This window comes from Cervus canadensis, chromosome 8 (assembly GCF_019320065.1).
Source record: "Cervus canadensis isolate Bull #8, Minnesota chromosome 8, ASM1932006v1, whole genome shotgun sequence".
In the NCBI taxonomy this organism is placed as follows: Eukaryota; Metazoa; Chordata; class Mammalia; order Artiodactyla; family Cervidae; genus Cervus; species Cervus canadensis.
In genome coordinates this window covers 1933150-2221507 of record NC_057393.1, presented here as the reverse complement: position 1 = coordinate 2221507, position 288358 = coordinate 1933150, and the positions used below count along the sequence as shown (strand labels likewise).

Genomic DNA, 288358 nt, shown 5'->3' with positions numbered 1-288358 from the left:
ATGGACACGGAGTGTGGATACGTGCACTGTATGTACACACACGTCTATGCAGGCATGCCTTGCTTTATTGCACTTAAGATAACTGTGTTTTGTGTTTTTTTTTAAGAAAAGGAAAGATTGAGACAGCCCCGTGTTCAGAGAGAGTGTCAACACTATTTTCCCAACTGTTGCTCACTTCCTGTCTGTGTCACATCTTGGTCATTCTCGTGTTACTTCCAGCTTTTCGTTATTATCACACATGTTATGGAGATCTGTGGTCAGTGATCTTTGAGGTACTACTGCCACTCAGATGTGGAAAGCTTGGATGATGGTTAGCGTTTTTTAGCAATAAAGTAGATTTAACTAAGGTATGAACATTTTAGACATAATGCTATTGCACACTTAATAGGCTGCAGTATGGGACAAAAACCACTTTTATACACACTGGGAAATGTCTGTGTATGATTTGATTTATTGTGACATTAACTTTACCGGAAGCAAACCCACAATACCTCTGAGGCTTGCCAAGGCAGCATGTATAGTTCTCAGGTTGGCCAAAAAGTTCATTTGGGTTTTTCCATAATATTAATGGAAAAACTTGAACAAACTTTGCAACCCAGTACATATACATTGCTGTGCACGTAATAAGCACTGGCTTTTGCTGATGCTTGGAGAGACCAACAATATGGGAAATCTCTCTCACACACACACACACACACGGACACACACACACACACACACACACACACACGCGCGCGCGCGCGCGTCTGCCAGCAGGGGCGCTGGAGAGAGTCCAGCTCACAGGGGCCCATCTGCACGTCTTGGTTGATGAGTTAACCAGGCCGTGTGTCCATGTGTGACCGTGAGACCCACAGGAGGGTCGGGGGAGGTAACCCGAGGAGCCACCTTCACAGATTCCCCCTCAGCCGTCAGCAGACCCGTGGAGGTGGCCACAGGCGGTGCATGTAACCCCTTCCTTTGGTCCCACATTATCTTTCCTTTTTAGATGATGACTATGTTCATTTTATTTGTTTAGTTATGGCTGTGCTGGGTCCTCGCTGTGCACACAGGATCTTCATTGCTGCCTGTGAGCTCAGCAGTTGTGTGCAGACTTAGTTACCCCACTGCACGTGGGATCAGGGGTCGAACCTGCGTCCCCTGCAATGGCAGGAGGATTCTTAACCACTGCACCACCAGAGACGTCCCTGTATTATCTTTCTTTTTAACGAAATTGATGGCTCTTGGGGAGGAGGGCACTTTGTGCTTAAACAGTAAGCCTGAGCTGTCCTGAATTTAGTATTTTCATTGGTCAAAAAAAAAGAAGCAAAAAACAAACAAATAAAAGCATCTTCCCAGACCCCACCCTGGATCTGCCCATCTCTGTGACGTGATCCTGCAATGGTCCAGCTGAGGGTTTCAAAGACTGATGTTTGTTCAAATGATCCAAGTCAACAGCTTTGTAATTGTGTCCACTCTATTCCTGGATTTAATGGCTTTGTAAATCGGGGGCATTCACCAAATTATTCTCCAGGGTCAGGGAGGGTCTTTCCTATTAAGCACAACTGAGTTAGAAACTCATTTGCAGAAGTTGGACAGGGAGCTGTGTGTGCGTCACAAAATTCCAGAAGGTGTTTCTTGTTCCAATTTGTTAGTACTAGAAAATACATTTTATTCCTTCTAAATGCGAATTAATCAAGGCTGTCACTTAGATTTAAAGACTGTGCCAGCTCATCAGAAATTAATCTGATGCTCTGCACCAGCTTGGCCAGCCTGGGCAGCAGGTCCTGTCCATGCCACTCTGCAGGCAGCAACTCCAGGACCAACATCACCTGCTGCCCCTGCCACCGCCAGCCCCCGGGAGACCCCACCGGCAGGAGAGGGCCCCTGCGTTCCCACTCCGCATGTGTCCGTGATGACCAGACGAGGCTTCTGCCCGGCCGTCTTTCTTAGAGACTCAGCCTTCGAGAGGTGAAAGCTCGTTTCCAGGTCACTCAGGGGGAACAGGGGACAGGACGCCTTGGCCCTGGACTCTGGACCTTTCCACCCAGGGTGACAGGGCTCACTGTCCTCCCACCACCGTGGTCAAAGCGAGCTCAAGGGCACGCTTCATGTCCTCAAGGGCAGAGGCTTTGAGTCTTCCTCGGGCATGGAAGGAACCACGTTGGACGTAACTGTAGGTAACTGCCGAACCCATTCAAAGCACCTCCAGAAAGCTGGTGATGCTGGAGGTTAAAATAGACAGTCGTGGGTGCATCAGGGTCACTCACTCTGCTTCATCAAAGTGGACGCCTCACCCAGATGGAAACTAAAATGGGTCCAACTTTATTCTAGAAACATGACTCCCACCCCCAACATTCCCGTCACTGCTGGAGATGGAATCAGGCACAGCAGGTCACAGCCCACAACACAGACATTCTCTCTTCTTGGGACCCACTGAAATGCCTGCAGTCAACTGACCACTCCCCCCAAACCACCACCCGGCACACCCTACCAGCCATGAACCCCTTCGTTAGGCCCCACGGGGCCAGTGTCACCTCCCCTGCAGGAGGGGGGCCTGGGGTGGGCTTTGTCTCTGGTCTTGGCGCCCCTCAGGGCTGGGCCTGGTCTTAGGAATGATGCTTCTGTCAGTGCAATGCCAGGGGGCACCCACAGAGTGGTACTTGCCTCCCCAGTGGACTCTTCCAGGTCGCAGGGTCACGCAGCACCCGTGTCACCCCACTCCCGGCTCCTCTCTGCCCCCGACCCGGAGGCACAGCCCTGTACGTGGGAGCACAGGGCTGGAAGACAGCTCGGGCTGTGTCAACTCTTTCTGGTCATTTGAGTGACTGTGGAAGGGCTTCACACAGCCCTGAACCCCAGGGCGCCCTGGGGTGTGGAGGAAGGGCCGGGACACTCAGTTCAGAGCTGGGGGAGCCCCACGCCTTCCCCCGAGCCCAGCGAGACCAAGGTCCTGCACCTTCTCAGCAGCGGGGCTAGAACCCGGGGCCCGGACGCCCAGGCCACCGTCACCAGATGCGGCCCACACCGCCCTCCTCCTGACTCTGCGCCGGGCGGTCTCCCGTCAAGCTGTCTGCAGAAGCCCCGGGAAGAGGCCGCGGGTCTCGGCCACACCAGGCCCTGCGTCCTGCTCCCCAGCAGGGTGGCCAGGCTGAGCGGCAGCCCCTGGGCAGGACGGAGGACCCAGGGGACCACCTGGACCTTTGTTCCCTGTTGCCTTGAGGCCCTGAGAGTTCATTTGACAGAGAACTAAGCAGGGGATTAGGAGTGGAGAGGGGGCAGGGGGGAGGGTGGGCCCGTGGGGGGCCCCCTGGTGGAGGGTGGGTGCTGACCAGAGATCGGAGCCCCGGTCCGCAGGACAGGGGTGGCCCCCGTGTCCGTCTCCCGGAATCCACGACAAAGCACAACACACTGGGGCTGAAAACATCCAAACCCTCCTCTCAGCGTCCTGGAGACCAGAAGTCTGAAAGCAAGGCTCCAGCAGGCCGGCTCTTCTGGAGGTTCCGAGGGGACTCGTCACGCCACCCTCCTATCTACCACCTTGGTGCCCCCCGGGGCTGCAGACATGCCCCCCGATCTGCGCCTCCATCCCCCCACCTTAGCACACCACTCCCGTCCACACCGCCCCATCCCAGAAGCCAGCTTGGATTTGGGGTCCACTCTGAATCCAGGGCCTTAATTGAATTACACCTGCAAAAACCCCAGTTCCAAATAAAGCCATGTTCACAAGTGGGGTTGGATGAAGATACGTCCTTGGGGGGACACTGTTCAGTCTGCTCCGGTACCCATAGGCTCTGGTTTCCAGAGAAGGCTGGGGGCGGGCAGGGCACAGGGGGAGGGCGGCTGGGGGTCTGAGCCCAAAGGGAACAGAGCCAGAGGGTGAGACTAGAGAGAGACTGTGGGCCACTTAGAGACGGGAACTTCAATCTTGCCGAGGCTACGGTGAGCCCATCGGCCAGCAGAGTAAAGTGTGGGTGTGGTGGGGCGGTGGGAAGTAGGGGGCTCCTCTGAGGGCCCCAGAGACCTGGTCTGCGAGAAGGTGCCTCTAGTGGACCTTGCATGTGAGGAATCCACTCCCCAAAGCTAAATTTTCAGCATTCTGCCCAACATAGCAAGGCCAGTGACATCATCCGAAGGAATGAATGAATAAATAAATGAGTCAAGTCAATAATTTATACTCCGAGGGTTTCAGTATTAACAAAATCACTGCTCCGTTTGTTAAATTTTAAAAATGAGAACAAAACACTAGAAATTAGACGATTTTCCCATTCTAATCAGAAATTCCCATTCTTCTGTATCACCTCATATCACAATGTAGAACATGTTATTATACTGAATAATCAGATAATGCCATTCAGGTTATAAGGCTCAGAACTAAGCTGCAAGGAAAGACAATAAGCCTGGAATATTAAACGTGGAGTGTAGAGACCTAGGCGTTGGGAGGATGCACGGTTTGCAGGTGGGAATCTTCCACGGCCCGGGGAGTGACTGTGGGAGCCTGGACCATCCTGGCCCAGTTCCCTGTGGACAAACTCTACCGGAACCACGTCCGGACCCAGGCCCAGGGGGCCAGGGGGCCTCAGAGGCAGCACATTTAGAAGCTCACGATAGATTCCGCATCCAGTTGAAAATACGTGCTGTAAGAAGCCTGTCACACGAGTCAGGTTCTTAGATGCACAAAGACAGGCTCTGGTAGCGAAACTGGAGACGCCTGTATTCAGTCAGCACGGCTGCCACTGAGCGCGTTTTCTTTTCAGGAAAGAAGGAAAATTCTCCCCTGTTCAGCCATCCTTTCATTTCAGTTCTACAAAAGTGCATGCAACTTTTATAAATATTTTTTAAAGATACAGTTTTGTAAATAATATTCTGCTAATTTGATTTTGACTATAAATGTCAGGTATTCTGTTTGGGGGTTTTAAGCTTTGTTGAATTTTATTAAAAAGGAGAAGTCATACATTTCTAAAATGTTTTTATGAGTAAATGTAATGTACTGAAAAAAAATTAACTGTGTGTTTCTGGTGAGCACTATCAGAAGAACTAGGCGGATCTCGATGGGGCACCTGCGTCGGTCACTGTGGTAAATGGTGTGCTCTGTACTTTAGCCCCTGAAGCTGCTCTCACATTGGTTTTCAGCTGATGACATGTTACCTTGTGCCTGTTTCTCTCTTTAGCTCTCTCACTTTTTGCTTCATATGTTCTGAAGCTCTAAAATTAGGCACAAACATTTATAATTGTGAGGTCTTAGCAAATATATTGTTCTTTTCATCATGAAAAGTTATTTGACCTTTAGGTGCATTTTTTGTTCTATTTTGCATGATAGTAACAGTATGTGTTAATGTGCTTGATATTTCTATGCACGACTTTCCTTCATATTATTCTTCAGATTGGTCCTTTCTGTTGGACCAATTAATTGGTCTTTCTATCTTCAAGATAGAGGAAAGGCTCTATCTGCTTTTTTTCTTTTTCTCAAATCTTGTGTTATCATTTCCTAGTGAGTTTTTCACTTAATATTTGTACTTCTTGAGCTGTCAATTTTCCACTTAGTTCTTTTTTTAACTGTCTCTGTATAGCTGAGAATCTCTGTTCTGACAGTGTGTGTTGATTTTTTTTCAACACATTAAGAAGAGCTCCTCAGAGTCATTGCCAATTGCAACACTGGGGACGTCTCCATGTCAATTACTATTGAACTTCTTTTCACTCTTAGTTCAGGTTACATTTCACTCTTTATATTTATTATTATTATTGGACAGTGGGCATTATGAGTGATACGTCCTGGAGACCCTGGCTATTCCTATGTTACTCTAAAGACTGACTTCTTTCTTAGAAGGCCATTAACTACTTGGAATCATCTGTTTCCTCTGTAGGAAGAAACAGCTAAAATCTCAACTCAGTTATTTCAATTTTCAATCCTTCATCTCTACCTGCCCTTCCACGGACCCTGCCCCTCCACGTGGAAGACGACTTCAGCCATGAAATTAAAAGGCGCTTGCTCCTTGGAAGGAAAGCTATGACAAACCTAGACAACATATTAAAAAGCAGAGACATCACTTTGCCAACAAAGGTCCATCTAGTCAAAGCTATGGTTTTTCCAGTAGTCATGTATGGATGTGAGAGTTGGACTATAAAGAAAGCTGAGCACCGAAAAATTGATGCTTTTGAACTGTGGTGTTGGAGAAGACTCTTGAGAGTCCCTTGAACTGCAAGGAGATCCAACCAGTCCATCCTAAATGAAATCAACCCTGAATATTCATTGGAAGGATTGATGCTGAAGCTGAAGTTGTAACACTTTGGCCACCTAATGTGAAGAGCTGACTCATTGGAAAAGACCCTGATGCTGGGAAAGACTGAGGGCAGGAGGAGAAGGGGACGACAGAGGATGAGATGGTTGGATGGCATCACTGACTCGATGGACATGAGTTTGAGCAAACTCCAGGAGATGGTGAAGGACAGGGGAGCCTGGCATCCTACAGTCCACGGAGTTGCAAAGAGTCGGACACGACTGAGCAACTGAACAGCAACAACAAGCCAGGGAGCTGCCCGATCTCGTGCCCAGTCTGCAAGGACCCTCTCTGCCCGGTGTCCTCACTAATTTGATGACTGTCCTGTGCATTCCGTTTGTGGTCAGGTATCACTGGCACAAACGGTCGTTGCCCTCCCCAGTCAAAAACCTATAAATTGGGGTCTACTAAAAAAACGCAGAACGTGAAAGCTGTGATTTAAGTTTCACTTGGGGCAAAATGAAGGCTGCAGCCCAGGAGACTGCAGCTCAGATAGCTGAGAAACCCCTCTAAAGATGCAGTGGGGGAAGGTCCGTATATAAGGTTCTGGTGAAGGGGGAGTTCGATGCAATGAAGCACCTATCTTACAAGAGGTTTTCTGCTAGTCAGGAGGAGTTGATGTCAGCATGAAGGGATTTAGCACTTTTCTAGATAGGAGGCGATACAAGGATTAGAATTGTGAGATCAGTTCCTGAAAATGTCTATCAAAAGGCCTATTCCGTTGGTTTTCCTGGAGCACAAAGCGCCTCGTTCTCCCCTGAGCTCCCTCCAGGACGTGCGGAAGGTCAACAGCCACGGCAGCACAGGGTTCAGTCCCCACAGAGGCGGATGGCAAACGCCCTCGGCAAGCGCCAATTTGCAGCTGACACGGGCAAAACTCACCCACTGCGGTTCAACGTTCAGCAGAGCTTCCCTCCAGGTTCCTTTGCTTTGGGTCTCCCTCAGTGCCTGCCCAAAGCTACATTCTTTAAAAATAGTTTTTGTCCAAAATTTACTATTATTATCTGTGAGCAGGTTAGTTTGCTAAGCTACTGTCATTAACCTCTAATGGAATCTTGCTAATGATCTGGTTAAGTAACACTGATTCTGGATTCTTGAGGAAGAATGTTTAAAAGGCTGTATTTCAGGTCTAGGCAAAAGCCAGAAACTCAGCATGATGGTGACAATGGCCTTAATCATTTACCTCCCCTTGTCAGCTTACCAAAAAAATCATTCTGTGATTAAATTATGAAGTGCTAAAATCAGAGTATGATTATTGAGCTTGAAAAGACTGCTGCTCAGATTTCTGTACAGTTCCCTGGGGTTTCCAATCAAGCAGCGTCAGGGACCATTTGATCAATTATTTTGGTACTGGTGTCCTTGATGTATGGTACCTGACAAGCTAGCCGATTGCCCACTGTGTTTCGGGTTCTTCTTTCTGAATCACGGGGTGACCCCATGATGTGAATGACTGCATGGTTGTCCCCCTGAGAGCAGAGAGCTCTGAACACAGGTGACTTCCCTTCATGGACAGCAGGGGCCAGAGGGGCAGCTCTCTGGCATTAGAGCTGGGTAAGATGCCCATCTGGACAGGTCCACATCTGGCTGCGGAGGCAGGATTTCACCCTGATGGCCATGAGAAAACCCCTCAGGCAGCATCAAGAAGTGGATGGTGGAGAGAGACTTTTTCCCTAGCTTGTTTATTTACTTAATGTGTTTGTCATTTCAAAGTTATGAAAAATATTCATTTATAAACTGAGGCTGATGTAGTCAAAGCTATGGTGTTTCCAGTAGTCATGTACAAATGTGAGAGTTGGACCATAAAGACTAAGCAACAAAGAATTGATGCTTTTGAACTATGCTGTTGGAAAAGACTCTTGAGAGTCTGTTGGACTGCAAGGAGATCCAACCAGTTCATCTTAAAGGAAATCAACCCTCAGTATTCATTGGAAGGACTGATGCTAAAGCTCCAATACTTCGGCCACTTGATGCGAAGAGCCAACTCATTGCAAAAGACCCTGATGCCAGGAAAGATTGAAGGCAGGAGGAGAAGGGGGCAGCAGAGGATGAGACAGTACCCAACTATCACCGTCTTAATGGGCATGAGTTTGCGCAAGCCCCAGGAGATGGTGAAGGACAGAGGAGCCTGGAGTGCTGCAGTCTACGGGGTCACAGGGAGTTGGACATGACTTAGCGACCCAACAGCAAGGAGGAGATGAAAAGAGAAGGCCCAGTGACACAGGAGGAGAAGGTGTAAGTGTTGGGGCCGGCTCTGCAGGGGGTCTTGGGGATGGGATTCAGACTTGGATGGAGGGAAGAGCTTGAGTGGAACGAGGGGCTTTCTTCCATTTCAACAGATGGAGAGAGGGGGGCAGACAGAGATGTTAGCAGGTGAGAGTTAACCCCGCCTCGTGTGTGAGAAGCAGCAGCAGCTCTTGGTACTGGGCCCTCCGTGGGTGAGGACACCTTCCTGCTTGTTACTCGGACAACACAGACAGGTGGACCCCTGCCGTTCTCACCTTCTCATCGCAGAGCAGGGCGCAGAGATCACCCTGCCAGCTTATGAGAAAAGGAGAGGCTTCTCTGCAGAATTAAAGACCTACAAGCCATCACTGTATTCTGGGGATGAGGAGCAGAGGTTGAGACCAGACCCAGACCTGGGAAATGTCCTGGGTGAGCCCCCAGCCTCCCCGCCCCGACCTGCTCCGGGCACACAGAGCCATCAGCAGAATCAGGCTCGCTGCAGAGCCCCTGCGAGGAACAACCTGGCATTTCCTGTTTAAAGAATCGAAGGCAAGCCAGCGCTGGCCATCTTCTCCTGGCAGAGGCACAGGTCCGTGTGGGCAGCGAGGGCCCTGGAAGGGTGTCCACTGAGGCCTCTCTGCCCTGCCCCCGCTGTCCGGGCCTGGGAGGGGAGGTGCCCTTCGGGGAGCCAAGGTGCAAGGCGTACAGACCCAGAGTCTCCCCCACTAGGCTTGTCTCACCTTCCGTGAGCGTGTCATGTCCAGATGGGGGTGTCCAAGGCGGACTCTGACAGCCGGCTCCTGTCTGGACCGCTGGGCAGAGTGCAGACTCCTGGGGGACTCAGGTCCCGCTCCATCCGGCCGAAGCAGCTCACCAGTCCCTGGACCTCCGGCTCCAGGCTCAGGGACACCAGACACCGAGGCTCTGCTTGCTCTGCCCATCTTGGCTCACCACCTCACCCTGACAGGAAGTCACCCGCCCTCCAAGGACCACCAGGAGGCTGAGCTGAGGGCTGCCCAGGCTCTGGGGCTCATCATCAAAGGAACTTGTTGTCTCGACTCCCTCGCAGGCTGAGACAGGTCTGGCTTCGCTTCCGCCTCCCTCAGTCCCAGGACACCTGCTGGTTTTGTATCCCTCCCCCGCCCCCACTTCAGGTGACCACCCTTCTTTTCTGCTTGCATGAGGTCAACTTATTTTTTGGACTCTGCGTGGATCAGACCGTGTTCGTCTCTTCCTGTCTGGCCGATGTCACCTAGCGTAGCATCCCCTAGGTCCATGGTGCTGCTGAGATGGCAGACGTCCTGCTTTCCCGGGGCCGAGGACTGTTCCATGAGTGTGAGTACCACGGTGTCCTTGTCCGTCACCCGCTGGCGGGCACTCAGGCTGCCCCTGACCTGGCCTGTGAGCGGGGCTGCGGGGACCCTGGGCAGGCGGGCGTCTCTTCCAGACGCTGATTATGCTTCTTCTGGACGCATAACCCACAAGTGGGATTACTGGAGGATGTGGTAGCTCTATTTTTAATTTTCTGAGGAACCTCCATTCTGATTTCCTTACAGCCTTTACAGAATATCTGCTTCTTGAGGCCCCTTCTTCTTGCCATGACTCGGGTGGCCTGTCCTCCTTGCTGGCTGACCGCTGAACACGTGGACTCAGCTCCTGACCTATGTTTCTCATCACCTGGGGATTTTATGAAACAGCGACACCTGGGACCCAACCCAGAGTCTCCGACATAAATGGTTTGGGGTGCAGCGTCTGTGGTTTGGCATTATTAAGGTTTCCCCGGTGATCAGAAGTTCGGGCAGAGATGGACCCTGTTTCCCCGCCTCCAGCACAGGGCATCCGGATGGACACCTTGACCCCTGGTCCTCGGAGGTGCCGGGCCCATCAGTGGGAGCCGTGAGCTGCTGTTCCTTTCTCTTCAGGGGAGACACCACCTCCTGGATTCCACATACGGTCAAGGGTTTCTCTTTTCAGACACTCACCTCCCCTAAAGAACCATCGCACGGGGAGCCTCCCTGCAGAGGACCGGCTTCCCGACCCTGAAATGCTGAACTGAAGGAGCCTTTGAAGCTGCTGATTCCCTGCGGTCTGTTGCGGCCCCTCTGCTTGACTCCTCGCCATCACGCCCAGGCTTTTGCCCTGGGACTCAGACCTGCCTGCAGCCACTGTGGGGGCTGGGAGTGGGGCCCTGGGACTCAGGCCTGCCTGCCGACGCTGTGGGGGCTGGGAGTGGGGCTGGCTCTTCCTTCCTCTGCTGCACGCTCTGAGCACAGAGTGGCCAGAAGCCTCCAGCTCACAGCACGTCCTGGTGGGATCTGGGGGCCCCCCGCTGTGGGGAGAGGGCCTGTGATCCTGGGAGGGCTCTGGTCCATGTGGTCCTGGGGGCTCCCATGCCCGCAGAGGCCGCTGCTCAGGATTCAGGATGCGAGCTCCTCCTGCGCTGGCTCAGCCAGAAGAAACGAAGACCAGCATTCTTGCTTTCACTGATGACAAAGCAGACACAGGCGGGGACTGGATTCTGGTGCAGCATCTGGCGGAAATACGATTCTACCTGATGAGCTATCTGAGGAGGAGAGATCTATGTTGATGGCTCCTCTTATGCCTCACGACAGCCTCCGACAGCCCTGGGGCTGGCCTGGCCACGCCAGAGTCGTTTGCATCCTGGCTTTGCCCAGAAGTGTAATCTGGTCTCACAGTCAGGGTAGATGGCAGCATAGGGGACTGCAGATCTTCTCGAGAGTCCAGCCTGCACCTTCTCAAATTCGCCCTGGCTGAGCGGTGCTGTGGCACAGTGACAGGGAGGGCACAGACTCTCCTCCTTGAGCGGCTGGTCTGTCCTGGCCCGGAGTGCTGCTGGGGATGGGGAGAGGTCCCCGTGGGGATGGGGGGAGGTCCCCGTGGGGATGGGGGGAGGTCCCCGTGGGGATGGGGGGAGGTCCCCGTGGGGATGGGGAGAGGTCCACGTGGGGATGGGGGGAGGTCCACGTGGGGAGGGGGGAGGTCCCCGTGGGGATGGGGGGAGGTCACGTGGGGATGGGGAGAGGTCCACGTGGGGATGGGGGGAGGTCCCCGTGGGGATGGGGGGAGGTCCGTGGGAGAGGTCCCTGTGGGAATGGGGGGAGTCCAGTGGGGAAATGGGGAGAGGTCCCCGGGGGATCCGCCGGGGGGGTCCCGTGGGGAGGGGGGAGGTCCCCGTGGGGAATGGGGGGGGGTCGTGGGCGATGGGGGGAGGTCCACGTGGGATCGGGGGGAGGTCCGCTGGGGATCGGGGCGGCCAGGTCCACGTGGGGATGGGGGGAGGTCCGTGTGGGATGGGGGGAGGTTCCGCCGTGGGATCGGGGGAGGTCCAACTGGGGATGGGGGAGTCACGTGGGGATGGCGAGAGGTCCCACGTGGGGATGGGAGGTCCACGTGGGGTATGGGACGAGGTCCCCTGTGGCGAAGGGGAGGTCCCCGTGGGGATGGGGAGGTCCCCGTGGTGGATTGGGGAGATCCCCGTGGGAAGGGCGGGAGGTCCGTGGGATGGGGGGAGTGGTGACGTGGGGATGGGGTAGGTGCGCACGTGGGGATGGGGGGAGGTCCCCGTGGGGATGGGGAGAGGTCCACGTGGGGATGGGGGGAGGTCCCCGTGGGGATGGGGGGAGGTCCCCGTGGGGATGGGGGGAGATCCCTGTGGGGAAGGGGGGAGGTCCCCGTGGGGATGGGGGGATGGGGAGAGGTCCCCATGGGAACAGGGAGAAGCCACATGTCAACATGAAAATCACCATCCCTGGCTCTCCTCTGCTTGTCTGGCCGCAGAAACGATGAGGGAGTGAGTTTCAGTTGATGTCATCCACAAGTCACTTAAGAGAGTTTTCTCAGAGCCAGCACCTCATTTCTTAGAATAGTCTTCTGTCTTGTGTGACAACGGGGCTCTGGTTTTATGACAAGAAGACCCCAGCCCTCCAGTCCGAGAAAGCCCCTGGGTGCAGCCGGAGTCTCCAAGGCTTGCTGATGGGATTCTGTGGGCCCTTCCCTCCTCTGGAGGCTCAGTGGTGAAAGACCCGCTTGTTAATATTCTTCCCCCCACTCCTCCTGCCAGCCCCATTCTCTGCCAGTCTAAGGGGATGGGTCATCCATACCGATGAAATAAGAACCTGTTCAGAGAAAGATTGTTTCCTTTGCATTAATCGATATGTTATTTAGTTAGGAAGTTAAATTACCTGCACATTGACCTTGAGGTGCTAAAATATGGATGGTTTTTATAAGCTGGGAATGAAACCCGGGAACACGTCTAAATCAAAAGTTTTGTGATAAATGAAGAGAGCAGAATTAATCCGATATTTATGGCCGTTTGAGTCTGTTTTGTGCTGCCAGCCGTGTGGAAAGAAATCAGATTTCTGCTCCAGAGCAGAAGAGCCGAGCCCCCCTGGAGGGCTTGGAGCCGCTGAGGTCCGCGCTCATGGAATCCGGAGCTGCATGCGTGCTTGAAGCAAAGCACCTTTCCTGGGAGCCCTGCCTCCCCGGAGCTTCCCTCCCCACCCCCATGCCCGGGGCGGGGCTGAGGACCAGGGGCAGCAGCAGCATCACCTGGCCTGGTCCCCCGTCTGTTGAGCCAAACCCGAGTTTACAAGGTGCTCTGTAAATCTTGCCAATTAACCTCACCCTGCAAGCCATTCTGTTCCAGTGAAGAAGTGCTGTGTGTGGCGGTGGGGGGGAGGCGTTATGGCCTGGAAAGCGCCTTGTTCTCCCCGTCCGGTTCTCTCAGTGGACGGAGCATGTTCACTGGGGTCAGGGTGCTGGGACACTCACAAGGGGCCACTGAGGCTGGGATGCCCTCAGAGCGATGGCGCCAGAACCTGCACCTCGGCCACACCAGCTCCGGGTCATGCAGATCATTCCCATGGGCTCTTATTAGGTCCTGGAAACAACTTTAGTGCTTAAGAATCAGAACTGGACCAGGATGCTCCACGGGTGTTCTGTTTCTGTTTGAAGGCTAGACCCTGACCCAGGGATTAGCACAAAATTCCGTGCAAATATCCATTTTGTGCATCATTCAGACCAGTTGAAAGTCTTTTGTTTGCATCGTGTGTGGTATCTTTTGGTGCATGAGATGTCATCAAGCTGTGTTGCCTCCAGAGAGAGGGAGAGAGAGTCCGGTCCCTTTGGGAAAGGAACCCTGCCTGCCTTCTCTATGAGAAGGGCTCCCTGGCTGATGAGCACTTGAGATGGTGCTCATCACCAGGAAACCAGTGCAGATGTGGAGAGCAGGGGCCACAGGACTTCCTGTCCATTGCCGGGGGGTGGGGGGGGGGTGTTAATTAGTGTAATGACTTTGGGACACAGTTTGACATTCTCTCCTCAAGTCCTCCTCCACAGACGCTTCATTCCTAGATGAATACCCAAGGGGGGACTTCTGGCCTGTGGACACCTGGAGACACACATTAGTATGTTCTCAGCAGCACCGCTGACAACAGCAAAGCCCTGGAAATAAGCCAACTGCCAATCAGTGTAAATGGATGAGCAAAAACTGGTGCAGGCACTCAGCAAAGTATTTTCTAGCATTGAAGTGAATAAGCACAATAATGCAACCCAATATGGCTTAATCTTAGCAATGTAACATTAAGTGAACAATTAAACCCCGAAGGTTACAGGCAAAAAAATGCATCTCTATAAAGTTAAGAATAATGAAAACAAAGCATGCAATTTAAAAAAATATATAGAAATTGGAAAACAAAGGAATGATGGGTTTGGCATTGAGGAAATTTACTTTGGGTGGAAGGAGGAGAGGGAGGGGGTGATCCACCCCAGGTTAGACATGTTTTCCTTTTCTTTTTTTGATCCTAACTTTTGTTTTCGACCATGGATTTGCAGACACTTGTAATATCATAAAAATAACTAAATAAAAGTATAACTAAAGGGAAGAGTTATATATTCTGAATAAAGTTTATAGTCAGAGAACCCTACTATGCAAGGCAGTATTTTAAGAAATAATATGTTTACTATCATAACTTTCTTCTAAGGTAAATGTAGTTTAAAAGATACTAAATTTCAAGCCAGGAAACAAAGGAATTTCTAAACCCAGGGTGCCTAGAATACAGTCTAAGGCACATTTAAAAATTGTAGGCACAGCTCATGCAAGGTTCTGAAGAACCACATTGAAATAAAAAGTGTTTTCAGGAAAATGTGACTGCGTGCACGCTAAGTTGCTTCAGTCTTGTCCAACTGTGCAGCTCTATAGACTGTAGCCCACCAGGCTCCTCTGTCCACGGGATTCTCCAGGCAAGAATACTGGAGTGGGCTGTCATGCCCTCCTCCAGGGGATCTTCCCAACCAGGGATCGAACCCACGGGTCCTACGTCTCCTGCTTTGGAGGCGGGTTCTTTACCACTCATGCCGTAAAACCAGGCAAATTGACTGCCTTCAGACCCTGCTCGAGGGAACTCTAAGAGAGACACTGCTGGGGAACGACAGGGCTCTCAGGAGGAAGATCTGAGGGGCAGCGGGACAGCTGAATGGGGTGAAGACTAAATAAAAGCAGACTGTGTAAAAATAACAGAGACTGGCTTTCCGGTGGTGAAGCAGCATGGATGGTAAGGAGCCCAGCAGTGAACCGGGAGCTGGGGTCACTCCAAGCGCTTGGGAGACTTCGCTGTTCGGGAAGAAGAAGAAACTATTGATTATTCAGTCTGTGTCCAGCCTGCCGTGGAAATTTCCAGCATAACCATGAAAGGACAGTACTCAGGCACTGGGGGAGCTGTGGGCTGAGTGCTTGGGGGAGTGGGATGCAGGGGGTGAGCTTCAGAAAGGATGGCTGGGCAGACGGAGAGACCCCAGACAAGACGGGCCCCTCTGTCTTTAAGCTGCAGGTGGAGAGTCTCGGCGGAGACCTGGTGGGGAGTCTGCCTGTCGGGTCTCTGGTGGGACCGGGGCTGCCCACGTTCCTGGGGAAGCCTGGGTTCTGCACACGGCAGGCTCTTGCACAGGGGGCTCACACCAGTCCAAGCACACTCTCAGCGCCTCTAAGGGCCTGGGCCTTAAACATACAGTTGGGTTTCCTTTTCTAATAAACACTAAGGGTTGCAAGATATTTTGAGCACACACCCCAGTCCCTAAGCTGTTTGACAAAGCCGGTATGAAGAGCTGCTTTCCCATCGACATATGTCCAAACCAAACCCTGCTTTCACTTGTCATAGCTTACTATTGTAACAGAGAACGGGGTCAGCTTCAGTAGGTTTCTCTGGTGGCTCGGTGGTAAAAAATCTGTCCGCCAATCTAGGGGACGTTAGCTCGGTTCCTGGTCTGGAAAGATCCTACATGCCATGGAGCAATTAAGCCCAAAGTAGAAGCGTCAGTCGCTCAATTGTGTCTAACTCTTTGTGACCCCATGGACTGCAGCCCACCAGGCCCCTCTGTCCATGGGATTCTCCAGACAAGAATACTGGAGTGGGTTGCCATTTCCTTCTCCAACAGACCTTCCTGACCCAGAGTTAGAATCCAGGTCTCCTACATTATGGGCAGATTCTTTACCGTTTGAGCCACCAGTGAAAGTAAAGGGGAAAGCCTCTCAGTCGTGTCCAACTCTTTGCAACCCCATGGCTATACAACCCATGGAATTCTCCAGGCCAGAATAGTGGAGTGGGTAGCCTTTTCCCTTCTCCAGGGGATCTCCCCAACCCAGGGATCAAACCCAGGTCTCCCACGTTGCAGGCAGATTCTTTACCAGCTGAGCCACAAGGGAAGCCCCAGAATACTGGAGTGGGCAGCCTAACCCTTCTCCAGGGGATCTTCCTCACCCAGGAATCAAACTGGCCTCTCTTGCATTGCAGGCAGATTCTTTACCAACTGAGCCACGGGGGAAGACCCTAATTAAACCCAAAGACCACAACTACCGAGCCTGTGCTCTAGAGCCCAGGAGCCTCTGCTGCTGAGCCCACGTGTCGCAGTTATGAAGGCCACGTGCTCTAGAGCCAGTGCTCCGCAACAAGAGAAGCCGCTGCAAGGAGAAGCCTGCTCGCCACAACTAGAGAAAGCCCGTGTGCAGCAGCAAAGGCCCAGCACAGCCGAAAATGAAAAAATAAGTAACAGTTAAAAATGGAGCAGGTTTCATATTCTGAGAGTTTGCAAACTTCAAAGGCAAAGGCTTTGTTTTCTTAGAATGTTTGGCAGTAAATAAAGAAAGAGAAAGATTTGACAGCATAGTCATCTCTCGAGGACTGTTACTAGCGCCTCTGTAAAGGACTTTGTTTTCTTATTCCTATAATGAGAGTTACTCTTCTCTGGCTTCTTGGGTCCTGAAGTATGTCAAACCCTCAGTTGACATCGTTCTAGGGCAAGTAAACCTCTTTGGTACTCAACCAAGGGTTAATCATCTTTTCTTGTTTTCAAAATTAGTTTTCCCCTTGAAATAGTATTTCTGTCTTCATATATCAAGCTGTCAGTACAAGTGGTTTGGAAATGGGAACAGTCAAGGAGTCTTGACTTGGGAGAAAGAGAGATGGAGTCATGTGAAAATAGAGTGGATGTCGCGTCTGAGTCAGTAAGACATGTTGAGAGTGGACGGGTTTCTAGGAAGTGTTTCCTTTGGTCAGAAGAGGTGCTTTGATCTCTGACCAGGATGATACTGTTAATATCTACAGCAATTCTGTATAGTTGAGAATGAACTCTTTTTGATAAAATGAGGATAACACTGGTAATATATTAGAAGCTTGTTACTGAGATCAAACAAGCTCATGTGAAGGGAAAAGTGGATAAATTTTAATTCTAAGTGTCTGCTTTAATCTGTTGTAAAAATTCTGACAGGGTCTGCACCTGCAACACCCAGAGGGGGCCTGAGAAAGGGGACAGAGCTGAGCCAGGCTTGGGAGGGGTGAGGGCCCCGGGCGCGCTCAGGGTCAGAGGCAGAGATCTGCGTTTCCCAGGCCCTGGGGACCTGCAGGATGAAGGCCGCCTCCCCACACCCCGCAGAGGTCAGCATCCGAGGACTCCGCAGGCCCCGCAGTGACTGAACCGCCTCCCAGGCTCACCCTTGTTTAGCGTGGATCAGAACCAGGAGTCGGTGAACCCCTGTGTGCTGGTTTTCGTTGATGAATTTCATCCATCGCGTTCCAGGGCAGCACTTAGGGCCGGGCCCCGCCTCATCATGGCAGGAGGCTCACCAGGAGCCCGGTGAGGTGGGGGAGGCCAGCAGAGGAGTCAGGGGGAAATGAAGAGCCCTGAGGTGATGAAACACTTGTAGAAGCCCCCAGACCTCCTGCAGGGCCTGGAGGAGCCTGCCCCCCGTCTAGAGACCCCAGCCTCCTGCCCAGCCTCCCACCCTGCTGCGCTGCGTCCATAGCCTCTGAGGACAAGCCCTGTCCCGTTCTCCTCCACGCCCTGCTTTTCTCCAGACCGCACCCCAGTCCCCCTATGATTTCCACCCACCACATGCCCTGGTTTCTGGATCCTTCTCAGCTGTTGCTCGGTAAGCATGGCACCAGGAGCCTGAGGAGGCGCCTATGTGTGGTCTCCCCTGCAGGGAGGAAAGCCCCTGTCTACACCGGCCTGAATCCGGGTCTGCTCTCCTCGCGGGGTCCCGGGTCTGTGCCGGGGGCGGGGGGCAGGGCTGAGCAATCAGTGTGGGGAGTCCTGTGGGGTGCAGCATCCCGAGCCCCCCTCTTCTGGGGCGGGGGTGGGGTTCAGGAGCCCACCCTTCTCCTGGGACGAGTAGGACCGGAGAAGTGGGGGGCCCGTCCTTCCTTGGGCCTGGTCCTCTGTCTGGATAAGCTAGCCCACAGCTGCAGCACTTACCACTCGGGTTCCCCCGATGCCTTAACCGCTGAACCCCGACCTGAGCCTGAGCCAGCCCCGCTGAGCCCAGACCTGCCCCCGGCTGCCACTGGCTGGCTGGCTGTCTGTCTGGGTGATGCCTGCCTGCTCCTGGAGTCACAGTTGTCAAGCCCCCGGGCTGTGGTGTGAAGGCTCATGTCCCTCCCAAAATCACATTGGGATCCTAACTCTCAGAAGTGATGGTGAGTAGGTGGGCCTTGGGGAGGTGCTGCGATCCTGAGCATGGCGCTACCATCCCCGGGATCAGGGTCCTTCTAAACGAGGCTCCGGAGAGCTCCCTCACCCCATCCACCCCCCAGGACCCAGTGAGAAGGCGCCAGCCTCGAGCCAGGCAGAGGGCCCTCGGCTGACCACGCTGAGGCCTTCGATCTTGGACTCTCCTGCTCCCGGGTCTGCGAGAAGTAAATCCACGGAATGTTTAATCTGCCTAGCCCGCGGCGTTTTGTCACAGCAGCCCAACTGGGCTGAGACCCTCCACCACACCCCGCCCAAGTCAGAGCTCCCTCAGACTCTTCACTGCCCCCCACGGGCTCTGACTGGCCGGCCGTCTGCCGCCCCAGCCCCGGAATCCCTGCCTCCTGCACCAGATCACCTCCTCTGTGTTGGCGACGCTGCCCACTTCCGAGCCTGGAACCGTGCAGTGGGCTCGCTCCAGTCACCAGGGCTTGTGCTGCCCGCTGGCCCCCGGCCTCCCCTCCTGCGTCTCGCGCCCCCTGTGATTCAGGACAAGATGGTCCCAGAGCCTCGGAGCCACAGCGGCTCTCAGAGTCCCCGTGGGCGGAGTGGCCGTTGCTAAGTGACCATGTGGGGCCAGTGGCTGCCCTCGGCTAGTCAGAGAGTCAGTATTCCAATCCATTTTATTCCAAAAGCAAATGTTACAATTCAGTTTTATTTTCATATGCAAAAATAATTTTATATCTTTAAATCATATAATCACTGTTAATTGATTCTATTTTATAAATGGAGCAATTACTTTGTACAAAAAAAGTCAGGAAATATTCTAAAATGATATCAATTTGAATATTACTCATAAATGGTACAGATTAAACCTTTCAAGTTCATATTTTACAAATGTTAAGTGACATGGCCTGTGAACAGTTTTTTTTTTTTTTAATTCTTAGGGTTTCTACTGTCTAAAATTTTTTTTAAAAATGACTATGTAAAAAGGGACTTGTTTGGCCTTGGTTCAAAATAACACAGATGGTGAAGAAAGCCTGATGGTGGGTGCGGTTCTTTTGATTGAAAGCAATGAAAACTTCCTATGATCTCTGAAGAACAAAGGACAGGTAGGGAATGATTCTGTGGCTCACCGCCCTGGGGATGGCTGGACCCTTGGGCCCCAAAGGAAGGAGAGCAGGGCTGACACCTCCTGCTGCCCTCTCCGGGGTGGTGACTCCTGGCTCTAAGGGGTCACGGTCTCCTGTCAGCAGACTCAGCAAGATCTCAGAGCATGTGCAGCTCAGCTCCCGAGAGGAAAAGGAGAAGTTATACCCAGAAGGCGAAGGACAGGCATCCTGGGTGGCAAAGCCGATGTGTGACTACAGCAGATATTTCAGTGATGGGGCAAAAGTGGCCCAATTTCAGGCATGCAGAATCAGACACATCATCAATTTCAGATAAGCGATCAATAACAGGTTAGGATTTAGTGGATGAAGCATTCTTTTGCAGATTTATGACATAATGATATTATGTTTGAAATATTTGTATTATAAAACTCAGCTTAAGCATAACTATAAAAACCATTTGAGATGGTGCATTTTTCCTAGTTGTTTGATAATTTTCGAGATTGGAGTCACATATTCATCCTTAAATGATTACCAAGATAGTCTAGCATTTCTTTAAAAGTAGAGGAAAAATTACCAAAAATAAAATTCACGTTTTGTGAGAGTAAAAGAAAAATTACCAAAAAAAAAAAAAATTCATCACAATGTTTACAAGCTGGGAGATAAATTTTGTGGAAATGGACCTAAAAAGATTCTCTGAGTACATTTTTCTTACATTTGGATATTCATTGTGTTCAATCAATGGGAACTTGACTCCCACATGGATTTGACTAAGGGGAATTTTTTATGTATTCACATCTGTTTCTATGTCTCTCTATTGATCTACCTATCCATCTACCCACCATCTACCTACCAGCCTCTCTGACTTCTAAGCTGGCTACCTTTCGGACCTGAGACATCTACAGACCCCCGACACTTATATTCCCACTATGGAGTCAGTTCCGATCCAGGTGTGTATGAGGAGGTCCTTAGTGCAGGGGAGCACGGGGACACGGGGGTCGCTGGCAGGAAGCCTGTGGCCGGAGCCCAGGTAGGGGGCCCCCGGGCCATGACGGCTGAGGAGGACTTGGTCGCACAGAGCAGAGAAGGGCACGTGTGATGCGGGCACAGCACCAGCTGAGCTCCAGGGTGCGCAGAGGCTACAAGGAGTGGGTCTGGCTGAAGTCCGGGCTGTATTTGGGGGTCCACGGGCATAAGATGGTCTTCAAAGACAGGACTCAGTCATTTCTCTCAAAAGCTCTGATGGGCAGGTCCCAACAAGCACGGAAACTTGCCAAGCAGAAGAATCTCCAGAAACCTTTGCTTTTAAAGAGTCAGAGGTTGGAATCCAGAGGAAGGAGGGGATGAAGGGAAGATGAAGGCAGGGCTGTCATCCCCTGTCTCCGCAGGTCCAAAGTCCCAGCGTCCCCACACCTGGTGGACAGTGAGGGCCTCACTGCAAGAAGGAGGGACGCCCAGCCTGTCCTGGCCCCCTGCCCTGCGCCTCCCCGGAAGAGTCTAACGCGGTGACTTGGTCAAGCAAGGTGCTAGAACAAGCCAGTGTGCGTGAGCAGCAGCCTTCAGACCGTACCTCTTCGTCCCTTGCCGGGGATGCAGCCTGAACCGGTGCCTTTATAACTCACTCCAGTTCTTTGCATGTGTGGGATTGTATATAGATCTGCTTTCTTCAGTCAAAAACCAATTTTACATGATACTTTTATTCTCAAAAGTCTTCTTTTTTCTAAGTGGAGAACTGTTCATCCTAACAAAAAATGAGGAGCATCTTGGCTTTTCATTTGTGGTTTTAATCAGAAAAAATGGTGTCGAGATTCCCATTACTGGTCCAGCCCACTGTTCTCATGAACGGCAAAAACACCGTGGCCGTTTCACCCCAGACTCCATACACGCAGGTCCTTTTGTTATGAGGATTTTTCTGCAGTGGTCTGATTTTAGTGAAAGTCGCTCAGTTGTGTCCAACTCTTTGTGACCCCATGCACTATACATTCCATGGAATTCTCCAGGCCAGAATACTGGAGTGGGTAGCCTTTCCCTTCTCCAGAGGATCTTCCCAACCCGGGGACTGAACCCAGGTGTCCTGCATTGCAGGAGGATTCTTTACCAACTGGGCTATCAGGGAAGCCCATTTTAAACAAGCTCTGATTTTAAACAAGGAGCAAAGTGAAGTTTTTGTTAGCCGCACTGCTGATGGCCATTGCTGTTGAGTTAGGGTGGCCAAGGAGAGAAACAGCAAAGATAGAAAAGACCGACTAAAACACATCACAAAAAAAGTGCAGCTTAGGGAAGTCCAAAAGGAAGAAGAGCAAGGCACCAAAAACTGGAATGAATTTACCTTAGTAAAGTCAGCTATAGACATTAAAAATGCTTTACCCTCTGCCTTAATATAAAATGGTGCCCAGGAATTGCTAACTCAGTAATAACTCACGTGGATGCCGCATCGCAATAGATATGCACACAAGGTATCTTCAACAAAGAGGAAGAAATTGAACAAACAGGAAGTGATAGGCACTCTGAAAATTCAGCCTGGAGTGAGGACTTGAAGCTGTGGATATTCACGGAAGGAATTCCTCCAGTAAGAGTCCCAGCTCAGACTGACAGTAAGCATGGCTTCCATTGCTAATAAATAGGTAAAGAGGCTCTTCTTTCATTTTAATTCTGCTATTTCCAACCACAGAACAATACTGTTGTTTCATTCGATGCTGAATCTCTAACCCTGTGAGGCTCAGGCTGGCCTCAGCCCAGGGGTCAGCAGTGTCCACAACACCACACCTGGGGAAGCTCAGCAAGGAGTCTTACTTCCAGCGCAGAGCTGACCTCTGACTCCGTGGAGCAAAGGGAAATTTCCAGCAGGAAGTAAGGGAGCCACACAGCACCTGCCCTGGACTGGGGAGCCGGGCCCGGGAGCCCAGGGGGCTGGGAAGGCGTCTGCGGGCCAGGCAAGGCACGCAGCCGCGCTCTGCCCCTGCTGATGACCGTCCACCATCCTGATGTCCTGGAACGCTCCTCTTACCCCTGCGCACGCAGGGGCCAATTGCATCCAGGGCGTCAGCTCCCTGGGCAGGGAGACGCCCCCTGTCTGTGCCCCTGCCGTGAGTTGGGAGCTGGGGGCTCACCAAACGGAGGCTTCCTGCAGGCTGGGCTTCGTGGTGGGGGCCCGGGCTGTGTCCCCTCACAGGGCTGGTGTGGAGCTGCCTCTCCAGGCAAGGGGGGCTCTGTCCTGAGTTGTGAGTGGCCAGTCCACCCAGAGCACAGGAGGTCTGACCGTGCTTCCCTCCGGCGCAGGGAGCCCAGGCTGGGAGAGCTGCTGGTCGGCCCACTGCGCGCCCAGCATCCTGCGTGCCCGTCACCTCCGCCTGAGGGCTGGGGGCGGACAATGGGTGTTGTCTGCACAGTGAGCTGGCAGTGAGGCTGGGTGTCATCTACACCCAGGTGTAGAATCCCGAGGTGCCCCATCCCAGGCTCTCCTCAGGGCCCTGGCAGATTCCACAGCGTGAGCCTGTGATGGGCCCTCATACCTGCCTTGGTTGGCTGGACAGGTAAACCCATCACAAGTGGAATGTTTTCCCCAAAGAGACATCCTAGAAGCTTATCTGAGAGTCAAGGGCACCACGTTGGAGAGCTGGTCGGGTAAGGAGGGCAGATTGGAGCCATCAGTGGGCTTCTGCTTTCACATTTTAAGGGTAATAAACTGTAAAATGGTGATTTCCGTGTGAGTGTTTCAGAGAAGCATCCTGGCAGGGCTCGCAGAATGCATGCCCTGTCCGCACCCGTGCCCTGCAGGACGCGGGTTTCTGTGCTGGCCGGGCAAAGGCGCAGCCCTGGGCCATCCTTGGGGCCAGCCTGGCGCCAATAGTCCTGTGGGGTTTCTGCACAGGCCTGTTTGTGGGGAGCGGGGGCTGGAGGCAGCCGGGACGCCAACTCCAGCATCTCCTCTGCTCACCTCCTGCCTGCCCCCTGCCTGGTTCCAGGAGCCGTTCAAGGTCCTGGGCGGCAGGAAGCACACGTCTGGGACTGCCCCTCTCCAGCCCCCGAGCTCAGGGGTCAGGAGCGTGGCCTAGGGCTTTATAACAGGGGCCCCATGTGTCTTGCTTCCAGGACACTACCCCCTACATCCACGGCCTCTATGCAATGACCCCGAGCCCTTGTTCTCACTCTGAAGTGTCCTGGTCTGAACGTCAAGGCATAGACCACCCCTCAAATGACAAACAATTCTGCAGGTGAGTCTGTACTGGTCAGAGATCAGCATTTGGAGACTCGAGGGGAGACCCTACTGGTTTGCCTCCCTTTGGGGTCCTGCTCCCTGAAGACCCAGGATTTCAGAGACCACACGTGCTCCTCAACCATGGCCCTGAGTTTGTGTTTTCAGCCCCTGCATGCTTTTAGATGGGCATCATATCAGGTTTGTGGGAGGGTGCCCGCCAGGACCAAGTGGGGCAGCAGGGCGCCCATGCCCGAGCCCCGCCCCGTGGGTCCCTCGGGGACCAGCCCCCCACACTGCCCTGGGAGGAGCGGCTCCTTCTGGGCTTCCCCAGAAGAGGTGCACCGACGTGTGGCCCGTGTCGGGTGCCCTGTGATTTCCATGTAAATCCACGAACAGTTTGCACGTCCTGCAATTTTATGTAAACATTATGCTGTCCTCTCTGCAACTGGCTTTGTTTTGGAGATTCAGACGTCTCGACATCTGTGGCTTCGGGTTGCTTATTTAAACGCCATGTTGTCGTGCATTATGTAAGTCTGGGTGGATTTATCCGCATATTTTCTTATTCATGGAGATCCAGCGACTCTCAGTATTTCACATCACAGCACGCATTCCGGCGCTTGTCCCCGTGTGTGTATGTGGGAGAGTTTCTTTCTCGAGGATCTGTTTAGAAATGCAGCTCGCGGGGTGGGGTGGGGGAGGCGGGCCTCGGTTTTGTGCAGATTCTCTCCAACGTGGCTGCACTGAGCTCTCCCCTGGCGGCTGCTCCCTCAGCTGTCTCACCTGGCGGCCGAGTCTGATGGCTTCTCATTTCAGCGCAGGTTTCCCCAGTCACCTGGGGCTCAGAAACGCTCGGGATGTTTCTGGCTATTCGTGATTCCTCCTCTGTAAGTTACCTGTTTGTCTGTTGGGTTCTGCTTTTCATCTTATTGATTTGTTGACCTTTCACTTATTTATCTCGGACATTGATCATCTGATCACAGACGCCTTCTCTGTCTGCTTCTTGGGTTTCCGTGTTTACAACATCCTCTTTTGTTGGAAATATAAAACTTTAATGTTACAGTATTTATCCGTTTTTTCTTCCAGGTTTTTTGTTTTGTGCATCTCATTTAAGAATTTTTTGCCTACCCCAGAGTCAAAGAGGTGCTCCTAAAAGTTCTTCTAAAGCCTTAAAAAAAAAAAAAGTGTTTTTACATCTCTGTTTCTATTCTATTTCTGATACTTAGAAGTGTATTAGAATTGTTTTTGAGCCTTGCTGCCTGTTTTCCTGAGAGGGGTCTGAGATGGTGTATGGTCCAGGTCTGGTAAATGAGAAGCAGAAAGCTACTGATCAGTACCCTTTAACATACAGACTTAAACTTTGAAATCCCTTAACGCTGACAAGGAGCAGCTGCCCCATAGTGAGTCGCCAAACCCCTTTCCCAGCCTCCCCCGGTGGTGGCGTCTTGCATAATCAAGGCGCCTTTTCAGAAGAGGGGAATCAGCATCATCACCATTCAGGTGACTCTGATATAGTCCTTGTTTGGGCTCATCAGTTTTTTGTGGACTGTCTCTTGCTTGGTGTATGCTGCTGCTGCTGCTGCTAAGTCGCTTCAGTCGTGTCCGACTCTGTGCGGCCCCATAGACCGCAGCCCAGGCTCCCCCGTCCCTGGGATTCTCCAGGCAAGAACACTGGAGTGGGTTGCCATTTCCTTCTCCAATGCACGAAAGTGAAAAGTGAAAGTGAAGTCGCTCAGTCGTGTCTGACTCTTAGCGACCCCATGGACCGCAGCCCAGGCTCCTCCGTCCATGGGATTTCCCAGGCAAGAGCAAAGGAGTGGGTTGCCATTTCCTTCTCCAATGCACGAAAGTGAAAAGTGAAAGTGAAGTCGCTCAGTCGTGTCTGACTCTTAGCGACCCCATGGACCGCAGCCCAGGCTCCTCCGTCCATGGGATCTCCCAGGCAAGAGCACTGGAGTGGGTGCCATTGCTTCTCCGCGCTTTGTGTATAGTCCTGTGGAAACTTACCAGAGACACGGATTCAAGTTGCCGTCAGCACCACGAGGGTGCCGGGCTGACCCAGCACGCTGCAGGGCTCCCTCCCCCCACCCCCGCCCCCGCAGTCAGGGGTCACGACTTTCTTCATGCTAACCCCTGGCCACCGTGTTCTGTGCCCATCACTGTAACTTTGCCACATCTAGAATTTCGTAAAAATGGAGTCGAACAGCGTGGAACATTTGAGCCTGGATCCTGGTGGCTCAGCTGGTAAAGAATCTACCTGCAGTGCGGGAGACCTGGGTTCGATCCCTGGGTTGGGAAGATCCCCTGGAGAAGGGAAGGGCTACCCACTCTAGCATGCTGGCCTGGAGAATTCCGTGGTCTGTATGGTCCATGGGGTCCCAAAGACTCGGACACGATGGAGCCACTTTCACTTTCACTTTGTTGCTCTGCAAGACGCCCTTGAGCTCCATCCAGTCCCTGTCTGCCTTTCACTGGGGAGCAGTATTTCACCCTGTGAACCTACCACAGCTGACTCATTCACTCACTGCTTGGAGAACATGGGCTGTTTCCAATTTAGGGAAATGACAAGATAATTAACTACTAGTGAACGTTTGTAAATAGGTGTTTGTAGGAACATAAATTTTCATTTCTCCATAAACACCCAAGAGTGTGATTGCTGGGTCATAAAGTAATATCTGTTTAGCGTCATAGGTACATTCTGCCAGCTTTCAGAAGGGATGTGCCATTTTGTGTTCCTGCCAGCAATGTGCAAGGATTCTTGCTGTTCTGTATCCTTGTCTGCACTTGCTATTGTCAGTAGTTTTACTTTATCCATCTTAAGAAGTGTGCATGATTTTTCAGCCCAGAGCTAATTTGCATACTATTCATGATTAATGATAGTAAATATATTTTTGTGTGCTTATTTGTGATCCAGTTCTCTAAAGAAAGGACAGCCATGAATCTTTGCTCAAGTGTTTGTTCAAATATTTTGCCAACTTTCTGACTAGATGGTTTGATTTCTTATCACTCAGTATAGAGAATTCTTAATATATTCCAGACACAAGTCTTTTTAGATATGCAGCTTGAAAATATTTTCTCTCAGTCTGTGACTTATTTTTTCATTCTTTTAACATGATTTTCATGGAGCAAACACTTTTAATTTTGATGAAGATCAGTTTATCATGCTTTTTTAGTGGGTTATGCCTTTGGTGTCAAACCTAGTAAGTCCTTGCCTCAGAACCAGTCAAGAAGACAGTCTCTTATACTTTCTTCTAAGGTTTTTGGAATTTTCTATTTTTCTATTCAGATCTATCATCCATTTTGAGTTTATATTTGTAAAAGGGATGAGGTATTGACTGCTTGTCAGGAAGATTTAGCTCACTGAGATGTTATGGAAATACCACTGGACGGCCCTTTCCCACCTCTGGTTCTTTGCTAGCTCTGGATATTGTTATGAAGACATGATGGCAGGAGCTGAGGCAGCTATTTGGTGTCACGAAGTTAAACGATTTAAGGTGAGAAATAAACGTGACAAGACTGGTAGAGTGTTACAGCAGAAAAAGTCACCAAACCAAACGTGGGGCCTGATGCCTTCAGACTGCTTTGCAATAAATGTCTTTGTGACTTGAGACACAGTTTGGGCTTTCTTTAATTAGTTTAGTTTGTCCTAACAGATGCTCCATCCTGGTCAGTGAGGTGCTTGGTGTAGATGGACTATTCGTCCCCTTTTTGTCAGAAATCCATATCCACAAGCCCAACTGAGGATGGAGGAAGCTTCTCTTAAAGCCGTCCCCACAAGGCCCGGCTGAGAAGGCAACCGGCCCGGCCTGGGCTGCAGAAGCACTGGGTGGTCGTGCTCTGCCTGGTCGAGGGTGAACGCGTGAAGGATGGGGTTTCCACCCAACGTAGATGGAGGCCTGATGCAGAGGGCGCTGTGCTGACCCAGAGGGGACAGTGTCCCCGCCGGATGACAGGGACCAGCCAGACGGTCAGGGCCATCACGGGGCACTCCTTCTAAACAAAGGACGGCGATGGATCTTTGCTCAAGTGTCTGTTCAAATATTTTGCTGACTTTCTCATGAGATGGTTTGATTTCTTACCACATAGTTTAGAGAATTCTTAATATATTCCAGACACAAGACTTTTTAGATAGGTAGTTTGAACCCATGGCTGATTCATGTCAATGTTTGGCAAAAAACACTACAATATTATAAAGTACTTAGCCTCCAATTAAAATAAATAAATTAATTTACCAAAAAAAAAGTATTTTCTCTAGGCACAGCTGAATTGCACTGTGTCCAGCTGGGCTCTGTACTCGGCTTCCAGCTTTGATTTCCTCACCCACCCTTCTGGGAACCAGGACTGCAGCCAACCCTAGGTCACTTTTGTGGCCCACCAGCTACTGAACCCATCCAACAATGGAGGCTTCCCGGAGATGCTCCTACAGGAATCCCCACCTGCATCTTTTATGAGCACATTTATCATGGCTTTTGAAAGCATCCAATGTGAGTGCTGTCTGGGAACCAGGCTGCAGCTCCAGAGTTCACAGCGTGGTTAATTGTGGCTAACAGGAAAATGGGGGACATATGCCAATATTTATGCAAATAGCAAGGCAGCCCAGGGCGTGTGCCCTGGGGACATCCGCTCAGCATGGCCGTCTTCCAGAGACTCGGGCCCTGCTCTCACAGGGCAATTTAGATTACTTTGCAGATTGGACGGAAATAAATTTTGAATATTAATGCTAATGGTGTCAAAGGTTCATAATCAGACTCCACAGGCCTAATTTTAGACCCAGCAGTGTGTCTGTGGGAGAGCAGGCTGAGAGTCTCCACGGCCATTGCAATGGTGGGAGAGGGGCTAAAACCCAGTGGCTCGCCGTTCCGGCATCAGGAGAACTTAGTATGAGCACTGAGATGTGAGTATCTCAGAAGCGTAAGTGCAGGCTAAAGAATCCCCCAAACAAACCCGCACAGCTGCTGGCCCAGGTCTGGTCCCCTAGAAGCAGCACTGGAGGTGAGGATGTGTGTTCCGCTGATGTGTTACGGTTGTGGCCCTGGGATGGGGTGTGGGAAGAGGGTGGGGCCGGGGAAGCCCAGCAAGGGCGGGTCTTGGCTGCAGACTGGCTTCATCCTGAACCACGGACTCCCTCAGAAGAGCTCGGAAACTCCTCGCCAGCTTCCCATTCAGGGCCCCGGCAGCCTCTCTCAAATCAGGAAAGAGATGGAGAGAAACTGTCTTGCTACTCCCGCCATCGTCCAGCTCTTCACCGCCCGATGGTGTATTCATGCAGACGTACCGGGTGTCATACAGCCCTGTGAAGCTGCCTCCGCCTCTGCCCTTGAGGAAGCTTGGGGATCACACGGGCTCCGGACAGACAGCAGCGGAGCGGGGAGCAGGGGACGTGGGGGCAACTTAGAGTCTAAGCCCCAGTAGCGGCACTGCATGTGCCCTGAGCGGGGCCCGGGCACCGGGTTTAGACCAGAGTCTGGAGACCACCGAGGCTCCTGCCTGGTGGCCCTGCTGCTCCCGTTCCCAGAAAGCCTCCCTCGTGGACCAGGCTGCATTTCCAGACCCCGGGAGCCCTGGTGGGTCTCTCAAACCTCCCCAGAGTGGCACTCCAGGAAGCCATCACGGGTCAGCCTGGCGGGCGGGTGACTTGGGCTGGATTAGTCAGGCTGGCGGGCGGGTGACTTGGGCTCCCCAGCCCATGGGGAGCTACTGAGGAGTTCTGATTAGGGGAGTAATCTGAGCGCTGTTTTAGTGAGCCCAACCAAGAAGGAGAGATGGAGGTGTCTAGAGGCCGGACCGTAGTCCAGGCTGTCGGCTTTGACAGTCGTCCTGGTAACGGTGAGGACCGCTCGGCAGTGGGTGGGTGGGGTGCAGAGCAGTGCCTGGGTGGGTGGAGGGCAGGGATGGGGCTGAGTCTTGCTTTGATGGGGCAGGAGGCATCCGCGGGGTCCTGGACCCACAGCCCGCCCGGGAGCGCTGGATCGGAGGTTCAGAAGCAAAGACATGGGGTGGGGGCAGGCAGGCACACAAGTCCAGGCTCCCACAACACCGCCTCTTGCCCTTTGTGATGGATTTGGGTGGGAGGGAAGGTGAGCTGGGTCCCACTGCGACGGACTTGGCCCTGGGGACTCCCAGGAGGGTCCAGGCTCCCTGCCCAGCCCCTGTGCCTGCTCTGCTGTGAGTCTCAGAGCTGATTGAGGGGAGGAACGGCCTCTCCTCCCCGAGAAAGGGCACCTGGTGTTTAGAAGGACCGTCACTCAGCGTTTCTCGTTTCTGGGAGCCGGGGCGGCAGCACTCACTGCACGCTTCCTGTCCCCAGGCCTCTGTGCCGCCCCAGGAACCGCGGGGAGCAAGGCCAGGCAGCCGGGGGCCCAGGTTCTGCAGGGGGACTGTCGTAGGCTGGCCTCTGTGTCCAAGGTCATCTGTCGGGCAGGCTTGCCTTAGTCCCGGCAGGTGGTCAGGAGCCCTGCCGGACACCCGCTTGCCTTCCCCAGGACCTGGGCCCCCGGGGTCACACTCCAGAAGGAAGATGCTGATGCTCCAGGCACTCGGGGGTCCTCCTGTTATTGGACGGCCAGGCAGCTGCTCCCAGGGGGAGGTACTCATCCTGCATGTCCCCGGGGGGTTGTGAGTGCGGGTGAGGGACAGGCCAGGGTGCCTGCCCGTGTGCCTGCCTGGTCATCCCCAGGGAGCTGCCCCAGGCTCCCAGGGCAGTGGGGCACAGCAGGGGGCTCAGGCCTCCCCGTCTCTATCTCCCCACACCCCCCGCCTCTCCCCCCGCCCCCTCCCTCTCTCTGCTCCTCTCTTGCCATCACCATGGCAACACAAGCAGCTGTGTTCATCTCTCCCCATAGCTCTGCCAGAGCACTTGGGTGGGTGCAGCTGAACTTCTGATCACTGATCTCGAATACTGCACTAATTACAGCCACAGGAAAAGAGGCCGCAGGTCAGGAGAACTGAAACCAACGTGTGCGCCCACCGTGAGCCAGGCCCACTGCTGGCACCCTGACCCACGACGTCCTTGGATCCACACCAGTAACCAGGTTCCAGAAAAGCTTCTTGTGCAGACCCCCAACCCCCTGGTTGCTGCGTCTGCCCCTCTGCCAGGTGAGTGAGGGCCCCCACGGAGCCAAGGGGGAGCCGGTCTGAGTCCAGATCAGGCCGGGGCACCGGAGTGCGGGAGGCAGGTGGATTCTCCTGTGGCCTGCTGGGGCTGAGGCTCCTCCCAGCCCAGGGCATGCTCTTGGCCTGTGAGGACCTCCATGCCAGGGGAGGCACCCCCTCATCGTTCTTTTGACTTCTGCTTAGAGGGATGGTGGAGGAGGAGGGGGAGGACAGGAAGGAGGGGGAGGAGGGGGAGGAGGGGGACTGGAGAAGGGGACAGGGGAGGAGAAGAGAGCAAGGGGAAGTTCTTGTTTGATTTTTCCACCTTTAAGCATCTTGGTCTTGTGCCGTGGGGGTACAGCTTGTAAGTGAGGACTTTCTCCATGAGAAAAATACTACAAAACAACTACTAAATTAAGGAGCAGGTACCATTCAGCCCTTAATGTGTGACTAGAAAAATAAAGCAAGCTTTCTATGTTTTGAAACAAGCACATCTTTGGAGCCTACTCTGGGCTCTGAGTATGCAGGTTCACTCTGGAGGGAAACAGTGATGGAAAAGGTGGAGTTGCCGGCGCCTCCCCCACCTTCATGGCATCTAAATCCTGGCACCGGGATGGTATTTATTCATGAAATACACATTAAACAAAACAGTAATCTGAGAACACCATGCAGAGAAACACGGATTTGCTATGGCATTTTTTGCCTATTCACTTTTTTCATACAAAGCACCCCATCAGTCACAGATTAGTTCCACGGTGACTAGAACCCAGATAAATCTGTGGTTGTTTTTCCTCCTTGCTTTAGGGCCCATCTCAGCCTGGTTACACATATGGAAGAAATACGTTTGAGTCTAGAAGCCTCAAAGCGTACATCAATATTCGGGGAAGCCTTTTTCCAGGGGGCTGAGCAGAGAAACTACACCCTGTAACACAGCACAGTCTCTGCCCGATTCCCCCATCACTCTCCCCGTGGTGCCCCCAAAGCCCCTTCCAAGGGAAACTTGCCTCCAGACCGCCCCCCGCCCCGTCTCACCCTGCTACCCCCCTTTCCGGCCTCCCTCATGGATGCTTAAGACAAGAGTTTGGCCCCTGTCACAGCCGAGTGGATCTTCCTTCTGGGTCTGAGAATTTCACTGGGGGACAGACAGAGTCTAGGAGCTCAGAGACCGCTCCGCCGGCCGTCGTACCTGGAGAGAGAGCGGCATTGGCAAGGTGGGCTTCCAGGGTGGCCCCGAGGATGGACGGTGTGTCTGGTCCCCTGAAGCTCCATCACCCCAGTCAGGGGCAGAGGGCCACACCAAGGGTGCCGTCCATGAGTCCTGGACACTAGGACTAAGTGTCCCGACGTCCGCCTGCCTTTCCACATGGAGCGCCCACGTTTTTGGATGAGCTGGGGGCCGAGGGCAGCCCTGGGGAGTGGTACCCGGGGAGACTGGTGGCTGGCCAGACGTGCGGCAGTTGGGGCGTGGGGGAAGGGGAGGACATGGGATTGTGGAGGGAAGCAGGTGTGGGAACAGGGGTGAGCGGTAAGTGGCCGTGTGGGCGGGGGGTCACCGTGGTCAGGGAGGGGCAGCGATGCTGGGGAGCCGTCTGAAAGGGGCAGGGCAGGTCCCGCTGCGGGCGACCAGCCCCACGTCCTCGGCATGCGGCCTGTGGATGGTGTGTTGGCCTTGCCCTTGAGAGGAGCAGAGAGAGAAGGGGCGTCTATATCAGTTCATCAGCGAGGATGTTTCATCAATGCCCCCCAGCAGACGGGCGCGAGGTCTACACCTTCCCGTGTATCCAGCACCTCACCCGGAGGCTTCGCCCCGTGTACGCCCAAGGGAAAGCCCCGCTGGGCTTGGGGCCGTGAGGGCTTGGGGAGGACGGGGCTGGCTGAGTGCCTGTCCCGAGGCAGGGGTCTGCTCACAGATGCATCTTTGTCTCAGCAGAGTCTCCTTCATCCCACAGTCGTTCCTGAGATCCCGCTACAGGAAGAATCCTCCCGTAGGTGCTGGGACGAGGTCGTGGAGAAAGCCGATCACATCCTTGACACAGCTCCATGGTTCCACTTAAGAGGCAGGAAAAGACCATTGGGAGGGCTCCCCAATAACACTGCTACGGGCTCCACAGACCTGGAACCACCCATCTGATGGGTAATAAATAGCTCAGTGTAGGGGCGGGGTGGGCGCGGGCACAGGATGGAGCTCCTGACAGTGAGGCCAGTGAGGACAGGCGACTTGCCCAGACTGCACGGCCACGTGGTGAGGAAGCCGGCGAGCGCTGGGAAGGGCCTGCCTCCTGCCCTCTGCATCTGTCTTCCTCTCTGCGGGGTTCCATCCCGGGAAGGTGCCCCCACGGCATCTGATACCCAGAGGAGACCCAAGGGCAGTCCGTTCCTAAAAGGAGCTTGGCGGCGAGGGGACAGATGGGAGAGCGTCTGCCCTGAACGGCAGGATGTAGGCGCCCAGTGAAGGGTCACCCGCTCACCAGGAACGGAGCCCACAGCTCGTCCGGTGCAGCAAACACCGCGCCGACGAGCGACGTGAGGAAGGGTGGGCGTGGGCCGCAGGGGCTCCTTAAACATGCGTGCTCGGTCTCCTCATTCATGTCCAACTCTTTGCAGCCTCGTAGACTGTAGCCCGCTGGGCTCCTCTGCCCATGGGGTTTCCCAGGCAAGAATGCTGGCGTGGGGTGCCACTTCCTTCTCCGGGGGATCTTCCCAACCCAGGGATTGAACCTGCAACTCTTCTGTCTTTTACATTGGCAGATGGGTTCTTTATCACTAGTGCGACCTTAAAAATAAAGTCTATTAATTTAAAAAACCTTGAACAAATGAAAAACTGACCGAATGAATGTATTTAAGAACATTTAGAGTCTGTTTCTGATCCAAGAAGGAAGGAAGGAAAGAAAGAAAGTTCATACTCAGTGAGAGTGCAGGAAGGGACTTGTATTCTAGAGGGAGGGTACCGTCGCAGGTAAATAATACAGATGAAAATATAATATATAGATACACACATATATTATATACATCCAAAAATTATTTTGAAGTGGGTTATAAAAGGGGCCATAAGTAGAGAAAGGCTATGAATTTCAAAGAACAAACCAAACAGGAAATAAATGGAGTAAGGACAAATGTATTATAAAACCTAAGTTAATATGATTTTGGTAAATAAACAATATTTTGTCCTGGGTGCTAAAGTAGTTTATAGGCTTTGACCGAGTAATCTCACTTCTAGGACAATATTTAATCCAGATTATTTAAAGGTGAAAATGAAAGTTTTCCCAAATGTCCAGCCAAAAAGAAAACAGTTAAGTAAATTATTCTACATTGTTGGAAAGGAAAATTATACTCATTGAAATTATGCTTTACAGGTTTTGATAACAAGTTTATTATTATAGTAAGTGAAAAAAATATTTTAAAGCAAGGTATTCAGTGTGACCTCAAATCTATGGAAAACTAAACAGAGGGAGGCCCGGGGACAGGGGAGGACAGAAACGGGCTCTTGGAGCCCCACGGAATCTCCCGGGCTCCTTCTCAGCTTGCTCCTCTTGCCCTGAAGCCCGGGGAGGGACCCTGGCCAAGTGCTCACATGTTCATGCATTTTTAATAAAGTGTGTAGATCCCTGCCACTCTTCCCCTCATGTGCGGTGGTGTTGGGTCAGGTGTCTGTATTCCTAGGATCCAGCTACGGAAGAGCTGAGTTTAATGAGACGTACTTGCTGGGTCACAGTCAGCTCCTGTCCGGGCATGGGGCTGGCTTCAAGGCAGCCCGTCCTGCTCACCATGCTGACTTCTCAGGTGTGGGGACGTCAGACACAGGGTCAGTCTTCTAGGCCATGTGAACATGTGTGTGGGCCCCACACTGGGAGGATGCGGTGAGCGAAGGAGGCAAAAGGTTGGAAATCTGTGGAGCCAGAAGCTGGTCTGGGGGATGTTTCCCCAACCATCACATGGGTAAACTCTAAGAGGAGAATCAGGTCCTCTTTAAAGGGAAGTTTGCCTCCTCAGGTTAAACTCAGTGGCTGAGCACATACAGTTAAAAACATGCCATAGGAACTTGCTTGCACTGGTGCAGTGGTTAAGAATCTGCTTTGCAATACAGGGGACTTGGGTTCAATTCCTGGTCCAGGAAGATTCCACATGCTACTGGACAACTAAGCCGGTGCCCTGAAATGGTGAGCCCAAGCTCTCCAGAGCCTGCACACAGCCACTGACAGTCTGCCCAGTGCCCCCAAAATCCCAAGCACTGCAGCTAAGAGAAAACACGGCCAAATAAACAAATAATGCAATTAAGTTTTAAAACTGCCATATACAAACGTGTCATAGATATATATTCTCTCTGGATGGATAGATAGATGGGTAGACTGTATTCTCTCAGGATATATATCCTGTGTCAAATAGTTTCAATATAAACAATTACGTATATAGTGGATATATGTGTGTGTGTGTGTGTGTGTGTATTGGAGGAGGAAACGGCAACCCACTCCAGTATTCTTGCCTGGAAAATTCCATGGACAGAGGAGCCTGGTGGGCTACAGTCCATGGGTGGCAAAGAGTCAGACACACCTGAGGGACTGAGCACATATGTAGGAAAGTGTATACAAATACTTCTGACTGAAACTCCATGGAATATAGTTTATCCAGATTCCTACCCTATATGGCATACGATTAGCAGGCCTGCCTAAATCCCCATCACCATCCCCGTTTACTGCTCTCACAGGCTCACATAAACCCCCCGGGGAAATACTTACATTCTCTGCTCAAGTGACATGATACGTTTACATCAAAGAAGACAGCGTGAAACTCAACTCGCGTGAATCAATCAGCGACAAACTCGTGAACAAGTATTGACAACTCAGTGACTGCGTGAGATTAGTGGCTGCCCAGGACACTCAAATGCCCCGAATCATTATGGTTTATACATGAGGAAATCTAACGAGATTTTCCCAAATCTGACCACAGTCTTAAATGTACATGGCATTTGCAGGAAGTTGGAAAGCTGAAAGAAATTGTCTAAACTATCAATTGAAAAGAAAAGAGAAAAAAAAAAGTTTGATCTACCATGCTAAAGGAAAGTGACTCATTTGTCTATTCTATGTAGAAAATAGTTTGCAAAATCATGTTAAATGAAGAATCATTGAAGAGTTCACAGACAAAAATGTAGCAAAAATCAAAAGGATTATGTGAATGTCAGGCAGCTAATACATGATTTGGGTGGGAGAAGATTTGTGAGGCTTCTGGCCTTGATCATTATTTACAGATTTTGTAATTTGTGATTTATCTTGTCATTATACATATGCATTTTGTATCTAACTTACATTTGTCATTTCTCTGTCTTCCTCAAAGATTTTTCTCTTCCCTCCCATCAGCAGTGCCTAGCGGGTGATGGAACAGTCAGGAAAAGACACCTCTCTTCTTAGGGAGTTAAATGAGAGGACATGTGACTTGGATTAAGTGAGCTGTTGTTGGTCCAGACCAGGTGGACAGACATGAAGATTAGAAGGAAATGTTGGAAGAGAAAGCAGAAGGACCTGGAACTACTCGCCCGGATGAAGTGCAAGAGGGGACCTGGGAGCCGGGACATGTGATCAGAATAATGTGAACCAGGGCACAGGTGAGTTCCGGGTCTCAGTGATGCCAAGCTCCCTGGTGAATCTGGGTGTCGGGGTCTCATGTGTAGAGGTGATGGTATTGGAGATGAGGACAAGGGGTTTGGATGGCTTGTTCACAGGGACCTAGGTTGCCTTGGATGCAGGTCCGAATTATGGCCAAGAAGGACATCATTGTCCAAAAGGCAAGGTCTTCTGGGAGACCAGGGGGAAGTCAGATGACAGATAAGGAAGAGGGAAGCTTTTCTCAAGAGAATAGAGACTTGGAAGAAAAACAGCATTCTGATGCTCTTGTTTTATGAAGAAAGATGGCGTGTTACCTGGAGGGGAAATGAACACTCTCTCCTCCTCTGAACCTGAAGCAGCAGTCAGGATCCCAGGAGAAGCTTGGTGTTCACGTCCCATCCCCCCTACCCTGTGCCAATCTCAGCCGTAGCAGCAGTGGCCAGTGTGGGCACTGTGTGAAGGCTGGCTGCTCAGACCACCGCCCCCTGAACTCCGCAAGCGCTGGGGGGCCTAGGGTCAGAGCTGCCGAGGACGGAGGTCTCCTCGGAACAGCTCATCCTGAAAGTGAAAGCCCAGCAGACTGGCTGTTTCCACACACACACAGGGACCCGCTCTTCTAGATCTGACCCTTTCTTGAGGAGAGATCAAAATCCAAATATCCTCCCCGTACTGTGGCCATGGCAATGGTGCTGGAGATACTGCCCTTCAACATATAACAAAGCCTGCAGAGCCGTCCTCATGGCCCCCTGCCTTCATCTGCTCAAAAGAAAAGACACATCACCTCTTCACAGGAAGGTAGGAAGCCTCCACACTAAAGGGTAAACCCCCTTCTCTGAGATTTCACTTTGTTTCTGCTCTACTGGAAAGAACTGCCTCTTTGCTCAGTGAACGGATGAAGGGTTTCCGCCCGCCCACCCCCACGGTGCAGGGGATGTGAAACCCCTGTAGCGTCACAAATGGGCTAATGAGCCCGCTCCGCCCCCAGGCTGCACCCCACAGAGTTAATCTGCGGTGCTGTCAGAGGCAGGGTGCGCTGCAGCGGGCCCGCGGGTGCAGGGGGACAATGACTGGGGACGAGGACAGTATTTTTCAGTTACTCATCCCCTGTGTGGGGATGACTCAGTTTGAAGCCCCTGTGTGTGCTTCCCTGCGCTGTCCGGGTACCTGGTCCCCATCTCCACACCCTTCCACTCTTTCTTCCTCTAAAGCCTCTCTTGGTCTGATTCTCCAAAGAAACACAGAAACACTACAGTACAATACAGTACAGTTCTATGCAATGAGGCAAGCTACAAATACGCTTTTTAATATTTTTCTGACTGCCACATTAAAAAAAAATGAAACAGGCAAAGTGAATTTCAATAGTATTTTATTTAACCCAGTGTATCAAAAATACTACTGTTAAAACATGTTGTTGTTCAGTTGCTAACTCGTGTCCAGCTCTTTGTGACCCCATGGACTGCAGCACGCCAGGCTTCCCTGTCCTCCACTATTACCCGGAGCTTGCTCAAACTCATGTCCATTGAGTCAGTGATGCCATCCAACCATCTCATCCTCTGTCATCCCCTTCTCCTCCCACCTTCAATCTTTCCCAGCATCAGGATCTTTTCCAATGAGTCAGTTCTTCACATCATGTGACCCAAGTATTGGAGCTTCAGCTTCAGCATCCATCCTTCCAATGAATATTCAGGATTGATTTCCTTTAGGATGGACTAGTTTGGTCTCTTTACAGTCCAAGAGATTCTCAAAAGTCTTCTCCAGCCCCGCAGTTCAAAAGCATCAATTCTTTGGTGCTCAGCTTTCTTTATGGTCCAACTTTCACATCTGTGCATGACTTCTGGAGAAATCATAGCTTTGACTATGGACCTTTGTTGGCAAAGTGATGTCTCTGCTTTTTAATATGCTGCTTTTAATTTCCTGCCTGCTGTTACACTCCACAGTGATTTTGGTGCCCAAGAAAATAAAATCTGTCACTGCTTCCACTTTTTCCCCTTCTATTTGCCATGAAGTGATGGGACCAGATGCCATGATCAAAGAATATGTAATCAATATAATAATTATTTATGAAACACTTCTCATTTTTTTTTTATATGAAGTCTTTGAACTCCAGCATGTGTTTCAAACCTGCAGCACATCTTAGTCTTGCTCAGCCCCAGCTCAAGGGCTTGGCAGCCTCACAAGCCTCAGGCATACTCATCACAGCCCTCTGCTCAAGAGCTTCCCTGACTTGTCCTCTGTGGCTTGTAGAGTCAACCACCCGGGTTAAATCCTGCTACAGCTTCTCTTGGCGACCTTGGGAAAGCTGCTTTGCATCTCTGAGGACGGGCTTCCTTATCTGTAAAAATACCATGACACCAAAATACCAATACATGCTGCACCAGTATGCAGTCCGTAGGCCTGGAGTGTCATGGCCCTCATCTCGTAGGAAGCGCTGAGTCTGGGCTCCCCGTGCCCCTTTTGCAGGACTGCAGGGCTGCTCCAACCACAGCTGTTCTGCACTTTTCTTGTTTGCTCATTCCTGTTCCCAGCTAACCTTAAAAGAATCTAATTACAGGAATGAGATCACTAGGCCATTTAACCTAACTCTTGACTGATGAGCCACTGAACACATACCATGCCTTGTTTAACCTGTTGAATCTTTTCCTAGATTAAAAGAAGAATGAAGGATTAATAAAGCTTTTGGCAGCAATGATCTTTAAGTGCTTATTAAAAAATAGTAAGTACTAATTTTCTATTTTTCAAGAATGAGTTGCCATCCTCCATGGGGCCATAGTGATATCACTAACCACAAAAAAAGCTGAAGACAGGAATCTCTGAAAAGCATCAGCAGCTACCTCAAAATTTATTTTCAGAAGACTGTCCCAAATAAAGATTTAATACTTTCAGCTGCATAGGATATATTTTTATATGACCCTGTGTGGTATGACTTCTGATCTAGATCAAATGATTGTTCTTCTAAGTTCATTTCACTTATTTTATATTACACAAGGACTTCCTTTGTGGCTCAATTGGTAAAGAATCTGCCTGCAATGCAAGAGGCCTGGGTTTGATTCCTGGGTAGGGAAGATCCCCTGGAGAAGGAAATGGCAACCCACTCCAGTGTTCTTGCCTGGAGAGCCCCTTGGACAGAGGAGCCTGGAGGGCTACAGTCCATGAGGTGGCAAAGAGTCGGACACGACTGAGTGACTAACACACAGACGTTATACACGATTCTGGGCAAATGCCAAAAATAAAGAGAAGCATATACCAAAAATAAAGAGAAGGCTCTATGGATTGACTCTGTAAACAAACAAAAAATGACTAAAGAATTAAGTAGTTAAAGAAAGACTAGCTGTCCACCCAGCAGTCCCCTCAGCAATCCTGTAGGCAGACCATGTGGGCAAGACAACCTCTGAAGACAGACCGTGAGAGGTCAGCAAGTCTGTACAGAAATGATGCAGAATCCACCTTCCTGATGATTTGCTGAGGTTCTTTCTCCTCCTTTCCTTTAAAAGCTGTCCTCATGGCTGAGCGGAATCTTGGGAGCTGGTTTGGGACACAAGTCTGCCTTCTCCCCAGGCTTGCTGACACCCTGAACGAAGCTGCCTTTCCCTTCCATCAACACTTGCCTCTCGAGTATTGGCTTTCTGAGCAGGGTCAACAAAAAATAGTCACAACCTAAAAGCTGAAAGTTGTTTTATTCAGTGGGGATTTTTAGGGCTTTTGAGCTTGGGAAACTGCATCTCAAATAACCCTGAAAGAACTATCCTGAGGAAGTGAGGGGAGGAGCCAGGTAGTGTAGAAGTTTTCAACAAAGGGCAGGTAATCTGAACATCAAAAGATTACTGTGAATTAAAGAAAAACTGATACCTCAAATTAAGGAACTTAGTGCTTTTCTATGCCTGGGAACACTCGAGAATCTGGGTTCACTGATATCATTCCTTTCATAGGCATCTCCACTCTCTGGGGCCAGCATCCTGTGTTTTTCACATCCTGAATTCCTCAGTGCTCACAGTGGGGAGTGGCTGCAGCCTAAAGTTGCCTGATCGCAGGTGCAGGTATTCCTCTCCTTTCTCAGTTCCTTTAGGGCTCACAGGTTCGTGTGGAGAGCCAGAACCGCTGATGACTATGCCACACTTGTTCACTGATGTGGCAGGAATCATCCTATATCTAAGCAACTAGCAGCCGAACCTGAACCTGAGTTCGGCAGCAGTTCGTGGGTGTGTCTGGGGGTTGGGACTCCAGGACAGACCTCATCTGTCCCCCACCCCCGGCCCCTAAACACCATCACACTCCCCATGACTGACCCTCGACACCCCTCCCCGACCTGCTCTCACGCCCCATCAAACTGGTCCTCTCCCCTCCTGCCGCACCCCTCTCTCCTGACCTTCTTCTCAAGCTAGTGAATTCCTGCAATTTCTCTTCTCATTGAGGAATTCACTGAACCCTCCTAAAACCGAGTTCCCTTGCTGAGCGTCTGACTAACCTCTCTATCTAAAACTACCCCCTTTCTTGTCCTGCTCCTGCTCCCCTAAGGATTGAGGAGAACAAAGAAAAGAGGGGTTGAAACCACGCAGATTCCTGTGGGCTTCCCAGGTACAAAGCCCTTCCTTGTGCCTGCTTCCTGTTTGCAGAAAGGGCTCTAGTCTCCCAGGCCTTCCCTGGGCAGCAAAGAGCAGACTAGGGCACTTACTAAAGTAGAGAGGCGTGAGAGGGCGGGCACAAAGGAAAAGCAATTAAGCCAGAACAGTAAGGCCAGTATCTCAGCAATAAAACAGACCCCAGTGCTTCCTGAAGGGGTTCACGTGACACGCTAACACGTGTCTTTTGAGCAGTAGCTGCCCACCCTCCTTGCTTGACACCTGCCGTAAACGCTGAACTTCCCGTCCTACAACCTCATGTCAGGTTTGGGAAGGATTGCCATGTTCCATGAATATATGTTTCAAAGAGTCTGGCGGATTCCATGGTACAAACTAAGAATCACTGAATGAATGACGTGCATAGGACTTGGAAAAACGGTGCTTATGTTTATCACATAGGAAGAATGTTCTCGACTCAGCCTCTCAGTCGTCACGAAGCACAGGAATCAAGCAGCTGCGATGCTGGGGACGGACCAGTAGCTGGTGCAAAACAGCTGAGCAGCTCTGGTGTGGGGTCAGCGCAGACCCCTCGGGGCACAGACCCCAGCAAGACCGCCTCCACCGCAGACGCCAGCTGCTGGCCCGCCAGGTCTCCTGCGCTGCCAGCCAACCGGCTACACACGTGAGGTTTCACGATCCTCTCGGTTTCAATAATTCACTAGCATGACTCAGAAAACTCCAGAAAGCCTTACACTTTTATTCAGTTTTATTATAGAGGAAACAAATCAGAACCAGCCACTGCTGGAGAGGGACACAGTTTTCCTCTACCCTTCCAGGTTCTGGCTGGTCTAGTGATTAAACTGGCATGAGACATGTTAACAGGAGAAAAATCAAGCAAAAGTTTAATAGCATTTAAACACGAGAGAGACCCAGGAAGACCAGGTAAGGCCTCAAAATGGACAAAGCCCTCACATTAAATACCATCTTCAGACAAAACAAAAGGGGACTTTGAGGGCAGCAATTGGGACTTCAAAGAGGGGATGAAGGCAATTGATGTGGAGACAAAAAAAAAAAAAAAGTTTCTGTGTCCTGTTGTCTCTCCAAGGCCCAGTAAACATTTGTTTATCAGACTTTTGCTTTTCCAGGAGTTCTCTAGTTAGCATAAGCTCAGATGTGGTCTCTGTACCCACCATGAATAACAAAGACATCTACTCCTATCACTCAGGAAACCCAAAGGGTTTAGAAGCTCCCTCCCAGCACCTGAGGATAAAGGCTAGATGCATTATTTATTATGCATGTCAGTTATTCAAAATGCATTGGAAATGGAGTTCTTGTTCACTGCCATTTCTAGTAAATCAAGAATTATTACGATCTCAGTTCTCTCTAAAATTATGAAATAAACGTTTTACAAGGGCACACACATTTCGCATGCATTCAGAGAACGTTCCCAAAGTATCTGGGAGGACCGAGCTCACATAAGGTAATAGAGGGAGAGAATGTTGCACCACTTTATTAGATGGAAATAAGGAGGGTTGGGATTCACATATGCAGTTGTTTAAAACACAAAGCACAATCATTAGGATATAAAAATTCTGGCAATGGAAAGATAATTTTGGGCCTAAGGATAATATTTTCAAGTTGTCTAAACTGATATCCAGTGACTAAGCATTGCATCACAGGTAAACAAAGTTGTTGTTTTACCATAAATTCATAAGATAAGATGATGAGCCCTGTGGTCCCTGTTACTATTTTTATTTCACTGTGACTGTATTACAAGAAAGGCAAAGCAAAAAGACTGTACCAGACAGTTTTTCCCACCAGAATTACTACAGTTTAGAATCTTGATTTTCTGTTAAAGTGGAAAGTTGCATTAAAAAAAAAAAACAAAACCTTCCATTACTTAGAGGCTTCCTGGCAAGGGAGGAAATTTCAGACTGGCGACCTTGATGATTTAATTAACCTGTGAAATGTCTAAGTGCCTCCAGAACCTCCTTTATTTTTATCCTAAGGCCTCCATCAAACCACTTTCAGCATGAAACTCTAGTTTCTGTGACACAACCCTTCACGATTTATAACTTTTGCTTTTGAGAGAAAATAAGTAAATCACTTTCCTGAAATTCTTCTGGACTTGAGTTCCATTTTAAAGGAATCTTTCTTGCTGTATGAGTATCCTTCAAAAGGAGAAACCAGGAGTTTTGCACCGAAGGTGTACTGGGGTGCGTATACCTTACTTGAAATTTTTATAAACTGCAATGTCAAATAATCTCACTAATGGGTGGCTTCATTTCTAAGCATGGGGTGTGTCTGGGCAGAATGGTTGCAGGAAGGGGAACCCCTTGCAGGGCCCGAGCGTGTGCACCTGTCCAATTCAGAAAGGAATTGTCCAAGGAGACACACAAGCTGACAAAGCATGAGACTTTATAGGGAAGGGGTGCCCGGGCAGAGAGTAGGAGGCTAAGGGGGTCCAGGAGGTTTGCTCTCCACATGGCTTGCTGTCCTGAGTTTTAGGTGATGGGGTTAGTTTTTGGGTTGTCTCTGGTTAGTCCTATTGCTCGGCCCATAGTTGGTCTGGATTCCAGAGTGAAGGACTCTGGGAGGCTGGCCAGACATACGATGGGCTGGTGTCTCCTCCCCTCCTCGGCCCCTCCCGGATTCTCCCAGTTAGTTTTTTGGAGGCAGCACCTTGTTCCTTATCTGGCCCTCCTGTCGTGTGACAGCCTGGCACGTGGTCATCACTGGGCGTGGCCCAGGCAGGTAGTTTTCGGTCAACGGTTCCCTAACAGAATCAGCTAAAATACCAGTGATCACCACCGTGTTACAGCCTCTCTTGATCTTTACCTCCAGCCATGAGAATTCAAACAAAACAAAACTGCTTTGCTATTATTGATGGTTTTCTTCAACATTTCTTTTAAAATAATTGAGATAAGGAAAGAAAGAAAGGTATAGCAAAGAGGACTTGAATGTGGGATTTACTTTTGTCTCTGAGTGGAGCAGAGATCGTAGGGCACAGAGCTTCTCACCTGCGTCGAGTGGAGGTCAAAGGGCACAGAGCTTCCCACCTGCGTCGAGTGGAGTTCCGAGGGCACAGAGCTGCTCGCTGTGTGTGTCAGTAGCCCGGTCGAGTCTGACTGTCTGCTCCTTCATGGACTGTAGTCCACCAGCCTCCATGGAATTCTCCAGGCAAGAATCCAGGAGTGGGTTGCCGTTCCCTCCTCCAGGGGGTCTTCCTGACCCAGGGGTTGAGCCTGGGTCTCCTGCACTGCAGGCGGATTCTTCACTGTCTGAGCCACCGGGGAAACCAGCTGACGCTCTAAGCGGGTTTATTTCTGCGCATCTGCAGGAACACGTCCAAGAATGTGGGTCGTTTCAGAGGGGAACTGCTCTTTCTTGAAAATCTTGTAATTTAAGCAAAGCTCAACTTGGGCCCAAAGCAAAAAAGCTTGCCTTGAAACTTGCCTTGAAACACCCTGCAAGGCTGCTCATCTCCCGCCAGGTGGAGGAAGCCGCAGCAAAGTGGGGAGCCGTGGGAAACCTGGTCCTGAAAGAAGCCAGGTTTGCGGCTTCGAGGGGAGGAGGGGAAGAGAAGCAGCCTCTCTGGAACGGCGCCGCCCTTTCCACCTCTGCTGGGGCTTCACGTGACGCCCCAGGCAGGGGTGCCCGCCTCACACGCCCCGGTGACTCCACGGGCACCTGCTGTCCACTGTGCCCATGTGTTCCCAAACCCAAGTCCACGTGCCAAGAGACTTGGGAGGCCAAACTGAAACGGCAGAGTCTGCAGCAGAGAAAGCTTTATTGCAGGGCCAGGCAAGGACAGTGGGCAGCTCATGCTTCAAAAACCCTCATTCCCGGATGGCGTGGGGGGAAAGTGTTTACAGGCAAAATTTGGGGTGAGGGCTGCAGGGCTGTGTGACTTTCCTGATCCTTCAGCAGTAAAGCAACAGGGCCATTGTCCGGGGATCTTGTCCTCAGCCTGGACTTATCTTCCAGGTGAGGGGGGGCTCAGTTTCCGCAGAAAAACTCAAAGATACATTCCGTACATCCCTTGAGGAGGAACCAGGACCCTGCTTTAATCACTGCACGACTGTTTCCTGACTATTCCTCCTTGTCTCTGTACCCCCTCCCCTCCCTGATTAAGAACTGTTTGAAACTGCCCTTTGGAACTCAGGGAAGGCCTTGGAGGCTGCATGAAGCCTGTTCCCTACAAATAAGAAACAAGGGACACGGAAAGAATTCGTACCCAGAGGGTCCTGCCCGGCTTCACTCTCTGCCGTCACAGGATCTGTGTGCTGCCTGTCCTTGCCTTCCAGCCCCTGATTCCTTTTAAAACTTCAAAGGACGTACCACATCTTTGAAATTGTGGTAAGTTTTCATTCCTAGAGTAAGTCTGACTGTAATAAAAGTCTTAGTATTCAATACACAGAGGGGATGCCTCCCGTGTCTGGCAACCCATCTGGCTGGGCTGCGTTTGGTGTTGGAAGAAGCTCCACACGCCCTCCTGCCTCCTCGCCTTCCCAATCAGGCTGCACTCAAACACCATCAATAATCTGCAAAGCGTCTCGTCTACGACCACGGGATTTATCAAATTCATAAGAGACAGGCTTGAATTACTGCCTTTCAAGAGATTTTTGTCAAGAAGTGGAAGTAGGATGTAAGATTCTTCTGCACAGAATCCTTGTGCGTTCAGAGAGTCTGCTCCTAAGTGCTCACTTGAACTTCGCACACACGCTTGGCCCTGCAGGAGACCGAGAAGGGCTGGTCTGGGCACAGTTTGCAGGGGAGGTGTAATTCACAGCTCGGCTCGCTCAGCGGGTTCTGCTGACAAACGGGCAGGTAAGCAACGTGATTAAAAGCTGTCAGCACGTTGAGTGTGCCTATGAAGATTTCTGAGGAAGAGAGGCTTATCCTGCTTCAGGAACGTCAGGGCTGCCTCTCCCAGATCTCTGCAGACAAAAGTCCGGAAGAAAAGAGTGAAAGCGTCTTCCTATTTCTCTTTGAAAAGGAATCTGGGGCTTCTCCTAGCAAGATGGAGCCGGTGCGCGCGTCTGTGTGCATCTCGCTGGGTCTACTGCCCCCGATGTGTGCATGCTATTGACGCAGGCAGACTGAGCCCAGGCAGGGAGCATGGATGCCTCGTGAGCCTGCACCTCGGGGCCCGAGAACAGCCGGCGCTGCAGGCATCCAGGTTGCCTTTGCCTAGTGCACCCAGACTTGGGGCCAAAGAAGCTGGTGGGGGAGCCTATATGTGCCCCCCCAATGTGGCTGCAATGAGCTCCCTGGCGCCCCACCAGGGTGGTGTCAGAGCCAAGCAGGAAGGCAGCCCTTCCTCTCACGGGGCTGTACCAGGAACGGCCCCCTCCTCTCCCGGGCATATTGTCTGTGGAGACGCGGTGCTTTGAGTTTAGAGCAAGTTCACGCCCCAAGGCCCAGGAGTCTTGATTAAAAGTGTCACTCAGCCCCGCTGCCCTGCACCCCCATCGCCTTGCCTAGTGAGGTTGCTCGGGTCCCCAAGACATTGATTGACATCAGTCCTGTTTTGAAAATGACCAGCTATGAAATATCAAAGCTGGAGAGTTTCCCTCTGGGTGACGATGTTACAACAGGGCCTTTCCTGGGAGGGAGGCGTCTCTCCAAGTTTTGCACAGGGGCCTCCTTACCCAAAGACCAGCCCCTGCCCCACCCCACTGCCCTCCGAAGGCAGACCTCTGTGGGACAAATCTCCAGGAGGCCTCGTTTGTTCCTGGGCTCCCAAAACCAGTGTCGGCTGTCCCAGCAGCAGCGTTTGAGGTTACAAAACACTCTCCCAGGTGTCCATCCACTCTGCACTGGCAGAGACCCGTGTTCTTGCCTCTGGCCCCACGGCGGGCCACCCCTGCCCTGATCCGTCCTATCCTTCAGTGTGGCCACAGGCAGCCTCCCTCTGCCCAGGGGCTGGGGTGGGTGTCCTTGGGGAAGCAGGGGCTCTCTTCCTCCTCCAAAGGCACCCTACCCCTGGGGAGAGCCCAGGGCAAACCCAGCAGAGGGCCAGGGTGTGGGTACCCGGTGAGGGGGGGCCCGCAGATGGGGGGCCCCCTTCCCTCCTGACCTGTCCTCGGAAGATTCCAGGAGCCGCTCTGCCCCCAGCAGACAATGCTTCATTCCTAAGGAGAAGTATAAAGAAACCAAAATTGTGTTTCGATCATAAACATAAAATAAAATGAACAACAATAAACCAAGAAAGGGAAAAAAGCAGACTGGAAAATTAAGATCTATAAATGCGCGATGATGTACGATGAAAAGCCTCTTCAGTCAATAGAGAGCAGAACAGAGTGCTGGGACGTTGCAGGAGGCTGAGGAGTCTGAACCCAGAGGAGAGGGTTTCTGTGGTAACTCCGTGGTTTGGAGACTCAAGCGGCCTAGCTCAGCTGCTACTGGCGGATTCAGCTCTTCATGGAAAGGACTCTGCTTCTGTCATTACTACCATTTTTAGAAAGTAATGCACACATGTAAGAAAGTGTAAAGAAAAGGCATATTTTAAAGAAATATATTTTAAAGACCTGTAATGCCGTAACCCAAGGGTAAGCACTGTTAAGTTCATCTGCATTTTCTGCTGGGCTTATGCACATAGATTTACATAATTGAAATTATACTGCATGTGCAATTTTATATCCTGATTTTTTTCCACTTCATATTGTGCAGTAAAATTTTTTACATGTCGTTGACAATTTTCAAGAAGCATTTTCATGATGGTATAATTATCTGTTGTGTGATCTCACTTCAATTCAGTTGCTCAGTCTTGTACGACTCTTTGTGACCCCATGGACTGCAGCACGCCAGGCTTCCCTGTCCATCACTAACTCCTGAAGCTTACTCAGACTCATGTCTATTGAGTTGGTGATGCCATCCAACCATCTCATTCTCTGTCATCCCCTTCTCCTCCCACCTTCAATCTTTCCCAGCATCAGGGTCTTTTCAAATGAGTCAGTTCTTTACATCAGGTGGCCAAAGTATTGGAGTTACCGCTTCAGCATCAGTCCTTCCAATGAACACCCAGGACTGGTTGGATCTCCTTGCAGTCCAAGGGACTCTCAAGAGTCTTCTCCAACACCACATTTCAAAAGCATCAATTCTTCGGTGATCAGCTTTCTTTATAGTCCAACTCTCACATCCATACATGACTACTGGAAAACCATAGCTTTGATTAGATGGACCTTTGTTGGGAAAGTAATGTCTCTGCTTTTGAATATATTGTCTAGGTTGGTCATAGCTTTTCTTCCAAGGAGTAAGCGTCTTTTAATTTCATGACTACAGTCACTATCTGCAGTGATTTTGAAGTCCCCCAAAATAAAGTCTCTCACTGTTTACACTGGTTCCCCATCTATTTGCCATGAATTGATGGGACCAGATGCCATGATCTTAGTTTTCTGAATGTTGAGCTTTAAGCCAGCTTTTTCACTCTCCTGTTTCACTTTCATCAAGAAGCTCTTTAGTTCTTCTTCACTTTCTGCCATAAGGGTGGTGTCATCTGCATATAAGGTTATTGATATTTCTCCAAGCAATCTTGATTCCAGCTTGTGCTTCCTCCATCTCAGCATTTCTCATGATGTACTCTGCATATAAGTTAAATAAGCAGGGTGACATTATACAGCCTTGACTTACTCCTTTCCCAATTTGGAACCAGTTTGTTGTTCCATGTCCAGTCCTAACTGTTGCTTCCTGACCTGCATACAGATTTCTCAGGAGGCAGGTCTGGTGGTCTGATATTCCCATCCCTAGTGCAATATAATTATTCCCTATGGCTGGACATAAGATTTGTGCATTTTTTCACTATTATAGATAATTTTAAGTTGAGTACCTTTATGAAGAAGCCTTTGGTAGTCAATTTGGTGATTATTTCTTGGAAACAAATGCTAAGGAAAGGAATCACCAAGTCAAATTATGACATGAATCAGCCATGGAGTTACATGTATTCCCCATCCCGATCCCCCCTCCCACCTCCCTCCCCATCCCATCCCTCTGGGTCTTCCCAGTGCACCAGGCCCGAGCACTTGTCTCATGCATCCAACCTGGGCTGGTGATCTGTTTCACCCTAGATAACATACATGTTTCGATGCTGTTCTCTCAAAACATTATACAGAGTGAAGTAAGCCAGAAAGATAAAGACCAATACAGTATACTAACACATATATATGGAATTTAGAAAGATGGTAACTATAACCCTATATGCAAGACAGAAAAAGAGACACCGATGTACAGAACAGACTTTTGGATACTGTCGCTATTTTTAAACCTTTCTAATTTAGTGAGTGACAAATATCTCACCACTGTGATAAGTTGTCTCTCCCTAATCACCAGCGAATCTGAATAATTTTTAAGTCGCCTTATCAATAATCTCCTTGTAAATAATCTGCTCATTTCCTTCAACCACTTTTCAATTAAGGAAAACAAAAGAAAGACTATTAATTTCTCTGGAGTTTTTGTCACTTAGGAAATTAACTCTTTGTTTGGCTTATTTGTAGACATCCTCTTCCCTAACTCCTGCCCGTCCGTTATAAATCCACTCTTCTGTTTTTCAAATAATGTTTTGAATATCTATTTAGTCATATCCAGAAGAAAATCATCTTGTGATTTCTCTTAATGTTTACATGCTTCAAAGAAAAAAAGAAACATCAAACAAGAAATTTCCACTCTTTCAGATAATCAGGTAATAATTTCCTCCTTTTGCCCCCTCCTCCACACTGCGTTCCTGCATTTATTTTTAGTGAGATCCTGTACAGTAAGCACCCAGAGCCCCCCTCCCCCACCCTTTATTTTTCAAAATAAGAACTGCCTTGGTAGATCACAGGGACCTGCCGTCTCTCCCTGACTGATCAGCAGTAGTTCCCTGATTAAATAGGAAGTCCTCAAAGCCAGTCAGGTCCATCTGTGGAGAGTCCTTCCTGTTTCTCTAATCTCTGCCTTCTTCCAAACGCATCGTGCTTTTCCACTTTCTACAGGATTACAGCATCTGAATGCTCCAAAATGGCCCCAGCTGTTCTCACCTGCTCATTATTCAAAGGCATTTCTCTGAATAACAGAGTGAAAGCCACTATGAGGTGGGCGGGCAGCTAAGAAACCAACATGCTGCCCCTCCCCTTCACAGGATTTGCATTTTTACAGTCCACCTGCAATCCCATGGGGTGGAATACTGGAGCAAAGAGGCCTGGGGGCCACCTAGTCCAGTTCCTAAAGTATTCCCCACTCCAGTGAGGACTCTGGCGTTGCTGCCTGCCCCCTGCCCCGGCCCCGGAGACTCGCAGGGACTTATCCCCACAAAGACCTGAGCCCTTCAGGGCCACAGGGAGCAAGTCACCACCGCCTGCGTGAGGACAGTCCAGAGTCTCTGGGACCAAGTGTGAAAACACAGTTTCCAGGGCAGGGCCTCTTGGGATGCAGACACTCTCAGACCACTTTCACTCCTTGGATCGATCTGCTAAGGATGATGTGTCCCGAAGTGATGCCTTCTAAGGACCAGACCATAGTTTTAGCATCTTTCTTTATTCAGACAGTGCATTGCGTAAGTCCAGATAAGGAAGCTGGGCTGGGGAAATGTCATTTCTGATACAGAAGGTAACAGGAATGACCATAAGCAGGTGAAGACATTTGAGGAAATAGTAACCTCTAAGGATCCTGGAAGTACGCGTTTTCATCAGGGAACCCTGAGGGCACTCTTAAAAAGCCAGAGTGAAAAGCACACTTCATCTGTGTGCGTCTCCCAGCAATAATGTGAAAAGGCTGTGACTACTGAAAAGAGAACAAAGCTGCTTGTTAAAAAAAAAAAATAGGAAAAGAGACTATATCCTGCATACATTTTAAAATCAGTTCACAAAATGAAGATTCAGGGTTGACCAGTGATTATTCCACGAACAATTTTTCTTGAAAGCTTTACAAGCCGACATTCCGAGAGGAACACAGAAATAAGAGGGCTTCTTTGCTATTGTGTGTCAACAACTGAAAATAACACAGGATTCGACTTTCAACTCCACGGGACAAGGGCTGTGGCTTCCCTTCAGCCTCCTGTCACCAGTTCCAGACACCGACTTTGCTGTTGTTGTTCAATTGCTAAGTCATGTCTGACTCTCTGTGACCCCAGGGACTGCAGGACTCCAGGCTTCCCTGCCCTCCACTGTCTCCTGAAGTTTGCTCACACTCATGTCCGTCGAGTCGGCAATGCCATCCAACCATCTCATCCTCTGTCGTCCCCTTCTCCTCCTGCCTTCAATCTTTCCCAGCATCAGGGTCTTTTCCAGTGAGTTGCCTCAGCATCAGGCAGCCAAAGTATTGGAGTTTCAGCTTCAGCTAGTCAGGTGCAGATGATGTGCTGGATAAACGTCGCTGAATGGGTAAGAAGCCACTGTCCTGGCAGCATTCAGCTTGCTGTTGACAGGACTCTCCCATCTGCTGACTTGGCGTCTCCAGTGGGGAGTAGGGGGCTGTTTCACTCTTATGAGGCAGGAGCCCGTCCCAGCTCCGTGACGACCTCTAGCCCCAGGAACACTTAGGGTGGCAGGCCTGGCTTTCCAGCATCCTCTCCACAGACAAGGCACAGGGGATTGTGGGAAGATCTCTTTGCTGGGACATGCGGTCAGTGGGAGACTGGGCTGACAGGTGGCTCTGTGGAGTGGTGGCCCCTTACAGGGTCTGGAATTCTAGCTTGGAATCTGTGGCGCCTCAGAGCCACCCTTGTCAAAGCGAGCCCCTGACAGGTGGCCGCTGTGGGTCCTGCCCCTTCCCCAGTCAGACCCCAAGTGCCGGGGGCTCTGCTACAACTGCAGGGCCAAGGTCTGCTCTGAGGAGGAGCTTCCCCCAGGTTTTGGGTGGATAGAAACAGTGGCCAGACATAGGCTGGTGCTTCCTGAAGGTTCTCCTAGAAGCTCGGGTCCCAGATCAGCAGCACGGGCTGAGTGCCCTGGGGGTCAGCTCTCAGGCACCTCCCACTCACACACCAGCACTGCTTCCAGAACACTGGCTGCCAAAGGAGCTGCCAGCCGTGAGATAAAAACCAGCATATTCACCAAACCAAGAAATTAGTACAGCTTTTGTTCCATTGGACTTATATATATATGCACATTCTTTAAGTTAAGGTATACGTGGTGTACGATACTATAGAAGTTTCAGGTGTGCAATGGAATTTTTAAAGGTTATATCCCATTTACAGGTATTATAAAATGTTAACTCTATTACCTGGGAGGTATAATTCATCCTCGTTGCTTATTCATTTCTTCTGTATTTTTTTATTGAAGTAGAGTTGATGTACAATGTTATGCTAGTCTTAGAGCAAAATGAATTAGCCGCATATGTGTGTGTGTATGTCCTTTTTCAGACTCCTTCCCCACACAGGTTGTCACAAAGTACTGAGTGTAGTTTCTCGTGCCTTTCAGCAGGTCCCTGTGGTCGGCCTGGTTTTTCGCAGCTTTTAAAGGAGCGTAACCCTGGGCCATCGGCGCCACCAGTTGGCGCCCAGGCTCGCCGGGCACGCAGGGGCTGGGCTCGGGCCTGGCTCGCTCAGCGCTGAGGGCTCAACACACACGGCTCCCTCCTCTCGCGAGAAGTTCCCGCAGCAGCTGGGCCTCTCCCAGGAGTGAGTCTGGCTGCCTCGGACAGGGCCCGCTCTGCACGCGCGGTCTCCGCTCCTGCAACCTCTTCTTCCCTTCTGCCAGTCAGCCCGAGTCCCGAACGCTCAGCCCCTGATCCACTAGAGGCCCACGTCTCAGGGGCTGCAGAGCAGGTGAAGCAGATACGAGGATTCTCCCTGGATTTCACCCTGTGTTTCCAAGGGCACCCCGTTTGGAGACAGCCGTGCATGAACCTTCATGCTTGATGTGTGACTTCTGCAAATCCCAAGGCCAGTTCCTGGTTAAAGCAGCAACAGCAAAGATGCTCAGGTAGGTGGGAATCAGTGCTAACAGGCTTGATGTGATAAAATGTCCCTTAGTCTCAAGGCCAAGCTGGTTCCTGAAAAGAAACACCATGAGACACCAGGCCCACCCTCTCTGTGTCTCCCGGCAGCAGGAGCCAAAGCGATCAGGCAGGAGAAAACAGTGCAGGGACAGGAGCCTTCCTGTTTGTGGCTAAGTGCATCCACAGCGCATCCAGGAGAACCAAGGACAAAGCTAAAGTTACTAAAGCAAACCTGCATGTACAAAAGCAAGGCTAATTCATTGACTATCAGGGTACAAAATTAACATAATAACAAGCAGCTTTTGTGTGTGCAAACAATGACCACTTAGAAGGGATGGTGGATTAGAGAACACCATTTAAACAGAATAAAAAGACGAGATTACAAAGAATAAACTTAACAAAACTGTGAACTCATATGAAGAAATCTTTCAAATACCCTACAGAAATAAAACTAGACTTGCCTGAATAGAAAGTCATGCTCTCTTTTCAATTCAGTTCATTCATTCGCTCAAGTCGTGTCCAACTCTTTGTGACCCCGTGAACTGCAGCATGCCAGGCCTCCCTGTCCATCACCAACTCCCAGAGTTTACTCAAACTCATGTCCATTTAGTAGGTGATGCCATCCAACTATCTCATCCTCTGTCATCCCCTTCTCTTCCCACCCTCCATCCTTCCCAGCATCAGGGTCTTTTCCAATGATCCAGTTCTTGGCATCAGGTAGCCAAAGTATTGGAGTTTCAGCTTCAGCATCGGTCCTTCCAGTGAATATTCAGGACTGATTTCCTTTAGGATGGACTGGTTGGATCTCCTTGCAGTCCAAGGGACTCTCAAGAGTCTTCTCCAACACCACAGTTCAAAAGCATCAATTCTTCCCCACACAACTTTCTTTATAGTCCAACTCTCACTTCCGTACATGACTACTGGAAAAACCATAGCTTTGATTAGATGGACATTTGTTGGCAAAGTAATGTCTCTGCTTTTTAATATGCTGTCTAGGTTGATCATAGCTTTTCTTCCAAGGAGCAAGTGTCTTTTAATTTCATGGCTGCAGTCACCATCTGCTGTGATTTTGGAGCCTCCAAAAATAGTCTCTCACTGTTTCCATTGTTTCCCCATCTATTTGCCATGAAGTATGGGATCTTAGTTTTCTGAATGCTGAATTTCATGCCAGCTTTTTCACTCTTCTCTTTTATCAAGAGGCTCTTTAGTTCTCCTTCGTTTTCTGCTATAAGGGTGGTGTCATCTACATATCTGAGGTTATTGATATTTCTCCCGACAATCTTAATTCCAGTTTGTGCTTCATCCAGTCCCACATTTCACATGATGTACTTTGCATATAAGTTAAATAAGCAGGGTGACAATATACAGTTTTGACGTACTCTTTTCCCGATTTGGAACCATCTATTGTTCCATTAGAACTGTTCTGGTTCTAACTATTGCTTCTAGACCTGCATGCAGATTTCTCAGGAGGCAGGTCAGGTGGTCTGGTATTCCCCTTTCTTGAAGAACTTTCCACAATTTTTTGTGATACACGTAATCAAAGGCTTTGATATAGTCAATAAAGCAGAAGTAGATGTTTTTCTGGAACTCTAATGTTTTTCCGATGAGCCAGTGGATGTTGGCAATTTGACCTCTGACTCCTCTACCTTTTCTAAATCCAGCTTGACCATCTGGAAGTTCACAGTTCACCCACTGTTGACACCTGGCTTGGAGAATTCTGAGCATTACTTTGCTAGTGTGTGAGTTGAGTACAATTGTGTGGTAGTTTGAACATTCATTGACATTGCCTGTCTTTGGGATTGGAATGGAAATTGACCTTTTCCAGTCCTGCGACCACTGCTGATCTTTCCAAATTTGCTGGCATATTGAGTACAGCACTTTGACAGCATCATCTTTTAGGATTTGAAATAGCTCAGCTGAAATTCCATCACCTCAAGTAGCTTTGTTCATAGTGATGTTTCCTAAGGTCCACTTGACTTCATTCCAGGATGTCTGGCTCTAGGTGAGTGATCATGATTATCTGGATCATTAAGATCTTTTCTGTATAGTTCTTCTGTGTATTCTTGCCACCTCTTCTTAATATCTTCTGCTTCTGTTAGGTCCATACCGTTTCTGTCCTTTATTGTGTCCATCTTTGCATGAAATGTTCCCTTGGTATCTCTAATTTTCCTGACAAGATCTCTAGTCTTTCCCATTCTATTGTTTTCCTCTATTTCTTTGCATTCATTTCTGAGGAAGGCTTTCTTATCTCTCCTTGCTATTCTTTGGAACTCTGCGTTCAAATGGGTATATCTTTCATTTTCTCCTTTGCCTTTAGCTTCTCTTCTTTTCTTAGATATTTGTAAGGCCTCCTCAGACAATCATTTTGCCTTTTTGCATTTCTTTTTCTTGGGGATGGTCTTAATCACTGCCTCCTGTACAATGTCACAAACCTCCGTCCATAGTTTTTCAAGCACTCTGTCTATCAGATCTAATCCCTTGAATCTCTTTGTCACTTCCATTGTATAATTGTAAGGGATTTGATTTAGGTCATACCTGAATGGTCTGTTGGTTTTCCCTACTTTCTTCAATTTAAGTCTGAATTTGGCAATAAGGAGTTCATGATCTGAGTCATGGTCAGCTCCCGGTCTTGTTTTTGCTGACTGTATAGAACTTCTCCATCTTTGGCTGCAAAGGATATAATCAATCTGATTTCAATATTGACCATCTAGTGATGTCCATCGGAGAAGGCAATGGCACCCCACTCCAGTACTCTTGCCTGGAAAATCCCATGGACAGAGGAGCCTGGTAGGCTGCAGTCCTTGGGGTCGCGAAGAGTCAGACATGACTGAGCGACTTAACTTTCACTTTTCATTTTTATGCATTGGAGAAGGAAATGGCAACCCACTCTAGTGTTCTTGCCTGGAGAATCCCAGGGATGGGGTCGCACAGATTTGGACACTACTGAAGTGACTTAACAGTAGCATCAGCAGTGATGTCCATGTGTAGAGTTGTATCTTGTGTTGTTGGAAGAGGGTGTTTGCTATGACCAGTTTGTTCTCTTGGCAAAACTCTGTTAACCTTGTCCCTGCTTCATTCTGTACCCCAAGACCAAATTTGCCTGTTCCTCCAGGTATTTCTTGACTTCCTACTTTTTCATCTAGTCCCTTATAATGAAAAAGACATCTTTTTGGGGTGTTAGTTCTAGAAGGTCTTGTAGGTAGGTCTTCATAGAACCATGAGCTTCAGCTTCTTTAGCATTACTGGTCGGGGCATAGACTTGGAATGGTTTCCCTTGGAAATGAACAGATCATTCTGTCTTTTGTGAGATTGCATCCAAGTACTGCATTTTAAACTCTTTTGTTGACTATGATGGCTTCTCCTTTTCTTCTAAGGGATTCTTGCCCACAGCAGTAGATATAATGGTCATCTGAGTTAAATTCACCCATTCTAATCAATTTTAGTTTGCTGATTCCTAAAATGTTGATGTTAACTCTTGCCATCTCCTGTTTGACCACTTCCAATCTGCCTCGATTCTTGGACCTAGCATTCCAGATTCCTATAATATTGCTCTTTACAGCATCTGACTTTATTTCCATCACCTGTCACATCTACACCTGGGTGTTGTTTTTGCTTTGGCTCCATCTCTTCATTCATTTTGGAGTTAGTTCTCCACTGATCTCCAGTAGCATATCGGGCATCTACCGACCTGGGGAGTTCATCTTTCAATGTCATATCTTTTTGCCTTTCATACTGTTCATGGGATTCTCAAGGCAAGAATACTGAAGTGGTTGCCATTCCCTTCTCCAGTGGATCACATTTTGTCAGAACTCTCCGCCATGACTGATTGGTCTTGGATGACCCTACATGGCATGGCTCATAGTTTCATTGAGTCAGACAAGGCTGTGGTCCATGTGATCAGATTGGTTAGTTTTCTGTGATTATGGCTTTCAGTCTGTCTGCCCTCTGATGGAGAAGGATAAGAGGCTTATGGAAGCTTCCTGATGGAAAAGAATGACTGAGGGGGAAACTGGGTCTTGTTCTGATGGGTGGGGCCATGCTCAGTAAATCTTTAACCCAATTTTCTGTTGATGGGCGGGGCTGTGTTCCCTCCCTGTATTTGACCTGAGGCCAAACTATGGTGGAGGTGACGGAGATATTGGCGACCTCCTTCAAAAGGCTCTATGCAGTCACTGCTACACTCAGTGTCCCCAACACTGCAGCAGGCCACCGTCAACCCACGCCTCTGCCAGAGACTCCTGGACGCGCACGGGCAAGTCTGGGTCAGTCTCTTGTGGGATCGCTGCTCCTTTCTCCTGGGTTCTGGTGTGCACAAGGTTCTGTTTGCGCCCTCCCAGAGTCTGTTTCCCCAGTCCTCTGGAAGTTCTGGCAGTTCTGGAGAGGCCAGGCCTCTTGGGTTAACGCATACATTTCCTGAGATGCCAGTAAAAATGATAGCAAGTTTATTTTGCTGAAATCAAACACATAGATTCCAAATTTCATATGGAAGCTAATGCAAAAGACCTTACAAAAAAATTAAAAGAAAAACAATGAAGGGAAACTTATTAGATATTAAAAATATGATGTCTCTGACTAAAATAGAATAATATTGGGAAATGAATCAACATACAACAGAAGAAAGTAGAAACCCATAAATAAACCCAATTATATGTGGAAACTGAGCATGTTTTAAAGAAACTATCTCTCAGATCTTTAGGAAGAAGATAAATGTTGGTTAGTGGTATTATGGACTTGACTGTCACTGGGAGAATTAGGCAAATCCTGCGCAGTGTTCGTCATAACACAGCTCAGATAGATCCGAAGATAAAAACAGATATATGCAAATATTAGGACGGAGCAGGGCTGAACTCCTTTTTAACCCAGAGGTGAGAAAAAGGTTTTCAATTTGGAACTCAAAATTTAGAAGCAACACAATGAAAGACTGATAAACATGAAGGCATGCTTTTTAAATTGTACGGTACAAATCCTCCCAAGTGAATTCAAGATGAGTAGAAAACTGTGAGAATGTATTTACAGTTTCACTCATGAAGAATAATATGTTAAAGCAATGTGTTGACGCCCTTCCTCACCTCTCCAGTTAGCACAAATACATGAACTTGGAAAGACTCCCGTTGGCGGGTAGGGAGAGGAAGACCCCTTCCCCCGTGCTAGTCCAAGTACCAAAAGCTACTTCCCTGTGGAGGAGAGCTAAACTACATGTCTAAGAAAATGTGTAACCACATGCTCTGGCCTCAAGGTGCCCTTCAAGGAGTGCCCTCAAAGATGAACCCCACCTTTGCCCACATTTACTGGGCAGCGTCGGTCCCTCTGTGGACCACAGTGCTCCTGCTGGTGGGCAGTCAGGAAGCAGGAGAAATGACCGGGGGCCCCTCTGTCATAGAGGACAGGACCTGTTTTACTTACACCTCCTTCAAATTGAAGTAGAGATGATTAGGTGTTGCTAGTGGTAAAGAACCTGCCTGATAATGCAGACGTAAGAGTCTTGGGTTCAATCCCTGGGTCAGGAAGATCCCCTGGAGGAGGAAACGGCAACCCACTCTGGTATCCTTGCCTCGGAAATCCCATGGATAGAGACTTGTGGGCTACAGTCCATGGGGTCATAAAGAGTTGGACACGACTGAGCACGCACACACAGCCTATAGCTGATTTACACTGTTGTGTCAGTTCTAGGTGTATAGAACAGTGATTCAGATATATATGCATACACAGACACACACACATATATTCTGTCCCAGATTCTTTTCTTTTATAGGTTATTACAAAAAACTAAATACTGAGTACATTTCCCTGTGTCTATGGTAGGTCCTCGTTGGTTATTTTATATATTGCTGTTGTTGTTTAGTTGCTAATTCGTGACTGACTCTTTGAAACCCCATGGACTGTAGCCCACCAGACTTCTTTGTCCATGGGATTTTCCAGGCAAGAATATTGGAATGGGTTGCCATTTCCTTCTCCAGGGGATCTTCCCAACCCAGGGATCAAACCTGCATCTCCTGCATTGGTAGGCGGATTCTTGACACTGAGGCACCAGGGATCTATTATATATGGTAGTATGTATATGTTAATCCCAAGCTCCTACTTTACTCCTCCCCACCACCATCCCTTTCCTCTCTGGTAACCATGTTTGTTTTCTGGGACTGTAAGTAAAAAAGAAGTGCAAAAAAGAGTATACAATCACTTATTTTGTTACAAAAAAAAGCCCAGGAAGATGAACTGTATGATGTGAATGGAAATATGGTGAAGGGGCAGGACTGAGCCTGAGGTTCCTCTAATTAATCTGTTTTGCAATTTTAATTTTGAACCATGTAAATATTTTCTATATTAAAAAATGAAATTAATTAAGAAAGAGGAAGTAATAATGAATTCAAACAGAGCTATACAGTCTCAAGCACACATCAAATTTATAACAAATAGCTCCCAGAAAAATAATTCAAAGATCTTTTAGATAGTGCACCCTGTCTATCCTTTGTGGGATATATTTTGAGAACAATAAAAAATGTTTTGAATTTTAGTTAGGCTTATTGTTGACAGTGGCAATGAGGTAGTAATCATTAAATGACATGTGTGTTGGAGGAGAAAGTGGATGAATAAGTATTTGGTTAAGGATGCTGGGAAGGAGGGTTCTCACCATTGGAGAAGGGAAAGTAAAATGCAAAACAGCAGAGAGTGTAGGAGAAAACTGTGATGCTGGTTTTGAAAGAGTCATGTCAGCATAAACCCTTGATCTTAAAGTTACACATTCTTTAATTTAAAATGTAAAAATAAAATTCCATGCACCTATAATGTAATTGTGTGCATATATGTGTGATGTATGTGCAGATATGTGCATGTATATGTAATTTTCTGTATCCACTCAGTAAAAGGAATCAGCGTCTTTGGAGTCTGGTGGAAGCAGAGTGGTTCATGAACCCAGGACATCTCAGTGTCATAGAAATAAGGCAGAACACAAAGGCAAATACTCCACAGCAGAAGGACTCAGACGCCCACCTCCAGGAATGGCCACAGGAGAGGACATGTGAGCATCCCACACTGGAGACAGTGGGGACAAGTCTTTGAAAAACCTGTCTGTACAGATGAGTGGGAGAGAGGAAGGAGCAGAAAGGAACATTTTTCTTTACCGGTGGAGCACACACGTCCTGTTATTTCGCCACTGGTGGTGTGATGGTCCCTAAGGGAAGGGTCGTGACCATGGAGGGTGGAGCCAGGTGCCCACACAGACTCAGCAGCACCGAGCACGCTTTCACAGACACCGCACACCCGGGGGCCAGTGAGGGAGCGAGGGCCATCGTGGGCCTGCTGCCGGGAAGCAGTGGGAAGACACCTCCGCAGAGTCCTGGGCGGAAACGCCATCCCACAGTGAGCCGTACGGAGCAGCCCTGTGACCCCAAGTGTGGCGCTGGGCTCCCAGTGAACCACGGCCCTGGAAAACAAAGACAACGTGCGGAAGTGGACGGAGGGCAGCCCTGGATTTCTAAATGCCCAGAGGGACCCGACCGAACTAGTGAGTGAAACAGATTGTATCCTGGGGGAGAAAACATGTAACACATTTTTATAAATAGAGGAAACTCAAATATGGACGTGAGCTGACAACTGTGAGCTATTGTTGAGTTAATGTCAAAGAGCTTTAGGTGTGACAGTGGTGTTTTGGTTAGGTGGGCAAGAGTTTTTACTCTTTGGAGACTAGTGCTGAAGAACTTACGGGTAAAATGTTAGGATGTCTCAGACTCACTTTTACATAATTTATTAATAGAAAAAAAGTGTGTGTATAGATGTGTACGTGAATGTATGTGCATACACATATAGAGAGAGCACAGATATGACAAGCTGCTAAAACGTATGAATTTGAAAAATGTTGGAGTGTTTATGTTACAGTTTTTTAACTTTTTTTGAAGGTTTCAAAATTTTAAAATAGAAGTTGGGTAACAGAATAATTCTACGTGCACGAAGCTAGATGATTTCTTTAGTGACCAATATGAAAGGTGAGTCAGAACTGATTCTGGTTGGAAAAGAAGGAATCTCTCAGAAAAGCAAGTGTCTCAGCCCATGACCAGACAGGGACTGGAACTGCTCCCGGGCCCTCGGGGAGCTGAAGTCAGAGGGGCTCTGGGCATGAGGTGGCTGGCTGGCCATGTCCTCCTCCAGTCCTGGGCAGAGCTTCCTGTTCCCTGCCCACCCCATCCTGCCTGTGTGATTTGTCTTCAATGTCCAGCGATTCCTCAAAAGCAACGCCCTTCCCTAAGCTGTATGCTCTAAAATCAGGCTTGTAAAATTGTTCAGCTCGAAATCTGCAAGCCCACGATTGCATTTATACAACAGCTACACGAAGTCCCATGTTTATGTGCTCATTACAAAATGTTTTTATAGCAAAATAAAACTCATATATCAAAAGGAAGCAATGCCTTTAATAATGTCTGTGCCCAAATTGCCTCACACTTGGGTTTCCCAGCATGTGTGGGTGTGTGGACACAGGTGCACTGGGACTCGTGTCGTGTGAACCCACGTCTGGGGCTCTGTCCTCCCCCACCCCCGTTGTCCGGAGAACACAGACATTGCCGTGGTGCCGACGGCAGTCCTATCCCGCAGTCCAGGGGTGCAAGGAAGGCCCAGCGCATGGCACGCCTCTCCTCCCCTTTCCACGCACACACGTGTGCACACACGTGAGTCCTTGCCCAGAGTGCTCTTCCCCTTATGTTGCATGTTTAGCCCACGTAGTTCAGACCATGCATCATCCTTGCACCATCCATGCTTCCAGGGCGTGTGACCTCAGCGCACCCCAGCCCAGCCCCACAGTCCTGGGGGCAGTGGTCTCCATGGCCGGCGGGGGCCCACACAGCTCTCGCTGCCCCTTCTCCGAGCACCCCTCCGCCCACCCTGGTCTGGTCTCCATGGCTGCCCTCCTCTTGAGGCCGCACCTGGGAAACTGTGGTCCAGGTAACTGAGAGAAGCGGAGTAAAATCAGTGAGGTGGGGTTCATGGCCAGAGGCACGAGTCCCTGAGAGTGACAAGCCAGCCAGGCCAGGAGTGGCCCTGGCCCGCAGGAGAGACCCTGGGCATGACATTCCAGGGGAGGGCCCGCCTTAGGCCCTGCTGGACGTGCACTTGGCTATGGTCTCAGCCCCCAGGGACCCTGGGGGCGGGCAGGGCATGGAGGTGTCCCTATCAAAGGGGCTGCTGTCCCTCCCCAGGGCCAGCTCCAGGTCATCAACACAGGCGGGAAGAGCCCAGAAATACAGACCCAGGCGGCTCTGCAGCGTTGGGGGCCCGGGCTCACTCCTGCACGGGAACCCCACCTTCAGGTCACTCCCCTGCCCACCTGGGCGTCACGGCCTGCTCGAGCTGACCCCAGTGCCCCTCCTCAGGTTTCCGCAACCGACGTCGGTCCCACTGACCCTGGGGTACCCCAGCACTTCCTCACCATGTCCCTCGTCACAGAGAGGGCGCCCTCGAGTCACCTCCATGAAGGCCCCTGGAGCCAGAGCCGCGCACCCCCGGCAGCCGTCCCTCCAGCCCCGGCTGGACCCGGGCACCGAGCGCCGGCCGTCGGCCTGTCCCCGAGCAGGGCCGGGTCACCCTGGGGAAGCTGGCAGGCGCCGGCTGCAGAGGGCCTGCCCCCCACCCTCAGAGCACAGGATCTTAGGCCCTGGTTTGGGGCCACATGCTTGTCCTGCGTTTCTGTCTTGAGTCTGAACAAGGAAGTTCTCAGTGCTTCTCATAAAAAAAAAAAAAATCTTCCAGCTAATCAATGTTTTGTCCCACAGCTCTGCTGAGACTATCAATAAACTTCTGAAGATGTAAATTGTGTCCTGATCTCATTATTGGGCCTTCATCACAAATGTATACGGTGAGCAACTGATTCTGAGCTCAAGAAACAGCAGGACGGTTGGCTGACCTTGAGTGGTAGTGGGGGGCTAGGCCCTTGATGACCGAGGGGACCCGGCTGGACCCAGGAGGCGGGACGCACGTGGATACAAGCAGTTTCTGTCCCTTCTGAAGCGTGTTGTCCCAGAGACAAGAACTAGGGTGAACCAGGTTTGGGCCATAGCCAGCTGTCGCCACCACGCTGACACAGCGCCACGCAGCCCAAGCAGAGAGGCACAGCAAGATGAAGAGTAACATGGAGCCCGCCAGAGGGCCCAGCGGGCGGAGCTGCTGGCTTCCCGCTGGCCTGCAGAGGAGATGAGCGTGGACGGGGGGCGGACTCTGGCTGGCCATCGTCCAGCTGCAGGAAGCCAGGGAGGGGGCTTGGTGGGCATCCCTTCCTTTATGTCACAATCACAGGGCAGGGTGTCCCTGCTCTGGGCCAGGCTGAGTGGGAGCCGGGGCCCGGCTTGTGCCCGGGAGCCTCCCGGGTCACCTTCTGACCCTTAGTGCTAACTCATGGGCGGCCTGAAGTCTGGTCTGGAGAGGGAGGGGGCACCCAATGGACCCACTGTAGTGTCTAGGGCTCCTGGCACGAGGCTTGGGTGCTTGGGGGTTGTTCTTTTGAGTCCAGTCTTCTACATGTTTGAAAATGTCCATCTTCACATATTTTAAAGACCTAATTCATTCCAGGGCACCATCTCACTGAAGCTCATTTAGGCTTTGTTGCTCAGCAACAAGGAAGGAATAAAACAACAAGGAAGGATAAAAGTGAGGACGAGTTGCTTCTTCTGTTGGGGAGTCATTCCCCGCCCCCTCCCGGGACCTGAGGCTCCCTATCTGGGTCCCCAGCCATCCCTCCAGGGTCCATCATCCCATCCCTGCTGCCAGGGGGCTGCATGCTGCTCACCGTGTGGCCACCGCCTGGCTCCTTCCCTGGCTCCATCAGCTCCTAGGCTGGACAACACCGATGTGGCCAGATCTGGGCCAGAGCCCATGGTAAATGCAGTTCAGTCCAGGTCCAAGCCCCATGGTCACCAGCATGACCCGATCTGGTCAAGACCCCTGTCCTGCCACCTTTGCTCCCAAACAGCGGCTCTCTGTTCAGCATCAGGACTGCTGAGAAGGTGATTGATCCTTGAAATATGCGTCAAGGTGCCAAGAGGTTACGCCAGGCTCAGAGCATTAAACAAGGCCTCTGCAGCCACTGTGTTCACACCCTGGGGGTTCTGCCAGAGGCTGGGAGCAGCATGGCCTCCGGAGAAGGAGGCGAGAAAATGACAGAATCCGAACCCTCACCCGCGGGTGGAGAATCAGAGACCCACAGAGGAGGTAAGACTGACCGGCTGGTGCTGCCCGCCGCTGCCCACCAGGCCGAGCTGGCCGGAGAAGGCAGTGCTGCAGGGCGTACAGGGCGGAGGACCAGCAGGGACACCCACCTCCCTGCTGCCACCGACCCCACACCATCAGAGAGACCCTTTAAAAAGCCCGCCTGCACCTGGCTGGTTTTCTCAGCCTGTGACTGAAAGGAACATTTAAATCCCAAATATTTTCATGTGAATTTGTCTCTAGACTTAATACTAAAAACTCAAATGATCATGGAAGTGAACACATAGCTGAGAGGCTGTTTTTTTCTTTTTTTCTGGAGATATTTTCATTATTTGATAAGGATTTAAATGGATCTTAACTACCTCCCCAGACAGTTCTTTTTAAATGTTTTAATTTTAAGACCTTCCTGGCTTCATACATTATATGGTGCATAATCAGGTTATATATTCTCTAGCCTAACTTTGCCTGAATAATAAGAAAATGGGATTATAATAATACCTCTGCAGGGGCGATTAAACGCAGCGAGCGTGATGCATCGCTCTTGTCCTCCACCTGCAGAGGCCCTGGGTCCCGGCCAGGCCCAGCACAGCCCAGATTGCAGAGTCCATGCCCCATGAGAAGGACTTCTTGGGGGCACAAGACCTCATGTGTGTGGCATTGGCCTGCTATCTGCACACGTGACCCCCTCACCCGGCAGCCCCCCGGGAGATGGGAACTGAGATGAGGTAGCAGAAGAATTGAATCGGGCCTCCCAAGAGTTTAGGGGCCAGCCCCAGCTTGCCGGCTGCCCACCAGCCATCTCTGGCCTGCAGCTCTGTTTCAAACAAGTCCGAGCATCAGCGAAGTCTGGGGGGCCCGTGAGGTTGGGGGCGGCCTGGGTCTGCGGCCCTGGGCAAGTGCCTTCTCTCTGAGCCTCAGAAGGTGTAAGAGGGGATTCTGAGAGCCTTGTGGGCTGCCCAGTGGGGGAGGGGGAAGGAGGAGGGGGCATAGAGAGGGAGGTTCAGGGGAAGGGACTGGGACACATGAGCACTGGGCTCCGGGCCCAGTGTGGTCACAGGAAGCTCTCTCCCCCCGGCAGTCACTCCCGTCCTGACGATGGGGGCCGTGTGGAAACGTGGCTGAATGCCCAGGTCCTCAAGGCAGAGGCGGTGCTCCAGTCCCCGCCCCAGTGCCCTCTCTCTGACTCAGTCTGTCTATAAAAGGGGGTGATAACCTTGATGGCTCCTGGTGCATGTGAGGCTCACACGAGTCCCCCATGTGAAGCAGAGAGACGCCTGGAGCGGGGGTCCTGGCTGAGGACACCCATGGTCATTGCCGCATTCATCACTTGACTCCCTGAACCCTGACGTGCTCTGTCAGCCCGGCCCCTGTCTCACTCCTGCCTTGCGTCCACTGTGAGTCCTGGACGCGGGGCCAGCCCTTCCCCGTCATCCCCAGAACGTAACAGGCCCTGGCACTTGGCAGGGATGCAGCGTCTTCTTTGCCAAATTACGCGTGGGACCCAGTTTTCCACCGTCCACAGCTAGAGACGAGGGAGGTGGCAGATCTGGGCAGCCAGAGGCCCCTGGGCAAGGCTCTCCCAAGCCGGTGACCCTGGGGTCGCTGTCCTGACCTCTCAAGGACTGCCTCGGCCCCCAGGGTTCAAGGTCTCAGGAATCAGCCCCAGGAACACTTCACGGTGAGCAGCGCAGGTCCCTCTGCCTCCTGGACCCCGGGCGATGCGTATGCAATCACAGAGGCCTCACAGGCCTCTTTATGGGCCATTCCCATTTCTAAAGTAGGGTGTAAGTTGCCAAGTGATGATGCATGTGGCAAGAAATATTTATTATGTGCAGAACTGTCATAAATATTCCTTTTATATCCTAAATAAAACCTAAATATCCTGAGTGTTTTGTGGGCCTCTTTTATGTCTTTTCATTATGGCCCTGGCCCTGTGATTTAGCCAAAATTTAGTGGCCGTGAACATGAGCTACTGTGGGGCTGACTCTGACCAGGGCAGCTGTCAGCAGTCAATACCCAGAGCCATTCCACCACCTTTGTCCCGCCGGGGCCGGCGTCTGCCTGGCCCCCAACAGGTGCGCAGGGGTCTCTGACCTGAGCATCCAGAACTCCCAGAGGACTGACCGTGCCCCCACGAGGAGTTCCCCAAGGGCTGCCCAGGGGCGGGCGGGGCGGGCCGAGGGCCGGCCTGCAAGGTGGACGCACACCTGCTGGCGACCTCAGTGCGGGCAGCACCGCCGGCGTGAGGCCTTCCCTGCCATGGGTAGCGTTCCTGAGCACTCGGGGAGGGAGTGCGGAACAAGGCGACGGCAGCCCCCACGAAAATTCTTTACAAGCAGCAACTCGGCCAGAAGGCCGCTGGGGTGGCCAGGAGAGTGGTACCTACCAGAGCTAACCTGCGTATGAGGCCCTCTGACCTTCTTGGGGCAACAAGGATTTCCCAGATCACACCACCCTGGAGTAAAACCAGGATCCTAAGGACAGGGGCAAAATGGGAAAATAAGGCCCCTCTGGGTTAGACTCATCTGTTAACGCAGGTGTCCCTGCGTCACCCCCTCATCCCCACTCTCTCCGGTGATTTGGGCCATTTCTAAAAGCATGGCTCTGCTTTGAGAGCGGCTCCTGGGAGGGTCACTCACCCCTGGTGTTCAGGTTGTGTCCTGAAGTCCTGGGCGTGATGGTGAAGGAGCCGTCATTCCCAGAGAGCTCCGTTTATGCACGCGCCCAGGTTTTGGGCTATCCTCTCTGTGCCCAGAGCAAAATGCCTGTGTTGGGCGTTGACGAGCAGGAGTCGTCTGATTGTGAACTTGTCTGTGTTGCAGAAGGTGTCTTGGAGCAGGGGAGTGGCTTCATCTGTGATTTGCAGGCTGAGGTCTCCAGGTTGAGAGCATCTGGGCAAGGTGCCTGGGCTGGAAGGAATCGATCATCTCTGGACAATCCGGCTAGCACGCAAATTCACACCTAGCAGACACAAACCACATCGGAAAACCCGGAGCCTGTGTGCTGAGTGAACAGGGAAAGATGCACAGCTAATTGGCTTCAAGTTTCCCGAATGACACATGGGGAGGCAGAAGGGGCTGAGTAGCTGCCAGCTGGAGTCTCCCAGGCCAGGAACTCAGTCCATTTCAAGTTGCCCCTTCCCTGTCCTGGGCTAAGAAGTCATTGACGTCCCAGCCGTCTGGGCCTGAGCCTGCAGGATGGGAGGCAGGTCCAGACCTGATGAGAATGTTCCCCGTGGCTGGACCTGCATCAGACGTGAGCTGGACTCGGTAACAGCTCAGAGATGAGACAGGAGCCTGGCCAGTGACCAATGAGATCTGACTCCAACTGGATGGAGAGCTTCATGCTCCTAAACAAGGGGGTGTGAGGATGGGAGGACCTGGGAGAAAATGGGGGGAATGCTGACGATGCCGATTCAGCTGCTGTCCAGGGTGGAGGCTGGGCTGGATGACCTCAAGGACCATGCACCTGGAGGAGGCTACCCCCTCTCAGGGTGAACATGTGGCTCTGCCCCCACGGCTGCCCCCAGTCCTGCCTTGTCATCCCCTCAGGAACCTCGGCCCTGCGGGTCCCCCACCACCAGGTACTCTGGGGTGCTGGCTCCACCGAGCCCTTGCTCCCGGATCTGCCCGCCCCGTGCCTGCCCGCCCCCACTGCCCCCTGTTCTCATGGGCGCACCCTCCTGGACCTCCGTCCCAGCCCTGCCCGCTCTGTGACCCCACACACTGACCAGGTCATTCCTTGTCCCTTTCGGGGCCTCTGCCTTCTCTGCTCCAGGGTCAGGTTCCCAGAGGGCGGGGCCATGTCCCTCTGTTTCCTGCCTGGAACCTCTGAGACGTGCACAGAGATCTGTGGTCAAATGAATGAATGAGACCATCTGACCACGCGGCCTGACTCTTCAGGGACTCACACGAAACAGACTTTGGAGGAGCCTCCTGGGTCCACTCAATGATTCAGGCGTTCAGTTTGTTTGTGCCCCATGTGTCTGAGGTGAGGCCCAGTCCTGATGTATCAGACATACCCTCGAGGACCACTGATGCTGGGGTGGGATGCTGCGGGCAGTTACCCAGGCCAACCTCGCTCCCCATCCCTGCCCTCTGAGCCTCTGCTAAGCTGTTCCCTCCTCCCCGCCCCTCCCCTTCCCTCCTCCCACTCCTCCCCCAACCCTCTCCCTCCTCCCCACCCCTCCCCCTCCCCCACTCCCCCTCCCCCCACTCCCCCTCCCCCTCGCCTGCAGCTCCTAGCTCTGCATTAACTGCTCCATCCTGGGATGACCCTCCTACTGACCCAAGAGCTGCTGCTGGAGTTTTCTTCCCACAGGGCCCAGTCTGAAGACACAAAAAAGATGGCAAAAGTCCATGAGTGAAGCAAGGCATGACTGCTTTCGGCCATGGTAGCCAGATTCTACATGCCCTGGGGGCTGGGGGCCAGGGAGGGGTTGGTTTGGAGCACAGGTTCCAGAGTCAGATGGACATCTGGGCAAGTCCCGCCTGCATCAGTCTGGGCACCTTTGGGCAGTTTGCTCACCCCTCCAGAGCCAAGGTTCGCCAGGGAACGGAGGATGGTAGCAGAACCCAGCCCAGCGGGTGCTGAGAGGTCCCGTGAGGCCCCCGCTGGCCCCCGGTAGGCAGCGGCATTCGTGGCATCAGCCACCAGGATCGGCGTGTCCACTATCTGCCCATCAAGTGCCCTGGTCACTTGGACTGAGGACCCTGTCCCGGGTACCGAGTCACTCTGAACCGCGGCAGCTCGGAACAAGCGCATGTCCCATTCTGCTCATAGACTGCGATGTGGGCTGGCTGGGGTCTGCTCTCCTTGGGGGTTGGCTGCTGCCTCCACAAGACTGGTGGGGCCCAGGACTGGGACGCCTGCACCCGGCTTTTCCACAAGGCCAGGGCTTCCAAACAGCCCAGTGGCTCCCAGTTCCAAGCCTGAAGGAGCCATGAGAGGCCCCACCCCCTGGCCAGTCACAGCACGGAGTCCGTCACACTCTGCTGCTGGAGGTGGGCGCAGACCCCTGCCCAAACCCCCCTCCCGGTGCAGAGTGTCAGGTAAGGTGAGCATGGGGGTGTGAGTGTGGGGGGTCATTTTTAGGAAACATGATTTGCCACAAAAGCACACCAGAGTAAAGAGAGGGGACTAAACCTGCCTTACCACACCAGTGAGCAAAGGGCGCTGGTAGCCACTGCAGCACCGCCGCCCGGACGGGGAGCCCGGCGGGAACTCAGGACAGAGCAGGATGCCCGCCGCCAAACCATCAGCCCCTGCAGCCACCCACCCGCCTCCACCCCCGGGCACCCTGAGGACACTCAGGGCAGGAAACACAGGGTGCCGGCCCCAGAGAGCCCAGGCAGGGTCAGAGGAACGGTTTCAGTGAGCTCAGACTCTCCCATCTTCCCATACATAGAAAACTTTACATCTCTTGAATTAGTGTCAGTCTTTCGAAGCTCCAAATACCCAGTCATTTGTTATAAAAACTCCTATGTGCCTGCGTGCTAAGTCACTTTAGTGGTGTCCGACTCTTTGTGACCCCATGGACTGTAGCCCGCCAGGCTCCTCTGTCCATGGGATTCTCTAGGCAAATATACTGGAGTGGGTTGCCATGCTCTCTTCCAGGGAGTCTTCCTGACCCAGGGATCGAACCTGCGTCTCCTGCACTGCAGGCGGATTCTTTACCATTTGAACCACCCGGGAAGCCCTTCACAGCAATGACCCCCTTCGAAATCGTTACTTCATTGTCTTGGCAGACATTTCATGAATCATCAGGGGACTTTAACCTGGTTGATACTTCAAAAACTTTATCAGGAAAATATAAACAAAGTTTACATATTTGGCAAAGAAAAGACACATGAACGATTTTCTCTCACTATTGTTGATGAACTGTTTGAAGCAGATCATCCAAATGAAGCATCAGTTAAGACAAAACATTTAGTAAGAAACTGAAGACTCAGCAGATCCGGGACAAGAAGTCTGTCGTCACTGTTGATTCAAGAGCAACCGGGAGCGAAGCCCCTCGGGTCTGTCATCCTGGCTCATGTCAGCAGGCGGTCCAAAGCTCTTCTCCGTCTCACTGCTCCGGGGTCCAGGTCCCCGCCTGTCTTCCGAGGACCCTCCTGCAGAGCCGGGGGGCCCAAGGAGGGAGATCAAAGGGGCAGAGTTCTCCCGGGGACGTCTGCCCTGGGCGAGAGGCTCCAAGAGGCTGAGGAAACAGGGGCCATGGCATCACCAAGAAGGACCTGAAGACCCAGGTGGAGAAGAAGAAGAGTCCCTGATGGCCCAGGGGTCATGGGCAGCACCCACTTGCAGGTGCCGTGCAGCAGGGTCGTGGGGGAGCAGGGTCCGGAGGACGGGTTCTCGTCTGGGCGACACATGGAGGGAAAAGAAAGGAGGGGTGTGGGGTGATGGGGACCAGGACCAGAGCCCTGAAGCTCAGGGACACGAGAAGGGGTTTAATCGAAGGACCAGGGACAGAAAGAGTCCCCCCTTTCTCCACTCCTCTATGTCCTTTGACTGAGGGACATGCTCGCAGTTCCCAGGTGAATTTTTCTAAGAGAAGATGCAGGTGAGGTTTACTGTTTTTCCTCTACTCTTCACCCATTTCTCCCACCTCCACCGCCTGCCTCTGGCAACCGCCATTTGGTGGTCAGTTTCCTGCTAATGTTTCGCAGCTTAGAAGTCACACTGAGTTAACCTCAGCTATGCTAGTGGCATTTAAAACGAAAGTGAAATGCGCAAAAATTAAAGGAAGCTATCGTTTAAAAGAAATCTTAGTCTATTATATTTTTACAGCATCCATATATGCAGACATCTAAAAATTATTGATTGTTTCGGCAGCTGGGAAAAGGGGAAAGCATTTGAAATGCAGTCCATGCACAAAGATAAACCAGCTTTTCTCAAACTTGTCTTTCTCCTGAGGCCTTGTCCGATTAGACCCTGGGTGCCTTGCCCCTCCTATGACAAACTGATTGATAAGTGACAGATGTGAATCTAGATGTAGATATAATCAGAGATTATCTATCCATCTTCAACTATAAATCATTTAATTTTCTTAGATTCAAAATCACGATTACGTGAACTACAAGGTAAGTTCCCAAATTCTTGTGTGAAAAGCAAAAATGTCTAGAGATTTTTCTGCAGGGTGTTGGGGAATGTGTGTCTTTCTAAGCACTAAGTTATGTATAATTTAAGCTTTTAGTCAATATCCCTTTAGTGATTAACTTGTAACAAAGTCAATAGAATATGCAAAAAAGCAGAACCAAGATGCTGGATCCTGTTCTTGGGGACCAGGCTGTCCAGACTCAGAAGCTGGGGGGGATGGGAGTAAGGATTCCCTGGGTGGGTCACTGAGGGTAGTAACGAGGGGCCCCCTCACATCCCCTTCATGGTGATGGGGAGAGTCAGCCTAAGAAGCCCAGCCTCTCAGGACTCTGTGCCTCTGGTGGCACCACGTCAGAGCCGTGCAGCGCTTCATCAAGCCAGCTGCTCCCGGGGTATAAGGCTCCGGGATCCTCCAGGGAATCTGGTGGGTATGATCCCATTGCTACAACTACTTTCCCGGTAAAAGCGTTCCTTGGTCAAGAGGAGGTTCTATGGGAAGCCAGGACGACAAGTCCTTCTGTGAGCACATGGACTATGATGATGGTGGAGGTGCTTTGGATAGGCAGGGGGATTGATATCTGAGGGACTCATTTATTCAAGAGGAGAAAGTGCAGCCCCAGTAACGGAGGGGATCATGATCAGCCTGGAAAGGCGCTGCAGTGGGGACAGAGCCACCTCTCAGGGCAGCAGCTACACCACAGTGACCCGCATGTTGCTAAATGCACACGAGTCCCACCCCGGCATCACGGGCTCTCTGCAGGCGGGACCACTGAGCGAGGATCCGGGGAAGGACAGGGCTGACGGCCACAGGCCCGCCTGGGGTTGGAAGCTCTTTGTGAGGCTCACGGGGCATCAGTGCCCGCAGGCTCTTTGGTGAACTATCACCCGTCACGCCCGCTGCTGACACTGTGTCAACCCCAGCCCGCAGAGTGGCCTGTTTCCTGCCTTGGGCTGGAATGACAGGTTCTAGAACTGTCGTCTGAGCAGCCTCAAGCTCCCCCACAGAGAGACCCTCCCTCCTCTGGGGTTTTCGGGGGTCTCTCTCTGGGCTGTGATGGGCCAAGGGCTGCTCATGTCTGGAGCCAGTAGCTGCACCTCCTAGGTGGTGAGCAGGGCAGTGAGAGGCAGACTGTAGGCAGAGAGGATCAAGGCGTGGGTTCCCTCCCACCTCCAGACCGGCTCAGGCCCCGGCTAGGCTGCAGTCGTCCATTTTACATCAAACATTGCCAGGCACATCCAGTGTCGTACTGGGGGATCAGACGGCAGTTTACAGAGCGTAATCAGCTGCAGATATTTGTGTGAGGAACATGGAAACAGCAGGGGTAGGGAGCAGCCATCCCCAACACCCCACACCCCAGGCTCAGAGAAGCATCTTTGGAATGTGCCTCTCATGAGTGCAGAGATCCAGACCCAACTGGCTGAGCAAACGCCAGAGAAGCCAACGGGAGCGGCTGGACAGCCACCCTCTAGGGTGCCGGGTGGTCCCTGTGGCCATGTCTCCTGAGATGCACTCTGCTCAAACCCACCCAGAGATGTCGTATTGGGGACGCTCCGGCTGCCCAGCTCTCAGGGGCTGGTGCTCAGGTGGTTGCCCCCAGCCCCTCCCCAGAGCCAGAAGCAAGCAGCTGGTTTGGCCGATGGATCCTTGCTGCTGATGGCAGGAGAGGGCTCTGGCTTCCTGGAAATCCCAGGGGTTCCCCAGGAGCTCCTACGGCCCACCTTTCCCAGTTCCCTCCTAACACATTTGGCAAAGTATTCTTTCTCAGGAATTGTCTGATGAGAAAGAAGTTACGTGGGAGACATTGCCAGGGTTGTGCTGGGGACAAAGACGGGATATCTGAATAGACACTTCATAAACCTGGGATCAATAAACAGATGTTCAATAATTCACAGAATGTGATTAATTAGCAGGTTTTATCAAATATGATTCCACCCGGGACTGGTAGCTTGAAAAGCAAGACTTCCTTTTGAGTAGTACTTTCATAGCCCTTACAGGCAATCACAGATGCTTTTATGAATCTTTTGAAATAGAGTATCTTTAAGTAAAAGTGTTAGTTGCTCAGTCGTGTATGATTCTTTGTGACCCCATGGACTGTAGCCCACCAGGCTCCTCTGTCCATGGGATTCTCCAGGCAAGAATACTGGAGTGGGTTGCTATTTCCTTCTCCAGATCTTCCTGACCCAGGGATCGAACCTGGGTATCCTGCATTGTAGGTGGGTTTTCTACCATCTGAGCTACCAGGGAAAGCCACAATTTTTGTTGCCTAAGATTGGAAGTCTAAGCCACAAAAATACACTGGTTTAAAATATTTATTAATTCAAAAAAATTTAAAATTTTTTTATACAAAGATGGTGAGAAAAATCTCATGCAAACTCTGGGCATACAAGAAAAATAACTCAAATATCCATAAGATGATTTTGTACAAAATAATTCTTTTTTAAGGAGGACCTCCCACAGACAGCGTAGCCCCCTTCTCCAGGCCCAGCACTCCCCGGGGGAGAGGGTGGGTGGTCATCCTTCGACCTGTAGGTGGTCCGTGGTCCATGTGTCTGATGGTCACAGGTGTCACTGCGATGATGAACAACCTATGCTACTACTCAGGAAACTAGACTGATACCCGGGACCCGAGTTGGGACACCCCAACACCGTGGAACTCCTGAGGGATGGAAGGAACTCACAAAGGTTTCCAGAAAAGTTTCGGATAATTGGCTCGAATGATGAAAACGCCTTGAGGGGGTCAGAGTCGGTGCCTCTTTCCGCTGAGGTGCAAACCTGCGGCAGACTTAGAATTTGTCTATATTACAAGGAATCTGCGTAAGTAAAACAATTAAGGGAGCGACATATGGCAATAAGAAATGCATCAAACTTGGAAGGCTGTACCAAAGGGAGCTTCAATATGAAACAGTAATCCTGGGAGACCTAAGCCCATGGCCCGTGGGCTCCCAACCCAGCTGGGCGGGGCCACCCCCAAGCCGCCTCCACCTCCGCCCCGGATGCTCGGACGCTCAGCCTGATCACGTCCTCACACTCTCATCTCATCTTCCGGAGCCTGAGTCTGTTTTCCTTGTCCCGCTTCTTGAGAATAAGGATGAACTGGTTGAAAAAATGTTCCTGGTCCTTCCGCTTTTGGACGAGTCGAAACCTCTGATCCCGGCCGTACTTCTCAGCAAACTCCTTAAATGTGGTCCTGGAAGACAAAAGGCATCCTGGGGCCTTCCTGGAGGAGAGCAGCTCCTGGGGCTCTGAGCACCTCCTCCCTGAGCCCAGGGTCTCAGGAGCAGGACCCTCGGTGGTGGATGGGCAGAGGGAATGGCTACTGGGCCTCCAACGCCAGCTGCCTGCTCCCTGTACTGGGCGTCACTTCCCATGGGCCCAGACGATGCCTGAGCCACCTTAACTTGCGCAGCTGCCTGTCTCTGCATCCAGCCGCCCTCTGGGCACTAGCCTGGCCTCACCTGCCTCCTGGGCCTCGTCTCACTCCCAGCCCCCAGCGCCCACCATCACTGCTCCGGCCACACAGGTCTTCTTGCTCCCCGTGCTCTCACTGAGCTGCTTCTTGCCTTGGGCTTCGCATATGCTGTTCCCTCTGCCTGACACACCCTTCCCTCCTTTCCCCACTCATCCTTTAGAGCTCCCTCCCCACTAGAAGTGAGAAGCAGAACATTTCCTGCCATCCCAGTAAACCAAGGATGTGACAGTCGCCAGCGGCTGCAGCCACCCCGGACAGTGAGCTCAGGAGGGAACAAGCCCCCGCCAGCTGGCAGCCATCAGGCTGCAGCCACTCCCCACGGCGAGCCCTGGAAGCTCAGGATGTGGAAACACAGGACCCTGGCCCCAGACAGCCGAGGGGCAGATCAAAGGAATGGCTTCCGGGAGCCCAGACTCTCGCGTCTTCCCTTTCACCGCACCCTCTCACGGCCCTCACCACGGATGTCATCTCGAAGAGCCTCAGTCATGCACCACAACTCGCCTCTCCCTGCTCCCGTGGAAGCACGTTACCTGCCTTGTTCCTACGGAACCTCTTGACAGTCTAAGCCCAGCGGCATGTGCTTACTACCCAAGTACTGACTCACTGAACCCGTGATCACCAGGCCAGGGAGGCACCGTAAGGAGCTCAGAGATGCCAGCCAGGCCAGGCCTGAGGGGGCAGGGCAGCTCGCAGGGCAGGGGTGGATGCAGCCTTGCAGGGACAAGTGGAACCTCGGCCAGGACCTGCTCCCCAGAGCCGCCTCTCCTCCCAGCTGCGAGATGGAAGCGAAGGGCTGTGACAGCTCCAGGGGGCAGGGGTCCTGGGGAGCCGGGTGCCTGGACATTTCCCATCTGCCTCCTGCCTGGGGCTCCTGCAAGACCTGTAGCCGGAGCTGCAGGAGGGGCCCAGAGTGTGTGAGAAACCCACGCACCCTGTGCCCGGGGAGACCTCTTCCTCTAGTTTCTCTTTGCGGACAATTTTATTTTTTGTTGCAGACATTTCATTTTTGCATTGAATTATTGGAGAAGGAAATGGCAACCCACTCCAGTATTCTTGCCTGGAAAGTCCCATAGATGGAGGAGCCTGGTGGGCTACAGTCCATGGGATCGCAAAGAGTCGGACACGACTGAGCGACTTCACTCACTCACTCATTATAACTTAATGTGCTGTGCTTAGTCTATCAGTCATGTCCAGCGTTTTGTGACCCCTTGGACTGTGTAGCCCACCAGTCTCCTCTGTTCATGGGGATTCTCCAGGCAAGAATACTGGAATGGGTTACCACACCCTCCTCCAGGGGATCTTCTCAACCCAGGAATCGAACCCAGGTCTTCCACATTGCAGGCAGATTTTTTACCTTTAATACATGAATAACAAGATTTTATTGACATGGCTGTTAGGAGGCAAGACCAATAATTAGTAGACCCTTGTTGGCTTCCCCGATGGCTCAGGGGCTAAAAATTCTGCCTGCAATGTAGGAGACACAGGAGGCGCGGGTCAGGAAAATGCCCTAGAGAAGGAAATGGCAACCCACTCCAGTGTTCTTGCCTGGGAAATCCCTTGGACAGAGATGGGCTACATCCCATGGGGAGGCAAAGGGTCAGACACGACTAAGCGGCAACAACTATAACTGTGCTATCATTAAACAAGGTGTCTCACACCTTCCTCAAGCACTACTCTTGTCCAGGCGTGCTCCGGAACCCCGCTTGCTCCCAGGCTTCGTAGAGAGAAAGCACCTCTCTCTGGTTGCCAACATTCTCCCCTCTTTCTTTCCCTCCCTCCCTCTCTCCCTCCATCCCTTCCATGATTTCACAACCGCCTTGTGCGGGACTAACACGCACTTATTTGCACTTCCTTCACCCGTCTGCATGAGAAAAGTGAGGTGCTGAGTCATGGGGTGCTCGTCATCTTGGGGGTGTTAGAGGGAGTCTGAGCATTTTCAATAGGGGGCTGGGCAGAGACCCTTCTAGAGAGATCCTATTCTGGGCACCTCTGAAAAGAAGCATCCCCGAAAAGAGAAAAGAATCAAAACTCTGTGACCTGTTAGCCGTCTCGAGGGGGCAGCCTGCCTTACTGCCGACCCTGGCGGACCGTCCAGAGAGCCTGGGGAAGGTCTCTGAGTAACTGGCACTGCGGCCTCCTTTCCCCAGGGATGTGGCTGCCCACAGTTGAAGGAGGTGGCTGATCCGGCCAGAGTGCTGGTCCCACAGCCCACGGGGAGGTTCCCCCAAGGCTCCTCTCCCTGCCCCCAGGCCCTGAGAGCTCGGCAGGGCTGGGAGTGGGCCCTGGACTGTCCCTGTGGTCAGGATGGAGCCAGGATGATGTGAGGTGTTGCTGAGGGTCCTCAGGACACCTGCGCTGGGCCAGGGGGCAGCAGTGAGAACTGCCCGCTCTCCCTAGGAAACCTGCGAACGGCAGGAAGAGAACGTGAAGAGGATCTGGAAAGGATTTGAAACATCCCGGAATTGGCTTTGAAACACAAGCCAGCTTTGTAATTACAAAAGTATTATATGCCCAGAGTACACTTCTAAAAAGTGGCAGGCAATTAGATCTAATTTCAATGAAGAGTATATTCATTTATACCACTGATTTTCCTTCTGTCTGTGTGTAAACTTCTTCCTAATTGTCGAATACAGTCTGAATGTTTCTCTTTTGCATTCATGATATGTTCACGGGAGTGGGGGATACGCTGGCATACGGTTAACATTTTAGCAGTGGATGGACTGAGATCATGAGCTAACTGTCCTTGAGGCCAGCGCAGTGGTAAGGATGAGACTCTTCAGGACCGGCTGGACACCGCACGTCTTGTCTTGTCTCCCCACACGCCGTCCTGCTAGAGGCTGGTGAAGCAGGGCAACTACAGCCCTCAGATGGAGACAGCCGAGCTGAGAAGGTCCAGGGCCTGACCCCAGCGCCAGGGCCAAGGATGGGCAAGGCTGCTCTGCACTGATGCAGGGGCTCCAGAACCAGCCCCCCACCCAGGGTCACTGACTGGGGTGATGGAGCAAATCCATGGCCGGAACCCAGCATTCCCATAGGAAACCACAATTTACAAATCGTTAGACCCACATTTACTTTTCGAGGTTAGCATTGGCAGTGGGGCTAATTCAGGCAAATTTTCTTCCCGTTCAGGAAGTACCTATCCTCTAAATAGTTGGAGAAGTTTTCTGAGGACACATAGTGAAGTGAAAATGTTAGTCACTCGGTTGTGTCTGACTCTTTGTGACCCCATGGACTGAAGCCCACAAGGTTCCTCTGTCCATGGGATTCTTCAGGCAAGAATACTAGAGTGGGTAGCCTGTTCCTCCTCCAGGGGATCTTCCCGACCCAGGGATCGAACCTGGGTCTCCTGCATTGCAGGCAGATTCTTTACCATCTGAGGTACCAGGGAAGGACTACATAACCAATACAAAATTACATTATCCAATTATTGACCAAGTGAGTTAACCAATTTCTGATCAAAATGTAGATGCCTACATCTGCACAGAAAGCAAACGTCAATTAAATATGATCTACTTAAGCACTATTATTAAAAAGGCACTCTGTCAGCATTATTATTAAAAATAAAAATGCACAAATGTCCATTTAAAACTAGCATCCTAATTGAAAACAAAAATATATCAAAATTATCATTTTCACTCATAAAATTTATAGTTTTATAATTAAAAGTAGTACATGCACATTAATTTTTAAATGTCAGTCAATTAAATTTAATTTTGAGAAGAGTTAAGCTTATGCATTCTTTTATTTCTAGCATCATTTTCATATCAGCTTGTATTTCTCGGGCATAATGCCTGATTATCTTAGGTGAATTTGATGGCCAGGTTCACTCTTCCCTTTCGCCGTGTGGGAGCACGTTTGTATTACACTCTGGACGGCTGCCCAGGCGTGCGAAACCCAGGCTGCTGGTGGCGTTTATTTTGCTGTTGCGTGTTGTTTTGGATTTTCACTCTCATATCGTTTGATCAGGACTTAGACCAATCTAATGAGGGCTGACCTATTGATGAGTTATTTTGGCCTTGGAGTCAGGGCTGCTGACAGGTTGAAAACCATCATGTAGGGTGGACACAACGGCCAGGGTGCCCTTGGTCGGCAGAGAACACCCCCTTTGCCGGGGGGATGGGGAAGAGGGCTGGGAGGTGCATTAGTGGACAGCACAGGGAGAAGGCCTTCCTTCTCCAAAATCACGTGCTCGACACAACATAGGCCACCTGGTGTAACCCACACTGATTTTAAAAAATCCTCTTACAAAACGTGGCAAATTTCCAGCCCCAGAAACTGCCTGATGTTTACTCTCTCTCCATACCTGGGTGACAGTTTAGATTCCTCTAGAAGCTTTTTGAATTCTTCTTTGGCTAGCAGCAATTTGCTTTTCTTCTCCTTGTATTCTTCTTTTATTCTTGTCTTGACAAACTGTTCAAATATCTTAAGACACACACAAAAGAGAACTATTACAAGAGTGCAATATCAGAAATGAAATCTCATGCTTCGCACACAACAGGAAAACAGCGAGAATCTGAGATAAGCCTGTCTTTTCCACAGCTGCTGCAGCTACAAGCCAGAGCCTTCCATCATGGTTTCTCCATGACACCGAGTGTCTACACAGTTACACTTGCTCTCCCAAGACACCAGTGCGCACCAGCTGCAGGTGTGATCTGGGGTCAAACACTGAATCAGCTTGCTGAGAAATCCCTGGAATGAATGAGGGGTGCTCTCTAGAGGCAGTGGGGGCAGAGGACAGTTTGGAAACCCAACCTCAGGGCCTCGGTATTTCTCTTTGGAATGCCTGGAGCTTCCCTTACCATGTGAAGTTTCTCACTGACTCTCGCATCCTGGCCAGCAGTACCATGACACACGAGAGTATGCAATTTGTTCTAGCAATCCCCACGGCAACGTAACTGGCATTTGAGTCTTCAAAATGACTTTAAACTTGTGAAAAGAAGGTCAACCCAGCATCTCTCCCTTCCCCAACTCAAGGCTCCCAGAAGCCCCTTATGAACGAGGGTCTGGTTCCCCAGGACTCCTGCAGATGAGGTGAGCCTCTCCTGGGTGTCATGGAAATGCCCAGTGAGGAGACCTGACCCTCAGGCACTGCACTCCCACCCCCAGCTTGATGAGAAGTGGGCCTGAAGGCTCCCTCGACAAGGAAACCTGCCCCTTCACCTAAAGGCCATGGACATTATCTGGTAGGCAAATCCATCCACAACCTGGGGGAGGTTTCCCTCAAGAACCAGCAGCGGACATAACACAACACCACCAGGGAATCCCTCTTTGCAGCAGTGCCTAGCGTGAACCTCACTTGCTTGGATTAAGACTGTTCCCTGTTGGAATATCAGAAAATTGTCAGTTGCAGATGAGGGCCAAAGGAGGTGGAGACAGCTGTGCCATTCCCGGTGGTCTCCAAGCTTCAAGATCATTAAAAGGAGACTACATTAGAGGTCATTTAGATGAGTTGTTCAGTTCAGTTCAGTTGCTCAGTTGTGTCCAACTCTTTGCGAACCCATGGACTGCAGCACGCCAGACCTCCCTGTCTATCACCAACTCCCGGGGTTTACTCAAACTCATGTCCATTGAGTCAGTGATGCCATCCAACCATCTCATCCTCTGTCATCCCCTTCTCCTCCTGCCTTCAATCTTTCCCAGCATCAGGGTCTTTTCCAATGACTCAGCTCTTCGTATCAGGTGGCCAAAGTATTGGAGTTTCAGCTTTAGCATCAGTCCTTCCAGTGAATATTCAGGACTCATCTCTTTTAGGATGGACTGGTTGGATCTCCTTGCAGTCCAAGGGACTCTCAAGAGTCTTCTCCAACACCACAGTTCAAAAGCACCAATTCTTCAGTGCTCTGCTGTCTTATTAGTCCAACTCTCACGTCCATACATGACTACTGGAAAAGCCATAGCTTTGACTAGATGGACTTTATTGGCAAAGTAAGGTCTCTGCTTTTGCATATGCTATCTAGGTTGGTCATAGCTTTTCTTCCAAGGAGCAAGCATCTTTTAATTTCATGGCTGAAGTCACCATCTGCAGTGATTTTGGAGCCCCCCAAAATAAAGTCTCTCACTCTTTCCATTGTTTCCCCATCTATTTGCCATGAACTTGAGATGTTCAAATTGGATTTAGAAAAGGCAGAGGAACCAGAGATCAAATTGCCAATATCCTTTGGATCATCAAAAAAGCAAAGAGTTCCAGAAAAAAACATCTACTTTTGTTTTATTGACCACGTGAAAGTGTTTGACTGTGTGGATCACAACAAACTATGGAAAATTCTTAAAGAGTACCAGACCACCTGACCTGTCTCCTGAGAAATCTGTATGCAGGTCAAGAAGCAACAGTTAGAACTGGACATGGAACAACAGACTGGTTCCAAATAGGGAAAGGAGTATGTCAGGGTTGCATATTGTTACCCTGCTTATTTAACTTATATGCAGAGTACATCATGCGAAATATCAGGCTGGATGAAGCACAAGCTAGAATCAAGATTGCCAGGAGAAATACCAATAACCTCAGATATGCAGATGACACCACCCTTATGGCAGAAAGTGAAGAAGGACCAAAGAGCCTCTTGTTGAAAGTGAAAGAGGAGAGTGAAAAAGCTGGCTTAAAGCTCAACATTCAGAAAACTAAGATATGGCACCAGGTCCCATCACTTCATGGCAAATTTAGATGTGTATGTGGAGATCAATAAAAAAGGTCAGTGAAAGCCCACATTGGGTCCTATTAGGCCAATAAAGAGCAATTCTGTGCCAGCCCAATCAGTGGCCTTTCAGACCCTGGAATTTGAACCAAAAGTTCAGGGAGTCTCCTGTGCTCCTCCCAAGGATCCTCCTGAGGACACAGAGCTGGAAGCGGCCACGCGGTGGGTCACAGCCCCCTTCGCTCCCGATGGAGTGGGTCTCCTTGGCACTGTCTGATGGTTTCAGATTCCATTTCAGTCCTGGTAGCCTCTGTGGGACTATAAATCCAAAATGCTTCTCACCTCCAGAAGAATCGTCAGCGAAATCAAATATTCACGAACAGGACTTAGACGGAGAGCGAGCATATATATATTTAACTAAGAATACGATTGGCTTATTTCACCTTCAAGGCAAATGGTAACGTAAGCTCTCCAGTTCTCTGATAATTTCAGCCAATAAAAAAGGTGAATGCAGGGTTATTATCCAAATAAAAGCATGGGGCTCCATCATTAGTCAGAGTTTTGCTCTATTAATTTTGAATCTGGATAGAAACCCTGGCTGGCAGTGGGGTCAGAGCTGTGAGAAAGACCTGCTTCTCTGCCTGCCTGGAACCATTTATCCCTCTAATCAGATTCTGCTCTCTCCACTGCCTTTGCTCTGGCGCTTTATTTATGCCGCTATAATTTAATGTAACAGGTTTTTTTCCCTCCTGTTTAACAAATTACACCAGTCTTATTCAAAACGGGGCATGACTTTTTAAAAGACAGACCACTGGCCATTATCTTGTCATGGCGTGTTTCAGTGAAATAAGATGGATTGCCATTTGTTGCCATAGAAACAGTTCTGATGCACGCTCCCCAGAGCCCTGCGCTCGGTTCAGACCCATTCACCACTCCCCTGCAGCCCCCCGCAGAGGGATGGACGCAGTGAACACACCGCGAGCCTTGGCTTTTCCCACCAAACACTAAGTGATCGTGGGTCCCCCCCAGAGTCCATGATGGCTGCGTGCCAGCCAGACCCATTCATAAATAGGACCATGCTTTCTGAATGGGGCCCAGACACTGTTTCCTTCATCAGCTCAGCTTCAGCTCTGCGCCTCTGAGAAATGACAACCTTGCCGCTTTGCCGGGAGGCGGGGTTTCTCTGGCGATGCCGGGTTCCCTCTGAGGCTCTCTGGTGCTGAAGGACTTCCTCCTCCTCCTCGTGGGGCTCGGGGACCACACTGCGGGGTGAGCACCGCCTGTGTGCAGTGTGAACGTCGGAGGGCCTGACGTGTCCCCTGGTGATTTCACAAAGATGCCTGCTAGTTCCCCACAAAGGGTGGACTCGGCGTGAGCTGACCGTCCATCTGGTCTGATCCGTCTGCCCCGGGTGCATCCTGGCACCCCAGCCCCTCCCGTCAGAGCCTGCCTCTCTGACAGCGGCTGCAGAGGTCAGCCGCCCCGCTGATCCTGAGGGTGCTTCTCGGATCGTGACCACCCTCCAGACTCAAGACAGCAGGCAAGAGTCCCCACTCGGCCCAGGAGCCCAGTCTGTCCAGCAAGCAAACGGGCCCTGAGCGCCTTGCCTTCTGAGAGACGGGGCCTAAACATCACACCGTCAGCGGAGGAGAGGCTTACTTCTTCAGCTTCCTTTAAGGGGCTGACGGCCTCTGAAAACATCCATGGACTAAAGGCAACAGCACTGACCTCAACAGTCAGTGAGACACCATTGGCAGCTGCCCTGAGTGTTATCCCTTATGGTTTAAGGTGATCCTGCCACCAGAATAAACAAGCTTCTCACCGTGTGTGGTCATGGTTAGAGAGTGAACTTTCTGATTTCTAATATTGCAACAAAAGGGTGCGATGTTGCCAATGATTAAAGCCACCCGGTTTCCTCAGCTTGAGGGGAAAATAGACACAAAACGTCCAGACTCCAAGTAAGGCCCTGCCCGAGTGCCTTGTCTTGAGCCCCTGGTCTGCACCCTAAGGGAACTTCATGGGCTGACGACAGAATTGAAAATAAAGCCGCACTTTCTGTCCTTAAGGCTCCGGCTTTCCAGGATCCCACCGTCTGAAATCAGACGGACGCTTCCAGGCCCATGACGCCAGGGCCCTCCCCTGAGATGACCTTCGAGGGGCTTCTGCTCCCAGGGGTGGCTCCCGGTCACCCACGCTCCACACGCATCCCCTCTGCTCTCGGAAGGTGGGGGGAGAAGCCCGGTTGGATGGAATCAGAGAAGCAGAAGCAGAACTGGAATCCTTCTGGAACTTCTCTCAGGGCCCTTCTTGGGAGTGCTCCAGGAGCCACAGACATCAGCGGGGCTGTGAGAACCCAGGCCTCCCTACCTGTCCACACAGCTGTCCGTCTGTCTGTCTAATCCTGGAAGTGGTTCTGGCTCACTGATGGGACTGGTCAACACGCCAGGGTAGACTTCTACCAGGTATCCATTTAAAATGACCTGCAGGCCTGCAACCCATTCTTGCCTTTCTGGGGATCTGATTTCTAGAAACGTCCATCCTTTACTTCTGCTCCTACGTTCCCTGGACCTCTCCTATGTCACTGTTCTTATACTGGACCTTAAGTCTTTTTAATAGTCATTGAGGACATGGTTCATGCTCCCCCAGATTGAGTTTTCACCTTCGAATATGAGTATTGTCTTTGGGGGTCGTGACCAGACAGTTCACCAAGAGCAGGAACCAGGGTAACCCCCTCTGCCTTCAGGGCACTTTCCCCTCACAGCCCACAACCTCACGGCTTCTCCACAGACACGGCGAAGACACCAGGCACCTGTGTGTCCTCATAAACCTCTGGATGGAGCATCACTTTAACACCACGTCTCTTGAGTCTGTCAGCGTGCCTCCCACCTCCTTACCTGTTTCCGCTCCTCCGAGTTCAGCAGGAGATAGCGTGGATCAAACACGATTTTATGTAATTCTTTCTCCCAGGTAGAAAACGCTGACACCTGAAGAAAGATATTCAGTAGAGTTGCTTTTAACATCTAATGCTGAGCCCGAGTCAGGCTGAACTGGTCGATGGTGAGAAACAGCCCTAAGGAACCACGGGTTTGGGGATGCAGTGGCATTTAAAAGTGTTTGACTTGTCAAAGTTTTAAGAAAATCAATTTTTCAAGCATAAGAAAATTTAATTTCTAGACTCATGACACTATGTCTACCCTGGATATCTTCCAGGGCCAAGTGCCCTGATCTAAAGCCCTGATTGTATCTGTGAGGCTGAGACATTCTCAAATGCCCTATCTTGAGAGGAGAAATTTTACTTGTAAGAATTTTCAGGATGGCACAGGCCTTAACAGAGGGCACCGTCTTGCAATTAGTCAGAATTTGGCACAATTTTAATTGATTTTTAATCAACACTTAAACCTTTTTCAGGTAGGTAACTTTTTAACCAAACTACCTTATTTTATAATAGTTTAGATTTACACAAAACTTGCAAGAATACTGTGAAGTTACTGTCTAGCCCACACGCAGTCTCCTATATTGCTAACATCTTAACGCTGGTGTGCTAGATGGATCCGCACTACTATTAACAAGAGTCTACACCTTACTCAGTTACTTTAGTCTTTGCCTAATTTTTTTTTCTGTCCTGGGATTCCACCCAGGACAAACACCACGTGTAATCTCACATCTCCTCCGGCTCTCAGGGCTGATACAGCTCCTCACTCTCCTTGGCCTGGATGACCTTGACAGCTCTGAGGAGAGCTGGTCAGGTGTTCCATGAGATGTCCCTGTGCTGGGTTTTGTCCCTGTTTTTCTCCAGTTCTACTGGGGCTGTGGGTTTGGGGAGGAAGACCCCAGAGTAACATGTCTTTCCCATCAAGGTCCGTACTGTCAATGTGACGTATCACAGCTGATGCTGACCTTGATCACCTGGCCGAGGTCTGTCTTCTCTGCATTTATGCTTTTTCCCTACATTGTGCTGTCCTCTGTGGAGAGAAGTCTCTATGTGCTTGTTCTGTTTTCCTTTAGTTGCTCAGTCGTGTCTGACTCTTTGTGACCCCGTGGACTGCAGCACTCCAGGCGTCCCTGTCCTTCCCTATTTCCCAGAGTTTGCTTAAACTCGTGTCCATTGAGTTGATGATGCCACTCGAGGGGTCTGCTCCACCTCCTGATATGGAAGAATCTGTGTAAGTTCCTTGGAATTCTTCTGGATGGGGTATTTGCCTGTTCTCCCACATTTACTTATTAGTTCAATCAACTGTTTATGTCAGTATAAACTCATAGATATTTATGTCATACTTTGGGTTGTAATCTAACATGACTGCTGATTTGTGCTCTAATTGCTCCAGGTTTGGCTGTTGTGGTTGCCTCCTTTGTCCCGGGGATGTATCCCCATTCTTCTGTTTCCTGGGCTCTTGAAGATGCTCCAGGATCATCTCCTATCTCTCCTGTGGTGGCCCGAGAATCAGCATTCTCTGAGAAGCCCTGGTCCCTCCTATCGGAGAAGATGTTGGGACCTGAGATCCAGATGAGCTCCTTGCTGCTGGGAGGTTGCCACTTCCAGACTCTCAGCTGATGGGGCAGTGAAACCTTTAAGTCATCCAAAAATAATTTTTTCACTTAAAAACACTGGCTAAATATTGGCTATGTCTTAGGCCCCTTGCTGGGTGCTGTGGGTTCAGAGAAGATAAATCAAGGCCACTGACCTTGAGAGCTTGGTGGGAGGTGAGACAGAAAGTGAATTCAGGATCTTCCAGGGGCATGAGTGTCCTTCCAGAGATGTGCCCAGGTGCAAAGGGCACAGAGAACGGCCCCCATCTGCCTGGGGGGAAACTGTCTCCAGGGCGGATGGTCCCATGTCTCTAGGGCGGGACCTGTCCCATGGAGGGGCCTGAGAGGGTGTTCAGTGGGGACTGTCCGTGGCGTGGAGGCCAGGCTCCGGGAACTGGGGGAACGTGGGGGCCACAGGGGGCCGTAGGACTGTGCAGAGCTGGGAAGAAGCAGGAGAGACAGCCTGAGTGGATGTGGGGCCACTCGGCGGCCTCAGGAACCAGAGGCTTGTCCTGAGAGCAACAGGAAGAGCCAGATGCGATGTGTGCCCAGGGGCCCAGGCGGGGGACGGACTCGGCGCAGTGGGGAGGAGAAGCTGATGGGCAGGTTCCATCAACAAGGCCCACCCGCTCCTAGTTCTGAACAGGTTACAGAATGGCTGGTAGAGATACTACTACCATAGACATGGGCTTTGCTTGGAACGGGCTTCCTTTGCGGCTCAGCTGGTACAGAATCTGCCTGCAGTGTGGGAGACTCCAGTTTGATTCCTGGGTTGGGAAGATCTCCTGGAGAATGGATAGGCTACCCACTCCAGTATTCTTGGGCTTCCTTGTGCCCCAGCTACTAAAGAATCTGCCTGCAATGCGGGAGACATGGGTTTGATCCTTGGGTTGGGAAGGTCCCCTGGAGAAGGGAAAGGCTACCCACTTCAGTATTCTGGCCTGGAGAAGTCCATGGACTGTATACCCATGGGGTCGCAGAGTCGGACACGGCTGAGCAACTTTCACTTGCTTGGAACATTATAAGGGTTTTCTACATTGACCGTTTCTGTATTCAGTAATAAAAATCAAAATTCTTTTTAAAACTCATGAGCTCTTTTATGGGGCAGGGTGAGCCAAGCTCCACCCGGGGATCTTTCTCAATTGATTAAGAACATGGTGAGGTGTTGACACATCATGGAGGGGTGGCGGTGGGGAGGATTCCGGAAGAACATCAGGGCAGAATGGTCCCTCTGTTCATCCAGAGCTGATGCCTAACCACCTGAGCTTTGGGGTGGACCTGGAGAGAAGGGATGGTCAGCTTCAGCTCAGCCCAATCAGATGGGCATCGGTCCATCACGTAGAGCCCTGAAAAGCCCTGCAAGTTCCCAGCTCTGTATGAAAGGCAGGCGATTAGTAAGAACCGGGGTCACATATCTGATTCCACCAGTGTGATGAGAATTTTAGGAGTTCTAGATGTATAACAAACTAAATTAGAAAAAAAAAATAGCATATCATCCTTGGCTCCAAAGGAAATTACAATCTGTATACGAGGCAAGGAGATCCAACCAGTCCATCCTAAAGGAGATCAGTCCTGGGTGTTCATTGGAAGGACTGATGCTGAAGCTGAAGCTCCCAATACTTTGGCCACCTGATGCGAAGAACCAACTCCTTGGAAAAGACCCTGATGCTGGGAAAGATTGAGGGCAGAAGGAGAAGGGGGCAACAGTGGATGAGATGCTTGGATGGCATCACCGACTCAAAGGACACAAACTTGGGCAAACCCTGGGAGAGAGTGAGGGACAGGGAGGCCTGGTGTGCTGCAGTCCATGGGGTCACAGAGTCAGATATGAGTGAGCAACTGAACAACGTACGAGGCAGGAAGAGTCATCTCCACAGTGACTGTAACTTGTGATGGTCAGACAGACGTCATCACATAACCTAACAGCCAGGCCAACACATGCTCTCGACGTGTGGAGGAGGGTGCAGTGCTGGGCGGAGGGGCAGCCCGGCCATGGGGCCCGTGACCGAGGCTGGAGCCAATGGGAGGGCTGGAGTCAAGTGTGAAACAGGGTCTGACAGTGCCTGCAGGGGGACACGGCCTTGTCCACCGGACCGACTCTTCCCAAAGGACCCTGAGGACTGTTGCTGCCTCAACCTTGAGACTCGCTCCTGATGGAAGACCAGTCTCCCCAGGCCTGCGTCCCTGCAGTCACGTCCTGGTAGGCTTATTCTGTGGGGCAGGGCCAAGGCCTCCCCTTTCTTGCTAGAGGCCAGTGGGGAGCTGTTCTCCACTCCCAGGGGTCCCCGAATTCCCTGTTGTGGCCCCCTCTGCAGTAGGATGGCTTCTTCAAAACCGGTGGGAGAACCTCTACATATGAGGCCCCATCTTACATACTATCACACCATCACAGGGGAACGCCTCCATCCTATCCACAGGCCAGCCCCCCTTCAAGCGAGGGGGTCATTCAGGATGGGCGTCCCGGGGTCGGAGTCCTGGGACCACTGTTGGGATGTGCCCCTGCAGCAGGTCTCTGCGACAAATGCACCCTCTCGCCTCCAACATGGCCTTCATTCTCAACCTTGATCTTCATCCGTCATCTGCATAACAGACCTTCCTTTGATACTCTGGCATTTTACATGTGCTTTGGTCCTGGGTAGTGGGATTCATCAGCCCATTTTAGACCCTTTCCTGTAGAAATCCAGTCCTTCCCTGCAGCCTGGCTGGGTCTGAGGTGTTTCCGTCTCCCATCCTGGGCTATGTTCTGTGATCTTCATGTCATCTCCTGAGAGTTGGCAACATATTCCCAGAAGCATCTGAACCGAGTGGGTACTGACACAGGGTGGCACCCTGCCACGGGCGAAGGTCGGTGCTCCATCGTGATGCGAGCGCATGTGGACACAGCCCACGCCGGCAGGTTAGGGCTCTGGTGAGCGCTCACACACATCTTTATTTGACCTCCCCCTGGAGCCCCATCCTGGAGTATCGCCATCATTTGGGAACCAGGAGAGCTCAGGCAGTGGGTCCCCTGGGCTGTGCTGGGGGCCAGGCCCTTCCTTCCTCCCAGCCTCCTGCGGCAGACACCGCCCCCCCCCCCACCGGCCTGACTCATCCCTGGGGTCTGAACTGCGCTCCCTGCCATTTCGACAAGGGCCGACAGCAGAGCTTGCCATTCAAACAGGCACAAGGAAGGAGCAGCCGCGTGGACCCTGGCTGGGGCGCAGTCCCCAAGCTAAGACTGTTGCTGCCACATCATGGAACAGGGTCCACCCCATCGGGGTCGGGGCCACCGCCTGCCTGGCCAGCAGGGGTGCCCTCCTGGCTCTGCACCTCCAGCCCCCAGCCTGGTCCCAACACCACCCCCTCCGTCAGCGGCACCCTCCACGCCTCCCGTCCCTGCAGGGCTGCCCCCCTCTCCCCCACACAGCCTCCAGCCCTGACTCTGAAGGTCGGGTGTGAACACGCGCCCCGCCCGCCCCCCTTCCTCCCTCTGGGCCTCCGCTCCGTCCTCCTCGCCGCCTGCGGCTCTGCGGATGACAGATGGCATGTTCCTTGCAATTAGCTCTCACGCCATTACCCTCTTTATCCACTTTCCTGGAACGCACAGCTGTGTCTTCTATTTCTGGCTCTGGAGTTCCTGACTGTTCAAGGGGCTGGAGACGGGCGCAGCACAGGATGCAGCGAGCAGGCCGCTCCTGGGCTCAGCCTGCCTGGGACGCAGGGTCATCTTGAAGTTTGGGAGGGAATTCCAGGCATACCGGCCACCGACGCGGGGAAGAAGAAGGGCTCAGGGTGAGGCAGGAGAGAGCAGGTGCCCCCCAGGGTGCCACCCCTCAGGGGGACTGTGGAGGACACAGGTAGAACCTGCTGGAACCCGTCTGCGATTCATCCAATCACGGGGCAGGAAGTGGAGGGTTTCCTCCTGGCCCCACCCCTTCCTGGTGCAGTGTTGCCCCTGGCGATGCTCCAACCTTAAATTTAGAGGGACTGGTCAGCATGTGAAGAGGTCCCCTGAGCCCAGGTGACCCCCAGGTGACCCCGAAATGGCAGAGGGGTTGGGTGCCCCCCGCCAGGACTCTGGGACTTGCTGACTTCTGCCCCATCTCCCAGTGCTCAGAGTGTGTTACTACTTTTTGTCCTTTTTATTTTTTTTGTATTTTGATCAGTAAATAAATTCTTGCACTGTTATTCCACAATATCTCACCTAACTTAGCTTTCACACTAGGGTTAGTTATACTCCCGTCTTAAGCTTACAGTGGGTGGTCCATGTGCCCCGCCCCCCAGGTCATCTTCTTGTTAGACCGCGGTCTACTCACTAAAAGAGGTGACCACAGTCATATCTGCAGAGTGGAATCACCAAAAGCTGTGGCCGTTAATTCAGTAAGGAAGAACCACAGCACAGAAGCCGAGGGAAAACACAAATCAAAGGGAAGGAACCATGAGATTCAAAAAATAATAAATAGTAAATATCTATACTTCTTACTATTCAGTGGTGGTGGAGCGCGCTGAGAGAACAAATTTTCAGGAACTTTCAAATACTGCTGGGAGAATACATTGTGTGAAAACAACTTTTTCCAAAACAATTTGATAATACAGGTCAGATGTTGACGGCATGCAGGAAGCAATCCCACACACACAGAAACTAACATTCATGCATCAGTACAGTCATCAGAGTATTATTTAAACTAGCAAAATTGAGCAGTAGACTAAATGAATGAAAATGAGGGCACTTTGAATGGACAATGAACAGTTATACCCTCATCAAAAATGTTTCCAAAGGTTTATAATAATATTTTAAAACTGCTTCAAAGGAGAAAATAGTATACAAATGTATAAATTACCTTATCAAATTACCTATATATATATATTTTTTAAATGAGACTTCCCAGGTGGTCCAGTGGTTAAGAATCTGCCTGCCAATGCAGGGGACACGGGTTTGATCCCTGGTCCAGGACGATGCAACATGCCAAGGATCAGCGAAGCTCCACGTTGCCACAACTACTCAGCCTGAGCTCTAGAGCCCTCAAACCACAACCACGGAGGCCCACGGCCCTCGAGAGCCTGTGCTCTGCAACGAGAGGAGCCACCACGATAAGGAGCCTCGCACCGCAACTGGAGAGGAGCCCCCGCTCCCCACAACTTGAGAGAGCCTGCAGGCAGCGGTGATCACCCAGCACAGCCCAAGTTAACGGACAAATAAAATAAAAAATTGGTTCAGCCACGTTTAACTACGGTTCAATCCTGGTGATACTATATAACTATACTGTATAATATGTATTATACTACATAATACGAGTGTTTAATTTTGCTAGTGCTTTAACATCTGTTTTTAGGATAAAAAGACTAGAAGGAAAGGTATCCATTGATGGCAACAATTGCGTCTTAGGACTTCGGGTGATTTTTATTCCTGTTCTTTGAATTTTGCATCTTTCTTATAAAGAGCATGCACTCCTTCGATGGCTCGATCTTGTTTTATTAGTGGCTTGTGCCTGGTGAGACTTTGAAGAGTTGCCATAGAAACACGAAGCAGATAAGCTTCCTAAGGAGCAAGGATATGTCTCATGGAGAAGTTCCTGCTAGTCTCCAGGATTCCAGAGCCACGACTTAGGCACTTCGCCTCCAGGGCCATCTCAACCCCAATGCATACCCGCACGTGACTGAGCCCTTCCCAAATGCGTCTGGCCCAGCGGCCACTACAGCTGCAGGCAACGACACCTACGCATCTGGGCAAAGGGGCACTAGGCACCAGCCACGGGGGGCGGTGCTCCTGCCCCCACCCGGGAGAAGGGAGAAGGCACGCACCGTGAAGGCAGGAGGGCACCAGGGGAAGAGTCTCTCCTTCATCTGGACGGCCTTTGCACCAACAACTCCTTAGCGCAGAGAGAGAGCCCTGTGGCCCGCTGGGGCGGGTGTGTGGATTGTGAATTCCTCTTTCCTACACAGGCTCAGATCCTAAGTCCAGGGGTCTCAGCAGCAGAGCTGGCCACTGTGCCAGTCTCCCCAAGGCTGCCTGCAGCTGCGAAGCTGGCCGGGGGTTCCCCTGCAGAGGGACCCGGGAGTGTCTGAATCAAGATTCAAGGTTATGGAACAGTCTTTCTTTCCTGGCCTCTGGGAAAGCCACTTCCCAAGGGCTATTTTGCAGAAGGAAGAGACCCTCGATAAATTGTCTCTAATGCATTTATCTAAATAGACAGCGTTAAATTAATCAGCTGCTGCTCAATTAATCCTGCCCTTTATAGACTGAAGTTTAAAGAGAGCTCTATTGTGGTTTATACTAGTGAAAGACTATAAAAACAAAGCCTTCCATTTACATATTACAAAACCACAAAAATGAAAGCCTTTCCCCAAGCCAAAATCCCCATGGCATTCCCCAAGCCAAAATCCCCATGGCATACCCCAAACCATGCCCTTTTTAAACTACTAGAAATCATACACCTAGCTCCCTCTTTCTATAAGCACATGAATCTCTGAGCTGAAGCATTGAACAAATGCAATAAAAAATCTTATTAATCACTCAGTCTATGAAAAAGGTGACCTTTTTGAGCCTCATTTTTAAGCAACTAGAAATCTGATGGGCTTAGCCATGAAAGCCTCTTGAGCATGAGTAACTCATAAAATCTGCCGACATACTTTATAAAATCAAGAGTCATAAACGTGGGCATTGCTTTATGACATCAGCAGTACATTCAGGTTGGTCTTCTCTATTCATGAGGGGTACGTGGGCTTCTTCTGAAATCCTTGTAAGATGAGGGTCTCAGCTCACCCCCATCTCTGTCTCCTGGGAATACCCAGAATACTGGAGCTGGTGCCTCCCGTTTCCACGTTGTTTTCACGCCGATTCTCCTATGTGAGTATATCTAAGAAGCAAGGCTGGGTGGACTCACCTCAATGAGGCAAGCATGCACTGAATATCCGCTTAGTAAAACCGCTCAGCTGAGGGCTCTGGGTTGCACCGGAGACCACGCAGACTCCGTGTCCTCGAGAGGGCCGGGTGGGGTCTCCAGCAGCCCTCACCCCCCAAGTGGCTTAATATCATGCTGTGTGGGTAAGTTGGACTTGGTTGGTTTCCAAAACAAAGAGGTGGGAACCTAGACGTGGATGAGATGAATGTTTCTCAAACGCTCACGGTGGCATCGCTTCTCAGGGAATTCTCTGTTAACTCCACCGGGACAGACTGGCTGGGTCCACTCAGACCTCAGAACTGTGACTACTCCTGCACTATCCTTGCCATCAGAAGAGGCCTGGGGGCAAGACTCAGGTGCTTCCACCGCTGTGGTCTGTAAAGAAGAATCCTCCTCTTGGCAACTTTGTGGGGAGAGGAGCCCGCTTTATCATGAGTGATGTCTTATCCTGTAAATGCCACACGAGCAGAGGAGCAGGAAACGGGAAGAACAACTGCTCCAGGAGATAAACCCCCTCATCCAGGCGCCACAGGCCCCCTCCCTGGTCAGCGCTGGGCCGGCCCAGGGCACATGCAGAAGACCGGGGCCTAGAGGTGAAGGGAATCCCGGGAGGTCGCTGAGCGCCCCTGGGAGCCAGTGCCTGGAGCCAGGCTCGAGGAGCCCAGTGGGGCCGCAGAGGCCCCTGCCTCCGGGACCCAGCACAACGACTCGGCCACAAGGAAGGCACGCAGGGCGGCCGTGGGGCACCACGTGTCTGCCAGGGAGCCAGCAGGCAGGGCTTGGAGGGCCTCCCGGGAAAGGGGCCTCGTGCCAAGAGTGCGAGGAGGGCGGGGCGAGGGAGACCGCTCAGGGCCCAGCCCGGCGGGGACGCGGGGCACCAGCCCTCAGGACCCCGAGGCGGGCCCGATGGCCACGGAGCAGGCAGCCCCTTCGGGTGGCAGTGGCGGCGTCTCAACCCAGCCAGCTCCATCCTCCCAGGGCACCTGGGGCTCGACGGCCGACCCACTTCTCCAGCGTGGGAGCAGCGGGCCGGGGCAGCCAGAGCCTGGCACTCTGGCCCGTGCTCCTGACCTCCTCTCCTAGGCCAGGGGGAGAGGTCACGTCTTGACTGTTGACATGGGGAGTCTGAGAACGGGGCAGTGAGGGCCGAGCCGGGAGTGAGGGGAAGGCGCAGGGGAGCCCTGCCCATCGGCCACGTGAGGTCTGTGGTGGGCCTGGTAGGGAGCACACACCACACACAGACACACACGCGTGTACACTCACAGCACGCACACAGACAGACACACATATACACACTCACAGAACACAGAGGGAGACACACACGTGTATACACTCCCAGAACACACAGAGAGATGCACATATACACTCATGGCACACACACACATATACACTCAAGGCACACAGACATACACGTGTAGACACAGCACACACACAGAGACACACATGCATATACACTCACAGAACACGAAGAGAGACACACATATACACACTCACAGAACACACACAGACACACACGTGTACACACAGCACACACACAGACACACAAACTCACAGCACACACACAGACACACACGTGTACACACAGTGCACACACAGAGACACACACACATATATACTCACAGAACACAAACAGAGACACACATATACACACTCACAGAACACACAGAGAGACGCACATATACACTCACAGTGCACACACACACACACACACATATAAACTCACAGCACACACACAGACAGACACATATACACACTCACAGAACACAAAGAGAGACACACATACACACACTCACAGAACACACAGAGAGATGCACATATACACTCACAGTGCACACACACACATGCACACACATATAAACTCACAGCACACACACAGACAGACACACATATACACACTCACAGAACACAGAGGGAGACACACACGTGTATACACTCACAGAACACACAGAGAGGCGCACATATACACTCACGGCACACAGACACACACGTGTACACACAGCATACACACAGACACACACGTGTACACACAGCACACACACAGAGACACACACACATACACACTCACAGAACACAAAGAGACACACATATACACTCACAGCACACAGACACACATACATATAAACTCACGACACACACACACACACTCATGGCACACAGATGCACACATGTACACACTCACAGCACACAGACACATATGTGTACACACTCACAGCACACACACATGTATACATTCATAGCACACAGATATACACTCAGAGAACACACAAGAGAGACATACACATACACTCATGGCACACAGACACACACGTGTATACACTCATGGTACACAGACACACACATGTATACACTCATGGTACACAGACACACGTGTAAACACTCACAGCACACACAAAGAGACACACAGACACACCTGTGTACACTCACAGCACACACACACACATACACCTCTACACACAGCGCACACACACACACACAGACACACTCCTCAGAAGAGCATCAGCTGCTCCCAAGGCCATCCCATCCTACAGGATTTTCTGATGAAATCACCTCTACATCTTGAAAGAAAGAAGAAAGTTGCATGGGGAGGGATTCTTTTTTGAAACAGCATTTTAGCCTAGTAAATACAACTCTTAAAATCATGTTTTTTAAAACAACCTGCCCTCTGTCCACACTGGGGACGAGTCCTGTGTGCGTGTGAGTTCACATGTCCCGAGGCGTCCTCGTGAATTCACACTGAACATATAGCATCGCCACTCTGAGCTCACAAGCCTACTTCTCCAGGTCCTCGCGACGAGGGCTGTATTTTACTTTTGAGTGTTTCCAGACAGATAAAGCGACGCGTGCATTAAAATTCATGGTGCGGAGGAGATGAGGGGCCCCTCGGAGGGTGGCTGAGATAATCTCCTTCTCACTCCTAATTCTTCAAGAGCTCACACCGGCTCAGCTCCGGGAGCCTCGGCCCCGCCCGCCCAGGCGCCAGCCCTGCTCAGGCTCCCCCGGGGGGAGTCGGGGTCTCCGCAGACTGCCCTCCCCTTGGTTCGTGGCTGCACCTGCTCTGGGAGGGGCCTCTCAGGAGGCAGCCTGTCCCGGGTGCTGACTGCAGAGGGAATTTGCTTTTGCATTCCCAAGGCCACTTACAGTGTTCACTGTAATTATCATTACACACCAGCTCCTAGCACTGCCTTCTGCGTTCAGGCTCATCTTACGAAGAAATCCAACTGGGCTGAACTACTGTATCAGGCTCATTTTATACCCAAAAGCCAAAACAGGAAATAAAGTCATTGGACTGGGATTCAATTATTAAAATGCTTGTCCCCCTTCAAGTTAAATGAGATTCAGAAGTCAACAACCGTTAAGACATCCCAGCTGTTCAAAACCCATTGGGCTGACCCAGAGGGGTGCGAGCCTCTCCCCGAGTGAGATCACCGCAGGGCGCGTCTCGTTGAGGCTTGGATGTCAGAAGCCGGCCGGGTGCCTGCAGGAGGGCCATGGACACAAACCAGCGCTGCGTCCTGGGGACTGTCCCTTCTGGGAGACCTGTACCTGCTCACCGCACAGCCGCATCTGCGGACAGGGGGCAAGAACCGCCCGCGACGCATCACACCCTCCAAAGCCTTGCTCCCTCCTAGGGCTGGTCCCTTTGCGTGTCTCTTGGCCCCTGAAAGTCCTGCATGTAGCCTGCATGCAGCTCGGTGAGGAAAGGGAAGTGGCCCTGGGGGGGTGGTGGCCGGCTCGCCCCCACCCCACTGAGGCGGACACCGTGGGCCCCTTACCCCTCTCTCCAGAAGCATGTCTCGGAAGTGGGTCGCTCGCTCCTCCAGCGGCAGAAGGATCTGGGGTGGGGGTGTCTTGGCGCCCGCGTCCTGTCTCTCCGCCTCCTGGGGCCTGGGACTCACATGGCCTTCCGTCCTTCAGGGAACAAGATACAGAGAGTCAACCAGGGCCTTGGAGACCCACCTGATTCTCACTGCAACCTTTCAAAGCCCTTCTGGCCCCTGGAAGGAGCAGAGTCTTTGAACACTTTGCAAAGCCCAGCTCAGATGAGACTCGGATCCTGGGATGCAAACAGCTTTGCTGCGTTTGGGGCAGAAAGTGGAACAGAAGCCCTAACGGGGTAGCACAGCTGGAGGGAGACCTCAGTGGGGCCTGAGGGTTGAGAGCACTCAGAACAGCCTGGGAAGGAGGCCGAGTGGCCCTGAAGCTTCCCTGCCAGAGGCTGCTGTCACCCGAGCGAACAGAGCGAATCTGTCTGTCTGCAGTGACTTGAATGAGTCACTGCATCTTGAACCTGGTTCCACTTTGGCTTTTAGACTTGACTTTGGACAAAGGCATGGAAGACAGTTATGGGGAAGTTATTCTGTCTACAGCCAGAGGGCAGAAAGCGTTGTCTGAGGGTTTAGCCCAAAAGGGAGGATTTAGTGACGGCAGTGAGACCCTGGGGGGTCTGCAAAGGACAGGGAGAGCTAGGTGACCGTGAGCCCAGGGGTGGCCGCAGCCCAGGCCCGGACACAAGGGCAGGGAGGAAGCCAGGCCCAGCGTGGGCACGGGGAGGGGCCAGGCGGGGTGGCCGAGAGGAAGGAGAGAGCCCCCTCACGAATCAGCGACCCGGCCACTCGCATCATTTGTTCAACTGCCCATCTGATGGAGGTCCTCGTGGTTCTACTCCTCGCGCTGGAAGCACCTGGAAACCTCCCTCTACCGCACCTTGCCGCTCGCTGCTGGAAGAAAGCATCTGGCCAAACAGACACTGCTACTCCCACCTTCACCCTTCCTGCTCCCTGACGTGGCCCTGCGGGGAGTGGTCTGCCCAGCACCTTGCCCCCAACCTCTCCCCATCTCCTCCCTCTCTGCCTCTTCTCACCCGTGAGGTGCCTACTGGACCCCTGCTGCCCAGAAGGCATCCTAGCTCTGACACCCAGATCCCTCTGTGGGTGCACCCACAAAATTAAAAGACGCTCCTTGCAAGATAATCTATGACAAACCTAGACAGCATATTAAAGAGCAGAGTCATCACTTTGCTGACAAAGTCAACAAAGTCAAAGCCATAGTCTGCATATTCAAAGATATGGTTTTTCTAGTAGTCATGAATGAATGTGAGAGGTGGACCATAGAAAATGCTGAATGCTGAAGAATTGATGCTTTCGAATTGTGGTGTTGGAGAAGACTCTTGAGAATCCCTTGGGCTGCAAGGAGATCCAACCAGTCCATACTAAAGGAGATCAGTCCTGAATATTCATTGGAAGGACTGATGCTGAAGCTGAAGCTCCAACACTTTGGCCACCTGATGCAAAGAGCTGACTCATTAGAAAAGACTCAGATGCTGGCAAAGATTGAAGGCAGGAGGAGAAGGGGATGACAGAGGATGAGATGGTTGGATGGCATCACCGACTCAATGGACATGGGTTTGAGCAAGCTCTGGGAGATGGTGATGGACAGGGAGGCCTGGTGTGCTGCAGTCCAGAGTTGGACGGCTTAGTGACTGAACAATGCCACCAACACTCCCCCACCCTCCAGGCCCAGGACTGCAGGCAGTGACCTCAACAGGCCGGTGCAAGCCTGGTCGGAGGCCACCTTTCCTGGCAGTCCTTAGGAGGAGTCTGCTGACTTCCCACCTCCCACATACAGGACAGCATCCTGGGCGCTCACAGGTCCGGAACAGCAGGGCACGTGCATTTCAAAGCCCGCTGCTCCCCAGGAATTGCAGGGTTAAAGGCAGTCACACCACGCATGTCTGGGTTTCCTGATGTAGGTCACGATCAGGGCTCCCCAGGCGATCTGTTACCGGGGGACCTGTGGCAGGGTCTGCAGACATTTGTGGTTGTCACCGCTCGGAAGGTGCTCCCAGCATGTAGGAACAGAGGCCAGGGCAATGCGCAGGATGTTCTGGGCATATCTCTATCCCCGCATGTGGGGAGGAGGAGACAACCATCCAGGTCATGGGTGCTGCTTGCTAAGTCGCTTCAGTTGTGCCCAACTCTCTGTGGACACCGTGGACCATAGCCCAGCAGGCTCCTCTGTCTGTGGGACTCTCCAGGCAAGAATACTGGAATGGGTGGCCATGCCCTCCGTCAGGGGATCTTCCCGACCCAGGAATCGAACTCGAGTCTCTTACATATCCTGCATTGGCAGGTGGCTTCCTTCCCACTGGTGTCACCGGGGAAGTGTCAGCTCCTGAAGCCCACCAAGCCGGCAGCTTCTCCAGCTCTGACCAGGGTGCCGTGAAGACACGCAGGTTAACAGCTTGGGACATGCCAGGGACGTGGGATATATATACCATGTGCTACATCTAACAGGGGTTGCCACGCATCAGGGTTATAATATGGATTAATCCAACCTCACACAGAATGTGCAAAGAAAAACAACTTGCTTGCTCAGCCCATTAGGGAATCTTATTTATAGACCAACGATTTCAAGAGAACTTACATTCTTTGCTTCTTATGCCATTATGTGGAATTTTGAAAAAAGAAAATTGCCAGTGGATTTGCCATTGTATCACACTCCAAAGGGTATAATTAGGATTTCTTTGTAATAAATTTTCATTAGTTAAAAATAGAAGTGTGGAAACAAGTCTTGCATTGTTGTAACTCGAAACAAGATTAATAGGAACATGTGATGATCACGGATTACAGCTTTTTCCACAAAATATTTTGTTCAGAACCACTGGACGCCTTCCAGACTGCAAAGCAATCGGTTCAATTAGAGTCAATCAAAAGCAAAGGCAAACTTGCTAAAAATATTTTTTACATCCTAAGTCTGAAAAACTTGGTACTAAAAGTAAATCCTAATACTGAAAAATAGAGTAAAGTCAACATCATACGGAGGGTGAGAGGCGTTGTCCCCAGGGGCCCCGCTGGGTACCTGAGCCCTGGAGTGGCTGTGGGGGTGGGGACCACTGCAGGGCTGGGGTCTCCTCACTGCAAGGGGAGGGGCGTGTCCCCTGCCTCCTGCACCCCCCTGGGAGACATCAGGGGAGCCAAGCCTCGCCCTGAGCTCTGCCCCCTCCCGCTCCCCTCCCTCCCCTCCCCCAGAACCGCCACGGAGCCGGAGCAGCTGAACCGCTCATGAGACGTGTGCCAGGGCTTCCTGACCCTGCCCGTGAGCCCAGGGCAGCGTGTTATTCCAGCAAATGCTCGAGAGCAGACGCAGTACAGCTAGATGCTACAGGTAGCAGATTCTTTTGCAGACGACGGACTTTCCTGTGTTTATCTGGGGCTGAGGGACTCAGGCCACTGGCCTTGGCACTTCTGTCCCTGCCTGGAGGCCAGTTCTTGGACCCACAGGCTTGCCTCTTCCGCCTCCCGAATGGTTCAGCGCTGCCATCCTGGAGTCAGCATGGTCACCTTGGCCAAGAAATTATGGCCATGGACCAGCTGCCTGTTACAGTTCAAAGGAAAGTGTTGTGTTTTTTTCCTTACTGTCTAGTCTACAAGGGGAGGTGAGGAGAGAGAGGAGAGAGAAAAGGAAGGAAAGAAAGAGGGAGGGAAGGAAGGAGGGGAGGAGAGAGGGTGGGAGAGGCTGACTCAGAATGCGGCATGGTCTTGGCAGCAGGCATGCAGTGGAGGGGTGCCTTTCTCCAGGCCTAAGGCCCCGTCCACTAACTCAAGCATAGGCACTTGCTGCTACACCAGGGCAGATGATGGGAGCACGCTGGACTGCATCTCTGGAAAAACAGTTTGAACAGGAAGATCCTGACACGCCTCCATCTGTGATGCTGATGTGAGCCTGTTTTTCAGTCCTGTTGAAATATTTAAACATCTCCATTCTGCCATCAGTTTATTAGCTCTTTCTCCCAATCTTGCAGTCCCCATAGATGTGATAAGCCGGCCTCCTGCATCTCTGTCCAATTTGTTCATAAAAATGTGCAGCAGGAAATGCCAAAATCTGATAACTCTGGCGGGTCCCACCAGCACCAGCCTCTCCCTACAGGGACAACCTCGCTTTCCTGCTGCTGATGAGCGGGGGCAGGATGGCCACCGCGCCCACCAAGAGGTCTGGAAAGCCCTGGCCGGCAGAATCTGTGTCTACTCCTTCCACAGCCGTCATCTGGGGTTTGTTGCTCCAGGACCCAAAGAGTTAAGGGTGGTGTGTCCTATGGATCCTGCTGCCCAAATCCCTGACTCGCTCCTCTGCCCCTACCCCTGCCTGGCCAGCAGGTCCGCCAGGGTGGGGTCCAGGTCCCTGGCAGCTGACATGAGTTCCCTGCCAGGGCACAGAAGTGGGACATGTGGTTATTTATCCTCAAGATCCCGAGGAACTGAGACCCACAGGCTCATGACTTCCTAAATGATTCCTGGACATAAAACAACTCCTGAATGCTTATTTCCTTGGCATACTTTTTATGATTATTCATTATTCCAGGTGGGGCGCCAGATGCCAGATGCCGCCTGAAGCAAAGGTCGGAGATAAGGAGCACAGCGTGGCACAGAGACCCTGAGGCCCCATCAGAGGATGCCTGATATTTGCTGAAAACACAGTCTGACCCTCTCCTCCCACTTTACTTGCATCACCTCATTTAATCCTTCTCACAACCCTAGGAGGCTCATTTTACAGCTGGGAGAACTCAGATGAGGCATGTGAATTCCTCAGCACGTGACAGGTCTGAAAATAGTGATGGTGACGCTGATGATGGTGATGGTGACGATGGTGACGATGGTGATGGTAAGGAGATTGATGGTAATGTGATGACGATGTGATGATGATGGTGATGATGGTGACGATGGTGATGGTGTTGATTGTGGTGATGGTGGTGATGGCGTTGATGATGATGTTGATGGTAATGTGATGATGACGTGAGGATGATGGTAGTGATGGTGATGATGGTGATGTGTCACTGGTGGTGATGATGGTGATGGTCTTGATCATGATGGTGATGGTGGTGGTGATGGTGGTGATGATGGTGATGGTGGTGATGATGGTGATGATGCTGGTGGTGGCAGTGATGGTGGTGGTGGTGGTGATGGTGGTGATGGTGGTGATGGTGGTGATGGAGTTGATGATGTTGATGGTAATGTGATGATGATGTGAGGATGATGGTGGTGATGGTGGTGATGGTGATGGTTATGATGGTCATGATGGTGATGGTGATGATGATGGTGATGGTGGTGATGATGGTGATGATGCTGGTGGTGGCAGTGATGGTGGTGATGGTGGTGATGGAGTTGATGATGTTGATGGTAATGTGATGATGACGTGAGGATGATGGTGGTGATGGTGGTGATGGTGATGGTTATGATGGTCATGATGGTGATGGTGATGATGATGGTGATGGTGGTGATGATGGTGATGATGCTGGTGGTGGCAGTGATGGTGGTGATGGTGGTGATGGTGGTGATGGAGTTGATGATGTTGATGGTGTTGCTATTTTGGGTTTTTTTTTTTTGGGTTTTTTTTGTTGGGTTTTTTTTTTTTTTTTCTTTTTTTTTATGTGATGATGACGTGAGGAATGATGGTGGTGATGGTTGGTGAATGGTGATGGGTTATGATGGTCATGATGGTGATGAGATCGGTGTATGGTGGTGATGCATGGTGATGAATGCTGGTGGTGGCAGTGATGGTGGTGATGGTGGTGATGGTGGTGATGGAGTTGATGATGTTGATGGTAATGTGATGATGACGTGAGGATGATGGTGGTGATGGTGGTGATGGTGATGGTTATGATGGTCATGATGGTGATGGTGATGATGATGGTGGTGGTGGTGATGATGGTGATGATGCTGGTGGTGGCAGTGATGGTGGTGATGGTGGTGATGGTGGTGATGGAGTTGATGATGTTGATGGTAATGTGATGATGACGTGAGGATGATGGTGGTGATGGTGATGGTTATGATGGTCATGATGGTGATGGTGATGATGATGGTGATGGTGGTGATGATGGTGATGATGCTGGTGGTGGCGGTGATGATGGTGGTGATGGTGGCAGTGATGGTGAGGATGGTGGTGACACAGTGGTGATCATGGTGATGATGCTGACACAACAGTGACTCGACAGTGACAATAATGGCGATGACAATAGTGGTGATACTTCACCTTCATTGTCTTTGGCGCTTCTGACGATCCACACCAACCCTTCCCCAGGCTGGGTTCCAGCCTTCTGTTCAGCCGGATGACATTTCATCTTTTATTTAATTTAATCGATGGGGAGAATCTGTTCTTTCCTCTGGCAAAGAGGGCTAGGAATTTATCATCAAAATGCTGCCAGGCTGTAACTCCGGTGTGAGACATGATATAAAATTCTGCAGGAATCAAAGTTTCTGTGAATCTCTGCCTTGTGGGGCCTCAGACACTCTGTCATGTGGCTTGTAACAAATGGTCTTCGGATGAGGCCAGCTTGGAAAGATCTGTGTTCTCTCATTTTTAGCCTTGCCGTTGTAGCGTGGGAGGGTGTCTTTGATGCTGTCAGAAGACCGGGCCATCAGTCAGGTGGTCTCCAGGCCCTCAGCTGGGCTGGGGCGCAGGGCACCAGCTTAGCTGGTACTGCTCATCTACGTGGAGGTCCAGACTTAAAGCCAACAGTGGCATCGAGGAGGACGCCTCCCCAGGATGGAGTCTTGGCCAAGGGCTCACCCAGGCTCTCGCCCCAGTCAGAGAGCCATGGGAGCTGGGCAGGAACTGCTGTCCCTGGCCTGATGGAGCAGCCCTGGCACCCAGTGTGCAGAGACGGGGCCCTGATGTGGGCAGAGATGGCACTCTAAGGTGGGCAAGAACGGGGCTCTAAGATGGACAGGGACAGGGCTCTAAGGTGGGCAGGGATGGGGCTCTAAGATGGGCAGGGATGAGGCTCCAAGATGGGCAGAGACGGGGCTCTAAGATGGGCAGGGATGGGGCGCTGACATGGGCAGAGATGGGGCTCTAAGATGAGCAGGGATGAGGCTCTAAGATGGGCAGGGATGGGGCGCTGACATGGGCAGAGATGGGGCTCTAAGATGAGCAGGGATGAGGCTCTAAGATGGGCAGAGACGGCGCTCTAAGACGATCAGGGACGAGGCTCTAAGACGGGCAGAGACAGCGCTCTAAGGTGGGCAGGGATAGGGCCCTGATGTGGGCAGAGATGGTGCTCTAAGATGGGCAGGGACAGGGCTCTAAGACAGGCAGGGACGGGGCTCTAAGATGGGCAGAGATGAGGCCCTGACATGGGCAGAGATGGGGCTCTAAGATGGGCAGGGACGGGGCCCTGATGTGGGTAGGGACACAGACCCCCTGGAGGAGCAGGCTGAGGCTTCCCGGCTGCAGCCTGGGCTGTTTCAGAACTCAGTACTCCTTCTCCAGCCGGGGCTCACTGCCCCCAGCTCTGTCTGACTGCTGACCGCTGACCACCTGGCCAACCCCCTTCTGCCCGGCCCTGCCCTGCTCCCCTCAGCCCTGCTCGTCCGGCCCTCGCCCCACCCCCTGACCCCCGAGGTGGTGACTCCTGCCCGGGAGAGGCTCTGGGGGTCACAGAGCTGCTGTCCACTCTCCTGAGGCCAAGCAGCCCTTCCACAGGGGTGACCACACTCACCCAGCCTTCTGTCCACGTGCTCAGAGCCCTGGGAACCAGGAGTCACGCGGGTGGGGGGGAGGGGATGAGGGAATGAGCAGACCACCCCCGGCCCCCACCTCACCGAAGCCCAGTCAGCGCAGGCCTTTGGAAGGATGGGGGGGCGGGTGCCAGCTGCAGGCGCGCTTGGTCTCGGAGCCCAGGGTTCCTTCCTGGGGAGGCCGCCTGGAAAGCGTGTCTCTGTGCGGGCAGGCGGCCCCTCTGGGGTGGGGAGGAGACCCTGTGAGCACCATGGGCAGGCGCCCCAGGGTCCAGAGACAGGTGATGGGGCTGCTGGAGAAGGCCCTGCCCCCACGTCTGCCCCCAGCCCAACTGCAGATGCTACATGGCCGTCTTCAGGGTTTGTCGGCTAAAGCTGAGAGGACCCCCTGGCGATTACAGGTCCTCAGGCAGGTCCTGGACCCTGTGTGGCATCCCGCCTCGTCTGGGGACTCACACTGGCAGCCTCAGAGCACCAGCAATGTCACCCAACAGGTGACAAGAGACAATGCCAGGCCCCACCAGCAGGCAAGTCCCACCGTGCCTTTCGCTGCATCCGTGAGGTCACCACACTCTCAGCCCTGAGAACCAGCCAGGGTGCCCTCCGGCTGAGGGTTTGCCGTGCATCTCACAGACGCAGCTTCATCACTTCTGTCACAACAACAGCGAAACCCAGACCACCCTCCTGCCCCCACTGGCTGCAGCCAGAGTCACCTTTGGGGGCCCTGGAGGACATGTGATGGCCCGATCGAATCCGTCATAAGACACAGGATGCTAAGGGGTTCCTGTCCTGAGGCTTAAGACCAAACAGACCTCATGATGTGAAATACAGCAAAGGATGCTTTTTAATCTATCCGAGTCCTCACACAAAAGTAGGCAGAGCTGTCAAAACAAGAAGCTTGCAGACTGTGTCCTCGCAAATTACGGGGTGAGGGGTCCCCAAAACTTACACTGTGAGCAGGTGATGCCAGACCATGGTGCCAAGGACCCTCAGGGCATCCACAGCTGCATAGGGAAGCGGGGAGGAGCCCGAGGCCCGTCCCAGGGCCCAGAGCCAGCAAGGCCGTCCCGGGTCACCATCCTGCTGCAACCATCCCAGCTCACTTGGAGCTACAGCACCGGTCACCGTCTTGCCCCACATCAGGTCAGTGAGAGAACCATGAGCGAAACACATCCTAGACGTGCATAGGCAGAAGGAGCCGGAAGACAGCCCCACACTCCAATGAAATGTTTACTGATTCTTTGAACAGGCGCTAAAGTTTTCAAAGAAGATGATGGATGCTATGAAATAGCAGCACATATCAGAACAGACAAATTCAGTGGGAAAAGGGATACTGGACCAAAGAAAGATAGGAAAGACATCCCAGAGACCCAAGAAATTGGAAATAAAAGGGGAAAAAACACTTTGAGAGCCAAGCAGTGTACTTGGCGTCACCAATATGGAAACTCAAAACAATGAAATAGAACGAACGTTAAAAAATAATTCAAGAAAAATACCTTTATGTAGAAAAGATGCACACCTACATTTTGAAAAGGTATACATCCTACCTGGGATAATTACCTAAGAATCACCAAGAGAGAGACATACTCTGTCTCTTAAAGGCTAAAATTAAAAACAAAAATGGATTGAAACATACCAGCTATGTGTAGATCTAGGAATTGATAATAAATCTGTCATCATTGGAGGATGGTGCTAGAGAAACAACACAGTATTTTGAAAATCAGTATTAAAGGGAGTGAGTGATGAGTGAAAGCGGCTCAGTCGTGCCTGACTCTGCAATCCCACGGACTGTAGCCCGTCAGGCTCCTCTGTCCACGGGATTCTCCAGGCAAGAATGCTGGAGCGGCTTGCCATTTTGTTCTCCAAAAATTAAAGGGAAGGAATCAAGAATTTACTTTGGGTTTTCTATTTGAAGTACACCTCAAGGGAACCAAATGGTTTATGAAGTTATGTTTTTCTTTATAAAAGTAGGCAAGGTGCTAAATGAAAATGAGATAATATAATTGAGACATTAGCATGAAAAAGTCCTTTTAGAAAGAAAGGATGAGGGCAAGTCACCTGCTCACATCACAGAAGACAGAGGATCAGACATCAGATGCCTCTTGACAGAAGGAACTCAATACTACCATGAAGGATTCTTGCCCAAATACTAATCCAAACTCGAACTGATACAGCCTCCAGATCTGCTATAGAGTCACGGAACCTACCAGGTCAGAAGAACCAGTTAAAGCTCATCTTGGAGATCTAGTGATATCCGTGAGCCAAGGTCCAGACTATGGGAGATTCCACAGTTAAGAAGAAATTCTGATGTCTTTAAAAACAAATGGGGGGAAAAAAAAAAGCTGGAGCCAAAGGGAACAAACCTACAGACAAAAATAAACTTAGGAGACAGTCATGGAGGGCTGGGTACAAACAACTTTGCCTTGACTTGAAAACTAAAGTTTTAAAATAAAAAGTAAAACAGTGAAGGAAATCTGAACAATATCTGAGAAGCTATTTGACAACAGTAAGTTGTTTGGTAATATTTGTCGTTTATTTTTTAGGTGTGAGTGACTATGATTTCCTCTAAAAAGTCCTTATAGTTTAGTCACGTGTCCTGATATATTTGCAAATAAAATTTATACGATAGCTGGGGTTTGCTTCAAAATATTCCGAGTTGAGGGGTAAGGAGAACTAAAGATGAACAACACTGACCTTGATATAGTTGTTGAAACTGGGAAGTGTGTATATGGGAGAGTTAAATATCCTGTTCCATTTGTTATGAAGAACTTTTCCATAGTAAAAAGTTAAAAAAGGGCAAATAAACTGTCTTCTTCATTGGGTGTTTGGGGCCACTTGCTCTGTGTTGGGCCTTTCCCAGCACGTGTCTGACAGCTGGATGGACTCAGGGCCGAGGACCGGCCCCTCCCATGATCTCAGGATGTTTGCTTTAGTAGGAATCGTGGCAGCCGGGCCTCTTGACTGCGCAGGTTGCCTTTCCCCTCCTCTCCCGTGTCTCTCCAGCCCCTCCCGGCACTGACAGCACGTCTCCCGTGTGCCCCAGCCTCTTCAGGTCCAGACACCGTGCCTCCTTCCCATCACTGCAGCAGCAAAGGCCATCCCCACCTCTCCCTTGCCTTGTGAGGCTGAGCACATGTTCCAGCAGGAGGCATCACAAGCTTGGACAGAACTAAACGATGAATTTATAATTTAAGGGACTTCCTTGGTGGCTCAGATGGTAAAGTGTCTGCCTACAGTGAGGGAGAACTGGGTTCGATCCCTGGGTCAGGACGATCTCATGGAGAAGGAAATGGCAATCCACTCTAGTACTCTTGCCTGGAGAATCCCATGGACAGAGGAGCCTGGTAGGCTACAGAACATGGGGTCGCAAAGAGTTGGACACGACTGTGCGACTTCACTTTCTTTTCTTTCAAACTATGAATTGCCATAAAGAGGGGAAATACATTCTTCCTCGTGGGAGACAAGAAGGAAGACTCTCCTAGATGGCTGTACAGTTTCTCCTCCAGGACCATGTGGGCATGCTCTCGACTGCTGAATGGAACCCCCGAAGAAGAAGATTCTACAACAGCCAACCCCCCTTCTCCCCCACCCACACAAGCGAAGACAGACCCTGACTTCATCTCAGAGCCACGCGTCTGCTGCCAGCAAGCAAGGGCCCTGGGAACATCCTGCCGCTCTTGTCGTGTCTGCTACAGGGGAATTCATGACAAGCGCTGAAGGCCAAGTGCTTACTGAACACCAGGGTCAAAGGGAGTGAGAGGCAGGCTGAGAGATCTGATAAAGGACCAGTGAAGAAGCCCCAAGGTCAAGGGCTCCATTAGAACTGATTCCAGAGTGGTCTCCTGGTGGTCAGATTTCAGTTTTACCCCCATGTGGGTGAAAAGCTTTATAGAGACTGGGAGGAGAACTCAACCCATTCACTCAAACTCCAAGAAACGACACCTGCTGTAGTAAGCGAGAGGGTGATGGATGGGTCTCAGGATTTATGCTGGCGTCTGGTCTCCCTCTCAGAAATCCACAAGTTTCATAATCCTTTTTGGGGAGAAAATAAATGCCAGGGAATATTGATGCTTCAATCTGAAAGGACAAACTAAAATCTCGTGACAGATGACCTATGTGCACACAATCTTCTCATAGCCAGGCATCAGTGGAATGTCCTCGGCCCAGGTAGGAGGCCCTAAAGACACAGGGCACAGACTAGTCACAAAACTGCAGGGGTCCATTGAGAAGCAGCTGGTCGGCTAAACTCATGAACTGTGTACAAAGTAGGAGCTTGAGACGAGCGTGTGCTCAGTCGTGTCTGACTCTGGACTGCAGCCCTCCAGGCTCCTCTGCCATTAGGATTCTTCAGGCAAGAATACTGGAGTGGGTATCCATGCCCTTCTCCAGGGGATCTTCCAGACCCACGGGTCAAGCCTGGGTCTCCTGCATTACAGGTAGGTCAGGGTAGGTAAGTGGATATTAATTCGTTTCCTGTGCATGTCTGAGGCCACAAAGAGATGCACAGTATCCCATCTTCTGAAGAAAACCAGACTCCACACTCGCATTGGAGTGTAGCTCATTCTCTTATTTTCTTGGATTCTTTAAAGATATAATTTTATAGCAATCTTAATTTGGAGTTACGTATTTTCTAGCACTACCTTATAGCACTGCAGAGAAGCCAAGGTTGCACGTTCTCAGTAGCTAATTTTTCTGGGATTCTGGAAACCCATGTATATGGAAGTGAAAGGGCTCAACTCATGGTTCGTACAAAGACACGGTTCAGCACGCTGGCTCCTCCTCCCTGCCCACACTCGCTGACCGTCACCCTTGCACTGGGGCGGAGAAGGGGCAGCTGTGGGGTGTAAAAAGAGTATTTCCTTTTCTCTCGTGCAGTTGACTCTCTCTAGGTGTGGACTTGATTTGGGGACAGACTCAGTGGTAGTGGCTGTGAACCCTCCAGACACTAAATCATTTTGTCTTGTCCTGTCTTTTGGGTGATGGTCTTGCTTCTTTCATCCTAGACGGAGGCTCTCTGACCCAGGATAGGATGCAGAATCACAGCTCGGTCCAGGGGACATGCTTTGGATGTGCCTTGACCATCTTGGTTTGTGAAGAGGAGCATAATGGAGGGTATATTTGGGGAAAACAGAAAAATGACCCCAAGAGCACTTCTTGCTAATTTCTCACTCCTCAGTCTCCAGGTACGGCTGTAGATGACCCCACGGGAGCGCCTGTTTGATGTTAAGGTTTTACTCTACAAGGTCAACTTTGCTTCTTACCTCCATGGCCATCAACTCTGTGTCCTCAAAGTTTACAAACTACTGTAATAAACAATGTTCTGGGATTCCCAGGTGGTCCAGAGGTTAAGAATTTGTCTGACAGTGCAGAAGGCTCGGGTTCAATCCCTGGTCCGGGAAGATCTTTCATGCAGGGGAACAGCTAAGCCTGCGCACCAGTTCCAGAACCTTGCTCTAGAGTCTGGGAGCTGCAACTTCTGAAGCCCGTGTGCCTAGAGCCTGCGCTCCACAAGACGAGCAGCCCTGCAATGAAAAGCCCGCATCGCAGCTGGAGAGGAGCCCTACTAGCTGCAAGCAGAAAAAGCCGTGTGCAGCCGTGAAGACCCAGCACAGCCAACGACACATAAATAGATAAATATTTTTTAAAAAGAAAAAAAAAAAAACAACAACAAATGTTTCAAGCCAAGAGATTTCTTTTGGTCACTTATAATAAAAGACTTCTATACCAAATGGCATAAAAACATAAATAAATTTCCAAAGCTGTGGGGCCAACGATATTTGAAAACTCAGAAGAGCAATTTCACCCTGTCCTGCTATGGAAAGCCATTAATTTAGCAGGAGTCCCTTGGCTCAGCAACTGGCAAAACCCGGCACATGGAGAAGGGGCTGGAAGACCTGCATACCACTGGCAATTTCTTTTCTAACATGTTTTGTGGATAATCTCACTCTAGTTTTTAAAACCAAACGACATACTTTTGCTGAATCCTTCAAATAATTCAACTCAATTATTCGAAATAAATTCTAAGTTCTTTAACTAGTGCATTTGAAAAGCAGGTCTGAACGATAAAAAAAACTTTCACGTGGGAAACCAGCAGAACCCCTGGGCACTGCACACAAAGGGGAGATGCAAGCAATCAATTTTCCGGTCCCAGGGAAGGCGCACAATTGTGCATCACAAACACATCCCATTAAACAGTAAATAACAAGCCGTCTGAAACAGCACTCACCGGTAGCTGAAAATATTGGGGTAATTTGAAAGCTTGTCACTGTGACATATTTCCCTTCCCAGGGAATGTTAGGAAAAGTATCATTTGGATCTGAATTACAGACACAGCTGATTTAATCCCATTTGCATAAGAATGTCCAAAATGTATATGAATGGGGCCAGGATGCATGGAGCAGGGAGCAGCCTTCAAACCCTGCCTCCTCCTTTAGAGGCCAGGATATGGCAGCTGGAGTCACACTTGGCAGGAGCATTTTGATGAGAGAAATTACGTCACATGTACAACAGGGAAGGGCAAATGGGCTGATTCCGGCAGGTTCTCTGGAGCCTGGCCTCTTACTAGTTAGGCCAGCATCTACTAAATAAAAATGCACAAAAGCAGACAGATGCTTGAGGAGTCCTTGGGCGTACTGGCAATGACCTTCCCCAGAGACAAAGAGGCCAAGATGATGCTGGTGTCAGCCCCCACGGGTGACGAGCTCTGAGCCACGGAGCAGGCCCGGTGGGGAGGGAGCTTCAGAAAAAGCCCCACAAGGGCAAAACTTCCCCCAGAGTGAGCACAGTTTGTGTAAAGCGGCCCAAAGGTGAAGGATCGGGACTCCCAGAACATTTCAGATCCTGAGTCCAACCCAGCACATCCACTGAAGGCTTTCCCTTCCGAATCTCAGAGGCAGAACAGAGCAGAGTGACCCGGGAGTGAGCCCTGAACTGCGGCGGGAGCAGGTGTCTGGGCTCTGCCCTCACACATGGAACCTGTGGGCCAAGAGGGCCTGAAGACCCACGGTGGCCAAAACTCCATGAAAACCCCTGTGATGGCTTCAGAGTCAGTGCTCACTCATGGAAGAAGTCTGATGAAAACTGAGATGAACGCTTTGACGTTACTTAAAAGCCAAGTGTGCAGAATTTGGGGGCAGTCCCATAGACAAATGAAGTGAACTGGACAATGTAGGAGGACTGCCCAGTTCTCTGGAGCTCAGTGAGTCCTCCCTCCTGCAAAAGTTTAAAAACATCCCATAATGGCTAGATTGCTATTTCTCTTGTGCCTCAGTAAGCTTGTCTTGTTTTTAAAATTATACACATTTATTCAAGATCGCAGAGATGGACGCAGCTGCCGCAGGGTCTGAGCACAACAATAAAGTGATCACAGCTTGCTTCCTGTCCCTGGAGCCCTTGACGCCAGAGAAGGTGCTTGGCGTCCATCCTCTGTGGCCTCTGTCACCCCAAAAGTGACTGTGTAAGGACAGGATTTGGGGGCCCAAGAACATAGAGGCCTGTGGGGTGAGTGGGGTCAGCCTTGCCCCAGCGCCGCAGAGAGACCGGCCAAGCTGCAGCCCCTGATCTCTGTCAGCTGGAGAAGGAGGCCCTGCCTCCCACCCAGACTGCCCCCAGGACTGGGGGAGGACACTGCTTACCCTGCCCTGGACTGTTCTCAGAAACTGCTGTGGCGTCTGCTTGGCATCGGTTAAAGTGACCATAAGCCTGCACCTGGTCAGCAAAATCATTTGTGAGGGGTGCTAGTGGGGAAGGCCAAAGACAGTGCAACAAAAGGGACAGGGGCCCTTTGTTATTTAGCCACCCAGTCGTGTCCAACTCTGCGACCCCATGGACTGTAGCCCACAAGGCTCCTCTGTCCAGGGGGATTCTCCAGGCAAGAATACTGGGGCGGGTTGCCACTTCCTTCTCCAGGGGATCTTCCCAATCCAGGGACTGAACCCATGTCTGTCTCTGCTTGACAGGCAGTTTCTCTCCACTGAGTCGCCAGGGAAGCCCCGGTTGCATAGGTTTGTGGCAGCCATCAGAGAGTCCAGCCCTGACCCCTGACCCCTGACCCCTGAACCCTGCTGCCAGCCCTCCTCCCCGACAGGGGCGTCCTCTCTGCCTCCCTCTCCCACTGTCCTTCCCCAGGAAACCACAGGGCAAGGACAGAAGAGGAGAGAAAGGGCACCGCTTCCAGGTCGAGACTGCGTTTCCCTTCACTGCTGTACACGTATGTTGTTGCAAAAGCCTAACCTCACCCAGGGCACGTTTTAAAAGAGAAGATACACAGTCAAACTCCCTGACAGCTGCTCTGGGACTCCTGCCGCTGGCCTGGGGTGTCCCCTGACGGGAGCAGGTGCCTGGACCCCTGGAACAGGACTGGGTGTGCCACTGGGCGGGACGCAGACCATTCTGCGGTCATCGGCACCACATCTGCTCAGGAAGTGGTCTTGTGGGTCCCTTTCAACCTCCCTCATCCTCCCTGCCCCGTGCCTTTCATCCACCTGCCTTTCCAGGAACTCAGACTCATAGACCTCGAATTTTACTCCTTTGCCTGGAAGTGAGTAGGGAAGGGCCACAGACTGGTCTTCCAGGATGGCCAAAGCAGGAACAGCTGCCCCTGGCTTGAAGGGAGGCTGACTTCCTCCCTTCTGTGCTGTGCCTGCAACAGGTCATAACAGGAAAACTTGGGTGGAGAACATGTTCTCCGGGAGCCACTGCAAGCCATCCGTCCTCACCCAGGCGTCAGCTGCCTCACTGATGACACGTCTGATTTGAGTTGAGAATCAACCTGAATGGCGTTACTGAATGGAGACCTGGTGGAGTTACTTTGCCCAAAGTCACGATGCCAGCCAGCCACAGAGCCGGACCTCTGACCCAGAGCTGCAGGACCCCCAGCCCACCCCTCACCCAGCCCCACGCAGGACCTTGATGGCTCCGTCCACTCCTCAGGGCCCTGGGAGCAAGGCCAGGGCTGAGCATGGCCCCAGGGAGGGTGGGGAAGGAGGCACCATCCACTGCAGATGTGGGGCCCCCAGAGTGGCTGGGACCCCCACCCTCTTGTTTGGGGTTGGACCCATTCCTGGCTCAGTCAACAGAGTCAAAATGATCCTTTCCTTTCTCAAGGAAAGACGCACAGGGAAGGATGTGGCCACCTACCGATTCCTCTTGGTTTTCACATCCGGGTCTTCCCTGCCATCTTCAGAACTCGATCCATCGCTGGGCTCGGCTGAAAGAAAGTCAGGTTCGCACGGTCAATACGGAGCTCATGGCTTTGGCAAGCCACTGGGAGGCACCACTTCCAGCAGACTCAGCTTGAAATTAGGAAAACAGATTTCCCTTAATGATGGACCTCAGTCTTTTAACTATACTAGTGGGTTTCTCTTAAAGCTGGACCTCAATCCTGTAACTATACTAGCAGGTTTCCCTTAAAGAGGGACCTCCGTCCTATAACTATAATGACTATACTAGCGGGTTTCTCTTAAAAATGGACCTCCGTCCTATAACTATATAACTATACTAGCGGGTTTCCCTTAAAGATGGACCTCCGTCCTGTAACTATATAACTATACTAGCGGGTTTCCCTTAAAGATGGACCTCCGTCCTATAACTATAATAACTATACTAGCGGGTTTCCCTTAAAGAGGGACCTCTGTCCTATAACTATACTAGCGGGTGTACTCCTTCTATATTTCAGCAGGAGAGAAATCTGTGCTGCTTTTGTGCACAGAAAAGTCATCTCTAGCTGATGGCCATGGAGAGACTGCCAGACCCTCCAGAAGGGTGGGTGAGGGGGTGTGTCCAGTTGACCCCACCCCTTGCAGGACGCGGGCCTGGACCGGCCCTTCTGTCCAAGCTGCCTCCGCGCCCCTGTGCTTGAACCACAGACCCAGGCTCCCCCTTTGACTCCTGCAGTGAAGGACCCAGGTTCTCTGCACACGGCTGCAGACCGCTGCTGCCTACTTGTCTCCTTTCTAAGAGCCAGATTGATTTTGAAGTCAGGTCCCTTCCTTACACCCTGAAGAGGCTGGCCCTGTAAATGTTTGATGAGCTTTCGGAATGAAAAAGTAAAAAGGTGCTTGGGTGTTTCATATTTGTCTCCAAAAGGAAAGAGGAAAAATTAGTATAAAGATGGTTCCAGAGCGTTATTATTTCGGTCCTGACAGGCTGAACGATGCCCAGACGCTCCTGGCATCACAACTGTCTGCTCGCCTGCTTTTCATTCTGTGTCTGTCGTCCCTGGAAGCCACTTTCTCGGAAGCACGTCCCCAGCGGGCCCAGGGGCAGGGCTGGGCCACCGCCGCCCGCACCGTGAGGCTCGAACCCACATCCTTCCTGGGGAGGCTCTGTAACGAGCTCATAATGAACGTGACGTTTATGGGGAAAGTATGAATATCCTTGGCGGAGAAGCCCTCCACTGCTTTTCTTTTCATAAAACCCGACAGGTGTCCATGCGCACTGTCTGCAACCCCAACAATGCCTCCAGCTCCGGCCCCGTCCATTCTCCGGCTGGCTCTCAGGGCATGGTGCAGGGCTGAGGCAAGATGAGAAGAGATGTGAGTCACGCCCTAGAGGTGCCCAGCGAGCCCGGTCCACCCAGCCTCTGGGTTCTGGCGGCCTCTTCCCACCAACAGCCTGTCCATGCCAGACCCTGCGCTGCCCAGCGCAGCACAGTCAGGGGACCCAGGAGACTCCCTCGGCGGGATCCCGAGCCCAGAGCAGGGCCCCCCAGGCCCTGGCACCAGGGACACGTGGGCTGGAGGACAGGGCGTCCTGCGCACCTTAGGGGCTGAGTGGCATCCCTGGTCTCTATCCCCGGATGCCTGGTACCCCTGCCAGTACTGACAACCACAAGTCTCCAGAAATCACCCAAAGTCCTCCAGGGGACAGAGCGCCCCATTCCCCAGCCCTGTTGAGAACCAGCAGTCTAGAGAAAGACCCTCGTGAGAGCAAAGCTAACAGGAGGGGAGGGGCTCGCTCCGTCTCACCCACACTCTCTCCCCACACACACCTCTGTGTCCCCCCCCATCACATAATTCAATGAGAGAGACAACACACTCTTCATAAGAATACACAACAAAACAAATGGCCAATCAACCAGTCGAAATGTTCAATTTCTCTCATAATTACAGAAATGCCAATGGACACAATGAATGGTTTTAAAAGCTTAAGGTTGGATGATCCACAGTGCTCATGAGAGTAGCAGAATCTATTAGCGGGCGTGTGAACTGGTCCATCTTTTTGGAGGAAGATTTAGCAATATCTGTCACAATGTAAAATGCATGTACCTTTCGATCTGGTAATTCCAATAATATGAATTTATGCAATGAAAGTACTCATAAATGCTCCTGAGATAAATATATGTGAACGAAGGTATTCTTATCAGTATCCTGTGTGGGCATGAAAAACCAATGACCTGGAAGTCCACCAGCTGGAAAGACCTGGTGGAGATGTCAGAGTCTAGTCAAGGTGGGGAGGGATGCGAAGGGAGGGGCTCAGAACACGTGTGTGCACACGTGCTAAGTGGCTTCACTTGTGTCTGACTCTGCAACCCCAGGGGCTGCAGCCCACCAGGCTCCTCTGTCCGTTGGATTCTCCAGGCAAGGGTACTGGAGTGGGTTGCCATGCCCTCCTCCAGGGATCTTCTCAACCCAGGGAGTGAACGTGGCTCTCTTCCATTGCAGGAGGATTCTTCACCACTGGTGCCACCTGGGAAGCCCTCAGAATATGAGGGGTTGCCGAAAAGATACCCATAGTGATGAGAAGTGGAAGTGCAGCAGGTCAACTCCTCAGCCGTTCTATTAAAAATATGCATACCCACAAAGATCTACCTGCCTTCACAATACATTGCCTTGTGCATTTAACAGACAAGGAAGGGCACGTCCATTTTTTAAAAGGTGCTGAGTGTACAGGGAAGTTGAGGCAGGTAGTCAGAGGTCTTCTCAGCCTGCGAGAAGCATGTCTTCCATCCCCTTACAACGGCTGCCCTCACGCAGGCCCAGGTGGGCAGGGAAGTGGGAAGCACTAGTTTCTGAGGGAAACTGCTTTGAAAAGTGCTATTCTGGTCTCTCCTATGTCCTGGGCCTCGAAGACAGAGACAGGACATAACCCCTTTATCGGTACTGATTCAGGGGCATCTAGAAACCTGAACAAGCCTTGGCCCTGCTCACCCAGCAAACTGAAGGTGAGAGCTTACACAGCATCATCACAGATGTGGCTGCACACGGGCTCCGGAACCTTCCTTCCCATCACAGTTCAGTTCAGTTCAGTTGCTCAGTCGTGTCCGACTCTTTGAAACCTCATGGACTGCAGCACCCCAGGCCTCCCTGTCCATCACCAATTCCCGGAGTTTACTCAAACTCATGTCCATCGAGTTGGTGATGCCATCCAACCATCTCATCCTCTGTCCTCCCCTTCTCCTCCCACCTTCAATTCTTCCCAGCATCAGGGTCTTTTCCAAGGAGTCAGTTCTTCGCATCAGGTGGCCAAAGTATTAGAGTTTCAGCTTCAGCATCAGTCCTTCCAGTGAATATTCAGGACTGATTTCCTTTAGGGTGAACTGGTTGGATCTCCTTTCAGTCCAAGGGATTCTCAAGAGTCTTCTCCAACACCACAGTTCAAAAGCACCAGTGCTTCAACACTCAGCTTTCTTTACAGTCCAACGCTCACAACCATACATGCTGTTGCTGCTGCTGCTAAGTCGCTTCAGTCATGTCTGACTTTGTGCGACCCAATAGACAGTAGCCCACCAGGCTCCCCCATCCTTGGGGTTCTCCAGGCAAGAACACTGGAGTGGGTTGCCATTTCCTTCTCCAGTGCATGAAAGTGAAAAATGAAAGTGAAGTTGCTCAGTCGTGTCTGACTCTTAATGAGCCCATGGACTGCAGGTTCCTCCGTCCATGGGAGTTTCCAGGCAAGAGTACTGGAGTGGGTTGCCATTGCCTTCTCTCCATCCATACATGACTACTAGAAAAACCATAGCTTTGAGTAGATGGACCTTTGTTGGCAAAGTAATGTTTCTGCTGCCTACATTGGTCACAACTTTTCTGCCAAGGAACAAGCGTCTTTTAATTTCATGGCTGCAATCACCATCTGTAGTGATTTTGGAGCCTAAGAAAATAAAGTCTGTCACTGTTTCCATTGTTTCCCCATCTATTTGCCGTGAAGTAATGGGATCAGATGCCATGATCTTAGTTTTCTGAATGTTGAGTTTTAAGCCAACTTTTTCACTTTTCTCGTTAGCTTTCATCAAGAGGCTCTTTAGTTCTTCTTCATTCCTGCCATAAGGATGGTGTCATCTGCATATCTGAGGTTATTGATATTTCTCCCAGCAATCTTGATTCCAGCTTGTGCTTCATCCAGTCCAGCATTTCTCATGATGTACTCTGCATATGAGTTAAATAAGCAGGCTGACAATATACAGTCTTGACGTACTCCTTTCCTGATTTGGAACCAGTCTGTTGTTCCATGTCCAGTTCTAACTGAGAAATACAGATTTCTCAGGAGGCAGGTCAGGTGGTCTGGTATTTCCATCTCTTTCAGAACTTTCCACAGTTTGTTGTGATCCATACAGTCAAAAGCTTTGGCATAGTCAATAAAGCAGAAGTAGATGCTTTTCTGAAACTCTTTTGCTTTTTCAATGACCCAACCGATGTTGGCAATTTGGTCTCTGGTTCCTCTACCTTTTCTAGATCCAGCTTGAACAACTGGAAGTTCATGGTTCACGTACTATTGAAGGCTGGCTTGGAGAATTTTGAGCATTACTTTGCTAGCGTGTGAGATGAGTACAATTGTGTGGTAGTTTGAGCATTCTTTGGCATTGCCTTTCTTTGGCATTGGAATGAAAACAGACCTTTTCCAGTCCTGTGGCCACTGCTGAGTTTTCCAAATTTACTGGTGTATTGAGTGCAGTACTTCCACAGCATCATCTTTTAGGATTTGAAATAGCTCAGCTGGAATTCCATCACCTCCACTAGCTTTGTTCATAGTGTTGCTTCCTAAGGCCCACTTGACTTCATACTCCAGGATGTCTGGCTCTAGGTGAGTGATCTCACCATCGTTATTATCTGAGTCGTGAGGATCATTTTTGTATAGTTCTTCTGTGTATTCTTGCCACCTCTTCTTAACATCTTCTGCTTCTGTCAGGTCCACACCATTTCTGTCCTTTATTGTGCGCATCTTTGCATCACAGGGTACCTGGTAAATTCTGTCAGTGAGGGATTCTCTGCAGGGATGACCTGTCTACACTTACCTGCTTTACGCCAGGTCCTGCTACAAGGACTGATCAGAGCGGGTGCCAATCTGACAATCCTGTTTGGTGTTAACCAAACAAGAAGTCTGGCTCATTCTTTGCACAGAGAAGGCACAGGCGGGGCCACCAGTTTGTGCCAGGGTGTGGATGGAGCATGGGGCAGGTGATGGCCGGGGTTCCTCCCAAAGAGGGGCCAGGTGACCTGCGTGGGACGAGCCCTTCTCACCCACCAGAGTCCTTATGGATGAGCGGTGATGCTCTTCCTTGACTCTGGGGAACACCCAGCATCTGCATTGTCAGCGGTCCCAGGTCTTGCCGAGCATCAGCCACCTGGCCCCCTGTGACGTGAGAGCGATGCATTGTTGCTGAGCAAACAGCGCTCAGGAAAGCGACCCTTTCACAGGTCACAGCTGTGTTTACTCACAGGCATGGTTTCATGCCCTTCTTTGTGAAATGAAAGTCATCATCAGTGTACATCTGCCTTGAATATAAACGGCTGAAATGTTTACAGAGCAATTGAAGCCAAGTGACATCCTGCCAGGTCTATCACAGGTCGGGACAAAGCAGGGTGGAAGTGCCTGGTTCCCTGCACGCAACTTTTCTGTGTCAAGCAGGAAGCAAAATGCTTTCCAGAAGCCCCTTTTTATCTAAGGCGCATTAGACATCTGGCCGTGTTGGCCCTCCTTGGATCTGGAGTCAGAGCCTCCAGGGTGCAAATCCCTGGTCCCCCACTCAATAGAAATGTGACCTTGAGCAGGCCAATTGATCTGCTTTCTTTAATTCCCTCTACTGTCAAAATAGGTATAAAGACAGAGGATTGCAAACCAATGGCCTCCAAAGATGTCCACACCCAAACCCTGGAAAAGAAAGTGAAAGTGAAAGTCGCTCAGTCGTGTACAACTCTTTGTGACCATACATTCCACAGGATTCTGCAGGCCACAGTACTGGAGTGGGTAGCCTTTCCCTTCTCCAGGGGATCTTCCCACACCAGGGATCAAACCCAGGTCTCTCACATAGCAGGTGGATTCTTTACCAGCTGAGTCACAAGGGAAGCCCAAGAATACTGCAGTGGGTAGCCTATCCCTTCTCCAGCAGATCTTCACAACTCAGGGATCAAACCCAGGTCTCCCACATTGCAGATGGGTTCTTCACCAGCTGAGCCACTGTGAATGTCTTAGGTTGCATGGCAGGGGTGAAGGCTCCTAACCAGCCCCGGGGCCGCAGAAACCAGATGATTCTTGGAGTTGGAAGACACAGGAAGTGAGTTCTGCCCTAGATCCCCCAGAAAGAAACAGCTCAGACCCACCAGTGAGACTTCAGTTGGGCTTCTGACCTCCAGGACTGGAAAGCAGCAAGTTCGTGTTGGTTTATCTACCAAACTTGTGATCGTCTGTTACAGCAGCAAGAGGGGGCCGATAGGGATGATGCCCAGCTCCTGGGGCGGTGGCAGGCTTGGAGGAACAAAGAAGTCCCGTCCCCCCAGGGCGCTCTTCCCCTTCGGCCTAGGCAGGCCCCCCGCCCCACCCCACACCAGCATCCTGTCCTACTTAGCCACTGGGAGGTGCCCACAGTAGATAGAAGGGGAGAGAGGCTGAGAGGTCGTCCTCCGCCCTGTCTGCCTCCCCACCCTAGAGGACAGACTCACAGAAATCTTATCTGACCACCCTCTGGTACACCCTCCCAGCCTGCACCAAGCCCCCGGCAGAAGGGACAGGATCCCATCCTGAATGGAGTCGGTGATGAGGCAGCAGGGGCCAGAAGGCCGGAACATTTCTACTGTGAACCTAAAGAGGTCACCTGCCATTTCAGGGAACAAAGAACGCTGCCTGCTAAGAGGCCATCAGTCACAGCCCTGACGCTGAGCCTTGAGGGGACTTCAGGAAGGAGAAAAGCAGGACACCGGCCCTAGACCATGAACGTGCACGTCTCAGGAGTGATGTCAGTGGGCCCGACCCCAGCACCTTCCCGCACACAGAAAAGCACTAACACCGTTTACTTGAGATGTCTGTTTTTTTGAGATTAGCTGTAATCTTTTGGATTCAATTAAAATTTTTTTCTCAGCAAGAACCCCCGTATACCCGGGCTCCTCCCTTACCTCGGCCACCCACAGACTGGCACCTGCCGTCCGCCTCTCCAAGGGTTAAATCAGGAGCTCAGCGTGAAGAGCAGGAGCAAGGCCCTCATGCTTCGGAGAAACTGGCAGGACAGGTTTTCAGGTGGTTAGATATTTTCAGGGGCTGATTTTATGAGCCCGGGTCTTGTATCTCCTCATACCTATAAAAGCACTAAATCCTTCATGGTGATGACTGCTCCTTGGGACTAGCAGTAACCCTCATGAGGCTAGTAGAAATCTCTGCAAAAATATGTGCTTGATTTGCATGCACTCCCCCTTCACCAAAACCTTGTTTACACTGACCTGCCCCCTGACTCTTCGGAGCTGTCTCTCAGAGCTGTCCAAGATGCTGTCTCCCAGGCTGCAGTCTTCATTTCACTTCAAATAACACTTGACTCACAACTCTCACATTGCACTTTTTTTTTTTTTAAGTCAACACCTTTCGGAGCAGCTCCTCAGAGTGATCTGAGAGGCTCTCTCCCTGGCTGCAGTCCTCAGTGAGGTCCCCAAATAAAACGTAACTCACGACTTTTCATTTCACTTCAGTCTGCACTCCCCATTGCCCTGAAGAGAGGTCTTTGGTGCTGCACGTAAACACAGTTGGCAGAACTGAGCCTCTAAGAGATTTGAGAAATGCTGAAGCTGGTGGGGAAACAAACGTGAGTGGGGCCTCCTCACCCAGGAAGAGCCTGTAGCAGCCCCGAATGTCAGGACATGGAGTGGACGTGGGGTGAAGGCTTCTACTTCTCACTTCACAGTTCAACAGACATTATTCCCAACTAACAGCCTGTCTGCTAGAGCCGTAAAAGTCTGGATGATTAGGAAATAATTCAGGCCTTCAGCTAAACCTCTCAGCAAGGAAAACAGAATGGAGAAAAGGGGACCCTTTGTTTATCTGTTGAAGGGCTTAGCCCTTCTGGCAGTTCTGCACACTTTTCCCATAGTTGCCTGACAATATTGACTCCTCCTTCCATGCTGATATTCCTAGTACACACACAAAATACACACACACACACACACACACACACACACACACACACACACACACATCCCTCCAAACCCACTGCAGTTAAATGTGGCAGAAAGTGAAGGTGTGAAAGTGAAAGTCACTCAGTCATGTCTGACTCTTTGTGATCCCGTGGACTATGCAGTCCATGGAATTCTCCAGGCCAGAATGCTGGAGTGGGTAGCCGTTCCCTTCTCCAGGGGATCTTCCCAACCCAGGGATCGAACCCAGGTCTCCCGCATTGCAGGTGGATTCTTCACCAGTTGAACCACCAGGGACACCCTAAATGTGGCAGATATTTTGTCAAATTCTATTTGCCTCTTGAAAAATAATGAATATCAATCAGAATGCTTAATGGTTCCATTTCAGACAAGAAACAGGTTTTACATATTCATTTCTATAATGACTCATACTCCAACACAATGTGAAAAACAAAATTCTATACCAAGAACAATCTTCCCGAGAGCTGATTCTTAAAATAATTAGGGTCAGAACGTTAGATGAGTCATGACAAGTGACCAGCCAGGGAAAAATTCACCTTGCTCGTGGCCTGAGGTCATCAACTCTGTCTGCTCATTACTAATTAGTCTTCCAGAAATACTCCCTGTCCTGTTTTGCTGCAAACAGAATAATTTCAGTGAGTGGATCTTAGGAAATTAGAAGCTATCCATTTAAATGTCAATTCTTGCTCTGCAACCGGAAGTTGAGAACTGAGGTTATTTGCATGTCTTTAAGATTCAGGTTAAAGACTTTAAGACTGCTTAAGGCAGCTCTTCCTCTTTTAATAAGAGTAAGTAAGGTTAAAGCTCATTTTGTAGCTGCTTGTAAGTTTATAATCACACACCTATCTGGATAGAGTGGTTCAGGGGCCACCATTACAATGGTGGCAGACAAAATGCCTTGATGTGTTAAGTCTACAAGGATCGGGTATTCCCGTTGTGTTTGTTAGATTTAAGGCTCCATTCTCCACCTTTTTAAGTGCAAAATGAGATTCAGTCCAGCAGAGTGAAATGGAGCCCTGATCTATGACCCAGATAATTCAGGTCCTTGTTGTAATTAATTATACAAGGAGGCCATTGGACAGACGTCTGAGCCAGTAAAAGCCTCAGGGTTACTGGTCAGTGGGGACGCTGAGCTGGACCAGCTGGGGAGGAGGTGGGCCTCCCTGGAGCCTGGTAGCTGATTGCCCTCCTCTGCCTCTGCGCCTGCACCAGGCCAGCCTTCCCAGGCTCCAGACTCTTCCGGTTTGGGGCTTCGGGATCAGAATCGATTTTTGCTCAAGTAAACTCTTCACTTTTCTAACATGCTTGTTAATCTTCTAACACTGTCCTCCACCTCAGAAGCCTGCAAAGGGCAGAGGGCTCGGGGTGGGGGAGGACCCTGCTCACCCTTCTCTGCTCTCGTAGCCCTGGCTCGACTTGGTCCAGAGCAGAAAAACAGGTGAACAACTGTGTCCTGACTGCTAATGAGCTCCATCCTTTCTCATCCCTGCCAGACCTTGGGAGAAAAAAAAAGAAATAGCACCCAATTATCTCTGAGAATGCAAGCAGCAGAAAGGAGCGAGGGGACTGCCTATATTGTTTGCTTCTACATGTTTGCAAATAAGTATCATTGTGACAAACTGCACCTGAATGTCCTCCAGGGGTTGGCAGTTCTCGGGACACCACCCCACAGGAGGTGATGGTCTCTCCTGTTCCAGAGTGAGGATGTTGGAAGCCGGGTGTCTGTGTGTGAGGGGTTTTGGTTCAAGCCTTCATTCAGCATGCAAAGCATCTTTTTAGATAATGGATGCCTCAGTCAAAGGAGGAAGCAAAATCACGCGCCCAGTTCTCACTGTCCCTGAGAACAGTGTTAAAAACTGAGGTGTGCACCTAGAACATTCCTTTCTCAGAATCAGCTGACTCGAGCTGATGCTCTGGAGGGAGGAGAATGTAGTGAGAACACTCCCTGCCACACCAGTAAACACGGATGCCACAGTCACCAGTGACGGCAGCCCTCCAGTGTGAGCCGGGGAGCCCGAGGGCACTCGGGAAGGAGAGTACCCACGAGAACACCCAGGACGTAGCAGCCGTCAGCCTACAGCCGCTCCCCACAGTAAGCCCCAGGGGGACTCAGGGTGTGAAAACCCAGACAAGCTGAGGAGCAGTTAACAACACTCTTTCGGTGTTCAGACTACCTGACCTTCACTGTAAAACATCTATGTAACCTGGCTCCTCCCTGGCCTGCTCAGAACACGCCTCTCAAGGTCACTTGAGATGCTGTCTCCTCGGCTTGAAGTCCTAAAAATTTCTGCTGAATAAGACTTAACTCTCAACTTTTAGGTGGGGGGTACTTTTTCAGTTGCCAGTGTTATCGGCATCAATCACTCCATCTTAGCAGACTGCTACCAGCTTTGCAAGAGCAATCTGTCCATGTCCCTTAGCACTGATCAAAATGTTGAGGAAGCTTTTAAGACTCTTTCTCCTAAAGTTCCATTCAAATGCTTCTGGATCCAGCTAAAAGTATAGGCTGATCTCTGTTATCTGTGTTAGCATCACTTGAGATGGACTCAAAAATACTGCAAGCCTAGTAAACCACTCCAAAGCTAAAGCAAACACTCATTCCAAGGGTCAAGATTCCATTTCCTGGCCTTTCAACCAAGCTCTGTGGGTCAGTCAGGGAAAACCCTGATCTCAAGATCTCAGTGAAGCCAAGACTATTTCAACCCACGTGCTCAGGGCCTGCACCTTTCCCAACACAGCTGATAAAAAATGTGTAAGACCTAATTGGAGGGATCCTTTCTGAACGCATGAAAGTGTTCTGCTCTGACTCGGGAAAACGAGATTTGCTGGGGCAACTTGTGAACAGCTATCTCTCTGTCACGCATTGGATTCCTCTGCAGCTGGGAAGGATCTTTTCCCTTCTCCACATGCACTTCAGGTGAATTCAAGCACCCTTCAAACAGAGTGAATGGACTTCCTACAAAGATCTGGAATGGGTGCATGATGGAGAAGGTTCCGTGTTACCAATTATGACATGTAGTCTCAAGGGGCATTCATACAACATCTGGAGCAAAAATGAAATGATGGGGGAAAAAAGCAAAGAAACTGTTGCAGTAAAAAGTTAAAAAAAAAAGGAATGAGTTTTTTTTTTTTCTTTAACTTCCCTTGTGACTCAGACTAAAGAATCCAGCTGCAATGTGGGAGACCTGGGCTCGACCTTGGGTCGGGAAGGTCCCCTGGAGAAGAGAATGGCTACCTATTCCAGAATTCTGGCCTGGAGAATTTCATGGATAGAGGAGCCTGACAGGCCACAGTTCATGGGGTTTCAAAGAGTTGGGACAGGACTTAAAGACTTTGACTTTTCCTGAGAATAAAGAAGATAAAGAGAAAAGTGAGTAGGCCAGAACATTCTAGTTTTTTTTTTTTTTTTTTTACTTTAACTGCGTTTAACTCTGCAAGTCTATAACTAAGTTTGCTTTTCTGCCCCTTAACCCTGCAGGAGCTATACTTCACACCTATTTCCTTTGACTCTAGGCTAAATACATCCTGTATCTGGGGTTTGCCTTCACAACACCCTTCCCCTTGTAGTTACATATCAGAAAGCAGGCTGCAGAGCCAGGGAACTGACAGACTCAATTGCTGGGTTGCTGACACCAGCCTGTGACTCTCTTTGAAACAATGCAAGAGGAAGAAATCAAGATCCTAACAGCTTTGTTCCTCATCACTGACTCCTGACTGTGAGCCCTCATCTTATATAAGGCCCTAGACTCCTCATGATGCAAAGGGCTGACTCATTGGAAAAGACTGATGCTGGGAAAGATTGAGAGCAGAAGGAGAAGGGGACGACAGAGGATGAGATGGGTGATGGCATCATCAACTCAGTGGACATGAGTTTGAGCAAACTTCAGGAGATATTGAAAGACAGGGAAGCCTGGAATGCTACAGTCCATGGGGTCACAAAGAATTGGACACGACTGAGAGACTGAACAACAAGATTCCCCCTGGAGCGGGAAACAGTTCTGGAGGCGTGAGCGTGCTGTTTTCCCCTCTCAGCCAGTTGAGAATTAAAGCCACCTTTGTATTTCCTCCAAACTCTCTCTCTCTCTGTATTTTTCACTTGGCTTCGGTGGGCAGAGAAGGCCAAGATTTTGGCCAGCAACAAAACTAGTACATCAAAGTGATCACCACGGATGAGTTTACATGGTGAGACTGCTTTGCATTTTCTAAAATGCTTAACCAATACCCATTAATTTGATAATAGAAAACAACTTTTTAAAAATAAGAGAAAAGGTTAAATGTAGGCTAATATCTGAACTGGAAAGGAAGCTCCCAGTGGCTGAAGGATAACCTTCTCTGGGTTTGTAACTTTATGTGATGCAAAGAAAAAGCCAGAGCCGATCCCGTGGAAGGATCAATGTTTCTGCAGAAAGTGCCATAAAAACTTAATGACTAAATTCTGAAACAGGGAACACAGGTCCTTCGAAATCAACTGCCAGCATAACCAGGAGAATTGTGCTTTCCTCTCACGCTCAGGGAATGTATAGCCTAGACTCCCCTAAAAGTGGGTGCCCAGGGCCCCCCGTCTCTTAGTTACTTGCTGCTGCCTCCAGCTTGCGCTTGTGGGGAGGGTCTTCGATGATCCTGTTGAGGTCCCCGCGGTTCCTCAAGTCCATCGGCTTCTCCCAGACGGACAACTGCATCGTCGGGTTGAAGAAGAAAACTCGGTCATCTCCTGTCCAGACCACACACCTGTGCAAATCAAGAAACCTCTCTTAGTCTCCCTCAAAGGCAAGCATCAAAAGACCATAGTGTGTGTCCTAAGTCGATCAGTCATGTCTGATTCTCTGCGATCCCATGGCCTGTAGCCCGCCAGGCTCCTCTGTCCATGGAATTCTCCAGGCAAGAAGAGGAGTGGGTCGCCATGCCCTCCTCCAGGGGAATTTCCTGACCCAAGGATCAAACCCGAGACTCGTGCTTCCTGCATTTGCAGACAGGTTAGTGTAGGCGTGCACACAAACCCAAAAAGCCCTTTGGGGCTGAAATCCACACATTCACAAAAGTAATATTTTCACAAAGTATGAATAATAATAGCAATGTCTGGCTTTTCAGGGTAATTCTCAGATGTTTCTCATACATTCTCTCATTTGATTCACAGGCAGACAGCAGCCTGACCTTCCTTTCACTGGTAAGGACAGCAAAGTTCAGAGAAGTGAGCGGCTTAACTGGGTCCCAGGAGGTCTGAGCTCTTCCCGAAGGCCAGCTCTCCTTTCAGTTGGATTCCCACTCTGGCTCTGGGTCCAAGGACCAGGTAACACAGACCTTGGTTCCCGGTAAACTTCCCCGATTGGACACTGACTGAGCAGCTGGGTCCATGGAGCCACACGGAGGCCACAGCCCATCCCTGCCCAGCTGAGAGCCAGCAAACCGGCTGCTGGAATTAGCAACCTCAGCCCTGGCGTCCTGCTTTGTTCTCAGAAGAGCAAAGAATTAGCTTTTCATTTTCACATGTAGGAAACTAAAGTCTCCAAAAGGAATAATACGCAATTTTAAGACCTCATCTCTGTGAAAGGTTATCAGAGAGAAGGAAAGATTGCAAAGGAAAAATAGTGAAGAAAAGAAAAACAAAGGAAAAGAAGAGCTCCCTTCCCACGGAGTGAGTCTGCAACGTGGGAACGCACACAGGAATTCAGACCTGGCCTCAGTGCGTCCCAACAACACGGCCGGTCAAGGTCACCGGAGTGGCCTCAGGCTGTGTCCTGTGACCAGTCTCGTGATAGTGCAGAGAAATGAGCTCGGTCCTGCCTCTGGTCTGGGCCTTCCAGAAGGTTCCTCTTCGGCTAGGCCTCTCCCCTCCCGGGATCTCAGCTTCCTACAGTGACTTCTGAGGGCCCTGGAAGCACCAGGACTCTCCCCAGGCCCCTCAGAAGCTTCAGGAATGAGCAGGACTAATTCTCGTGGACTGAAACCCTCTGGTCATTGATTTCTTGAGGGATTGGGGACACTCCTGGGCACTGCCTGGCCTCCCAAACACCAGCTCCTACCTTACCATCAGACACACCTGGTCATCTGCCCTTTCTCTGGATCCAGGCAGCACATACCAATCTGCTTCCCACAGAGAAAATCACTCCCACCCTTGAGCCTCTGTGCTCAGACCAGCCGGCCACTTCCCATGGGCCAGACAGAAGGCTCGGCTCAGGGGTTGAGCCTCCTGTTCTGAAATTCTGCAGACCAGGTCCTTTCATAGAAATGACCTTTAGATGGTCTGTCTGATTTACTCCACAGCCAGGCCAGGTTCATGGGAGTGGTGAGCCAAATAACGACCCCAAAGAGGTCTACATCCCACTCCCAAGAACCTATGAATATTACCTTACAGGGCAAAAGAGACCTTTCAGGTGTGATTAAGTTCCTGTCTTGAGATGGAGGGAGGAGGCTGGACTGTCCAGGCAGATCAGTGTCATCAGAAGAGTCCTCATAAGAGGAAGAGGGAGGCTGGGGAGTCAGAGTCACAGAAGGGGATGGGAGGATGGAAGCAGAAGACAGACAGACAGACACACACGGGGGGCGGTGGGTGGAGACAGACCAGAGGATGCTCCACTCTGGCCTTGATGTTGGAGGAAGGGGCTGTGGATGCCGATGACTCTAGAAGCTAGAGAGTCTCGAGCAGAGTCTCCCCTGAGCCTCGGGAGGGAACCAGTCGCCTCCTCCGCACCTGGATTCAGCCCCGTGGGACATGGGTTGGATTCTGACCTCCAGAGCTGTGATATGTGAGTTTCCACAGGTTGATGACCAATAGACCTCACCCTTGACCCCTCCTCATCCTGGGTGCCAGCATCAGGGTCTGCATCTGGCCAGCAGTGACCTAGACCCCCACACTGTATTGGCCCCTACTGGCCTGGTCATCCAGGTAGAAGGCCATGACCTGCCTTCTCAGTGGATGCACCCTCCAGCTCTAGGCACGCCCTTGACCTTCAGGTGACCTTGAGAGCTGCCCTCACCCTCAGTGATTTCCATTCCGTCATCTGTGAGGTGGGGCCTGCAATGGACAGTTGTGTTATTCTAACATGTCCATCACTGTGGGAAAATTGAGGCAAACCTGAGGATCAGCCTTTACTAGAGACTAGATGACGGGATAGACCGTCATCCGACCTGAGGGGCAGGACCGGCAAGCTGGACAAGGTCCCTGCCCGATGGACGAGTCTGCCCGCTGCCCCCAAGCGGGCCTGGACAGGGGACAAGCGACCTCTCGCAGCCTGGAGGAAGTTGCCTGGCTTAAGAAGCTTTTAACTGTGTACAAAGCTGCAGGTAATTATGCTATTCTGTACATTATGTACAATTCTGCCACTGCGTGAGTTCTTGCACAGAATTCTGGGCCAGCAGGGACCATAAACCCTGCAGGGAGCACAGCCCCTTCCCTCTCAGACACTCCGGAGGGTGACGAAGTCCCTCCTGCTGGGTCTGGGGGCTGTGCTTCCGGCAACACTCGGCACATGTTCTTAGCACCACAAGTAGCCCACCTGGGTTATCTGGGGACCACGGGGTGGGGTGGGGGGAGGTTTGCCTGGTGTGAATGTAGGCTGTTTGCAGCTTCAGCTACATCAGAATGCAGGCGATGTCAAGTAAGAAGCCAGCAGACCCACAACAGTGTAGAGGGTGAAGACCAGTCCTGGGCACCCTCCCACATGGAGGAAATCCATCAGGCTTGTCTGGAGCATGCAGATGGCTGGTCACCTGCCCACACACAAGCTTCCAAAGCCTTCTTTGACCAAGCTGCAGCTGGAAAAATAGCTCCAAGACCAAAGCTCCTGGCAGCAAGTAGCTTAGTTTGTGACAGTTGGGATGATATCTTTTCCCTATGTTTTACTGCACTTGGCCTGAGTGGGAAAGTCTAGATGTATCTTTGATTCCTTGCATCCCTATCTACTTAAAAATTTAAGAGCTGCTGTGTGACCCCTGGGACTCCTGACGACACCTGTGGGACAATGAACCTCTACAGCGGACACACCTGACAGGTATGGCTCTTCTGGCAGAAAGTCATCCTGTGCCCAGCACCCCTCCACCCACACACGCACACACACACACTCGCACATGTGTGCATGCACACACATGCATTCACACACACATGCATACTCACTTGTGCATAAATGCACATGCACACACTCATATGTGTACATCCACACACATGCATTGACACACATGCATATACACTTGTGTGTGCACACATGTATACACATGCATTCACACATGCGTACATACTTGTGTGTGCACACACATTCACACACACATACATACACACTTGTGCATAAATGCACGTGCACACCCTCACATGTGTGCACACACACATGCATTTACACACCTGAATACACTCTTGTGTGCACACACATGCATTCACACACAAGCATATACAGTTGTGCATTCACACACACATGCACACACACGTGTGCACACACACACATGCACACCAGTGATCTGGGCATCGCCGCCCCACCCCCAGTGGTCTCAGCCCCATGGCTGACTGGTCTGTTCCCTCCTCTAGAGTGACCGGGGGCACTTAGGAGACCAGGGCCGTGGAGCCCTGCCTTTCAGGATGGCTCTGCCTCTGTGCATCTCAGCACCTCAAGCAGTGGACTCACTGCTGTGGACTCAGCATCCTCATTTATAAAAGCAGATTGGTGAATGTAGGTCTAGTCCCAGATGATTTCTTAAGTCCCTTCTAACGTTTATTCTATCTTCTGTTCTTTTCTGTTAATTTTCCAGTTTGGTCCAGAACCCCAGGCATGGTCACGTCAACGTCCTTCCGTATGGATCACCTTACGGGCAGGCACACCGTCCCCGGCCCCTGAGCTAGTCCGTCCTGGGCTCTGGGTAGCTGTGCTCAGCAGGTCACTACTGCACCTGGAGATCACGCCGCCCTGGGATCACCTCCCCTAGCAGCCCGCTGGGGTCAGGGCATGGGGCAAATCCACGGTGAGGTGACTGGCCTCCTGCTGAGACCACAACCTCTTAGCACAGCGCTACTCCCCCTTCCCCTCCCCACCCCACCTTCCTCTGCCTTGAAACCACTCCTCAGTAACTCTAGGCACTGGGAGCGCTGTCCAAAGTGCGCTTCTGGGGACCCTGACTCAGGACAGACCCTAAAGGGGAGGAAAGACGGAGTAGAGTCTAAACTTCCAAGAGTTTCTAACAGCAAGTGATGAGTTCCCTGAGAAAGTGGGTCAACAAGAATCTGCCCACATGGGAAAGTCTGGGGCGTGTGCATCCACACCCAGGGGACGGGACACTTCAGCCAGAATTACCGAGGACCCAGCAGCCTTGGTTACAGAGGCAGGGAGGGGGCCATGCACCCTTTGGCGCAGAAGGGGTGCAGAGGTAGCCCCCAGCCAGCACCTCAAATGCTATGTGAGGCTAGCCTCAGCCAACCCCAGCCTTCCCACTGGCTCTGGGAGGTGTCCTGGGGTCCCAGAGCTGGGGGTCTGCAGGGCCTGAGAAGGTTCTGGTTGACATGTGAGCGGGGGCACCTGGGGAATAAGAAGCAGCTGGAAGCAGGTGAGTGAAGCTGTTGCAGCCCCTGGTGGGGTGGGGGGGCCCTGAGCCGTGCTCCTGGTGGGCAAAGAGTGGAGGGGTTTCAGCCTCAAGCCCTGGTAGCTGCTGACAGCCGTCACCTCCCTGGACGCTGGCTGAGGGCAGGCCGCACACCTGCGCGGCTATCCTTCCCGAGAAGGGGATACACTCAGACGCAAAGATACGTGGACTCCAAATGGTCCCCCTGATGGGAGGCCCCAGTCAGATTCAGGTCATCATCCCACTGAGCACCTGGGCTCCTTCCACTCTGGCTCCAAGCCCGGCTGTTAAGAAAGAAGCTTCACATCGACCGGAATTGACTTGCTTCTCCCCAGATGCGGGACGGGTCCATGCTGTAGGTGGGCTGCCCGCAGGACGCGCTGATTCCGTCAGCACCGGGAGCTGCGTAGACGGATCATCATGCCACACCCTCCTCTCGGAGAGACCCAGCGCCTGGACCGCCGTGCGGGGAGCAGCCCCAACCCCCACAGCCACCACCAGGCAGCCTCTCCAGTGACGGGCGAGCGGAGCCAATTAGAGACTTAATGGGGGATTATTACCCCGGAGACGGGAGTGACAAGTAGTCACACGCACGCCCACATCCAGAATGCAAAGAGCCCCCTTCCCGTGCCGCAGGGACGCCCGTGGGACTGAAGGGACGAGCTGGCAGCAGGTAAACAAACGTGACTCCCTGGGAGAAATCTGTCCACTGGTCACGCTTGGTCTCCACCGGACCGAGCCAGCTGCACGATGCAGAATTAATTTCATGTGTCGTTTATGCACACTTTAAGCAATACATATACATTCCTCTGGCTTAATCACAATGTATAATTTCTGGATGGCTGCCATGTTCCCTCTCCTCTTTAACTGTCCCCAAATCCCAGAGGGTACAATTAGCATGCCAGAGTTAGTTAAGTCTGGTACAAAACATCCACATTTAGCAGCCCGAGTGCACGAAGACCCGTTTTAGCAAGTGGAAATGGGGACTGCTGGCTTACTGTACAAAATAATCCCCCCATCGCCTTCATATAGCACACTCCAGCGTTCACGGCTCTGCAAGAGGGAAGATATTTCCACTTCTCTCTCCAAGCGTCCAGCTCAGCCCAGCAAGGGAGGGCTCCGTGCCTCTGGCCCCTCCCGCACACAGGAAGACACACCCGGGTCCCTTGTCCCCGAGGGCGCTGTCCCAGGAGCAGAGTCCCGCCTGCAGGGTGGACCCCGTGTGCCCTGGGTCACAGCGGCAGGGCTGAGGCCTCTGAACCCAGAAGGCAGCACCTCTGTGTCCTCTGTTCTCTGCCCCCTTCCCCCTCCTGCCCACCTTTGTCCCCGGGAAGGGGCTGACCTGGGAGGTCTGAACAGCTCCAGCTCCACGGGGCAGGTCGGGTGAGGCAATGGGGCCCACAGACACGAAGATTCAGGGGAAAGAGGGTGGAAACAGCTGTCCCCTCCTCCTCCTGGGAAATGGTGGTTTATGCTCAGAAATGCGTATCTGGTTGTGGCCTCATTCTGCACGGAGCTTCTGGGGTTCTCAGCGAGCTCTGATGTGAGATTAAGCCTCCCGTGGGCAGGAAGTGAAGCAAACACCTTCGGGGCAACTCCATCTGGACCACGGGCCGGGCTGTCCAGGGGCACTTGCCTTCTCAGACAGTCACGGTGCCACCTACTCCGCGGTCACATCCGTCAGAGTCCAGCTTCCACACAGCAGGGGCTTCTCACCGCAGGGACCCCCGAGCACCGGCTCCCCTGCCCGGCCTAATGAGGGCCAGGGCGGAGGGCCCTGCAGGAGCAGGCCTGGGGCTGGGCCAGCGGGGGCCTCCGCGGAGAGGCCGCCCGTCCAGGGGAGAACAGGCAGATCTGAGACGTGAGAGGTGCTCAGCACGCGGCCGTGGCAAGCGGACACTGACGTGGCGCACGCGTCACGGCTCCTGGGCAGCCCTGCCCACGCCTTGGGTCACCCCAGCTTCCGACAGCACCCGGGGGCCTGCGGGGTCCTTGGGCTCACATCTCACAGACCCAGTCCCCTGCCCCCGTCTCCCTGCCTCATGCCAGGAGGACACCCCACCACGGGTCCCTGCTTCTCTGAGGGCTGACGGCAGCAGGCGCCCACGCGTTCTTCGTCTGGGTGAGCTCTCACACGCGTGGGGAACCGTGAGCGTCCTGGCCTGTGGGAGAGTGGCCGGCGGGGACACACGAGGAGGGACTGGCGGCCTGGCCTCCCCCACCCCTGGAGGACCTCTTTGCTTCCTGAGAACCTGGGTGCCCCGGGGCTTGGGCTGACGACTGGCCCAGCCCGGGGACAGGGGGCGGTGGGTGGTCTGAGCTCAGTGGGTGCAGCAGGCGCGGCCCCCAGGCCAGAGGAGCCCTTCCCGGAGGCCGACCGCCGTCATCCTGGGGTGTGCTGTCCCCGAGTTTCCATGGGTTAAGCACACGTCAGACCACGCCGCATGCAGCCGCCCCGATTGGGAAGGGGGAGGCCACAGAAGAAGCTAAGGCTGGCGCTGCCCCCGCACCCCTGGACCCGCACCCCACAAGCTCCTGGTCCCTTCTGCACTTTTCAGGGAGCACGCAGACCCAATCTCCCAGGTGTGGGGGTGTTTGAACGCCGGTATGCTTCACCCTGGAATGCTCGGGGAGGCCAGGCAGCCTCGCTCAGGTGGCACTGGGTCAGGGAGGCTCGGAAAGAGGGGATCAGAAGTGAGAAAAATGCCCAGGTTCAGCTGCCCCCTCGGAAAGCTCCAGGCGTGGTGCCTCCTGCAACCCCGCCGCCCCCTTCCCCGAGAGAGGACAGTGCCCTGCACGGCCGCCACTCAGGCTGGAGGGCTGATCAGCGATTCCTCCAGACCGAGGACCCGCGGCGTGCGGGAGCGGCCCCTGAGGACGCCGTGACCCCAGGATCCCACGGAGCATTCTGCCCTGGAACACAGCATTACCGAGAGGTTGAAACTGCAGCCTCCACAGTTAGAGGTCTCTAGGGTCAAGGCCAGGTCTCCTACACAATTATAACCCCTGGGGCAGCATCGAGTACTCAGGGACAGGGTCACACGCCTCGCTGAATTGACCGCAACCGCTCATATGATTTTCAGTTAAGTGCGTGTGCCTTAGAAACACACACGAGCGAGTTTGGTTCTAGAAGACCCCGGACAGCATCTGTGGCATCACAAACAAAGTAATAGTTTGAATCGGTTCCTTCCCCCATTCAGTTCCCGGCACCAAGCTCCTAAAACCCTTGGAATCAGCTGAGCGACGGGGGCATCTTTCTTACTCATAAGGAGCATCCCGACCTCACGTGAGTTCAGGCTGACGACAGGGTGACTGATGCGCCTCCATGCGTGACCATGGAGGGTGGGGGCTGGTCCCAGAAAGACCTGCCCCGTGATCAGAGGGCTGGCTTTCTGGCCCCACGCCCACCCTCCAGGGGAGGACAGGCCTAGTAACAAAGCATTCGGGGAGCTTCCTCTGGGTTCAGAGGGCCGCAGTGTGCTGCCCTCGCTGATGTCCTGGGGGGTGGCAGCCCCAGGAGGGCGTGGGGCCCGGAGACCCCTGCCCCGCAGCCCGCCCGTGCCTCTCTGCCATCCGGCTGTCCCTGGACTGTGCTCTGTGTAAGACAGAATTCATCACAAGTGACTTGCTCTCCTAAGTCCTGTGAGTCGCCCTAGCAAAGTTTCAAACCCGAAGGGAGGTTGTGGGAACCCAGGACTTGCAATCAGCTGGGGAGACGTACAGGCGCAGGGGGCTGGGACTCGGGCCTCAGCCCGTGGGGTCTGTGCTAACCCAGGAGCTGGCGTCAGACCCGACTTGAACGGCAGGACTCTCTCGGCACCGGAAACACTGCGTTGTTAGGCGTCACTGTCGGGGGCCCTGGACCTGTGAGGCATCGCCGGCTCACCAAGCACTAGAGCTGAAGGGTGGGAGGCCCTTGGGTGCCCGTGACACCAACCGCTGAGCAGAGAAGGGGCGGGGCCCCGTCTGTCCAGCAGAGAGCAGGGTTTCCCGCGGTACGCGGGGGGCCAGGGCAGGACAGATGCTGGGATCCACTCAGGACATCAGACAGGGCAGACGCCACACCCAGGGACCGCGGTCGGCTGCCGTTCCTACCTCGATGGCACGTTAAGTGGCTCTGTTCCTTTTTTCTAAATTAGCTGTTCCTCCCAACCGTATCCTGCAGTCTAATCTGCAGGCTTTAAAACTAATTTTACTATAATAACCTTTTTTTTCTGCTTCTAAATTATTCCATTATAAAAGGACATTTTTGAAAGCCAGAGTCGGAGGCTCCCTCGTGGAGGGCGCTTTGAGTGCGGAGGCTCAGAGAACGGGAATCCTCACAGGGCAGCCACAGAGAGCGGGCACGTCTTTAATTAACAGCTCCTCGGTTACGCTTCTCCTGGAGTCCACGGAAAGGCCTTTGAAGTGCAAGGCGTGCCGCCGTCTCTCCAGACACGGCCTTTCTCAGATCAATACGCCATGGCCTTCCTACTTTACTGCATATTTGCAAATGTATTGGAGCAGGATAACTTATCACTTAAGTGCTATTTTTCTTTTGGCAGATGGTGACAACGGTGTGGAACTCTACCCGCCAGGAGCTGCAAATTGCTTTGTGTAAAACAGCATTACCCACAGGGCATGCATTTCTCTCTGGGGGAGACCAGCCTGGGTCAGAGGGCTGTCTCCCCAGCCCCCAGGCTCGGGGTGTCTTACCAGGGGGATCCCGGCACCGGGGTGGATGCCACGGGCCTCGTGCCTTTGGGCGCACTGTCCTCGCTGGTCACCAGGATCGACGGAGGCTCCTGTGAATAGAGAGAGCAGGAAAGCACTTTAAAACAAATTGAAACACTCCTCTCCAATTAGAGGCAACCAAGTAAAGACTAACTAGTCTCCTGCAGACAGATCTGCCCATAGCGGCTCTTAGGTAATGACCGGCTCAGCAGAGCCAGGGCGCGGGCCTGGTGGGGGGGGTGGTGGTCACGTGAGACTTTAAGAATTCATGGCACAACTGACGTGTAGACGAGGGCCTCCCTGTAATTATCCCGAATTGGCTTGGTTGCCTGCTTCTGCAGAGACAGACATGGGCAGAGCAGCTGAGAAAGCCCTTCTGAACGGCCCGGCGCCCGGGGCAGAAGCCCCCCAGTACTCGTCTCTGGAAACAGGCTGACTGAGGGTCTGGACTTACGGTGTCAGCGAGCCCAGCCTCCAGCGGCGGAAGCCCTCCGAGCAGCGAGGGCCCCGGGAGGCGGGGCTGGCCCGGCCCGGCCCGGCCCTGGCAGGCAGGGGAAGGGACAAGCCCGTGTCCTTGCAGTGTCCTGTCACTCCAAGGATGCCCCCCGCCCCTCGATTTCTGGAGTATCCACCTGGGGGCAGAGTTCATGGCCTGTTTCACATGGTGTAGCTGACCGTGATACACAGTCGGGTCTGAAAAGTACCGACTCTGTCTTCATGTAGAAAATAAGAATGTCTGAGCATGATATCCCCTAGAAGAAAATGAAGATTTCCTAAAGTTAAAAAAAAAAACAAAACTACAGCTAGGAAGCTAGGACACCTGACCATTGTTTATTATGGATAGAATCTGGACAGAAATAAAAGCTTTTCTGAGATTAAAAACCATAGACAATTATAACACCAACATAAACGTGAACCCAAGAGTCAGACTGACTTACCTAGACGTGCGGATATACAAGAGACACTGAATTTTGTTAAACAAGGGAAAGTGAAAAGTGAAATTGTTAGTTGCTCAGTTATGTCCAGCTCTTTGTGACCCCGTGGACTGCAGCCCGCCAGGCTCCTCTGTCCATGGGACTCTCCAGGCAAGAATACTGGAGCAGGTAGTCATTCCCTTCTCCAGGGGATCTACCCCACCCATGGATTGAACCCGGGTCCCCCACATTGCAGGCAGATTATTTACCATCTGAGCCACCAGGGAAGCCCTTAAGCAAAAGGAAACAGGACCAAACTTCTAAGGTGGAAATGAAAAATTACCATGAGAAAATTTTTTAAGAAGTCAGTGCTATCTCAAACCTTGAGCAGCTCCAAGAGAAAACTGAAACCACAATAAACTCTAGTGACAAGGGTGCTCTAGGGAGCACAATAAACTCTAGTGGCAAGGAAACATGTCTTTCTTTCTACCGCCTGTTTTCATTATTTTAATCTCAAATTTAGAATAATATAATAAGGACCTCGTTTCCTTTCTCTCGAAAAATCAGTAAGATTACAAAATCCTAGTACATTATTCCAAACAGCAACCAGGTTCTGAGCTGAGAACGTTAAGTTCAGTTCAGTCCAGTCGCTCAGTCGTGTCCGACTCTGCCACCCCATGAACCGCAGCACACCAGGCCTCCCTGTCCATCACCAATTCCCAGAGTCCACCCAAACGCATGTCTGTTGGGCAATTAAAGCTCTAGATTCATTTAGAAAAAGTTAAATGTCATCCTGAAAGCTGAGAATCTTTTTCTACCACCATCAGTGTCAGCGCTTCATGAGGCAGTGTAGGTAAGGACAGGGTTAGCCGGCTGTGGGATGATCAAACACCAGGACGCCCACGCCCCGTGCCCTGTGGGGCACCGCTGGTGGGCGGCCGCGCAAGGACAGGGCCATTGCACCAAAAGCCCAGACGCTTGTCCAGGGGCCCCCGAGGGCCACACTGGGACCACAGCTCATTCTCACCTCCCAGCTTCCTTTCGAACAGAGTTGTTAGCGAGGAAAGGGCTGGGTTCTGAGAGCACCGAGAGGAAAGATTCAAATATAAAGTTAAAAGATCACCAGGGTCAATCTATACGGGTGAGATAAACCCCAAATAAGTCACTTGAAGCTACAGTAAAATCGCAGGCAATGAAGTGAGACCTCCTCCTGCCCACGCCCTAGCAGGACCCTCGTCACCAGGAGTGAACAGCCAATGTCAACAGAGCCGGCCAGAGGATGAGCAGGGAGGCCTGGGATGCAAAGGTCAGCGGACCAGGTCCAGCGTGGCTGCTGGGAACCCCATTCATTAAAGGTTAGACACGTGAGGTCCAGGACTTGAGGCGTGGTTTCTTTCACACTCGACCATCCTGGTATCTTACTGGGGTCTGCCCAGTGCCCTTCTTTCATTGTGACAGGTAATTACATGGAATAAACGATTTGCAATTTATATGATTATTCCTAATTCATAAGTTCACGAACAATTGTTTTTTCTGGAATTTTGGGATAGTATAAAGTCTTAGTTTCCTATGGGAAAATAAGTTCAGGATAAATAATGAACATAACAAAGTGTATTCAGAAACAGTTGTGTTAAAAATACACGGGTATGTTAAGACCAGAGTTTATATTACTAATCCAATCAGGAAAACGAGGGGAGATTTTCATTACGAAGCTAATTGAACAATGAAACCCAATGAGGGGCCTCTGTGAGTAGTAGATTTCCCCCGATAATTTTTTCAGGGAAATACGATGGGACATGATTTGTGATAGAGAGACTAACACTTAAATTTGGCGATGCTGGGATTCTCCACCGCTAATTACCAAGGTCGTCTTCTGGTGTGGCGCGCTGGCTATGATTTCCTGTTGGTGATAAAAATGGCTAATCATGGCATAAAACTCCCCTCCTCACTGAAGTAATAAAAGTGAATTAGACGCATAGAGCGCAGAGATAAAGAAAGTTGTTAAAGCAGAAGAAAGACGATCTGTTTAATAAAGATGCAATTCTGGCATGGATGTTCATCTCAAAGAGAGAAATCCTTCATCGGGAAGCAAGAGACTAATTTGCACTATCGTTCGTGATTCACTGACACCATCTAGCCCCAGCACTAATGAGGGAGAGGATGGTGGGGACCACAGGTGAGGGTGCCCAGGGATGTTGCTGATGGGGAACAGGCAGGACAACCACAGGAACGGGGACCTAGCAGGCCGAGGTAGAGATAAGGCTGATAACAGCATAGGAAGAGAGAATGTTCACACAGCACTGGGGCAGACCAGAGGCCACCAGGGTGTCTGACGGATCAGACCAGAGGCCACCAGTGTATTTAATAGATCAGAGCATGTTATGTGCCATTTATGACTTTCAAAGGCAGCAGTAAAAGTTGATTTCTTGGTTATTCATGGGAAAGGAAATGCACTCAACATATTCTCAGTCAATCTATAAAATGCTGCTTTATAGGGAAGGACCTGAGATTCTGTGTTCAGAAAACACAAGCATGCACTGGTTTTCCTGTAACAGTGAAACCAAATGCAGATCACAGCTTCGCCCAAGGGGTGTCCAACTGCACAGCCTGGCCGCCTGTGTGCACACGCCTTCTGAGACAGGGGGACAGCACACGTGAGAATCCAGGGTCACCACCCAAGCCCCTCTGAGCAGAGCCTGCCAGTGGGCTCTGGACTGGATACAGATGGGAAGGCCAGGCTGCTCCTGCTTGGCTCCCAGACGCCCCTCCCTTCTGCTGGGTTCTGCAGCGGTCCCCCTGGCAGTGGCCCGGTACCACAGAGGGGACTGCAAAGCATCACTGCTGAGAGTCAGGTGGGAAATGGGGGGAAGGGTGTGTGGGCCCCCAGGGCCCCCGGGTGGGAGTTGTGCATCTCACAGCCACCAACCTTGTCCTCTCCATCCCCCGCTGGGCTCTTCCTCTCTGCGTGTAGCACCAGGGCTGGGGGGCAGGGCGCCCGGCTGCGCTCTCTGCTTTTGTCTGTGGAACCAAAACAACCATCGTTAACATCCACCTGACACATCAGTTTGTAAAACCGAAGACGGACAAAGAGCAGCCTCGGGAATTCTAAGTGCCGGCGCGTACAGTGCGTCCCGCGGCAGCCCGTGCCAGCCTCGCTGTCTGACCACATGGTGCTGACCGAGCCTCCGCCAGGGCTTCGTGTCCAGCCTGGCGACCCCAGCAGCACTGGCCATGCAGTGACTGACCACGCTGGGCCAGGCCGTGTTGGCCACGAGGGACGGGACTCGGGCCGCTCCGACAAGGACCAGGGGCCAGCGTGGGCGGCAGAGCCAGCAGGCACTATCAGCGGCTATGATGGGCCACCCTGGTCCCCGATCCCGAGCAGGAGTGGGGCCCACGCGGGTCACACCCTCACTGCCATCGTCCGTCGCTCACTGACCAGGCTCTGGTTCCACGGGCAGCCTTCTCAGTGCTTCCACTGTGCAGACAGTGACTGCCTGACGGAACGTGGCAAAAGCCTGAGGCTGGATATGAAAACAGGTCGGCTTCATCGTATTCTAACATGCCGTGTAGCCTCAGACGTCTGTAGGCAGTGACGGGCGGCAAGGTTAATCACACAGTTAGGGCCAAGGATGAGGGGAAACTCCAAGCCACCCAACCACAAACCAGCCTCACAAACAGATACATCCACCGAGAAGACCTGGGAAGGGTCGGGAAAGGGTTGCTTGACCTGGAGTTCCATCTGTGCAACATGTCTGGGGAGGTCCGGGGTGGTTCCTGCCCAGTAAGACGGAGGAAGGAAGGACATAACGGATCAGTGTGTGTGTGTGCATGTGTGCATGTATGTGTACATATGTGTGCGTGTGTGTGCATGTGTGTGTTTATATGTGTATGTGCGTGCGTGAGCATGCTTGGGCTTGGCTCCCGCATGGAGCCCAGCAGTGGTGACCACAGTGGGCATTGATGCCCGCCCCCTAGTGGCTGCAGAGCTGGGTCCAGGCTCTGGGGCAGCCTCTCCAGAGCCCTGGGAGTGGAAGCATCTCCCTGCAGACACTCCACTAACAGCTGATCTCAGAGGTGCCTTGGGGCCCTCAGGTCAACTCTGGACCAGGACCAAATATCCAGTCCACACAGAGGAGCTTCGTCTGGACAAGGCAAAAGCAGGCGGGAGCCAGCCTCGAGGCCTGGCCTCCGTCTGTCACAGGCAGGGCCGGATGGACAGAGGCGGCCCTGGGCACAGCCAGGCCCCTTGTCAGCGATGTCGCTCTGAAGGGTGCCTGGGCCTGCAGGCTCTGCCCCAGGGCCAGCTGGCTGGTCCTGGCTGCTTGAGAGCCCTGAGCTCAGGCTGGGGGCAAACAGACCAAGCGTGGCCCCTGGACCTCGTGGGCCTCCTGCTGCCCTCGCGTCTCCACACCGAGTGTGTCTGGAGTCTAGACCACACACTCCATTCGCACAAGGGTGGCCAATGCCGACCACTCGCCTCCCAGGCCACAGGGACCACCACCCAGAGGCCTGCCTTGGGCCTGGAGACACCACCTACGGGGCCATTTCATCCCCAGACTCGGGGAAGGAGCTCCCAGCTCTTCGCTGAACCATAAACCCAATCTGAGTCAACAGACCACATTTAACACCACGCTCCGCCCTAGAGGGCTGTGGGGCTTTACTTTATCACCCGTCACAGTGATGAGCAGAGCTCCCGGGCAGCTTCCAGAACCTGTGAGAATGAGCCCCTCTGCCAAAGGCGTCTTCTGGTCGAGATGCGAAGGGCTGTGTGGGCCAGGAGGCTGGCTCCAGATGGGACGGTCCTGACCCACCCACTTCCTGTGTCTGCGAAACAGATCACGCCGCCCGCAAAAGACAGAGGAGCCGATAGAGGGGGTGATATAACAAGATGGTCACTAACTGGGTGACACCGAAGCTCTGCTTGGAAAATCAGAGGAAGAGAAGAGAGTGGCCCAGAGAACAGACCTCCCAAAAGGGAGGGTTTCTTTGTAAAGTCCCACGGCTGTGTCCCCCATGTGTTATGCTGTGTGTGGGACCACGTGCCCGAGTTAACGTAGGCCTCATCAATGCCCACGGCATGGCCACCCGGCCCACACTGCCTCCCATGCCTGCTTGCTCATCTTCTTCTCTTGGGGACCCTTCAGGGATGCAGACCCCAGACCGCTACCCCCCGGCAGCTCCCAGCAACAAGGTGTTCCTCTGCGGGTGGAAAGAGACATAAAGTTCCACTGGGTCAACAGTAGATTCTCAGTGCCCTGGCCCCATGCCTCCTGCAGATGCTGACAGATAATGCAGTTGAGAGTCAGGGAACCCCGGCAGCTTCAGCTCAGGCCCTGATCCCGCTGGCCACCAGCTCTGTGTGGGACGGGGGTGGGTTTGCAGGAGGTATCCGGGGGGCAGCCCTGGAACCCAGCAGTTCTCACTGCTGCAGATAAGGAACAGAGTGGGGAGTTGGAGCCCAGGGTGGGTGGACGGGGGTTGCAATGACGTCTGGATGCGGGTGACCTTGGAAAGGTATCTACACCAGGCAGAAACATGCAAGGGCCTGTGCCAGGGGGACCACCAAGGAGACGGCCGTGGAAAGCAGCATCTGGAGAGCCCATCAGAGCAGCTCTCCTGAGAAAAGGAGGCGGGAACACGGCGCCCTGCCTTGCCCTGGAGATCTTGGCTGGAGAACCTCCCCAGAGCCTCCCGAAGGACCTGGGACCCTCGACTCCTGCTCTGTGAAGGAGGTCAGAGAACAGGAAGAAGCTGAATGCTCCCCAAGCCCCCCACCCCAAGCAAGGCCCCAGGAAGGAAGAGGAGAGCTTGAACTTGCAAGGAGGTGGAATGGTCTGGTTATCAGCCTGGGCTCCGACTTCTAATTGCTGGACCGGGGCCTGAGGCATGTGCAGAAATGAGCAGATGGCTGTTCACCCCTAAGCATGTGGTCTGGGTTCCTTCCCAGACGGCAGGGGGGAGGGGGGCTGGGGGGACTCCAGACAGAAAACAAAGCGATCAGGTATCCCTGAAATATGAGGAGCAGCTTCTCATCTCGGGCCAATAATACACGCTGTAAAAAAACGTGCAAGGAAGCTGATAGCAGCGTCTGCGCTCGTCATGTTGTTCTCAACGACAGCAGTCTTGCTTACGTGTGTTCCCTCATTACCTGAGAAAACATTCTTTTTTCATTTATTGAAAACACTTGATGCTTTTGAACTGTGGTGTTGGAGAAGACTCTTTAGAGTCCCTTGGACTGCAAGGAGATCCAACCAGTCCATCCTAAAGGAGATCAGTCCTGGGTGTTCATTGGAAGGACTGATGCTAAGGCTGAAACTCCAGTACTTTGGCCACCTGATGCGAAGAGCTGACTCATTGGAAAAGACCCTGATGCTTGGAGGGATTGGGGGCAGGAGGAGAAGGGGACGACAGAGGATGAGATGGCTGGATGGCATCACTGACTCGATGGACGTGCGTTTGAGTAAACTCCGAGAGTTGGTGATGGACAGGGAGGCCTGGCGTGCTGCGATTCATGGGGTCGCAAAGGGTCAGACATGACTGAGCGACTGAACTGAGAACACTTGATTCCTATAAAGAAACTGGTTCCTCAAGTCCAGCGTTTGGGCTGCATGCCCTGTTGGTCACAGGACAGCTTCTTCGAGAAGATGGTCCTGATCATCACTCCAAAGACCCCTCACTGCATGGCTGGGCCGGGGCCCAGAGCCCCCTGTAAAGCCTGCGTCTCCCCGTTCATCCTGGAAGGGCTGGTGCAACGGCTCCGCGAGGGCCACCCCCGCTCCCTCTGACCTGCTTCACCGCCCCGTGCTTTGACTTCGGCACAAACCCCATGGGGTCGCCATCAAACACCCCATAGGGTGTCAAAAAGAACTAGTTTATGGAGGGAAATCAGCAAGTCATAAGACCCTGACCAGCTTAGGGGCGCCCACGATACATTTCCACGCTGTGAGGGAGGCAGGGTGGTCCTATCTTCGGGGCAGTTGGTCTACTGATCCAGACCAGCTCTGGGGTTGGAAGAGCTCTCAGACGGCCTGCAGTTCGCTTTTCCTCCCGGCAGGGCTGGGCAACAAGAAGGCCTGGGCAGGTTGCAAGGAAGCCGGGAAGGAGAAAGGGCACCTGTATGAGAACCAGCATGACACACCCAGTCAGTCCTTGTCCAGAGCCCAGCACAGCCCTGGCTGCAGGCGGGGACAAGTGGGAGGAGAAGGTGAGAAGTGAGACTCCCCTCAGCGCGCTGCAGGGGGACCTCCCTGGCGGTCCAGTGGCTGAGACTCTGTTTTCCAACGCAGGGGACTCCAGTGTGATCCCTGCCTGGGGACCTAAGGTCTTACATGCCACATGGCTAGGCCCAAAGATCAGAAAAAAAGACCTTTTTAAAAAAGGATGAAATATAAAGAAAAAAAATGCTGTGGGAGTTGATGAGGGTGATGGCAGGGGATACACAATAGCCCTGGGAAGGTGGACAGTGGCGGTAGCTTGTCCGCTCCTTCTCGTGGGCAAGACAGCTCAGCAATCGGTCAACCTCGCCTCCCTGAAGGAAGAGCCAGGCGGGCTCCCGGTGCCCTCACCTGAGCTCGGGGGTCACCAGCACGTCCCCTGTTGCTCAGCAGTCCCCTCGAAGCCACCTGTTCCCTTAGAGGACCAGAGACGTAAGGACTCAGAGGTGTCCGCCATAACCTAGTATCAGGTCTCAGGCCAAAAACGGCGGATAGATATCAGCAACGGACAGCGACTATAACTGGAACTTCAGCCAAGGCTGCTTCTACTGGATAAAGCACGAGGATTCTTTTAAACATTTAAAGACTGCTTTCTTAATTACTAAAATGAAGAAACACTGCAGACAAGTCAAAACTGTCTAACTTATCAAAAATACATGAAACTATGTCAGCGTCTTCTAATTTGAAAGGTGATTCTGAACCTGAATCTCATTTTAATCCAAATACACTTTGTCCTCTCTTGGTCTCAATTTCCTCAAATGTGTGTGTGTGTGAGTCACTCAGTTATCTCCGACTCTTTGCGACCCCATGGACTGTAGCCCACCAGGCTCCTCTGTCCATGGGATTCTCCAGGCAAAAATACTGGAGTGGGTTGCCATTTCCTCCTCTGGGGAGTCTTCCTGACCCAGGGATGGAACCCCCGTCTCCTGCATTGCTGGCAGATTCTGGGATTCTGAAAGTCAACAGGACATCTGGAGCTGTCTGTGGAATACCACAAGAAACAGAAGATGCCAACTGGGAACTCGGTTTCCTGTTGGGGAGAAGGGAAGTGGATTAACCCCAAGGAGGAGAACGAAGGAGACAATTGACCTTCTTTGTCCTGAAAACCAAGAGTGACTTCTGACAGTTGTTCCCTGGGAACCAGCCTCCTCTGACCCATGTGCAATCAGTGGGGAATCTCCCTTAGGCAGAGGGGCCCCCTGATCTACAGATGGTCTGCACTGCAGTACCCGGGCAGTGACTTCCTGGGGGTGCCAGTGAAGTTGCAGGGGGCACCAGGATGGCTTGAGTTCCCTGGTTGTTGCAGACTTGGGCCTCGGTGGGCAGGTTGACAGAGCCTGTCCCCACCGCTAAACCCCACGTGCATGCGGGCCTCTGCCTGCAGAGGTTGGAAGCGACAGACTGGTCCCTGCAGCGGGGGCTGTGCTCGGAGACAGAGGTGACCACCACCCCTGGAGAAGCCTCTGTAGGATGTGAGGTACCAGACGGCAGTCCTGGTGTCACAGCTTTTGTTTGCCACAATCTAGAGAACCCACTTCTCTACACGAGTGTTCTCACATCCGAGAATCAACAGTGCATCACCCGCTCAGGGAAATGTCTTAAGGAGAATAATGAATGGTGTTCTAATCTTGAATCCTGTCTCCCTGTAACCATCGTCTTAAAATAATTTCTGTGATGCTTGAGCAAAGTGGAAACAATCAGCTCATTTTATACCAAAGTAACTCAGACAAGGGAAGCCGTTTTCCAGGTTGCAAAATAAACCACTGGGGAGGGCCAAAATTATTTGCCAATTTTAGAGGCATTGCACTCCTTTGAAAAATGTGATAGTAAAATAAAGGAAGAGATGTGACTCATGTGGAAGAAGCTAAAAGGGACGCACTCAGGTCTGCTGTGCGTGGTTCTCAGAGAGGCTGGCGGGGGCACTGACTCTCAGATCTCCTCCTCCCTAAAAACCACGGCCCCAGGGAACCTGGCCAGAGTCCAGCTTTACTGCCGCCCAGGTGGCACCTTAGCAAGAGCTGCAGGCCCTGGGGAACCCACAGAGGCAGGAGAGACACGCAGAGACTGAGAGCTGGCCGGCAGGAGCACCGTGGGGGCGCGCAGGGTGCTGGGCTGGCCCCTGCGAGGGGGGGGGCTGCAGGCGGGCAGAGGGAGCACCTCCTCCAGCCCCCTTGTCTCTCCAAGCGGCCCCCTTGGGAGCCCCAAGGCTTTCCTGGCTCGGACCCTGGAAGGAGGAGGCGGAGGCTGAACTCCTGGGACCCCGTCTTCCAGGGCAGACTTCTGGGCTGCCTGTCAGCATGGCCGGGAGCAGACCTGGTCAAGGCCAGAGTCCCGGGGAGCCCATCCTCCTGTTCCTTTCCTCAGGCCCACATATTGGGGTCACCACAGAGAGGCTGACACAGCCGGAGACCTGAGGCTGCGAGTCAGATCCCAGGGGCCCTGGGAGCGTAGCTGCTGGGCATGTGGACGCTGCTGGGGACGCCCATCGCCAACATGGTCAGCAGACAGGAGGGCATCTCACCACCTCCCTGAGGACACAGCCACTGCGCAAACCGCCAGCCACGTACCTGGGACACAGGTCCTGGCAGGGGCTACGGTTTGTCAGTTTTGTCCGACGGCCCGGAGAAAACTGGGGGTAAAGGGCAGACACGGGCCAGCAGAGGCGCCCCTGAGTGATGCTCTCAAGACCACTCAGGGACCAGCAGGGCAGCCTGAGGCCAGGACCCCAGGCGCTGGAGACAGCCGAGGCCCCCAAGGTCAGTGGATGCAGCCTGCGGCTGTGGGAAGCCGCTTCATGCTCACAGACACTCCGCCCCGCAGCAAAGGCTGGCCAAGGCCCCCCACCTCTGCTGTAACTGAAGATCATTTTCAGGTAAGTGGCAAATCATTTCTGAGTCCTCCTGCATTTTTCATAGGCGGTGATTTCTCAGAGTTGACAAGCTGCAGAGAGAATTCATTTTCTAACCCGTTAGTGACACCCTGGGTTTCCCTTTGCAGGAACAAAGGGTTTTAAAACACTCTCAGGAGAACTTGGCTTCCTCCACAGAAAGGGTCACAACACTGCCACGTGGCCCCACCCCTGGAACCCGACTGCTTCCTCTCCCGCAAAGAGACCACACGGAGCCTGTCTCCACCCCCTGGGCCCCAGCCCGGACCCCAGCCCAGAGCTTCTGGATCCTGCCGCTGGCCTGGCTGATTTAACAGGGGTCTGATCTCACCACTGGACAGAAGGATGTGGACAGGACGGGTCATCCTCACCGGATTCCTAGAGCCTGAGGCATCCCGGAGCTCTCGTGGAGGCAGCCCGCTTTATACCATGGGCAGCCAGGTTACATGATGGCATCACCAACTCGATGGATGTGAGTAAGCAAGCTTCGGGAGTTGGTGATGGACAGGGAGGCCTGGGGTGCTGCAGTCCATGGGGTCACAAGGAGTTGGACACGGCCGAGCAAGTGAACTGACCGACTGACTGAGCCATGTCAGAACGGGGATGAGGGAAACTGCCCGCGGCTCAGTGAGCTGTTGGATGCTGATGGTCAGAGCACTCCTGCCCCATTTAAGGGCGCAGCACCTACCTCACCTGGACGTGGGTTTCCGGCGCAGGGGGAGCGTCAGGGCTGGGATGGAGACTGGCTCCACGCTGTGCCAGCCCAGAGAGCTGCTCCCAAGGTCCCTGGGCAGCGCAGACCCCAGGGAGCAGGCCCAGAGGAAGCTGGCACCTGGGACAGTGTGGTCCAGGGATGCTTTAGAGGGCCAGCCACCCAGTCCACCCCGCTGAGATCAGTAAACGTGTGTTCAGTGGATGAATGGATGAAGGAGCTGCAGGGACTCCAAGGACAGGTGCAGTTTCAAACACATGCTCAAAGTTCTGATCACCATTCCTAAGTGGGGATATCAGAGGCAAAAGGGACGCATGAAATGAGACGATTTCTGTAAGAGATGAAAAATCTTCTGTGCACTTCATCAGACATGTGGTGAGCCAGCTAGGACCTCCCCGCAGACGCGGCCAGGAGAGGAGGAGACGGCTGGGTCTAGATGGAGGAGGGGCGGGAGGGGGCGTGGCAGGGGGGAGAAGAGAGAGACGCCCCTGCAGGCTGCAAACCGTCCCTCAGGGTCTCTCTGGCCCCGGTAGAGCGTGTGGCAAGAGGGCAGCATTCAACCTTTTCCGAAAAGCGTAAATCCATTTCCCTGTTCCAGCCTGAGTTGCTTCAGCAACGCCCACCTTTCCAGGCAGCAGGGGAATTACAGATGCTGAAAGACGGAGGAAAGCACCCGCCCACCCCTGCACCTCGCCCGGCAGTGAGTGCGCCCCCCCGCGCGGGGGTCCCGGGCATCACAGGGGGGCTGTCCCTGCGGGCACCCCAGGATGGAGCCGGTACAGGGCTCAGGCGCCATCCACCCGAGAGGCCGCAGGCGCACGCGCGCACACAAGACGACGGCTTGGATGATCTTTCAGCCGTCACAGAAGTTAAACTCATTACACAGAAACCCTCTTAGTTAGCTTACTGTCTGGTCTACACATGCCAGGAAGGAATGGGGAAAAAAAAAACAAACACACATGTGCAGAAAGTGGCATGACTTTTTCTAAAGCTGACATCAAAAATAAGTTATCTGTGCTATAAAAACTGTTCATCCTATGCATCGCTTTCAGAAACCGCCACAATATTGTCAAGCAATTAGCCTCCAATTAAAATAAATTAATTAATTAAAAAGAAAAACGTGGCTGCATCTTTGAAAACCATCCTAAGGTGTATCATTTCCGCTCTTCTGACTCCAAGGACACTGCACCATCTCCTGCTTGGGCGCTGGCAGCTGTAGCCACGTCAGGGTCAGGGGTGTGCCGTGCCCTGCATCCAAGCCTCCCGAGGCCGCCGCTAGCAGCCACTCCGGGGCTGGCACCGAGCAGTGGGCTTGGGCCCGGGGTCAGCGGGTGGGCAGGTGAAAGGCGGGAGGGAGGGGTCCCAGGACAGCACTCCCCACGACGCCCCTGTACGGCCCCTCCCGAACACCTCCCGTCTCCGCTGAGGTCTGACCCTTCCTGAGGCACACTGCAGTCCTTCGCGTTTCTACCGAGGCCTGCATGCCCGGCCCGTAGCCATGTGGCCTCTGAGCCCCTCTGCTGCAGTTTACAGTCTGTTTCCACTTATCTCTGCCTCCAACAACACGACCTGGCATGCTGCCGTTTTTTATCTAAGCAGCCCCTACCTCCCTGGGCAGTTATTAAATCTCTTTCCACTCTTTCGTCCTGAGGCTTTTTCTAGCTGCCTCGTGTGTTCCATGAGCTTTGACAACCGGGGCTCCCACGGGGGCCTGAGGTCACAGGGGAAGGGGTCCAACTTAGTGGAGTCAAAATGGCCGAACGGGAAGCCCCCCAGCCACCCCGGCAGGTGTAGACCTCGGTCATCTCTGGGCCCCTGAGAACGCTGCCTCCTGCCTCTGCACACTGAGCCTCCCTGTTTTAATGGGAGGATGAATTTCAGACAAGACAATGGCCCAGGTGATGCTCCCAGGAGCTTAGGGAGAGTCTCCCATGCAGGTGCAGGAAATGAAAAGGCCCCGTGGCTGAGGCCCTCAACGTGGTCTCAGACAAGGATGACGAGGTCCGAGGGTGACTGGCTCTCGTTCTGTCAGCTGAACATCGACAGACAGTTTGAGGAGTGTCTCAGGACTCCCGAGGGCTCCTCTAAAGGGCCCCTCAGGGCTGAGTGTGATTCCAGGCGGGGCTCCCCCACCCTGGGGGACAGGACCCCTTGCCGTTGGGGGACTGGCCTTGATTGAGAACCTGGGGGTGGACACCCCCCAGACCTGCGGTCTCTGCCACCGGGGGCTCCCGGGAAGGACACAGCTCGGGCAGCCTCCCTGCCCCCTGGGGACCAGCATCCGCCTCGTGCAAACGCTGTGGACTGTCTGGTTTCCGCACTCGCTCACTCTTTCTTCTGTCAAGTTAAAGAGCAGAATCAAGAGATGGGACTCCAATGCCCATTCAGACTCTGCTGTCCAGAGTGACCGGGGAGGCCCTCATTCTGCCCTGCCCCACGGCCACCGTCCCCCAGGTGCCCCCCCGCCCCGCCTGGTGACACCCTCCAACCTCACAGCAGCCAGGAGTCAGAGCGAGCCCAGCCCCGGGATCCTGGGAGGTTCGAGTAAAGCCCCCCCACCCGCCCCCAACAGGACCGCCATGGAGGGCTGGGAGGCGGGGCCTCCCTGCAATGTCTTCCAATCCGGGGTCATTCAACAAGGAGCACAGATTTTGGCTTGATTGGGGTTTGGGGTTAATGGAAAGGTTGCTGATCGCTAACACACAGCCGCTGAGTAGAACCTCACTAGCACCTCCCGGCAATGGGAACAGTTCTCACGTGGCGGTGGGGTCGTCACGCTATTGATCAGGGAGGATCCTTCCATGGAGGGCACCTGGAAACCCCGATTCCCCAGCAGACGGTTCTGTTCCGACCGCAGAGAGGCGACGGACGACGGTTCAGCAGTCCCCACATTCTCGCTTCTGCACCCGGTGACCGCAGAGCTCCCCAGGGCTCACAACTGTTTCTTCATTTTTTGGCCCAAAGCACGTGGCAAGCAAGGCCCTGCTGCAAGGTAGCAGGAGGCAGGAGGGGGTCAGAGGGGAAAGAACGGCAGGCGAAGCCAGGCGAGCGGTGGGCGGCCGGGCTGCCTGGGTGAGGACAGGACAGGACAGGCCCCCCCGGGGCTGGCAGATGACTCCACAGGCGAGAACGGGTCCAGAGGTGGATGCAGGGGGGCAAGGGGCGGGATCAGCTGATGGAGATGATGGAGAGCAGGTCCCTGAGCTGAGACAGCCGCATCCAGGACCCGACACGGGCCCAGGTGACCAGAGGCAGGGCCCGAGGCGGGGTGAGGCCACTCAGGCCAGCGTGAGACCAGCTGCCCCTGGGTGGTCAAGACAGGGAGCAGTTAGTGCTGAACATGTGAGGACAGCGACACATGGAACTGTCAGGTAGATAATGTTATATGCACTGCATTATATATGGTATATTATAGAGTGCTTTATACATGTAGCAAAATGGTTACATTTTATTTTCACAGTGAAGTTTTTTCCAAGGCGACTAGCTCCTGCTACTATTATTTCATAGAAAAAGAACTCAAGAGAGACCCATAGTTTTCTTAAGAGCACTTTGACAGTGGTAAAATTAAAAGTTAAGAGTCTTAGAGTTCAAATACTGTATTTAACACCTTGGTTATCTTGACATGAGTATTCATGGCTTCATATTTTAAACCATTCTCAAAGTACCTTTTATATAACCTTTAGTTATACGTGGAAGAGAAACGCATGATTAAATATATTCATATTCTAAATGACATCATTCACTTGTATCAAATAGGAACATTTATATAAAAATGCAATATTAAAGCAATTGTAATATAAAAGGGAGATTTGAGAGAGCCCCATTTCTGGAATAGGATTTATGATGCTACTGTTGGCGACGTCTGTCCCGTAAGAGAGGGTGTGTGTCTGGACCTCCGGGCTGACACAGCTGTCGTGGGGATGCTCACTGTGGGGAATTGTGGGGCTCAGGAGAGGAGGGGCATGGCCTCCCCCAGCACACGGCCACCGTGGACCTGAACCAGCCTTCTCTTCCCGGGAATCTCCCTGGTCTGTGTGGTCAGGACATGCACTCTGGGTTTCCGGCCAGGGCCGGGCCCTCCCCTGAAAATGAGGCCCCGACCTGGGAGGAGGCAGCTGTATGGGGGCTCAGGCAGGGAGCACCTCCCCTTTCTCCTGTTCTGGGGAGCTCAGGAGTCAGAGGGGAGGGGCATCAGCCACCACGTCCTGGGGGTGCCAGGCCGGTGCTGGGCTCAGCAGAGGGGCAGGGACAGGCATCAGACCGGCCTGGGAATAGAAACCCAGCTGAGCCAAGCACCAGGCCTGAAATATGGGGACAATCTCTCACCTCCTTCGAGTCTCAACTTTTTCAGCAGAACAGGAAAACTAGTATCTTAGTCAGCTCAGGCTGCCATAATAAAACGCACAGACGCCGCTCTGGAGGCGGGAAGCCCAGGGTCCGGTGGCACTGTGGGTTTTAATGAGCGGTCTCCTTCCAGCCCGTAGATGCTGCCTTCTCAAGCGTCCTTCTATGGCAGAGAGACTGCTCTGTGCCTCTCTCAGGGCACTAACCTCACCATCAGGGCCTCACCCACGTGACCTCATCTAAATCCAATGACCTCCCAAAGGCTCCACCTCCAGGTCTGACCACACTGAGGGTTAGGGCTTCAGCATATGAATTTGGGAAGCTGGGGGTAGGAATATCCAGTCCATAGCTGCACCCCATGCAAACTTCTGGCTGTGGGCAGAGATACTGAATATGCTGAGCAGAGCGTCTGCAAAGCAGGTGCTCATGCATCAGGATCCGAGTGATTATGGGGGCAAAATCCTCCTAAACCAGCCTCCTCTACTGCACAGGGTCTGCCTGCCACTGAGCAAGCAGAGAGGACCCCAGCCCAGACGGAGACCGGGAAGGACCCCACGAGTCAAGAGCAGGGGTCTCCCGGCGTCCCTGCTTCCCACATGTGCAAACTCAGCCCCAGGTCCAAGTGTCTTACATGCGAAATGCCTGTTCTTCTTGCTGAATCTTTGAAAAATTGTAGAAATTATTCTATCATGAACCTTGTAAGGGAAACACTTGCCAGCCCTTTGCAAATGCAACAGGAAAGACCGTTCATTCCTCCCCAAGCGTCATAGCTCACATTAAGATGTGAGCTGCGAATCAGGACGCAGATGCCAAAACTGTTCTGATGCAGCAGTGAATCTAAGTGCATCTATGGGTGTGTGTGTGTGTGTGTGTGTGTGTGGTGTGTGTGTGTGTGCACATTTCTAGGCTTTAAACCAAGTCATGCTGCTGAACATTCTAGACCCTTTTATAGGTCCCTGAGTCTCCAGGGCGAGTGGACACAGGAAAAAAGGCCTGAGGAACTGCCAAACACCTCTTTAAAAAGTTCACCTTTCACTGTCCTTGCACGGAAGCAAGGGAAGCACCCACGAGGGTCTGTCAACGTAAGGACAGTGAGGAGCTCAGAGCCTTGCTGAGTGGCTTCTGTCCCCTGCATCGAGCTGGAGGCCTGGCACCAGGAGCGCCTCATTAAGTGTATCACTTAAAAGGAATTGACATCTATTTTTAAAAATTCTCTTAGACATAAATCATGATGTGTGATAAATCCATCCTAACCTAACCCACTGGCTTGAGCTAAACAAACAGATATTTACAAGATGCATGCCCAACACACAGAAGTGCCCTTACGTTTCTGATCGCTCTGCAGGACTAAAGCCAAAGCGGGTTTTGAGAGATCTGTGCAGACTGCACAGTCTGACTGCGGTCGCCTCGGATTTACACGCCCGCCGCGCCAGCATGTGTGGGCCGGCTAGTCTCCGAGGAGCTTCCTGGTGAGGCGGCCTGACTTCTGCAGATGAATCGACATGAGCATGCAGTCCTCACCAAGCTGATTTATTTTCACATTTAGAGGTAATAAAATTAATAGTGTGGTGCTATGTCAGTGGATGAAATTAACTCGGACTTTTTTTTTTTTTTTGGAACCAACTCCTTTCAGTTATTTCCTTTATTTTCAAAAGGGAAGTTATTCCAGTCATTTGATACAAATGGGTTTAATTAGTTTAAGGCAAACATAACCTTTAACAAAAATACAGGCTGGGGACCGCTGGTCTGTGTGCTACTGGAGAAAAAAACAGCGCCGCACTCACGGGTTGATTTGTCAGGGAAGCTGTACAATCCGATTTGGTTCAGCATCAGAGCAAACCACCCACCACCTAAAGAGAAATTCCTCTGCCGAGGCCATCAAAAAGCCGGCCCATCCCTGCACACAAACATATTTTTATGACAAGGGCAGGTGCATGGAAAGACGGTGAGGAGGAGGTCCATCACAACCGTGCCCTGCCTATTCTGCTGGGTACCACCGGAGACAGGGCTGACTCTGGCTGGGGGCAGGGTAGACGTTTTCCAAGGGCCTTGCATTTTTAATGACTCTCTCTCAGAAAGGTATTAAAAATTTAAAAAAAAAAAGCAGTCAATCCTACACTTGCCATGAAGCATCTGCTAGGAAGAGACCCTTGGTTTCAGAAACACTCAGAGGATTCTTATCTTAGGTTTACCGTTCCCCAGATCTGAGGGGCTGGTTACCACCTGAGGGGTAACCTGATCAGTGAGAATCAGAATTACTGGTCCAGAAGCCAGCATTTCTGCTGTAAATCTGAGCTTGGACACCCACGCCCTCGTCACCCTCTCCTCCGCCGAACAGAATCCAGTCCATTCCTCCCTGGTCACGTCTTGTTCTCCAGGATTCCTCCTGCCGGAATGAACACAGGATGCAGTCCCACATCTCTGTGGTGTCCGCGAGGACTCCCCAGTCCTCCGGCGCGGGGGCTCGGGGCACGTCCTCCCCAGTGCAGTCGGTGACTCTCCGCGTCCACATCTCTTCGGTGTCTGTGACGACTCCCCAGTCCTCCAGCGCGGGGGCTCGGGGCGCATCTCCCAAGTGCTGTCCGTGACTCTCCGCATCCACATCTCTGCGCTGTCTGCGAGGACTCCCCAGCACTCCGGCATGGGGGCTCGGGGCACGTCCTCCCCAGTGCTGTCCGTGACTCTCCGCGTCGAGCGGGGCATCCCTGCTCTGCCCTGTGCTCTGTCCCTTCCCAGTCTCTTTACTAAAATCATTGGCTAACGCCTCTCCCCTTCTTGGCAGGTGAACCCCGTGAGGTAAGAGCCACATACCCACATGTAGGCTGGTGTTCAGCGGGCATCACCTGACTCCTTTGGTCCCAGTCACCTCCCCACTTGGACTGCCCCTTCTGTCTGCTCCTGGCTGGGCTATGGGCTTCTGCAGCTCACCATGTCCCCTGTGCTTGAGCCTCTGCAGTGAGGGCTTCTGTTTGCTGGAACCCGTGTCCCTCTCTGCCTGAAAAAGTTCTCCCCTCCTCCACAGAGGTGAGCATGACTGCTCCCTTCTGCCAAGCCTGCACGCAGAGGGCCACCCAGAGAAAAGACCTCACGTCCTCCTGGTTTTAAAATACGGGATGCAGATTTCTATCCCTGCACGCCACTTTTAAATGACTCATTTCATAGCTGTGAGCTCCCTGAAAACAGAAGCCACGCCTTTTAATCTTTAAACCTACTTTCAACCAACTGTGTGATTGGCACAAAAAATAGACACTTAATAAATGTTGAACGGCTGACTAAATGTCCACACAGATGAATGAACAACTATCCGTGGGAGGAGGTAAGTGGGTTTGTCAATCTGTCCCCTTCCATGGGCAGAGCAACAAATCAGCAGATAAATAAGGAAGTTGACATTATATTTGGCAAGAGCTGAGGCAACTGCCATGGGGGTTTCCACCCTAGAGCAAAGTCCTCCACAGAGGTCATTCAAGGAGCCCCCGGCAACAGGGGAGCTCCCGGGGCAGCTACACTCAACCTCAAGTGAAAGCAGGGTCTGTGCCGGAAAACAAACCTTCAGAGCCAGGACTCACTGTTCCACTGGCCGATTCTACAGTGTGAGCGCGTAGCCCAGGATCGCAGACACCTGAGCCAGTCTGCAGCGCGGACAAACAAGGTCGACTGTGGACACAAGACAAAGAGCGACAGTGGATCTCATGGAGAGGGGAGGGAAAAGGCAAGACATCCCGTCTAGGGTCTGTTCATGTGGTGTCCTTAAAGGGACTGAAGGAGGTACTTCATTCATGATGCAAGAATGGTACGCTATCAAAAATTAACAGAAAACATAAATAAGCTCTAGGGACCTATAGATATCATATAATCTATATATGTATATATTATCCTATCTAAAAGACACATGCTCCTTGGAAGAAAAGCTATGACAAACCTAGACAGCATGTTAAAAGCAGAGGCATCCTTTGCCAACAGAGGTCTGTCTAATTAAAGCTATGGTTTTTCTAGTAGTCATGTACGGCTGTGAGAGTTGGACCATAGAGAAGGCTGAGTGCCAAGGGACTGATGCTTTCGAGCTGTGGTGTTGGGGAAGACTCTTTAGAGTCCCTTGAACTGCAAGGAGATCCAACCGTGTGTGCTTCAGTCGTATTTGACTCTGTGACCCCATGCATTGTAGCCTGCCAGGCTCCTCTGTCCATGGGATTCTCCAGGCAAGAATACTGGAGTGGGTTGCCATGCCCTCCTCCAGGGGATCTTCCCGACCCAGGGATTGAACCCAGGTTGGATTCTTCCACCAGGAAGCCTTGGAGATCAAACCAGTCAACTTTAAAGGAAATCAATTCTGAATCTTCATTGGAAGGATTGATGATGAAGCTGACGCTCCAATACTTGGCTACCTGATGTGAAGAGCCAACTCTGAAAAAGACCTTGATGCTGGGAAAGATTGAGGGCAGTAGGCAAAGGGGTCAACGGAGGATGAGATGGCTGAATGACATCACTGACTCAATGGAGATGAGTTTGAGCAAACTCCAGGAGACAGTGAGGGACAGGGAAGCCTGGTGTGCTACAGTCCATGGAGTCACAAAGAGTTGGACATGATTTAGTGAGTGAACAACAATATCTATATGTACTTACGTTTACCAAATATATTTATATTAATCTACGACATATATTATGACTTCCCTGGTGGCTCAGATGGTAAAGAGTCTGCCTACAATGCGGGAGACCTGGGTTCAAACCCTGGGATGGGAAGATCTGGAGAAGGAAATAGCAACCCACTCCAGTACTCTTGCCTGGAAAATCCCATGGATGGAGGAGCCTGGTTGGCTACAGTTCATGAGGTCACAAAGAGTCGGACACGACTAAGTGACTTCACATGGCATATATACAAATATATGTATATGTTAATATTCCAGTCTCACTGAGATAAAGATAATGCTCTGTTTACCCCAAAAACAGTTGCCAGCCTAATGCAAGAAAATATTTATGCAAAAGCTTTGAAGAGTAAGAATCTGGGGACTAGAGAGGTATCTGGGGGAGCCATCACTGGATCTCTGATCCCTAATCCAGACCGCCAGCCGTAGGTCAGTGGTCCTTCACCCCACGCAGGTCCCTTCCCTCCCAGCACCCTCCTCATCCCCTCTAGCACACGGCTCTGGCCCTTGTGACCAGAGGCAAGTCCACTAGACTTGGCCAAGGGTGATGGAAAAGCGCAGCTGAAGGCTGGATGAGGGACAGAGTCTTGAGATACCCAAGTTGGTGGCCTTGGTGACGCAGAGCACCTGGGTCGAGTCTACCATCACCGCTGCCCCAGCTGCAGGCAGGAGGGTCTGCTGAGGGAAGGTGTGACTCACACAGAGCAGAGGTGTTTGCGAGGGCTGTGTGACGTCAGAGCCAGGGTCCACGCCACCCCACAGCTGTCCCGGACCCTGCTATCATCCGGGGTGTGATGACGGATCCGGGAGTCCCAGCACAGAGCATCCCACCCAGCGCTCCGCTCTGCTGATGGTTGCAGGACTGACCCGCCCCCCACATCCCTCCCATCCCTTCCTGTGCTCCTAAGGAGGCTGGGTCCCCAGGGAGGGGCTGGTCCGCCCTGCACTGCCTCCTTAGGTTGAAATGGAAAACCAGAGGCTGAGGTGTGTGTTCCCGTAGCCAGGGTCTCCACGGCCTCCCTGCGGTCTTTAAGTTCCCGACTTTCCGCTGCCCTGTCACTATCTCTCTCACAAAACTCCCCTAAATGCTAGTGTTTGAGCCACACGGGCCTCTGCAGCCCACTGTCCCATGCTCTGGAGGACTCGGGGTGTGTAGTGCAGGTCAAAACAAGGGACAGACCACACCGTCTGTCGCAAAGGGCATGCCCTACCTACACCGCCCACACGGTCCACACGGCCCCAGCCAGCCTCCTGCCTGATGGACGGCAGGGCGTCGACTCGGGGGTGCGTTAAACACCGTCCCTGTATCCCAGATGCTTCTCCCCTCCTAATGACAGCCTCTGCCCTGCCCTCCAGACTGGCAGCCCGTGCCAGTCCCCAGCACGCCCCGCCCTGGGAGCCCCTCCACCGCCCGCCTCAGCGCAGTGAGAGCCAGGAGCACGCGGCTTTTGACAAGAAGATGGAGGGCCTGGCTGTCCTGGCGGTTAACTGGGGGTGTTATTTATGTGTTTGGGATGCTTGTGACGCTCCCTGGCTGTTTCTGATGCAATTAGTTCCATTGATGGCCAGGTTTATGAGCTGAGCGAGAACCAGAGCACCACGCCTGATACAACAGAACGCAGTGAAAATGAGTAGGCTCTCCTGGTTTCCATGCAGAGCACCCAGAAAATGGGCTTCAAAGTTTTTACAGGGAGACAAAAGCTCCCTCTTGCCTGCACAATTACCCTATCCACTTTGGAAATACATAGGCCACAGATGGGGAGAATCGAACCTCTGAAATAAGAGGCAAATGTATATGAAAACAATTTTACTGGTAGGCAGCCCCAACATCTAATTAGTATTGCAAAAACAGAGCTGAGTTTTTACATTTCAATTACTCCTATATTCAGTAATGGATGCATAATTAGCATGAATTCAGGACAATTACTATAGAAAACTTCAAAGGATGTCTCACACGAATGTTTCAATAGTTTGACTTTGGATTTTTGTGCATGTCCAAATGGGACCCTAGCATACCTTTTTAAATCAATGTAAATTGTCACAGAGGTAATACGATATCTGGGACCCAGGTGAGTGAAGATTACATGGACCTTTTCAGCTGCACACGATGTCCCCTGTGTGGCTGTTCCACCTCGTCTGTGGCTACAACAGGTCTTGCTGTCACACGCAGTCCTGCAACCACCTGGCTGGCTCGTGGGGGGTTTACTGAGGGTCAGTCCCCATGCGAGAGCCACTGGGTCAGAGGCCACGTGGTTTTGTGACTTTGATATTGTTGCCAAATAGACCACCTCATCTCGCATTGTAGTGCATGGCTGAGTGTCCCACCCGGAGGGAGTCCTGGCCTCACGATGGGGCCTGCGAGACCCATGCCAATCTGAGAAGTGAAAACGCAGGTCTTCATAGAGACTCACCTAATTTTCACTCCTCTGTTCCACAAATATTGTTTGAGAACTTCCTGTGTCCCTGGCACCATCCCGGCCCAGAGGAGCACAGGATAGAATGAAACGTGAAGTCCCCTGCCCCGTGGAGCTTATCTCCTGAAGACTAGGGACAGGGGGTCGTGAGGGTCATGTCTGAACATCAGCGCAGGTTGACGCGGTTGCTGAGCTGAGCTTCCTCTGGGTAAGCTATGTATCCACGGGGGCTGCTCTCTCCCCTTTGGGGTTGTGGCTCAGTCATCTTATAGAGTAAGGGCCCTTCTGTCTAAGATGTGTGTGTGTGTCTAGGATAAGGATGGTGAAATACCGTTTTCCTTCTGACTTTCCTTGTAACTGTGGTCTCTGTGACAAACCCAGGCAGCATATCTAAAAGCAGAGACGTCAGTTTGCAGACAAAGGTCCACAGAGTCAAAGCTGTGGTTTTTCCAGTAGTCATGTATGGATGTGAGAGTTGGGCCATAAAGAAGTCTATGAATGCCAAAGAATTGATGCTTTTGAACTGTGGCGCTGGAGAAGACTCTTGAGAGTCCCTTGGACTGCACGGAGATCATTACAGTTAATTCTAAAGAAAACTGACTCTAAATATTCATTGGAAAGACTGATGCTGAAGCTGAAGCTCCAATAATTTGGCCACCTGAGGCAAAGAGCTGACTCACTGGAAAAGAAAAGATCCTGATGCTGGGAAAGATTGAGGACAGGAGGAGAAGGGTGCTATAGAGGATAAGATGGTTGGATGGCATCATTGACTCCATGGACATGAATCTGAGCAAACTCTGGGAGATAGTAAAGGACAAAGAAGCCTGGGACGCTATAGTCCATGGGATTGAAAAGAGCCAGGCACGGCTTGGTGACTAAACAACAAACAACAACAGTAATGGTTTCTATGCCCCAGGCTTTAAGGGGTCAGATCCACTGTTCTCTTCTTTTAGAGCTCCTGGATTCTTGTTGTCTTGAAAGACTTATCTTACTCCAAAACCTGGTCATAATTCTCCCACGATTTTCCCTAGGAGTTTCACAGTTTCATTTTGCATGCCATGGCTGGCTCCAAGTGGACTTTAATCAGGCAAAGGTGTGAGATGTGAACACATCTGTGTAATTCACCAGGTGGCTTCTCTGCTCCCTCAACGCCATCACCCGGACCATCCATGTCGCCCTTTGATCTGAAATGCTTTCCTGTCGGACCCTGAGTGCCCGTGGGAATCCGAGTCCATCCTGGGCCGACATGCACCTATTTGTCAATAGATATGAGCAGACCTCTTCTTATTGCGCTTGGCTTTATGGTGCTTTGAAAATGTTTGCATTTTTTACAAATTGGGGGTTTGTGGCAAGTTTGCACTGTCAAGACAATAGTTATATTTTTAGCAATGAAGTATCTCTAAATTAAGGTATATCCATTGATTTTTTTTAGACATACTACAATTGCACACTTAGTAAGCCGCAGAGTAGTGTAAACATAACTTTTATATGCACTGAGAAGCCAAAACACTCCTGTGACTGGCTTCATTGTGGCGTTTGCTTTATTGCGATGGCCTAGAACCAAACTCGCAGTATCTCTGAGGTGAGCCTGGATTGATCGTGTATTTTTGCTCACACACATATGCACATACACATGCTATTTTAAGATGGAAAAATTTATCTGATGATACATGCGTTAGTAAATCCAACCCACCAAGGTTTTCTCTGTTCTGTTTCCTGAGGTCCCTGACAGAGGCAGACAGCCCCGGAGAGCCAGCTCTTCCAGTGTCTGCAGAAAATCTGCCTTCGACACGACAGCCCGGGCTGTGGTTCAGGGTCAAGGGCTTGGGACTCGCTCTGACAGGCATGGGGCACAGGGCTGACATGGGGATTAGCAGCCCAGCCGGGAGCCTGGAGCTGTGATCAACGCGCCCGTATCGCAGCTTGTCTGTCCTCCTCTGGCTGGCGGGGGTGCACAGCTCACCCAGAAACGAGAGACCAGATGGACCGACCAAAGGGCACCTCAGGCTTAGAACACGGTGAGTTTAACCAGACCAGCTGATGGAATCAATCTGAAATGGAAACAAGGAACTCCCCAAATTGCAGGGTTATTAGCATTGAGAATCCCTCTCTGAAATGGGCCAAAGGAAGGCTGCCTTATCCAAGGACAGTCTCTCCTGGACGGTCCTCCCCCTCCTCATCCCAAGAGCACCCGGGGAGGGGCCCGCAGAACAAGACAGAGTCCCACCCACCCTGGGTGCCTGAAGCTCCCCTCAGCAGTGGGAGGTGGTCCCCCAAAGGGCCGTCCTTGTGGGCCTGGCTCCTCCCCTGGCCTGGGGTGGTTCACCCCCCTCCCCAGCCTGTCCTGTCCTGTGGATGCACCCTGGGTGGGATGCTGGCTCAAGCATCGCCTTCTGCAGAGCCCTGAACACCGGGGTGGTCAGCTCTGTCTGTGGACATCTCTCTCTTCCCTCTGGCAGTGCCAAGGGGTTGAGCACAGTCAACTGTAACCTAGTCTCAACTAGACTGAGCGGGGAGGCAGTCCTTGAAAACCATGTCACAGGGGTACATCCTCAGGGCCTGGCCCAGGGCTGGTACACAGTGGACATGCTAAACTAGGAGAAGGAAGGTCAACCACCCCAATCACAGGTGGGCACCCACTTCTGCTAGCCCCACTGGTGTGCCGGTGGATAAAGAGTCCAACATTCATGAAATTCATACCGTAGGGGACAAAATACCATGGGAAAATTAATGGATAAGAAGTTGATGGATAAATGAAAGGGATAAGATGTTCAGAATACAGTATAAATCAATAGAGCAAGCCCGTTACCAGGCCCTGGGTGGACGCCGAGTGTAAGGGCTGCAGCCTCCCGATCACCACCCACTGGATGCTCAAGTTTAGGGATAACCTCTCTCTCCAGCAGCAGTGGGAAGAGGATGCTCTGTCTTAGAGAAGAAGTAACTTCCCTTCCCTGTATAGTGAGCCTCCATCTGCTGTGACAGATGGAGCTGTGACCTCTGCCCTGGAGATGGGGCGTTTGCAGGCTCAGAGCCGTCTGAATATCTGGTGAGAATGCCCTTGGGCACCACTCTTCAAAGCTCAATGATCACTGATCTCCTTGAACCCAAGATGGGGGCGCACGCACATGGCCTCTGGGCAGGCACCTCCCATGTCTGCGGAGACGGACATGCACCGCCCCCCACCCCAACCCTGCCCTGAGAGGAAGAAGAGGCAGGATGCTGGGGTCTGGGTCAAGGGCGTCACTGTGGTTGGTGCACTCATGCCTGAGGCTGCAGCATTTTCCGCAGACGGCCTGGATATGTCTGGGACGCCTCTCTCCTGGCTCGGAAGGTCCAGCCTCCACCATCCTGAAAGTCTGTGAACACAGCCTGATCCCCGCCTCCCCCCCCACCAAGTGCAGACTCCGAGACAGAGCAGGAGGGTGGTGGGAGCAGGAGCCCACCTCCTCACACCCAGAGTCTCAGCTTTCCTGCAGCCTGAACAGATTCGCTTTGCTGGGGCACCGCCACCAAGCAATTTATCAGAACTAAAGACAAACACCAAGCATCTCTACTACCATCACGTAGCAGCCATTCACCTCTTAGTAAAAGCGGGGAAATTTGGATTGTTGATCCCAAGGACACTAAGAGAAGAGGAGGAACATTTTAGGGAAGGAGGTATGCAGGCAGAGCCCTGACCGGCCCCCAGAAGGGAGGCAGAATGAAGGAGCTGGGCAGCAGGGCAGTAAAAGAGCGGGGGCTGCTCCTGAGAAGCAGAGATGCCGTGAGAAGCTGCCAATGGGGGCACCGCCCGCCCCCCACCTCCTGCCTCTCTGCACGCGGCGCGTCCCTCGTGGTCCTTCAGCATCAGGGAACGGAAGTCTTATCACAGCTTCCCGTGGGCACCCACTCGGTTCCCTCTTCCTGAGCATCACACAGGGGTTCCCTTCTCCCCACACACATTTTTTCTGACACAAATAGCAGAAAGTTTGTCAAGGAACAAAATGAAAAATAAAGCAAAAAATAAAAGCATGCATCTTCCAGTGTTAGGAAACAATAAACCGTTGTGAGTGTTTTGTTTACTTTCTAATCTTTACTGATGGACACATCTACCCAGGAGAGACGATCAAGGGTAGCAAGCCTGTGCAGAGTGCCGGGCCCTCTAGGAAAAATAGCACAAAATTACAAAAACCAATTAGATACAAAGATGAACCTTTACTTCAGATGAGGAAAGAAAACACATTTTGGAAATTTAAAAATATATGTATGTATATTTCACCAAATCAAGAGAAAATTACATGATATTTATATCGACAGCCTTTCATACTTCTAAAATTGTCTTCGCTTCTACATTTTTGAGCTGTATCCTTCTCAGACACTTCTTTGTATAATAATTTTGTAACATCACTGCATTACTCTGTAGAAAAATAGAAATGTAAATGCATTTTGCTGTAATATCATTGATAATAGCCACCACACCTGAAGCTGTTTCTGCGCCTGCAGCCAGGTTGGCCTCTGCCCAGGGCCACAAGCGTTCAGGTCAATTCTGCTTTGTGGCATTACCGTCATTGCATTCACATGCTGTGTTATAAAATATAATCGGACCAGGGAGGACTCGTCTTTGACTAGTTGTTTTTGAGAAATGAATTCTCATCTCACCGTTTTACACACGCAATGACTGGACGCATTTCCCCTGACCAGCTCCGCACACGTCCAACCTGGTCCTCACGTGTCCTGGTGGCACCAGTCGCCATCAGACATTCCCTGGTCTTGTATCCTCATTTCATGACACAGGCTGAGGGGGGCAAGACGCAGCGGATCCCCTGGAGTCATGCTGGCACCGCTTTGCTGGAAGTGGGCAGAGATGCTCAGAAACTCCCTCCTGTGCTCGGGGACTAAATAAGCCCCAAGCTCCTTCCCTGCAGGAGGGGTGGGTGGTGGTGGAGAGGGGAGAGAGGGACAGACCGCAGCCCGGGAGGGCAGAACCGACTCCTTGGCAGATTCCACACGAAGAACACATGGTTACGCGGAGGAGCTTCCGGGGCCTTGGAGAGCTCCTGGAGGGGGACCCTAGAGCTCAGGCTTCCTTCTTGTCTCTGCAAACCGTCACAGAAACCTCGGAGGTGTCTGCTCTACCTAGCATGTTATCACACGTGTTCTCCCTGCTGCCCAGAGCTCCTGGCGAGCGTGGCTTTAAAGGCTGCTTCATCTTTCGGCAGAGAGGCAGACAGCTGTGTTCTCAGCCCCCACTGCTAGGCGCTAAGCCTCCGTTCTTAAGTCCCCTGCTGGCAGCCGTATTCTGTGGGTGTCCTGCTGCACCCTTTGCTGGGGGCCTGGATGATGCTTAACCGGTCGCTCAGACAGTAAAGAATCCGCCTGCGTGCGGGAGACCCTGCTTCGATCCCTGGGTTGGGAAGATCCCCTGGAGGAGGGCATGGCAACCCACTCCAGTATTCTTGCCTGGAGAACCCCATGGACAGAGGAGCCTGGCGGGCTACAGTCCGTGGGGGCGCAAGAAGTCGGACACGACTGAGTGACTAAGCGCATGCCCACCCTCGGGATCCGCCGCTCGGCTTGCTGAGGAGCCTCACCCTCACTCAACCCCGGCCTGGGGTGGCCTCTGCTGCAGGGCCGCGTCAACCTTCTTTCTAGACGAAGAAAGCAGCCAAGGTCCCTCCGGAGCCCCACGGCGATGCGGGGCTGGTGGGCTCACCCCGCTCCCATGGGGTGCGGCTGCTGGCGGGTGTCTGATGACAGAGTCCCAGGACTGGAACCGCGGGCTCACTGGTTTGGAAATATTGAGTCTCAATTTTTTAGCAACCTCCTTTTCTTTTCAGAAACATTGTAGCAAATTACATTGTCACCAACTACACATGCTGCTTTGCCATCTGTATGAAGAAGTGTGTAGAAAACACTCAGGAAGAGCTGTTGGTAACGGTCCCACATTAGAAACAACCTAATGTCCAACAAGTAAACATGTTTATGCACAAACCACGGGGTACCCTCTACAGGAGCAGCGAAGACTGGAAATTCTTTCTATGTCACCGTATTTTGATCTTCAAGGTACATTGCTAAGTAAAAAGTCAGATATACTTGCAGTACACGACCCCATGCTAGTTTTAAAACAGCCTTCACATTTTTATGAAAACACGTGAATGCCAAAAGGAGTAGGAAGCATGTGATTATCACACCAAACTGCTAATAGAAGTCTCCTTCAGGAAAAGAGGAAGGCTGAGAGGAGCAGGATCTGTACACTTCTAAACTGCTTCTGTTTTTTAAATGGAATCTATTCACAAATAGAATCTGATTAGATCTACTCTTTAATTAGGGCGAAAAAAAGTAAGCATTTAAATAATTAAGTTTCTAGTCTATGGAGACACACAGCTCTGCTTAAGATTGTCTGACAACTTGTATTAATCAATTAACCACCCTCCTCAGCGCCAATTTGGGGTGGAGAGGTTCTTCTGGTTCCCTGCCCATGGGGGGAGGGGGCAAAGACCACGCGGATGTGCGTCTGCCTGGTTTATCCCGACGCCGCTGGGAGCGCCGCTTCTAAACTCAAGAACCCCCGTGAACAGCCCTCGAAGAGTGTGAATGACTGTGGCGGCCTCTCAAGGAGCCAGAGCCGCATCTATGACTGATGCTTGAGCCTCATCTCCAGCCTCAGAGACGCCAGCACTCGGTTCCCCGCCCCCTCCCGGAGCAGCCATGTGGGAGGGGGTCTGCTTCAGACTCTAGGTGTATTCCCCGGTGACGGCCCCGGGCGTCTCAGCACCGCAGACTGGCTCATCTCCGTGAAGGATGGCGTGTTTGATGAGGCTGACGACTCAGAAGTCCCCAAGACTGCTCTTTTGTCACATGACAGTGTTTCCAGTGGAATACCCCAGCTGACCCCACGCACACGAAGGTGTTTCCACCTTAAGAAAAGGGCTTGTGAACTCTGCCATGAACACACCCCTGGCGTCCGCCCACTCGGGCTGGAGATGAGTCACCCCGTGTAAGAACCACTGACTCAGGGACCCGGCCCTCCCCGCAGTCCTCAGCGTCTCAGGGGAGTCAGAGCGACAGGCAGGTGGGCGTGAGAGCGGAGGAGGTGCGTCCTCTGCTTGATCGCTGTGCCAGGGAGCCGACCTCACTGCTCTGCCAGTCGGCTGGTCAGAACTGGCCTGCGGACCACTGCTGGGCCCCTTGCCTCAGGACAGCAGGGAAACACAGTCCTGGGCCAGCAGCCATGATCCAGCTACAACTCTGCCCTGGCAGGGGGTGGCAGCAACCTTGATTGGACGGCTACTGTGTCCACACAGCACAGTCAAGGTCGAGGTGGGGGCACGTTAGGTCTCAGACCAAGAAGGGGGCTGGCATCACCAGCCCACCTGCACAGTGTCCACAGGTCATCGGGGCTCCTAAGCCTCGGCATCTCTCATAGCCCTTCGGGGCTCCCCCATTCAGGTCCTCCCTGTGAATGTCCAGGACGAGGGCCCTGAGCATCAACACCACGCCCTCAGCTCACCCAGTGGCTTCAGGGCGATGCAGCTTACAAGTTCACAGCCCTGGGATGCTGGCTCAGGGATACAGTGGCTACTTTTGTTCAGTTCGGTTCAGTCGCTCTGTCAAGTCCGACTGTTTGTGACCCCATGGACTGCAGCATGCCAGGCCTCCCTGCCCATCACCAACTCCCAGAGCTTGCTCAAACTCATGTCTATTGAGTCAGCAATGCCAACCAACCATCTCATCCTCTGTCATCCCCTTCTCCCACCTTGAATCTTTCCCAGCATCAGGGTCTTTTCCCACCATATCAGGTGGTCTAAATATTGGAGTTTCAGTTTCAGCATCAGTCCTTACAATGAACACCCAGGGCTGACTTCCTTTAGGATGGACTGGTTGGATCTCCTTGCAGTCCAACGGATTCTCAAGAGTCTTCTCCAACTCTGAACCACAGTTCAAAAGCATCAATTCTTCAGCCTTCAGCTTTCTTTATAGTCCAGCTCTCACATCCATACATGACCACTGGAAAAACCATAGCCTTGACTAGATGGACATTTGTTGGCAGAGCAATGTCTCTGCTTTTAAGTATGCTGTCTAGTTTGGTCATAGCTTTTCTTCCAAAGAGCAAGCATCTTTTCATTTCATGACTGCAGTCACCATCTGAAGTGATTTTGGAGCCCAAAAAAGTAAAGTCTCTCACTGTTTCCACTGTTTCCCCATCTATTTGCCATGAAGTGATGGGACCAGATGACATGATCTTAGTTTTCTGAATGTTGAGCTTTAAGCCAACTTTTTCACTCTCCTCTTTCACTTTCATCAAGAGGCTCTGTAGTTCTTCTTCGCTTTCTGCCATAAGGGTGATGTCATCTGCATATCTGAGGGTGTTTATATTTCTCCCGGCAATCTTGATTCCAGCTTGTGCTTCATCTAGCCCAGCGTTTCTCATGATGTACTCTGCATATAAGTTAAATAAGCAGGGTGACAATATACAGCCTTGATGTACTCCTTTTCCTATTTGGAACCAGTCTGTTGTTCCATGTCCAGATCTAACTGTTGCTTCCTGACCTGCATGTAGGTTTCTCAGGAGGCAGGACAGGTGGTCTGGTATTCCCATCTCTTCAAGAATTTTCCACAGTTTGTAATGATCCACACAGTCAAAGGCTTTGGCATAGTTAATAAAGCAGAAATAGATGTTCTTCTGGAATTCTCTTGCTTTTTTGATGATCCAACAGAATCATTTGATCTCTGGTTTCTTTTCTAAATCCAGCTTGAACATCTGGAAGTTCACAGTTCACGTATTTTGTAGGAGATGATAAAGTATAAAGTTTGCTCTAATCACTGTTGTTTTATTTATTTTTTTCACTGTCATTTTAATTGGGTCATTTGACTTTTGGGTATGATACACCCAAAGTGGATTCCAGTCTATTGTAGAAATAAGTGGGATATTTTGATGAAGTTGGCCGTGGGCATGTAGCTAAGGATGTCCAGCCTTACTGGGATTCTCTGTTAAATTTCATTCATTTCCAATGCCATGGCACCATCATGGGCTATTGATGCTGTTGCCAAGCTTCTGACGACAGAAGTCGCTTGGTCTGCAGAGTGTGCACCAACATCTGTGCAGTAAGAAGGTGCTACTGGGCCCTGGCTGGGGGAGCAGGGTCAGCCTGCCTCCAGGGGCCTGTTCCTGAGCACTGATGACAAGCTCTCTCTTGTCTGAGGCCTCTGCAAACTTGAGTGTGTCCTGGATGGACATGAAGTGGGTGGCCAAGGTAGCATTCCAGAAGGGAATATTGATCATGACCCAGATCCACTGCCAGCAGGCTCTGAAATCCAGTCAAGTGACTTGTCCTCTTAACCTTCATATGCATGGGTGAGAAATGGGCTAAGAGGGTCAGGCCCTCCACACACACTAGCAAGCACCCATCCAGCCCTTTCTAAAGTGGGGAGTCCTATCTGTCAAATGCCAGCTGGTCCACACCGCCAGCAGAGCTCAGAGCTGACCATCCCTTTAGCTCTGGGCTGGGGCATGGTGTAAACCAAATGCCTATGTCCTCAAGCTGAAAAACATTGCTGGAACATTCTTCCTCTGGAGGCTACAGAAAACCCATAGACCTGAAGGGTGGCAAGGGGAATACTGTTTTCAGAGCAGAGGCCCCTCCTGGTGGGGGATGCTTTCCATCTGCCTTTCTCAACTGGCCTGCAGGGTCAGTGGGTGGACTGGGGACCAGATGGGTAAGAGCTTGGACTCAAAGAATCCCTAAATAGATAGAGCGGTACAGCCAGGGTGAGGTGGCAGGAGTGGGTGGGAGGGGGCAGAAGTCTAGGGAGGGGGTGGCCACGATGTCTATGCTGTGTCACAGGCATCACATCCTCTCCATTTTTACAAAAAAAAAGTCACATTGTTGACATTTTAGTGTTTGGGGGCTGCTAAGATTAATTACCATGAGCTTATTGTTCAGTCTCCAAGTCATGTCTAACTCTTTGCAACCCCATGGACTGCCGCAAGCCAGGCCTCCCTGTCCCTCACCATCTCCTGGAATGTGCCAGTTTATGTCATTGAGTTGGTGATGCCATCCAACCATCTCATCCTCTGTCGTCCCCTTCTCCTCCCGCCTTCAATCTTTCCCAGCACCAAGGTCTTTTCCAATGAGTCAGCTCTTCACATCAGGTGGCCAAAGTATTGGAGCTTCAGCTTCAGCATCAGTCCTTCCAATGAATACTCAGGGTTGATTTCCTTTAGGATTGACTGGTTGGATCTCCTTGCAGTCCCAGGGACTCTCAAGAGCTATGTCTTCTCTATGTTCCATCTCTCACATCTGTACATGACCACAGGAAAGACCATAGCCTTGACTGTATGGACCTTTGCCGGCAAAGTGATGTCTTTGCTTTTTAATACTTTATCTAGGTTTGTCGTGAACTGGTTTAAGCACCAGAAATTCAGTATCTCACAGTCTGAAGGCCAGAAGTCCAAAGTCAAGGTGTCAGACGAACCCTTGCTGAGGTTCTAGGGCATGGTCCTTCCTGCCTCTCCCAGCTCTTGGTGGCTCTAGGCATCCTTGGCTTGTGGCTGCATCACTCCAGCCTCTGCCTCTGTCTTCACTGGGCCTTGTTCCCTAGGTTTCTCTGCATCCCTCCTTCTCGCATAAGGACACCAGTCATTGGGCTTACAGTTCATCCTAAATCCAAGATGATCCCATTTCAAAATCCTGAGCTGATGATATCTACAAAAACCTGCTTTCCAAATTAAGTCACATTCTGAGGTTCCTGGTAGACAAGAATTTGGGGGGGACACTATTCACTTCCATCCTTTTATACAGTCCAGAGGGTTCTAGTAGTCATGTGTGGATGTGAGAGTTGGACTATAAAGAAGGCTGAGTGCCAAAGAATTGATGCCTTTGAATTGTGGTGGTGGAGAAGACTCCTGAGAGTCTTTGGACTGCAAGGAGATCCAACCAGTCCATCCTAAAGGAAATCAACTCTGAATATTCATTGTAAGGACTGATACTGAAGCTGAGGCTCCAGTAATTTGGCCACCTGATGTGAAGAGCTGACTCACTGGAAAAGACCCTGATGCTGGGAAAGATTGAAGGCGGGAGGAGAAGGGGACGACAGAGGATGAGATGGTTGGATGGCATCACCGACTCAATGCACATGAGTGTGGGTAAACTCTGGGAGACAGTGAAGGACAGGGAGGCCTGGCTGCTGCAGTCCACGGGGTCACAGTCCAACACGACTGAGCGACAACAACAATAACAACACTCAGCCCCACAGTCCTGCTGAAATAGACTTCTTCTTAGAAGAGGCTACAAGGAGGGTTCCTGCTTCTGATTCGGTACAAGCTGAAACCATCAAGGGGTTGGCACAGGAGAACGGTCAGGAATGAAAACATGGAGACAGTCAAAGGTGTACCCATTGCCTGGTCCTCTGAACTGAGAAGGAACCTGGGGCCTAAAGCTGCCCACCTCCTGGTTCCATCTGCAGGTGCAGGAAGGGGTTCTCCTCAAGGCTGGAGCTTCCTGGATTCCAGGCTCAGGTCCGCGAGCCCAGGGCTCGGCCTGTCCGCATTCAGGACCCGGTCTCTCCCTCTGGGACTGACCCCCCAGCCCCGCACCTTTGCTCCTCCTGCGGCCGCTCCGAGAACCAGTCGAGTCAATCCACTGACTCGTTTCATAACCAGACCCCTCCTCCCTCCATCCAATCTCATCACACCTGGTTTGATTGCCTTCTGTGCCTGATAAGTGGTTCCCTTAAAAAGGGAAAGAAAACGTTCCTCTTAGCACTTTATCCTTTCATCCTCGCAGATCTCTTTCGTGGGAAGCAGCGTAATTAGAAAGGGAAGGAAGGTCTCCTCGTGCGGCGTAAATTAAACCCATCCTGGCGACCGGCTGTGTCACTTACCTCTCAGATGTGGAGCTAGGAAATCTAAACAGGTTTTCAATTTCTCCTAATGTCAAAAAATGGCAATAAAATCAAAAAGGGAGAGAAAAGGAGAAGGAGAGAGGCTCGGGAACGGCGTCTGCCCCGAAACTACATCAGATGTGAGTTACTGCCTGAGACGCCTTTCTCTGCGGAATGGCCTCCTCCCCGCCCCTCATACACTGAGACGCTTTCAAAGGTTAAACTTCCATTTGGAAAAAAAATGAAGACTCCTCGTCAGTGGCCTCAGCTGCAGGGCAGGCTGCTTCCTGGGAACGCGGCACCCTCCCCCAGGGTCCTTGCCGGGGACACGGACCCCGCAGGCCCAGCCTGGCTCCCCTCCCGCACAGCGCACGGGCGGACCGGAGGCAGAGCCAGGTCCAAGGTGGCGGGCGGCACGCGGCTCTGGCCAGGGCCCCGGCGTCGGATCTCTTCCCACCTCCACTCCCCACCCCGAGCCTCTGGGGGGCTGCAGGGCCCTGGGGATCTCTGCAGACACGTAGCTGGGGGCTGTGCTGCAGAGCCCTGAACCGAGCCTCAAGATTCCCAGTCTGGGGAACCAGCTGGCGGTTCTGCATTCTGGAAAAAAAATAAAGCACAGACAGCGCTTAAACAGTGCCTTGGGCACCAACCCCGAGAGAGGGTCCTCACTGGGAAGGCTGAGGGGTCCCCAGCAGAACGGGTGGTCTGGGGGCCAGGAGCGGTCGCCCAGCGGACTGAGGCAACGAGGAGCAGCGCAGTCCCCTGGTGAACAGACACAGAGGTGGTGGCCGACCACAGCCTCGGGGCGCTCTGACCCGGCCTGCTGGGCCCTCTGCCCACCTGGGACAGGCAGGCCCTGGCAGGGGAACGGGGCAAACGGCAGAACAGCGACCCTTTGGGCGGGTACCAGGATCTGGCAGACGGGCTGTGAACCAGGCGCTGGGGAGCTCAGTCCACATGGAGAGGGGCCCTGAGATGACGGCCAGTGGTCAGGCATGGGGCGGCAGCTGTACCCCCAACCAGTGGCCGTGGTGGGGACCGGGGCATTGTGGGAAAGTGCTCGTGGGGCCTGGCAGCGGGGCTGAGAGCAGCGAGGGGTGGAGGGGAGCCTGGGGCAGCCCCAGCCACAGACCTCTCCAGATGCAGCTCAGGGCCCAGCTTCACCACACGGAGGACTAGGAATGTGGGGAGAGGATGGGTGGCTTCAGGGAGGAGGTGCATGGCAGGGTCTGGGACGTCTCTTCAACCCCCGGGGGCCAGGAAGGGGCGGGAAGCAGATGGTCTCCCCAACCCTCTCCTGCTCCCAACTCCGGAGAGCTCTGGGTGGCACCCGTGGCTGGCAGCTTCCTCAGTGCCCCTCTCCAGACCTGGTCCAAGACCTTCCAAGGGATGCACCATCCTGGTGTGTGACCGTAGCAACGGGTGCTCCACCCTGGCTGGCTGTCAGCAGAGCCCGGAAAGTGCCACTCGGTCATTCGTGGGGAGGTTCCCACCCTCTGAACCCAACATGTGGGGATCCCCTTTGAATTCTGCTCCAGGCAGCGGTGCCAGCTTCCCCGGTGGAGTGACGTCCCCTGAGCATCCCAAACCGACTTGAATCCGCAAGTGTGTTGCTCACGGAGGGGCCCCTCGGGGCGGGGAGGGTGGTGCAGGGCCCTGGACCCGGGTTCAGTGCGGTTCCTCCACCCGGACCCGATCACAGAGGTCCCATCTGCTTGGGCCGCAGCTGTCTCTCCCCTCTGCGGCATCCGCTCTGCCCTGTCCTGGCTGCTGGGGGTTTAAGGACACGGACGGGCGAGAACTAAAGACACAGAAGAGGGTCACGTGGAGTGGGGCAGGGCATCCTGTCCGGGAGGCGGGCCCTGCCCCTGCCTCTGGGGGTCTCGGGGCAGGTTCCCTGTGACCATCCTCTGACATGGACTCTGCAGGCCCAGCAGCAGGTCAGCTGTGAACAACCAAGGAGTCCAGAACCCCTGAGCGGGTCTCGGCAGGGAGCCCCAGATGGAAGGAAGAAAGAGGCACCGGCATCAGCTGGGGGCAGCCTCCACCTCCAAACGCCCGCCCGGCCAGGCAGCTTCGGGGCTGGGAGGTTGGGGGGAGAGGCACTGTGACTGCCGCTGGGGCCTGACCCCCTGCAGGCCTGCCCCCACCCCCCACTCCCGCCCCCAACCTGTGCTGCCCCGCCCCGTTCCCTCAGGCTCCACACGATCCGAATCCCTGGATCACCGAGCAGACACGGAGCAACCTGCCGGAGTCGCTGGGTCTGGACCACGCCTTTCTGTGTGTACAGCCGATCCGGAGTCTAAACCCCACAACCACCTCCCTGTCTGCCTCCAGGGACCCTGTCTCCCCTGTTGTCATCACCCCAGGGCCGGGGCCAGGCGGTGGGGACCACCCTCACCCAAGCCCGCCAGGACCAGTCAACCCACAAGTCCATCTCCTTGGCCCGCCCGCTCTCTCGCAGGGGCCACCGCGAAGGCGCTGGACTTGACAACAAGTCCTCCAGTGGCACTGGTCTCCCCATGTGGTCACGAGTCACCTGTACGAAGTAAGGCCTGGACCAGCCTCACCTAAGCCCCCAGGACCCTGGGGGCTACGAGAGGGCAGGGTTGGACTGCATCAGCCGCCCTGAGCCCCATCATCTGAGTCACCCCGTGCCCCATGGGTCAGCAAGCCTGGCTTTCCTCCAATCGCCCTCCTCTGAGGCGCCGCCCAACACCAGTCCTCCACGAGGGACCCCCTAAACCAGTGCCCCTCCTGCAGGGGGACCCCCAGGTTACTGCAATTGGCAAAGCTCCCTGCCCGAGCCGGGCTGTGACAGCGCCGTCACCTGAGTCACAGGCCCCACACCTGGGAGGGTCTGCAGGGCTGGCGTGCCCCGGCGAGGCCCCCCGGTTCCAGCCGGGACCACATCCACCAGCTCAGCAGAGACCATGGGCTCCGGCCCCAGCTCTGAGCCAACCTCTGCGGAGGTGCCGTCTCAGCAGACAGAGCTCCGTCCTCGGGGTCAAAACAAAAACAGCACTGACATCTGGGTGCTGGGCCACCTGTCCTGCCCGACCGCTGCTTGGGAGGAGGGAAGACACTCTGGCAGCAAACCCACTGTCTCAACCCATTCTTACCAAATATGAGGAAACCTGGGAAGCCACGGACCATTCACACACAAATGAAAACCAAATTTACTGATAATTTCTAGTGCAGCAGTATGGGAAAGTGCATACCTGCATACTCTAATTATATGCCAAAGCAGGAGTTTTGTTTAAAAATCATTAAGAAATCACCATTAGGACTTGGAGAAACAGACATTTTTACATGCACACGGCATGATGAATAAAACAATTCTATTATCATAGATGTAAAGTGTTCTAGATAAATGTACTTAGAAAAATAAATAATCCCTACCACTTGCAAGGCCTGCCAACCTTCTCTGAATAATCACTCAAATTCTGCAGGTTCTGGCAGCCAGTCACCCCCATCTGTCTCCCCATCGCAATGACTGGCACTGTGGATGGCATTACAATCATTATTGTATGCTATCATTATTTGAATACTTATTTTAAAAAGTTGTGAAATAAAATATTTTAATCTACATAAATTAATCTAAATGAATATAAGTATTGAATTCATTTTAAGCTGAAAGAATATTTTATGTTTTAATATTAATTTTCAGATACATGCTTTATAGACACCGTTGTGTGATATATCACAGTCTTAGCAATACAACACCTCAGATAGCTGTATCCCAAATACATTGTGTGCCTGGGAATTCAGCATTCATGGGTCAGGCTATATGATGAAACTGCCATGATTTCACTGGGCTGGCCAGACTAACAAAAGGGAGAATTTTGAAATCTAGATATTTTTCTTTTCCGAGATATCAGACATGTATTTTTGTAAGGAGCATCGATGGGATAAAGATTAGCAGGAGAAAAATAAAAGGCCTGACCTGAAATTCAGTGTTACACACTCCCAGGCATCCTGACACCCTCTGTCTCCTTTTGGCCATTGCTTCCAGGACACTGGGAGCTCTTCTTGTGCCCATTCTGCAGATGTGGACACTGATGCTGAGGGATGTGCTCCCCCCGGGGCTCTGGCTTTGCGGGGAGTGTCCACACCAGTGCGCCCCGGCTCCTTGACTGCCCCAAGCCCGACCCCACCCCTCAGCAGAGCGGAGAACCTGCCCACCTTGCTTTAGTCCCTACCATCACCAGGACCACCTCTGGAAGGACCCTCCCTGCTAAGCGCCTTCCAGCACAGAGACAGCAAAATGGTCAAAGCCAAGGGGGACACAGCAGAAAGAGAAGCCAGGCAGCGGGCGTCCCAACTTCGCCGAGTCATTTAAACCTGCCGACTCTGACACTGAGGTCACCAAGATCACGCTTAGCCCTGGGAACATCACAGGATGAGATTCCGGGTCAGGAGGAGCCCAGCAGATCTGTCCTGGGGCTGGGGTCTCTGACTCCTCTCCTCTGAGGGCCCCCTCAACACATCCACTTCTTAGTCCTTCTTCTGGCTTTGCTAACCCCTCTGTCAGGCCTAGGTTACACACATATTTCGCTTATTAGTAACAAATTAAATCTGCAGTCAATAATTCATTTTCCAAAAATTAATTTGGGAGCAGCAATACCCAGCTCCCCAAGTAAAATCAAGTAGGCGTCAAAGCCTGGGCAACCCCAAGCCGTTATTCCACATCCTTCCTGTTTTCTCATTTTCCTCCAGTAAAGATTTACAATTTCCATGAAGAGCTGCCATGCACTTTAATGTTTTAATCAAAATAAAATGTCTGGAGACGTTGCGTTCAATCTCCTCTTCTGATTCAGTCCCACTTGGGGACCCTCTGATGCTTGTTTTTGGACTCTGCATGCAGGGTTTGCATCCGTGCTCTGAGGACGCCAGCAAAGGGTCCACAGTGGGGCAGGGGAGACTGGCAAGGGATACTCTGTGGGCAGGGCAATGCAGTCAGGCCAGCGTGGCCCCCAGGGACACTGAGTGGGCAGTGTGGGCTGTCAGACCAGAGTGGCTCAGTGCTCGATGCCAAAGGCACCACAGCCCTCCAGCTGCAAGTAAAAGAACTAAGCTGGCCTGGCGGGGCCAAGGGCCATTCTGGGCCATCATGGGCCCTCAGGGCTCTCGTAGGTAGGACTAGCATTAGACCAGCTGCCCCACATCAGGAGAGTCCAGTCACCTGACCTGCAGGTACCCACAGCTCTGTCTTAACATGCCATCAGGCCCAGGGGGTGATGGAGGGCTTCCTGCTGCAATTCCCTTCCTGGTGTTCCGGACCCAAACTGTTATGGGGATCCTGCTCTTAAACACAACACTTTTAGCTACACTGACACCCATCATTCATCAACACCTTTGCTACCAGCTCCACCTCCATCACGTCCACCACCATCACCATCATCACCATCACCACCATCACCACTGTCATCGTCACCATCACCATCACCACCATCACCATCACCACCATGGCAGCTGCCTTTTCCATCTTCACTATAACTCCTAACAATTTTGAAGTCCTACTGTGTACAAGGCCCTGCATTAATTATCCTCACAGAGAGCATTTAATTCTTTCTTCTACCTTCTGCACTATAAATATCCACATTTTATAGTAAAGAAACCGAAGAAGAGAGAGTTAAAGAGACCTTCATAAGATCATACAACTTTTCCATGGTAAAGCTTAATACTGAGACCCAGACCTCTGATTCTAGGGCCATGGTGTCTAACCCCTAAACTGCTCGGTAGGGCCCTGACACTGTCCCGCACTAACCATTTCCATTCTCGTCTCGGCCTGATGTCTCTTCTCTAGCACCAGACCATGATTGCCAGGAAGGCTAGAAGGCCACTCTTGGCTCCCCTTTGGCCCATGGCCTGGACTCCCAGCCAGGTCCCTCTCTTGGGCATCCCTCAACTCTTGCTCATGTTGCTGTGTCCTGGAACTGAGCTAGACGTGTTCTGGTCCTCTGGACAGTGGTCGGCTTCGCTGCGGGGAGAGTGGAATCAGCAGAACCAGTTCTAAACACCCGCTTGACCTCGTGCCTCTCCTCCTTGGAGCCTCCTGAGTCCCCCTGAGCGCTGCCATGCACAATTGACGATCACTCAACACGGTTCCCGGGGAGGGACCCATGGCCAGAGACTCAGCACAGAGTCTCAGGGTCAGGGAGGGATCAGGGAGCAAGAAGGGGGGGCCTGGGATGCTGACACAGGCAGACACGCACCGGGGAGGCAGGGCGCCAAGAGGAGAGAGCCCCCTCCCCACCGAGGCCCACAGGGAAGGGGATCCCGGGAGAAGAGCCCCGATGGGCCCGCAAGACAGGTCCCGGCGGAGCCACCCCCACACCCAGCCGGCCTCTCTCCCTGCCCCGGCTGCTCATCTACGGACCCACACACGCAGAAGAAGGGCAGAAGTCTGGGAGACAGTCACCCCCACCCCAGCCTGCCACAGTCCATCAGCAAGATGAGACATTTATAAGGAAATTGGCCTGCATGCAAACTGACACAGAACCACAGTCCACTGTTGACACGTGGATGAGTTAAAGTCCACTTGGAGGACAGCCGACTTGCTTACTGCGTTCCAAGCGTCCCTCAACCCAACAGCCCCAGGTGTTCTGGGAAAGCCCCCTCCCCTTTCTGCTCAGGGCCTAGTGAGTCCTCCCGGACTCTGAAGTTAGACTGGAGAGCAGGGGCTCTCCAGGTCTGGAGGGGAGGGGAGGGCTCCATGGACCATCTTCCATGTTTCAGAGAGCACGACCCTCACCCAGGAAGATCTTGGGGTGACCGTGTTGAGGTGAAATGAAGCAGCTCAGGGAAGTGACGGTGGTGAATTCCCACAAAGAGAAATTAAGGAAACAGTCCCATTTCAATCACATCAAAGAGAATAAAACACCTAAGAATAAGCCTACCCAAGTGAGGTAATGGAGGAGGAAATGGCAACCCACTCCAGTATCCTTGCCTGAAGAATCCCACAGACAGCAGAACCTGGCGGGCTACAGTCCGAAGGGTCATAAGGAGCCAGACGTAACCAACTGAGCCCTGAGCCACGAGGTGAAAACCTGTACTCAGAAAACTGTAAGGCGGACAAAAGGAACTGCAGACAGCACAAACGCGAAAGATACACCATGTCCTCTGATTGGAAGAATGGAAATTATCATAACAACCCAAGAACATCTATATGTTGAATGCACTCCCTGTCAAAATACCAATTTTTCAAGAACAAGAACAAATAACTTTAAAATTTGTATGGAAAAATAAATAAATAAAAAATAAAATTTGTATGGAAACACAGAAGACCCCGAATAGCTCAGACAACTTGAAGAAAGAACAGAGCTGTGGGAATCAAGCTTCCTGATTTCAGACCATTTCAGGCTACAGACGGATTCCAGACTGACCTCAGACTGCAAAGCCACACTAATCAAGACAGTGTGGTACTAACACAAAAACAGACAGAAATCAATGGAACATGATAGAGAGCCCAGAAATAAACTCACACACTTTTGATCAATTGGTCTAAAACAAAGGAGGCAAGAATATATAATGGGGAAAATACAGTCTTAAGCCCAAAACCTGAGAACACCAGAGAACTCCTGACTACAGGGAACATTAAGTAATAAGAGACCATCCAAAAGCCTCCATACCTACACTGAAACCAACCACCACCCAAGAGCCAATAAGTTTCAGAGCAAGACATACCATGCAAATTCTCTAGCAACGCAGGAACATAGCCCTGAGTGTCAATATACAGCCTGCCCAAAGTCACACTTAACACAAAGACCCATCTCAAAACTCATTACTGAACACTCCATTGCACTCCAGAGAGAAGAAATCCAGTTCCACACACCAGAACACCGACGCAAGCTCCCCTAACCAGGAAACCTTGACAAGCCAATCATCCAACCCCACCCACTGGGTGAAACCTCCACAATAAAACGGAACCACAGACCTCCAGAATACAGAAAGCCCACTCCAGACACAGCAACCTAAACAAGATGAAAAGGCAGAGAAATACCCAACAGGAAAAGGAACATGAAAAATGCCCACCAAGTCAAACAAAAGAGGAGACAGGGAATCTACCTGAAAAAGAATTTAGAATAATGATAATAAAAATGATCCAAAATCTTGAAAACAAAATGGAGTTACAGATAAATAGTCTGAGGACAAAGATTGAGAAGATGCAAGAAATGTTTAATAAGGACCTAGAAGAAATAAAAAAGAGTCAATTAAAAATGAATAATACAATAAATGAGATCAAAAACACTATGGAGGGAACCAACAGTAGAATAACGGAGACAGAAGATAGGATAAGTGAGGTAGAAGATAAAATGGTGGAAATAAATGAAGCAGAGAGGAAAAAAGAAAAAAGAATCAAAAGAAATGAGGACAACCTCAGGGACCTCTGGGACACTGTGAAACACCCCAACATTCGAATCATAGGAGTTCCAGAAGAAGAAGACAAAAAGAAAGACCATGAGAAAATACTCGAGGAGATAATAGCTGAAAACTTCCCTAAAATGGGGAAGGAAATAGCCACCCAAGTCCAAGAAACCCAGAGAGTCCCAAACAGGATAAACCCAAGGCGAAACACCCCAAGACACATATTAATCAAATTAACAAAGATCAAACACAAAGAACAAATACTAAAAGCAGCAAGGGAGAAACAACAAATAACACACAAAGGGATTCCCATAAGGATAACAGCTGATCTATCAAGAAAATACAGTCTTCAGTAAGTGGTGCTGGGAAAATTGAACAGCTATATGTAAAAAAATGAGATTAGAATATTCTTAACACTATGTACAAAAATAAACTCAAAATGGATTAAAGACCTAAATGTAAATCTTACTACTATGAAACTCGGAGAGGAAAACATTTGCAGAACACTGACATAAAATGCAGCAATAGTTGTTTTGAATCTGTCGCCTAAGTTAAAGGAAACAGTAGCAAAAATAAACAAATTGGACCTAATTAAACTCAAAAGCTTGCACAGCAAAAGGAACCACCAATAAACAAGAAGACAATCTATGGGCGGGGAGAAAATATTTGACTGAGAAGGGCTTAATATTCAAAATATATGTAACAGCTCAACATCAAAGAAAGAACAACTTGGTTAAAAAATGAACAGAAGACCTGAATAAACATTTTACCAAAGAAGACACAGAGATGGCCAACAGGCAGGTAGAAAGATGCTGGTTCAGATCACAACCTTTAGTGCCTAATTTAAACTGGAAAAGGAGCTAGGATTTTGATGCAGTTTATTTTGCAGGCAAAGCCCTTTAAGACAGAGACCCACAGTGTGGACAAGTTCAGCATGATGGGAGACCCCCGGGCGGTGGAATGTGGCAGGGCCCAGGACTCAGGGCCTAGACTTGCTAGAGCCTCACAAATTGCCATGACGTGTTACACCTTGAGACACAATGACACCTTCCTCTGCCTCCCTGACCCAGGGAAGGCATGCCAGGCTGCAGCCCAAGTTTCAGCCAAAGGAGGAAGCCTGCAAGAAAGGTGAATAATGACTTCTTTCATGCACGCAGCCTCTGTTATAACACTCAGAGCTTCCAACTGCTCAGCCACAGGGCAGGAATTACACAGTCTGAGGAAGATGCCTCTGGACGTGGACTCAGGCCTGAGAGTGGGCTCAGCTTTAGGAAGTGCCAGGCCACCTGGCCATGCAACTGCTGCTTCCGCCTGGACACCCAGTGTCTGGCAGGACCCATTTCTCTGACTGAAAGGATTATGCCAGAACTATAAAACATCTGTCATCAAACAGACCGAAATGTCCGTGGCATTAGTCCCGGGCAAAGCCATCTTTGTGCTCTGTGCTGTATATGACCACTCAGAGACCTTGTTTCTTTCCCAGGTTATGAAACCATGACAGATGAGAAGACACATGCAACGCAAGGCACTGTGCGGACACACACAAACACACTTAGGGGCGTGCGCTCTCTCTGTGGGGCCGGGGCTGCCTGGGGAAGCACAGGGAGGGGACGCCAGAGAGAGACAGCTCTGACCCTCTGGCTGTGTGGCCCCAGGGGAGAGGCACAGCCTCTCTGTGCCTCGGCGTCTTCATCCGGGAGGACAGCCACAGGGACAACTGCCAACGCCCTCCCGCAGGCAAGCGAGATAAACGCTGTCACTGTGATGATCATTCTCGTGGGATTGTCACAGAGCTTCCCCAGGGAAGCCTAGATTATTTTAGGAAGCACCGTAGCACCCAGAGTTGGCTTACAGAGAATTATGTTTCCAGACTGGAAGCTTACATTTCCACCGACTGCTGAAAATCTCTCAGCTGAATTTAATTCTTGGTTTGGGCCTCAAGTCTAGCAAAACTCAAAAATACGATGCACAAAGGCTTTGAGGCTCAAGGTGCAGTGTGGTCACGCCATCCTCATCTCTCAGGTGGACAAGAGATTGTCTCACCCCCGGGTGATGCACTGAGGTGCAAGCAAGGTCAGCCAAGTTGCATCCGCTTCCTGCTTCCCTCTCTCTGCCTGCTGACAGCATCTTAACTCAGACGGAGACTGGGCAAGAAAGCCGTCCCCTCTCCGCATTGCTCTCAGACACATAGCACCGTTTATCTTGCAAGGTCTTAAAGAAAAGATCTTGAAAATCCTTCTCAGTGTCCACATGCACAACCTGACATTAAGAATATCCCAGATGCATGATGGGAAACTCATTCATCCAGCCAAATGCATGATGGGAACTTTCATTCATTTAGAAATGCCACCTGTAACATTAAAATTATTAGACCTCACCTAATAAACCCATAATTAAATTTAGCCTTCAAAAAGGAATGGAAAATAAAAGAGGCAAGTTTCCAAATTTAACAAGTGTATATTACAGAGAATTCTTCGAAGGGTCTCTGGGTCCCTCTAATTTGCACACACACAAGTCTGCTATTTCAAGACTCTTAATTACACCTGAAACTACTAAATTAGGCCTGTTGTTTACTGATGGCTAATAAAACAACTAATTAACTTGTGAAGGCTGTGAGTAACCACAGATGCAAATAAAAGCTCATTTTACAATAGGGTGAGCATTGCTAAGACGTGACTGGTTAGGATGGTTTAAGAGGAGGCGGTTGGTGCAAGCCTGGGTGACACGTGCCATGACAAGTGACGAAGGTGCCCCACTTGGGGCCATGCCCCTGGAGCGCCCTTTCCAGAAAGGTCCCCCTCCATCCTCCCTGCACCCACTGGTCGACCTTCGGCTCTTGATGCATTTGCAGACTTTAGTCACTGCATGCCTGTGTGCTCGGTTGCTGCAGAAGTGTCCAACTTTTGCAGCCCCACGGACTCCAGCCCACCAGGCTCCTCTGTCCATGGGATATTCTCCAGGCAAGAACACTGGAGTGGGCTGACATTTTCTCCTTCAGGGGATCTTTCTGACCCAGGGATCGAAGCCTTATCTCCTACATGGCAGGCAGATTCGTCACCACTCAGCCACCTGGGAAGTCCATTTTAGTCACTGATGGGCCCCCAATGCTCCTCTGTATTCCTTTGAGATGGGCAGCCCAGAAAACGGTTTCCTAATCAGCCTCCATCAGAAGTGGTATCAGCACTGGGGGTGCCAAGGAGTGGCTGCAGCCCTCCCTCCCGCCCACCTGTGGCCAGCACAGCCCTGACACCTGAAATGTGTCAGGTTTCATGGTGGGAAGAAGGCTCACCCAGACTCTGCAGAATCAGCACCGGCACATAGACCATCCTGAGGCTCTGGGAGGCTGGAGATCTGGACGTTTCTACAGAAACCCAAACACCACAGCAAATATAATCGGAGTTATAGCTCATGTTATAAAATAACTCTCCACTGGGACCAGCCATTTGCATCCATTCTATAAGGTGTTTGGGCTTCCCTGGTGACTCAGGTAGTAACAAAATTTCCTGCAATGTGGGAGACCCAGGTTTGATCCCTGGGTCTAGGAAGATCCCCCGGAGAAGGGAATGGCTACCCACTCCAGTATTCTTGCCTAGAGAATCCCATGGACAGAGAAGCCTGATGGGCTAGAGTCCTTGGGGTTGCAAAGAGTGGAACACAACTGAGGAACTAACATTATAAGGTACTTAAACAGATTAAACCAGTCCATCTTAAAGGAAATCAGTCCTGAATATTTGTTGTAAGGACTGATGCTGAATCTGAAACTCCAATACTTGGGCCACCTGATGCGAAGAGCTGACTCATTGGAAAAGACCCTGATGCTGGGAAAGATTGAAGGCGGGAGGAGAAGGGGACGACAGAGGATGAGATGTTTGGATGGCATCACTAACCTAATGGACATGAGTTTGAGCAAGCTCCGGATGTTGGTGATGGACAGGGAGGCCTGGTGTGCTGCAGTCCATGGGGTCACAAAGTCAGACACGACTGAGTGAGTGAACAGGAATTACCTATGATTCTGTTCCTCAAATTCCTAGTGAAATATCAGAGAGCAGCTAAGAGCTCAGACTCCAGGAGCTCTGCAGCCTCAGTCAGACTCTGGCTCAGCCGCCCTCTGTCCGTCCGGCTGGGCTGCATCTGGTCCCTTCCTGCAGATCTTGACAAACCCCAGAGCCATGTCCAGGGCATCTGGGAAGGTTCGATGAACTCACTTAAGCAAAGCACTTGGAAGGGCACCTGGCTCCAGGTAAGCCCTGAACAAACGCGATCACTGTATCCTGCTTTCTGCTCTGTTTGCTGAACAAATGCCTGATTCAAGGAGCGATTTACACAAGAACGTGAGGACTTAGGTCAGCAGAAGCTTAGGGCTGCTGCATGCTGAGCTCCAGAGATGAAAGGGAGGAAAACAGGACGCCTGTCCCATGAGAGGCCAGGATGCACAGGAGGACCAGTTTCCTGGGTCCTGAGAAGCCCTCCCGGGTACCGGTCTGTCCTGCAGCGAGGATGCTGTGAACCTCAAACCCAGCAGAGGTTCCCTGTGTAAGGATGGCACGTTCTTTAATGCAAAACTAACAAAACCAAAAGCAGCGACCCTATTGACTGCAGAAGTGAGATTTTGTGGTGTGCATTGCCAGATTTTTTTTTTTTTTTTTTTTGCAGAAACAGACAGGTTTTGTGGTCTTCCCTGAATGTGGCTCCAAGGCCCTGCCAAGTGAGAGGCGGGGTCCCAGGGCCAGGCTCACAGATGACACAGCTTGGCTGGTCCTGAGCTTCCCTCACGGAGCCAGCTCCTCAGGCCCAGGGACCCTTCCTGTCTTCAGACACTCCCCCGCCCAAGCCCAGGGTGCCGTCAGCCCAGTGCCCCGGGAGGCCTCCACGGCCCAAGGCTCACGGCTCCCCTCCGTCCTCCCTGCGCCCCTCCCAGGGTGAGTCTCCAGCACCTTCGCCCGGGTCTCTGCCCGCGGGTGGAGCAGTGAGCCCTCCTCCCAGACTAGGGCCTCTTTCAGGAAACGGACGCGTCAACAGTTGCGGATGGAGCCCGCGTGGAGATGTTTCGTACAGGGCTGCGCTGATGGTCCACACTTTCCATCTTCGCTGACGCTGAGTGTCAGGCGGGCGGAGACGCGGGTTCCCACGAGCCCAGCTCTGCCACCGCCGCCCCGGGAGCGCCCAGCTCTAGTTTCAGGGGTGGGGGCTGGCAGGGGCATTGTGTCCAGCTAAGGAAGGACTCCAACACCGAGGCGGCCTGAAGACAGCAAGGGGGTGCCCTTTCTGCGCCCTGCGCTCCCCGAGCCCTGAGAAAAATCTCACTGAATTTCCACAGCAGCCCTAGCGGGGGGCACGCTCATGTGGAAGCGGGGCTCGGAAGGGGTCCGACAGCTTCTCCAGATGAGGTGGAGTAGGTTCGGGGGCTTGGCTCAGCCAGGCCGCGCCCCCAGCTCCTCCCGGGTCCTCCTGGGTGTGACCCGGCCTCACAGGGAGGGGACCTGCCCAGCTGCTTGGAAACAGCGCTGCTGCGGGCCCACTGATGAGTTCTGGGCGTGGGGAGACCTCCAGGCCCTGAGCCGTCCCACGACCCCCACGTGGGGTCCACATCACCCCTCAAGCCAGAATCGAAGAGCTCATCAGATTATTTTTAAGTTGCTGCTAGATAAACATACTAACTGCTGAGCGAAAATTACCTTAAAAATGTATATTTACAGATAAATGGACATCTTAATTCCAGTCCAGTCTGATTGAAATGGAATAGACACAACTGGTGAAAGCCCGAGCTTTTGGCTCTGCAGAGACCGTTAACTGAGGAGATGAGGGGTGTAGCCGGGAGGGACGCTGGGCCCCGCGGGGGAGAGCAGACCCTGGCCGGGGCGAGGGCCTCCGTGAGGAGCGCGGGAGGGAGACGCAGGGCCTGAGGGCGCCAGTCCAGCCCTGAGAGGGCGCAGGGTGCTGGCCACGGCCAGGCAGAGGGCGGAGGAGGAGGGGAGGAGCTGGGCCGCCCAGGGCTTCAGAGGAAGTGTCTGAGACCTGGGAGAGGGGGCCTCTGCGGTGAGCCGTTCCTGGCCAAGAGGCAGAGAGAGAAAAACCGTCCCAACCCTGCAAAGCCCAAGGTAAGATCAGAAACCAGAACTTCTGCAGAGGAAGGGACAAAGTGTGTTGTACAGAGGCATGGACGCGCTGTTTCCCACAACAACACGACCCAGGAGAACAGGGACCGGCGAAGCGCAGGGAGGAGGCCTGTCTGCTGCTGGTGCGATGCCTGGAGCCGAGCAAACCTCCGGTCACCGTGGAGGCCAGGCTGCCAGCTCTGTGCCGGCACCAGCCTTGAAGGCAGAGCGGGGCTGGAACAGAATCGCTCCATTTTAAGTAAGATCAGCTCCCTGTTGGCAAGGTTCAATCAACAGTCATCAGTGAGTCAGTTCCCGGCCCCCTGCCCTTGACTAAGGGGCAGAAACAGAACACCCGTCCCAACCGTGCAAACAAAGCCCAAAGGACGCACGGTGCCGGAGGCCGTCAGGTGCCGGACGAGGGAGGCGCAAGACGGGCAGAGCGGGGCTCCCGGAGGCTGCAGGCGCCCCCACGGCAGCACCAAGCCTCGAGCCTTCGGAGGCTCCACACCGCCGCTCGTCACAGACCAAGCTGCCTGCTCTTGTCACAGGGTAAGGGCCTCAGTCTGGACAGCATTTTGCCTCTTCCAAAGGTTTGCTTTGAGAATGCTGGGATAAAACGGGCACAAGCCTCTTTGGGAAACTCTCAGGCAGGTTTATCATGTCATTCTCATGGATCACAAAGAAGGAAACGGAGTCTCCTCCAGGCAGAGAGCTGGCTTCTCTGACTCTCACTTTCTCTTCTATTTTGCGGGGGCTCACAGAGCAAACTCCCCTGGACTGCAAGGAGATCCAACCAGTCCGTCCTAAAGGAAATCAGTCCTGAATATTCATTGGGAGGACTAAGGCTGAAGCTGAAACTCCAATACTTTGGCCCCCTGATGCTAAGAACTGACTCATTGGAAAAGACCCTGATGCTGGGAAAGACTGAAGGCAGGAGAAGGGGATGACAGAGGATGGGATGGTTAGATGGCATCACCGACTCGATGGACATGAGTTTGAGGAAACTCCGGGAGTTGGCGATGAACAGGGAAGCCTGGCGTGCTGCGGTCCGTGGGGTTGCAGAGTCGGACACGACTGAGCGACTGAACTGAACTGAACTGAGAGAGCAGACGCACGAAGATCAATAGAAAACATTCCTAAGAAAACAAACTGCCAGTCAGCCCAGGGCAGGAGATTCCACCTCCACTGACCATGATGGGCAATACCTACTGATGACGTTTATGAAAAGACACATTTCGTGCCAACCTCGAGCCGGCCGTGGGAGGTGTGCCACATGCATTGTCCTAGAAGGGACGAGCCTTTGCCTGCGACTGCAAGAAGAAGATGCGTTGTCCAGAGACCCTGGCTGGTGGCAAAGGAGACGGGGGAGGGGGAAGGGGGGCAGGACGGAAGCAGGTCTGGATCTGACACAGACCTGGCTGGTGTCTGCCTGCAGAGTGTCCCCGCGTGTAAACTTCCCGTGGACAGTGAGGGTGCTAGTGCGCCTAGAAGCCAGGCAGGAGGCCACGTGGCGAAGCCGGGAGGGAAGGGGACAGGTCTGCTCTGACCCCAGGCGGTGCTGGCTTCTTAATCAAGGATGAAACAGCCTGTCCCCAGGGCATGAGCCACAGGCAGAGCCGGTGGCCGCGATGCTGGGACAAACAGAATTAGACTCTTCCCTGCGTGTCATCCTCCTAGCTCTCAGCCTTCCTGTCCCCTGAGCACGTTCCCTGGCCCGCTGACCGGCATCGCTGTAACCGTGCATTCCTCTTGTTGATTCTCTCCAGGAAGTTCTGGGAGTGCCACATTAGAAAGTGCTTCCCTGGTGGCTCAGCTGGTAAAGAATCCACCCACATTGCGGGAGACCTGGGTTCGATCCCTGGATTGGGAAGATCCCCTGGAGAAGGGAAAGGCTACCCACTCCAGTATTCTGGCCTGGAGAATTCCATGGACTGCATAGTCCATGGGGTCGCAAAGAGTCAGACATGACTGAGTGACTTTCACTTTGACTTTCAATACATCCAAGAGAAATGAAATTGCTAGAGATGCTGTTTCTACACACCCAGGGGAAGAGCCGGTCCCCCGTTGGCTGCCCGCTGTCACACTGGGAGTAAAGCTGACAGTCACTCCCTCTGCAGTGACCCTGACAGTTTCTGGCTTGGGAGTTGTCACAACACTTCATGTTGACAAAGTTCTCATATGAGAACTCTAGAAAGCTCAGACCCGGCTAAACTTTAACCCTCTTTTGAAACTGTCTCCTGTCTCCATGAGGAAACCACCCATTTCAACCTGTTGATTTCGTGAACTGAATGTAGGAAGTTGAAGCATCAGTGGTTAAGAAATGAGCCAGCCCATCACCTGGACCACTTCTTGTCTGGAAGCCCATTGCAAAAGCACAAAGACCAGCCGCCATCAAACAAGGTGGAAGGGAGAGGTTGGGGAGATTATGAGGGCTACTGGCTCGAAGACAGCCTCCCGGGAGAGACCCCACACTCACGTGGCCCCCCACAATGCACCTGAGTCTGCGACCAGCCACCGACCTACTGTGTCCCCTGCCCCTGACGGCTCAGGTCAGGAGGGTCCACAGTCAGGGAAACGAGACCCCAGTTCACAGGGAAGCTCCTGCTTCTCGTGTTGCTTCCTAAGCACAGGATTTTGGGGAGAAGCACCCCAATCCTGGGTGGACAGAGCTGTAGGACAGTTTCCATGAATTTTGACTCAAGGGACGAAGCTTATCATTCAACCCACTTATCAATATGGGCATATCTTCCATTGTGTTGCTTCTATTTCTTAACACTGGTTTACAAATGCCAGTGAATTTTCTCAGGTAGACTCCAAAAAGGTCTATCTCTTAGCTATCCTGCTCGTCACGATGGGACTCTCCTTTTAAACCTGTCGAATGAATCCTGTAAAACCTGGAGCCCATTTGTCTATGCCTCTAGTAGGGCCGTCTGCCACCTTGCCATCACCTGCATACCGGAGCACCAGTTCCACTCCAAGCATCGTGGAGACTCCATGCACACCACAGCAGCTCTTGGAGAAACATTCTAGTTGCTTCAGTTTATAAATGAGATGATTGAGTGGCACCAGGAACAACAGACTGGTTCCAAATAGGAAAAGGAGTACGTCAGGCTGTATGTTGTCCCCCTGCTTATTTAACTTACATGCAGAGTACATCATGAGAAACGCTGGGCTGGAAGAAGCACAAGCTGGAATCAAGATTGCTGAGAGAAATATCAATAACCTCAGATATGCAGATGACACCACCCTTATGGCAGAAAGTGAAGCGGAACTAAAGAGCCTCTTGATGAAAGTGGAAGGGGAGAGTGAAAAAGTTGGCTTAAAGCTTAACATTCAGAAAACTAAGATCATGGCATCTGGTCCCATCACCTCATGGGAAATAGATGGGGAGACAGTGGAAACAATGTCAGACTTTATTTTTTGGGGGGCTCCAAAATAACTGCAGATGGTGACTGCAGCCATGAGATTAAAAGACACTACTTGGAAGGAAAGTTATGACCAACCTGGATAGCATATTAAAAAGCAGAGACATTACTTTGTCAACAAAGGTCCATCTAGTCAAGGCTATGGTTTTTCCAGTAGTCATGTATGGATGTGAGAGTTGGACTATAAAGAAAGCTGAGTGCTGAAGAATTGATGCTTTTGAAGTGTTCTGTGTTGGAGAAGACTCTTGAGAGTGCCTTGGATTGCAAGGAGATCCAACCAGTCCATCCTAAAGGAGATCAGTTCTGGGTGTTCATTGGAAGGACTGATGCTGAAGCTGAAACTCCAATACTTTGGCCACCTCATGTGAAAAGTTGACTCATTGGAAAAGACCCTGATGCTGGGAGGGCTTGGGGGCAGGAGGAGAAGGGGACGACAGAGGATGAGATGGCTGGATGGCATCACCAACTCAATGGACATGAGTTTGAGTAAACTCAAACTCATGAGTTGGTGATGGACAGGGAGGCCTTGCATACTGCAGTCTATGGGGGTCACAAAGAGTCGGACATGACTGAGTGACTGAACAGAACTGAACTGAACTGAAGCAATTTAAAATAGACTTGTCACCATAAGACGGTGCCGCGTCACAACTGGAAGGCAAAATTAAAGCCAATAGTTACCTTCATGCTGTGGTTGAAAGACCACCGTCTGCCACCCTGGGACCCTCCTGGGGGGTGGGCTGAACCCCAGCCTGGTGGAGCTCTGCCTGCTGGGCAGGTCCTGGCTGCCCAACGCAGAGCAGAACACTGGACACATCCTCACACCCTGACACACACACAGACACACACACACACAGTCTGGATGCTGCCACCCTGCCTCTGTGACCTGGGAAACGCGCCGGGTTCTCACTCCACTGAGACACTGAGAAAACACAGACATACACAGAGCAGAAGCCGGCGACGCCGACGACCCCCTCGGAGCCACCACCCCATCCTTTCCGCTCTCAGCCCCCGGCTCCCCAGGCCCACTCTGCGTGTCATCATGGTCAGGGGCACAGACCCGCGCACCCTGGATTTCAGGGCTGGACTCGCCCCCTGGGCGTCCTCCAGAAGCTACCTGGGTTACAACTTCATCTTCTATAAACTGGAGATAAGACCAGTGCCTTTCCCTGGGCTTGTTCTGAGGCCACAGGAGGCCAGACGTATAAAGAGCACACGTCACAAAGTGCTTAAGATGTGCTGAATGAACACTCAGCGAAGTGAGTGCTGAATAAGCGCTCTGTAACCGGGACCCTAGCACTGGCTGCTGCCTAGACTTGATCAACCGCCCAAGCGTGAACCGACCAGGGAGGCTTCCCTGCCCTGGTCGAACCGAACAGGGAGGCTGTTCCCCGTGGGCCTGGATGATCAGAGCATGAACACAGAGGACAGTTGACCGACAGCCTCCTCTCTGCAGACATCAGAAAACTGACCCCAGAACCCAAGGGTGGCGGGCAGGTCACCCCAGGTGCAGAGCAGCAGCTTCCGTCTCCAGGTAGCAGGTGAGGATGGCCTCCCTGGTCTCCCAGGAAGAAGAGAGTGAATCAAACCATGATTTTCTCCCTGTGACTGACACCCAGCATCCCTCCCAATCCTCTAGAAAGCATTCAGCCCAAGGTAATGATCATTCCAACATTCAACAACTGATTTCCGAGAAAGCACACAATCAGAATTTTCAAACTTATGCTTTTCAGAGACATTTTGAGCAGAATGCATCTTAAAATTTTATCAAGGAAATCATCTCTTTTGTAGCGGCAGATTGAATTGGTTAGGCCAACCTTATATTTTTATGCATTTATAAGGATTCCCAAAGGACATATTTTCTGTGAATTAAAAAATTTCACCATGTTTCTCTTTTTATGTCACACTAGCCTAGCTGTGTACATACAAAGGCATTTTCTATTCTGAGAAGCTGTTGCTGGTTAAGGAGGAGATGGGTGGCAAGGAGATTGAGTTCCGAGATGATAACACCAGGACTCAGAACTGCGGGGCTCTTCTCTCAATGTCATCCTCCGCAGAGACCTCCAAGGGGCACCCTGGGGAGCAATCCTCCAGGGAGAGGGCAGGGAAGGCTGCAGAGAGAGACCCCGCCCAGGAAGAAGGAACAGGGTCCCCAGAAACCCCCCTGCACAGCAGAAGGCATGCTGAGAAAGAGGGGTCCTCCGGCCACGTTCCCAAGCAGATTTCTAAACGGTGTATAACATACATGTGGCATCCACAAGCAATAAACTCATAAAATTTCCCAAACAGGCTAAAACTTACATGTGCTATCATCATCCATTAAAAACAGATTCAAGCTCTTTACAAAATGCTCCATTTTTCCACAGCTGACCATGTCCTCAGGCAGACACTCCACGCAGACCCCAGGACACGTCACCCCAGACAGGAGGCTGCGTGGCCGCTCACCTGTGGCCTTCACCTCCTCCGGGAGGCAGCGGGGGTCCCTCTGCAGAAGGCTCGCCCTGCCCTGCAGGAGACGCTGTGCGGCCACCCCATCCCCTGGGACCCCAACCTGTAGGGTGACGGCCTGACCTCGGGCATGGATGCTCACTGCTACCTGTGCCCTCGCAGGCTCCCAGGTCCTAGTCCTCAGAGGGCACGGAAAGACACCCGTCCCCTCAAAACCTGGGAGTGATCCACATCCTGCAACAGCCCAAACCAGAAGCTCGACCGTGTACCGAGTCAGGCGGGAAACAAAATGGGGAACTTCTTCCTGGCCACCCTGTCCCGAGTCCCTCCCCCAACTCTCCCAGATAAAAAGTAAGAAAACACTACAAATCTGTGCAAATGACTAAAAGAAAGCAAGTCTGGCAAGTTCCAGTCTTGATAAAATCACAGTTTCACCCTAATCAGGGCGCCTCCGCTTTAGGAATTCTGACACAACGTGCTTTATGACTGCTGGAGACAGTAATCCTGACGGGGAGAGATGCCGGCACAGTCTAACACTGCCCGCCCCACTCTGCAGTCTGACACGCCAAGCCCTGTCGCTCATTAAAGGCATCGTTGTGTCACCGAGGGGGGCTGGGGTCCCATTTCACAGATGGATACACAGAGGCGCTGGGGCACAGCCCCTGCTCGGCGCCGAAGCTGGCAGCACCAGGATTCCCGCTCGCCCCCTCGAACGCCAGAGCTCAGGCTTCCTTCTGCCTGAGGCATCTTATTACTAATATCTTATCCGAGGACAAGGACCACGGGGACAGCAGAACTGATACCGGGGGATGGAGCTTCTGGGTGCGGGGCCACGTGCCCCAGACACGAAGGTCCAGCAGCAAAGGTCAAGAGGACTGGCACCCTGGAGACCCTGCACCTACCCACACAGGTACAGTCAGAACGGGGAGGGGGGAACACAGGAGACCCCACATATACCCACACAGGTACAGTCAGAACGGGGAGGGGGGAACACAGGAGACCCTGCATCTACCCACACAGGTACAGTCAGAACGGGGAGGGGGGAACACAGGAGACCCTGCATCTACCCACACAGGTACAGTCAGAACGGGGAGGGGGGAACACAGGAGACCCGCGTCTACCCACACAGGTACAGTCAGAATGGGGGGGAGAACACAGGAGACCCGCGTCTACCCACACAGATACAGTCAGAATGGGGGGGAGAACACAGGAGACCCACGTCTACCCACACAGGTACAGTCAGAATGGGGGGGAGAACACAGGAGACCCGCGTCTACCCACACAGATACAGTCAGAATGGGGGGAAGAACACAGGAGACCCTGCATCTACCCACACAGGTACAGTCAGAACGGGGAGGGGGGAACACAGGAGACCCCACATACACCCACACAGGTACAGTCAGAACAGGATAGGGGACACAGGAGACCCTGCACCTACCCACACAGATACAGTCAGAATGGGGGGAAGAACACAGGAGACCCCACGTCTACCCACACAGGCACATTCAGAACAGGGTGGAGCGGGGAGAACACAGGAGACCCTGCATCTACCCACACAGGTACAGTCAGAACGGGGAGGGGGGAACACAGGAGACCCGCATCTACCCACACAGGTATAGCCAGAATGGGGCAGGGGACACAGGAGACCCCACATACACCCACACAGGTACAGTCGGAATGGGGTTGGGGGGAGAATACAGGAGACCCCACGTCTGCCTACACAAGTGCAGTCAGAACAGGGTGGGGGACACAGGAGACCCCACATACACCCGCACAGGTACAGTCAGAACAGGGTGGGGGGAGAACATAAGCCATCCTCATTTCCCTCGTGTTCTTCACGTCATGGCTCCAAGGACCCCAGTTCAGAGCACGGCCTTCTTGACACTCACATTTATTTTTATTCCAGACAAGGGCATCTTTTGATTAATTTCAAGACCTACCCACCATTTAATGCTGACAACCAAAGCAACACGTCAGAAGGAAACCGTAAAATCTCACTGCTTGTACAGAAGCGCCTCTGTCCCGGGGATTCTCCAGGCACGAATACTGGAGTGGGCCGCCATTCCCTTCTCCAGGGTGTCTTCCTGGCCCAGGGATCGAACCTGGGTCTCCCGCAATGCAGGCAGATTCTTCACCATCTGAGCCACCAGGGAGGCCCCTAAGTACAGAAGTGACTCCTTCAACAAACCGGAATAAGGACCCCCATCACTGCACAGCCCTGGACATCCCCCACCACCCCTCACACGGGTAATGCTATGATCAATGTGTGTGTAACAACACCCAAAGTTAGAGAAAATTAGTGTTCTCTCCCTCACCGGTGCAAATTCAAGATCAATGACTTTGGTTTAGATCATCTTGATGAGACAGACTCAATGGACATGAGTTTGAGCAAGCTCCGGGAGTTGGTGATGGGCAGGGATGCCTGGGATGCTACAGTCCATGGGGTCGCAAAGAGTCAGACACAAGTGAGCGTGACTGAATGACAACAATGAGACAAAATGACTTGAAAGATACACACCTCAGAATCACGTACTCTAGACCCCAAATACAAATGTCCTTTAAACACCTAACTTGCCTGATACTTTTCTACTCAGCAGAATTCTAGTTGGTCCCAGAGACAGGTGACCACCTTTCAAAGAACAGTGAAGAATGCAGAAAAGGATCACGTTTTCAAGTTTTCCTTCAGGACCATAAAAATTAAGTGTACAGCCACGGAAATTTGCATTCAGAAGGAGCAGGTTTTCTACTCCTCAGCTAAGGAACTGAAACGTGGTCTTATTAAGCAGACAACTAGAGGAAGTGAGAAATAATCAATGCAACAGCTGCTGTGAAAGAGAAAAATACATCCGCAAATTCAATTTCAAGGCATTCAAGGTAAATTAGCCACATAGTAAATACATGTAATCAAAAATAATTATAGTTTATAAGTTTAAAAGCCCAGGCAGTGAACACTCAGTTCATTTTGAACAAAGAGGAATCCTGTTCTTGCCTAGGGGCATATGGACAGAGAAAATGCTGTGTTTTAATGTTTGTGCAAAATTTGGAAGGAATTGCAATTTCCTGCTTCAAAATAAAAGCACAGCGACTGAACAAAGGCCGGAATGTGGGCGTTCGTACCCCTGCTGGCCTCTGTCAGCTCCCAGGAGGGCTCGGGCAGGGAGGAAGTGCCCTTCCCCTCCCGGGGGCTCACCTGCTTCCCCACGTGGGTCCTCTGCCTTTGGCCTCCTCACCACGGACAGGCTGGAGGCCCCAGGAGAGAGTCAACCACCTCTAAGTACTGCTGTCCAGAACTTTCCATGGATGTGGCCACGGGTCTCGGGGAGGGAGCTTTCCTTCAACCAAGAGTCACCACCCGGGGTAGAAATGGGGCCCTGTCCCCTTGGGGAGCACCCACCTCTGTGCCCCAGACAGAACAGTCTAGGAAAGACCACCCCCATGTCTCATCCTCCCCGGCGGGGCTCAGAACTGGGAAACCGACAGGCAGAATGCACTTGGGGTCATGAGGTGTGGGCACAGGTGGGCGGAGCTGACCCCGCATGCAGTCTCAGGTTATGCCCCCCCCAGGTGGGCCGTGGCCCCCGGTGTCAGGGCTGGGACTGGAGGGGTGCCCACCCCACCTCCACACGCACCTGACCCAGACCTGGGGGGGCGACACCTCCGAGGACGAGCATGTCCGCGATCACAGATAACCTGGGGTTTTCTGAACTGCTCTCTCTGCTCAGCCAACCAACCAGCCTGGCCAACGCGTAAGAATCCATCAGGCTGACTGTCTCTGAATTGGCCATTTAGGACTGAATAGATGGGTGCATTACAGACATGAGCGCATGGCCTCGGAGGCGCAATGTGATTATTGCAAAAAGATTACAGCCACACTCGCTGAAACATTGATCACTCATGATGATAGCTGAAACATTGATCACTCATGATCGCTGAAACATTGATCACTCATGATCGCTGAAACATTGATCACTCATGATCGCTGAAACATTGATCACTTATGATCGCTGAAACATCAATCACTCATGAACAATGTTCCTTATTCCTCACTTTTTCGCAGGAAAGGGAAACTGCTCGTGGTGTCTGTCTAGCACTGGCGTATTCATCTGAGCACCAGCATCTTCAAAGTCGAATTGAGAACCTTCTCTTCGACCTGAGAAAACTCCAAACCGGGGCTCAGCCGGCAGGACGTTCGCAGCCCCCACCCTACCGCACCCCCACTCCACCTCACCCCCACTCCTCAGGTCCTCACTGGGGCCCAGCAGGCTCCTGCCTGCAGCTGGCAGGGTCTGAGGCTCCCCAGGAACACATCCTCACCCTCTCACTGTCCCCTGTCCCCCAGGACCACCCTCTCGAACGCGCCCGCAGCCTAGCCAGGCTGTGTTCAGACCTTGGCCTTGGATTCCTCCAAGACCTACTACCCGGAACACCAGTGAACAGGTAACACAGTGATAACCAGTAACAAACCTGCTCGTTAGAGCCCCGAGGGAATCACAGGAGATTAGAGATGGAGCTGATCGCCTCCATGAGCCACTGACCCCAAACGCACTAAAAGCAGGTTCTCGGGTTTGAACCGACAGAAAGACGTGTGTGAGACGGGGGGCACGTGTGTGCCCATGTGTGTTTACAGGGAAGTGCAGACGGCTGCCCGCCACACTTCCACCAGGGCCGGCCGTGTTCCCCGGGAGTGAGGTCAGACAGGACCCACGCGTCTTCATGCACCATGCAGGCTGCTCGGTCGTTTGGACTACCGCCCAAGTACGCGTGACTTCTGTCCTTGGTCCTGACGGCCACTGCGCCCGCCTCCTCCCAGGCCACCAGCCCCACGCGGGCTCCGCAAAGGGGACCGGCTGAAGCAGTCTGGGCAGCTTTCACCTGCAGCAAATCCCGAGCAGGAGGCGAGGCACCGAGTAAAACAACCGTTTTGCAAAAGACACCATGCTTCTGCCAGCTGCTGGGACGGGTGGTCCCCACTGCAGTCGGGGGCACACTGGGTCTCGGCTCAGCAAAGCCATTTGGCTCCGCGGGCCGCAGAGCCCAGGCTGGACGGGTCGTCAGCAGGCCTGCTGGATGGCAGCCGCTCCCAGGCCTGCGGGGGCAGCTCACAGGCCCCCTGGAGCCGCTCAGAGCCGGGCTCCCTGACCGCAGAGACAGGCCTGGCTTGCAGCCCCAGGAAGGTCTGGCACGTGGTGGTCTGTGTGAGGGACAGAGGGGAACAGTGTGCCCCACGTCAGTGCAGAAGGGACGCTGGCAGGGGGAGGCGAGGTCTGGGTTAAAATCCAGCACTTGCATCTGCCTGGGGTGCAGGAAACAGACCCTAAGAGCCACCACCAAAAATATGAAAACAGAGTCAGCAGGTGTTGCCAGTCCATGGTCATGTCCAGGGGACCACGGTCAGCGTGACCCTTGGATCTGGAGCTGGACTTCTGCCAGGCCAGGAAGATCGGCCACCACGTGCATCCCGAGGGGAGGTGGCCCTCCACCAGAGTCACCGTGGATGCCACAGCAGGCCTGGGAAAGGCAGCCTTGATTTTGGGGTGTGTGACGCTAAGCCTCTCCCACAGTAGAAAGTGACCAGGTCACCCAGCTGCTCCCCTGGGGGTCCCCCTCTGTGATAATACAACCATGGCTGGAAAATAAACAAGTTAGGCTTGAAGCACCGGTGTCAGGGCTGGGGCCCTGCCAGCAGGTTTTCTCCCGCTTACGCGTCTGCATCCTCGAGATGGGGAGCACCTGTCATCCTACTAGGACCCCCCTGGTCCTGTGACTGCCAGGCAACCTCTCAACTTGCTGAGCAGCTGCCCGGCTGACATTCACTGCTGCCCAACACTGGGATTTTGCTATTTGTTACACAGCATCACTGGGAGGTCAGCTAACTGATACACCTCACATACCTAAAATCAGCACAAGCATGTATGCACCTCCCAGAGGAGGCTTTGAGAAAGCCTGTGGAACTGAATCCATCTCCTGTGCTTTGGTCCACAGCTCATTTTGCTTGATGAATCCTGAAAAAAAGTTTTAAAATATTTCTGTTCTTTCTCTTTTAAATTTTAGCATGCAGAAAACTGCCAAGGAAGAGTCGCCATGTTCTAACAGAGCCGACTCCTCCAGGAGCATGTGCAGAGAATGCCGTCTGCCGGGAGCTGCTCAATCAAGGCTGCCTGGAAACCCTCCCGTCTCAGCTCCATCACACAAGTGGCCGCCTCCAGCTCAAAGGCAGGAGCCCTGGGATGGAGACTGGCTTCACGAAATTCCCCAACAGCCTCCAGTCTCTGCGTCTGAAAAGCACTGTGTGTGCTTGGCATTCTGGGTCACTCCTGCAGTACTGGTAGGTAGCTTTCACAAAAGGTTACATGAAAGAATTATTTCAAAGAATAATATATAGACAAAACTATCGGAGATATAAATTACTGCCAGATTTAAAACTCACAGAAATCACAGCTCTGCTGAGAATCAATTTCCTATGTCCCGAGACTACTAACTCCCCCACGGGAAAGTGTTGGTCACAGGATACCAATGTCTTTTAAGGAAATGATAAAATTCCCCAAAATGTTTTCAGGAAGGTACTTTACGCTGCTAACAGCAGCCTCTGTTTCCACCACCTTCTCCTGCAGTAGGTGATACAATACAGAAGGGAAGGCAGGAGTCTCGGAGTAAAATATTGAGATCTCGTTTAAAATTTTCCATTTTTTGATTATTAGATTATTTTTTATTACTTGATTATTATTTTTGATTATTCTATATTTTTATTAACTTATGCATTTCAACTTTTGATCCCTTTTGTATTTTTTATCAATAAGAGATACTATTTATGTGAGTGCTAAGTCACTTCAGTCATGTCCAACTCTTTGCGGCCCTGTGGACTGTCGCCCACCAGGCTCCTCTGTCCATGGGATTTTCCAGGTGAGAATACTGGAGCGGGTTGCCATTTCCTCCTCCAAGGGATCTTCCTGACCCAGGGATCAAACCCTCATCTCTCATATCTCTTGCATTGACAGGAGGGTTGTTTATATACACATACATACAAAATTTAGATTAAGCATTCAAGTTTTTCTGGCTTTTTGTGACTTTCCTCTCTCATTTCTACACTTTACTAAATCCTTTTCTCTCCAGATGTTTTCCCTAGTTAGCACTATTTTTCTATGTCATTTATATCCATTTTTAATAGTACTTTAAAACATAAAATGTGAAACTATCAAATACATGTATATTGCAATAAAAGAAGAATCTGTACTTTCCATTAAACTTATATGAGATTATTTTAATTCTTTAAAAATTCTTGGAAGCAGATCATCAGGTATTTTTATTTTGATTATTTCCTGCTCCAATCAATCCTAATCCACTGAATCCCAAAGATCCAATGTACCTTGCAAGTTCACTGTTGGAAATACATTTCATAGTAAAATAAGCTAATTTCACTAATGTAATTTCATGAATGACTGCGATGATAAATAATATTTTTGCAATTTATCACTAGCTGTTAAGCACACCGAATTGCTAAAATTGTGGAATGAAATATGAAGCCTATGGAGCAAAATCATTGCAGCCTCTAATGCGGAAGTTTTGAGGAAACAAGGGCTTCCTGGCTTGTAGACAGGGCTGAAGGGGATCAGGGGTTAGCTATTAACCCCAGGAACCATCTCTGAAGCTGATGTTTGCACCCTCCTATCACAGCAGCATAGCTTTTAGCATGTTTGTAGCTTAAAAGTGACATCTATTCAATCACAGCCACCCCCACTGGGTAGAAGAGCTGTGAATCTTTTAATCAGCTCTCTCCCTGTATTGGATCACAGCGGTGGATGACCCAGGGTAAGGACACTGCATGGAAGCAACCGTGTCTGTGAGGAGAATCCATCAGGAGCCGACTCCGAGAAGAAAGGCACTAGAGCAGGTGAGTGGGAGTGTCTCTAGGACCCTACAGCTTGGTTCAGACAGAACCTCCAGCCGCCCCTCTTGTTTTCCACGCATCAATAGTGTGGTGTGAACAGGCAGTCCACTGTTCTAAGACATTTTATCTGGTGAACGTGTGCCTTGCCCTTTGCCCCCACGCTGCTTATTCTTAGCAGCCAGGTGACGCTTCCTAACTATGAAGTGTGGTGGCAGGCCCTTTGTCCCAGCCTGGCGGAGGCACCCTTCACTTGCAGTAGAAGTCAGCCTCGAAAATGCAGCATGTATGTGCACGCTCAGTCATGTCCAGTTCTTTGCAACTCCATGGACTGTAGCCCGACAGGCTCCTCTGTCCACAGAATTTTCCAGGCATGGATACGGGAGTGGGTTGCCATTTCCTTCTCCAGGGGCTCTTCCTAACCCAGGAATTGAACCTGCAACTTCTGCATTGACTGGCAGATTCTTTACCCCTGTGCTGCGTGGGAAACCTTGAACATGTAACAGGGAAGATAAATCCGGCTGCATGCTGGATCTGTTTCTTTTACTTTAACCTTTGTGTTCTGTTGCTTTTGCTGCAAATTAAGGGTATTGCTGACAGCCTGAAATAGACATTCTCAAGGCTCTGACCTTTAAAGGTGTAACACTTTCCCATTCATACAGAGGTAAAAGTTGCTGAACAGAGAAAAACATGTGTCTTGTTGAGGGTTTACAAGAACATTGTGACCTGACCTTCCTGAAGAGCTGCAAGAACAAGGGATTCCAACACCGAGAAATTGACCGCAGCCAGCCACACCAGCTCCTCTTTAGTATAAACGCAGCCTGTGTTCTCACTTGGGGAACATGGTTCTCAGGGACATTAGTCCATTATCTTCTCTGTCTGCCGCTTTTGGAACAAAGTCACTATTCACAGCCCCCACAACTTGTCTCTCCATTTGTTGGCCCCTTGTGCAGGGAGCAGTACAAGTTTGAATTCAATAAAAATATCAAAACCCCTCTGTGGCCCAGCTCCCGGCCATCTGCCCAGCCCCATCTCCCACCTCACCTCTCTTAGCCTCCTTGCTGGTCCTTGAGTGCGTCAGACTCACTCACTCCTGACTTAGGTCTCCCTATGGCCGTCCCCTCTGCTGGAATGGTCTTCCCCCAGAGAGTCACACAGCTGAACCCCTCACCTCCTTCCAGCTTTGCCCAAAAGCTCACCTTTTTGGGAAACCCACATGCCCCCCATTTCACTGGGATGGCCCCTCTGCACCTGCATTTCTTCTCATCTGCCAGCTTGTTTTCTACGAAGGGGTCACTTTCCAACGTTCCAGGTAACCCCCATCACACTTGGTCTTTTGTTTGTCGTTTGCCTCACCAGCTGCAGTTACACCTCTCCAGGGCAGAGCTTTTAATTTTGTTTCTCAAGGTTTGGTGGTGGTTTAGTCGCTAAGTCATGGCCAGCTCTTGTGACCCCATGGACTGTAACCTGCCAGGATTCTCTGTCCTTAAAATTTTCCAAGTAAGAATACTGGAGTGGGTTGCCATTTCCTTTTCCAAGGGATCTTCCTGACCCTTTTCTAGACACCAAAAACAGTCCTGTGCATAGCGAGGTGCTTCATGAGTATTTACTGAAGTGAGTGAGTGAATAAATACAGGAAGATAAGTTAACGCATCCACTAATTTAGTATCTAGTTGCACTATACCCGGTGAGGTAAAAGTGCAGATAGACCCTCTGAGGTGCACATATAAAATCCCACCATCTCCCGAGTGCTTTAGGAGGGTGCTGTTTTCCAAAACAGTCACATCTCCCAGGTGTACCCGAAGCGGGCGCCTCTGGTGGTGTGTGGGTGGGCGCTGGTCGTCATTTGCAGAACTGTGATCTTGGCAAGGCCAGAGACCACAGCACTTCACTCCACGTCCTCTGTACTGACTTGGGGCAGATGAGCAGTAAATAAATCTCTGCTGAATGAGCAGAGGATTGAAAGAGTGACCTCTTCTTGCGTGGCTGAGCCCACACTCAAGGGGAGCCTGTAGGGCTCCCAACACAGACCACAGGTCAGGCAGTTTCACGGTTTACTCCGAGACACAGAAGCAAGCCAGCGTCCGCAGACTTCCGTCTGGAGAGTGTGGCGGATTCCTAATGGCCTGACCTGTGCCCGCGCCCGCAGCGACTGGAGAGCTGCCCATGCTCTCTGCTTGAGCAGCTGGTCAAGGGGTCAGCGCAGCAGGAGAACGTCAACCCCACGGTCCCACCGGCCCAACTGCTTCTCTTCTGCATATTCTCCTGCAGGTGGGATGGGGCTGCACCCCGTGACACCAGCGCTTTGCACGTTCCAGGGCTCTTTCAGCACATGTAGTGAGGAGTTGTATTTGCTTATATTCATATTTTCTTTGATTGGGTACTTTATCCATTTTTGAATCAGAGTATTAGGTATAGCACCCCCACTCCTGAAGTCCTATTTCAGAGCATTCTTAACTCAAGTATGGTGAAATAAATGAGTTTATCTTCATCAAAATACATCTTTGTGTTTTGGAAGATCATGGAACCATTAGTGAAATTAGAGTTTGCCCATCCTGCCACCCTTCCAGCCTCGCCACGACAGTCACCCCCACCCTGAACTGGGTCAGCCTCGCCCCTCAGTCCAGCCACCCCTACCCAGGCCTGCGTCAGCCTCACCCCTCAGTCCAGCACTGCCCATGCTGGGACCCAGGTATGCAGCTCCACGTTCAGTCCAGCTTGAACTGGCTGTTCCCTGGATCTGATATTTTGAAACATTTCTGCAAAAGGTACAAGCTTTCATCCCAAAAAGAAGGTCTATTGGAGCAAGTCAGTGCTCTGTGGCGGAGGGGGCCCTCCTCCAACACTGCCCGAAACCAGCACGTGCCGAAACTCACCAAGAGGGTGGCATCACTGCTCGGAGTGGGAGGCCAAGGCCAGTGAGCAGGGCCCCCAGGAAACGTTGGGAAGGAGCCACATTCAGGGAGAGGCTTCCCGGAAGGTGCATATGTGTCCACGCCAAGCCTTGCTCCGTGTTCATCACGGCTGTTGGCTCGAGGGTCCCAAGACTCCACGGGAAACAGGAAAGGATGCTGCACTTGGAAGCTGCAGCATCGGCTCGAGCAGTGAGAACCAGAGCTGGACCAGAAGCTCACACCCAGGAGTCTGATGGAGGCTGCTCCAGAAAATCTGGGGCCTTGGGCTGGAAACAGGCCCCGGATGGTCCAGCCCTCTCGTCATCACGGGGCTGAGCAGAAAGGCAGGAGGGTGGGTTTCAGCCTGGGTCCAGCACTGCAGGCCCAGAGCCCCTCTGCCCACAGACACTGCACTCCGGGGCGGTGGCTCGGGGGGTTAGCTGTCTTTCCTGGTCACGAGGGTGCCCCTGGCAAGCACCGCACACCAACACACGTGCCCGCCATCCTGGTGCCCTCACCCACCGCACACATGAGCTCTGAGAACATAAATGCAAAGGCCCCGAGGAGCATCTGCCCCTCTATCTGCCGGGGCAAACATAGACCTGTGCCCAAAGGGCAGTCCCTGGGGGGACCCATGGCTGGAACAGAGTGGAGTGGGGACGGACTCACACTCTCTCCAGAGACACAAGCCATATCTGCAGTCCCCCTACTGAAATGCAGTTCCACACCTTCACTGGAATGCAGCCTTTATCAGACATAAAAAATAAATAACTGTCCCTGAACTGTTTGCTGATACGGGAACCAGAGATAGGCGGACAGACAGAGGGACGGCCACAGAAGACATGTAAGGGGCAGCCACAATAAAAACGAGAATTAAATGCCAACACACGTCTTATCTCCCCAAAGTAAAGCCACGTCAAGCAAAGAACATGTTCCCTGGTTATCTGTTTGTTTATTACCTAGAAAGAAAGCTTTTTGCAGATTTTGACAAGTGGTCAAACAGTGGAAACAACTTTGTTAATAATCAGACATCTTTCTCAAACACCGCAGTCAACAATTTCTGTTTGCAGAGACTGCCAGACACCCCCGCTGCTCAGAGCCCAGCTGCCGAGCCAGAGTAATGAGAGGTCAGCAGAGTGGCAGGAGCATGGGGCTCTTTATGGGATTGACCTCGGGGCCCTCAACGCTGCGCACGCCGGCGAGAAATTGCCTCCTCTGCTGCAGAAATTCTGCTGCTTGACTTTCTCCCAGGAGCCTGCCTAAACAGGGTTGTGGCCACCTCCTAATCTTCAGGGACCCCTGCCCTAGTCCCGCTGTCTGTCCCTGTGATGGGAGGTGACCCACGGCCTTAGAACGTGGTCCCCCTAAGAGCCCGGCAACACCACGTTAACTCTCCTCCACCTCGACTTTAATTCTGTGCAGAGACATGGCCTTGTTCGGGCAGTTCTGACTCGGAGCGTGCAGGGAGCCAGGGTGGGCAGGCGCTTGCCATGTGGCTCCCACCTGCACCTGCCCTCTGCCTGGGGGGCCTCCTTGTGATCTGCACAGGAGCTAGGAATGTCTCCCCACCACCACACTGTTCCCCTTCATTCATTTACTGAACACATTTAGGGGCTGGTTTATTGGTTTCTCTCCACCTCCTCTTCCTAACCTGGAAGCTTCCTGAGAGCAGAGTTTTTGCCTTTTTCATAAACCAGCAACCTCATGCATCGGCATCATCCCTGGGTGCAGACCCAGACTTGCCTGTGAGTGCCCAGGAGTCTCTGGCAGAGGTGTCGGTTGACAGTGGCCTGCAGCAGGGCCAGGGGCACAGGACTTTTTGAAGGAGGTTGCCATTATCTTCATTACCTCCACCATAGTTTGGTCTTAGGTCAAACAACAGGGAGAGAAAACAGCTCTACCCATCAACAGAAAACTAGATTAAAGACTTATTGAGCATGGCCCTACCCATCAGAACAAGATCCAGTTTCCCCCACAGTCAGTCTCTCCCTTAGGAAGCTTCCATAAGCCTCTTATCCTTATGCCTCAGAGGGCAGACAGAATGAAAACTACAATCACAGAAAACTAACCAAGCTGATCACATGGACCACAGCCTTGCCTAGCTCAATGAAACTATGAGCCATGCCATGTCGGGCCACCCAAGACAGATGAGTCATGGCAGAGGGTTCTGACAAATAGTGGCCCACTGGAGAAGGGAATGGCAAACCACTTCAGTATTCCTGCCCTGAGAACCCCATGAACAGTATGAAGAGGCAAAAAGACAGGACACTGAAAGATGAACTCCCCAGGTCACTAGGTGCCCAATATGCTACTGGAGATCAGTAGAGAAATAGCTCCAGAAAGAATGAAAGGATAGAGCCAAAGGAGGCAAAAAGAATGCACAGTTGTGGATGTGACTGGTGATGGAACTAAGGGCCGATGCTGTAAAGAGCAATATTGCGTAAGAACCTGGAATTTTAGGGCCATGAATCAAGGCAACTTGGAAGTGGTCAAACAGGAGATGGCAGGACTGAACATTGACATTTTAGGAATAAAAGAACTAAAATGGACAGGAATGGATGAATTTAACTCAGATGACCATTATATCTACTACTATGGGCAAGAATCCCTCAGAATCCCTAAACAAAAGAGTCCGAAATGCAGTACTTGGGTGCAATCTCAAAAATGAAAGAATGATCTCTGTTCGTTTCCAAGGCAAACCATTCAATATCACGGTAATCCAAATCTATGCCCCAACTTGTAATGCTGAAGAAGCTGAAGCTATGAAGACCTACAAGACCTTCTAGAACTAACACCCCAAAAAAGATGTCCTTTTCATTATAGGGGACTGGAATGCAAAAGTAGGAAGTAAAGAAATACTGGTAGTAACAGGCAAATTTGGTCTTTGAGTACAAAATGAAATAGGGAAAAGGCTAACAGAATTTGCCAAAAGAACGCACTGGTCATAGCAAACACCCTCTTCCAACAACACAAGAGAAGACTCTACACATGGACATCACTAGATGGTCAACATCAAAATCAGATTGATTATATTCTTTGCAGTCAACGATGGAGAAGCTCTAAACAGTCAGCAAAAGCAAGACCAGGAGCTGACTGTGGCTCAGATCATGAGCTCTTTATTGCCAAATTCAGACTTAACTTGAAAAAAGTAGGGAGAACCACTAGGCCATTCAGATATGACCTAAATAAAGTCCTTTACGATTATACAGTGGAAGTGACAAATAGATTCAAGGGATTAGATCTGATAGAGAGAGTGCCTGAAGAACTATGGACGTAGATTCATGACGTTGTACAGGAGGCAGTGATCAAGACCATCCCCAAGAAAAAGAAAAGCAAAATGAAAAAATGGTTGTCTGAGGAGGTCTTGCAAATAGCTGAGAAAAGAAGAGAAGCTAAAGGTAAGGGAGAAAAGGAAAGATATATGCATTTGAATGCAGAGTTCCAAAGAATAGCAAGGAGAGATAGGAAAGCCTTCCTCAGTGATCAACGTAAATAGAGGAAAATGAAAGAATGGGGAAGACTAGAGATCTCTTCAAGAAAATTAGAAATACTTCATGCAAAGATGGGCTCAATAAAGGACAGAAATGCTATGGACCTAACAGAAGAAGAAGAAATTAAGCAGAGAACTGTATAAAAAAAGACAATGACCCAAATAACCATGATGGTGTGATCACTTACCTAGAGCCAGACATTCTGGATGTGAAGTTGAGAGGGTCTTAGGAAGCATCACTATGAACAAAGCTAGTGGAGGTGATGGAATTCCAGTTGAGCTATTTCAAATCCTAAAAGATGATGCTGTGAAAGTTCTGCACTCAATATGTCAGAAAGTTTGGAAAAGTGAGCAGTGACCACAGGACTGGAAAATATATTTTTATTCCAATCCCAAAGAAAGGCAATGCCAAAGAATGCTCAAACTACCATACAATTGTACTCATCTCACACTGTAACAAAGTAATGCTCAAAATTCTCCAAGCCAGATGTCACAGTATGTGAACTGTGAACTTCCAGATGTTCCAGATGTTCAAGCTGGATTTAGAAAAGCCAGAGGAACCAGAAATCCAATATCTGTTGGATCATAGAAAAAGCAAGAGAGTCCCAGAAAAACATCTACTTCTGCTTTATTGACTATGCCAAAGACTTTGACTGTGTGGATCACAACAAATTGGAAAATTCTTTAAGAGATGGGAATACCAGATCACCTGACCTGCCTCCTGAGAAATCTGTACACAGGTCAAGAAGCAACAGTTAGAACTGGACATGGAACAACACACTGGTTCCAAACAGGAAAAGGAGTACATCAAGGCTGTATATTGTCAGCCTGCTTATTTAACTTATATGCAGAGTACATCATGAGAAATGCTGGGCTGGATGAAGCACAAGCTGGAATCAAGATTGCCAGGAGAAATATCAATAACCTTGGATAAGGAGATAACACCACCTTTATGGCAGAAAGTGAAGAACTAAAGAACCTCTTGATGAAGGTGAAAGAAAAGAGTGGAAAAGTTGGTTTAAAGCTCAGCATTCAGAAAACTAAGATCATGGCATCTGATCCAATCACTGCATGGCAAAGAGGTGGAGAAACAATGGAAACAGTGAGAGACTTTATTTTGAGGGGCTCCAAAATTACTGCAGATGGTGATTGCAGCCATGAAATTAAAAAATGCTTGCTCCTTGGAAGAAAAGCTATGTCCAACATAGACAGCATATTAAAATGCAGAGACATTACTCTGACAACAAAGGTCTGTCTAGTCAAAGCTATAGTTTTTCCAGTAGTCATGTATGGATATGAGAGTTGGACCATAAAGAAAGCTGAGCAGTGAAGAATTGATGCTTTTGAACTGTGGTGTTGGAGAAGACTCTTGAGAGTCCCTAGGACCTCAAGGAGATCCAACAAGTCCATCCTAAAGAAAATCAGTCCTGAATATTCATTGGAAGGACTGATGCTGAAGCTCCAATACTTTGGCCACCTGATGCAAAGAACTGACTCCTTGGAAAAGACCCTGATGCTGGGAAAGATTGAAGGCGGGAGTAGAAGGGGACGACAGAGGATGAGATGGTTGGACGACATCACTGACTCGATGGACATGAGTTTGAGCAAGCTCCAAGAGCTGGTGATGGACAGGGAGGCCTGGCGTGCTGCGGTTCATGGGGTCGCAGAGTCGGACACGACTGAGCGGCTGAAGGAACTGAACTGGGAGCAGCGAGAACGCGAGGAGTGTCTGCTGAATGAATGAATGAAGGAATGAATGAATGAAGGTCCACCCCTGGGGCCACGTGCAGTCAGGTGACAATGACACAGACACGGCCCCCACCCGGATGGAGCTGGGCTCGTGGGAGGACATGAATCAAATGTCTCCAGGACCACCGCTCACCTGATGCCGTGTGTTTACAGAGAAGCTGCCTGTGCTGCCGCCCGTCCCTCTCAAGATACAGATGCAGAAGCACTACGAGGATGACGGCAAACAGGAGGGGGTCAGGGGGTCTCCATCAGGGAGAGTCCACGGTTTCAGGGAGGTGAGGAGCAGAGGGAGCCTGGAGACCCCGGGAGGGGCTGCAGCATGGGGTCATGTGGCTGAAACTGGAGAGGCTCCGGCCATGGCTACTCTAACACAGAGGAGACCTGCAGCCTCAACTAGGAAAGAATAGTGGAGCAAGAGGAGGACACGTGGAGAGAGCCGGCAGCAAGAAAAAGATGGACTAAGATGCTCGGGGAGAAGGCGTCACCTGGGGTGGGAGCGCAGATGAGGCAGGGAGCTGAGCAGATGAGGCCGGTAGCTGAGCTGAGCTGACAGCAAGACCGGACGCGTGACCATGTCCAAGGAGGGTGGGGAAGACGCCGCGTGAGCCAACGGGACAGGAAGACATGCCCAGAGGATGTAAAAGCGTGCTCTGACGTGCAAACACAAGTTTTAAAAAATCCATAGACTTGGAAAAGAAAGAGGAATAAGTCTCCCAAAATATGGGAAAGAAGTCAAAGAAGTAGAAAACATGGGAGAAAAGAAGACTGGAGGGAGAGCCTGGTAACTCAGCGACAGGGACTCAGAAGCAAAGCATATGGGGGGGGTGGATTACACAGGACGGATCGTTCCTGTTACGCTGCATATGATATCTTGCGGTGTATATATTACACTATATATTATACTGGCTTTCCAGGTGGCTTAGTGGTAGAGTCCGACCACCAAGCAGGAGACATGGGTTCCATCCCTGGGCTGGGAAGATCCCCTGGAGAAGGAAATGACAACCCACTCCACTATTCATGCCTGGAAAATTCTATGGACAGAGGAGCCCAGTGGGCTATAGTAATGACACAACTCAGCAACGAAAGGCCATCGCCACCTTATAGCATACAGTGTACTATATTATACTAAAAGGGAGTGAATGAAGTTCACTCAGTCATGTCCACCTCTTTGCAACCCCATGGACTATAGCCTGCCAGGCTCCTCTCCCCGTGAAATCCTCCAGGCAAGAATACCTGAGTGGGTAGCCATTCCCTTCTCCAGGGGGATCCTCCTGACCCAGGGATCAAACCCAGGTGTCCTGCGTTGCAGGCAAATTCTTTACCATCTGAGCCACCAGGGAAGCCCATATTATACGCTATGTAATATAGAAGCTACAATTATAGCATGAGGATATAACGTTTAATATATATTGACAGCACATGTATTTGTTTGCATAAACCGGAGAGAACTTCCCAAAGGTAAAGAAGAACATGAATCTTTGTATTGAACAAGCTCAGAGAATTATCCACAAAATTAACATTTTTAAAATGCGATGTTTTTAAAATTAGAAATTTACTGCACCTTAAGATAAATGTGACACTGTCCCCATAGTATCTTTCCACAAAGAAAACACAAGACACCCATAAAGTAACACCATCTGGATTGCACCTTTTCCTCTGAGAGTTCAGATTTCAGGTGATGTGATAGCAGCACCTTTAAAATTTTGAGGGAAAAACAATCCAGGCAAATGTTACTTCACATGACAACCTATCAGTCAAGTTTGAAGGCAAATGAGAATTTTAAGCATCAAAGACACCTGAAGTTTTTTGGGACATAATTTCAGGGTGTTCTCCAGTAAAGTATGGCCATGGACGAGAAGAGGAGAGGGCTTTACATTCGAGAGACGGTGGTCGGGGCCAGCTGAGCAGCGACACGGAGCTGCAGCATCCCAGCCTGGAGGGAGGGTGTGAGTCAGAAAGATTGATGCTCTGAGGATGGGAGGGTTTCCAGGAGAAAGAGGAGGGACAGAACAGAAAAGTACAGTGAGGGATGTGAGAAAGATCCTGGCAACGCGTGAGGGAGAAACAGAGCAATGGCAGGACAATCAACCAAAGGCACCAGATAAGCCACTGCTTCATCTGGAAGGACTTTAGGCAATTAGAGAGGCGTCTCATCTCTGTCTGGCTGTGTTGGCAACATGTAGTCCTGAGTGGGGTGGGGGAACTCTCTCTAAACAGCATCTACTAAATCGTAACATGGAAAATCGGTTCATTCACCTGCTTACTTATTAATTTGTAGAACCAGTCTATGAATGATGCAGAAAACCTCTGTGGTGCCCGTGGAATATGACCATGAGTGCCCTTGACTGTGTGAAAGTGTAGCTGCCCAGGTTAGCACTGGGGAGGCCGACAAGGAGATGGAGAGGCTGAGACCCTTGTGTTGTACAAAAAAAAAGAGTCATCACATTAGGGAAGAAACACGCCATCTTACGGAAGAAGAATCAGTCAAGTCTGAGTGTTTCATTTCCCTGTAATTCACTGAAAGAGTATTGAGCTTGGAATGCCTAAGACAATATAAACATCTTGTGTGGGACGGTGTATGTGAACTCGGAGAAAGTAGTGGCTGCAAACGGTAGACCCCTGTTTGCTCATCGCCCCCTGTGTCCAAGCCCCTTGGACACCCGCCCGCACCAGCCCTGGCCTTGACCACTAGCCCTGCGTCCCCAGTGGCAGAGGAGCCAGTATGTCACCAGCAGAGGCTTGAAAACCGCCTGCGGGTGAGGTCTGCCCTCTCCCCTGCCCTAGCCTCGTTCAGCCTCCACGCCGAGTACGTGGCCTCATCAGGAGGGGCATGGGGCCCGTCCCCCTCCTCCCTGCTTAAGCCAACAGACCGGTGCGTGGGGGACACCGCCCTGGGTCAGCCACCACGGGGCAGACTGGCAGCTGACAGTGATGCCCGAGGCACCAGCCGGCAGGAGCAGAGGAGCCGCCCAGCTGCAGGCCCGGGGCACCACAAGCTAGACAAACGGTAGCTGTCTGCAGTCGCTGAGTGTCGGGGTGGCGGGTTATGCAGCAGTGGGTGACGGTTACAGAAAGAGCTGCCAAAGCAAAAACCTGAAACGCGCGGCATTTCCATCAGGACTGGCTGGAAAGTGGATGCCGGAGCCCGTTATATAGCATCAAAACAATCAGCAAGGCCACGGCCTGTGGCCACTCGGAAGATGGGAAATACACTCAGCGACCCGAGTCACTGACCTCGGAAGATGATCTCCAGGCAAAAGGCTGGGACTGTCAATCAGCCCCGTGTCTGCTGGCGGCGAGATGTGAGAAGAGCAGGGCAAGCTGAGGGGAGAACTGTGCAGAGTCTGCGAGTGGGATTGAGAGGGACCGAGGCCGGCTGAGCTGGAAGAAGCACTGTGGCTCACTTCCAGGGCCCCTGCTGGCGAGTCAGCCTCAAAGTGAAGTGGAAGCTCCACCAAAGACCGAATGAAAGGCGTGACTGTAAAACACCTCGGCAGTTAGACTCCTGAACCATTCATGGGGTGCCTGGTCCTCGTGTTTGCTCACTCAGCCGGGGCCGACTTGTTTACAGCCCCAGGGACTGTGGCCCACCGGGCTCCTCTGTCCATGGGCTCCTCCTGGCAAGAATACTGGAGTGGGTTGCCATCTCCGACTCCAGGTGGCTTCCTGACCCAGAGATCTAAGCCTCATCTCCTGCACGTCTCCTACCTTGCAGGCAGACTCTTCACCCTTGAGCCACTGCAGAAACCCAGGGTGGTGTCTAGCAGCTAGATAAAGAGGCTTCCAAGAAACCTCAGAGGTGCAATCCCACAGAAGCCCAGCCCCGTAATCACTGACAGGCCTGTCTCAACAGTACATGTGGCTGTAGCTTTTGTGGAGTCTGACACATAGAAAACTCACAAGACTTTTAAGAATGTTGTACCAGCAGAAGGACAACCTGCCTGGACCTAGTCCAAATGGCTGACCTGCGAGTTAAAGAGTTAAAGAACTGGTCATTCTTGTGGGCCGCTACATGGACTGGTCGGTTAGTCAGCAAAACATCACTTCTCCATTATGCAGCTAACAAAATTCCTCACCTTCCATTTGATGTGAATAGTCATTTTCTAAAATAGACAGATCAAGAAATAAAATATCAACAGTCTAGTTACAATGGAAGAGTTAACCGACAGAAACATAGAACTGAAAAGCAGCGTCATGGAAAGAAACCGCCTCTGGAGTGGGGATACCAGGCCCTGGGGCAGGAGACCCTCATTCTTCATCTTGGTCCTCTGTCCCCATGCACACAGACGCGTGCGTGAAAACAGGGGAAAACCCGCGGAACGAGAGCCCTGGGAACCGCCGCAGGTCGGAAGTGCTGGATGCACCGTGACAGGTAGTGGACACGGGCTTATCTGGGGTCAGGGTGCACGTCCAGGAGAAAGGGAGCCCCACGAGTGAACCACGTGAAGTTGGGGGTGGTTGGGGTACCTGAGGGAGGCAGCCTGCAAGGATTATTTAGGCGGTGATGGGTGAAACACGATAGTGTAGTACCATCGAGATTTACAGCGCGGGGCCAGGCGCTACAACTGAAATTGATGTTTGGCTGGAGAGCAGCCAGCAGCCAGCTCACTCAGGACTCTGTGCCCCTGCCAGCCCCACCAGGACTTCAGAGTCGGGGTGTCCCAGTTTGGGGGGATGGCCTCAATAGGCTCTGATCAAGATGACCAGTTGAGGAGGGCTTCCGCCAGCTCACCTGAATGCGCTTTCTCTCTGGACAGAGTCATCTGCGTGACCTCAACAGCACGTAGACTAAAGGGCCCTGGTCCCCTAGTCCTGCTCAGCTGCTCCTAGAATATCAGTGCTGCTCTCCAGGCGGGAAGGGGAACCAGGAAAAACCTGAAGCATCTCCAGTCTCGTGAGCACAGTTGAGGTGCGGTGTCTTCCTGCCCAGGACACCTGGCCTTGGGGCAGCAGGCTGGGGACAAGGGGACCCGTGGTAGTTACGGGAAGGGCAGGTCCTGCAGGGGACCCAGGGTAAAGAGACCCTGCTCGGGGCTGTTGCGGAGGCATCTGGAGAAAGTCAGGCTTCAGCCCCAGAGACAGGGACACTCTGGCAGAATCCCCCACACCCGGAGCCCAGGCCCGCCCCAGAAATGAGCCTGATTTCAGCCCCACCCGCCCCGTCAGAGAAATCGGAATTCCTCGGTGATGGATCTGCCCTGATGAAAGAGCGGCAGGACCTCCTGTTTTCTCGAAGGGGCCTCCCTGGTGCTTCTGCCACTGGTGTGTGGAGCAGGGGGCCGTGACCCAGCACACACTGGAAAAAGTGTCAGTGAGACATAATTACAGAGGCAAGTGAAAGGAGGCTGCGGGAGCGATATTAATTAACAGCATTTAATCCATTAGGCAGTGCTGCCAGCTTAACCTCTTTGGGATTCTTTGAGTTTGTCTATGATTAATTCTTTTTGGAAATAAGAGCCAACATCATAGCTTGCTAATAGGTTTAAAATAATAAATTTTTTAAAAAACCGTGAGAGGTTTACATCGGCTTTAGCTTCCGAAGTGCCTGCAGTAACTCCGCTTGTAAAGTGCGTGCCCTTCTGTCCAAGGAGGTTTCTCTGTCTGCATCCTCTCCCCACGAAGACACGGGTCTCCCAGGGCAGGAGCTGTGGGCACATGAAGTCAGCGCTCACGAGCCTCCCAGAACATCAAGACCCTCTGCAACCCGGTTCTCCAGTGTCCACACCAAAGGTGGGGCCGCCCAATGCGGCTGGGGTGATGAATCCTGGTTGATAGTATCGCGTCCTAACACAGAGCTGGTCCAAGGTCTGCACTGGTGCCGGGGATGCAGCGGGCGCTGCACACACGTGTACTGAAGGCTTCCATCTGCTAAGGGAGCCGTGTGCCAGGGGCTGGCGAGGGACAGCCGGAAGGCTGGACTAGAAAGCCGGCCTAGCGGCAGAGGTGTCCGTGGGGCTCTGGTGTGCAGGCAGAGGACACTGGCCGTCAGCATTCCCACGAGCGTCACACACCTCCAGGCTCTGAAGCCTTCGCCCCAGGATCACTGCTGGGAGGGGCGCTGCGAGCACATGCGGGAGGGTCATTCCGGCCACAGTGCTGCTGACCGCCCCGGGAGCTGGGCTGGGCCGGGCAGGAGGAGGGTCACACAGTGGGCAGTCCCTGAGCAGGACACACGTTCCCCAATGTGCACTCAGGGGGGCTTTCTGGGGGGTGACGCCATCCGAGTGTTGAAAGATGAGCAGGTGTCGGCCAGGACCACCGTGCAGAGAAGCCCGGGGGTCCCGAGAGAGGCAGGGAAGGTGGGTGCGGTGGGCAGGCTGGAGGCGGGTGCAGAGGCCGCTGGGGAGAGGTCCGCATGCCTGGCTAGGATCTGATGCTGGAGCCTGGGGGTGGGGGGCGTGTGGGGTGGGGACCATACGGCATGGGGCAGTGCTATAGGCTGCAGTCTATGCCTGGCCGTGGGAGGAGTGGGCCAACTGGGCAAAGGGAGCCCAGTGACCGAGGGAAAGCTGGGGGTCCGTGAAACCCCTCCTCACCCTCCTCCGCTGTCTCCCTGCAGAGCGCTCCTCCACGTGGCTGCCTGTGCCCACCTGTGCAGAACCCAGAGACCACCGGAGTGCGCCAGAGCCCCCAGGGGCTTGGCAGAACTTGAGCAGAGGGAAGGGACTCGGTCCAGAGAGGAAGTCCAGGGTCACCTTCTGCCCCACAGGCAGGCTGTCTGCAGGGAGGAGACCCGCTCAGGCTTCGTCCTGCCCTGAGCAGTGCGGGTGGGGAGCCATGGGCTGGCACCCAGAGTTACAGGCTCCAGGGACAGGATCGCCAGCACTCCATGTCCAAACGTGCATGCGGAGCCCCTTCCCGACACCCTCGAGACCCACCGCCCACGAGCCTGGGCCCAAAGAATCCCCAGGTTCACGTGTGTGCAGAGTCACAGGTTTACCAGTTACTTAAACGCACCTGAGGACTCGCGCATGTGGACGGGGCATGCACGTCTGGTCTGGATACAGACGCTCTGGTTCTGGGTCCCCTCAGCAGCACCCTCCGCCTCACCTGTGACAGGTGATGACTTCCAGGGGAAGGGCCTGAGAGGCCCGGCCAAGCCCCTCCTGGTCTTCCCTGCAGGGGAGCAGGCACTGCCTACAAGGCCGGCACCCTCCGCCAGCCGAGAGGCCTGATGCCCACTGCCCCGAGTCCTCTCGCCTCCCCCACCACTGCACCCAGGAGACCCCCAGCCCCTCCTCCTGTAGACAGCTGGACCAACAAGCCTGGCATCGGGGGAATGTGAAAGGCAGAAAATGGGGGCAGCACTGTGGAGGTGGCAATTTAGCCACAAGAGCAGGTGGGTTTATTGGAAGTTGTAGCCGTCAGCGCAGACGAGTACCTTGGAGGAACCCAGTGTAGACTGAGAAGGGAGGCCCAGGGCGGACAGAGCCCTTGGAGGCTGGGGGTGCCCAGAGGCACACAGCATGGGCACGGGGCAGGGTGGCACCAGGAAGGCAGGGCAACCAGGCTCCGGGTGACAGGGAGGCAAATGGAACAAGGACCTGCCAGGAGGTGAAGATGATTAACTGTCAAATGCCATCAAAAAGTCAGTAATCGGAGGATGGGAAACACACACTTGGATTTAGGAAAGTCCAGGTTGTGACCTCAATAAGAGCAAATCCAGCAGAGTGGAGAAGCAACATCCGCTTGGATTGAGCACAAAAGAAAAGAGGAAGAGAGAAATAGGGCTGCTTGCAGCAACGTGGATGGGCCTAGAGACGGTCATACCAAGTGAAATAAGTCAGACAGAGAAAGGCAGCTGTCAGATGACATCACCTACGTGTAGACTCCAAACAAGGGGTTCAAATGAACTTATCTACAAAATATAAACAGTCACGAATATAGAAAATATGCTTATGGCCATGAGGGGTGAAGGGGGGATGGATAAATTGGGAGACTGACGTTAACATATACGTAGTACTGTATATAAAGTAGATAAGCAACAAGGACCTATTGCACAGCCCAGGGAGGGCTACTCAACACTCTGCAATGGCCCAACTCTGTAGGAAAAGAATCTGAAAGAGTGGAAACATGTCTATGTTGTAACCGACTCACTTTGCTCTACACCTGGAGCTAGCACAGCATCGTACATCAATTATATCCCAATAAAGTGTTTTTTAAAAAACGAAAATTCAGATGTTCCCTACATGCTTCACCCCTGCAGAGCCCATTACCATGAGTAGATCTGAGTGGGTCATCCGTGTCACCTTAGCAAATGTAACATCCCAATTAAAAAACAGAAAAACAAAGGAAGACAGCTGGCTGGGAAAAGCCATCCTCCAGACCCGTGCAGCATTTAAATGTCAGCGATGCTGAGAGCCAGCTCCGTGGGGTTGTTTAAAGCCCAGCATCTGTGAGTCCCAGACAAGAGTCATCCTCTCCAGGGAAGGCGAACACTAGGGTCCTTGTCAGAAGAAGCATCCTCTATCCATCTGGTTACCATCACCATTTCAGTTCTTTCTTGAAAAGCCTCAGATGTACATAAGTGTTCCTTCCATGTGTGTACATGAGTAAACTATTGCCTTTGTTCAGTGGCTCAGTCATTTCTGACTCTCTGCGACCCCATGGACTGCAGCACGCCAGGCCTCCCTGTCCATCACCAACCCCTGGAGCTTGCTCAAACCCATGTCCATTGAGTCGGTGATGCCACCCAAGCACCTCATCCTCTGTCGTCACCTTCTCCTCCTGCCCTCAATCTTTCCCAGCATCAGGGTCTTTTCTAATTAATCTAGTACATACCCAATCCCCTGTCAGAACGTGGAAGCGTGAGTCCTTGTTGGCTGCCCCGGTGTCCCCAACCCTGGCCCCCACCGCCTGCCTGCATGCACCAGCGGCTGGTCTAGGCGGCTGCAAAAGCCACACCCTGCTCCTCCCTTTCTGGTCTTTGCAGGACAGCACAGGCCAGCAGCTGGGAACCCGGGTGCAGGGCAGTCCTGTCTGGCCGCTCCTAATTCAGACACGGCCCTCCCCCTCAGGAGAGCTTTGCCTGCAGAAAGCAGCTCACACCTGCCCAAGCCCCTGGACTGGATCCTGCGCACAAGCCCCGCCCCTGGGCCTGTGGTTTAGCCTCGTGCTTGACCACGAGGGTTGCCCGCTGACCTGGCCAGAGTGGAGAGCAGGAGGCTTTCCCGGGCTGGGCGGGCTGGGCAGGGCCACGCGATGTCTGGGCCATTTCGTCGGCTCTTTTCCAGATGATCAGAAAGTGTTTCTCCATCCTGAAGTGAGGGGCTTCCCTTCCCCTCACCTCCTCGCATCCCTCGTCTCAGCCCCCACCTCTCCCTCCCAGCCCGCCCTGAATCCCTCAGCCCCGTGGGGCGAGTGGGAGGTTAACTCCTGGCACCTGGCTGGTCCAGGCTCCTCCCCAGCCCATGCCTGGGTGCGTGGTGATAGGTGATCCGGGGTGACCTCCCAGCCCCCCTCAAGGTAAGTAAGCCCCCAGGTTTGGTCCTTGTCACGCCCTGTGCCTCTGATGCTCTGTGATGTTGAACTCCAGGAGCATCTGAGTATCCAAGAGCAACGCAAAGAGTTGCTTTGTCTCCAGCAGAAAGCAAGCGGGACGCAGCCGATGCCACCTTCTGTGACTGGAGGTGGGATCACAAGCACCCACGTCCCCCGAGTGAGCTGAGCAGCTGGGCCCTGGAGACAGAACAACAGCTTCAGGAGGAAGTGAACCCAGGAGGACCACTCCTCTCTTCTGTCAGTAGGACTGTATTTACATCTGGGAGGACAGGAAAAGACTATTCTCTGCACGCTGTATAGACAAGGGAGGAGGCAATTCTATGGAGTGATTTAATCTTAACCATCCGACCTCACCTGACCAATGGACATCCCCACCTGTCCTCTGGCTGCCGAGCCTCCTCTTCAGGAAACACCCTCCGGGCCGTCTAAGTGCCGATCAGGGAAGCAGACAGCCCTGTGGGTGCTCGGCCTGGGGAGACAAACCATAAACTGCCCGCTTACAGCCAGTTAAGCGATGGGTGAGAAAGAATAGGACAGGACTGTGAAGGCTGGACCAGCTGTGGAGGACCGACGGTCAAAGTGGGCGCCGTGGACAAGGTCAGCTGTCCGCACAGCTCCCAGTGAGGTCTAGAGGAGAGGAGAGGCCGAGGGACAGGCTGCGGGAGCCCAGCAGGGAGGCTGCAGGAGGCGGCTCTGGCATCCTGCCCCTCTCCTTTCTGAGCACCCTTCCTCGTCTCATGAAGGTGGCCCTCCGGCCCTCCCCTGGGTGGGCCCAGCCTGCACGGAGGCAGGGCGCCAGGGGAGCCTGGACCCCAGCAGAGAGCGGGGGCTCCGAGCTGCTGCTGGCCCGGCCCCCACCAGTTGCCCCCCGCCCCCCCAGTGGAAAGATGCCCTGCCCATCTCATCTCAAGATCCCAGGAGACACCAGGGTGGTGAATCGTATCTCAGACGCGACTCGTGACCCGGGTTCCAGCTCAGCCATTCCCAGGCACCTCGGGGGACGGGAGGCCAGCGGCAGAAGCTGCGCTGCCTGGGGTCTGTTTCTCAGCGGCGCCCGCCCCCCGTGCTCCGAGCAGTGGCCGACGGCTCAGCTGTGAGCTGACCCCCCAAGGAAATGAGGCGCTCACGTGCTGCTCGCGAAGGACGGTGGCCCTCAACACCAACACCCGTAAGTTGTAAGCTACCAATGGGACGTTTCAGCAGCCCACACCTCCCGTGACTAAAGGCTCCTTAAGTGCAGACTTCTTTTTTTTTAGTTTATTAAACTTTTAATTTTTTTAATTGGTTTATTTTAATTGGAGGCTAATTACTTTACAATACTGTGGTGGTTTTTGCCATACATTCACATGAACCAGCCATGGATGTACATGTGTCCCCGTCCCGAACCCCCCTCCCACCTCCCTCCCCATCCCATCCCTCAGGGTCATCCCAGTGCCCTGACCCTGAGCACCCTGGCTCATGCATCAAACCTGGACTGGCGATCTAGTTCACATTTGGTAATATACATGTTTCAATGCTATCTCTCAAATCATCCCACCCTCGCCATCTCCCACAGAGTTCAAAACTCTATTCTTTATATCTGTGTCTCTTTTGCTGTCTCACATATAGAGTCATCATTACCATTTTTCTAAATTCCATATATATGCATTAATAAACTATATTGGTATTTTTCTTTCTGACTCACTCCACTGTATAATAGGCTCCAGTTTCATCCACCTCATTAGCACTGATTCAAATGCATTCTTTTCAATAGCTGAGTAATATTCCATTACGTATATGCAGCACAGCTTTCTTATCCATTCATCTGCCAATGGACATCTAGGTTGCTTCCATGTCCTAGCTATTATAAACAGTGCTGCGATGAACACTGGAGTATACGTGTCTCTTTCTGGTTTCCTCAGGGTGGATGTGCAGCAGTGGGATTGCAGGGTCGTACGGCAGTTCTAGTTCCAGTTTTTTAAGGAATCTCCACACTTTCTCCATAGAGGCTGTTCAGTTCAGTTCAGTCACTCAGTCGTGTCTGACTCTTTGTGACCCCATGAACCGCAGGGTATCAGGCCTTCCTGTCCATCGCCAACTCCCAGAATTTACCCAAACTCACGTCCATCGAGTCAGTGATGCCATCCAACCATCTCATCCTCTGTTGTCCCCTTCTCTTCCTGCCCTCAATCTTTCCCAGCATCAGGGTCTTTTCCAGTGAGTCAGCTCTTCACATCAGGTGGCCAAAGGATTGGAGCTTCAGCTTCAGCATTAGTCCTTCCAATGAATATTCAGGGTTGATTTCCTTCATGACTGATTGCTTGGATCTCTCTGCAGTCCAAGGGACTCTCAAGAGTCTTCTCCAACACCACAGTTCAAAAGCATCAATTCCTTGGCACTCAGCTTTCTTTATAGTCCAACTCTCATATTCATATATGACTACTGGAAAAACCATAGCCTTGACTAGACAGACCTTTGTTGGCAAAGTAATGTCTGTGCTTTTTAATATGCTGTCTAGGTTGGTCATATCTTTTCTTCCAAGGAGTAAGCGTCTATTAATTTCATGGCTGCAATCACCACCTGCAGTGATTTTGGAGCCCAAAAAAATAAAGTCAGCCACTGTTACCACTGTCTCCCCATCTATTTCCCATGAAGCGATGGGAACAGATGACATGATCTTAGTTTCCCGAATGTTGAGCTTTAAGCCAAGTTTTTCAATCTCTTCTTTCACTTTCATCAAGAGGCTCTTTAGTTCTTCACTTTCTGCCATAAAGGTGGTGTCATCTGCATATCTGAGGTTATTGATATTTTTTCCGGCAATCTTGATTCCAGCTTGTGCTTCCTCCAGCCCAGCATTTCTCATGATGTACCCTGCATATAAGTTAAATAAGCAGGGTGACAATATACAGCCTTGACGGACTCCTTTTCCTATTTGGAACTGGTCTGTTGTTCCATGTCCAGTTCTAACTGTTGCTTCCCGACCTGCATACAGGTTTCTCAAGAGGCAGGTCAGGTGGTCTGGTATTCCCGTCTCTTTCAGAATTTTCCACAGTTTATTGTGATCCACATAGTCAAAGTCAATATTGACTATTTGGCATAGTCAATAAAGCAGAAAGAGATGTTTTTCTGGAACTCTCTTGCTTTTTCAATGATCCAGAAGATGTTGGCAATTTGATCTCTGGTTCCTCTGCCTTTTCTAAAACCAGCTTGAACATCTGGAAGTTCACGGTTCATGTATTGCTGAAGCCTGGCTTGGAGAATTTTGAGCATTACTTTACCAGCGTGTGAGATGAGTGCAATTGTGTGGTAGTTTGAGCATTCTTTGGCATTGCCTTTCTTTGGGATTGGAATGAAAACTGACCTTTTCCAGTGCTGAGTTAATTTGCTGGCATATTGAGTGCAGAACTTTCACAGCATCATCTTTCATAATTTGAAATAGCTCAACTGGAATTCCATCACCTCCACTAGCTTTGTTCATAGTGATGCTTCCTAAAGTCCACTTGACTTCACATTCCAGGATGTCTGGCTCTAGGTGAGTGATCACACCATCGTGATTATCTGGGTTGTGAAGATCTTTTCTGTACAGTTCTTCTGTGTATTCTTGCCAGCTCTTCTTAATATCTTGTGCTTCTGTTAGGTTCATAGCACTGTTGTCCTTTATTGAGCCCATCTTTGAATGAAATGTTCCCTTTGTATCTCTAATTTTCTTGAAGAGATCTCTAGCCTTTCCCATTCTGTTGTTTTCCTCTGTTTCTTTGCATTGATCACTGAGGAAGGCTTTCTAATCTGTTCTTGCTGTTCTTTGGAACTCTGCATTTGAATGGGTATATCTTTCCTTTTCTCCTTTGCTTATCACTTCTCTTCTTTTCTCAGCTATTTGTAAGTCCTCCTCAGGCAACCATTTTGCTTTTTTGCATTTCTTTTTCTTGGGCATGGTCTTGATCCCTGTCTCCTGTACAGTGTCAGGAACCTTCATCCATAGTTCTTCAGGCACTCTGTATATCAGATCTCTAGTGGCTGTACTAGTTTGCATTCCCACAACAGTGTAAGAGGGCTCCCTTTTCTCTGCGCTCTCTCCAGCATTTATTGTTTGTAGACTTTCTAATAGCAGGCATTCTCAGTGGCATGAGATGGTACCTCATTGTGGTTTTGATTTGCACTTCTCTGATAATAAGTGATGTTGAGCATCTTTCATGTGTTTGTTAGCCATCTGTATGTCTTCTTTGGAGAAATGTCTGTTTAGTTCTTTGGCCCATTTTTTGATTGGGTCATTTATTTTTCTGGTATTGAGCTGCATGAGCTGCTTGTATTTTGGAGATTAATTCTTTGTCAGTTGCTTTGTTTGCTGTTATTTTCTCCCATTCTGAAGGCTGTCTTTTCACCTTGCTTATAGTTTCCTTCATTGTGCAAAAGCTTTTAAGTTTAATTAGGTCCCATTTGTTTATTTTTGCTTTCATTTCCATTAGTCATGGAGGTGAGTCATAGAGGATGCTGCTGTGACTGACGTCAGAGAGTGTTTTGCCTAAGTTTTCCTCTAGGCTCACTTCTTGTTCATGTGACCCAGACTCTCAGGCTGTGTGGACGCTGGCCTGTGAGGTGTCCTTGCTCTTCCTGAGTCCTTCTCCACAACTGGAGCTGCCAGAGGGCTGGGCGCCTTGAGGACGTTTGTTCAACCACCTCCCCACAGGCTGCAGAAGTTTCAGCACCAGGGGCAGAAGGCCAGCTCCCTGCCTGACTCGAGCCAGAGGATCAGCACAGTCTCCGCATGGCCTTCATCTTGCTGACACAACAGAGGGGTCTGTTTGGGCCTGAAGACGCTCCCAGGGGCTTCCTGGACCACGGTCTCCAGTGAGTGCACATCCAGCCACCGCGGCCCCTCCCGCATCCGCCACCACTTGCTCGGATACTGTCTCCAAGGCGCTCTCATCACAGGTCAGAAGAGACGGCCCAGCCCGGGAGGGGGCTGCTGCTCTTGTTACAGCAAACTTGCCAAGACCAGGCTCTTGTCTTGTCTGTGACTGTGGCAACAGGACCTAAGACAGCGACCAAGCCTCTTAAGGATGCTCTCCATTAAAGCCACAGCCGTTGGGCCCCTTCCTCCTTCTGCAGACCAACCTAACCTTCTTAGTCCTTCTGGGCTCTCTTCCAAAAATGACCTCCCCCCGACCCCAAAGAGCTCATCCACCCCCTCTCTGCCCCAGGAATCGGACAACAGGCATCACGCGTGTGAGCACTGCCCTCTCTGCCTGGACTGGTCAACGTCCCTGCAGCACCAGTAGCCTGGCCACAGCCCTGGCCATCAGGCCATGCGTTCCAGCTCCATGGCTCTACGGCTGAATGTGAACTGTGGCAGGAGGGAGGGGCCAGTGGCGGGACTCACGGGTGGTGATGCCTACAAAAGAAAGGGCAGACCCTCGGAAAGGGGGCCGAGTTCCAGGCTCACTCGTCTGTTGGAGGGCACAGAGAGAAACAAGCCAGAAACAGAGACAGAGCTAATTCCAGACAATGAGAAATACTATGGGGGAAGTAAACAGGTGAAACAAGAAGGAGTTGATCCCTGAGGGTCCTTCAGGATGAGAGGGTAGGAGCGCATCTCAGCTGAGCCTGAATGATGGAGCAGAGCCTCGGGCAGGGCCACGGCGGGTGCAGAGGCTCCGAGGCAGCCAGGCTTGAGGTGTCTGAGGCTCAGCAGGAAAGCAGAGGTTGGGAGGATCGGCAGCAAAAGCACAGGCTGTGGTCACAAGGGGGGCCCCAGAGGCTCCGGGGAGACGCCTGCGGCCTGTCCTGAGCTCCATGGGGGACAGTCACCGGGGTCCTGAGCAGGGGAAGGCATGGTCTCATGCACACTGTGAGACCTGAATGCTGGCTCCTGTGGGGAGAGTGTCTGACAGCAACGTGTGGAAGCAGAGAGATTGGGGCAGCAGGCTCAGCTGGGAGATCGTGTTGATTTGGACGAGGAAGTCAGACTTGGGGAGCAGGTTGGGAGGGACTACGGCGCCAGCGGACGAATGTGAGGTTTCAGGCAGAAGGAGGACCAAGGATGACTCTGGGGTACAGGGCACACAAACTGGGCAAGTGGGGTGGAATTGATGGATTAGGGAGCACTAGTAGAGCAGACAGCGTATTAAAAAGCAGAGACGTCACTTTGCCTACAAAGGTCTGTAGAGTCAAAGCTACGGTTTTTCCAGCAGTCATGTATGGATGTGACATTTGGACCATAAAGAAAGCTGAGCACTGAAGAATTGATGCTTTTGAACTGTGGTGTTGGAGAAGACTCTTGAGAGTCCCTTGGACTGCAAGGAGACTCAACCAGTCCATCCTAAAGGATATCAGTCCTAGGTGTTCATTGGGAGGACTGATGCTGAAGCTGAAGCTCCAATACTTTGACCACCTGATGTGAAGAACTGACTCACTGGAAAAGGCCCTGATGTTGGGAAAGATTGAAGGCGGGAGGAGAAGGGGAAGACAGAGGATGAAGATGGTTGAATAGTGTGACTGATTCAGTGGTCATGAGTCTGAGCAAACTCCTGGAGACAGTGAAGGACAGAGGAGCTTGGCCTGCTGCAGTCCTTGGGGTCGCAGGGTCGGGCATGACTTAGCAGCTGGACAACAGGATAAGCGCACTTGGGACATGGCAGAGAGCAAGGGCCCTGCACTCCCGGGCTCTACAGATCTGTGCAAAGATGCCCCTCCTAACCCAGAAGGACTCTCAGGAGGAGAGGTAAAGGCTTCCACAGGAAAGGGGGCAGCTGTGCCCGACACCTCCCACAGCAGAAAGAATCCGTGTGGATTCACGACACCACAGTGAGCGTGACTGCATTACAGCTGCCAGCACCAACAGGGACTTTACAGAAAAAAAGACAAGAAAACAACAACAAAACACCACATCATTTTGAGCAAAAAAAGGCAATCACGCAAGAATGCACAGACTATGATTACATTTATGTAAAATTCAGAAAGCGCCTAAACCCTGAAATACATTGTTTAGAAATAATGCTTCTATGTAAACATGCTTCTGAAAAACAGCACAGCAAAGACTGGCACCTATTCAGGAGATAATTATTCCTGGGGAGGGTCGCGGCTCCCGGGAGAGCTGGGGACGGAAACAGCTATTTCTCAGGCTCAGAAGGAGGTACTGGGGGTCTATTCTATCAGCATTCTTTATTCGTGGCGTAAACATAGACATGTTTTTGTGTGCAGGCTGGATTGCCAATTCTTTTCAAAGGAAGAGTGAACTGGAGCTAACAGTGCGGATGGCAAATGCATCTCGAGTGATGGGAGTTCCTCGGGGAAGGTGGCGCCAGGTAGGTGCCAGGGGAGTTTTCTAGACGGGCGACCTAAAACAGGCCGGCTTGTTGATAGGAAGGGTTCACAGCTGGATCTCCACTGAGAAAATTCTGCACTCAACGTGGCCCAAACGTCCTAACACCTGCTTGACGAGTTTTATCTTGCATCCATAACATGAGTTCACTTGTGGATAACAAACTAGACAAAGTCCTCTCTTGTCTGTGTAAATCCAATAAGTTTTCTACCAAAAGCGGCTCATTCTCCCCATTAGAAACACATATGTCTTTCTCATGGAAGCCAGCTGAGTCTCTGGCACTCTGGGGTGTCAGCGATTATGCTGCAGCAGTATTTCTGTCTCTACAAACCTCTAAAATGTTAATATGTGTTATGACATGTTTGATTAGAGTGGAGGAGGAAAGAACTCCCGGGTAGAAAGAGAAGACGCTGCACGCCCGGACGGCTGGGTTACTGTGGTTGCACAGCCTGGCTCGGCAGCCGCGGAGCCCGCTGCCGGGACCGGCGGACGGCTCCACAGAGGCCACGGGGACCAGCTGGCTTGGCGACTCTGCTGCCTTTTCGTACAGCCTGGCTGGTAAGGTCCTGACAGAGAAAAGAAGAGTCACCTCCCAGCTGCTCTGTGGCAGGACACAATGTTAAATGTAGACCGTGAAATGGCTCCAGAAGCAGAAGAACAGGTGGTAAATGGCTTCCAAGGCAGATGGCACTTTTAACGGCTGTGTTCACCAGTCACTTGCTGAACCGGAGACCATGGCGGTCACTCACACTCTGCCGTTTTCACTTGAACGCTTACGAAATGGGGGGTGAAGTTTTAAAAATAGCTACCGTCATTCTTAAAAAGGATCACTTTGTTTGTTTCATCAGACAGGAGCAGACGCTGGGTGTCGCGTGGTGCTTTTACCCTCCCGAAGGTGGGTGCCCCCACACACTCCGCTGTAACATCTAGGGGTCTGCTGAGGGGGTGCAGGTCCGAGGGCCTCCCTTGGAGAAGGTCCCCCCCGGAGAGGGCCAGAAGGCAGGTCCTTCTGGCAGATCCTTCAGCATGGCTTCAGTTCTCCCCTGATAAACTCCACCTTCTCCTTAAAACTAAAAAATAGGATGCAAGGTATGCTTTTCCCCTGAACACGTTCCTTCCTTAACCTGAAAATTCCAAGGCTTCAGGGATAGTTGGGAATAAGGCAGAACGCATTAGCTGAGACCCGCTGGAAGGAAGCGAAAAGAAGGGCAGCCCTCCCCGTCTGCTGACCCTCTTCAACCAGCTGCCCGCCCATGTCTGAGTGCCCTCCAGTGAGGTCTCTCCAGGTGAGCCCTCTGACCACCCTTCCCCGGGCCTCGCCCCTGATCCAGGAGCAAGTATGAGAGAAACAGCGTCAGAAATTACAGCAACCAAGTGAACAAGTGGAAGAGGCTGTATTCATCCTAAGGAGAATGGACGCTGAGGTCCGGGCAATTGCTGGAGGGTTAGTCTTGGGTGGTGCTTCAGGCCAGGCAGGGACGGGACAGCGCGTCCTGCCAGCAGGCGACACACAGGCTGGGCGGGGGCGGCGACCGCGCAGACCGACATGAGCCAGCGGGAGACCCGGGGCATGCGGGGTCGTCCAGAAGAGCCGTGCCAAGGACTAACGGGGCTGCACGTGCCAGCAACGCTCTGGGAGAGAAAACCCGCTTTGAACTGAATGTGGAATCGGGCAAGGGGTTCTTTAAATAGGGTGTCTTATTTGAAATCCTAAATCACGATAAAAACATATAATTCAGCTGTTCTCGTGGCTGATATTCTTTCCAGCACCAAGCCTTCTTTTGGGTCCTTCAGTTACTGGATCAGAACTCTCCACGGAGCTCCTTCACACACTGATCCTGGTCTCCACCATGTAGGTGGGCGTCTAGACCATGAACTAGGGCTTCTCCATGGAGGCACCTCTAACATCTGGGGCCAGATTAGCCTTCCCATGGGGGCTATCTCGGGCTGTCACGTGTGTAGCTGAATCCCTGGTCTCTACACCAGCAACAGCCACCAGATCTCGACAACCAACGAGTACCTCTGGCCGTGGGTGAGTGTCCCTGGGAGTATGCTTCCCTCCACTAAGAATCACACAGCTAAACCACAGGGCTCCTGAGGCTATCGGGCTTTTAGTACCAAGCCAAGGGCATAAATAAAATAGTCTAAATCATTTATCTAAAATGGGACTAACTTCTGGATAAAAACAGGATTATTCAACTGTAGATACATTGAAGTTTACGCACTTTTGTGACGTCCCTTGTGGTCCAGTGGTTACGAATCCACCTTCTAGCGTAGGGAACATGGGATTGACCCCTGGTCGGGGAACTAAGAGCTCACATGATGTAGAGGAACCAAGCCGCCTCACTCCAAGTACTGAGCCCCTACGCTCGGGAGCCCAAGAGACACAACTAGACAGCCCAGTTCAGTCCAGTTCAGTCGCTCAGTCGTGTCTGACCCATTGCAACCCCGTGGACTGTAGCACGCCAGGCCTCCCTGTCCATCACCAACTCCAAGAGTTTGCCCAAACTCATGTCCATTGAGTCGGTGATGCCATCCAGCCATCTCATCCTCTGTCGTCCCCTTCTCCTCCTGCCCCCAATCCCTCCCAGCATCAGGGTCTTTTCCAATGAGTCAACTTTTCACATCAGGGGGCCAAAGTATTGGAGTTTCAGCTTCAGCATCAGTCCTTCCAATGAACACCCAGGACTGATCTGCTTTAGGATGGACTGGTTGGATCTCCTTGCAGTCCAAGGGACTCTCAAGAGTCTTCTCCAACACCACAGTTCAAAGCATTAATTCTTCCATGCTCAGCTTTCTTCACCGTCCAACTCTCACATCCATACATGACCACTGGAAAAACCACAGCCTTGACTAGACGGACCTTTCTTGACAAAGTAATGTCTCTGCTTTTTAATATGCTGTCTAGGTTGGTCATAACTTTCCTTCCAAGGGGTAAGCATCTTTTAATTTCATGGCTGCAATTGCCATCTGCAGTGATTTTGGAGCCCCTCAAAATAAAGTCTGACACTGTTTCCACTGTTTCCCCATCTATTTCCTGTGAAGTGATAGGACCAGATACCATGATCTTAGTTTTCTGAATGTTGAGCTTTAAGCCAACTTTTTCACTCTCTTCTTTCACTTTCATCAAGAGGCTCTTTAGTTCCTCTTTGCTTTCTGCCATAAGGGTGGTGTCATCTGCATATCTGAGGTTATTGATATTTCTCCCGGCAATCTTGATTCCAGCTTGTGCTTCTTCCAGCACAGCATTTCTCATGATGTACTCTGCATATATGTTAAATAAGCAGGGTGACAATACACAGCCTTGACGTACTCCTTTTCCAATTTGGAACCAGTGTGTTGTTCCATGTCCAGTTCTAACTGTTGCTTCTTGACCTGCATACAGATTTCTCAGCAGGCAGGTCAGGTGGTCTGGTATTCCCATCTCTTTCAGAATTTTCCACAGTTTATTGTGATCCACACAGTCAAAGGCTTTGGCATAGTCAATAAAGCAGAAGTAGATGTTTTTCTGGAACTCTCTTGCTTTTTCAATGATCCAGAAGATGTTGGCAATTTGATCTCTGGTTCCTCTGGCTTTTCTAAAACCAGCTTGAACATCTGGAAGTTCACGGTTCATGTATTGCTGAAGCCTGGCTTGGAGAATTTTGAGCATTACTTTACTAGCGTGTGAAATGAGTGCAATTGTGTGGTAGTTTGAGATTTCTTTGAGATTTCTTTTCTTTGGGATTGGAATGAAAACTGACCTTTTCCAGTCCTGTGGCCAATGCTGTGTTTTCCAAATTTGCTGGCATATTGAGTGCAGAACTTTCACAGCATCATCTTTCAGGATTTGAAATAGCTCAACTGGAATTCCATCACATCCACTAGCTTTGTTTGTAGTGATGCTTTCTAAGGCCCACTTGACTTCACATTCCAGGATGTCTGGCTCTAGGTGAGTGATCACACCATCGTGATTATCTGGGTTGTGAAGATCTTTTTTGTACAGTTCTTCTGTGTATTCTTGCCACCTCTTCTTAATATCTTCTGCTTCTGTTAGGTCCATAGCATTTCTGTCTTTTATCGAACCCCTTTTTGCATGAAATGTTCCCTTGGTATCTCTAATTTTCTTGAAGAGGTCTCTAGTCTTTCCCATTCTGTTGTTTTCCTCTATTTCTTTGCAGTGATCGCTGAGAAAGGCTTTCTTATCTCTCCTTGCTATTCTTCGGAACTCTGCATTCAAATGGGAATATCTTTCCTTTTCTCCTTTGCTTTTCCCTTCTCTTCATTTTACAGCTATTTGTAAGATCTCCTCAGACAGCCATTTTGCTTCTTTGCTTTTCTTTTCCATGGGGATGATCTTGATCCCTGTCTCCTGTACAATGTCATGAACCTCCGTCCATAGTTCATCAGGCACTCTATCAGATCTAGCCCCTTAAACCTATTCCTCACTTACACTGTATAATCATAAGGGATTTGATTTAGGTCATACCTGAATGGTCTAGTGGTTTTCCCTACTTTCTTCAATTTAAGTCTGAATTTGGCAATAAGGAGTTCATGATTTGAGCCACAGTCAGCTCCTGGTCTTGTTTTTGCTGACTGTATAGAGCTTTTCCATCTTACACTGCAAAGAATATAATCAATCTGATTTCGGTGTTGGCTATCTAGTGATGTCAATGTGTAGAGTCTTCTCTTGTGTTGTTGGAAGAGGGTGTTTGCTATGACCAGTGTGTTCTCTTGGCAAAACTCTATTAGCCTTTGCCTTGCTTCATTCTGTACTCCAAGGCCAAATTTGCCTGTTACTCCAGGTGTTTCTTGACTTCCTACTTTTGCATTCCAGTCCCCTTTAATGAAAATGACATCTTTTTTGGGTGGCAGTTCTAAAAGGTCTTGTAGGTCTTCATAGAACCGTTCAACTTCAGCTTCTTCAGCATTACCAGTTGAGGCATAGGCTTGGATTACCATAATATTGAATGGTTTGCCTTGGAAACGAACAGAGATCAATCTGTCATTTTTGAGATTGCATCCAAGTACTGCATTTTGGACTCTTTTGTTGACTACAATGGCTACTCCATTTCTTCTGAGGGATTCCTGCCCACAGTAGTAGATATAATGGTCATCTGAGCTAAATTCACCCATTCCAGTCCATTTTAATTTGCTAATTCCTAGAATGTTGACCTTAACTCTTGCCATCTCCTGTTTGACCACTTCCATTTTGCCTTGATTCGTGGACCTAACATTCCAGGTTCCTATGCAATATTGCTCTTTAAAGCATCTGACCTTGCTTCTATCACCAGTCACATCCACAACTGGGTATTGTTTTCGCTTTGGCTCCACACCTTCATTCTTTCTGGAGTTATCTCTCCACTGATCTCCAGTAGCATACTGGGCACCTACTGACCTGGGGAGTTCCTCTTTTAGTTCCTATCATTTTGCCTTTTCATACTGTTCATGAGGTTCTCAAGGCAAGAATACTGAAGTGGGCACAGGCAGTCCCTCTCAAATGCCTTCTGCTGATGTCAAGAGGGGCGAGCCGGGGCAACCGGACTAGGAGGGCAGGTGGCCCTGCCTCCCCAAGAACCACTTCCAAGAGCAGCCCTGCCAGAACCGCGTGCACCGCTGATGCCTGGGACTGGCCAAGTAGCCCAGAGGACGCCCATCAGGATGGGGTCATCGGCCCAGACAAGCCCCAGTTCCAGCCCTGCGATGATCAGGGCTTCCAGGAGAGAGGGACCGATAGATCTTCACCACAGAGGCTATTTCAGCAGCCACCTGTTGAGTGCGGCCCCTTCCCCCTCTGACGGCCGCTTTGGCAGTCTTCTACAAGATAGATCCATGGATGCTGCCTTTGTCTAACTGAACGCACATGATGGCAAATTTGATTGTAGAGCCTTATACAATATCAACACGGAAAGACGCCTGATGATTATGTTGCTTTATAAATCACATGAGACGTGAAGAGTGAAGCCGACCCTGGGGTACACGGGGTTTGGTTCTGGGTTCTTTCTAAGATTAATTTGCTCAGAAAATAGTAAGTCATCCTTAATAAATGCCAGTGGACTGATGGATTTTAACCAAAGTCTTGACACAGCTGTAAATTATGTTCCACACAAGAGAGTATCCATGTGTTTTATTTATTTCCCCCGTCACACCCTAAGTGCATGTTCACTGACACGCTGAAATAGAAATAAGAGTCTGTTCTTGAGAATACAACTTTCTATTGACCAACTAATTTACCAAGTTAACACAGAAACACGCACGCCCAGGCCCAGTGTTGAGAAGACCACAACACTTACACTAGAAACAAGACCAGAAAACCAGTGACACCCCCCAGTCTGGACAGTAATGAGACCAGGTTATCTCCATTTCTACCTCAAAGGTGCATTTATGTGTGTGTATGTGTGTGTGTATCACCATCCAGTGGCGTCTCTGTCACTGATAACAGAGCCATCGATGATATAACCCTGGAGAAGGAAATGGCAACCCATCCCAGTACTCTTGCCTGGGAAATCCCACAGACAGAAGAGCCTGGTGGGCTGCAGTCCATGAGGTCACCAAGAGTTGGACATGACAGCGATTAGACAAACAATGACCCAATACTAGCATGCAATTCTAGGATTGACTCTGGTATAGAATTAATAACCCCACAGAATTTCTATCCAAGTCTTACTGTATCATGTGAAAAACTAGAACTCTAATAAATAGCACTAGCTCACAAGACTCCAGCACTTACTAAATGTCATTCCAAATCAACACTGCTTTTGTGACATTTAAGGACAGACCCAAACATGCACTCGCCAGGACGGCCGGGGACAGGCCTGCTGGTGACAGTGAGCAGGCACGCGTGTGCAAGCTGAGGACAACCAGTCCAGGACCAGGCCTTCCCAGTCCTTCCTGAGACCCTCATCCTGCACCTCAGCTCACAACACCAGAGTGTCCGCCAGCCCCGCCTCAGCCCCGCCTCAGCCCCGAGGACTTAGAACAGCACGCTGACTACATGGAGGAACTCAGTGCCTTGGTGGCCCCCTTGCCGCTCAGCCACGGGCTTTGGTGGGCCTCTGCACAGGTCCTGCCGTGATGGGGGAACCCACCCCATGTGCTCAAAACAGGCCTGGGCCAGCCCAGGAGGGACGGCTCAGTGACAGCCCCAGGCGAGTCTGCACTGTGTACTTTTTTGTTTCATTAACTCAGATGCATAATTCTTTTCCAGCACATTGCCTATGCTTTCTTCCAAGCTCTGCCTCAGACAATTAGATATTTCTCTATGTGCATCACTCCCTGTGAAGAGTAAGGAAAGACGTGCCTCGTTTCTTCAAATAGAAACTTTGCACTTTGTTTCACGGCAGAAAATGCCCAGGTTGGCCCCCTGACCCTCACAGCCTCGGGCAGTGGGACGGAGGTCCATGAGTGTGGGCTGCAGGTGAGCAGACCCGGGAATCCCTCCCCAGCGCCCCACACCAGAACCCAGGAAACCGTGAACCTGGAGGCCAGCAGGCCCCCGCCTGGGCTGCCATGCTGTGGGCTCTTCCCAGCCCACGGCTCTGAGAGACGGGCTGGGTACTCACCGGGGAAGGGTGCGGTCCGCAAGGGGATCCTGATGGGCGCCAGGGTCAGGAAGTGGCAGGGCTGCGTCCTGGAGGGGGGCAGGCCACCGAGCCCCTCGGGGTCCACGGAGACCACGGCTGCGGCGGCGGCTGCGATGGCCACGGTGGGGCCACTGCCCATGGGCTTAAGGCTGCTGTGAGAGCCACCTGCAGAGGGGGACAGGGAGGTCAGCAGGGGTGCCCAGCGTCCACTGCAGACAGAGCGTCTGAGCACCAAGAAAAGAGGAGTGTGGGGACCCCCCTTCTTGGAAGCCCATGCCCTGCGTCACTGTCCCGGAAATAAGTGTGATGAGCTCTCAACCCCGCCAAACGTCACCTCTGCACAGAGCTGTCTGCAGTCACAGGGTCACAGCCGCCAGAGGACAAGCCTGCCTCAGAGAGAAGGCACTGCTGTGGCTCCCAGGACGAGGCGCGGTGACAAAGCCTCTTACACGGTCGTTCCCACGTCTCTGCAGTCACCAGGTCAGCCGGTCTTCATTTGGCTGATCAGATCCAAGCGTGTCCTTGGTCTCAGGCCCAGAGCTGCTCGTCTCACACTTTAAATACCAAAGGGCACACTCGGTGCCAGATTCCTGAGTTTCTCTTCATTTCTGTCTTTCCGTATTTTCCAAATGCACTATGATGGCATTCACAGATTTTTAAATTTAATTTTTTATAGAGCAGGTTTATAGTTACAGGCAACTCGAGCAGAAAGTACAAAGAATTCCCACATACTTCCCTCTTATCACCCACTTGGATTGGGTGCTACATTCATGAACAAACACTGATACATTATTATGACCCAAAAGTCCATAGTTTACATTTCGGTTCACCATTTGTGTTGTACAATCTATGAGTTTTGTCAAATGCAAAACTAAAAACCCTGTGTGCTCTGCCTGTTCATCTCCACAAGCTAGAAATGACTGAACACAGTGAGGAAGACATGTCAGAAGCTGAGATGGGCTGAACGCAAGGCCTCTTGCACCATTAGCCAAGGTGTGAAGGCAGAGGAAACGTTCTTGAACACAATTAAAAGTGCTGCTGCAGAAGCTGCAGCAAGTTACTCGGAAGAGCTAGCTAAGATAACTCATGAAGGTGACTACACTAAATAATGTATTTTCAATGTAGACAAAACAGCCTTCTGTTGGAAGAAAATGCCATCTAGGACTTTCATAGCTAGAGAGGAGAAGTCAATGCTTCAAAATGTCAAAGGGCAGGCTGACTTTCTTATTAGGGGCTAACGCAGTTGGTGACTTTAAATTAAAGCCAATGCATTCACCTTTCCAAAAATCCTAGGGCCCTTAAGCATTATGCTAAATCTACCCTCCTGTGCTCTATAAACAAGATGACAATAGCACATCTCTTTACAACAGGTTTGCTGAACATTTGAAGCCCACTGCTGAGACCTACCTCTCAGAAAAATAAAAGTGGATTTATTTCAAAATATTACTGCTCATTGACAATGTACCTGGTCACCCAGGAGACAGACAAGACATTAATGTTGTCATGCCTGCCAACGCAGCATCTGTTCTACAGCCCATTGATACAGGAGTCACTTTGACTTTTAATTCTTATTATTTAGGAGTTACATTTCATAAAGCTGCTGCTGCATGCTCAGTTGTGTCTGATTCTTTGTGACCCCATGGACTATAGCCCCCAGGCTCCGCTACACTGGGATTTCCCAGGCAAGAATACTCGAGTGGGTGCCATTTCTTCCTCCAGAAGATCTTGCCGACCCAGGGATTGAACCTGTCTTCTACATTGAGAGGTCAATCATTTACCACTGAGCCACCTGGAAAGCCCCTCATAAGGCTATAGCTGCCATAGATGATGATTTCTCTGGTGGATCTGGGCAAAGTCAATTGAAAGCCTTCTGGAAAAGATTCACCATTCAAAACGTCATTAAGAGCATCTGAGATTCATGGGAAGAGATCAAAACACCAGCCTTAACAGGAGTTTGGGTAAAGCTGGTTCCAAGCTTCATGGATGACTTTGAGGGCAGTGGGGAAGAATTAACTGCTGCAAGTTCATGCTAAAATTTTAACAGATAAGCAAGGAGTTGCCTCTTAAGGATGAGCAAAGAAAGCAGTTCTTTGAGATGGAACCTACACCCGGTGAAGGTGCTATAAAGACTATTGAAATGATAACAAAGTAGGTTGACTATTACATAAACTTAGTTGAGAAAGCAGTAACAAGGTTTGAGAGGACTGACTCAAGTTTTGAAAGGTCTGCTCTGCGTAAGATGCTATCAAATGACACTGCAGGGAAAACAGAAATCATTCTTGAGAAGAAATAAACTTATGTGGCAAATTCATTGCTGTATTATTTTAATAAATTGCTGCAGCCACCCCAAGCTTTAGCAACATCACCCTGATCAGTCAACGGCCGTCAGCATCATGTAAGATCCTCCAATAAAAAGATCACAACCTGCTGGAGGCTCAGATGATGGTTAGCATTTATTAGCAATAAAGAATTTTTTAATTAAGGAATGTATGCTGTTTTACACATAATGCTATTGCACACTTAATAGAAGGTAGGATAATGCAAGGATAATGTTTATATGCACTTGGAAGCCAAACAATTGCTTTATTACCATATTTACTTTATTGCAGTGGTCTGGAACCAAACCTGCTAAATCTCCCAAGTGTGTCTGTTTGTATTTAAAGTCCCCTGTGTCCTTTCATGGCTAGATAGCTCATTTCTTTTTATTACTGAGTAATATTCCATTGTATGGATGTACCACAGTTCACCCATTCACCTACTGAATGCTTTCCTGGTTGTTTTCAAGTATTTACAATTATGAATAAAATTGTTGCAAACATTTGTGTGCATGTTTTTGTTTGGACGTGAGTTCTCAACTCATTTGGGTAAATACCAAGGAGTGTGACTGCTGGGTCACACAGTCAGATTACCCTTTGCTTTATAAGAAACTGCCAGACTGTCTCGCAAAGCGGCTGCACCCTTTTGCATCCCCACCAGCCGGGAAGAAGAGTTCGTGTTGCCCCACACCCTCGCCTGCACTTGGCGTCAGTGCTCTGGATTTCAGACGTTTCAGCAGGGGCGTAGTGGGGTCTCATTTTCACACACAGATTTAAAGTCAGGGAAAACCCACTATTCAATATAGATTGTCTTACTTAATAAAAACACATCATAAAAAAGTATACAATGGAGAAAATAAGTGTCTAAAACCATCGGTCAGTCCCCCCCAGCTGAACACTGTGGACCTTCTGCCACGCAGCCAACCAGAAGTTTCCAGAGGGAAGGTCTGGACCGCCAGGACACTGCACATACTGCTCTTCCACGAGGCATTAGAATAAACACGTCCCCCGTCATTAAAGGGCCTTCCCAAGGCCAGTTATTAACCAGAGCTTAGTATTCCCAGCAAAGGACCCAGCACACACATTTGCCTATTCACTTAACCAGCCACCATCACGGCAGGTGTTGCGTGGTCAATAGCTCAAGTGGGTAAAGATTCCACCGGCAATGCTGGAGACACAGGAGACACTAGTTCGATCCCTGGGTCAGAGATCCTCTGCAGAAGGAAATGGCAACTGACTCCAGTATTCTTACCTGAAAAAACCTATGGACAGAGGAGCCCATCGGGCTACAGTCCAAAGGGTCGCACAGAGTCAGACGTGACTGAATGACTAAGCACACAGTATAAATAAGCATGACTTATACAACTGCATAAAAAAAGTTAATGTCTGCATCTAGCGCCTAACCCAGGATGGATATGCAGGGCCAAAGCGGGGTGAACATTTTGGGGTGTGCAGGGTCTGTTTAATAAGGTAATTCTGTAAAAGCCCACACGCTGAGGCTTCACACAAATATCTCTTTGTAAATTTAGCTTCCCTCCTCCGGGACTCCTGTCTGTTATTTTACCACCGGGGCTGTCACTGGAATTTAACTCCTTGGCCCTGCTCAGAATCAGGCCTGCTGCTGTGACACAGGGCTTCAAAGAACTGTGATTCTCGAGGCCTCGGTCAGAGACCTTGGTGGTAGGCTCCTCTCGAATCTGTTGAATAACTATATATTTTGTTCAAAACAAAGACGGTCTTGAAGCAAAGGATGAGAAAGTAACTAACAGTGATGTAAACAGTTGCCAAGGCAAGAGCATTTTACAGATGGGTATGTGGGTAGAGTTTTATCTTCGAGTGATTTGCTGTCAAAGAGTATGATTCAACCAAAGGAGAAAAAGAGAAAAGCAAACCTTATCTGCTTCTTGAAAAAAAAAAAAAAGAAAAAAAAAAAACTCAGAAAGATAGCTTTTAACCTGCTTTGCATCCATTCGGGTACATATAAAAATGCACTACTTACTAGTTAGATCCCAAAATCGACTGCGTAATATCGTGGAAGTAGAAACTTAATAATCGATGTTGACAAAATACTGTCATAATTGGTGGACGAGATGAGATGGAAAGCAGGGGTCTTGTCACCGCCAGGCTCCCACCAGCTGCAGCCTTGCTCAGGCGCATCGTCTGTCGATGCTAGAGCCAGGTACTGGGTGTGGTTCCCGACCTCCAAGGCCCGGAGCACAGGTGAGCCCAACCCCGGCGGGCAGGTGGGAGAGGCAGCATGCGATGGGAGGGGGCGGCTCAGGCGCCCCCAGCGACCCCCGCCTGGAGGCCAGTGCGGGCGGGAGCCACTGGCAGCGTCCCTCCCCTCTCCATCCCCCGGGCCCCCAGGTCGGGTGTTTATGGAGCGTCTCCACCTGTCAGACTGCGCGCAGCCTGGGGCAGGAAAGATGAGGCCACGGGAGGTACTGATGCAAAAGATAATCGCCCCCAGGGACACACAGCCTGTGGACACCAACCGGGAGGCGCGGGGCGGACAGGCCCTGGGAAGCCAGCTGCTCCCCGGGAGGGACCTCTGAGCCGAGCCTTGGAAGACGAGCAGGCACTTGATAAATTGCGTCGACTGATAAGTTATTATCATAACTTGCTTTCCCCAAAGGACTGCAGAGAATCCTTTAGTTGAGTAAATAAACTGAGATAAGAGGTCCAGCCAAAAAAATAAGAAAAAAAAAACTGCTAAGCCAGCTAAGAGATAAGCCAGAAATGCTCTCCCGTAAGGATTACTTATAAAAATCAATGTTTTAAGCAAAACAGTAATTAACTGTGTGCTTCCCTTGGAGGCGGCCGGCAGCCGCGGGTTCATGGGTCAGGTTCACGAGCTCGTTCTGCCGCTTCCATCACGGCCGCCACCCCCCAGCTCCTCCTCCGATGGCCAAACGTGCAAAGAAGCGCTGCTTGCTTTCTGCTCTGAGTAACCCCAGGGAGCCACATGCAGGAGAACCTCCACGGCCCTTGTTTGCAACCAGAGTGTGGGACTCACCGAGATTCAGGGGACTCACAGGGGCCCCAGACAAAGTCCGCACTGACCCTCAGGCCAGGCGTGTCTGCCCCGGGCAGGGCGGGCGCTGGGGCCCCTCTGGCTGAACACGCGCCCCTCCCTCCCCCTGGGCGGGCTGCAGCGTCTGGGGGGGGGTCTCCTTTGAGCCACCAGAGCCCACCCTGTGGTCTGCACAGGGGCCTCGGGCCACCGACACGCTAAAGGGGCCTCGCAGGAGATGGGGCGCAGGCTCTGTGCTCACGGGCGCGCTGACCACTGGCCTCTCCCCTCACCAGCCTCCAAACCCAGAGCCCAGCCTGCAGCTAGACTCTGCTTTTCCCAGGATGAACAGAGAAAAAAAAAAGGAAGAGAAAGGCCGGTGGCCTGGGATGGTGGGACACGCAGGGGCTCTAGAACCATCCTGGCTGAGCTGTTCGTCAGGCGCCTTGCACAATCAGGGGTGTCCATGTGGGCTGGGTGGCCCAGTCTGTTCCGGTCTCCTGGGTTTTCTCTTCCTCTCAGCCCTGCCCTGGACTCTCAGCCCCGGGGTCTCCGTCAGTGGCCGGTTCGGTGTGGGGAGAGGGGAGTGGCAGTGCTGGAGAAGACCCCCGCCGTGTCCCTGCTGTGGAGGGCCTGTCCTGGCACTGGAGGGTCCCCGGAATTTTGACCACCAGCGGGCTGCAGGGTACATAAGACACTAGAGATCTCACTCCCATATCCGTCCAGAAGAGCATCAGATGCTGAAGACACCGTGGAGAGGAAGACCCTCATCTCGGGCTGCAGAGGGTGCGGCAGAAACAGCAGGACGGGGCGGCTCTTCTGATGAAGAGGACGCTCGCCTGATACACAGGAGATGCCCTGCTCTCCGCTCGGCCATGTCCCCGAAGAACAGACAGTCATCAGTTTCTTTCTTTGTTTAACATGTGATTCAGCTGCGGTGGAATCCTCCAGGCGAGGTATGTGCCAACTGGTAATTATTTCTGCAGACACAAGTGTGTGGTCAGGAGGCGACTCCACACGGCTGTCCACATGCGGGGCTTCGCCTGTGTTCACACACAGAAGGCGGGTCTGGGGTCTTCGGTGACACTGTGGCTTTGACACTCGAGCAGAGGGAAGGACAAGGGGACAGAGTCAGAACTCAGGCTCCTCCTTCCTGCCCTGTCCGCCGAGGGCGTGTGTCCCTGCGTCCTGACCTCTAGCTGCGGGGAATAAGGAAGTCCATCAGCATTTACCCGGCCGCTTTCAGGAAGAGCAGCGATGGGTCTTGGCGTCTACGGGACAAGCCAGCGCCCAGCTCCTGCCCGTGTGTTTGATCTTGTTTGTGTTTCTTGGTGTTTGCTGTTCTGGCGGTTTTCTGAAGGAGACGTCTGATTCCTGGATTTGGTCAAGTTTTCCATGTGCTGAAGAAGCAAACCCAGGAGCTGGGCTGGCTGGTTACCAAGCTCCCAGGATGCTCTCACGCTGCTCCCAAAGTGCCTGTCTCTGGACCAGCTCTGGCTGGGTGTGAGCGGCCCAGGACGCCTGTGTTTGTCTTTTCTGCCACTCGGCACCCAGCCAGCACCCCTGTGATGACGGAGTCTGCTGGAACCCACATGGATGGTGAGAGGGTGACCCTGCAGTCCGGCCACTGACATCACCCTGTTCCCTCCTCCAGACTGTGGCCCAGGCGTCCTCGTGACCTGAGTGCAGAGGGGAATCCGCTCCCCTTACTGGGACTGCCGGCCACCCACCACCATGGGCGAGCATCACCCCTTCCCCGGGTAGCTCTTCCTGGCTGCCTGCAGCCCCCGGTTACATGCAGACCCACAAGGAACAGGGTCTCATACACACCACCTTCTGCCGCGGAGCGGGGCTCTGACACTGCCCTCGACCCAAGCACCCACTTCTGTGCCCCATTTTGACACAACCGCTGATGTGTGTGTCTGCCTCCCCAGGGGTCCCAGAGACCTGCAGTGCCCAGGTACACGCAGGCTGTGGGCACAGGCCCTGAAGACCCCGCAGTGGTGTCAGAGACGCCCTGCTCTGGGGAGACTGAGGACCCCTCCAGCTCCTCGTCCCTGACCGGGGGATGACAGGTGCTCCCCGCGTTGACCCTGGCACCGAGTCCCAGCCAGGAGTAGTCCGGCTCTTCCCCTCCCAGCCTTGGGGGCCCTCCCAGCCGAGTCCCCTCCCACACGGAGAGGAGCAGGTGTGGCTTTGACGTGTGTCTCTGTCGGGGACACTGAGGACACACGCTCCGGTGGTGCCCTGGGCCCAGCTGGTTGGTGAACCAGCACCCGCCCGCCTGGACACAAGCCCACGCATCCGGGCAGAGTCACCCTTGGAGCCGCGTCACAGCCTGGGGTGGGGGCGGGGTGACCAGCCCCCCAGTCCCCACCACAGATGGTACAGGCGAGCACATATGAGGCAGCTCATGCTAAGAGGGGGCCAGGTCACTACCTCTGTGCATCGGTGTAGACATCCTAATTTATTGCTGTTTTTGTGATTTCATGTAACTTGGTGTGCAAGTTTGAATATTCACTACTAAAGTCAGAGATTAATTACAGGACCCCAAAGAACAAATTGCTGCTAATACTGGGTGATCTAAACATCCTGACATAATGAACAGAGACAGTGAAGAAAAGCAGGGGAGAAGCGGCAACAACTGTCTTCATTAGCAAACAATGCACTATTGGACAGTAACACTTAAGGGGCTGACAGCCCATCCTCCCCCTCCGACTCCCAGCCCCCTCGGGGAAGGTGTGGGGTGTGCGGTGTGGGGAGGGACTGTGACATGTCCACGCCCCCGGCCGAGCTGGACCGCAGGGCAGGCTCAGCAGAACAACGCCCCCCCCCCACCAGTGTTTCACTTTCCGTGGAAACACTTGAGACCACGCACATTAACAACCTCCTTGAGGGCAGGACGGTGTTCGCAGCACATGTCCAGGTATGGTGGATACAGCGGGCGCTGAATAAATGCACATCAACCCAGAGGATCTCAGGCAGCCTTCATCTCCTGAAGGATTCATTCCAGAAGCGGCTGAGTGATCTCAGTGGGTCCAAGCAGATTCTCCAACCCGAGTTCATTCCTAGAGGGGTCAGCTGCGGGGAGCAGGCCACGCCTGCCCCATGGAGCTCCCAGGGTGCACGCAGCTGTCCCTGAAAAAACTGTCATTTTCTACGGAACACAGTGGCAGTGGCAAAAACACCACCTTTTGCCTGGAAACAAAGGCGTTTCCCTGTGAAAGGCACAGCAGGTGGATCCCATTCCTCCCAGGCAGCCCGAGCTTTTGGTGACCTTGAAAAGGACACGGGCTGCGTGTCTGCACAACAACAGGCGTGGGGAGGGCTTCGGTGAGACGTTTACCGACACGACCTGCCCATCACCAGGCAGCTGCTTCTAGCCGCTTCATTATGTTCAGCACGCAGGACTTGCAGGCACCGCTCATGGGTCTCGTCACCTCCCACGGCAGCTGTGAAGCCCAGGAATGGTGCCCAGCCCCGTCTCTCTCTACAGAGACGCATTTCAACAGCGACACCATCAACGAGCTGGCGGTTTTCAGGGGTTTTCCTGCTGGCTCCTGTGTCTCTCTGTTGTAAAATTAAGATGATTGACTGCCTCGTGATGGAGACACCGACCCACCTTTCCCTTCGGCGCCGGCCTTAGTCCCCCGGGGATGGTGCGCGGCCATCACAGGGCTGGTGGGCGGGTCTCATGAACCCTTGCTGGACGGGGCTTTCATGGGTCGCATCCACACTGATCGCACCACTGCTCAGAACCCCAGCACTCCCAGGAGACAGCCTCCGGACCAGGGCTCCATCCACACCCCCAGTGAAGATGCACCGTGTTTGTGGACGGGAGCCTCTGAGACAGGAACTGTCACAGACGTGTTCTCGTCATATGCAGCTGCTGCTGAAATGAGCTGCGCGGAATCCACGGTTCAGCCAATAGGGTGCACTCCTGCCTGTCCTTGTAGAACCGATACCCTGGTGAGATGAAAACGTGAGTCTGCAGAATCAAGGTGTCCATCGGGGTTGGGGGGCTGAAGCAGGAACAGTGGGGAGCAGTTCTCTCACACGCAGACTGGTCCAGGGAGCCCAGAAGCCCACGTGATCTGGTTCAACACTGCCTCCTGGAAACCAGCCCAGCCTCCCCGGGAAACAACTGACCCCCAGGGCGGTGAGGATGCTGTTCCTGAGTCACAGAGGCCGTGAGGGTTTGGGGGGCTCAGGCCCATCCACGGCAAGGCCCTGATGAGGTGTCTGCATATAGTTCATGCTCAAGTAAGAGATCATCAGCTTCCTTGCAGTTTTAAGGCATCTGCACAGGTGCTGGCTTTACAAAGGGGCAGAGAGGGAGGAGGGAGGGAAGAAAGGAAGGAGGCGGGGGCAGGGGGCAGGAGCATAGGACGCTTGGTGCAGGATATTCACCCGGAACCGTCATTCCTGCCAGGGAGTTCCAGGGAGCCTGTTGCCTCGCCCAGGCTGCTCATGGGCTACAGCAGCCCCAGGAAAGGCCAAAGAAGATCTGTACCACCAGCGCCAAGAGTGAAGTGAAGGGTCCCTGGGAGAAGGAACACTTGGTGAGACAGCTGCATGTTCACTGTGCCTGATGCAAAGAGAAGACCACGGCTGCATGAGCCTGGAATCCACGAAAACTCCAAACAAAGCACATGGAAAGTCAAGATGGACCCAAGAGGAAGGCAGTTCATCCTGTGTCCCTGAGGACGGTCGGGCTTCAACAGACCCACCCAACTGTGTGAGGGAAGCCGGCCTTACTTGGTCTGAAGTCATCAAACACGGCTGCGGGTCTCAGCAGCCATGACCCTCAAAGCAAAGGCGTGCAAACCCACTTCCAATCACTCCTCCACCGTTCATCACCTGGGGAAGCTGGTCTCTTAGGGGGCAGCTCCTCCTTCTATCAGGAGTTTCCACTGGGAATCCCCAGATAAGACAGCCTCCCTTGGTCCCCAGGTGGAACAAAGGCAGCTTGCAGCCTTAAACTCTAAGCTACGCATAACACCATGCCCGCGGCAAGGTGAACGGGCACACCCACACACACACCCATTCTCTTTGTGTGGACACAACCACACGTCCACCTGCGTAGCCTTGCGGAGGCACCTGTGACCAGCCCAGGACAGCGGTGCTGGGACTTGTCACCAGAAGCTCTGCACCCAGAGGCACCCTGGTCAGGGCTCCCGTCCATAAAGGACAGTCCGTCATCCACAGAATCCACACGGACGCTGTGGCCCTGCCCTTCCCCTCCTGTCTCGACATCCACGTCCTGACCTTCGGCGTCTGACACAACGCGGCAGCTACAGGGTGGAGTGCTCCTCCGAGGACGCCTTCTCTCTCATCCGTCAATATCCATGTGCCTCTTTCTCGGGATCTCAAGGGCAACACTCTGCCCATAGTCACCTGCCTTCCTCCTTCTGAGATAAATGGTAGAACCCCATCTCCGCTTCCCACGGTGCATCCAGTCTTCCTTTTCCAGAATCAGGGGACCTTTCTGAGTGTCCATCATGGGCGAGGTCTTGCATCAGCAACGTCCCTGATGCATTCCCCCAAGTTGCCCACACAGCACGGGAAATCTACGAGCAGGTTTGTCTATCACGAGGAATGAATGCAAATAGGCCAATTAGATCAGGAGAGAGTCAACATTCATTTCCAATTAAAAAAAAAAATCCCCTCTACTGAGGATAATGCGGCCTGAAATGAATACTTATTTTCCTTAAAAGAGTGAATAATATGTTGTCTCTATAAAAGGCGTTTGTGTTGATGCCAGAGGAACAAGGAAGCTGCAAGTAAAACTCAAGACCAGCAGGTTATTATCACAAGGAAAAATTCAAGGTTTGATTCTCAGGAAAGCACTCATATTTCTCTTCTTCCTCATGGCAGGGCTGCCTGGGCTGATGAGGTTAGAGCTCCAGGGCCTTAGTTCAACAGACTCTCCCAAGGCTCCAGCCCTAATTCCTACCAGTGACTTTGTATTCTTTTCCTTAAAGTGCAGACTAAGTTTGTATAAATTTCACAGTCCAAAACACCTGGTCTGCCCCTGCTTACCACCTTCAATACTGAAAGGTAAATGTTGCCAAGAAAAAAGAACGAAAAACCATCCTTTTCAAAGCCACTTAGAAAGATTTTACCCAAATCTACATCTCCTAAACTGCACCTAATAACTAGGTATTCAGAACTTAAGCTTTCAAGTTTCTCAGAATTCTAACTGGAAGCACATTTACATGCATTCAACAAATATAATTGTAAAAAATGTGGCCACAAACTACAGGGAGTTTTAGAGACCCACACAATATTTTGAGATTCCTGATGCAGGTTTTTTGAAGATGCTGTTGTTCAGTCGCTAAGTCACGTCCGTTTGCGTCCCATGGATGGCAGCAAGCCAAGTTTCCCTGTCCTTCACTGTCTCTTGGAGTTTGTGCAAACTCATGTCCATTGAATTGGTGATGCCAAACAACCATCTCAATCTCTGTCACCTCTTATCCTCCTGCACTCAATCGTTCCCAGCATCAGGGAATCCTTTCCAATGAGATGGCTCTTTGCTTGGGTGGCCAAAGTATTGGAGCTTCAGCTGCAGCATCAGTCCTTCCAATGAATATTCAGGGTTGATCTCCTTTAGGATTGACTGGTTTGATCTCGTTGCAGTCCAAGGGACTCTCAAGAGTTCTCTCCAGCAGCACAGTTCAAAAGCATCACTTCCTCCATGCTCAGCCGTCTTTATGATCCAACTCCCACATCCATACATGACTATCGGAAAAATCTTAGCTTTGACTAGATGGACTTTTGTTGGAAAAGTGATGTCTGCTTTCTAATACGCTACCTTTGTTTGTCATAGCTTTCCTCCCAAGGAGCAGATATCTTTTAATTTCATGGCTGCCGTCACTGTCCACAGTGATTTTGGAGCCGCCCCCCCTAAATAAAATCAGTTACTGTTTCTACTTTCTCCCCATCTATTTGATATGAAGTGATGGGACAAGGTGCCATGACCTTGGTTTTTTGAATGTTGAGCTTCAAGCCAGCTTTTTCACTCTCCTCTTTCACCCTCATTGAGAGGCTCTTTAGTTTCTCTTTGCTTTCTGCAATTAGAGTGGTATCATCTGCTTATCTTAGGTTGTGGCTATCTTTCCTGGCAATCTGGATTCCAACTTGTGATTCATCCAGCCCAGCGTTTCTCATGATGTACTCTGCATATAAGTTAAACAAGCAGGATGACAACATACAGCCTTGACGTACTCCTTCCCCAATTTTGAACCAGTCTGTTGTTCCATGTCTGACTCCAACTGTTGCCTCTTGACCTGCACACAGATTTCTCAGGAGACAGGTAAGGTCTAGTTCTTTTCTTGGCTTTCAGACTGCAAGCGTATGTAATCTGAGAAAACAACGCGTCTTCTAATGGGCATTTCTTATCATACAGCTCTAGAGGTAAGTGGTTCTGGGCCAGTGAGCTGACCAGTCCTCCCAGGCACCTCTAAATCATGCCGATAAACCATCCCCACTAGCAAACTGCGAATGGAACGTGCTTTTCTAAGCCCTCTGATGGACAGCTAGCAGACGCCACCATCCCTGTCAGTGTTAGAGGGAAGGGATTAGGAGCGTCCGCGGGGATGGGAAGCGAGAGTGCCTGCTGCCGCTCCTCCATTAGGTGTTGCACCCAAAGTTCGAGACCGTGAAGGTGAGAGAGAATTTTAAAAGCAAAATTAATGCACTCGAGGATGGAAAGGGAGAAACAGATCCTTTTCCTGATCAACACGTCTGCAGTCCTGCAAGGCAGTCTTGCATCCTTTAAAGCAAGTGAGAAACTTTGATGACTTAGATTAAGACATCTATCCGAAGTCTCAGAAATTATGATGAAGAAATGATGCTCAATTGCCTATGGAGTATTCATGGACAGTGAAAACTTGAAAAGAGTTTCCTTTGGCGTATTATGTTAAGTAAACTCTGACTCATCATTCAGATTTTTAAATATTCATTAAAGATGACAGTTGCTAGTTTATACTATGATGAAGAAATCTGTATTAAAAGATTGTCACAGGAGAACACAAAACTATGTTACAATAGTGTATCAAGTATGGCAACACATCAATACATTAGCAATGTTCACAAGCATATATGTACTGGAGCTGTGGACGACTTTTTTCTTCCGTCTATATTTTGGTAGTTTCCAATTTTTCTACACCTAACAAATATGAAGCATTCCTAGGCTGGGAAAAATGGAATGTATTAAAAATAGGCCACTTTTGCAAATAAACACCATATGTTCACACCTTTTAAATATTTTAGTTATCAGAAAAATGGATGCTTTAACTATTTTTATAAGGTCACAGATTCATGAGCATTAATTAAATTTCTTTGAAATAATACCTTGACACCTTATTAAGCGGTCATGCTAAAATATACTCACAAAGAGATCTTCAAGATTGTCACAAATAAATAATAAATAAGTAAATAAACCTTCCCACACTGCCCTGTCCCACTCGGGGACTCCAATTACACAGCAACTGAGCACTTGAGATGGGCTGAGTGTAAAAGACACACTCGATTTCAAAGACAATATGAAACAAATTAATGTGACTATCTCATTAATACTTTTATACTGATCATTGATTACATGTTGAAATGATAGTGTTCTAAATATACTGGGATAGATAAAATAAATTACTAAAATCAATTTTACATTTTACATATGTTACTGGAGATCAGTGGAGAAATAACTCCAGAAAGAATGAAGAGATGGAGCCAAAGCAAAAACAACATCCAGTTGTGGATGTGACTGGTGATGGAAGTAAAGTCTGGTGCTGTAAAGAGTAATATTGCATAGGAAATGGGAATCTTAGGTCCAAGAATCAAGGCAAATTGGAAATGGTCAAACAGGAGATGGGAAGAGTGAACATCAACATATTAGGAATCAGTGAACTAAAATAGACTGGAATGGGTGAATTCAACTAGGATGACCATTGTATCTACTACTGTGGGCAGGAATCCCTTAGAAGAAATGGAGTAGCCATCAGTCAACAAAAGAGTCCAAAATGCAGTACTTGGATGCAGTCTCAAAAAAGAGAGAATGATCTGTTTGTTTCCAAGGAAAACCATCCAGTATCACAGTAATCCAAGTCTATGCCCCAACCAGTAACACTGAATAAGCTGAAACTCATGGTTCTATGAAGATCTACAAGACCTTTTAGAACTAACACCCAAAAAAGATGTCCTTTTCATTATCGGGGACTGGAATGCAAAAGTAGGAAGTCAAGAAACACCTGGAGTAATAGGCAAATTTGGCCTTGGAGTATGGAATGAAGCAGGGCAAAGGCTAGTAGAGTTTTGCCAAGAGAACACACTGGTCATAGAAAACACCCTCTTCCAACAACACAAGAGAAGACTCTATACATGGACATCACCAGATAGCCAACACTGAAATCAGACTGATTATATTCTTTGCAGCAAAAGATGGAGAAGCTCTATACAGTCAGCAAAAACAAGACCAGGAGCTGACTGTGGCTCAAATCATGAACTCCTTATTGCCAAATTCAGACTTAAATTGAAGAAAGTAGGGAAAACCACTAGACCATTCAGGTATGACCTAAATCAAATCTCTTACAATTATACAGTATAAGTGACCAGTAGATTCAAGGGATTAGATCTAATAGACAGAGTGCCTGATGAACTATGGAAGGAGGTTCGTGACATTGTACAGGAGGCAGGGATCAAGACCATCACCATGGAAAAGAAATGCAAAAAGGCAAAATGGTTGTTTGAGGAGGCCTTACAAATAGCTGTGAAGAGAAGTGAAAGTCAAAGGAGAAAAGGAAAGCTATACCCACTTAAACGCAGAGTTTCAAAGAACAGCAAGAAGAGATAAGAAAGCCTTCCTCAGTGACCCATGCAAAGAAATAAAGGAAAGCAAAAGGATGGGAAAGATGAGAGATCTCTTAAAGAAAATTAGAGATATCAAGGGTACATGCCATGCAAAGATGGGCTCAATAAAGGACAGAAATGCTATGGACCTAACAGAAGCAGAAGATATGAAGAAGAGGTGGCAACAATACACAGAAGAACTATACAAAAAAGATCTTCACAACCCAGATTAACCCTGATGGTGTGATCACTCAGCTAGAGCCAGACATCCTGGAATGTGAAGTCAAGTGGGCCTTAGGAAGCATCACTACAAACAAAGCTAGTGGAGGTGATGGAATTCCAGTTGAGCTATTTCAAATTCTAAAAGATGATACTGTGAAAGTTCTGCACTCAATATGCCTGCAAATTTGGAAAACTCAGCAGTGGCCAGAGAACTGGAAAAGATCAGTTTTCCCAAAGAAAGGCAATGCCAAAGAATGCTTAAATTAGCACACAACTGCACTCATCTCACATGCTAGTAAAGTAATGCTCAAAATTCTCCAAGCAAAGCTTCAACAGTATGTGAACCGTGAACTTCCAGATGTTCAAGCTGGATTTGGAAAAGGCAGAGGAACCAGAGATCAAATTGCCAACATCCACCAGGTCATCAAAAAAGCAAGAGAGTTCTAGAAAAACATCTATTTGTGCTTTATTGACTATGCCAAAGACTTTGACTGTGTGGATCGCAACAAAATGTGGAAAATTCTGAAAGAGATGGGAATACCAGACCACCTGACCTGCCTCTTGAGAAATATGTATGCAGGTCAAGAAGCAACAGTTAGAAGTGGACATGGAACAACAGACTGGTTCAAAACTGGGAAAGGAGTATGTCAAGGTTGCATATTGCCACCCTGCTTATTTAACTTAAATGCAGAGTACATCATGTGAAATGCAGGGCTTGATGACTCACAAGCTGGAACCAAGGTTGCTGGGAGAAGTATCAACAACCTCAGATATGCAGATGACACCACCCTTATGGCAGAAAGCAAAGAGGAACTAAAGAGCCTCTTGATGAAGGTGAAAGAAGAGAGTGAAAACATTGGCTAAAACTCAACATTCAAAAAACTAAAGTCATGGCATCCGGCCCCACCACTTCATGGCAAATACATGGGGAAAAAGTGAAAACAGCAATAGATTTCATTTTCTTGGGCTACAAAATAACTGAGGGTGGTGACTGTAGCCACAATATTAAAGGGCATTTGCTCTTTGGAAGAAAAGCTATGACAAACCTAGACAGCATATTAAAAAGCAGAGACATTACTTTGCCAACAAAGGTCCATCTAGTCAAAGCTATGGTTTTCCAATAGTCATGTATGGATGTGAGAGTTGGACTATAAAGAAAGCTGAATATCAAACAATTGATGGTTTTGAACTGTGGTGTTGGAGAAGACTCTTGAGAGTCCCTTGGACTGCAAGGAGATCTAACCAGTCATTCCTAAAGGAAATCAGTCCTGAATATTCATTGGAAGGACTGATACTGAAGCTGAAACTCCAATACTTTCGCCACCTGATGCAAAGAACTGACTTCTTGGAAAAGACCCTGATGCTGGGGAAGATTGAAGGCAGGAGGAAAAGGGGACAACAGAGGATCAGATGGTTGGATGGCATCACTGGCTCTATGGACATGAGTGTGAGCAAGCTGTGGGAGTTGGTGATGGACGGGAGGCCTGATGTGCTGTAGTCCATGGGGTTGCAAAGAGTTGGATACAACTGAGCGACTGAACTGAACTGAGTGAATTTTACATATTGTTATACTTTTTAAAGAAAAGTGAGCACTGAAGAACTGCTGCTTTTGAACTGTGTTGTTGGAGAAGACTCTTGAGAGTCCCTTGGACTGCAAGGAGATCCAACCAGTCAATCCTAAAGGAAATCAGTCCTGAATATTCTTTGGAAGGACTGATGCTGAAACTCCAATACTTTGGCCACCTGATGCAAAGAACTGATTCATTGTAAATGACCCTGATGCTGGGAAAGATTGAAGGCGGGAGGGGAAGGGGACAACAGAGGTTGAGGTGGTTGGAAGGCATCACTGACTCTATGGACATGAGTTTGAGTGAGCTCCAGGAGTTGGTGATAGACAGAGAAGCCTGGCGTGCTGCAGTCCATGGAGTCACAAAGAGTCAGTGGACATGACTGAGTGACCGAACTTAACTGAACTGATACTTTTAAAAATATGAGTATCAGAAAATTTTAGTTTCCATCTGTGATTCTCACTGCAATTCCAATGGAGAATACTGCTTTAGAATGGGTACTGGTATCTAGCAGCTTCCAGTGACAGGAAAGTAAGGTAATAATCACGCTTCATTTAGAAACACACAGTTAACATACAACCTGGCCCTCCCTTCATCATTTGTTAATGGCATCTCAGCACTGATACCATGATTCAGTATCATATCTGTTACTTACACTCTCGTGTTTCGACAAACTGATTCATCACTTTGTGAAATGTCACCCATAAATTCAAGGGAAAAAATGATCACCAGGACATAAATTCCTAGTTCTTTAAAATGATATGAGTCACATTGATAAGCACAAATCTCATTTAGTTTTTTCATTATCTTGGCCGTCTCTCAATTTCAGTTGATGTCTGAATAATTTACCACTTGATCTGGGGGCACAGCCAATTTTCATACTAGTGGGGCCTTGAAGTACAGTCCAGAAAAGATAAAGTGACCACGCTTGATTACTGCCAAGAAGGCACCTGCCTCCATCCCCTCTGGAGATGCATCATGCAGGGCACGTCTCTGCAGAGCACTGGGGATGGAGCTGGCGTCAGAGATGCGCTGAGGACGTCAGCCATTTGTGTGGATCGCTAACATTCCAACGATAATGCAGCGAACTCTTGAAATAACTGCACTTTACAGGTGAGAAGGCTGAGGCACAGAGAGACTCAATAAACCTCCGAAAGCCACACCGCTGGGGAGTGCTTCCAGGCAAGAACAGTGGAGTAGGCCATGGCAACCCACTCGAGTATTCTTGCCTGGAGAATCCCATGGACAGAGGAGCCTGGCGGGCTGCAATCCATAGGGTTGCAAAGAGTCAGACACGATTAAGTGACTAAATAAAACAACAAAAGGACTCATTAGAAGATGGCTTTGGATTAATGATTCTCACATGCAAGTGTTCTTCTGATTTCTCCCAGATGGCATAATCTACCATACTTTTGCATTCTCTCCCATCAATTTCTCAGCAGCCAGAGGAAGGTGTGACTACATTAGCTGGCTGGAGGACAGATCCCAAGCTGGGCAGCGCAGGCCTGAGGTGTCCGTGAGCGTATCCTCTTCCCTCTAAGAGTCAAATGCCTTTTTATCTTCTACCGAAATATCTGATGTCCATGATAGGAAAGCAGTGTGTCTCCCCCAACTTTCTAAGTAAAATTGGGAGCCTGAAAGATGATCTGCTTATCCCCTTTCCTCCAGAAATCACTGGGCTCGGGCCCCCAGTTTGAGAGCTGAGGCAGAGAGACAGCGGTGACGCCACGGTTTGATCTCCTAGTAAGTCGCGCTGATTCTCGACTAGGCGCGGCCAGGCTGTTTCCGTTTACCCCTCCACGCCCACCCCATCACCTCCATCCGGACGCACAGTCTTGGGTGAAGGCAGACCAGACGGTCCAGGATGGCTGCTCTGTGTGGACACCAGTGGTCACGGACGGTCAGTGCTCGCCTGCGCTGGACCCTGAGGCTCCTCGGGGCAGCTCCAAGGAGGAAACGAAAGACCTCTTCCTGAGGTTCTTCCAGACGTCTGATCCTGCAGCTACAAGGTGGAGAACTCCTCCTTCCCAGACTCGTTGTTGCTGTTCAGTCGCTCAGCTGTGTCCGGCTCTTGGCAACCCCGTGGACTGCAGCCCACCTGGCTTCCCTGTCCTCCACCATCTTCCGGAGTTTGCTCAAACTCGTGTCTGTTGAGTCGGTGATGCCATCCAACCATCTCATCCTCTGTCGGCCCTTTCTCCTTTTCCCGTCACTCTTTTCCAGCATCAGGGTCCCCAGAAATAATGAGTGGTTAAAAACCAATCAAGCTTTGCGTTGATATGGGGCTCTTTCTTTGTGGAACAGATGGATGTGACTCCATTATGGTTCCATCAGAGTGATGCAGCCAATGGGAGGCTCAAGCAGCATGTAATATTCTCGTTTTCAACAGCACAAAGAAGAAAGGAGCTTTTTCATGCATTTTATGGCATTCTGTTATGTAAGTAATACATGCTCATTGCAAATGGGAAATGAAAGAAACTACATCACTGGAAATAAAAGTGGCCCCTCATCCCAACATCCAGAAATAACCATTACATTTTCTGATGCTTCCTTCCATCTCTTATCAGTGTGTGTGTGAATGAGTATGTGTGAGCAGCACTCTCAAACCGGCATCATCTGGCTCATAGAGGTTGCAATCCACTTCTAAAAATTACTAAAACAAAACGAAAACTTCTTTTGTCTGATTAGTCTTCTAAAGCACTTCTACTAATAGTTGAAGAATGCCCACTTTTATTGATACATGGTAATTGACTTAAACAGTTATTTAGTCATGGGCAGTTGTGTTTTTTCTTTCCTTTTGTTGTTATAAATTATGAGGTGCTGAATCACTGTGACTACATATTTGTTCTTTATTTAACTTGCCATAGGAGAATCACTGAGTGAAATTATATTAGTTAAAAAAAAACTTTCTGGGAGTACAGCTGATTTACAATGTTGTGTTAGTTTCAGGTGCAGTCAGGAAGATCCCCTGGAGGAGGACATGGCAACTCACTCCAGTATTCTTGCCTGGAAAATCCCATGAATAGAGGAGCCTGGTGGGCTGCAGTCCATAGGGTCACAGAGTGTTGGACACGACTGAAGTGACTCAGTATGCACATACAGTAAAGTGAATCAGTTATAGACACACGCGGATCTATTCTGGGCTTCCCAGGTTGCTCAGTGGTAAAGAATCTGCCTGCTAAGCAGGAGACATGGGCTCAATCCCTGGGTTGGGAAGATTCCATGGAGAAGGAAAATACAACTCATTCCAGAATTCTGGCCTGGAGAATTCCACAGTTTGTATAGTCCATGTCCGACAAAGAGTCGGACATGACTGAGTTTCACATCCAGAATTCTTGCCTGGGAAATCCCACGGACAGAGGAGCCTGGAGGACTACAGTCCATGAGGTCACAAAAGAGTCGGACACAATTTAGCAACTAAACAGCAACAATATCCGTTCTTTCAGATTCTTTTCCCAAATAGGTCGTTATAAAGTGTTGAACAGAGTTCCCTGTGCTACGCGTACATGCGAGTGTGTGTGCTAAGTTGCTTCAGCCGTGACTCTTTGTGACCCCGTGGACTGTAGCCTACCAGGCTCCTCTGTCCATGGGATTGTCCAGGTGAGAATACTGAAGTGGGTTGCCATGCCATCCTCCAAGGGATCTTCCAACCCAGTGATTGAACCCACATCTCTTATGTCTCCTGCATTGGCAAGCGGGTTCTTGACCTCTAGCGCCAGCTGGGAAGCCCCTGAACTAAGCAATAGGTCCTCACTATTTATTTTATCTGTAGGAGTGTGCGTATGTTGACCCAGTCTCCCAATTTATCTCCCCCCCATTTATCCCCTGGTAACCATAAGTTTGCATTCCATGTCTCTGACTCCACATCTGCTTTGTAAAGAAGTTAATCTGTACCCTTTTCTCAGACTCCGCATGTAAGCAACATCATATGATATCTTCTCTCTGTGCCGGCATACTTCACTCAGTGAAACAGTCTCTAGGTCTACCCATGTTGCTGCAAATGGTATTATTTTGTTTCTTTTAATGGCTGAGTGATAGTTCACTGTATTTATGCACTGTATCTTTTCTTTGCATTCCTCTGTTGATGGACATTTAGGTTTCTTCCATGTCCTGGCTACTGTAAATAATACTGCAATGAGCATTGGGGTGCATGTTTCTGTTTGAATTATGGTTTGCTCTGGATTTATGTCCAGGAGTGGGATTGTTGGGTCAGAGGTAGTTCTCTTTTTAGTTCTTTAAGGACCCTCCCTTCTGTTCTCCATAGAAGCTGGACCTTTACCTTCCCACCCAACAGTGTAGGAAGGTTCCCTCTTCTCCACATGTCTTGTTTATAGATTTTGACCAGTGTGAGGTGATACCTCAATGTAGTTTTGATTTGCATTTCTCTAAAAATTAGTGATGTTTAGCATCTTTTCATGTGCTTTTTAGCCATCTGTAGGTCTTCTTTAGAAAAATGTTTATTTAGATCTTCTGCCGGGTTTTGATTGGCTTATTTTTTATATTGAAGTGCATGACCTATTGGTATATTTTGGAGACTAATCCCATGTCAGTTGTTTTGTTTGCAAATACTTGCTCCCATTCTGAGGGTTGTCTTTTTGCTTGATTTATGGTTTCCTTTGCTGTGCAAAAGTTCTTAAGTTTAATTAGATTCCATTTGTTTAGATTTGTTTTTATTTTCATTACTCTAGGAAGGGTATCAGAAAAGATGTTGCTGTGATTTGTGTTCAAGAGTTCTGTCTATGTTTTAAACTAAGGATTTTAGAGTGTCCAACCTTACATTTAAATATTAAATCAGAAAGAGAAATCAAGGAAACAATCCCACTTACCATTGCAACAAAAAGAATAACATACCTCGGAATAAAGCTGCCTAAGGAGGCTCTGTTCTTTCTCAAGATTGTTTTGGCTATGTGGAGTCTTTTGCATTTCCGTACAAATTTTAAAATTTCTTGTTTTAGTTCTGTGAAAAATGCCACTGGTGATTTGGCAGAGATTGCACTGAACCTGTAGATTTCCAGGGGTAGGATGGTCATCTGAACAATATTGATTCTTCCAGCCAAGAGCACAGCATACCTTTCCACCTGCTTGTGTCATCTTCAGTTTCTTTCATCAGCATCTTACAGCTTTTGGAGTATGGTCTTTTCCTCTTCTTAATTCAGTCGCTCAGTCATGTCTGATTCTCTGTGACCCCGTGGACTGCCGCATGCCAGGCCCCCCCGTATCACCAACTCCAGGAGCTTGCTCAAACTCATGTCCGTCGAGTCAGTGATGCCATCCAACCATCTCATCCTCTGTCGTCCCCTTCTCCTCCTGTCCTCAATCTTTCCCAGCATCAGGGTCTTTTCCAGTGAGTCAGCTCTTCACATCAAGTGGCCAAAGGACTGGAGCTTCAGCTTCAGCATCACTCCTTCCAGTGAATAGATCATGGTGTATGATCCTTCTAATGCATTGTTGAAGTTGGTTTGTTAGTATTCTGTTGAGGATTTTTACATCTATTTTCATCAGTGATGCTGGCCTGTAATTTATGTGTGTGTGTGTGTGTGTGTGTGTGTGTGATACCTTTGTTTGCTTTTAGTGTCGGGGTAGTAATGGCCCCATAGAAGGAGTTTGGAAATGTTCCTTCCTCTGCAAATTTTTGGGATAGTTTCAGAAAGACAGGTGTTAACTCTTCTCTAAATGTTTGGTAGAATTCACTTGTGAAATCATCAAGTTCTGGAATTTTGCTGTTGTTGTTCAGTCCTCAGTCATGTTCGAATATTTGCAAACCCGTGAACTGCACCATGCCAGGCTTCCCTATCCTTCACTATTTCCTGCAGTTTCCTCATATTCATGTCCATTGAGTCAGTGATGCCATCCAACCATCTCTTCCTCTGTCATCCTCTTCTCCTCTTGCCTTCAATCATTCCCAGCATCAGGGTCTTTTCTGATGAGTCAATTCTTCACATCAGGTGGCCAAAGTATTAGAGTTTCAACTTCAGCATCTGTCCTTCCAATGAATATTCAGGACTGATTTCTTTTAGGATGGACTGGTTTGATCTCCTTGTTGCCAAAGAGATTCTCAAGAGTCTTCTCCCGAACCACAGTTCAAAAATATCAATTTCTGGGCACTCAACCTTCTTTATGGTCCAACTCTCACGTCTGTATGTGACTACATACATAGCTTTGACTACAAACCATAGCTTTGACTAGATGGACCTCTGTTGGCAAAGTAATGTCTCTGCTTTTTAATATGCTATCTAGGTTTGTCTTAGCTTTTCTTCCAAGCAGCAAATGCTCTTTAATATCGTGGCTGCAGTCACCATCCTCAGTGATTTTGGAGACCAAGAAAATGATCTGTCACTGTTTCCACGTTTTCCCCATGTATTTGCCCTGAATTGGTGGGACCAGACGCCATAACTTGAATAGGTTTTTGAATGTTGAGTTTTAAGCCAACGTTTCACACTCTTCTTTTACCTTCATCAAGAGGCTCTTTAATTCCTCTTTGCTTTCTGCCATAAGGGTGGTGTCATCTGCATATCTGAGGTTGTTGATATTTCTCCCAGTAACCTTGATTCCAGTTTGTGAGTTATCCAGCCCAGCATTTCGCGTGATGTACTCTGCATTTAAGTTAAATAAGCAGGGTGACAATATGCAACCTTGACATACTCCTTTCCCAATTTTGAACCAGTCCATTGTTCCGTGTCCAGTTCTTACTGTTGCTTCTTGACCTGCATACATGTTTCTCAGGAGGCAGATAATGTGGTCTGGTATTCCCATCTCTTTAAGAATTTTCCACTGTTTGCTGTGATCCAAACAGTCAAAGGCTGTAGCATAGTCAATGAAGCAGAAATAGATATTTTTTTCTGAAATTCCCTTGCTTTTTCTATGATCCAATGGATGTTGGCAATTTGATCTCTGGTTTCTCCGCCTCTTCTAAATGCAGCTTGAACATCTGGAAGTTCTTGCTTCACATACTGTTAAAGTCTTGCTTGCAGGATTGTGAGCATAATTTTGCTAGCATGTGAAATGAATGCAATTGTATGGTAATTTGAACATTCTTTGGCATTGCCTTTCTTTGGGATTGGAATGAAAACTGACCTTTTCCAGGCCTGTGGCCACTGCTGAGCTTTCCAAGTTTACTGGCATATTGAGTGCAGCACTTTGACAGCATCAACGTTTAGGATTTGAAATAGCTGAACTAGAATTGTAGCAATGTTTCCTAAGGTCCACTTGACTTCACGCTTCAGGATGTCTGGCTCTAGGTGAGTGACCATCACTGAAAGTTGAGGGGCCACAAATATTAAGAAACAAAGTGGGCACAATGTTTCCCCAGGTCCTTAAGACTTTCTGTACACTTCTGTGTGTTTTTGCCTGCTCGTCTTAATCTCTTCTGCTTCTGTTAGGTCCATACCATTTCTGTCCTTTACTGTGCCCATCTTTGCATGAAATGTTCCCTTAGTACCTCCAATTTTCTTGAAGAGATCTCTGGTGTTTCCCATTCTATTGTGTTTTTTTTTTTTCTATTTCCTTGCATTGTGCACTTAAGAAGCCTTCTCATCTCTCCTTGCTATTCTCTGCTCATGACTCCACCAAAATAATTCTTCATTTATGATACCACGTTTTATTTTGTCAAGTATTTTCATTTTTTTTTTTTATATTTTCCATTACTATGATGAGATTCTCTATTTTTCATCCATGTTGCCATCCTTTTCCATTAGACTCATAAATATATGAATCATAGTTATTTCAAAGTTCCTGACTGATAGTTTCAAAATATGTCATCTTAGGATCTGGTTCTACTGATCATCTTGTCTGTTGGCCATTGTTTTCATTTCCTGCTTTGTGTGTTTGTAGTAAGTTTTTTGTTCAAAGCCGGACGTCACATATTTTCACGGTGGTGCGAGCAGTAAAGAACCTACCGGCAATGCAGGAGAGACGCGGGTTTGATCCCTGGATTGGAAAGATCCCCTGGAGGAGGGCATGGGGACCCACTCCAGTATTCTTGCCTGGAGAATCCCATGGACAGTGAAGCCTGGCGGGCCATAGTCCATGGGGTCATGAAGAACTGGACACGACTGAGTGAATTAGCACGCAGATGTCATGAAAAGAACAACAGAGATTGAAGTAAATAGGATTTACTCCTGGAAATGAGCACGCCTTTCCTTCTGCCGAGGTGTCAGTGAACAAGGCGGGTCAGGGTCATCGGGTGCTGACCTGGTTTGAATTTTTTTGCCACAATTGCCTTCCATGCCCCACAGGCCCTTTACCAATGTCTTTTTCTTAGAAAGTTCCGGGGTGTCTAAGTCTTAATATTTGTGCCTCCTCGACTTTCAGCGATCCCCATTTTCCTGTACCACGGTAAAAGGCCACTCTCCAAGCCCGCCCTGCACCAGTGGTAGACGGCTGCTGCTTTTACTGATATTTGTAAGGTTGGCTATGGGGCAGGACTCCTTGGCCTGGGTCAGCCTTGGATAACCTTGTTATCGGCTTCCAATGCGGAGAGTTTCCTAGTGTTTCAGCTTCTTTTATTCTGTTTGAGGGATTTTGAAATACTTTGCGTCCTCACATTTCTCATTTCTCCTCTTCCCAATTTTACTAACATAATTTAAGGTTATGTATTCAGATTATAGTTACTTTTCTCAGCTTTAGTTTGGGGAGAAAAAACTTCTCAGAATTTTCCACTCACTTCTTGACCAAATTAACAAATACTTACATATACTCTAAATGATTGAAAAAAATTATTGACAATTACAGATATTCTGGAACCTGTCATCAACCCATTCTTAGCTGCTGCTTTAGATTAATTTGTCAGTTGAGGAAACTGAAGAGAAAACAATAAATTTTTATGATATAAAGTTTTCCCAAATTTTCATACTCTATAAAAAATTCTAAAGGGATAGTGTTGTCATGATTTGAAAATTAGAGGAAACAGAGTTAAATCTGTTTTTTTCCTCAGTCTTACTGTTAATTGCTTGACAAAATAGAATCAGTAGGAACAGATTCCAAAATCACCATAGAAAACACAAATACACAAAATCAAACAAAACATATAAGGCACAGCAAAAGAATAAAAACAGACTAAAATAAAGGAATAACAAAAGACCGTGAGAAACAGGAATAATAACATGACAGAAAAAATACCAAAATAGGAAGTCAAATATAAGTATGCTGAAGAATAATATAAGTATCCACCTTTAAAAAGCAAAAGCAGAAACTGTACCTTTAAACAACAGGCTTAAACTTAAAACAATTGCGACTGATTCGAATGGCTATATGGCAGAAAACACAATATTTTAAAAGCAACTTTCCTCCAATTAAAAAATAAATTAAAAAGATAAGGAAAACACTGATGAGCAAGATAAAATGTAAATGTGGAATGACAGCAACATTAACGTGAGACGTAGAACTTGAGCGAGAACATTAGAAGAGAAAGCAATCCGTCGGTGGTTCCAGGATGCCTCTTCTCGCTTACGCGTATGGATGACTTCCTGTTGGGCACTTACTTCTTTGATCACAGACTTTTCCCCCTCCTAAGTCTCTAAGGTTTTCCCCACCAGGAGATCCCACCGCATGCTCGACACTGATCTGAAGCCGTGTCCGCGTCTGTGTTCCTGGATGGAGGGGCTCCCCATTCACAGGCTTCAGCAAGACACAGTGACCCAGGTACACGGTTCGGCCACATTAATACATCTGCTGCATTATATTCATTTTTTAAGGAGTTCAAATCAATATTGATGTGCCGTTTGCTTTCTGTCTCACACATCACCTTGTCGTGATCCCACCTCTGTTTACTGTCATAGCTAAGCGTGCTGAAGAATCCTTTCATATCATCTTCTGTCACCTGATCCAAACCATCTTTCCATGCGACTTCATGCCTCCGCCAGCCCCCTGGTGACTTTTCTTTTATTGCTTTGCTGTACCATTCTTTTCTTCTTATTAAGCTAAACCAAGCACTGATTTATACAAAATGCTTACAAGTTCCAGTGCAGCAGCCTTTTCCCAGATCTGTCTTCCTTCTGTATGTTTTGAGTAAATGCATCTTTCATGAAGCAGAGTAGTTTCCGGGGCTCCACCACATCTCCCATTTTTTCTCCCTCTCTCTAGTCTTCTTTGAAAGTCACAGTCAGTATTTTTTCCCCCAGCAAGATATTGGTAGAATCAGGCTCTTTGATCTCAAGCCGAAGGGCAATGCGACACAGACAACATGTAGACAGACTCCAGTCTCCAGCAAACTAATCACGTCCTGTGTCTTTACTGCACAGGAGCTGAGTCTATCATTCTCCGGCTTCATACGCTGAGTCTGAGTTGGTGTATTTCTGAATGGCTCAAAAGACTCTGAAGTCCTTATTTTTAGACGTGAAGAGCAGAGACTCCTCAGAAAGGACCATTTCCATGCTGGTCCTGCTCCCATCTCCCGCTGTGATAAACCTCACACCCTCAGAAGCGATGCAAGTCCATTCCTCCCTGGGATAAAAAGGGCCCCAGTGCTGCATGGGAGAAGGGAGATGCTGGCAGTGGAGACAAAGGGATGAGGCCGCCCCCCAAGCACAGAGACCGTCAAAGAGGAGGGCATGCCTGTGCCAGCCCCGGGCAACCTCGCCCCTCTTGCATCGACCTCTGAGGCCTAGAGCGCTTCTCAGTGCCATCCGTTCACACCGTGATGAGCGATAATCCCTTAAAAAGCCACTAAGTCATTCAGTGGAGCCTTTAGCTTCCGGTACAGTTGGAGCGCTGTGTGCGTTTGTACGCTGGCATTTCTGTTTCAGCAAGGACGTGCTGCCTTCTCTTTGCCCTGCTTCCTGAAGACGGATTCACACTTGCCTGGAGAACCCACGGCTCCAGAGCCGAGGAAGGACACAAAATCCCGACACCCTGGAGAGGGCCCGGGACTCAGCAGGTCCCGCCCAATACTAGGACTCCTCTTAAAAGAAGAGGCCCCGAGCTGGGGCGACTGCCGCCACGCCACCGCTCCCCTCCCGAGGCTTGTCACCTGACGAAACATTTCCTGGGGTTTGTGTGACTCTGCCTGCCCCACTCCAGCGCTGCCTCTCCCGCCCTGGTCAAGCGCTCTGGTCTTCGTTGTGTTTCAGGCACATCGATGTCCCGCCCCTCCCGCAGAGGCCTTCCCTGCTCATCTGCTGAGACCCTCCGCTCACGTCTGCAGACAGCCCGCAGGACCACAGCGCTGGGGGGCCATCTACCAACCGCACAGGCCCTGGGAGACCCTGAGCTGTGAGGGCGCCCTGCAGCGTCTACGTCCACATCGCCGACGGGAGAGGAGGCGCCTCCGATGAGCGCAGATGGGAACACGACTGACCTCCACGCTACGCTTCTCAGGGGCCAACAGGCTCTCTTCAGGTCTGCGTCTAACAGCAAATCACCACCTTCATTCTCAACACATCAGTCTAGCATACACCTAAAAACGAACTCCTTCAAAACACGTATTCAGTTTTAGAGGGTTTACCCCAATTCGTTCAACTTGCGCTAATAAAGACCCTGTGGTGCTGCGGTTCCTCCTTGGCCAACCATAGGCCAGCGGAACGTGGCATCAACAGGGCTCTCAGAGGTCACAGCATCCCTGCCCAACCCAGCCTCCAACTCGCTCCAACAAACCACGTGCTCATTCAGACAAAGCCACTGCCGAGTGCCATAGCATCTGAGCTCACGGTACATTCTGATCAGTACACAGAGGTGCCATCTATCCAGGAGAGGGAAATGCACCAGGCCTGCCAGCCCCGTTTAAAACAGGCAGTTCTGACTCTCTCTCCTGATTCTCCCTGGAGCTCTCATAGCACTTCTTTGATGAATTTAAGGGGCATTAATAAAATATATCTATGATCTGAAGGCCATTTACTCTGAACATAACTTATAAGACAGATCAACTTAAGGTATCACTTATATAATATATCCATACATTAATTACATATTAATATACTATATATAATATGATACACCTGCCTCCTGAGAAATCTGTATGCAGGTCAAGAAGCAATAGTTAGAACCAGACATGGAACAACAGACTGGTTCCAAATTGGGAAAGGAGCATGTCAAGGCTGTATATTGTCACCCTGCTTATATGCAGAGTACATCACACGAAATACTGTGATGGAAGAAGCACAAGCTGGAATCAAGATTGCCAGGAGAAATATCAATCACCTCAGATATGCAGATGACACCATCCTTATGGCAGAAAGTGAAGAAGAACTAAAGAGCCTCTTGATGAAAGTGAAAGAGGAGAGTGAAAAATTGTGTTAAAACCCAACAGTCAGAAAACTAAGATCATGGCATCCAGTCCCATCACTTCATCGCAAACAGATGGGAAACAGTGTAAACAATGAGAGACTTTTCTTGGTCTACAAAATCACTGCAGATGGTGACTGCAGTCATGAAATTAAAAGACGCTTTCTCCTTGGAAAAAAAGTTATGACCAACCTAGATGGCATATTAAAAAGCAGAGACATTACTTTGCCAACAAAGGTCCATCTAGTCAAAGCTATGGTTTTTCCAGTAGTCATGTATGGATGTGAGAGTTGGACTATAAAGAAAGCTGTGCACCAAAATATTCATGCTTTTGAACTGTGGTGTTGAGAAGACTCTTGAAAGTCCCTTGGGCTGCAAGGAGATCCAACCAGTCCATCCTAAAGGAAATCAGTCCTGAATATTCATTGGAAGGACTGATGCTGAAGCTGAAACTCCAATCCTTTGGCCACCTGATGTGAAGAACTGACTCACTAGAAACAACCCTGATGTTGGGAAAGATTGAAGGAGGGAGGGGAAGGGGACAACAGAGGATGAGATGGTTGGATGTCATCACTGACTGGATGGACATGAGTTTGAGCAAGCTCTGGGAATTGGTGATGGACAGGGAGGCCTGGCATGCTGCAGTTTTTGGCAGCAGTTTTGGCAACGGGGTTGCAAAGAGTTGGACATGATTGAGTGACTGAACTGAACTGATATTTATAAATGTATAAATTTATCTAACATAGAACAAAATAATATTTAAATTTATCAATTTATATCAAGTATAAAATTTAAAACAGTAACTTTCAATAACATATCTGAAAATTTACATGTAAAATGTTTTAATGAGTCTATCTGAAATTTTCTCACAAATTACAGCAAAATTGAAACAATGTATCTTTTAACTACCTTCCAACTTTACTTGTTCCCCTCTCTAAGTTCTCAGTCAAGCAGTCCGTAACATAGAAACAACCCCCTAAATGTATTCTTTGTGGCTTCCTGGGTAACTCAAATGGTAAAGAATCTGCCTGCAGTACAGGGGACCTAAGTTTGATCCGTGGGTCAGGAAGAGCCCCTGGAGAAGGGCATGGCAACCCACTCTAGTATTTTTGCCTAGAGAATCCCATGGACAGAAATACATTCTTTGAACTTAGGGTCATTTAACACATACTTTCCAGATTACTAATTTCTAAGAATTATGAAATGTATCAAAAAATCAAAACTTCCTTGTATCAGTTCAGAAACTTCCATCTCAAAATAAAAGCTTTGACTTAGTAAAATAGCTCTGATGACAGATTCCCCAAAAGATATGTAAGGCATATTACAGTCTTATGGTTCTAATTCCAAAAAACAGTCCAAGAATCCAAGAAAAGGACCTGACAAGTGGAAGATGAGGTGGACAGTTACTCTACAATCGACCATGTTAGTAAGAAATGATTATTTTATTTCAACCTTTAATATAGCTTAGTCAAAAAAGTCAAGGGCTTCCAGGTAGCGCTAGTGGTAAAGAAGCTGCCTGCCAACACAGGAGATGCAGGTTTGATCCCTGGGTCAGGAAGATCCCTTGGAGGAGGAAATGGCAACCCACTCCAGTATTACTGCCTGGGAAATTCCATGGACTCAGGAGCCTGCTGGGCTACATGGGGTGACATGAGTCCATGTCACCATAAGTCCATGGGGTGACAAAGAGCCGGACGTGACTGTATGACTGAGCACACATCACAGAATGTCAGAAGGTAAAATTTACACGGCTTTGCTTCAAGTATGAAATATGTGCCACAAAATGGCAAAAGTAAAAATACCCCATGATAGAAAAGCTATGATAATTTGCCAGAAGCTTCTTCAACTAAGTAGATATTTAGCATTCCCACAGGATGGGTTTTCTAAGAAAATTCAGGTAGAATGCAAATGTCAGTATGATATTCAGGAGTGAAGCGACAGGAGGAAAGGTCACTCAAGGCTTTTGTTCGAACAATGAGCTAATTTCACTATTTTTTAAACTATACGTGCTGATGCCTTTGCTGACAGCATTGACCATGCGCTAGGAAAGTAACATATTCTACTTCCATGCCCCAAAGGGCCATCTAAAGCCCTGGGATACTTGTATGTTACATGCTCTCTGATCCTCTCTTGTCATCATTCACTTAGAAAGGACATGTGACCACCTCAGTGTAAAATAAATGTATGCACGTATGATGCTTGCTCAGACATTAGTAACTCAGTGACAGCTGATGACAAGGACAGAGGCACGCTTCAGTCAAGAATCACAGCTTCAGCCGGTGAAAACACGCAAATGCAGGAAGGCCCCTACCCAGGACCCTGCAGCTGTGAACTTTCAAAGATGTGAACGTGAGCGTGCACGTGTCCAGTCAGATTAAGTCAGCTCCTGCGTCTGGCGCACACGTCACACGCACGCCTTCCCGTGTCTGGCGCACACGTCACGCGCATGCACCCTCTCCACGTGGCCGGGCTTTTGTGGACCTCACTGCACAGCGCTGCGTACAGGGCAGCAGGACAATGTCTTTCTTCCAAGCCCAGGAGGCCCAGAAGCAACAATAAAAGCGGCGGTGAGGCAACTGGAACTGCTGTGCTTTTCGAGGTACTGTACTGTAAGATTAAAGATGTGTTCTTTACTTTTTCTGTTTGTTTTTTTTAATGTATGATTTGTGTGAATATACTATAAACCTATTACAGCACAGTACTGTACAGCCCATTGTGTTAGCTGGGTACCTAGGCTAAATTTGCTGGACTTACCAACAAATTGGGCTTATGAATGCACTCTCGGAACTGAACTTGCTCATATGTAGGGGACCTACTCGAGTTGGGTGTCCTTTCTGACTTACTGATAAATAGCACCCAGAGCAAATTAGACTCATAAGGCAGATAAAGAGGGAGGAAAACAAATGTGTCTCCCAAACCAGCAATGAACTATCCACAGGTACATGTCCTTATTACTAAATTTTAGAGCTACACACTGCGACAGTCTTGGTAGGTAGGAAATTACAAGGAAGATAATGAAATTCTGAAGTCATAAAATATCCTATAATGGAAGGTGTTGCAAGATAACTGTGGCATGGGTAACATTTGCTTTTGTAATATGATCATATGTTAAGGTGATTTTTAAAATCAACTTAAAAATTCATAAGATGATTTTATTCTCTTGTTACTATATAGGTTTATTATATCATCTTTCAACCGGAGATTATTTCATGGGAGTCTGTTCCAGGACAAATGTTCTCTCAGGTCACTAGACTCCAAAGATAGAACCGAATCCATCTCCCAAGCAGCACACTTTCATAGACCTTCGCCAGTATCAACCCCCCACTGCCCCCCCACCCAAATCTTACATGTGTCTGTATCCTGTGGACCACAGAGCCGTGAACCTTTTCCTACCTAAGAAACACTTTTAAAAAGAGTTGCCTGATCAACTGGAGCCCCTCCTAAGACCTATCAGCAGAGGATTTGGTCCCATTCTAAAAACAGAGCACCAAAAACGTGATTCTGTGCAAATTGTTTCAACCATCACTTCACCTTAAAACAGATTCCGTTCTCCAAAAGCACAGTGAATAAGCAAACCCAAACTCAATTTCTTCATGAAGAGGAATCCTGACCACAGAAAAGGGATTATATTTTACTGGAAGAATTATGTCATTAAAATGACAAAGATAGTTTTCATACCTAGAACTAGTCTGTAGCTAAACCGAGCAAACAAACAGAAAACCAATCACACGTTGTCACTGCCATCTGGGCACCAACCTGGTGGGGGCTGAGGCGCTAACACCACTGTGGGCAGAGGCCTGGAGGCAGGGGCTGGTCTGGACAGAGACACGGCCACTTGGTTTGTCCATAGCTGAGGCTTTTGGTGCCCATGAAACAGCCTTGATTCCTCAGGATACACCCACGTTGAGTCCAGAGCAAAGGAATTATTTACAAAGATCTGTCCAAAGAGAAAGCAAGCATAACATGTAAGACCACACACAAAATAAAAGCTGAAGACTGTACAATACTTATCCTGTCTAATACTGAATCCTGAAGATTCTATGGGTGGGAAAAGCACTCTAGATGCTTGGGGTTCTGATATCAATCACCTTCGAGGCCTGGTCTCCAGCTATTCACTTGGCTATTCATTTCAGCAGCCAGTTAGCAGATGAGAGAGTCTCCCCACTGAAGTAAGCAGCATGTGGGGAACAGGTCACTGTACTACTTTCCCTTGGTTTTCAAGTAAACAAAGTGTGGCCAGTATATTTTAATTCAAAAGTCAAGACAAACCATTAGAAAGATGACTACTCAAAGGAATAGTGGCAAGAAAATGCTTTTAAAATGTATTTTTGAGTTATACAACGTTTACTGTTAGATTCTGATCAATGGGTAGAAATTTAAAAACCGAAAAATTCAGAAGGTAGATTCTGATTCAGAAGTAGAACTTTTCTATTTTTCTATGAAATCCAAATATTTTACGCTAAAACAAAATCCCCCACCATCACCATCTACTGGTGCTTTTGAACAGGCCAGTCTTACTCTGAAAAGGTTCCTCTCTAGACCTAATGGTGGATCCACTGCAATAAGAAACCAGAAATACACCATGATTTCTGTTATGGGAATACCCAACAACTTAGTAATGAGTAGCCCATCTGTCCAATCAAACTACTTGCATTTTTACCTTACAATTAGGGATCCTTTTGTCCATCCAGCTTTTCCCAACAGGAAGTGGAAGAGCGGATGTGCAGACATGTGGGAAAATGGGCACCAGTTCCACAGAGGAAGTGGGGGACAGTCCAATCGATGGGGAATGACCACCAAACAGCCACTGGAACCCAAGGAAAGAGAAGGGCATGCTCATTAGCCTGTATCAATCAACTCTACTTCATACCAAAAGATGCTGGGGTAGCTGCTTTAAAAGGGAACTTTAAAATGCATGTGTTTGGCTATGAGAAAAATTTCCTCTTTCCAGTCCCTAAACCCCACAAATATTCAAAAATTCTGAAAATTTATAAAAGTTTCTGTATCAGAATCATCACAATGCATTAACAACGCTGCATTCTTTAACATTAGGCAAGAACTTCTGAAGCACAAAATCACGAGAACATGGTAAGAAACAAATTTCTGTCCTGAGAACAAGAGAAACCACAGTGGAAAGGTGAAACGCTGGGTACTCCTTTTATAATTCTTGAATTCTTTTCATAAGCAAGCAGAGAGCTATATTTTATTATATCCTTTTCCATACAACATCTCATATTAATTATACTCATCACCTTAAAAATAGGGACTAGAAATATTTTCAAAATAAGAGGTTAAGATTCAAAGTTTTCCAAGGTCCACAAATGCAAATAGATTCCAAGGCAAAGAAAATGTAAGTGAGATTATCACATAACTAAAAATCCCAGTGCAGAGAATAAGACAGCAAACGTTGAAAGGGCAGACAGTTTAGGAGACAGTCTCTCTAATTAAATTAACTGAATCTTTATCAGTGGAGAATAGGTTCATTGTTCAATGATATGGAATGCTTCAATATGTATTTGTTTTAAAATCATAAAAGCATTTTTGAATTTCCTGTTATGTGAAAATGTTCTTCTAGGATAAATACTGTTATTTAACAGAAAATATGCAGCACAAAATATTTTAAAGATTAATATTGTTTGGGAGAGGTTTTGTGTTTTAAATTTACACAAGAAAAAAAATGCAGTTTTCCAAACGGGAAAAAAAAAATTGTAGTTCCTTGACATTATATACCTCTAGTGGTAGCACTTGGATATGACAACCCCTTCAAAATAGCAAAAAAAAAAAAAAAAAGGAAAGAAAGAAAAGGAAAAACTACCAATGCTTACTAAAAAAATAATTAAAAAATACAATATGAACATGAACTGCATCACACATCAAAACACCATATCCAGTACCACATATGTGATGTATCATTACATCCAAAGACCAATTTAAGAAGAGTTAACCACATCTTTTAGAAAGGCTTACAATATAATATTGGAATTAAATTAATGATGTTGTGTATTCTGTCATCCACTCATCTGAATATGCTATTGATGATTGGAATCACTGGAATAAAATACATGCTATTCCCTAATTTAAATCCATCTGCATAGTTAGATAGCACACAATGGATCTTGCCAAAACCAGCTTGCCCTACTCCGTTGCACCATTAATCAAAGGTACAGTCACTTTCTCTTTTTAATTCCAGGTGTGCAACGCCAAACTCCTCTAAAGTGCAATATGACAGTAGCTAATCTAGTGGACCCGGGCAGACCCAGGGTGGGAGTGGAGATCACCCAGTAGCATTTCTCAGTATTAAAGCCAGGGTTTTCCTGCAGGCTTCCACTGGTTTGAATTTTCTTAAACATTGTCCTGAGTCTATTTTCAAATGAAAAAAAAAAAAAAAAACACTAGATCAGAATCAGAAATAGCTATTGATTCCCAGCTTGCTTTTCAAGCCTGGCAGAGGCTGTAAAAGTATTAACTTCTATCCGCCAAGTCGGCCACAGTCCGCAGCGGCAGCGCTGGGCTTTCGAGGCGCCGACTTCAGCACCGCGCTCTGGACAGCGACCCCGGCCGGGGCCAAAGTTGGGGCGGGCAGTCCCGACTCTGGTTTTGGGGCGCGGGTCTCCAAACTGCCCAGCGAGAGACCGGGAAGAAAGACTTGCAAAAGCTGCCAGAGGCGGAACGGGACGTCGGAGCGTGAACTTTGTTGCCCATGCATGGCTGCCAGGCTGCGCCCTGATGGGCTGGGGGCCCGAGGACCACCGCGGGAGGGGGGAGCGCGCGCCACGGGGCCGGGGCCGCCGGAGTCGGGGCGAGGGCGGCGCCAGGAGCAGGGGGATGCCCGCCACCCCGAGCCCGGGGCAGGGGCCGGGGACGCGTTACCTGCCCGTGGAGCACAGGGTAGCGGTGCGCGGCGGCGGCGGCGGCGTGGTCTGGCGCAGAGGGCAGCGGCGGCAGCGGCAGCAGGGGCTCGCCGGGAGCTTGCCAGGCGGGCAGCCCCGGGAGCAGCGGGCCAGCGGGGGGCTGCGCCGAGGCGAGCAGCACGGGCGGGGCCGCGACCCCCGCTCCCAGCCGGAACAGCCCGGCCGAGCCGGGCACCATCCAAACCCAGGGCGGCGGCGGCGGCGGGTCTGCATTCATCGGCCAGAGGAGAGGCTGCCGCCGGCGGGGCTGGTGCTGCAGCTGCCGCCGCCGCCGCTGGAGCCTGGCGCCCACCAGCATCCTACATCCCCGCGCGGGCGGCGGCGGCGGGGGCGGCGGGCGCCCGAGGTGCGGGCCGGCGGCGGCGCGGGCTCCGGAGCCAACTCACTTGGTTCCGCGGCGCGGCCGCTCGCTCCGCCCCTGCCCCGCGCGGGGAGCCCCTCCTCCCGCCCGCCGCCCTCTTCTCCGAGCGCGGCCGCCCAGCACCGCCGCCGCCCCCCAGGCCCCGGGCCGGGCTCTCAGTGTCCCCAGATCCCGGGCTCCAGCCGGCGCGCGCCCCTGGGCCCCCGCGGCCGGCGGCGGGGGAGGGGGATAGGGAGCGGGGAGCGGGCGGGGGCGCGGGGCGCTGAGGGCGCGCCTGGCCGGGATCCAGCGGATCGCGCCCCGGGCTCAGATGTGGTCACAGGAGGCCTCCGGCTCTCGCGGACGGAGCGCACGCCGGGGGAAGGCGCGCACGGCCCGGCCCGGAGCCGGGGTCCAGCAGCAGCAGCAGCGAGCGGAGGCCAAGGTGGAGGCGCTGGAGCCTGGCACGTCCCGCCGCCGGGCGGGGCTCGGGGCGCTGGCGCGGACCGCTCTCTGCCTGGCTTTATCCGGTCAACCGCGGAGGGCCCCGAGGGGACGCTGGCTGCAGCCTCCGACGCCAAGCGGGCACCAATTGCCACCGGGGACGGGTAGATGACCCTCTCTCTCTGGAGAATCTGCCAAACCCTTTCCCAGGCCCCTAGCGGGCCCTCCGCCCAGCGGCCCCTACGCCGCGCCTCAGCACCCAGGTGCTGCTCTCCGGGCAGGTCGCCTCCGGGCCTTTGCACAGGACGTCCGGTGGTGGCTGGGATTGCCCGTTGTGAGCGGGCCCTGGGCTGTACTGGGTCCAGAATTGTGCGGCTCCTTTCCCCATCGCACGCGGCCTCCGCAGTGCTGCCCTGCGCTGCCTGGGGCCAAGGACCACCACCCCTCCTGGAGGGACCCTCGCTCGGCCTGCACTGTGGAGCCTGGCTTAGCGTTGGGCATACGCAGTCGCCGCCAGGCGGCGCGCGCCCCTGCTGACCTCGGTCCTGCTGCAGACCCGGGTCCCGTGCCGTCTCTCCCTGGGATGCCGGCCGAGACCCAGCCCAGCTCCGGGCAGCTCGCGCAGATAGCTGGATGGAGACTTCCATGTGCTAACGAACTCCTTAGGGCGCCGGAGAAACCTCGGCTCAGCCACAGCGCAAGCCCAGTGCTTCTCAGGAGCATTTGGTGAAGGGCCTTCCTGACGCCTGAAGAAGGAAGGTTTTATGAAGTGTGCTTTTCAGAGCTGGCATGAAGAGTCTACCCTGACCTGAGCAGGAGCGCATGCACCCACCCAGGTACACCCACGGACACACCTGAGACTCTCCAAACACCAGCAGTCCTCCCCTCCAGGCGGGTGCCCAGACCTCCCTCCTGAGATAAGCTGACCATGCAGAGTGCTTTCCATCTGCTTCCAGGGTGGTTTCCTCATTCTCCTAATTTGCTTAATTTCCTCCTGGCCCGGCAGGATTTCTTTTCCATCAGGGCATATGCTAATTTACATAGCTGGCATCTCCATGTTTTCCTCCACACGAACCATTTTTCAATTAGCAAGTTTATCTCTTTCTTTGATGAAAAGGGGCTGGCAAGATTTTGTTTTTTCTCAGCTACCATCAGAAAGCTCTGCAGATTCGGAGCCTGTTACTCTTCAGTGTCAGCCTTTAATTCATGCACGCCCCTGGTAGGTGTCTTGATCTTGGTGCCCACAGCCAGGCTAAGGGATTGGGGCCAGCAATTTGAGGCAGGCCAATGTGGACCCCTTGAAGGGTCCTGTTTGAATAGGAGTTATTCACCCCTTCTCCACGGTTTGGAGGCTGGCAGTGCCCAGATTGTGTGCTGCTCCCAGAAAAAGGGAAAACCATGTGCATAGACTCCACGCTTCCGGGAAGCAGGCGTTAGCTGTGATCTGGGGGTGCTTCAGATCTGGGGGGAGTGCCACTCATTCCCATGCAGCCCTGTTCTTGGAGTGGTTCTGCTAAAGTCAGCTTTTGTCAACTGGTGATATTTATTCCCCCCCTGGCTTTTTGGTGCCCTGGGCACAGGATGCCTTGGGCAGCTGCTCGGCTCTGAACAAGAGCTGGGAAATCACAACTATGTTCACTCAAAGATCCTCAAAGTAGCCCAGACTCCTCTGCTGCTTCCTGCCATGGGCTTGACTATATTCATTTATCACAGCGCTCGAGCCCCTTTCCCTCCATGCTGTGTGCTGGGTTCTGGGGACACAGCAGAGGACAACACGGGTGCAGAGCGATTTCCACGAATTCATTAATTAATTGATATGACAGGGGAGCCAGGAGATGGGCTTACCCCCTACTTCTGGCTCCTGTTTCAATCACATTCATCTCAAGGTTTTCCTCACACACCCCACTCAACCCAGGAACAACCAGACACCCTCATGGATAGGAGAAGCCCCCCTCCTAGATGCTCTCATTCCAAGGGGTATTTAAGAGGACTCTTTACAAGAGCCCTGTTCTCCATCAGGACTGGAAACCACCCCCCGTCTGTGAGCAAGGGCTCCGTGCCAGGGAAAAGTGAGAAAGTGAAAGCGCTAGTTGCTCAGTCGTGTCTGACTCTTTGCAACCCCATGGACTGTAGCCCACCAGCCTCCTCTGTCCATGGGATTCTCCAGGCCAGAATGCTGGAGTGGATAGCTGTTCCCATCTCCAGGGGATCTTCCCAATCCAGGGACTGAACCTGGCTCTCCTGCATCGCAGGCGGCTTCTTTACCATTGAGCCACCGGGGAAGCCCTGACGCTCAGGTGGATGCGGGTAGGCCTGCGCAACCGGTGGGCAGGTGCACGTACCCGTCAGTGACCCAGGGGGTCAGCCCTGGGCCAGCACCCCATCAACTCAGGCCCTATTTCTCTCTGTAAAAGTCACTGAGAAACTGTCCTCGTAAAGGGTTTTACACAGAGTCTAGTCTCAAGTTCTCCTAACCAATAAAAGCAACCTTCAGTCTGCCTGTATTATTCAGGCAGAACCAGCAGAAATTTCCAGCTAATCTGTGACAGACTGAGGGAAGGAGATCCACACCAGGAGAGACGTGTGAATCAGCCTCATATGCTAATAAGTTCTGAATTGCTTATTACCTTGCAGGCAAAAAAAAAAAATGTTGAGTGTTAGGGAGAAATCAGTGGAGTAAGATTTTGCAGCTTGTAGAATGATTTACCTTCAAGTTTTTAAAAAACTTTCTCTAAGTAAAATATAATAGACCGCCCCCCACTCCCCACAAAAGAGAGAGAAACAAAAATATGAAGGTACTTTCTTCAGGCCTGCAGAGTGAAAAATAATCCTCAGGGGGATGGGGTGGAGGGGGGATGGAGGACTGAGTTGTTACCTTGGCAGCGCCCTGCCCCGCCCACCTGCTCACACTGCCAGAACATCTTTCCAAAACAAACGCTAATCCTGCCGGGCCCTTCCTTGCTGAAGACTCACCAGCTGTGATGTGATGAGGCCCAGGATGGAAGCCACAAACGTGAGCCACCATCTCAGAGGCTGGCATCTCCAGGACGACTGGCAGTTTGATACCTGGCTCAGCGCGGGTGAGAAGGGGCTGGTGGAAGAGTGCTTTTCCTACATTCTGCTCAACTCGGGAGTCTGACTTGAGCATCCTTTCCCAGGGACGAGCATCGAAGAGGAGAGGTCGCTCTAGGCAGGACGGCTTGGGAGGCTCCGAGGGACACCTGGAAAGACCCACCCAGGATCTGTCGTGCTTGCAAGCTCCAGCTAGGGTCAGGAACAAAGCCTTGGCTGGAGACACAGAACTTGAGTTAGCAGAAGGGTGGAGGGGGCGGCTGTCTTCGGCCTCTGAGATGGGACGTGTGGATGGGGTCACCCCAGGTGAGCACAGACCTGGAGAGGAGAGGCCTGCAGGGGGCCAGCGATGGAGGTGGTGATCTCTGGGAGACACAGGGAGACTGAAAGCAGCTGGGAGCATAGAGCCACCTGGACAGGCACCAGAGTGCTCGTTCGTTGAAGGGTTTTTATCACTGCTTTTTATTATAAATGTGGTACTGAAGACTATCTGGAAAATATAGCAAAGCGTCATGAATCAAGCCCACAGGAGGAAAAAGGAATATGAACCTTTGTTGACCTCCCTCCACAGTATATATTTTTTTCTACTCATCTCTATTGTGATCATGTCTATTATACACAGTGTATCTTATTACATTTTATGTTAAATTGCATTTTATAACAAATAATTTTAAACCTTATTTTTCACTCAGCATCACAGCATGAGGGGTTCCCCACATTGTTGAAAATCCCCAGAGGAACCCCGTTATCCACAGCAGGGCAGACAGCCAGCAAAGACGAGTAGGAGGAGAGGGGAGTCTGTCCCGACAGGGGTGGGTGAGCAGTGCACCCCACTCAGCAGCCTGTCCATTTTGTAGTTATAAAGAACTGCCCATCTACCCACCTGACTTCCCACCTATCCAATCAATCCCAAATGCTGGGGTGCATAGACGCTGTGTGGGGCACCGTGGAGCCCTTGAAACCAGACACCTCCCCAGTGGATATTTGAGGTTTTAGTCCTAGGATGCCCAGGACAAGGCAGACTTCCCCCCCCCCCCCGCCCCACTGCCCTCCCATACCCTCAGTCGCTACCCTCTGCAGAGCCATTCTCAAGGTCCACACTGATCCCTGGTCAGCGCAGTGGGGCCTGGACAGCAGGAACCGAGCACTGTCCTCTCCTCTCTCCACCATCCCTAGTAAGAAGTTCCCGGCCTCCAGCGACTAGACCAGAGGATTCCTCATGTTGGAGGGAAGTCCAGCCCAGGTCACTGCTGAGTCCCCAGCAGGTGCAAAGACAAGTCAGCGATCTGACCATGTTCCGTCCAGCCGACAGTCACGCGGCCAGGGCTCTGCAGGTCGTGTCCTGCCTGAGGGCGCCCAGCCAGGGAGGGGCTAGGGGCCAGCCAGGCCTTGGGAGGTGTCCACCCAGAGAGGTGATTTCCAGGGACCCAGGCTGCAGCAGCCTGAGCCCCGGGCTCTAGAGAATGACCGTGAGGGAGAGAGATGGCCCCCGTGAAGCTTAAAGTCCATGGGGTGGCGACCACATGGCAGCACCAAACCGGCAGCCACGACGACACAGGGGCCGTGTTCATCCTGGGTGCCCGGCCCAGAGGGGGCAAGGGGCAGGCCCAGCATCCCCCCCGAGGCCCGCCCCAGCCGGGCCCAGCATCCTCCCCGAGGCCCCGCCCCAGCGCGGCCCAGCATCCCCCCCCCCAGGCCCCTCCCCAGCCGGGCTCAGCATCCCCCCCAGGCCCCTCCCCAGCCGGGCTCAGCATCCCCCCCGCCCCGAGGCCCCGCCCCAGCCAGTCCCAGCATCTTCCCCAAGGCCCCGCCCCAGCCAGTCCCAGCATCTTCCCCAAGGCCCCGCCCCAGCGCGGCCCAGCATCCTCCCCGAGGCCCCGCCCCAGCGCGGCCCAGCATCCTCCCCGAGGCCCCGCCCCAGCGTGGCCTTCTTTCTCCTTAGACCCGGGGGCACCCGAGAAGGGAGGGCAGCCAGAGGCCGGGGAAGAAGCTGGGCCCTTGCAGGCTCCCGGTAGTGGTGGGGGTCCTGCTGCCCCGGCCCCTTCCTGTGCCCCTTCACGTTCGGGGCCGTCTGCCGACCCCCGCTGGGGGCGGGGCTTTCATCCTATCAGAACAGGACTTACGGACACTTAGACCAGGAAGGACCGACAGCAGTCGGCACTGTGCCGTCTCAGAGGCCACACGATGCGTCGGCTTCTTCTTGGCACTCACATTGCCTGGTGTGATTTGCAGGGTCTGGAGACATGAAATTGTTCACATTTTTTCCACAGGCCTGACAACTAGGAAGCCAGACAACAATCATGACACATGCTAAGTGGGCCTTTCGCCAGTCAGAAAACGCCCAGACTACCTATTTGGACACAGACGTTTGTGCTCGGGTATAGTTTCATTTTGTTCCGTCAGAACTTGCCGACCCCGCAACAGACGGAGGCACTGTGTTAATCCCGCTCCAACCTGTCCGACACTGAGCGCTCGCCCCGGTTCTCTTAAGGAGGGAATTCCCATCACCCGTGCCCCCATGGGGAGAGCCCTGGCCATCCTTCAGCTCAATGACACAGTGGCCGGGCCACACGCTGGCTCATAAGAGGGGCTGGGAGTGGCAGACGTGTTACAGCAGCCCCGCTAATTGGGAGTAGTTCAGGAGGAGAAGCAGCTTAGTGGGAACTGGGGAAGAATATAGATTATCAAGAGTGTTTGTAATACAATCTTACTGTTTGGGGCCATTATCCAGAGCACCAGGTGACGGGAGGTTGGGGAAAACCCCGCTGGACTGGCTTGGGCCAGGGAAGGTGAGAGGCTCCAGCAATTAGCGTCTGGAAAGCATTCACCTCCCTCCACTGGCTCATCGACCTCTTCTGTGTGAGGCTTTGCTTTGCGGTTCCAACCAGGGTCAAACAAGCGCTGAGTCTACAGTATGGCCTGCGTCCAGCACACAGCCAGGGCTGTTTCCCTAGAGGCTCCAGAAGAGCAAGATTCCTGGGCGGAGGACTGTCTACGGCGTTCCCAGCAGCAGAGCTGGCCAGGATGCTGAGCATCACGATGCCCCTCCCCGTCTGTGAGCAGTGACCCCAGTGCCCGGGTGCCAGGCCTCCCACACAGGCTCGCCGGGCCTGCCGCCAGCCAGCCAAGCACGCCCCGATGCAGCCTGTGGTGGGAGCCGAGTGCCAGGACTCAGAGTGCTGAGAGGGGTGGATGTGGGGTTCTTCACAGACTAGGGCTAGGCCGGGATGACGCACCCTTGACCTCATACGTGCCTTCCCGTTGGCAGGGTGTGGCCAGACAGCTATTCTCCAAAGTCTTTGATTTCACCAAGCAGCGCGTCTTCCGGAGAGGTGACAGTCTGAACACAGTGGTCATCATCCTTCAAACCCCAATTCTCTGACCTCAAGAGTGAGCTGTATCCCAACAAGAAAAAGGAGGAGACGCTTGAAATGCTCGCTGTAATTCTCACCTTGATAAAATATTCTCAGGGTAAGGGGGAAAAAAATTTCACAGAAGATGGTCTGTGTTTTTTCTCCCCAGAACTGTTAACTTAAATAATTCTGTGAATTCAGCAAATTCTGCCACTTAACCTTTTCTCTGACTCTTCCAACTCATTAATAAATCGAGTGAAATAGACTTGGTCAGGACCAGTCTCTGGGGCGTCCAACTTCTGACATTTTTCTCTGTTCAGAATCAGACAGGGCAGGAGTTTTGACTATTTAAGGAGCTAAGTAGTGAGGTGGAGGTGCCTCCATGAAACCAGGGTGTCCCGGGAGTGAAGCTTCTGCGGGGACACTGGTGGAAGGACAGCTGGGCCACTACACTGCTCAGCAGCCTGCTCTGCGAGCCTCCTGGGGTGAGCAGACCAGGCAGGGCAGGCTGGCTCGGCAAAGCGGCAGCCTGCACCCTGCACTCAGCCACTCCGTGGGGTGTCTGTAAGTGCTGGGGGCAGGGGCCCCATGCCCAGCTCATAAGGATCCGGTCTCCCCCACCACCTGGCACTTCTGGCCAGCTCCCTGACGTCCTTGGACCTCGGTTGTCCACAGGTAAGAGGGGCTTGAATCAAGTCAGTGTTTTCACACAGTGTGGGGTCTCTGAGCTCAGCCTGCGCCCATGTATCCTGAGTGGCCATGTGATTCTGGACGAGTCTACCCACCTTCCTAGGCTCAGTATCCCCCGGTGGCAACCAGAGGTAGGACACATCATCTTAGGACGAACCTGATGAAGGCAAAGTGGGGGAGACCCTCTGGGGACGTTGCCAGCAGAACCCACTGAGGGGGATGTCACCGAGGCTGATGAAGGTGGATGAGGCACACGCGTCCCATGTTGACCGCGTTTCTCTGTCCCACAGCGTGTCCCTGACCTCAGCCCCTGGTCAGGCCTGTGTCCCCACTGCCTGGAACACAGCATCTCAAGGAGAGAAAAGACGTCACAGTCCATCAGCTGCGGCGACAGACTGTCAGAGGTTTGCGGCTTGCACAACAAGCCTTTGCTTGCCAAAGTTCAGGAGGCTGGTGAAGCCAAGATGGAGACATGGGTAGATCCCACATCTGGTGGGGAAGGGCTTCCCGGCCGGCGGACGGCCGTCTTCTCGCTGTGTGCTCTCAGCTGAAGGCAGAAGGAAACCAAGGTCCCTAGGGCTCCAACAAGGACACTGATCCCTCCAAGGTCTCCATTTCCACGAGTATCATCCGCTCATCTCCCAGAGGCCCCACCTCTGCCTGGGGGATTGGCTTTCAACCTGTGACTTAGGGAGGCACATATGTTTCCTGCATTTGTGTGCAAAAGTTTCTGAATTCCATTCCCAAATCAAAATGTGCCAGAGCCCGTGGAGTTTGCGCTGTCGAGGGACCTTCCTGCCGTGACTTGCTTGATTGGATGGCAGCCTTTCTGCGCTCCCAACCAGCGAAACTGCCTCAAGACCTCGCCCCACTCTGGGCCCCTGAACAACTCTGGAAGTCCCACTTGCTATCTGGGGCCCTTGGGTCAGGTGCCAGGCCGGCCAGCCGTGGCCACCCCTCTGCAGCCTCAGATGCCTCAGAAGCGGCACCTTGCTTGGCACAGAGAAAAAGGCAAAGGTTTATAAGATAAGACAAAATAATCCTGAGGGAGGGCCGGGGCAAACACTTCCTCCCCGAAGCTCTGCTTCCGGGGAGAGCACCGTCCGCCCCAGCGGGCACAGGCTTGTGCGTTCCAGAAGCAAGCGCAGGCTGTGAGCCCGGCTCCATCTGGATGCTGCTGCCTCCTCGGCTCCGTGTGAGGAGACCCCACCACACGCGGACAGCGGCGGGGCTGCAGCAGCCCGGGAGCCGTGTCCCCACTGCGGACACTGCCGCCGCTGCCCCCAGCACTCAGGGCCGGCTTCCTGGTCCCTGGACACCCCAGGGCTCTGTCCTATCAGCAAGACCCAGACGAATTACAGGGGGACAGACAGGTTTGGGAGGAGAGAGGGTGCCCACAGGGCGGCCACCCCGAAAAGCCCCTTCCTGCGGGACCCAGACCCACCCTGCGCCTGCTCTGCTCAGCCCCACGGGGCCAGCCCCGCTGCGTGGTTCTGAGCGTGGTGCCCCTTCTCCCACGGTCCCTCCCTGCTCCCGCTCTCTCTCTGTCCGGCCGGAGTGACCATCTGAGTCTGTGAAAGTCAGTGTTCACCTGAAGTGGACGCCTGGCTGCTTGGGCAGGGCTGGGAGGGGCTGGGCGGGCATCTCCCTGGGCCAGCGCTGTGCCTCCGCCCAGCGCCAGCGACGCGACACAGACCCAGCTTCGGGAACAAGTCCTGTCTGCCAGCCCTCGGGCAGAAGTGCCCTCAGCCCTGCAGCAACATCACCTTCTCTGGGTGTAATAGTGCAGTTGTGTCCCGCCGGGGTGTAGGGCCACACGGGGCCTGATCGCCTTCTCTGGGTGCAATAGTCGTGTGCTGCCGGGGTGTGGGCTCCTCTGACCATCGGGGGTACTAGCCTGACTGGGGGGACAGGTCAGCTCAGCGCCAGGCTCTGAGACTAGGAGTAGGTCTGAGCCCGGGTGGCCTGCTCCCCAGGATGCCAGCTGCCTCTCTGCCCGTCGAAGCCCCTCCGCCTCCCCGCCCTATCCCTATTTCTCCTCCCACACAGTCTTCCTCACCAAGGACCGCCCCCCCCCCCCCCGTCCTCCTGATTCTGGTGGAGCAGTTTCAGGTGCCCCAGGGTGTGACGGAGACTCCCTGGGGGTGGGGAGGCCCCAGAGCACTCCAGGGGCCCCACAGCCATGAGGACACACCCTGCCCTCTGCCCAAAGAGTCTCTCGGCTCTAAACAGCATGCATCCGTGTCCATGGAAGCGGGAACGTGACAGACCGGCACTCTTCCGCACACTGGTCAAGTGACTTGTGCTTTCAACACAGTTTCTAGGGTGAAACATTTACACAAAAGTACGGGCCTTCCCAGGTGGGCCCAGTGGTAAAGAACCCACCTGTCAGTACAGGAGACATAAGAGATGCAGGTTCAATCCCTGGGTCAGGAAGATCCCCTGGAGGAGGGCATGGCAACCCACTCTAGTACTCTTGCCTGGAGAATCCCATGGACAGAGGAGCCTAGCGGTTCACAGTCCATGGGGTCACAAAGAGATGGACACGACCGAAACGACTTAGCACTAGCACACGATTTGGAGAAGGCGATGGCACCCCACTCCAGGACTCTTGCCTGGAAAATCCCATGGACCGAGGAGCCTGGTAGGCTGCAGTCCATGGGGTCTCGAAGAGTCTGGCACGACTGAGCAACTTCACTTTCACTTTTCATTTTCATGCATTGGAGAAGGACATGGCAACCCACTTCAGTGTTCTTGCCTGGAGAATCCCAGGGACGGGGGAGCCTGGTGGGCTGCCGTCTATGGGGTCGCACAGAGTCAGACACGACTGAAGCGACTTAGCAGCGGCAGCAGCACATGATTACAGCTTAAAAAAATAAAACAAAACAAAACAGGGCTGATTTGGGAGTAAAGAAAAGGTAGAGGGATTCGTAGAAGCTGAAAATGACAAGGGAATCCTAAATGGAAACATGATTAAACTGGACACTTGCTGTCCATGGAGCCAAGTGCGCCGGCTTTCCTGTGCAGCCGCTGTGGGGAACAGACTGCCTGAGACTTCCAGGCGGAGCTGGGAGCCAGGGGGACTCTCCTGCAAAGGAGATGGTCAGAAACTTGCTGGTCGAGCAACGGACTCCAGCTGGCTGGTGGGGAATGCATCTTTGGGTCGTTTATAACCACCAACTGTCCCAAGTGGGAAAAACATATTCAAAGCAGTCCCTGATGGGAGGTGGCCGCAGGCAGTCAGGAATACAAACCCACTTGAAGAAGACATAGTAAATGCCCAGAGACATGACATAGAAGAAGATGAAAGGGACATTGCCAAGCAAGACCCACAGGAGGAGAGAGGGACGGAGGTTTGCAGAAAAAAGACTAAAATAGAAGCATCCCACCCCAAAGGAAGGAGAGTGTTAGAATTGCAGGACGTGGAATATGAAATAGGTGTGGTTGACATTTAAATATTCTCGTGTACGCTTTAAAAAAAATTTTAAAGCAATGTACTAAAATTGCCTCTAAAAAATAAGAGATTATAAAAGTAGGTGAATTTGTAAGTTGATTTAATAAACCTTTTAGAGAATGAAAAACATAGTGTTTGAGGTTTAAAACACAATTTGTGGACTGAAAAGCAGATTAGACAGAGCTGAGGAGATAAATGAACGAGAGAGGAAGCGTCACCCAGAAACACCACAGGGGGAGTCACCGGCCAAGGTAAGAGTGGGAGGAAGCAGCGAGAGGGAAGCCAAATGGCCAATGTGCGTCCAGGAAGAGTTTCAGGGGGTGAAGAAAGAAGAAAAGAAAAAAAGAGAGACGATGTTCAGAGCTGATTGCCAAATCCTTGGCAGAATGTACAGAAGTGAGAAGTCCCCAGTTTCTGGACTTTCGGCAGACCCCAGCACGTCCCCCGTGTGTTTGGAAGGAGACTGGTGTGTGTGGTCACCATCGCGGAAGTCCGGGGACAAGCTCTGAGCGGCTCGTGGAAGCCAGTGTTCGGGCACCAGGACGGATGGAGCAGTTTCCGGAGTGATGGTGCGGAGGGCAGCGTGCACATGGGTAAACCCCGGAATCAAGAGGCCCGGGCTGGCCCAGACACACAGGTCCCCAGGGCCACGCACTGCAGGGCACGGCAGCATCGCCACCTTTCCCTCCTGTTGAGAGGTGAGGGATTGGCCAGGGATGGTGCACTTGGCAATAAGTAACAAAGGTAAGACTCCTGGACCTGAGCAGAAAGAGATGGTGTGTCCCAGTGACCAAGCATCTTCATGTATGCAGATTGGAGAATAAACCTGCCTCTCTGTCCATTCTGAATCTTGATGGATAAATCACGATACCTCAAGAGGACCATGTGTCTCTAATATATTTTTAATTTAAATTATTTTTATAGGCAGTACCCCACATAAAATTTTTGCCCAGGGTCTCACCAACACTAGGGACAGCCCTGTGTATAAACAGGAGCCAAAAGAGAGCTGATTTTGGTACGCTGATATCAGGGTATGCTTTAAGACGAGAAACACTATCAGGGATTAAAGGGAAGTGGCATATAATGATATAGGAAGATAAAGGGCTAGTCGCTCAGTTATGTCTGACTCTTTGGGACCCCGTGGACTATAGCATGCCAGGCTTCTCTGTCCACAGAATTCTCCAGGCAAGAATACTGGGGTGGGTAGCCATTCCCTTCTCCAGGGGATCTTCCCGACCCAGGAATCAAACCCAGGTTTCCAGCATTACAGGCAGTTTCTTTACCACTGAGCCATCTGGGAATGTATATGTACCTAATAACATAACCTCAAAATACAAAAAATATTTATCAGGAGAATTTTTTTTAAGTAGACAAAATTAGTAAACCCACTGAGAAATTTTAACACACCTCTTTTAGTAACCAATAGAACAGCTTGACAAATATAGAAGTCAGCAAGTGTATGGAAAAAATTTAAAAGGTGATAACAAAATTCACCTTTTTCGATAAATATGGAACACAGTACCCAACATCTAGGGAATACAAAAACAAGCGCAAAATCAAAACTTGTGAAAATTGATACAAACTGAGAGTGCTTACTCCACAGACTCACTACAGGAAGTCATGATGAGGTTCTGGAGAAAGAAGATGCGTGATACCAGGAGGAAGGTCAAGGACGGCCGCAGGAAGAGGGAGCAGAGAGGCGGTGCAGGTGCGGGCAGGATGTAGACCCGCACCCCTGCAGGTACTTGGTGGAGGTGAAAATTCAATTAGGACTAACGCACTGCACAAAAATAGCATGTAAATCTGGGATGAAGAAGAGATACTTATTAAATTTTAACTTTGTTAAGTTAAATATGCATGTTAGACTTTCTAGAGCAAATACTAAAAGAATAAAAATAGAGTTTGGCAAGTTGTGAAAAATCAATATATAAAAGTTATTTGCATTTTCATAATGCATGCAAGTGGAACATATAATTTAGAAATATGTAATATTTAAAATAGAAACAAAAATGATGAGGTTCCCAAGAGTAATCCAACAAAAAATGTATAATTTCTTTATGGCTAAAATTGTATAACTTTCTTGAGATATTTATTTAAAAAAAAACTTTAAAAGTGGGTAGACCATATATATGGATAGGAAGACTCAATTCTTCCCAAAATGATGTACAATTTTAATGCAAACAAAATAATCAAAAGTGAGGATATGTTTTATATATATATATATATAATATACACTTTATATATATTTGATATGCTAATTCTAAGATACATATATAAGTGTAAAAGGCAAGAATAGCCAAGGCTTGACAAACTCTTGAATAGGAAGAACTTTTCAACATTCTTTTCAACAAATGGTATTGAAGCGACTGGATAAAAGTATAAAACACAATACCACAAAACAAGTATTTGAACCCTACCTTATATTACATAAAACTTGATGCAAGATGTATCATAGAACTAAAAATAAAATCCAAAAACATTAGGCTTTTTAGAAAGAAACACGTTATTCCCAACCTCATAGTTGCATATAAGAGAATATAGGAAGCATGAAATAGAAAAGAAACAATGGGTAGGTTAGCTTCCATCAAATTTTAAAACTTTTGCTCTTCAAAAGACACCATCAGAAAAAGGAAAGCACAATCCACAAGCAAGTAGGAAAACAATAAATAATACACATATTTTATAAAATATCCAGAACAGAGAGGATATCCATTATACATACACATTAACAACAAGAGAGTAAGTCTAATAGACTGGACTAGTCATTTCACAGAATCAGGTATTCAAATGACTGATGCAAGTTAAATATTAAGGCCATGAAAATTTGCTAAATATCGTTAATCATCAGAGACAGTGTGGATTAACACCCAAGGGAGATACCATGTCACCCCTCTCCAGGATGGCTAAAATGAACACAGAAACAAACAGAACTGACCGACTGACCATACCAAGTACCATGAAGATGTGGAATAACCAGAATTCGTGATTTATGGAGGAGAATTCTACCAGCCATTCCCACGTTGGGAGTTTATTTACCAGGTGACCAACAATCTTATTTTGAACTATGTACCTGAACTATGTGGAAACATTCGTCTGTAATAGGCTCGCCCAAACTGTCTTAGCAGATTTTGTCATAACACAGTCCCAAATTGGAAACACCTCAAATGTCCATCAACAGGAAAAATGGGAAAACAAATGGCAGCGTTTTCAGATGATGGATTGCTGAGTGGTAACTCAGCGGTAAGATAGTGTATTTTTGATACCTCTAAGATTAATACCAGAAAATAAGTTACATGGGAGTAAAAGAAATCAGACATAAGAGAATACAAACTTTTAAGTCCATTTTTTACAAATCCCAAGAACAGGGGAAATTATGTAGAGTGACAGAAATTAGGATGCAGGTTGCTGTGGAGATAGAGATTGACTTGGGCGGGCCCTGAGGAGTCTTCTGGGATGATGGAGGTGTCCTGTATCTTGAGCGGGTGGGGTTACCTGGGTGTGAACATACATCAAAACTCATCAGAATTTACACTTAGGATCTCTGTGTTTCCATATAAATTTCTCTCCTAAAAATGGAAGCAAATGACTCTTATGGAGGATAAGCTATATTTGGTAGACCCACTTGTTTCATGCTTTTAAAGATTAAGCTTTTAATTTGAGATAATTGTCAGTTTACACATAATTGTAAGAAATAATACAGAGAGATTCTGTGTACTCACCAGATCCCTCTGAAGGTATCATTTTAAAAAATGATAGAACCTCATCACAACTATGATATTGATAGAGAGACAGTCAAGACAAGAGACGTGTCCACCATCCCAAGGACCCCTGATGTCACCTGCTTCCAGCCACGTCCACTTCAGAGCTACTCCACTCCTCTTCAACTCCTGGCAAACACTAATCTACTCTCCGTTTCTATGATTTTAGGAATGTTATGTGAGTGGAATCATGTGGCCTATGGCCTTTGCAGTTGTTCTTTGTCTGTGTGATTCTCTTGAGGTTTGCCCAGGTTGATGTGTGTGTCGGGAATTCATTCCTCTTTACAGTTAAGTAGTATTTGGTGGATTTAAAAAAGGCAGAGGAATGAGAGATCAAATTAATAACATCCACTGGATCATAGAAAAAGCAAGAAAATTGCAGAAAAATATCTACTTCTGCTTCATTGACTACACTAAAGCCTTTGACTGTGTGGATCACAACAAACTGAAAATTCTGAAAGAGGTAGAAATATCAGACCACCTTACCTGCCGCCTGAGAAACCTGTATGCAGGTCAAGAAGCAACAGTTAAAACTAAACATGGAACAATGGACTGGTTCAAAATTGGGAAAAGAGTACATCAAAGCTGTATATTGTCAGCCTGCTTATTTAACCTCTATGCAGAGTTCACCATGCCAAATGCAGGGCTGGATGAAGCACAAGCTGGAATCAAGATTGCTGGGAGAAATATCAACATCCTCAGATACATAGATGATAGCACATTAATGGCAGAAAGCTAAGAGGAGCTAAAGAGCCTCTTGATGAAGGTAAAAGAGGAGAGTGAAAAGCTAGCTTAAAACTCAACATTCAAAAAACTAAGATCATGGCATCTGGTCCCATCATGGCGAATAGATGGGAAAAAAGTGGAAACAGTAGCAGTTTCCATTTTCTTGGGCTCCAAAATCACTGTGAACAGTGTCTGCAGCCACAAACTTGAAAGACACTTGCCCCTTGGGAAAAAAAGCTATGACAAACCCAGATAGCTTACTAAAAAGCAGAGACACCATTTTGCTGACAAAGGTCTGTCTAGTCAAAGCTATGGTTTTTCCAGTAGTCAAAGGTCTGTCTAGTCAAAGCTATGGTTTTTCCAGTAGTCATGTACAGATGTGAGAATTGTACCATAAAGAAAGCTGAGCACTAAAGAATTGATGCTTCCAAACTGTAGTGCTGGAGAAGATGTTGAGAGTCCCTTGGACAGCAAGGAGGTCAAACCAGTCAATCCTAAAGGACATCAATCCTTAATAGTCATTGGAAGGACTGATGCTGCAGCTGAAGCTCCAATAATTTGGCCACCTGATGCAAAGAGTTGATTCACTGGAAAATATTCTGATGCTGGGAAAGATTGAGGGCAGGAGGGAAAGGGGATGACAGAGGAAAAGATGGTTGGATGGCATTACTGACTCACTGGACATTTGAGCAAACTCTGGGAGATAGTGAAGGACAGGGAAGCCTGGTGTGCTGTAGTCCATGGGGTTGCAAAGAGTTGGACATGATTTAGCAGCCAAACAATAAGTATCTCATGGTATGGGTACATCACAATTTCTTTAACCATTTATCCTTGGAAGGCCATCTGGATTGCCTATTATGCATAAAGCATCTGTAAACATCCATGCACATGTTTTTGTGTAAACATGTTTGCATTTCCCTGAGATAAATATCCAGAAATTCAATTTCCGGGTGATATAATAGTTTAACTTTTTAAGAAACTATCAAGTTGTTTTCCATAGTGCCTATACTGTTTTTTATATTCCTGTGGGAGAAATCAGATTTCTCTTCACCCCCACCAGCATTTGGTGCCAGTACTTTAAAAACAGAATTGCCCATCTGATTGATGTATAATTTGTGGTTTTAATTTTCATGTTCTGAAATGATAATACTGTTGAATTTCTTTCACGCGCTGGCTTGCTGTCATATATCCTCTTTCATCAAACATCTCCTCATATCTTTGCACATTTTCTAATGGGATTTTTAAAGATTGTGTTATGAGTATTCTCTATATGGTTTACATAACAATCTTTTGTTGGACAGTTGAAATTAGCAAGCATTTTCTTTCAGTGTTTACCTTGTCTTTTCACCCTCTAAATAAGATCTTTCATAGAGCAAAATATTCCAATTTTGTTAAGTCCATTTTTATTATTTTTTCCCTCTTCTATGTCATATTTTTCGTGTCAAGTCTAGGCATTCCGTGCCTAGCCCTCATGTGCTTTTTTTTTTCTTTTTTAAAGTTTCATAGTTATTATTTTATGTTAAGTTCATGATTCACTTTGGATTAATGCTTGAATAAACTTTGAGATTTCAATCAAGGTTTATGTTTATTTGTTTTGCTTGTATTATTTCAACTGCTCCTGCACCATTTATGGAAAAGGATATCTTGCCTTCCTTGAGTCACTTTTGTACCTTCGTCAAAAATTGGCTAGGCAAGCAGAAACAAGTTGAATGTCCATCAGTTGAAGAATGAATAAACAAAATGTGGCATATCTGTACAATGGAACCTTAGCCATAAAGGGGAAGGGAGCAGTGACTCCTGCTACCTCATGGCTGGACCGTGAGGACAAGTGAAGGGAGCCGGTCACAAGGGGTCACACACGACACGATTCAGTTTCATGAAACGTCCAAAACAATGAAGTCTATCAGGACAGAAAATAGACTGGCAGCTGGTCAAGGCTGGAGGAGATGTAAGGATCGGGAGGGGTAGCTAAGTAGTTGGGGGTCTTCTCTAAGGTGATGAAAATGTTCTAAAATTGATGAAGTGATAGTTGCACGTATCTGTGAACATAGTAAAAAGCCCTGAAATGTACACTCCAAATGGCTGATGTCTTATGTATCTCAATGAAGCTGTTAGCTGCACTGAAAAAAAAGTCCTGAAATAGACCCTTCTCTCCTGAGTTGCTGTCCTGGCCATTGTAGGATGGTTAGGATTCTCTCTAGCTTCTCCCCAGTGGGTATCAGTAGCAACCCTCCAAGTCACAGTCATCAAAAAGTGTCCCCAGACATTGACAAATATCCCTTAAGAGGAAACATCCCTCCACCCAACACCAAGATCCAAAGTCACAGAATAAGAAAATAGCAAAAAAAAAACCAAAACAAAACAAAAAGGAGAACCTTGAAGCCGTGTCCATAGACTCACCATCAAGACGACCACAGCAGAGCCATCCTGGGTAGACTCGGAATGGGTCCAGGAGTTATCACACACTCCTACTTGTCAACACGTGTGTAACCTGGAGCAACAGGGACCACTTGGCTTAAAATCTTAAAAAACCGTCCCTTGAAATCTGGCTCCTGCCTCCCTGACGGAAGCCCCACCTCTCTGTGCCCAGCAAGTGAAGGTCAGCAAACAGGGCCCTCCACCTTCCTGTTGCTGACTCTGATGACAAGGTGGGCATGACCTGGCATCCTGACATAAGTCAGCGCCATCCCAGGGATGTCAGGCTACCTTTTCCAGCTCATTTTAACCAGGACGACCCGGGCTGTGGTTCTCTGTTCGCCGTGCTGAAGACCCTCCCCTGACTGACTCAGCGCCCTGCTCTGAAGGAGGCTCCAGCCTGTCCTCTTCCATCCTGTGCATTCACAGAACATCTTCAGTCTCAGGGACCATCCGGCGGCCTTCCTGCCTCAGAGGAAGGGCCCTCCCTTGAATGGCATCCAGAAAGGAGACGTCCTCGTTCAGATACCTTAAGGAAGAGCGTGAGGCTTCAACAGTCCACCGAGGATGCCACTGCTGTTATTTCATTCGAACTTGACCTTCCTTAGGAACAAGCATTGCAAAGTCATGCTTAGAGATTGATGAGTTGCACTATAAGAATAATTCCACTTTTACTATCAAGTGGCAAGATGGTTTTAAATAACATCACTCATGCTGTTGTGGACGTCCCCCGGGGAGCCTGCTTCATGAAGGGCCCATGAATAAAAGATGCAAAAGCAGGCCCTCCGCTTTGTGCTTGGCAAAAGCTGGGGGCGTGGGTGAGGAGCTGGGGCCTCACCCAGGGAGCGTGCGTGCAGCCGTCCACCTGTTCCACCCAGAGGGGTTTGCGTTGCTCTGAAGACGGCCGGAGCAGCCTCTTGCTGTGAAAGGACGCTTGCTTCATGGCCAAGTCCTCCTGATGGGCATGGGGTGTCCCGCAGATTCTCCCTGGAGGACTGGGCCCAGGGAGCAGCAGGGGGCAGCAGGACGGAGCCTCCTAAGAAGGACAGCGCCCTTCTCCGGGGGTCTCAGCGCAGAGCACGTGGTGTGGTCACAAGGGGACAAACCTGCCTCAGAAGTCAGAGAGGAAGAATGGGTTTGAAGCCAGCCTAGTCAAAGCTATGGTTTGTCCTGTGGTCATGTATGGATGTGAGAGTTGCACCATAAAGAAAGCTGAGCACCAAAGAATTGATGCTTTTGAACTGTGGTGTTGGAGAAGACTCTTGAGAGTCCCTTGAACTGCAAGGAGATCCAACCAGTCCATCCTAAAGGAGATCAGTCCTGGGTGTTCATTGGAAGGACTGATGCTGAAGCTGAAGCTCCAGTGCTTTGGCCACCTGATGCGAAGAACTGAATCACTGGAAAAGCCCCTGATGCTGGGAAAGATTGAGGGCAGGAGGAGAAGGGAATGACAGAGATGGTTGGATGGCATCACCAACTCAATGGACATGAGTTTGGGTAAGCTGCGGGAGTTGGTGATGGACAAGGAGGCCTGGCATGCTGCGGTCTATGGGGTCACAAAGAGCTGGACACGACTGAACGACTGAACTGACTGACTAACTGATGCGCTTCACTGAGATTTCTGGGGCCAGAGTTTCTCCTTCTGCTCCTCTTCCAAAGACTTCTTCCCTGGGACCCGAATTTCTCCCTAGAAGCATGCACTGCTGCATCAGTGAAGCCAGGAACCTACATGACAGGCAAGCAGAGGACAAATCTTGACCAAGGAGGGTGATCTGGCCCAGAACTCAGAGGAGGAGAGGAGGAGAAACGGGGCGGAGCCTGGGCAGCCCCGCAGAATCCCAAAGGGCGAGTCCCACCCAGTTCACCTGGCCAGGCTCTCCGCTCCTGGGATGTGCTATCCCCTCCGTGTTGACACTCCCCTCTCTGCGAGTCCACCTCGAAATTCTGTCTGTGGGGTCTAGCACATCGAGGCAGAACTAGTCCCTGTCTTCTCCATGCTCACGTAGCATTTGCACAAGTGGTCGTGGAACGTTGTGATGTTGACCATCCCTCCCAGATGGGAAGGACTTCCAGCCCCCAGACCAGTGCGGAGCTGCATGTACAGCAAGCAGTTCCACCAACGCCTTATGGGTTAATGGGTGGACACGAGAATGAATGAATGAGATGATTTTATGCTGCCCGCACAGTCTATGGAATACCTGAGTAGGGATGCAATCAACTTGTTAAGTGCACATCCTTGCCACCTCCAAACATTGTTACATATAAATAAACAAACAAGAAAATGCAAAATCTCTTTAAAAGAATAAATAAATACCTTCAACGAGCAAATAAAACAGCACTGTTCCTCTTCTTATCTGTCAGTCTACGCACAAAACCCTTCCTAGCATACATAAGCTGACTTTGTTGCAGCAATAATATCAAGGATCCAGACAGGCAATTTCAAAACCAAAAGGGTTGCTCTGGGTGTCAGGCGGGAA

At 50.9% G+C, this 288358-nt stretch overlaps 1 protein-coding gene across 1 annotated transcript; it reads right to left on the bottom strand.

Annotated features, from left to right (window-relative positions):
• Positions 1-73500: 73500 nt before the first annotated feature.
• Positions 73501-267927, bottom strand: TCERG1L (transcription elongation regulator 1 like). Its single transcript, XM_043476085.1, has 12 exons — positions 267589-267927; positions 265379-265525; positions 264475-264655; positions 231518-231703; positions 139673-139764; positions 135815-135903; positions 126156-126310; positions 113370-113439; positions 96492-96627; positions 84205-84294; positions 78982-79100; positions 73501-74396 (listed from the first exon to the last, which is right to left on the bottom strand). The coding sequence occupies exons 1-12, from the start codon at positions 267925-267927 to the stop codon at positions 74240-74242; spliced, it is 1761 nt and encodes a 586-aa protein (XP_043332020.1). The 3' UTR covers positions 73501-74239.
• Positions 267928-288358: the final 20431 nt, after the last annotated feature.

What these genes read in the sequence shown, in the direction of transcription:
- TCERG1L (XM_043476085.1), bottom strand. Translation starts at nt 267,927, where the DNA reads ATGCTGGTGGGCGCCAGGCTCCAGCGGCGGCGGCGGCAGCTGCAGCAC. An exon ending in CAAGCTGGAGGCAGCAGCAA is followed by an intron (nt 113,440 to 126,155) that starts GTAACTAAGAGA and finishes ACTTTCTTTCAG; the next exon opens with CCGAGCCCAGCGATGGATCG. An exon ending in GTGAAAACCAAGAGGAATCG is followed by an intron (nt 96,628 to 113,369) that starts GTAGGTGGCCAC and finishes TGTTCCCTGAAG; the next exon opens with GACGGAAGGCCATGTGAGTC.